The 246,462-nt window shown below is 41.1% G+C and overlaps 1 protein-coding gene across 2 annotated transcripts; it reads right to left on the bottom strand.

Moving 5' to 3' along the window:
* Positions 1 to 37,063: 37,063 nt before the first annotated feature.
* Positions 37,064 to 238,281, bottom strand: ipcef1 (interaction protein for cytohesin exchange factors 1). Of its 2 annotated transcripts, XM_060831567.1 has the most exons (12): positions 238,200 to 238,281; positions 206,767 to 206,853; positions 100,430 to 100,480; positions 100,120 to 100,153; positions 99,711 to 99,877; positions 88,986 to 89,059; positions 80,813 to 80,884; positions 78,494 to 78,561; positions 78,297 to 78,385; positions 72,239 to 72,593; positions 45,533 to 45,720; positions 37,064 to 37,784 (listed from the first exon to the last, which is right to left on the bottom strand). In XM_060831567.1, exons 2-12 carry the CDS (start codon positions 206,797 to 206,799, stop codon positions 37,584 to 37,586), a joined length of 1,332 nt encoding a protein of 443 aa, XP_060687550.1. In that variant the 5' UTR covers positions 206,800 to 206,853; positions 238,200 to 238,281; the 3' UTR covers positions 37,064 to 37,583. The 2 variants fall into 2 exon arrangements, with proteins under 2 accessions (XP_060687550.1, XP_060687551.1); XM_060831568.1 differs by lacking the exon at positions 238,200 to 238,281 and having other exon boundaries at positions 72,239 to 72,410; positions 206,767 to 206,975.
* Positions 238,282 to 246,462: the final 8,181 nt, after the last annotated feature.

Here is a 246,462-nt window from a genome sequence, read left to right as displayed (position 1 = left end):
AGAGCTAGTGCTTTCAAATAAATCTATTGGACTATAACCTGGTATTGTGCGCTTTTAAACTTTTTTTCAGATACTGCTGCCAGAGGCATAGGAGGGGTAAAGGAAGCAGGTGGTATAGGTGCTCAGTGCAAAAGATTGAGAGTGGTGGTGAAAGCAAAAAAGAAATATAAAATGGATGTAAATTAAGGTATAAAAGGGAGAAAATGAGTCCTCCATACTGAAAACATAGAGTAAGAGAACTTTTACGGCATGCAAAGAGGTGTTTTTGCCCCTCATCACTCATCTAACCTAATCCCATTTTCCAGCACTTGACCACATCCTTATATGCTGTGGTGTTTCAAGTGCTCATATAAGTGGGGAAGGTGAAGACCTAGTTGTATTAACACTGGACTATTAATCCAGAGACTCAGATAATGTTCTGGGTCCTGAGTTCAAATCCTACCATGGCAGGTGATGGAATTTGAATTCAATAAACATTTGGAATTAGGAATCTAGTGATGATCATGAAATCATAATCAATTGTCTGGAAGAACTTATGTTGGTTCCTAATGTCCTTCAAGGAAGGAAATCTGCCATTCATATCTGGTCTGACCTACAAATGACTCCAGACTCATAGTAGGATGAACACTTGAAGTGTCATAACATTCAAGGTTATTGGTCTGGTGCAGGAAAGTGGGACTAGAATAGGTAATAGTCCATTTTGAAAGTACAGACTCAATGGGTCAAAAGGCTTATTTTGTTCTACATTATTCTATAAATGTGCTTGGTAGTTAACTACCTGCTGAAATGGCCTAGCAAGCCATTCAATTGTAACAATTGCTACAAAATCTCACAAAAAAATGAAACTAGACAAATCAAGTGTCATTGATCTAGGCACTGGAAACTAAAACAGCAAAATTGCATTGTGGTTTTACTTATAGCCCATAGACTGGCACTTTGTCTGCACTAAACTGACTGTTAGAACGGTTAGCGTTTAGGCTCTGGCTGATCTCCAACCTGCTAAGAGATATGGTCCTGCAAGGTAATCTAAGGCAAGCTCAGGATGTGCACATGCAGATAGGTGGTAAGTGAAAGACTACCAAGAGAGCAAGTGTGCAGCCCTGTTACATAGCCTGGTCCAAACAGTGAGCTGGGTGGTTGTCCCTGGACAAAAAGCCTCCTTGCAGCAATATTTCAATACTAGTTGCCAGTCAACCCTGAAATACAGGCTGGCAGTTGACAGATGCCAGTGACCCTGGACATGAGATGTTGTACAGTCAATGCCCTGGAGCACATTGTGAAATATCAGTACTCGCTGCCTGAGATGGAGACCCACAGGACAAAGCAGCAAGCTTGTGTTTCCAGGTACCCACTCTGACTTTCCTATCAGGAATTCTCAAAAACTATTTTTTTCACAGCGGGCAATAAGACAGGAAGCTGCATATTAATGAGGTGAGATGTGCAGCTAAGGAGTGTGATAATAAGCTCTTATTGCCATAATAGGCATCTCATTGCTGCCTAGCAAGAACCTCATCTTGGTACTTGGAACTCTTTCGAAAACTGATTGCTTCTGATGTTGCAAAAGGCCTCACTAGATTTCTCATGTGATTCTCTCAGATATGACTCTATAGCCCTCATTGTTCAGGTCCCTACCATATTCCAGTATTTTAATACTGCAGTGAGGAGCTTGGGTAAATGTAACTGCTAAAGGCTAGGCTAAGACAGGAGACAAAATTAGTAAAATGGAAAATTTAGGTCAGAGAAAAAAAATCCCTAAGAATACAGCAGGGGTGAAGACTAAATGTTAGAAAAATAATGAAAAACAAGATACTTAGTATCTGAATGTATAGCGTTTGTGTGTAAAGTAAATGAATATTTATGTGATTAAATCTGATCAAATAAAGATGTGGCTGCATTATGGTGAGAATTGTGTCTGAAAATTGAGGTGTATATGACACCGAAGAAGAATAGGAAAAATGGTCAGCACTTCTATTAAAAGATGATATTTGTTCAGCGATTAGAGATGACCCTGATCCAGGAGATCAGGGTGTAGAATTGGTTTGGGTGGAGATGAGGAATAATAGGATGAAGGTCACTACTTGGAGTGATCTCTCGGCCTCTTATCAACAAGTATGATGTAGAAGAAGGGTTTGTGGTAAAGGGACAATAATAATCATGGATGATTTTAATCCATAAATAAACTGAGCAAGCTTACAATAACTTTGACAGAAAGAGGCTTCTTAAAGTAACATGTTCTGAAACTAATAAAAGAACAGGCTGTATTTGACTTGATATTGTGCAATATGATACAGTCAGTTAAAGACGTCTGTGTAAAGGTACCGCTAGGTAGCAGTTGTCATAGTGTGAGAGAGTAGCTGATCAATGTGCTCTCTAAGCTACCCTTGGAGCGTCTGCACACACTGTCAATACATTGGTAGCACATCTAGAAGCAATTGCAGTGCAGAAATGTTGAAGGTCCATGAAACAGAAAAACGATAATCAGAGAAAACTTGCAGGAGATACATGGCAAGTTCCTCTCCGAGCCACTTACCAACTTGATTTGAAAATATAGTGCTGTTTTTTCAGCACTTTTAGATTCAAAATCCTGGAAAATCTTCCCAAACAATATATTTACACCAAATGGATTGCAGTGGTTCAGATAGCAGCTTACCAACACCTTCTCAAGGACAACTCAAAATGGGCAGTTAATGTTGGCCTTGCCAGAAAAACCCTCATCCCTCAGAAAAAAATCCAAAGCCATCCATAGCCAACTAAAGAACTAAATGAAAGTGTCAAGCTTCAGGAAAAACTATAATTGTGCAAAGCTGAGTGGCAGGTTAGATGACTGGTTAGAGTACAAAGAATGGCAGAGAGTAACTGAATGATAAGGACAAATGCATCAGAGCATAAGACTGGGTCTATTCCTATGATGGCAGGGAGACGGGGGTGGCCAGGAATGCAATAAGCAACATTGTACTCTGCTCTGTTCAAAGAACACAAGGGAAAACATATTGTTCTACATAAGCTATCATGCATCTTCACCAACTAATTCTTTCTCTACTCTTCTGCAGCCACGAACAGCACCCACCACAACAGGCCACAGCCTGAACCCTCTGCACCAGCAACACCCCTACCAAGGCACTCACCTGCACTCTCCACCAATACACTCAGCCACCTCAGTGGGTACATTAGTGAGAGTAGAGAAGGGGAAATAACATCTATTGACAGCTGGTAGAGAAGGAAACACCAAAGTCTTCACTACTTGGAGGATTGCTGGAGATAAGACATCTTCTGATGCCCCGGCAGAAGGCATGCTTCTGTCCTCGGTCATAAGTGACATGGTTAATTTGCAGAGGCAGGCACGGGAATGCCAGACAGCGATGCTGAACACCCTCACTAGACTGAAGCAAAAGTTGAAGGAATCCATCTATCTTCTGTCTGCTACATTGGCTCTGACAAGTAAGAAGAAATGAAAGCAGTTGCCTTGCGGTTCCAGTGCTCAATGGCTGCTCAATATGTACAGTACTCAAATCTGCACTCTATTGTTCTATTCATGGATGGTAAGGCAAAAAAGTCAAGGAATCTCAATCTCAGTACAGTTGCTCCTTTTTAAGGAAACACATTATGCCAGTTGGTACTCATAGGGAGAGTCATTATTATGCAGCAGCTGAGGTTGAGGAGGGGGCGCCTGCACTTTAGATCCTTGGGTTCCTCTAGATCCTATGTTCCCAAAGTTTTCAAAGTCACAAAGGCACATCAGCTAGCTAACTTCCTTATAACCTAGTTGCAAATGTTGGGACAACACTATATATAGTGGGAGGGAGTTAGTTTTAGCATGTGACCGGGTAATTCCAAATAGTGTGAGGGGAGTGTCAACAGGCTGAATAACAAATCTTTGAAGGGGATCAAAAGTGCCTAATGGTGTGAGTAAAGTGTCTATAGTTGAATAGCAAGTGAAGGGATGACTTATGATCTGATTAATAATTACAAAAAATTAAAAATAGGATGGTGCTAGAGACAAAGCAAATGGCTGGAAGGAAAGAGTCACATGACTAGGGTCTAAACAAAGCAACAAATAATCCAAAATTGGACAAACTGATTAAGCTGGAGAGGTAACAAGTTAGCAAAGTGATGGTATCAAAACAGAACAGTAAAGAAGGACTGATTCCAACTTGTCTGAATATACCCTTCAACCAGATGAAGTTCAAGTTCTCAGCCGAAGGATCAATGTCTGCCCCACTATTCACAATGAACCCCACTGGTCCTGCTCTTACAGCAGACACTGGAATTCATCAGGCAAATGAGGCTCTGGGAATTCTTCCACAAACCCCAAGATGTCAACAGCAAGTCCAGTGAGACGACCAGTGAACCAGAACAGTCAACAAAGAGAACCGTAGTGGACCAACCAAAGAAAGAAAAGTTGAATTGGACCGCTCTGGAAGGCCGCTGCCCTTGGCTCGACATATACGCTGAAGCTGTGGGGGGATGCGTCAACACCAAATTCATCAGCCAAGTTCACAAGATAGCCCAAAATGCCATCCAATAACATCATCCAAGCTCCCATGCAACACCATCATCAAACCAACAGACCAAGGAAGAGCTATTATCATATAGGATAGAACAGACTACTGCAAAGAAGTGTACCAACAACTGAACAATCAGGAACACTATTACCTGCTGCCCCAACCAAAGAACTTAACAGTCAGATCAAGACTTTTGATCTAGACCTTCAGGGTATTCTATACACTCTCAACCTGCGTACCTCTCGCTTAGATGACTTCTACTGCCTTCTGAAGATAAACAAAGCCAACTCTCCTTGACGTCCTAATGTAACAGGCATCAGGGCCCAGTGTGAGAACTTTTTTGACTATGCTGAGGGCATCTTGAAACCCATAGTACAAGGAACCCCAGCTTCTGTTGTGACACTACAGACTTTGTACAGAAACTCAGTACCCACGAACCTGTCGAATCAGAAACATACCTCGTCACATTGGACATTTCAGCACTCTACACCAGCATCCCCCACGATGATGGCTTCGCTGTAACAGCCTCAGTACTAACAAGCGGTGTCCCACAGGGTTCAGTGTTGGCACCACAGCTGTTCACATTATATATTAATGATCTAGATGAAGGGACTGGGGGCATTCTAGCGAAGTTTGCTGATGATACGAAGATAGGTGGACAGGCAGGTAGTACTGAGGAGGTGGGGAGGCTGCAGAAGGATCTAGACAGTTTGGGAGAGTGGTCCAGGAAATGGCTGATGAAGATCAATGTGAGAAAATGCGAGGTCTTGCACTTTGGAAAAAAGAGTGCAAGCATGGACTACTTTCTAAACGGTGAGAAAATTCATAAAGCCAAAGTACAAAGAGATCTGGGAGTGCTAGTCGAGGATTCTCTAAAGGTAAACATGCAGGTTGAGTCCGTGATTAAGAAAGCGAATGCAATGTTGTCATTTCTCTCAAGAGGGTTGGAATATAAAAGCAGCGATGTGCTACTGAAACTTTATAAAGCTCTGGTTAGGCCCCATTTGGAGTACTGTGTCCAGTTTTGGGCCCCACACCTCAGGAAGAACATATTGGCACTGAAGCGTGTCCAGCGGAGATTCACATGGATGATCCCTGTAAGGTCTAACATACGAGGAACGGCTGAGGATCCTGGGATTGTACTCATTGGAGTTTAGAAGGTTAAGGGGAGATCTAATAGAAACTTACAAGATAATATATGGCTTGGAAAGGGTGGACGCTAAGAAATTGTTTCTGTTAGCCTTAGAATTAGAGGGTGTCAATTCAGAACAGAAATGTGGAGACATTTCTTCAGCCAGAGAGTGGTGGGCCTGTGGAATTCAATGCCATGGAGTGCCGTGGAGGCCGGGACGCTAAATGTCTTCAAGGCAGAGATTGATAAATTCTTGATGTCATGAGGAATTAAGGGCTACGGGGAGAATGCGGGTAAGTGGAGTTGAAATACCCATCAGCCATGATTAAATGGCGGAGTGGACTCGATGGGCCAAATGGCCTTACTTCCACTCCTATGTCTTATGGTCTTATGGTCACCTTGGACATTTCGGCACTCTACACCAGCATCTCCCACAATGATGGCTTCGCTGTAACAGCCTCAGTACTCAACACAAACAGCTGTCAATTCCCAATGCCATCCAACAACTCAGCTGCTTCATCCTTGACCACAACATCTTCACCTTCAACATCCAATTCTTTATTCAGACATACGGAATAGCCATGGGGACTAAGTTTACACTCCAATACACCAACATTTTCAAGCATAAGTTCGGGCAAGAGATCTTCACTGTCAGGACCTCCAACCAACAATACATCAGATACATCAACGCCATTTTCTTCCTTTGGACTCATGATGATGAATCACTAAAACTATTACATAACAATATCAACAAGTTTCATCTCACCATCAGACTTAACATGGACTACTCTTTAGAATCAGTCTCATTCTTGGTAACACTCATCTTAATCTAGAGTGGACATTTCCACCAAAATAACCTCATGATGCTGCACTTCTCTAGCGTCTACCTCAAACATGTTAAAAAGCCATCCCCTATGGACAAGCCTTGCATGTACACAGGATCTGTTCAGATAAAGAGGAACATGACGGACACCTACAGACGGTGAAAGATGCCCTTATAAGAATGGAAATGATGCTTAACTCGTCGATCACTGTTTCCAACATGCCATGGTGCTGTACTGCAATGACCTCCTCAGAAAACAGACATGGGGCACAATCGATAGAGTACCCTCAGTTGTCCAGTATTTCCCTGGAGCGGAGAAACAGTGACATGTTCTTTGCAACCTTCAACATGTCATCAATAACAACAAACATCTCGCCAAGGCCATCCCTGCACCTCAATTTCTCGCCTTCAAACAGTCGCTTAACCTCAAATAGCGGCTCACAGGAAACTGTCCAGCCTTCAGGAGAACAGCGACCACAACACTGCACAATCCTGCCACAGCAACCTCTGTAAGATATGTCAGATCATCAACATGGATATTACCATCACACGTGGGAATGCCACCCACCTCGTACATGGTGTGTACTCAACATGACTCGACCATTATTGACCATCTCATACTCTTCAGGCTGCTGTGAGATATGGAGGAAAGTGGGCTAGTGCAGGTTAGGTGGGCTTGGATCGGCGCAAGATCGAAGGCCGAAGGGCCTGTACTGTGCTGTACTTTTCTATGTTCTATGGTATATTGGCGAGACTATGCAGACACTGACGATGGATGAACAGACACCATGCAACAATTGCCAGGCAGGAGTGTTCCCTCCCAGTCGGGGAACACTTCAGCAGTCAAGGACGTTCAGTCTCTGATCTTCAGGTAAGCATCCTGCAAGGCGGCCTTCCAGATACACAACAATGCAGAATCATCAAGCAGAAACTGATAACCAAGTTCTGTACCCATGAGGGCAGCCTCAACTGTGATCTTGGAATCATGGCGCACTACGTGTAACCCTACCATACTGTTCTGTATAAAATCTTCCTTACTATTCTGTTTTGACACCATCACCTTATTATGTCTTTACCTTAATTAGTTATACAGTTTTGGATTAGTTGTTACTTTGGTTAGACCCTCGTCATGCAACTCTTAAACCTATCAGGCTATTCCTGCCATTTGGTTTGTCTCGAGCACCATTTTATTTTTGACTTTTTATGATTATTAATCAAGTAATATGTCCTCATTTCACTTGCTGTTCAGCTGTTGACACTTTACTCATACTGTTTGACACTTTTAATCACCTTCAAAGACATGTTATTCAGCCTGCTGACGCTCCACTCACACTATTTATATTCATCTCTTGATACTCTTAATTACCTGGAATAATCTTGCCATTATATCTCTGCATATAAACTCTGTGCATGTGCACTTCCCTCCACTTTACCTGACGAAGAAGCTGTGCTCCGAAAACTTGTGATTTCAAATAAAACTATTGGACTATAACCTGGTGTTGTGACTTCTGACTTCACCTGTCAGGAAACCACACATAAGTTGGGAACTGTTGTCATGAAGGTCCGGATTATTTTGGGGGAGAAATCTGGGGGAACCAGATATCAGCAACTTTTGTTAATGCAGAGGGTCTTTGGCATTTGGAATACGTTTATGGGCCATAGATGCAATGTGAATTCTAACTCATTGTATTTAGCTTATTAAGACCTCCACCCTATGTCGACTGTAATTTTCTGGTCAATAAGCAGGATCCCTGTCGTGTCACTGTACTGGTGAGTGGAGGCAGCCTCCAGGAAGGAGTCCTGGGGCCCCTTGCCACAGTCAACAGACTGCAATGGTAGCAATCCAGCTGCAGGAGGAAGAGGCTATGCCCTGTGGGAAGAGTTCCCTCCATCTTGAAACAGCCTGGTAGCTGTGACTTCTTTTTAACTCTTACAGTTTTAAAATATGAAGTTCAGCAAGCACCTCAAGAAAGACAGAAGGTTTGCTAAATGTAATTTCTGAAAGGCCTCCTATTGACCCTATACCCTGAACAGCTGCTAACTATCTTTAATTGGCCTGATGCAGAGCAATTATGATAGATGTCTCCTTTCAAATGGTACAGAATTTGGACACAGAAATTCTTCTGATACCAGGTTTCTGACCTGATAAGCAAAATTTAGACCCATCTTTGGAAGGGCGGCACGGTGGCACAGTGGTTAGCACTGCTGCCTCACAGCACCAGAGACCTGACTCGGGCGACTGACTGTGTGGAGTTTGCACGTTCTCCCCGTGTCTGCGTGGGTTTCCTCGGGGTGCTCCGGTTCCTCCCACAGTCCAAAGATGTGCGGGTCAGGTGAATTGGTCATGCTAAATTGACCGTATGTTGGGTAAATGTAGGGGTATGGGTGGGTTGCGCTTCAGTGGGTCGGTGTGGACTTGTTGGGCCGAAGGGCCTGTTTCCACACTGTAAGTAATCTAATCTAATCTAATCAATTTCTTAGTAAAGATTGATATTGTGTACAGCAGGTGAATAGTATGTTAAACAATATGCAACAGTACTTGATTGTGGTCTCATGTAGATTGTCTGGGTTTTGATACAGGCTCAAACGACACTTCTTCCTGACTGTTAAGTTCTATTTATTGTTGTACTAATAATGGTAAGACTACAGAGCACAGGACTCCAGATTGTACAGGGTCCCTCTACTGAACAACCTTGTCACCTGCAATGATACTTTACACCACAATGGCACCACTTAAAAATAATTATTCTCACGTTGGCAGTTTATTATTGGGCGAAGCAACCATCTTTGGATCTAACTCACAAGAGGTTGAACAGAGCCTTGGCCTTGCATGAAACTGTGCTCTGGCATTGCACTTTGTGCCTAACCTGTTTTGTGCTCTATCTTGCCTGTTCAAAGTTCAGTCCTTGTATTGACTCCAATAAATCAGGCTTTATCTAACTTCGAGAGTTGGAAAAAAAATCTCAACAGTGCATCTTCACATCACTTAGCAGTACTACGTGGTGCTGGAAAAGCACAACCAATCAGGCAGCATCTGAGGGGCAAGAGAGTTGATGTTTCTAGCATAAGCTCTTCATCATTCCTCAAAATGTTAACTCTCCTGATCCTCGGATGCTGCCTGACTGACTGTTCTTTTCCAGCACCACATTTTTTGACTCTGATCTCCAGCATCTGCAGTCCTCACTTTCTCCTAGTACTACATAAATCCCTGATGGAAACTATCAAGATTATTGGCTTCTTGGACCCTTTGCCAGACTAAATGCACTCACTGACCAAATTCTTTGGATTGAAATATGTATCCAAAGACTGCTAGGACTGACTAAGAATCTACTGAAGTTTCACGAACACCTTGCTTTGGAAAGATCTCTGGCACCAGGATGCATGTGGGCGGCACGGTGGCACAGTGATTAGCACTGCTGTCTCACAGTGCCTGAGACCCGGCTTCAATTCCTGACTCAGGCGATTGACTGTGTGGAGTTTGTACGTTCTCCCTGTGTCTGGGTGGGTTTCCTCCGGGTGCTCCGGTTTCCTCCCACAGTCCAAAGATGTGCGGGTCAGGTGAATTGGCCATGCTAAATTGCCCATAGTGTTAGGTAAGGGGTAAATATAGGGGTATGCACTTCGGCAGGTCAGTGTGGACTTGTTGGGCTAAAGGGCCTGTTTCCACACTGTAAGTAATCTAATTCATTGCATATCATGTAAGAAGGTACTAAGCTGGAGCTGTTTCTGCTTCAAACAATAACCTGAGGCAATTCTGAGTGCTCGCATGGGGTGCTCAACCATAAGAAAGGGCATCAGAAAGAGCATGGACCGCAGAATTGGTGCTGACATATCACTTCTGAGCATGCCTCACTCTGCATCAGTTCAGATATGCTTTAAACTGTTTACTTCACTTTCTATATATTATGGAGCCACCAACTTTAGGAAATCACTTTAGAATTGTCTGGCCTCCTTTCAACATTTCCTCAGAGGTCTTCACAATTTTTTTCTAAGAAACAATGCCATATCTCTTGAAGAGCTGCATTCATTGCTGTGACTAGGTTTGATTGTTTCTCCTATTAGTTTTTTGGATAGTGATACAAGCTAAGGTCAAATCTTGTAGAATTGAGAGCCAGTTTCAGTAACAGTTATCATGAAATTACTGTTGATTGGCTTAAAACCCCATCTGGTTCAAAAATATCCTTTAGAAGGAATTCTGTTGCCCTTATTTGGTCTGGCCTACATATGACTCCAGACCCACAGCAAGCTACTCAGTTCATGGGTGACTGGGGATGGGCAACAAATGCTGGAGTAATGAACGTATATCACATCATTAAAAGGGCACAAGTAGAAATGGACTATAGTCAATTTTCTTTAGCACGTTTAGTCCAAATATACGATATAAAGATACCAACTTCACGCCATTCAAAAGTGACCAAGACAGCAAGATTTCATCAACACAAAGTTAATACCAGAACAGCACTATATGAATGATAAATTATGGAACTTTGAATTTAGCTGCTGTAACAAACTGAAACAGATTTAGAAACTAGCAGTCAACTAAACCAGGTACAGATCTTTGATCGTACAAAAACAAAATCTCTAGGAATATTTTGAAGTAAAGCGAGGAATTGTTGGAAAGACTCAACATTTCTGACTGTTTACAAATACTAGGGGGATTATCAGTGAGAGTTTTCACAGAGGCATTTCTGATGTATCTGATATTCCGTATTCAGGTTTGAATCTGTTCTGCTTTGCTGCCATTGTGACCCTCAGTCATGACAAACATCTGATATTCCTCTCTCCAGAGCAACAAATGCTGAGATGTTCACCGCTATTTGGACTGGAGTATGCCTCAGATGATTATTCAATTCAAACCTATGAAGTCTTAATGTTACTCTCCCTCCTTATCTAATTTAACGTTAGGAGAAAGTGAGGACTGCAGATGTTGGAGATCAGAATCAAAATTTGTGGTGCTGGAAAAGCACAGCAGTTCAGACAACATTCAAGAAGCAGGAAATAAGCTCTTCATCAGGAATTTTAACTTTATCTTACTGGATCTGATTAGCTAGACATTCATAGACTCATAGAGCTGTACAGCATGGAAACAGACCTTTCAGTCCAACTCATCCATGCTGACCAGATATCCTAAATTAATCTAGTCCCTTTTGCCAGCATTTGGCCCATACCCCTCTAAACCCTTCCTGTTCATATACTTATCTAGTTGCCTTTTAAAGATGGAGGACAGGAAAACATTTTGACTGTAAGAGCTGGTCCTTTTTTGAGGTGTTTTAGGTGTTGGACGTGATTTCCTTGGATTCCAAGAACAGTTATTACTGTTTTATAAGCTGTTGCATTGTTTTAAAACCTTGGGGGAGAAAGATCACAAGAACAGCATTTTAAAAAGGAGGAAGAGAGACAAAGGCAAGGACCACATGGTCAGTGAGAGAGAGAGAGAAAGAAACCTCCCTGCTGTCTGACACAGCAATGAATCTGCACAGCTACTGCCTTTGTTATTTGAGTTCAAGTATCTCTGGACATCAGAGTGCATCTGAGTAAAATTAACAAACAAAAAATTCACAGGTGACCTTGATGGAACCTGTGTGGGAGAGCTCACAGCACTGGAGAAGCCTAGTAGATAGTTTTTAAGTGTAATTTTGATTTTTTAAAATATAAATCTACAATAGTGAGTAGAGTGGGTTATCTTTTGATTATATATTTTATTGTGATCTGTCATTTGATTAAATTTTAAAAATATAAAAGTAAGTATTGAGTTGGCCTGGATCAGTGTTTTTTAGAACTGTAAGACTCAAAAATGCAGATACAGTCAGGTTAACTCCAGAAAAGGTAGGAGAGGGAGGCAGGTAGTGCTGGCGTCTCCTTGTAGCTATCCCCATTGCAAAAAAAAATGCTGTTTTGGAAAGCATAGGGGATGATGGACTGTCAGGGGAATGTAGCACTGACAGCCAGGTTTTTGGTACCAAGACTGGCTCTCATGTAATGAGGTGCCAGGATCCAGGATATCTTGGAGAGAGTGCAGAATGTTCTCAAAGAGGAGAGGTCCTAGTAGGATAGTGAGAAATAAGATCAGTCTGACACTGGTATACGGTAGTTGGGAAAATGTGCAAGTCAAACAGTCAGGACAGGCAGGAACAAAGCAGAGAACGAGACAGAACTGATAAATTAAACTGCATTTATTTCAATGCAAGAGGCCTAACAGGGAAGGCAGATGAACTCAGGGCATGGTTAGGAACATGGGATTGGGATATCATAGCATTTACGGAGACATGGCTCAAGGTTGTACAGGACTGGCAGCTTAATGTTCCAGGATACCAATGCTAAAGGAAGAATAGAAAGGGGGGCAAGAGAGGAGGAGGAGACGTGATTTTGATAAGGGCTAGCATTACAGTTGTACTTAGGGAGGATTTCCTGGGACTACATTCAGAGAAGTTATTTGGGTTGAACTGAGAAATAAGAAAGGGATGATCATCGTATAGGAATTGTACTATAGATCTCACAGTAGTCAGAGAGAAATTGAGAAACAAATTTGTGAGGAGATCTCAGTTATCTGTAGGAATAATAAGGTGGTTATGGTTGGGGATTTTAACTTTCCAAACATTGACTGGGACTGCCATAGTGTTAAGGGTTTAAGTGGAGAGAAATTTGTTAAGTGCATACAAGAAAATGTTCTGATTCAGTATGTGGATATACTTACTCGAGAAGCTACAAAACTTGACCTACTCTTGGGAAATAAGACAGGGCAAGTGACTGACGTGTCACTGGGGGAGCATTTTGGGACCAGTAACCATACATTAGTTTTAAAATGCTGATGGAAAAGGATAGACAGGATCTAATTGTTAAAGTTCTAAGTTGGACAAAGGCCAAGACCTTTAGGCAAGAACTTTCAGAAGTAGATTGGGAGCAGGTGCTCGTAGGTAAAGGGATGGCTAGAAAATGGGAAGCATTCAAAACTGAGATAATGAATGTCTGGAGACAGCATGTTCCTGTTAGAGTAAAAGGAATTGCTGACGGTGTAGGGAACACTGGATGACTAGAGAAACTGAGGTTTTGATCAAGAAAAAGAAGGGAGCATATGTCAGGTTTAGACAGCGGAGACTGAGTGAATGCTTAGAAGATTATAAAGGCAGTAAGAGTATACTTAAGAAGGAAATCAAGAGGGCAAAAAGGGGACATGAGATAGCTTTGGCAAATTGGGTTAAGGAAAATCCTTAATGTATTACAAATACATTAAGGACAAAAGGGTAACTAGAGAGAGAATAGGACCCCTCAAAGATCAGCAAGGCAACCTATGTATGGAACCACAGGAGATGGGGGAGATACTAAATGAGTATTTTGCATCAGCATTTACTGTGCAGAAGGACACAGAAGATAGAGAATGTGGGGAAATAGATGGTGACATCTTGTAAAATGTCCACATTTCAGAGGATGAGGTGCTGGATATCTTAAAACGCATAAAGGTGGCTAAATCCCCAGGACCTGATCAGTTGTACCCTCAAACTCTGTGGGAAGCTAGGGAAGTGATTGCTGGGCCCCTTGCTGAGATATTTTTTATCATTGCTAGTCACAGGTGAGGTGCCGGGGGCCTGGAGATTTGCTGACGTGGTACCACTGTTTCAGAAAGGTGATAAGGAAAAGCAATGAGCTGTCAGAGGAAGTAAAAACGATGACTGCAGATGCTGGAAACCAGATTCTGGATCAGTGGTGCTGGAAGAGCACAGCAGTTCAGGCAGCATCAAAAGTGCAGCGAAATCGACGTTTCAGGCAAAAGCCCTTCATCAGGAATAAAGGCAGTGAACCTGAAGCGTGGAGAGATAAGCTAGAGGAGGGTGGGGGTGGGGAGAAAGTAGCATAGAGTACAATGGGTGAGTGGGGGAGGGGATGAAGGTGATAGGTCAGGGAGGAGAGGGTGGAGTGGCTAGATGGAAAAGGAGCTAGGCAGGTTGGACAAGTCCAAACAAGTCATGGGGACAGTGCTGAGCTGGAAGTTTGGAACTAGGGTGAGGTGCGGGAAGGGGAAGTGAGGAAACTGTTGAAGTCCACATTGATGCCCTGGGGTTGAAGTGTAAGCAGTTCCAGAGGCCGGGGGAATCTTCTGGAATGTTTGAGAAGTGCTGGTTATGGAGGTGGGTAGATAAAAGTTTGTTGTAATTGCAGTTTTTGATGTTTGAGATGGAGTTGAAATACTGTTTATTGAGAGTATGAATTCTCCTGAGGATGTCGTCCAGAGTGGGTCCTTTGCAATTCTGAGAGAGTGTGGCCCTCAGCTAAGGCAGGGCTGACTGTAGAGAGGTTAGGTGCTGGTGGATTGCTGCAAGTGTGGAGCGGAGGATCTTGAAGGAGAACTGTTGCTGATGTTTTTGAATCTGTAGTCTGTACTGTTTGTCCTGTTTGGGTCCAAACTCTGCTGGTTTAAAGGTGGTCCGGAGTCTGTGTGGGATGAGTTGGTTACGGAGGCAGGCACTGAGGAAGCAAATATGGCTGTGGTAGCGAGTTTGTTTCACAACATGGTTGAAGAGCTTCAGGGCAGAAGAAATGACCTGGGAGTTGCTGTGGGAGAGGGACTCCCTGGGAGTCTTGTAGAGAGAGGAGGAAAACTCCTTCACGGTAGGCATCCTTGCAAGGGGATTCACAGTAGGATTAAAATCAACTAGGTAAAAACAATGACTGCAGATGCTGTCATTGATTTTAACCTAGTTGATTTTAACCCGACTGCAAATCCTCTTGCAAGGATGCCTGCCTTGAAGCAGTATGAACAAATTGTACCTACAAACATGATTCATTTCATCCATTGACTAATGGAGGAAATTATGAACATTGAGGACATTAACTTTATGGAGGTATTTGATAAAATGCTACTTAAGAGAATTATTCAGAAATTTGAACAGCAATTCTTATTATGCAGACATGTGTACAGAGACTGGAGCAGCGGCCCTGGAAATACATCCATGATAATGCAGGTTTCCCAGTCACAATTGAACTTCCCTCCATGCGCTTTGAGCCTCAGTCCATCACCCTTGACTTTCCCTCAGATAGGGTTCCTATGAGCCATGAACCCCTAACAGGGAGCTTTGTTTTACCTCCACCCAACCCCTCCACCCCCTCAGAGTTTAAATGCCCAATTCCCTGCCCATAATTCCCAGAGTCTTCAACTTGTCATCAGTCATCATCAGTGTTAAATCAAATATCCTTGAGATTCAAATAGTACCTTCCTGTCTCAGGATCTCTGGCTTAATCTTCCCAGTTTGGCCTTTACTCTCCCCATAACCATCCTTCATCTATAATTTTCACTGAAATTGAGCATAAGCTGTCAATCCCCACTCTTTCTCAGTTAACAGGAACTATCCTTCAGCACAACATCTCCTCCTTCTTTCAATCCCTCTTGGATGTCAGTTGACTAAAAGCTATGGGCCAGGCAGCAATGCATTGCATTCAGAGGATGGCCACAGAGATAGGAACATGCCCTATAAATACATAGTTTAGACCTCAGTTCGATTATTGTGTCCCCCAATTCTAGTATCAACTTTAGGACAAATGACATGAATTTTAAAGGGTTATGGAGGAGATTAACTAGAAAAGTGCCAAAGATGAGGAGTGAGATGGTTAGGCCATTGCGTAAAGTGACTGAAGAAGCTTAGATTTTCTCGGTAATTATGAGAGTATTCAAAAGTGTGAGTGGTTTTGATGAAGTAAATTTAGAAAAATCGTTTCCATTAGCTTCAAGGTCAGTAAATGCAGGACTAAGATCTAAGATAATAGATTTTAAAAATTCCATGATGAAATGAGAAGGTTTTATTTATGTGGCAAGAGGTTAACAGCAGATGCTGAGAAGCTTGTACATACAGTAGAATCTCATTAAACACAACTCACTGGAATTAACTTTACTTTCCTAAATCGACTTCAATCAGATAAAGAAGCTTAGCATTTCAGAAATCCAAAGTAAACGTTAGCTGTGTACCTGGCAAATTGGATTTCTTCCTCCATCTCAAAATAAATATTTTGAGGAATGAATAGGTGTTATGACACGGGGAAACCCTTCTGCTCATTGAACCAAACACACAGAAAACCTCACCTCACCTCATAATCTGTTAAAGAATGAGTGACAGAGAACAACCTAAATTCCACTATTTAAAGAAAAAAATTAACAATTTATTCTTTAACTCCAAAAGAGAACATTAAACAACAACTTTGTCTTCACAATGTATCCATCTCCCACTCTATAACAATATACTGATCCGATAAAGCCCCTATTAAATTTACAGAAAATCAATTTTCACAACCAGCCCGTATGTCGATCCTCCTCTGTATCTTCCTTGATTATTTTTGGTCTTCTGCTGCAAAGATGTTTCATATAAAAAAGGTACCTTTCAGAGAGAATGTGTTTGAATAGCAGCCGTTTGATGGCAGAAGGTGCTCTTTCTCCAGCTAACTATCCAAAATGCCTGCTTTTCTACCCCAAAACATTGGATCATCTCATTTGTTTGATGTTGTCAAAACAGTAAAATTCAAATTTGATTGGGCTTTAATAACTTGGGGCATTTTTAAGCTGAGTGGTTGAATTCAAATTATTGTGTAAACAACTCAGTACCTGAGCTACATCTCAAATGTTAAATCTTCAAATTATCCAATCAGTCACATCACATGCCTGCAGTCAGTCACATGACAAGCTTGCAACTTTTCAACTTTCACTCTTTCTCAAAGGTACAGGACATGCCTTCAACTCCAAAACACTACCCCACTAAAAAGAAAACAAAATAATGAAAAGATGGCTTTTTTTTCTATTTCTTAACCACATTAACATTACATACATAGGACATTAATCTAAGTTCATATTAATTTCTGCCCACACACGTGTGTGTGTGTGTGTGTGTGTGTGTGTGTGTGTGTGTGTGTGTGTGTGTGTGTGTGTGTGTGTGTGTGTGTGTGTGTGTGTGTGTGTGTGTGTGTGTGTATACTTTAACAGTTAAGTCTGCAATAATGCACCTGCGATTACATTCTTACAATCCGTAATATGTACGATTTGTAAAGTAAAAGTCTGTAACATAAGACTCCAATGAAATAGTCTCAAATTCTTGTCTTTAAATCATTCCAAGAACGTAGGAGAATTGTGGTCTGTGTACACAATCATCTCCAACATATTGTTAGTGACATAAATATTAAAGGCCAATACCAAATTCAATATTTTTTTTCAATTGTAGAGTACTTTCCCTGGTGGGTGTTGAGTTTCTTTGAAAAGTAACCAACTGACAGTTCAATTCCATCATCACCTTCCTATTACAGTACAGCTCCAACTCCAACGTCACGAGCATCGATTGCAACTTTGAAGGTTTTCAAAAAGTTTAATGTAGCTAAAACTGGTGTGGTGGTTAATACTGCTTTTAAATTGTCAAATGCCTCTTGACATTGTACTGACTATCGAAATTTTGTGTTCTTCTTCAGCAAACCTGTTAATGGTGCCATTAGGCTGCTGAAGTTTGGAACAAACTTCCAGTAGAATCTGCTTTGTCTCAAAAATTGAGACACCTCTTTATTCGAGGTTGATCATGGAAATCCTTCATCTCTGCATTCCTTGGAGTCAACCTTGAATGATGTCATGTTGCGAGAATGTCACTTCTACTTTTGCAAATTCCGTTTTCTGTAAATTTATTGCCAGTTTTGCTTCTCTTAATCATTCAAAGACTCTGCTAACTGTACTGTGTGACCTTTCCAGGAGTCACTAAAGATCACTACATCATCCAAATAGATGGCATAGTTTGCTAACTCAGCCACAACACTGTTCATGAGTCTTTGGAATGTGGTGGGTGTGTTCTTCATTCCAAAGGGCATCAGTTTGAATTGATTTAGCCCATTTGGAGTTACAAACACAGAAATTTCTTTTGCTTTCTCTGATAAAGGTACCTGCCAATAACCATGCAGTAAGTCAAACTTTACAGTCCTCCAATCTCAGTATGAGTCCAATTTTGTTATGGCATTGACCTTCTGATAATCCACACAAAATCAGCTTTGGGAACTAACACGAACGGTGAACTCCATTCGCTCTAACTCAGTTCAATGATATCTTTGTTGAGCATCACCTCCACTTCCTTCTGAACCTGTCTGGCTTTGAAAGGATTAAGCTTGTAGAGGTGTTATTTTATCAGAATAGCATTCCCTACTTCTACCTCATACACAATAGTATTAATCCTCCCCATCCTATTACTGCATATGTCCTCATGCTGCTGTAACAAAACTTTCAACTGGGTTCTTTGCTCCTGAGACGATAGTTTACAACCTATCCCATTCCTCAAGTACTTCCTCATTGTTTAACATATTTTGAGGCACATCAAACTCCATAACATCTGGATTTGATTCCTCACTCTGCAGGACTGTAACTACACCTGTTTCTCTAGTTCCTTCTCCCTATTATAATAAGGTTTCAACACATTCACATGACATACCCGGTACAATTTTTTCCTATCTGGTATCTTTGCCAGGCAGTTTACCTGACTCAACATTTTCTCAATTTGTAAGGGACCACTAAACCTGGCTTTGAAAGGATCTCCTATCACTGGTAATAATACTAATACATCATCTCCATGGCAAAATGTCCACGTTTTAGAGTTATTATCAGCCACCTGCTTCATTCTATGCTGTGCCCTCTTCAGGTGCTGTTTAGCTAACTCATCTACCCAATTTAATCTCTCCCTCACCTCCAATGCATAATTCTAGTGTGAGATCTCCAACTTTGGTCCTGTCAATTTCTCTTTAATTAATTTCAAAGGACCTCTCACTTCATGTCCAAATATTAACTCAAAAGGACTAAACTGAGTAGATTCATTTGAGATATCTCTAATGGCAAACAATACGAATGGGATACCTTTATCCCAATCATTTGGGTAATCCTGACAATATGTTCTCAACATGGTCTTCATAGTCTGATACCACCTTTCCATTCAGGATGATGCACACTTGATTTAAGGTGCTGTATACCTAAGCTATCCATGACTTCCTTAAACAGCGTGGCAATAAAATTAGACCCATTGTCTGACTGAATCTCTCTGGGTAGCTTATACCATGTGACGAAAGTGACTAATTTTTCTACCACCCTTTTTGCCTTAATACTCCATAGTGGAATTGCCTCCAGAAATATGGTAGACACATCCATTAAGGTTAACAAGTACTGGTTCCCACTTTCAGTTCTCGGGAGGGGACCTACACAATCAACACATAACCCACATATAAGGGTTCTTCGAACGCGGCAATTGGCAACAAAGATGCTGGTTCTATTACCGCCTGAGGCTTACCTACCATTTGACATGTATAACGTGTACGCCAAAAGTTAACCACATTCTTGTGCATTCCAAGCCATTAGAAATGCTTTTGTGCCTTCGCCCGAGTCTCCTGTACACCAAGGTGACCTCCTACAGGTAGTTCATGTGCTATGCGTAAAACTTCCTGTCTGTATGCTGCCGGCAACACAATCTGTGCACTTCTGCTCATTTGTCCTCTGCACTAACCTGCTGTCATCTGCATTTTCATCTTAGGATTCTATTTTTTAGGTAATAACCCTCAGGAATATTCTCTGCCTTCTTTTCTGAATACTCAGCAACACATATAACTTTTATTGCCTCTTCTTTCTTTTGCATGTCCATTAGTTTTAAAGATTAAACACTTCTGCCTGACCCTCTGCCTGTTCAGGCTTTTCCTGTACATTAAATCACAAGGTGTCCACTAACTGAACCTCAACTCCTTCATCTTTCTCTTTAGTTTTTCCTTCTTGCTATGACTTATGACGGTGGGATCTTGTTATTACAGAGTCTTGAAAAATTCCAGAGTATTTGCCTTTTAACTCCTCAGTTCCCTGGTTTTCCTTTGGCTTCTCCACCACAAGAGCAACTTTTTCATGCAGAGGGTCATGCGTGTATGGAATGAGCTGCGAGAGGAAGTTGTGGAGGCTGGTATAATTATCATATTTGAAAGGCATCTGGATGAGTAAATGAATAGGAAGGGTTTAGAGGCATATGGGCCAACTGCTGGGAAATAGGACTAGATTAATTTACAATATGTGGTAAGCATGGACAAGTTGGATCGAAGCGTTTGTTTTTGTGCTGTACATCTCTAAAACTCTAAAATGGTGACAGAGTAAGACACTGTAGTCAGAGCTCCTCTCTTCATCAGTTCCTTTTTCTTTTTCTTTCCATTTTTCCCGCTTTGCAGCAGTTTTTTCTTCCGCTGCCCCCAACTTTCTAAACTACCCAACACTATCTGGAGAATGGAGGCAAGACAAAGGGAGACAAGTCATGTTCAGAACCCAGGGGGGAGCAGAGCTCACAGACCGAGTCCCTGAGGGGGGAGCAGAGCGAGTCGTGGCCAGAGACTAGAGTGGGAGCAGAGTGAGTCATGGCTGGATTGTGGGGCATCAGCAGAGTGAGTGCTAGATGGAGACCAGCATTTGGACACAGCATGGCCTCATGTACGGAAACCCAGTGGGCACGGACTCGTGTTGTGAAAAGGTTACAAGACCAATAACTCGAGTATTTTAAAAGCACTTTTTATGCTCATTCTGGACTTTTAAACTCTGTTTTCCCATGCTAATCTATTTTGTGATTATTTCAATTCTGTCACAACACTTAAAGTACCTGTACCTAGTTACCCTGTAGATGGCACCAAGAGGTGACATTATAAACTTTTCACTGCACTCATTCAAGTGCACATGACAATTAAGGCTATGCTTTTCTAGGCTATTATCATGGCTAGAGGCTGGTCTAACTAGTAGATGACAGAGAATTGAGATAAGGAATTTATTTTCATTCTGGCACCTATAACTAGTGAAGTGCCGCAGTGATCAGTGTGGGGCCACAATTATTTACAATATACGTTAATGACTTGGATGAGATAAATGAATCTATTGTAGATAAGTTTGTAAATAACATGGCAATAGGAGCGAAGGCAAGTGGTGGGGTTAACAAAGCAAAAGTGTCCATAAAGGGGTATAGACAAGCTAACGGAGTTGGCAAAAACTTACCAGATGGAATATGAAGTGCGAAATGTGCAATTTGGCAGGTAGAATAGAGGAGCTGAATCTTACTTAAATAGAGAAAGACTGCAGAAAGCTACAGAACAGAAGTATTTTGAAGTCCTTGTCCATGAATCGCAAAAAGCTAACATCCAAGATCAGTGGTTAATAGGGGAAGGCAAAATAAATGTTGGCCTTTCTTTTGGAGGAAATGGAGTATAAAAATAGGCTGGAAGTACATAAGGCGCTAGTCAGACCATCGTTGGACAACTGTGAACAGGTTCGGATTCCATATCTAAGGAAAAATATGCTGCATAATGATTGGAATTTCAAAGAATATGAGGTAACCTTACTGAAACATGCAAGATTCATAAGCAACATGACAGGGTAGATGCAGAAAGTTTGTTTTCCCAGTGGGAGAGTCTAGCACCAGAATAAATGCACTTAAGACAGAAATTAGGAGGAATGTCTCCTCTAAGAGAATAGAGAATCTGTGGAATTCATCACTGTAGGAGAGTATTGAGATTGGGCTATTAAGTATATTCAAGACTGAGATTGCCAGATTTTTAATCAATAAGTGAATCAGGCTCATTGGGAAAGGGCAGAAAAATTGAGTTGAAGATTGCCAGATCAGTCATGATCTTATTGAATGATGGAACAGATTTGATGGGCTGAATGCTCTAGTGTTGCTCCTACATCTCATGGTCTTGATATCCTAAGTATTTGCTACTTTGGCTTAAAGCAATATGACTTTAAATGATACTGTTATTGAGTTGAAGGTGCGTACTGTATTTTTTAAAAAGAGAGAATGCTGAGAGATTATAAGCATCAGTGTATATAAACAGATGACAGTTCCAGAGCATACCATAAAATTGAATATATGTAACATTTGGTTGTGAAATGGATATCTTGAGTTTTGGTTGCTTAACCAATCAGTTTCAATTATGCCCCAGGATACCAAAACCCAATTGAGTTTGAATTTATTGTTTTCCTAATATTGAATCAATGAGATGCTCCAATGTTGGGGTATAAGAATGTGGATATTTTGAAAATTGGTCAGAGAGCAACTGCCGTGGAGAGAGAAACTACTGGAGAACTAATTGCGCATCTAACATCTTAGTCTCGAAGAAATTAGAAAACACTGTCTAGCAAAGGTACCTTTTCATATGATACATACTTGCAGTAAAAAGGAAGAAGGAGATCAGCAGCAGGAAAGTGGAAGATAGCACAGAAATCAAAGACTTTTGTGATTTTGAAATTAAGCTAGTATAATTTTAATAAGTGTCTTATTGGAATAGCATATTGTTAAAGATTTGGAGTCAGAGAGTAAGCAGTTAAGAGAAAGGGGGGAAGAGGGGCTTAGATTTGTGAATAGCTTTTTGTGTTTAATGTTCACTTTTAGAGTAAGAAAATAAATTGATATTGTTTTCTTTAAATAGTGGAGTTTAGGAGTTCTCTGTCACTCGTATTTTAACAGATTACAAGGCCAGGCGAGCTTTTCTGGGTGTTTGGTTTAATTAACAGAAAAGGTTTGCCTTTGACCCCAGGTTTTGGGGTCTCAGGTCTGAGATTTGGATAGATTAGGACAGGTTTAGACAGATCCAGTCTGAGATTTGGACAGATTCAAACTGATTTTGGGTACGAAAGATCCCAGCAGATTTAAACACTTGGCGATTAGTGTCCTAGATCTTTAAATAAAGCTGAAGTGAGAAAATTTGTTTAATTTTGGTTATTTGTAGTTGGTTAAATTAAAAGTGAGGGAAAGTCTCTTAAGATTGCTAAAGAGGTTCTGGGCTTTGAAGATGCTTCCCAAATTTGCCAAGAATGTTGAGGAAGACCGAGGAAGGATATACTTTTAGAATTAGCAAATAGGTTATAATCAGGTTTAACCAGGGACAGAGGAAAGCTGAAAATATAATGGAATTGATCAAGCACCTAGGTGTATCAGAGAAACAGACAAGTGCAATTAGGTTAGAAAAATTTTAAATTGCAATTGAGGCAAATGGAGTTAGAAAGTAAAGAAAGGGAGAGAAGAGCCATATGAGGGGAAAAAGAAAGAGAGAGGAAAGAGAAAGGGAGAGAAGGTTCTTAGCTGAGCAAAGAGAGAGAGAGAGGAAAGAGAAAGGGAGAGAGAAATTGAACTTCAGACGTTGCGAATTAGTCAGGAAAGTCAAGTTAACAGGATGGAGATGAAGGGAGAATGTCGTGATGTATGCAAGTATGTTAAAACATTGTCATTTGATAAGAAAGCTGTTGAAGCCTTCTTTATTTCACATGAAATATTAGCTGGGCAGATGGAGTGGCCAGAGAACTTGTGGGTAATGCTAGTTCAGACTAAGCTGGTAGGCAAGACTAGTGAGGTATTTGCAGCGCTGAAAGATGAGGGGTCCAGAGATTATGCAAATATCAAACAGGCTATTTTGAGTGCCTATAAATTGATACCAGAAGCATATAGACAGTGGTTCAGAAACATAAAGAAAGGACTAGGTCAGACTTATGTTTAATTCGAATGAATTAGACATAGTAATTTTGATATGACATATGAAGCTCTAAGAGAGATTATTCTGCCGGAGGAGTTTAAAAACTCACTTCCAGAGATGGTACGAATTCATGTGGATGAATAGAAAGTTCAAAAAGTGAGAAGAGTGGCAGAGATGGTGGATGAATATATATTGGTGCATAAGGTGATATTTAGCTTCTGACAGGAATTTCGTCCTGTGAGGGATAAAAGTTGGGAGAAGGGGAGAACCTTCACTACAAAACAAACAGTAGATCACACTGGGAATAGTTTACCACAAGTGTTAGATGAGGCCCAAGGAAGTGAAGACGAGTAAAAGGCCTCAAGTATTTCTACTGTGGTAAGATAGAACATACTAAGTCACAGTGCTGACCATTGAAGAAAGGCGCTGTGGGAAATGATGAAGAGGCTAAGCCAGTGGGATTAGTAGAAATAGTAAAGGAAACCCCAAGAAAAGTCAAGGAGCTGCAGGAGAGTGCACAGCTTAGGCAGGAGCTGGGTATTGAGTTAATATCTGATCTGTATAAAGACTTCACCTCTGTGGACAAAGTTTACTCAGGAAGAACAGGGGAGAAGGGAAAGAAGTTACAATTTTGAGAAATACGGGATCTAATTAATCTCTAATAGTAAGAGATGAATGTATTTGCATTCTTTCTGACATATTACCCAAGAGAGTGGTAATTTGTGGAATAAATGGGCAGAAATTTAGCGTTTCCCTGTGTACGATCAGGTTAGAGAGCCAAATCAAGACTGGGGAAGTAACAGTGAGAGTGATTGACAGGGTACAAGTTCCAGGAATACAGATTGTTCTTGTGAATAATCTGGCAGGATCCAAAGTGGGAATGACACCCCTTTTGGTGGAGAAGCCAAAGGAGAACCAGGGAACTGAGGAGTTAAAAGACAAATACCCTGGAATTTTTCCAGACTCTGTTGTAACAAGTTCCCACTGTCATAAGTCACCCCAATAAGGGAAAATCTAAAGAGAAAGATGAAGAAGTTGAGGTTCAGTTAGTGGATACCCTGTTTGATGTAATGGCGCTGGAAAAACCTGAACAGAGGGTCAGTGTTTAGTCCTGAAAGGCTAATAGACTTATAACAGTAAGATGAGACAATAAAAGATATATTTATTGATGCATTCTCAGAAAAGGAATCAGAATGGATTCCCAAGGGTTATTATCTTAAAAATCGAATCCTAAGATGAAAATGAAGACCACAGCAGGTTAGTGCAGTGGAGAAATGGGCAGAAGTGCACCAGATTGTGTTGCCGGTGGCATACAGACAGGAAGTATTACAGGTAGCATATGAATTACTAGTTGGAGGTCATCTAGGTGTGAGGAATACTCAGGCTAAGGTACCAAAGCACTTCTATTAGCCTAGACCACACAAGAATTTTGCCATACATGTTATACATGCCAAATGGTAGGTAAGCCACAGGCAGTAATAAAACCAACACATTGCTAATTCCTGCATTTAAAGAATCTTTCACATGAGTTGTGATTGATTGTGTAGGTCCCCTTCCTAAAACTAAAAGCGGGAACCAATATCTACTAACCATAATGGATGTGTCTACCAGATGTCTGGAGGCAATTCCATTACTGAGTATTAAGACAGATGCAGTGGTGGAGGAGTTAGTAGCTTTCTTTACCTGATATGGGCAACCCAGAGAGATTTAAGGGTCTAATTTTACTGCTAAGCTGTTTAAGGAAGTCATGAATAGTTTAGCCATAACAGTACTTTAAATCAAGTGCGAATCATCTTGAATCCCAGGGAGCCTTTGAAAGGTGGCATCAGACCCTGAAGACCATGTTAAGAGTGTAGTGTCAGGATTATCTGAATGATTGGGATAAAGATATCCCATTCATATTGTTTGCCATCAGAAATGCCCCACATGAATCTACTCAGTTTAGTCCCTTTGAGTTAATATTTGGACATGAAATGAAAAAGCATTTGAAATTAATTAAAGAAAAATTGATAGGACCAAAGTTGGAGATCTAACACTTGGATTATATATCTGAGATGAAGGAAAGCTTAAATCTTGCAGGTGAGTTAGCTAAACAGTGCCTGAAGAGAGCACAGCATAGTATGAAGCAGATGTTAGATAAAACTCTAAAATTTGACTGTTTTCCTGTGGAGATGACATATTAGTAGTGTTACCAGTAGTAGGAGATCCCTTCAAAGCCAAGTTTAGTGGTCCCTATCAAATAGAGAAAAAGTTGAGTCAGGTAAACTGTCCGGTAAAGATGCCTGATAGAAAAAAACTGCATCAATGTCATGTGGATTATTTGAAACCTTACTATGACAGGCAGGGAACTGGAGAAACAAGTGATAGTTACTGCCCTGTAGAGTGAGGAATCAAATCCAGATGATGTGAATTTTGATGTGCCTCAAAATACGTTAAATAATGAGGAAGTCCTTGAGGAGTGGGATAGGTTAGTGAGCTGTCTGTCTCAGGAGCAAAGAACTGAGTTGAAAGGTCTGTTACAGTTCTATGATGACCTATGCAGGAATAAGATGGGGAGGACTAATACTATTGTGCATGAGATGGAAGAAGGGAATGCTGTTCCAACAAAACAATACCCCTAGTAACTTAATCCTTTCAGTCATACAGGTCCAGAAGGAATGAATGTGATGCTCAATGAAGATATCATTGAACCGAGTCAGAGTGAGTGGAGTTCGCCGATTGTGTTTATTCCCAAACCTGATGGGACTCAACAATTTTGTGTGGACTATTGGAAGGTCAATGCTGTAACAGAATCGGACTCCTATCCAATACCAAGATTGGAGGACTGTATGGAGAAAGTTTGTCAAGCCACTTACACCACAAAGTTGGATTTACTGCGTGGTTACTGGCAGGTATCTTTATCAGAGAAAGCGAAAGAAGTTTCTGTGTTTGTAATCCCAAATGCCTATATCAACTCAAAGCAACGCCCTATAGAATGAAGAACACAACAGCCACATTCCAAAGTCTCATGAACAGAGTTATGGCTGGATTAACAAGTTGTGCAGTTTATCTGGATGATGCAGTGATCCTTAGTGAGCTATAGGAAGATCACATGGTACAGTTGGCAGAGCTCATTGAATGATTACGAGAAGCAAAACTGGTAATAAACTTAAAGAAAGTAGAATTCATGAAGACAGAGGTGAAGTTTTTGAGACATAACATCGGACAATATTTAGCTACACCAATATTTCTGAAACCTTTCAAAGTTGCAATCGATGCTAGCGATATAGGATGTAGCGGTGCCGGTGTTGCACTCGGGTTGAGATAGTTAAAAATCACACAACATCAGGTAATAGTCCAACAGGTTTATTTGGAAGCACTAGGTTTTAGAGCACTGTTCCTGGATCAGCTACCTGATGAAGAAGCAGTGCTCCGAAAGCTAGTACTCCCAAATAAACCTGTTGGACTATTACCTAGTAAAGTGTGATTTTCAACGATCTAGGAAATAGAGCTGTACTGCTACAAGAAAATGATGATGAAATTGAAGGGTGAATTAGCTACCTTTTGGTTTAATTATCAGAAAAGGTTCACCTCTGTGTCATAATAATACTGACAGTCACTCACATTGTCATTTTCCCAAATACAGTGGACATGAAGAGCATGAAACCACAGATGTGGTAAATAGGGGGTGTCTGTGCGTGAGCTGCATGGAACCACGAATGAAGTGAAGACAAAGAAGGATAAACAGGCAAGTGTGTATTGTTGTCAATTTATTTGGGGGTGGAGTTATTGTATCCCATAAGTCCAGGGTGCTTCTGTAAGTCCAATAGTCTGCAGTTCCATTGAACTAGAGGCTGGGCTCTAGTTAGTCTAGGGATTTGGAATCAGGTCAGGACTGAGTTCCAATCAGTTTGAGGTCTGGGATCCAGACAATTTGGTGACTAGATTCCAGGTGGTCTTGAGTCTCAACTAGGAGAAAGTGAGGACTACAGATGCTGGAGATCAGAGTCAAAAAGTGTGGTGCTGGAAAAGCATAGCCAGTCAGACAGCATCTGAGGAGCAGGAGAGTTGATATTTTGAGCATAGACTCTTCATCAGGAATGCCTTGAGTCTCAGGATTTTCTGGGAAGTGGTCTTGTACATCTGTCAACTGCTAGATGAATGCCCACATATTCACATACTAGGAGCGATTGAATCTTGGATGCTTTCACGCTGGCCATGGCCTTTATTTCTATACTAGTGGTTCATTTCAGGAAGCTTCTAGGGACCCCTGTGGAATCTCACCAGCATCTACTCACTAATGTATGTGGCAGGTAAGTGATCTATCTTTGGTAGAGCTCACCCATTTATCCATGTTGCATTGGATACTGGGCGTTGGGTAGCCTGGACAGGTGTCCTTGCTACCAATGCAGCATTTGTACAGGAGCAGATTGTGCTTGATTGTACCCACAGAGACCTGATAATAATGTGGTTCTCCAACAGAAAGTAGTTAGTAACTGGAAAGGCTTCTTCTATGTGCATATGCTGATCTTCTGTGCCCATTCCAGCAGATAATGCAGCTTTGTACATGTCACAAAATCTACATTTTGGAGCACTCAACACCTGCACTTATTAGGTGAAAGCGAGGACTGTAGATGCTGGGGATTAGAGTCGAGAGTGTGTTGCTGGAAAAGCACAGCAGGTCAGGCAGCATCTGAGGAGCAAGAGATTTTTCGGGCAAAAGCCCTTAATTAGGAATAAAGCTGTGAGCCAAGAGAATGGTGAGATAACTGGGAGGGGGGGTGGGTGGGGTTGGGGGGAAAGTAGCTGAAAGTGCGATCGGTAGATGGAGATGCGGGTAGTGGTGATAGGTCAGGGAGGATGGCGGAGAGGATAGATGGGAACGAAGATGGGCAGGTATGACACGTCATCAGGGTGGTGCTAAATTGGAAGGTTGGAACTGGGGTAAGGTGGGGGAGGGGAAATGAGGAAGCTGGTGAAATCCACATTGATGCTGTAGGTTGGAGGGTCCCAAGGTGGAAGATGAGGCGTTCTTCCTCGAGGCATCGAGTGGCTACGGAGTGGCGATGGAGGTGGCCCAGGACCTGCATTTGCTTGGTGGAGTGGGAGGGGGAGTTGAAGTGTTTGGCCATAGGGCAGTGGGTTGGTTGGTCCGGGTGTCCTCAAGGTGTTCTCTGCAGCGCTCTGCGAGTAGGCACCCGGTCTCCCCAATGTAGAGGAGACTGCATCGAATACAGTAAATGACGTGTGGAAGTGCAGGTGAAACTCTGATGGATATGGAAGTTTCCTTTGGGCCTTGGATGGAGGTGAGGGGGGAGGTGTGGGTGAAGGTTTGCAATTCCTATGGTCACAGGGGAAGGTCCCGGGAGGGGAGGGTGCATTGGTCGGGGGCATGGACCTGACAGGGCAGAACCGCGGAAGGAATGGTTTTTACAGAAAGCAGATAGAGGTGGGGAGGAAATGTATCTCTGGGGTCTGTTTTTTGGTGGTGGAAATGGCGGAGGATGATGCGATGTATATGGAGGTTGGTGAGGTGGAATGTGAGGACTAGGGAGGTTCTGTCCTTGTTGTGTTTAGAGGGGTGGCATTCAAGGAAGTTGGTGTGGGAAGTGGATAAGATGCACTGGAGGGCATCATCAACCACGTGGGAGGGGAAATTGCAGTCTTTAAAGAAGGAGGCCATCTGGTGTGTTCTCTGGTGGAACTGGTCTTCCTGAGAGCAGATGCAGTGGAGGAGGAGAAATTGGGAATAAGAGGTAACATTTTTACAGGAGGCAGGGTGGGAGGAGGTATAATCCAGATAGCTGTGGGGGTTGATGGGTTTGTAGAAGATGACAGTTGTCACCATTGTTGGAGATGGAGAGGTCCAGGAAGGATAGGGAAGTGTCAGAGATGGTCCAGGTGAATTTAAGGTCAGGGTGGAATGTGTTGTTGAAGTTGATGAACTGTTCAACCTCCTCAAGGGAGCACAAGGTGGTGCTGATACAGTCATCAATGTAGCAAAGGAAAAGGTGGGGAATGGTGCTGGTGTAACTGCGGAAGATGGATTGTTCCACATAACTGACAAAGAGACAGGCATAGCTGGGCCCCATGTGGGTGCCAATGGCTACCCCTTTCGCTTGGAGGAAGTGGGAGGATTCAAAGGAGAAATTGTTGAGGGTGACGACCAGTTCATCCAAATGAATGAGAGTGTTAGTGGAAGGGTACTGGTGGCGACATCCAGAGAGGAAGAAACGGAAGGCTTGGAGGCCCTTGTCATGGCAGATGGAGGTGTATAGGGATTTGTTGTCCCTGGTGGATCTCTCCATCTCCATCAACGGTGACCTACTCAACATGGACGTTTACAAATCCATTGACCCCCCCCCCCCCACAGCTGCCTGAACTATACCTCCTCCCACCTCCCTCCTGTAAAATTGCTATCACTTATTCCAAACTCCTCCGCCTCCACTGCATCTGCTCCCAGGTGGACCAGTTCCACCACGGAACACACCAGATGGCCTTCTTCTTTAAAGACGGCAATTTCCCCTCCCACATGGTTGTCAATGTCCTCCAGCGCATCTCATCCACTTCCCACACTTCCTCCCTTGAACCCCATCCTTCCAACCACAACAAGTACAGAAGCCTCCCCTGCGCCACCCCCCCAACCCCCCAGTCCTCACCTTCCACCCCACCCTTGCACTTCCACACATGTAATTTACTGTATCCGTTGCTTTCAATGCAGTGACCTCTACATTTGTGAGACAGGACGCTTGCTCACAGAGCACTTCAGAGAACATTTCCAGGACACCCTCACCAATCAACCCCACTGCCCCATGGCCAGATGCTTCAACTCCCCCTCCCACTCTACCAAGGACACGCAAGTCCTGGGTCTCCTCCATTGCCACTCCCTAGCCACCTGACACCTCGACAAAGAATGTCTCATCTTCCGCCTTGGAACCCTCTAACCCCATTGAATCAATGTGGATTTCACCAGTTTCCTCATTTCCCTTCCTCCACATTAGCCCAGTTCCAGCCTTCCAGCTCAGCACCGTCCTCATGATCCATCCTTCCTGTCCATCTTCCTTCCCACCTATCCGCTCCACCGACCTAACACCATTACCCGCACCTCCATCCACGTATCACACTCAGCAACCTTCCCCCAGCACCCTCCCCCCATTCATATCTCCACCCCTCGGCTCACAGCCTCATTCCTGATGCAGGGCTTTTGCCTTGCTCCATGGATGCTGCCTGACCGGCAGCTTTTCAAGCACCACACTCTCGACCTGCATTTATTGGCTCTCCTGGGTTGGTTGTTCAGTGACAAGGTCTATTCTGTCAGATTCTGACTTACGACAATGGTCAGAAATCCACAGACTGACGCTGAGGAGAGATAAAATCTGCACAGCATTCCTCAACAAAGTCCATTGTGGAATAGACCATAGGGCCTCTGAAGGTGAAGATCACAGCTCCAAACCAGTCAGGCAGTGCAATACAGTTCACCCAAGACAGAGCGTCCCATATCATAATGATCTGGTACACTCTCCATAGCCTAACTTGACAAAAAGGGGCATATTCTGGAATAGGATGAGATGGAAGCCTCCTCTGAGGAGAAAGGAGCTAAAGGTGAGGATCTTGAGGTCGTCCAGAAGGGCCCACACTAGATGCCATGACAACAGGCCTATTGTCTAAGGAGTCAGGGAGACAAATGAAAATCTCACAACTGCCACTTCCTGGGACTGAGCTATAAGGACATGTGTCTGGCTGTTATGCATCCTCTTTCTGTGGGAGAGCTTATTTTGCAATGAGAGAGTGATTAGGTTTGAATGTGATGAATGATGTGTATAGTAATGGTTCTGAAATGGTTAATATTGAAGATTGATTTATGTTCCACCAAATCTGATGATATTTCATTGACCTGCGTGGAGAATGAGGAGCTCAGGACTAGATTCTAATGGAGCTAGACATGTCACTTCTATGTACTTAAGCCTAACAAAGCCATGTAACTTGCACTTATTGCTGTCATGAAATATGCTACATAATGTTATTAAGACATCTGCCTTTTCTTGCTAAGACTAAGTGGTTTCATCCTCTTCCACTGTTATCTGAAAAGGCCCTTAGATCCAATTCTAAATGGAGATTGGTGGCAGCACGGTACACCAACTATACACTGCCTGTGAGTAGTTCCACAGACCTACTACAGTAGAATTGTGTGCATGAACACTTGATGGGATTGTTATAGCCATTAAATGGTCAATTTTGTCCAGTAGGTGAGTGGGGAGTGTAGTGCCAGGAAAATGTTTGAATATTGGCTAATAAAAAAGTGTAAGCCCTTTGCGTGCACATCACGCATGTGATTCTGTGGTTGGCAGATCCATCAGTGTGAGTTTGCAGTGAGAACTTATCCTTGTGGAATGCAGGAGATCGTTCATCCTCCTCCCCCACTGGGGCTAGGTCCTTTCAAAGTGTCTACAGAGATGGAGGGGAGGAGTGTTGGTGGTAGTGACAACCATAGTCTCCAGAGATGCTCGTGGCTTGCAGTGATTGAGGCCTGGCTAGCCTTTAAGTACAACACCAGAACCTTTGACCCAGAAAGGACTCAGCAGAGGCAAGGCCCTCTGCCTGATAGTCACATATAATTCATCATTTAACACTCACTCTGACTCATGCAAAACCTAAGCTAGAAAGTGCTTCACCTAACTATACACCAGGGTGAAAATGATGCACTCAAAATTACTCACTATCATACATAACTCCAAATGGATGGTTCCCATGTATATTTCTATGTTCAATTGCAATGCCTCCCTAACATCAGATTCACAACTGCATAAAATTGTATGCAGTAGGCAAAGTGGTATAGTTAGAGTCACAGAGATGCATAGTACAGAAACAGATCCTTCGGTTCAATTCGTCCATGCTGACTAGATATCTTAAGTTAATCTAGTCCCATTTGTCAGCACTTGGCCTATGTTCCTCTAAACTCTTCATATTCATAAACTCATCCAAATGCCTTTTAAATGTTGTAATTGTACCAGCCTCTAACACCTCCTCTGGCAGCTTATTCCATATATGCACTACTCTCTGCATGAAAATGTTGCCCCTTAGGTCCCTTTTAAGTCTTTCCCCTTTCATCCTAAACCTCCCTCACCACAGGGAAAAGATCTTGCCTATTTACCCTATCTATGCCCCCATGATTTTATTAACCTCAGCCTCCGATGCTCCAGGGAAAATAGCCCCAACCTAGTCAGCCTCTCCCTATAACTCAAATCCTCCAACCCTGGCAACATCCTTGTAAAGCTTTTCTGAACCCTTTCAAGTTTCACAACATCTTTCCTATAGGAGGGAGACTAGAATAGCACACAATATTCCAAAAGTGGCCTGACCAATGTCCTGTACAGACATAACATTCCTATACTCAGTGCTCTGACCTATAGAAGAAAGCATACCAAACAGCTTCTTCACTATCCAATCTACTTGATACTCCACTTTCAAGGAGCTATGAACCTGCACTCCAAGGTGTCTTTGTTCAGCAACACTCCCCAGGACCTTACCATTATGTGTCTAAGTCCTGCCCTGATTTTCCTTTCCAAAATGTAGCACCTCACATTTATCTGAATTAAGCTCCATCTGCCACTCATCGGCTGTTGTTCATTCCTCCATGGGAAATGTTGTTCAATGACTGGAGGAGGTGATTGAGATCAGACTCCAGCAACCAACAGAAATGAGACATGGCTGACAGAGGGATATAGGGAGGGAGGGAAGCGGATCATGTTGCAGCATGTGAAGGAAGAAGAGGAGGTGGTCCTGCTCTTGGGCGATTTTGAGCAGTGATTGCAGGAGGGAATCATTCTAAAGAGCAGGATTTGTTCTGTCAATGTTGGGGTCCTTGGGTATGATGGTATGAAGGTGGAGGGAAGAGTCATTATTGGATGTGGAATGGAATGGGTGGTAAAGGTCAGACTCAAGGTCACAGTCAGGTATTGGAAGGTCTCATGGATGGTTGAGGAAGTGAGAAAAAAAGTGATTTGGACAATGGGCTTAAAGATGCTTTTAGCGTAGAGGGGAGATTTAGCAGAATGGTTCCATAGATGAGGGATTTCAGATACATGTCAGGTTGGGGAAGTTGAAAGTTTTTTTCACTGGTGCAAAGGAAGTTGAATTAGGCATTTGATAGAAACATAAAAGGTTATGTCAAGGATAGGTGAGGCAGAAAATAATTGTTCCCATTAGTTGATTGTAAATTAACTAGGGGACACAGATTTAAGGTTTTGGGAAAGCGATGTAAGAAGGAGAAAATTTTTAATGATATTGACTTAGAACTCTGTTTATGAGAATAGCAAAAATGGATCACTGATTTCAAAAGGGAATTGAACGGGTACCTGAGGGAAATAAATGTATTGGTCTGTGGGATTAGAGTGTGGAAATCGATTGTATTGGATTGTTCTGAGAGTTTTAATGGGTTGAATGAATAGTTTGTGCCATAATGACTAATCATCATATGATGCTCAGAGCACAAAATATTTTAGTAGTTAATTTATATTGTTTGCATGCAATTTGGAATTCTTTACCAGACCTCCAAACTAAAAGACTTGTTGGGCAGTGTAGTGGCTCAATGGTTAGCACTGCTGCCTCACAGCATCAGTGACCCGGGTTTGATTCCTTCACCGGGCGACTGTCTGTTTGGAGTTTGCACATTCTCCTCATGTCTGTATGGGTTTCCTCCTACAGTCCAAAGATGTGCAGGTTAGGTGGTTTGATCATGCTCAATTGCCCAGAGTGTCCAAGGATGTGTAGGTGGATTAGCCATGGGAAATGTAAGATTTTGGGACACGAGGTTTGGGTTAGGGTTGGTGTAGAGTCAGTGGGCCAAATGGCCTGCTTCCACACTGTAGGGATTTAATGGATTGTATGGAGAAGGTGAACAATGATTCAGAATGTTTCCATGCTCATGAAACATTTTACCAATTTGTAAAATATTTATTTATAATTCATAACAAGTTCAACTGATGTCTACAACTGCCTGTAAGGCATGATGTGGACATGCTGGTGTTGCACTGAGGTGGACAAGATCAGAAGTCACATGACACCCGATTATAGTCCAACAGGTTTATTTGAAATTACAAGCTTTTGGAGTGCTGCTCCTTCCTCAGGTGAATTTCACCTGATAAAGCAGCAGTGCTCCAAATGCCCGTGATTTCAAATAAACCTATTGGACTATAATTTGGTGTTGTGTGACTTCTAACCTTGGCTGTAAGGGTGGTACAGGCAGAAACCTGTATCTAGATGTAACTTGTGATGCCAAGGCATGCAAAGCTGTGGGCTGAGTGCTGGAAAATGGAATTAGGATAGTTAGGTTCTTGTTTTTGATTGGTGCAGACTTGATGGGCTGAAGGATATTTTTTGTGTACTCTATACATCTATGTCTAAAACTGTATGATTCACAGCTTAAAGTTAATACAAAGAACTTAGAACAGTACAGCACAGTAAAGACTCTTTGGCCCACAATATTGTGCCAAGCATTTATCTTAGTCTAAGATCAACCTAATCTACATATCCCTCAATTTACTGCCATCATGTGCTTGTTCAGCAGTTGCTTAGATTAGATTAGATTAGATTCCCTACAGTGTGGAAACAGGCCCTTCAGCACAACTAGTCCACACCGACCCTCTGAAGAGTAACCCACCCAGACCCATTCCCCCTGACTAATTCTACAGGCAATTTAGCATGGCCAATTCACCTAACCTGCACATTTTGGACTGTGGGAGGAAACCGGAGCACCCAGCGGAAACCCATGCAGACACGGGGAGAATGCGCAAATTCCATACAGACAGTCGCTCAAGGCTGGAATCAAACACGGGTCCCTGCCGCTGTGAGGCAGCAGTGCTAACCACTGAGCCACCGTGCATAAAGAACCTACCTCTGATATCTCCCCTATACCTTCCTCCAATCACCTTAAAATTATGACCCCTTTTGATAGCCATTTCTGCCCTGGGGAATAGTCTCTGGCTATCTACTCTACCTATGCCTCTCATTGCCTTGTAAACCTCTATCAAGTCACCTCTCTTCCTTCTTCTCTCCTGTGTGAAAAGCCATAGCTCACTCAACCTCTCTTCATAAGGCATGCCCTCCAATCCAGGTTGGATCTACCATCCTGGTAAATCTCCTCTGCACCCTCTCAATAGCATCCTCATTCGACCAGAACAGGATTCCATATTCCAAGTATAGTCTAACCAGGGTTTTATAGATCTACAGCAAAACCTCGTGGCTATTAAACTCAATCCCACCATTTATGGAAGCCAAAACACCATATGCTTCTTAACAACCCTATGAACTTGGGTGGCAACTTTAGGGATCTATGTACATGGACCCCAAGATCCCACTGTTCCTCCACACTGCCAAGAATCCTGTCTTTAGTCCTGTATTTAGCATTCAAATTTGACCTTCCAAAATGAATCACTTCATATTTATCCAGGTTGAACTCCATATTGGAACAATCAGAAATGTGGGAATGTAAGAGAGAAATGGCTTGTGGCAGTTATTGTTTACAGGTCCAGGGTAACAGGAAGGTTCAAAGGTAACCAAGGGGGTAGGAATGGTTATGTTAGGTGGCTCAAGAGTGATGAGGGAGGAAGGAGTGTGTGAGTGATGGCGGTGGGGATATATGTGGATGACGGGGGAGATAGAAGGTAGACAAGAGAGCCTGAAATGTAACACACACTATTTTTAGAATTTTCTTTGCATTTGAAGTTTCTCTGAATGCACAGTGGTTCAAAATGGGAGGGGGTGGTCTGGTGCGGGTGGAGTTCATATTGTACACAATTAGCCAACTAAAGAGATTCCTACTATTGAGTTAACCAGATGAAAGTCACAGGCAAAAATATTCTCATCATTTTTATCACAGCATAATTGCACAGTGCACACAGCTTAGCACAATCTATACCTATTGGGAAAGGGTTCTGAATACACACAGTCAATGAATCTATGTCTACTGGGAAAGGGGATGAGTACACACATCCTTATGTTGGTTTGTATGGAGGCAGAACATACAGAACATGGAAACTAGCCAAAAAAAGAAAATTTCACAGTTTATTCTGTTTTATGACATAGCTTTGATTAGTACAATTAAAATATAATGTAAATGTAAGCTTTGTTCACATCTGTACAAATTACAAAGTTTGCTTTCATCGGGAACTAATGAGTTGAATGCATGAATTGGTCTACAGTTGAGAAATTATCAGTATTTTCTCATTTCCTTCAATGAAATTTCACACATATCAAATATTGTGCTGTGTGAAAATGAGTTTCAATAGCTGTGACCATTCGAAGCCCAACACTGAATGCAGAATAAATAACATCTCACAAAAATAGATTATGTGAATGCACAATTGTATTTTCACCTGGAGAATGTCCTCAGCCACACACACCTGAATCTTTTATACTTACAAATAAAACAGTAACTCACAACTATCCGTGAAATAGTGCATAAGTTAAATAATCATTTGTAAGTCCTTTACTGTAGACAAAAAGGACTTTACATGTCTATTTCTAAACACACCAGTTACTATTAATCTTTTGATGGCCTTCAATGTGCTCGAAGTATCAGTAGATTGGAAGTCCAATGCCTCTTAGTGCTTCATGAAGCTGTAAAGCTTGACTAAGGCAATTAAGTACCATGTTTTGGTGAAGTCATTCTCAACTCTTAAATGTCTGTTTCTATATAGGATGTTGGCTGATCCTCCAAAGCAATATTTTTATTATCAGGATAGGCTTTAGCTTGGTATGTTTTACAGATATCCTGCATCAACAACGAGTAATCTTCCTTCCACTGTCTGAACTTCTCTGAGGTTAAGTGCGAACTTTCCAAGAGTTGGTTTATGACGGCCAAGTCTGCTTCTTTGGCCTAGTTAATGGAGAGGAAAGAAAGAAAAATCAACCATAACTACCATGATCCAGACAGCCATGTTTAGCCACTGTAAAAATAATTTACACTATTATACCAGATCCTGTAAGTGCATTTCTCTTTAAGGCAAGCATATTTGACATATGGATTTTCTTACATTTGAATAAAATTTAATTCCCAAAGAGGGCAGGGCTGTCCTTTCAAAACAGTTTGCTAAGTAATAGTGGCACGGTGGCACAGTGGTTAGCACTGCTGCCTCACAGCGCCTGAGACCCGGGTTCAATTCCCGACTCAGGCGACTGACTGTGTGGAGTTTGCACGTTCTCCCCGTGTCTGCGTGGGTTTTCTCCGGGTGCTCCGGTTTCCTCCCACAGTCCAAAGATGTGCAGGTCAGGTGAATTGGCCATGCTAAATTGCCCATAGTGTTAGGTAAGGGGTAAATGTAGGGGTATGGGTGGGTTGCGCTTCGGCAGGTCGGTGTGGACTGGTTGGGCCGAAGGGCCTGTTTCCACACTATAAGTAATCTAATCTAATAAGAGCTCCATTCCTGATGAAGGGCTTTTGCCTGAAACGTCGATTTTCCTGCTCCTTGGATGCTGCCTGACCTGCTGTACTTTTCCAGCATCACTCTAATCTAAACTCTGGTTTCCAGCATCTGCAGTCCTCACTTTTGCCTAATAAGAGTGCAAGGGTAAACCTGCTGAATACATCTCAGATTTTACCTGGCTATCGAAGTTCTCATTAGATCCATAAAAGAATTCAGTTTGGAAGGGTGCCAATCCTTGCTTATGGGTTAGTAGCAGTAAAAAGGTACATCCTACGTACAAAACCTCCCTTTGCAAATGGACAATTTGTTTAGAAAATCCATCTACTAGATCAGCTATTATGGAGTTTAATATCAAAAAAGTAGAAAAAAAGTGTTGGAAAAATTGATGGGATTGAAGGCTGACAATCTACAGGACCTGATAATCTACATGGCAGCATACTTGAGTAAGTGGCCCTAGAAATAATGGATGCATTGATGTCCATCTTTAAAGATTCTTTAGACTCTAGATCAGTTCCTGCAAATTGGAGGGTAGTTCATTTAAAAATTTGGAAAGGCAGTTGGAGAGAAAACAGAGATTTATAGACCCGTGAGTCCATAATTAGTAGTAGAAGATACTTGAATCTGTCATTAAGGATTTTATAGCAGAACTCTTGGAAAACAGTGGTAGCATTATTGGGTAGATCCCAGCTCCTCCTGATATATGTGAATAATTTAGATGAGGGAACTAAATGTAATATCTCAACATTTACAGATAACACACAGCTTTGTGGAAGGGTCAGCTGTGAGGAGCATGCCAAGATATTGCAATGTGATTTGGATAGGTAAAGTGAATGTGAAAATGCGTGGAAGATGCAGTATAAATTAATTTTCCACAAACTTAGGCAGGCAGATTATCATTTGAATGGCTGTAAATTGAGAGAGAGGAATAATTAACAAGACCAGGGTGGCCTCATGCACTAGATGCTGAAAATATGTGCAGAGATGCAGCAGGCAATATTGAAGGCATGTTGGCCTTCACTGCATGAGGATTTGAGCACAGGATCAAGGAGATCTTGCTGCAACTATACAGGATATTGGTTAGACCACACCTGAAAAAATACTGTGTGTTGTTTGGTCTCCTTATCTGCTCTTGCTATAGAGGGGTGCAGCGAAGGGTTACCAAATTATTTCTGGAATGACAGGACTGATGCATAAGGAGAGATTGAATTGGTTAGGATTGTATTCACTGGAGTTTAGAAAAATAAAGTGGATCTCATAGAGACCTATAAAGTTCTAATAGGTCTAGTCATCTTAGGTACAGCAAAGATGTTCACAGTGGTGTGGGATTCCAGAACCAGGGTGGGGGTGGGTGGCTGTGTGTACAGTTTAATGACAAGGGGTAAAACTTTTAGGATTGAGATGAGGAGAAATTTATTCATTTGGAGAGTGATCAGCTTGTGGAATTTACAGTAAGTGGTTCAGGCCAAAGTATTATGTGTTTTCAAGGAGGAGGTTAAAATAGCTTTTGTGGCTGAAGAATTAAGGGACATAGAGAAAGGGTAGAATTAGGTTATTGGACTCCATGATCAGTCACAAGCAAGCTTGAGGGGTTGATTGGTCTCCTCTGGGGTTCCTTCCTTTCTGATTTTGTGTTTCTATGAAGACAATTGACATCATGTGCTAAGTCTTCCTCTTCTTTTGGCTAGATCAGAGTACCATTGAGATTTCTGGAAGAGGGTGTAGGGTGTAGGTTTGCTCGCTGAGTTGTAGGTTTGATATCCAGATGTTTCTGAGGGGTTGATAGATGGCATCTAGATCTATGTGCTTGTTTATGGTGTTGTGGTTGGAGTGCCATTTCTCTGGAATGTCTATGAGGTAGCCCTACACACGGATGAAAAAAAACACCATTTCGACTGGGACAACACATCTATCCTGGGACAGGCTAAGCAAAGACATGCCAGAGAATTCCTAGAGGCCTGGCACTCCAATCACAATGCCAAAAACAAGCACATAGATCTAGATGCCATCTATCAACCCCTCAGAAAACAAACAGGAAATGACATCACCACAAACCCTAGGAACCCCATCCAGGAGAAAGATATAAATAGAAAGCAGGAGACAACAGCTTCGCTTCACTTGGAGGTCGCCACTGATGATGTTACCTAGCCAGGTAATGAAACATCTGGATATCAAACCTACACCCTAAACCTCAACCTGAGCTACAAACCTTGCAATTTCTGGAAGAGTTTTTGCTGTGAAGCCGAATGAAATTTCTCACTTAACTTATCAAACTCTTCTCATGAATTACCTACCAGCTCCTATGATGTATCTCATGTCATCAGTTGATACTGGATCAAAACACCAGCATTCCTTGCATCCACAGCACGTTTAAAAGCTCATTGTACATCTGGTTGAGCCTTGGCATTCCGGAGCTGCCCTGCTCCTTGACAGAATCTAAAAATATTGGTGAAGGGGAAGATAGTACCATGATTCTCCAACAGTGACCTGGAGGGTGGTACAGAGGAGTCTTTTTCCTGGATGGCCGACAGAGAAGTCTGCTCCACCAAACCCCGCCAGCCTCTACTGAGGTCACCACTCAGGTGAGAGTCCCATTTATAGGGTGTGGAGGAATGGCCAACAATGCAGAAAGAAAGTCAATGACCTTCTCTGCTCTTGTGTCTGTTGTCTCACACTCAATCTATCTTGGTTACTGCACCCATCTTCCATCAAGGCTTATGCTCTGCGGTGTTATTACATGCACATGGTCCCTCACTCCATCTCATTTTCCTGCACTTCCTTCCCCACAAACTTCATGCCACTGACCCTGCAGATCCACCATTTGTACCACCTCAGACTTTAGGTGCATCTTACTATCTTTCCCCCATGTGCACCAGCATTAACAACTTTGCCACTCATTGTCATCTCACTAATTGGCCCCATTGTTCTCACTGCAGGAGAAGACAGACCATAACGGCAGAAAGAGTCCATATAGGTGGAGGAATGCTTAAAATCTCTGTCTTCATCCTCTACGAGGAAAGAATCCTGGCCCTCATAGAAGAAGACTGGGGTTGCTGCAGTGGGTATGCAGAAATGTCTTCAGGGTCACCTTATCAAACTTATCAGGGTCAAAAAGTGCCACAAGAGCGCAGGCTATCTTCACTTGAGCAGTGGAATCAGGGAGTTGGATGGAGAAGAAGAAGAAAACCTATTGAGGACACTTTGATGGCACAGGTGAAAAAGGCTAGTTTGTCACTCTCAGTTTCAGTATAAATATTCCTGATGTTAATCTCATGTGGTTGTTAGTCTCTTTGTATAAGCACTAAACAGATCATTACATCCAGTATCACCTCATGGCCACAGTTGCAGCTGTATGGATTAAGGTCTATGCTGATAGTCTACTGTACCATCTGGAAGTAGGAGGCACAATGCAAACACATGGCATTAGATCATGATGACATCTTTGTCCATGTTCAATCAATATCTCTAATGTTTGGCTCCCTCTGTGTGCAGCTATCAAAGAGTAGTGACAGAGATAAAGTCAGGCAGTGTTAATGAGGTGGAAACATGTAGTCTTAATGATAGCATGAAAATATGGTCAGAAGCTTATCTCGGATTCAAGGTAGTGAACAGACTGGCTAAATCTCAGCTTGTTGTTTGGGAAACAATGGAGCCAGTAGCTAGGGAATAGAGTTTGGTTTGTCAACTGAAAACAATAACTTCTCAATATTTAATTCGTAGGAATTTGTACTTCTGCAGAATTGGGATGTTGGATAAGCAGTGCTCATTTCGCAATGGGGAGGAGTTCAGACAAGCAGTGGTTGATCTTCCCAACTGCTAGTGTTGAACACTTGCACTCCAAAATTCACCATGCCCCTTGTCTGGTTATTCCAGTACAGCTATAATATTGGCATTTACTTAGCAATATTGAAAATTGTCTAGGCATTTTCTGTCCATAAAAAGCAGCATAAATCTAACTAGACCAATAACAGCTCCATTGTTCTCCTCTCAGTCATCATCAAAGCGATGGAAGGGATTGTTGACAGTGCTATGAAGTGACACTTGTCAACCTGCTCACTGATGCCCCATTTAGGGACCACCAGGGATATTTAGCTCTTGATCTCATTACAGCTTTGGTTAAAACATGTCAAAAAAGCTGCACTCAAATGGTGAGGTGACTTCCTGGAAATTAAGGCAGCATTTGATCAATATTGGCATTAAGGATCCTAAGCAAAATCAAAGGCAATGGGAAACAGGAAAAAACACTCCACTGGTTGGAATCATATTTATGAAAAATGGTTGTGGTGGTTGAAGAATAATCATCCAATCCTAGGATGTCACTATACAGAACTTCTCAGGTCATCTTTGTTGATACTTACAAATACTTCAACACTGTTCATAATTCCTCAGACACTGAAGTAAATACTGAGAAAGGCACAGCAGAGTAGACAGTGTAACCAGTGGAAGTTATATACTTAGATTATCAAAAGGCTTTTTATAAGGTCCCACACAAGAGGTTAGTAAATAAAATTAGAGATTGAAAATTGGTCAAAGTACATAAAATATTGAGAAGGAATAAATCAAGTTGGCAGGCTGTGACTGGTGGTGTGCCAGGTGGGCCCTGGCTATTTACAATCTATATCAATGATTTAAATGTAGAATTAAATGTAACTGTTTCAAGTTTTCAAATGGCACAAAAGTAGGTGGGTGAGTGGTGAGAATACAAACATGCTTCAAGGGGATTTGGAGAGGATAAATGAGTGGCAAACATTTATCACATAGATTGCAATAGGGAGAAATGTGAGATTATCCACATTGGTAGGAAAACAAAAATACAGAGTATTTCTAAAATGGTGATATCTGGGGAAGTGTTCAACTTCAAAGGATTTCCTTGTTCATGAGCCACTGAAAGTGAACATGCAGGTACAGCAAGCAATTATGAAGACAAATAGCATGTTGATGTTCATTAGTGTAGGATTTGAGTATAGGAGCAATTGTATAAAGCTTTGGTGAGACACATTTGGAGCATTGTTTCTCCTCATCCAAGGAGTGATGTACTTGAAATACAAGGAAGGTTCACTAAACTAATCCCTGGGATGGACAGATTGTACTATGAGCAAAGATTAAATAAACTGGACCTATATTCTCTGGGATTTAGAAGAATGAGAGGAGATTTCATTCAAACATACATTTTTTTTACAAGGAATTACAGGGTAGATGCAGGAGGATGTTTCCCTTGTCAGGGTGGTCTTGAACAGCAGGGCGTGATGTCTGAATAAGGGGCAGACCCATTTATGATTGAAATGAGAAGGACTTTCTTCATTTAGAGTGTGGTGGATATTTGGAATTCTTCGTCCCGAAGGCTCTGACTGTTCAGTCATTCATTATGTTCAAGACTGAGATCAATAGATTTCTACATATTAAAGTGATACATGGATAGTACAGGAAATTGGTGTAGTGATGAAAGATCAGCCATGAAGGGCAGCACAGTGGTTCAGTAGTTAGCACTGCTGCCTCACAGCGCCAAGGACCCGGGTTCAATTCCAGCCTCGGGTGACTGTTTGTGTGAAGTTTGCACGTTCTCCCCATGTCTGTGTGGGTTTCCTCTGGGTGCTCCGGTTTTCTCCCAGTCGAAAAATGTGCAGGTTAGGTGAATTGGTCATGCTAAATTGCCCGTCGAGTTAGGTGCATTAGTTAGGGGGAATGGGTCTGGGTGGGTTACTCTTCAGAGGGTTGGTGTGGACTAGTTGGGCTGAACGGCCTGATTCCACACTGTAGGGAATCTAATCTCATTGAATGGTGCATTGGGCTCAAAAGGCTGAGTGGTTTACTCCTGCTCCTATTTTGTATGCTGTTATGCTTCAAGGAGGAGGAAGTGCTAAAGAACTAAGCACCTAACCCAATACTGTAATGATCTTGACAAGGCAAATGCTGGAAGATGTAGCCAGATGGGGAGGAATCATTCAGAGGGGAGATGTTGTTACTGGTTTCCAGGTTCACTTTAAAAACAACTGGATGATACCTGCTTTGTGCTGCAATGGAAAACCAGCAAGAATAAGCTTGTTAGTATATGGTGATAGAAGGGACAAATCTGTTAGCAAAAAATAAGACCAACCTATTTTCTATTTAATTGCAAATGCTTTAAGGAAAGCAAAATATTGAGATAAGAACTCCGTAACAGACAATAAACTTGGAAACATTGTTCAACGTTATTCTGAGGATGTCCATGCTTGGGCATTTTTAATGAGGGTGAGGATGGTCTAAAATTGGCAGGTCGGTCTCTCCCTGCCGTTAGTAGGAAACAATATTGACCAGTTGAATACACTTAATAGAATAATCTAACACTAAATGTAAAATTGCTCCTTCTTATGATTTCCTATTTTTGAATGTCAGGCATTTATTTTAGTATGTGCAAATTGAATATGATGTCCTGTTAAAATTAAGCTTATAGAGTTGACCTCATGCTTGGTTTGAGAGGGGCTCACTAGTAATTTATTGGTTGTAACCAAAGCATGTCATTAAAATTCAATCCGTACCCACAATAGAGTTCATGATGAAATTCTTCAATAAGAGCCAGAATATCTGGAGCTAGATCTTAACAACAAGAAAACTATACAGATACAAAGCATAGTTTGTTGGATTCAACAAATAAATTCATTTCCGATTTCATATTAATTGATGTTGCTTGATTCCTTTCCTATTGTGTTGGTCATGGTCTGTTAAAATGCAAAAATCTGCTACACTTCATTGAAATTTTGAATTCTGCATGTTGGATCATCATTTGGTTATGAAATTTTTATTTACATTTTTTGATTATGTCTAGATGTTCCATTTTTTGAAATTCCATGATTACCTAATTATGTAGTGGCTGTTTTTTCATCATTATTCTTTTATGGGATGTGGGTATTATGGGCAAGACAGCAATTGTTAACCATCCTTAATTGTCCTCTAACTGAGTTCAGAAGACAGTTAAGTTCAACTACACTGCTATGGGTGTCGAGACGAGACAGGCCAGACCAATGATGGTCACTATCACTGAGACCAATTTATATTAATTCATAAATAATGATAGGATTAAATGAATTTTAATTTCCACAGTACTATGTTTGGCTTTGACCCTCAAAGGTTAGCCTGGGCTTATGTCATGTTAACACTACACCAACACATACCCCAAAAGCAGTTATGTTTTCTCAAAAGATACAAACAGAAACTGATATACTTATACCTTCAAAGTACTGTTCAAAGTTCTGAATTTATGCAATCTTTCATTGACAATAGGATTATTGCTACGTTTTATAAAGGATCTCCTGTAGTCCTTTCTTGACGAAAGCCGACGTTTTCCAATAGGTGAAAGACTGGCTTGCTCTAAGGATTTGTATAACTGTTCCATTTCATCAGAATTTTGTGGTTGTTCTGAAAGACAGGCAAAGAAAATGTTAAATGGCATTCTCATCTTCGTGAACTTTTGTATTAATGCACATTTAAATAAATAGAATGTTCATTAAAATAGTTCCTGAATTAAATTACTGATCACTGCAATAAAGCAAATGAATTGCATAGCCTTGAATGTTGCATTGAATGCTACAATATAGTAGGAAGAATATTTATTGATGTTCTACACCCTTGCTTTGCAGTCTGTCCAATAATAGGATTGAATGGTGTCTCTTTTGTCTCAGAAGGCTGTTAAAGTTCTTGTGTGAAATCAGAGACATACAAGGTGGCCATTTAAACTATTATGCTTGGACCAGCTTTTTGCAAGATCTATTCAATTCAACCTACTTGCTAACTATTTTTCCAATAAACCTTCAAATATTTAATTTCAACTGTTTATCCAGTTTTCTTTTGAAACTTCTGATTGAACCTTATCCACCATTCTTCTCGACAGTACATTCCATATCATGATTGCATTCCCACTTATACTTCCAATGAATGTGAGTTCACCTTAAAAACATTTCACTGATTTTCCTTCAAAAAACAATTGACTATATTATACATGAAATGGAATTATGCTGGGACAAGTGGGTATTTTTCCTAAAGTTTACAATTAATGGACACAGTTGGAGCAATGTAAAAGCGGTTCTGAAACATATCTAGCCAGTAATATATGTGTATGAAAAATACTAAACACACTAAATGGAATATGCTGAAACTGTCTCCAGAAATAAAGGACTGTGGTTTATCAGCAGTGTTGAAAGTGCATCCTAACCAAGATTCAGGATTCATAATATTTATATTCTTCTTCTTTAAACTGTTAAGTGCAATAATCATAAAGCTTCAAGTTGAAGTGTCAGGAGGCAATACTGTATGTAAATGATGGGCCCGTATAACATCAGTTATAAGACATCAATTTAAAAAATGACCCTGCTGGGATGAATTGAATTAGCTTTATTGTTACATGTACTCAAATAAGTCTAGTGAAAAGCTTACAGGTTGACACCTTTGGCGCCATCTTAGGTACAAAGTACCTAGATACAGATTATTCAGTACAAGTACTTAGGAAAAGAAATAGAAATATAAAGAAATATAAGTCAGACATAGATCATAGGGATAAATTAGAAACCAGAGAAATAAAAAATTCAGAACATCAATCCTTTTAACCCAGTGCACTCTGGTACATAGCCTCCATTTCACACCAGGCTTTGACTCCAGACTATATCAGGCTTCACCTCAAGGCTGTCGAGGCTGGGAGACCATTCTGGAATCACCTCAAGGCTGGAGGTCCATGCCAAGGCCATGCTCGGCTGAAAGATTGCCATAGACTGCTCATAGACCACCAGGCTGAACCACTGAGATATCGCCACACTGGGCCACCACGCCAGGACAAGACAGCCACACAGGCCAAGAGACTGCCAAGCTAGGCGAGGAAGCCACCACACTGAGTTGGCACTGAGGCCAGGAGTTCAGAATGTCACCAAGAAAGAAGAAAGACAAAAAAACACAAAAGAGGAAAAAAAGAAAAAAAAGAACAAATGGAGCGGATGAGCTCCAGCTGAAGTGTCCTAGGCCACTGCCATCTTGGAAAAGCGGGGATGGTTCTACACTATGGGAAAGACCGAGGAATTAGGGAGGGTAGAAAGCAGGTTCTCTGGGATATGAGGAAATGCAAATAATGGCCTGGATTTTCTCTAGGCTCCACAAACCTGAACTTGGAAAAAGTGGCCAGGAAGGTTAGATTTTTCCACTGGGGAGGTGGGGTTACCTAGGAGGCAAGCTGGGATGGAATTCTCTCCTCTGAAGCATGTGCAGAGGCTGCCAGTAAGGCACCTCATACTCCAAATGCCACTCTAGGCTCTCTACCCATCACCTTTAATCCCTTATATCCCTTCATCAACTATGGCCATCTATCACCCCAAGGCTCTTAATACTCCGGGTAAAAAATGAGGTCTGCAGATGCTGGAGATCAGAGCTGAAAATGTGTTGCTGGTTAAAGCACAGCAGGTTAGGCAGCATCCAAGGAACAGGAAATTCGACATTTCGGGCATAAGCCCTTCATCAGGAATGAATTAATACTCCCCATGCCAACATTTTGCCAATCCATGTCCCATCCAACACCCTGTGCCCTTACCCTTTAATGCCAACTGACTTAGTACCCATAGTGGGCAGAACTGTGTTGACATAAAATAAAGTTGTGTCTATTTGTCTTTACTATTTAAAAGAAAGACTTATTGATGAAAAAGTCAACACATTATCTTCCAACAAATCACTTATTAAAAATGCATTTCATTTTTTTAATTAATGACTTAGTTTATGAGTATGCACATTACACTTAAATAATTAATCGTTTGTGAAAACAAACATTTCTATTCTACAATCAGCTGGAGCTGTAAAACAGTTCACTTAATAGTGGCAGTATATTCAAAATTGAAAAATAAAGATAAATCCATAAAACACTTACAAACTTCACTGCTCTCTTATCTCCATTCCTATTTGTGCCTCTGTACCAACCTAGTGTCAACTCATGCTAAACAATGCCACTAAACAACCTTTTCCATTGCACTTACTATACCAACCCATCTAACATGCAGAATGGACAGACCTCAGCCCATGTATAGATGGAAAGAAGTTCTCTTAAATAGGTTTTGCAAACATCACTGCATTGTGTAAAACATGCAATATTAAACATCTATTTAATGCATTCAAATTTCTTCACATCTTATAAATACAATTACTTAATTCAAGTGCAACAAGCATTGGTATTCATAGTTCCACATCAAAGAGTTCAAAATCATATGTTCCGATGAATCAGATGGTGAAATGAAAGACACCCAGCTAAGATCATAGATCCTCAAGAAGTTAATCAAACAGCACTAATTAAAGAATGGAAATTAATAGAGTGAAATGAAAATGTATATTTTTTAAACTCTCTGGAACTTTGATAAAGATCGATAGATTTGGAATTCTAAACGCCTTGATAGCCTTAAGAGAGCCTTTTGACAGGTTATTCATCATTCCTGATGAAGGGCTCCGGCCCAAAACGTCGAATTTCCTGTTCCTTGGATGCTGCCTGACCTGCTGTGCTTTAACCAGCAACACATTTTCAGCTTTTGACAGGTTAGACAGGTTTATTTAACAGTCTAGCTTGCATAGTTCTTTGACAGGTTTGCTAGTTCCAATGAGTTTATTGAATTGAACTGAATTGATTTGAATTGAATTAGCTTTATCGTCACATGTACTCAAATGAGTACAGTGAAAAGTTGATAAGTCACCATTACAGCTGCATTTTAAGTGCAAAAGTACCTAGGTATGTCTTCTTCAGATACAAGATTAGTTACAATGTAACAATGTCAACAACACGCAGTGCCACCTTAGGTACAAAGTACCTAGATACAATCCTTAGTTACAGAATAAAAAAATGAAGAAACAAAAGGGTTACATTACAGTTATACATAGTATAACCATAGGTCAGAAAAACATGAAATAAAAAAAACAAACACCACAGCTTATAGATTGTTTACACACAAACATGTCTAATTCTTACAATGCAAAGAGAACTTTAAAGCCACTAACCAGCACATTACCAGCCCCAAAGATATCCTGGGATCAGATCCAAAAATTAACTCACCACTCCTGCAATTTCTACCTCAGATTTCAGGCAGTTACTTCACCAAAATCACCTAGGATCTGAAGCGTCTATGACTTAAATAACCACCTATATCCATAAACTGCAACTGAACGAATCCTGAGCTAATTCCATTCCTGTCTCTGCAAAATGATAGATGCCACTCTTAGGGTGGGATGCAATTTCAAACCACTTCTGACAACCTTTGCCATGATGGAGAGGTTCTGTAGTCTGGCAAATATTTAGACCTAGGGGCTGTGGAATTTACTTCAAGTGCTAGTGGTTGAGACAGAAGCTATGGCTGAAATATACATTACCTCTGTTGACACGCAGAAAAGAGAATGTGGGTTGGGGCAGGGATTAGCCATCATGTACTCAAAATCTGTCCCAAACCCTAACCTGGTGGAAAACATTATTACTATACTTAAATCAGACTTCCACAGTGCAACTTTGAGCTTGATTTAAAATGAAATTTCATAGTATGGATTTCTTGGAAGCAGAAAACCAGCAGCAAAGAAAAGATGGGAGCTTTGGTCTCCATAAATATGTTCCATTTTCAGCACTGCTTCTTAGCCTGGATATGCAGGATCACTTTCATTCAGACCCCTTGAGGAATGCTTCGGTCTCCCATGGGTGGATTGCAGTCCTTCTATTTTCCTTCTCACCACGTTGCATTTCTGATGTTCTATCGTCCTCTCCATCCCAGGAGTCCATAATCTACCTTGACCCTTCCAATTGTTGAGACCATCTTCAAAGATCCTGCACTGTGACCACCTGCCATGGATTCTTCCTCCAGGCTGCTAGACTGTCTTCCATCTGACCACTTCCCAGACCTTACTGATTTCTTTGACCCTTTATACTTCCATGTAAGGATGAGCACCTGAGTAAACTGTCAAGATTCAATTAGATTAGTGAATAAGCAAAAATAAACGAAGGCGATTCCTGATGAAGGGCTTATGCTCGAAACGTCGAATTCCCTATTCCTGAGATGCTGCCTAACCTGCTGTGCTTTAACCAGCAACACATTTTCAGCTGTGATCTCCAGCATCTGCAGACCTCATTTTTTACTCGAAGGGGATGACAACAAAATACACCAAAATTGACTGGTTGGGCCAAATGGCAGCTTTCTGTGTTGTAACTTCTACGTATTTTTATGTACCTAGAGCACAGATTTGAAGGAGTTGGGTTTCCATTTAAGTGCTGTTTCCTTGTGATCTGTAATCATGTATTGAACATATCCCTCATTCCCTTTTAAATCTAATGTCACTAATGTGTGCCACGTGGAGAATTTCAGGCTGCTTATAGTCCTTTGATGAATTGTTCTACATGTCGTTTTTTTCCTGGTCCAAATTTAATATTCTTATTTTTTGATCTGAAAGGAGGAACTTTCATGATCAGTCTGCATTTTCGTCCATCCACAGCAGTAACACATGAAACAAGGAAACAAGTGACTGTAGAATGTGGGAAGAAGGTCTCAGTAGAGGGCAGTATAAGACAGCAAACTGGGACTAAGGAATTCTTATTGCTACACAATTCAAACAGCAGAGCCTTTCTCCAAATGATTGTATTTTCATGTGATGTATATGATCAATCAGCATTGTAAGGTGTGAGATTTATTAATATCATTTATCTTTAAGTTTGAAATTTGAACAAATCACATGTTGATTCTGGTCTTTAATGGTTAACTTGTCAGTATTTCTAGAGCCACCGTTTATTTTAAAACCTGCATTAGAGAAAGAGTCTGCAGTTAATAGAAGAATCACAAATGTTGTTTTTGCTCAGGAAAAAATCCATTGCTTGGAAAGCTTTTGCTGTTCAGGTTGCAGAAATCCTGCTTGAAGATAAATATATTAATTAGTTTCTCCTTGAGAAAAGGAGTTAATTTAGAATTGTTAGGTAATAGATATCCTCAGTGTAAGGATTTTTGTTCAGAAGTTTCAAATGAGAAGTGTTTAGTTAGAACCCTGAAGTAGTTATGCAAAGCTAAGAAAGTCTAGCCTTAGTTGTGTGACTAATTGAGGACGAGGATACCAACTCTCAAGACCAGAAATGAAAATAAACAGTTAAGTTAAACTAAAGGTGTATAAAGAAGCAAATTCTCTATAATGTTTGTATAATGTAGCGTGTTGTTGCTGGTATTGATGAGATTGCATTTTTAATATGTAAAAGATTTCAAAATCTTTCAAACTATATTATATGTAAGTGGCTTTGTTTGTTCCATTTTATCTTCTTTTGCATAATAAATATAATAACTTGGGAAGCCCGACTGGAAAGGAACATCATTTATCAAAATAGAGCCAATACTTGTGACATATATAGGCTAGTCCCCACCCAGGACGGAAGGTTTTGCACACCCAACCCTAGGTTTACTTTATTTTATTCAAATCCAGAAGTGCTGTCACACAGAACTTTAACCCAGATCTCTTGACAGAAGACTACCTCTGCACCACAATACCATGTGGGTTTGCTTTAAAGATACTTTCCTAATTAACTTGCTCAGGGATGTTATTACACACCTCTATAACATGGGAGACTTGAACCCAAGGGACACTATTACCGTACCACAAGAAACTCAGAAGTAGGAACACCACCTCAGTGCTAGCTATATGCTTTTATTTAATTTATCCAGAATGACTAATTTATCCAGAACACACAACCAAATGACTTTCCCATCACCAAACTACTATAGCTTTTTTGTGTTTTTAACTTATTAACCACCACCAGTAATTACCAATGCAGCCAATTAGAAACACTGGACAAGGAGGCTTTAGAAGTACTCCCATCCTCAATGAAGGAAGAGTCCAGGATGTCAGTGCAAAAGATAAGGCTGAAGTATTTGCAACAATCTTCAGTCAGAAGTGCTGAGTGGATGACCATCTCAACCTCTTCCAGCGTTTCCTAGCACCACATGTGTCAATCTTTAGCTAATTCAGTTTATTCCACATGATATCGAGAAACAGATATAGCCACTTGATCATGCAAAGACTATGAACTCTGGCAGTGTTCTGGCAATATGCTGAAGACTTGTTTTCCAGAACTTGCCACTCCCCTAGCTGACCTGTTTCAGTACAGCTACAACACTGGCATCTATCCAACATTGCCCAGGTGTGTCCTGTATGTGAAAATCTAGACAAATCCAACCCGGCCAATTACTGCTCTATCAGTATACTCTTGATCACCAGTAAAGTGATGGAGTGTATCATCGACAGTGTTATCAAGCATTTGATAACTGTTCATCAATATCCATTTTTATTCACTCTCTAACAGCTCACTTCCTTAACTGATAGTTTGAGATTTGCCAGGGCCACTCAACTCCTGACCTTGTAACAGCATTGGTTCAAAAATGGGTGAACAGCTGAATTCCAGACGGGCGGTGAATGTGACAGCCCTTGACATTAAGGCTGCATTCAAATGATGGTGGCATTAAGGAGTCCTAGCAAAACTGTTATCAATAGGAATAAGGGGTAAAATCTTGTTTGGTCTCATACCAGTGGTTGGTGTGTGGAATGCACTGCCAGTGGTGGTAGTAGAGTCAGAGACAATAGGGACATTTAAACAACTGCTGGACAAACACATGGACGGCAGTAAATTGAGGGGTGTCTTAGATTAAGATTAAGATAAATACTTAGAACATAGAACAATATTGTGCCACGTTCTGTAATTGACACATCAGAAGATGGCTGTGGATGTTGAAGGTCAATCATCATTGTCCAGGAGTTCTTCAGGGTAATATTGTCAGCTGAAATCATCTTCAGCCACTTCATCATTGACCTTCCCTTCATTTTAAGGTCAGAAATGGGGGTGTTTGCCAATGATTGTACAAATGCTCAATACCATTCACAACTCCTCAGTGACTGAAGTTGTCCATTTTCAAATGCAACAAGATCTGGACAGTATCAAGGCTTGGACTTACAAGTGGCAAGTAACAATCACGTCACACAAATGCTACCAAGAGACAATCTATCAATGCTCCTTAACATTCAATGGTGTTGCCATCACTGAATTCGCCAGTGTCAACATTCTAAAGGTTACCATTGACCAGAAATTCAACTGGACTCACCACTTAAACAAGTGGTTTATGAAGGGCTTTTGTCTGAAACATCGATTCTCCTGCTCCTTGAATGCTGCCTGACCTGCTGTGCTTTTCGAGCACCACATTCTCAACAAGAAACTATAGGCCAGTTAGCCTGACCTTGGTTGTTGGTACAATTTTAGAGTCCATTGTTGAGGAGATTGAGGAGTACTTGGAAGTGCCTAGTGAAATGGGGCTGAGTCAGCAATGCTTCACCAAGACTTCATCAAGATGTATAGTTACCTCAACTATACATCTTCACACCCTGTTTCCTGTAAAGACTCTGTTCCATTCTTCTTGTTTCTCTGTATCTGTCCCATATGTTCCAATGATGCCAACTTCTTTAAGGTGGTCTCCACAACGCCCACCTTCTTTCTTAGTCAAGGATTCACCACCATTGTAGTTGATGGGGCTCTCAGTTGTATCTGACCCATCTCCAGCACTTTGGCCGTCATCCACTTCTTCCCTTCCCACAACAGCGATAGGGATCCCCATGTTCCTCACTTACTACCGTAACTGCATCCACATCCAACAGATCAGTTAACTACCATTTTCACCATCTCCAGCAGAAAACCACCACCTGACGCATATTCGCCTGCCCTCCCTTGTCAGCTTCCACAAGGACCATTCCCTCCAGGTCTTCTCCTCCTCCACTTCCAACACTTCCCCACACTCCCAATGTACTTTCCCATTCACCAGAAGGTGTGACACCTGCCCATTTACTTTCTCCTCCTCACTATTCTAGCTCCCAGCAGCAGTTTACCTGCACTTTACTCAATCTAATCTACTGTATTCATTGCTCACGATGTGGTCTGCTCTACACGAGAGAGACAACATGCAGAATAGACAACCTGCTTTGCAGAACACCTACCTTCTGTCCACAAAAGTGACCCTGAGCTTCCTGTTGCCCCTTCAACACATCACTGTTCCCTGCCCAACACTTCTGACTTGGGCTTGCTACAGTGCTCCAGCAAAGCTCGATACAAACTGGAAGAACATCATCTCATTTTCCACTTAAGGAAATTGCAGCCTTCAGGATTCAATAAATTAAGACTTGAATACATTCTCGCAGGTCCTTACCCCAAATCCCATACACATGGGCTGCCACCACAAACAACCTATTGTCAGTAAAGGTCCCCATTAGCGGCTATTCATTTTTCCACGCTGATGTTGTTGTCTCTCTCTGGGCTCCATGTCCATCTAGAGGTTACTCCTCCCATCTCCGCTCACCCCATCTTAAACATATGTATTGATGATTTTCTAGATAAAATTAGTTCTGAAGAAAGGTCATTGGACCCAAAACATTAACTCTGCTTTCTGTCCACAGATGCTGGCAGATCTGCTGAATTTTTCCAGTAATTTCTGTTTGTGTTTCTGATTTCCAGTACCCACACTTCTGTTTTTTTTTGCATAAGGCTATTGTCGGACTACATTTGGAATATTGTGAGCAGTTCTGGATCCCATATCTATGTAAGGATGTGCTGGCCTTGGAGGGGTCCTGAGGAGATTGACAAGAATGTTCCCAGGTATGAAGGGCTTGTCATATGTGAAGCTGAGAGGACTCTGAGTCTGTACTCAATGGAGTTTAGAAGAATGAGGAGGGATCACATTGAAACTTATAGAATACTGAGTAGAGTGGGTGTAGAGAAGCTATTTCCATGAGTAGGAGACACAAAGATCTGAGGGTACAATGTCAGGGTGAAGGGATCACCCTTTAGAACTAAGATGAGGAGGAATTGCTTCAGCCAGAGGGTGGTTAATCTGTAAAACTCATTGCTTCAGAGGGCTGTGGAGGCCAATCATTGAGTGTATTTAAGACATGGACAGATAAGGGTTGGTAGGGGATTAAGGGTTACAGGGAAGAAGGCAGGAAAATGGGGTTGAAAAACGTATCATGAAAAGCATGATTGAATGATGGAGTTGACTCATTGACGTGAATGACTTAATACTGCCCTTACATTTTATGGTCTTAAAACATGGAACTTATTTACAAAAGGAGTAGTTGAAGAAAAAAGCGTAAATGCATTTACAGGAAAATGGATAGTCAGAGAAATGAATCGGTGACTACTATAGGAGATTTTTGAGAAATGATAAGGTTCACGTGGAGCATAAACAGGAGCATAACCTGATTGGGCCAAGTGGCTTCTTTCTGTGCCATTTATCCTATGTACTATAAAACATCTTGCCCAATGATTTATGAAGTTAGTGAATAGAACAGAATACAATAATCCATGAATGATGCATGTCAAAGGATCACTGGGGGAACAAAAATTCATAAGAAATGCTGGTAGGTCAATATTTTGAAATCTAGTCTGGTGTTTTCTGCACTGTGAACACTCTCCTGCAGCCACATTAGTGAGACATGGTTGCAGCTTTACATGCTGCTACAAACATTCCCCCAAAGAGACAAAAATATTCTTTAATGTAATCAATATACTTTAATGGGAAATGGCATTCGAATAAGAATTTAAATGGTTAAGTCAATATAGAAGCAACATTCATTACTCATCATATGTGAAAGCACATTATAACCTAAATAATAGCAAAATATTCTCTCCTGCAAATTTGTTTTGCAATGCATCTCTATGCTATTTTATTAAGTCAAACTGAATTATAATGAGGCAAGTGGCTATTTAAAATTATCCATCTCCAAGTATCTCCAAGTTTCTAATGAAACAGCAATATTTTTTTGCTCCATCAGTTGGATGACATTTACTTGGCTATTAAAACAAAGAAATGAAATCAATATCTCTTCTCAATGTTGATTAGGATAATCATTAGAATGTCATGGCATGATGTTTTCTGGTTACACTAAATGTTAACTCTTGCAGAGGAAGCAATTCTACAGTACCTCATCACAGACTCACCAAATGCTTCTTTTAAACTTGACTGTTATTGTGCAAAATGGTTTTTAAACAGGGGTAATAAATTACAGTGGATTCACTATAATCCTGTCTCTAGCACTATCCACAAATGAACTTCCAGGTATATTGTAATGCTATTGCTGGCATTCTGGCTAAGATCAGCTCAGATCAGCTCATCAACACAAGCCTGTGGATTGAATCAGAAACCTACTTGGCTCAGCAATATACTGGAGAAACATACTGGCCCTTAAGAGTGTTTAGGGGTCCTGTTAAAAATCCATTTTTAGTAATGTTTCACTGGGGTATGGCAGGGTGGTTGTTTAGAACAGTTGGCAGGACTATTGTTGGCAATGCAAAGTTATGCCAACAGGGCAAGTCCAATTCTCATACCAGCTGAGGTTCCCATGAAGATCTCACCTTCTTAACCTCACTCCCACCATGAAGCATGGTGATCATTACCTTTCACAGGTATCTATGTCAGAACAATATTAGCAGGTTCATATTAAAGTAAAATATTAGAGTTAATAGGTAAGTATTTGCATGGTAAACTATATTCTCCTTCCACAACCTTCAGAACTTGGCTGACTGTTCTGGCCTTTCCTCCATCCATACATGATCTCTGTCACTTCTGCCACTTGTTCAGCTGCTTGCCTATGCGTCACCATCAGCTCACTAATGGCTGAATCCAGAGGCTCATCGGCTGTACTGGACTCAGCAGTAGCCTGTTCTCCGGTAGTGCTCTGAATGTCAGAGTCCTTGGCTTTTTTTTTGTCATTCAGTTATGGGTCAACATCAGGTCTGTGCTCACCATAATGTGATTCTGAGCCTACTCTAGTCAGATCACTGAAGGATGAAATAAAATAATGTAAAATAAGAGACAAGAACAGGTCATCATGGTAAGACATAACAGGGATGTAAAGAGTTAAAAGTAAAATAGCCCACAGTGAGGCACACTACATAAGGACAGATGTCCACGTGCAGGAGATGGAATACATAAAGAATAAACTTATCATATTTGACAAACCACGGATGTCTGTCCACAGTCAGGGGACGAACCAGTAATGAAGAAAAATTAGACCTTGGGTCTGTAGTTTGTTTTGAGAAAGTGCAATTAAACACATAGGACTCCCAAAGACAACATGGGTCTGCAGACATTTGCAATTTATAACATCCCTATTGGTACTAGCCAATAAACCTTTCCTGGAAGACAAGGACACTAGCAAGGGTAACTCTTAAGTCAAACCCCTGAAGTCAATGGTCAGGCATATAGTTTCTGACTAATCAGAATGTTACATGCTATTTAGTGGTAGTTAATTAGAAATTGAAGCATTTAAGCTACAATGTAATACTATGAGGATAATTTGTTTACTTTGTTTTCAGGGAGCATACATTTCACTTCGAATAAGTATATCCCACTTAAATGTAGAAGGATTGTACTTCTAAAGCACTTTAGGCTTCTGAAAACTAGATTTAAACATTTAGTTAACAGTTAAAACATTTGACATGTACCATGGTTAGTAATTGGTTGATTGTCTGCTGGGATGGGGCGTGTTACTATATTTTGTGTATAAACGTCATGACTGTTTGAGGCTTGATGGAAAGTTTTTAAATGCTACTTTTTGTATGCATGTGAATAAATCACTTCTGCCTTGGAGTTGGATTGCTCAGTGTTGACTCTCTTAATACTGTCCTGTCAGTCTTTCAATTGCCTATTCCAGCAGGCTAATGGGTTAAGAGCTCTTATTATGAGTGGAAGTGGACATAAAAGTAACGAGGTTATGCTTCAGTTATATAGGGCATTGGTGAAACCATGTGTTGAATACTGTGTGCAGTTTTGGCCTTGTTATATAGGAAAGAATGTAAATGCTTTAAAAGTAGTCTAAAGGAACTTTACAAGATCAATACACAGAATAAGCTTGTTATCTTTTGAGGATAAATTGGATGAGCCAGGAGTATCCACTGGAGTTTGGAAGAGTGAGGGGACAGCATTATTTAAGAGGCTGAATGGTCTTGACAGGGTGAACATGGAAAGGATGTTTCTTCTTGTGGGTCAGTCTATGATCAAGGTATGCTTCTTTAAAATTAAGGATTTCCCTTTTAGGACTAAGAAGGGGAGGATGTTTGATTCTTAGAGGATTGTGAATATTTTCTCTTGCAGAAGGATCAAGCATTAAGAAACATTTTAAGCAAACGGTCTGCATTGATCAGTAGAAAAGTCAATCCCCAAAACTGTGATTGTTTGTGTGCTTTATTAGTAATAAGATTGTGGTACTGGAGAAGTTGGTGTTAAAGGATTTTGAATGAAAGATGATTCACTATTATCAAAGCGCTGTAGTTGATTAATAACAACAAGGGATTTTACATTATTGTTGACAAGATATCTGTGAGGAAGTTACGACAAAGCCATCTTCTGTGATTGTGTCCTTGTCCCATACAAGCCTTTGATAAAAAGCTATGAGATATGTATGTTCTACTGGTTGTAATAAAAGGTCAGTAAGTTGATGGTGCATGAGCATGAGTGTTGTAGTTTCTTTTTATTTTTGAAGTATTAACCCTGGCAGATGTTTAAGTGGTGCTAAGAAGTGAAACATTGGTGGCTGCAATAAAGTGACTGACATTGATTGCAGGTGTGGTATCTGATGGAGATGTCTGGCACTCAGTCTTCTAAGTGATAGCCCTCTGCAGTAACAATGTTATGATGTTAACTCACACATATTGGAGCATGACATATTGAGTAGAAAATGATATATAGCCTGGTAGAGTGCAGCAAATCATTCATCTTTTTGCTTCATTTGAGCTACCCATAAGCACCTCTGTAGTCACTTTGTCCAGACTGCTTATGCTGGTCAGGATGATTTGTGTTGGCATCCATAGGGAAAACGATCCCTTTTTTTCCTGGAAAGCTTTTGGGAAAGCCTGAGGGAAGGCATCACTAAAGTATGCTGCACTTTGTCTGTTTTTTTATGTCTCCATGGATAGCTGAGGGTAATGATCAGAAGTTGACTGATGCTCCTGGAGTGCAGAGAGTGAGGCACTATAAAATACATTTTAAACATGGCATCTCGAGGTTGAATGCCAGAAAGTCTTGATGGTGGGTGGAACTTCCTGGCTGCCTGCCTGATATTGATATTTAGCATTTTACTCTTGCATGCTCCAGCAATGGGTTTAGGAGAATGAAATAGCACAAGAAAACTCAACCTGAACCTTCTTCCTCTCTCCAAATTTCATCCAAAAAAGCAAAACTCCACCAATCGCGTTGACGTCAATCTGGACATTCCTTTTGTTCTGTCTGGAGACAGGCGAGTACTTTAATCTACAAAGAAATTCCTGTGATCCTTGTACAGCTATATTTTTTCAGCCTTCCATGGTTTTGTTAAAACATAAAAATTTGTTTGAAGTTAAGCATGTACTGGGCCATGAAAGCTGTTGACTGACATTTATGGGACATGTATATCACTTATTAAAAGCTGTCCAGGTTTTGCTGAATGTGTGCTTAGATCTGAGGAATCAGGAAAAGTACTCAACACTCTGAAATTTTCAGAATGCATTTGCATTTCTCACCTTATGATGTAAAGACGTTTCTTCATGAAGTAAAAAAATAGATGTATGGCTCTAGGACGGTGTTCTGAGGAACACGGAATGATATCCTGAAGCAAAAATGATTGGTTACCAACAACCACAAACATTTATCCTGGGTACTGTATTCAGTAGCATTCCTGATGAAGGGCTTATGCCCAAAATGTCGATTCTCCTGCTCCTCGGATGCTGCTTGACCTGCGGTGCTTTTCCAGCACTATACTCTCAACTCCATCAATTTATGATCCCACATGATGTGCTAAGACTCTTGTAACAGTCAAAACTGGTTTGATTGCATGTGCTGAGCTCAGGTTTCCCACTTAAGTGAATCACACCCTGACCTCCTTCCTATCTTGACAAAAATTTGGATTTATCAGGAAGGGGGCAGGACGTTGTACTTGGAACACAGCCACTATTTTTAAAGATTTGTGGAATCTTTTCAACTCTGAAAAAAAAACAGCCCCATGTGGAGGAGTAAGAAATGAAACCGGAGTTGTGTGTTGGAGCTCTGGTAGCCGCTGTGAGCTGATAAGAAAAGTATGTAGGCAAAGGCAGAAGAAGCTTAATGGCACAAGTTCAACTACAGAAGGATTGAAATAAGCAGATTAACAAATATTTTTTGTTGAATGTGTCGAGGGTATTTATTTGAAACACTATGACCTAGGCCAAACAAGTGAGCAGGCAATATTAGATTTATTCATGGGTAATGTCCCTGATTGGTTAACAACGTGACCATTTATCTCATAGTAATCATAATATTAATTCATCAGTATAATTTTTGAAGGGAACAAAGATGAAACACAAAATGGAATGCATCTAAGAGTTTAGATTTGGGTAAGATTAATTTCTGTGCACTGAGTCAGAAACTGGCCACTGTATACTAAACATAGCTGTTCATATGTAAAAATATCAAAGATGTTTAATGGACGTGTAACCACTTTATATGCCCCGGAGGCAATAGACATCCATTGCAGAAAAAAAGCCACAGCTAAATGGTGAATATGTTAAATTATTACTTTGCATTATTCTTTACAGTAGAAGAAAAGGTCAGCATGCCAGACATTCGAAAAACATTGATATTGAATCAGGGACAGACACTCGCGATAGTTAACATAAGCAAAAAAAACAGTAATTACGATAAAAATGGCAATGAAGAATGACAGATCATCAAGCCAATATTACTCCTGCCCCATGGTTTTGGAGAAATTAAATGACATCATTTCAGGTACCATAATTATAATACTCCAAAGTTCTCTCAGTCTGAGGCTATCACATTAGATTGGGAAATTGTGTGTGGCAGTTGTACACATAGATTTCTATAGCAACAAACCCTTTGGTTCAACTAGTCCATGCTGATCATGTTCCCAAACTAAACTAATCCCACTTACCCGTGTTTGCCCAAATATCCCTCTAAACCTTTCCTATTAATAAACTTATCCAAATGTCTTTTAAATGTTGTAACTGTACCTGCATTCATCACTTCGTCTGGCAGTTCATTCCACACACTAGCCCCTCTCTGTGTAAAAATAGTTTTACCCTCATGTTCATTTACATCTCTCTCGTCTCACCTTAAAAAAAAGCCTCTATTTTTGAACTCCCCAGCCTAAGGGAAAACACTTTTGCTATTCACCTTATCTATGCCACTCATGATTTTATAATCCTCTATCGAGTCACCCCTCAACCTACCAAGTTCCACTGGAAAACAGTCCCAGCCTATAAGTTAAACCCTCCATTCCTAACAACGTTCTGGTAAATCTTTTCTAAATCCTCTCCAGTTTAATAATATTCTTCCTGAGGCAAGGTGAGCTGAACTGCACACAGTACTCCAGAAAAGGTTTCACCAACATCCTGTACAATATCAACATGATGTCCCAACTCCTTTAGTCAAAGATCTGAGCAATGAAGGCAAGCTTGCTAATCGCCTTCTTAACTACACTGTCTACTGGGGATGCAAATTTCAAAAAATTATGTACCTGAAACCTTAGGTCTCTCTGTTCTACAACACTACCCAAGGCCCTACCATTAATTGTATAAGTCCTGCCCTTGTTTGTTTTACTAAAATGCTATAACCTTCATTGTCCACCATACCATCATAGAACATAGAATTGTACAGCACATGAATGGGCCCTTCTGCCCACAATGTTGTGATGAACAGGATGCCAAATTAGACTAATCCCTTCTGCCTGCCATTGGCCCATATCCCTCCATTCCTTGCATATTCTTATCTAAAAGTCCCTTAAATGCCCCTATCATACCATCACTTAGGGCAGCATCTTTCAGACTCTTATCACTGTCTGTGTAAAAACCTTGCCCCTCACCTCTTTTGAACTTTCTCCTTCTCACTTTAAATGCATGCCCCTTAGTTTTAGACAATTCAACTCTGAGAAAAAGATTGTGACCGTCAACCCCATCTCATAATTCTATAGACTTCTTTATCAAGTCTCCCCTTAGCCTCTGCCATTCCAGAGAAAACAACCCAAGTGTTTTAGCCCCTCCTTATAGCTCATGCCCTCTAATTCAGGGAGCACCCTGGAAAACCTCTTCTGCATCATCTCTAAAGCCTCCAAATCCTTCCTGTAATGTGCTGACCAGAATTGAACACAATACTCTAAGTGTGGCCTAACCAAAGTTTTATAAAGCTGCAAAATGACGTCCTGACCCTTGTACTCAATTCCCCGAACAATAAACACAAGCCTGCCACACTCCATCTTTACCACCCTATCTACTTGCATTGCCACTTTCAGGGAGCTGTGGACTTGAACTGCAAGATCCCTCTGTATATCAACGCTGTTCAGAGTCCTACCATTAAATGTATACTTTTTCTTAATATTTGACCTCCCAAAGTGCTGCACCTCACACTTACCTGGATTAAACTCCAACTGCCATTTCTCTGCCCATATCTGCAACTGATATACATCCAGCTGTATCCTTTGACAACCTTCTACACTATCCACAATTCCACCAAAGTTTGTATAGTCTGAAAATTGACTAACCCACCCATCTATATTTTCATCTAAGTCATGGTGTTACCTGCAAACTTACTAACCATGCCTCCTATATTGTCATCCAAATCACTTTATCAATAACGAACAAAAGTGGACCCAGTAGTAATGCTGATGGAACACCACTGGTCACAGGCCTCCAGTCTTAAAAACAACCCTCCACTATTACCCTTTGTCTCCTACAGTAAAGCCAATTTTGTATCTAATTGGCAAGCTCTCCCTGAATCCCAAATAATCCAACTTTACTAATTAATCTACCATCTGGAACCTTATCAAAGGGTTTACTAAAGTCCCAGTTAACATTGTCTGTTTCTCTGTCCTCATCAATATTTCTGGTTACTTCCTCAAAAATCTCAATAAGTTTGTGAGACACAATTTCCCTCACACAAAACTATTTTGACTATCCCTAATCATTCCTTGCCTCTCCAAAAGCATGAAAATCCTGTTTTTAGAATCATTCCCAACAACTTACCCACCACCAATGTTAGACTCACAGGTCTATAGTTCCCAGGTTTGTCCTTGCAGCCTTTCTTAAATAAAGCCATCCTCCAGTTCTCTGACTCCTCACCCATGGTTATAGATGATACAAATATTTCACTAGGGGGCCCATAATTTCCTCCCTAACAAGCTGAGAGTTATAGACCAGTTTGGCTAACATCTGTCATAAGGGATTTCGTAGAATCTATAATTAAGATTGGAATGACTGTAAACCTTAAAAATTTTCAGTTGATCAGGGAACGCCTGCATGGATTTGTAAAAACTTGATCAAGCATGACAAACCTGACAATGTCTTTGAAGAAGTAATTAAAATAGTGAATGGGGAATATTAAGGCTATAGTAATAAGGACTTCCAGGAGGCTTCAATGTAGGTCGAACAGGCTTCTTGCTAGAAACAGTGGATTTCCAAATAGACTTGGGTTTCAAATAGATAAACCAACTCGCTAAGACAATGTTGATAGTACATCTCAAATCTGCGACAACCACCAAATGCAAATTCAATTCAAAGTTATCAATCATCTGGACTTAGATTTTATCACCATTCATGCATTACAACAATCTCACTTCAAAAGTATTTCATTGGTTTCAAAGTGCTTTGAGAAGACTGGTGGGAAAGTCAAGACATGGTCACAATCAGATCTGCCATAATGCTATTGAAGAGTAGAGCAAGCTTGATGGGCTAAATGGTCTACTTCAATTTTTTTTAATGATCTTATAATCATGGAAAGCATTATATCAAAGGAAGTCTTTCTTTTTGTTTTATTGACACTGGATAAAAATTCTGATGCTTTATACATTGCAATGCTGTTGGAATACCTTCACCATATGGCAATAGTGATTCAAAGGAATAGCTTATCACCATCCCTTAAGGTCAGTTAGGGATTGGCAGTAAATATCAGCCTTAAGAGCAATGCTTCCATAAAAGATTCATGGGATTCAGCAGGCAATATAGGAAAAGTTACAGAGATGTGCAACAGTTTTAGACACACTCACACGGAGTAGACCCCAAATGAAGGATAAAGATGGCAACCATCTACATCCACATGTGGGATTCATTTTTATTCTCAATACTAAATTCTTTTTAGGGGATAGTTCACGGCTTCAAAGGCTAACTTTGATGGAAACGTTTATGGTAATTCCCACATTGGTGTAACAACTATATCTGGAACAATCATAAAAGTAGGCTTAACAGTTATTCAAACTTACAAAGATTAGCAGAAGACACATATTACAAATGTCTTTAAAATCTCTTTTGAATTCTTAAGAACAACATGCTTTCAATTTGTTTATTAGAGTCAATCACTTTGAAAAAGTTACTCAAATTTCTTAATAATCATGATAACAATATTTTCTAAGCACAAAATATAACACAACCATGGTGTAGATTATCTGAAAGGAATATTGTCTTTGCAGCAGCACAGACTGGAGATTCAGAATGGAAATGTATGCAAGTCCCAACATCCCTGACTGACTGGGAATTAACAGAAAGTTTAATCTCAAATACCCAACAAATTCATCAGCTCTGACTTAGGGACAATCAGAAGTTCTGGTTCCATACGTCTCTTTATTTTTAACATAATGAATCTAATTCTAATGCAAATACACTATAACTATTTTGCTAAACTCCAAACACAGGGAAGCTCTACTCTTCCTCACTGAAAGAACTCTGTTGATTGTTTTCCATAAATCCCAATGAATTCCTTCCTACATTAGTATTCAGGAGAAGAGCGGAGCTCTTGCTTGTCACTACATGTGAATAGTTAACAAAAGTTCATCTGACATTCTCCTCAGCCTTCTCTTTTCCTTTGCTTATTCTGAATCAGCTAATGTCTCCCTCAATGCTTAACTTTTCATTGTCTAAAATGATAAATGTATCTTAATATGCTGTCACCAATCCATTTCTACTTTTCCCAACTTTCTGCTGAACCATGTTAATTCTACATTTTTTTTCTTTTTGATTTACAACTTTTGACATTTGGCAATATGGATTTCCTTCATGGAATGGATTTGGAAGTGCGTTGTGTTGAAGTGATGTTCTTTAAAACATTGGAGGAGGAGAATTCACAAATTTCCCAATCCTCAATAATGACAGAACCTAGCAAAAGACAAGGATGAAGCATTTGCAAACATTTTCAATCAGAAGAATCTAATCAATGATCCATCCCAGTCCATCCTTAAATACCCAGCAATACAGTTTTTTGCTAATTTAATTCATTTTACATAATTTCAAGAAATGGTGGAAGGCATTGTATGCAGCAACGCAGCTGGGCACTGACAATGTCCTGTTAGTAATAAAGATTTATGCCACAGGTCTACTGCCAAGACGCTTCGGTATATTTACAATGAAAGTGTAGAAAATTTCTAATGTTTTGTTCATTTAGAAAGATGGAATAATCCATTCCAATGAATTACTGCTCTGTCACTCTACTCAATATAAAGGAAGGGACCATCTGCAATGCTATCAATTGACACCTACGCAATAACCTGCTCATGAATGCTCAATTTGAGTTTCGTCAGGTCCATTTGACACCAGACTTCGTAATGGCCTTGGGTTGAAACATGGACAAAAGAACAAAACTCAAGGAGTGAGATAAGAGCAACTGCCCTTGACATGAGGCAGTATTTGATCAAAAACATAAATTTCTGGAGAAAATCAGGGGATCCAGCTGCATCTGTGGAAAAAAAATGTTAACATTTTGAGTCCAGTGACTCTTGATCATGTTTGGTATCAAGGAGTCCTCAAAAAATTGAAATCAATGGGGATGAGGGACTACTCTCCTAGGAATAATACCTAGAGCAAAGGAAGATAGTTACAGTTATTGGAGACTCAAACTAAATGAGATATGTTAGAAGCGTGATTAGTTACCTTAAATCAGGTGATCATATAGCTATTAGCTGTGACTATGCAGTGACTAAGTGTGTGGTATTTTCCACTAACAGAAAGCTACTGTCAGTCTAAGAAAACTTTCTATCACATGATCAAGGAACATTCTGCATGAATTTTATTGTCACAAAAGGATGCTGAGTAATCCAAGATGGAGGATGGAAAAAAAGTTGTGGCTGGAAGAGCTGCTTCTTTTCTGAGATATTATCAGTACTGGAGCTGATTTCCTCGAATTCTAGGAGTGGTCAATACTGTTTTATAATCTGTTACATTGTTTTGGAATTTTGGGAAAAAAACAGATCAAAACAACGGTACTTTGAAAAGGAAGAAGTAAGACAAAGGCACTTGGGTAATAAATCAATCAGGCAAATAAACCTGCACAGTTCCCTAACTCAACAGTGAATCTATACAGCTGATTGTTCTGCTGTTTGATTTCAAGTATCTCTGGACATTGGAGTCATCTAAGAAAAATTAACAAAATTCACAGCTGACCCTAGAGAAACCTGTGTGGGAGAGCTCGCAGCAAGGAGCAGCTAAGTAGCCTTTTAAAATGTAATACTACTATTTATTTTGTAAACCTACAATAGTGAATTGAGTGGGTTCCTTTTTGGTTATATGTTTTATTTAAATCTGTCTCTTGATTGAGTTTTAAAAACATAAAACATAGGTACTAAGTTAGTCTGGAGCAGTGTTTCATAGAGCAGTAAGGCTGTGCTATTTCCTGGGTCTATAGACTGTTAAGGTGCAAAGATAGCTGTTAGTAGAGTGATGTGCTCTCCCTGTCAGATGTGGGAGAGTAGGGAGAGTTTCCATGTTAATGATGATTATGTCTGCAGTAAGTGTGTTTGGTTACAAATCCTATTGGATCATATTGAAAGGTTGGAATGGCAGTTAGAGGCAATGAGAAATTTACAGGAGCTAGTGGGTGTGATGGATGGCAGTTATAGGAAGGGACATAAACCAAAGATACAGTCAGGTAAATGGGTTACCATCAGGAAAGGTAGAAGAGGGAGGCAGGTCATACAGGTGTCTCCTGTAGCTATCCCCATCTCAAACAAGAATGCTGTTTTGGAAAATATAGAGGATGATGGACTCTCAGGGGAATGTAGCACAAACAGCCAGGATTCTGGTACCTAGACTGGCTCTAATGTAATGAGGGGTATGTCAAGTTCCAAGTGATTGATTGTGATAGCAGACTCTCTCGTCACAAACACAAACAGCCAGGTTTCTGGTATCAAGACTGTCTCTAATGTAATGAGGGGTATTTCTAGTTCCAAGCAATCGATTGTGATGGGGATTCTCTAGTCAGGGGCACAGACAGACATTTCTGTGGCTAACAGCAAGAAATCAGAATGATGTGTTGCCTCCCTGGTGCCAGGTTAAAGGAAATCTCGGAGAGAGTGCAGAATATTCTCAAAGGGAAGTAGAACCAGCAGGAGATCATTGGATTTATTGGAACTAACAACATAGGAAGGAAAAAGGATGAGATTCTGAAGGCAGAATATAGGAAGTTAGGCAGGAATTTAAAAAGGAGGTCCTTGAGGATAGTAGTATCTGGATTACTCCCAGTGCCATGAGCTAGTGAAGATCGGAATGGGAGGATTGTGCAGATGAATGTGTGGCTGAGGAGCTGGTGCAGGGGAAAAGGGTTCACACTTTTGGATCATTGGAATCTCTTCTGGGGTAGAATGATTTGTATAAGAAGGACAGATTGCACCTGAATTAGAAGGGTACTAATATACAGGCAGGGAGATTTGCTGGAGCTGCTCAGGAGGATTTAAACTAGAAAGGTTGGGGGGATGGGTGAGACCCAGGGAGATAGTGAGGAAAGAGATCAGACCAAGACTACTACAGGTGGGAAAAGGAGCATGTTAAACAGTCAGGGCAGGCAGGAGCAAAGCAGAGAATGAGGTAGGACTGATAAATTAAACTGCGTTTATTTCGATACAAGAGGCCTAACAGGGAAGGCAGATGAACTCAGGGCTTGATTAGGAACATGGGACTGGGATATCACAGCAATTACAGAAACATGGCTCAGGGATGGACAGGACTGGCACCTTAATGTTCTGGGAGTACTACAGGAAGTACGGGGTTGGGGGGTAAGAGTGTAGGGGGAATGGCATTTTTGATGAGATATAACATCACATCTGTACTTAGGGAGGATATTCCTGGGACTATGTCAAGGGAGGTTACTTGGATGAAACTGAGGAATAAGAAAGAGATGACCACCTTATTGACTATAGACCCCCCATAATAGTCAGCAGGAAATTGAGAAACAAATTTATAAGGAGATCTCAGTTTTCTATAAGAATAATAGGGTGGCTATGCTGGGGGATTTTAACTTTCCAAACATAGACTGTGACTGCCATATTTTTAAGGGCTTGTTTGGAGAGGAATTTGTTAAGTGTGTACAAGAAAATTTTCTGATAAGTATGCAGATACAGAGGAATCTCGATTTTCCGAAGAACATGGGAGGGGAGTATTTTGTTCGGTTAATCGAATGCTGGATAACATAGTTAAGCTAAGCATCAGGACCTTCCGGTCTTGCCAGATAGTCTGATATTCAATTAATTGGATACTGGATAATTGAGGTTCCTCTGTATATCTCCTAGAGAAGGTGCATAACGTGACTTACTCCTGGGAAATAAGGCAGGGCAGGTAACTGAGGTGTCAGTGGGGGAGTACTTTGGGGCCAGTGACCATAATTCTATTAGTTTTAAAATAGTGATGGAAATGGATAGACCAGATCTAAAAGTTAAAGTTCGAAATTGGAGGAATGCCAATTTTGATGGTATTCGGCAAAAAAATTCAAAAATGAGATAACAAGAATCCAGAGACAGTATGTTCCTGTTAAGGTAAAGGGCAAGGCTGATATGTTTAAGGAATGTTGGATGCTTAGAGAAATTGAGGTCTTGGTCAAGAAAAAGAAAGAAGCATATGTCAGATGTAGACAGCAGGAATTGAGTGAATCCCAAGGAGTAAAAAGGCAGTAACAGTATACTTAAGAGGGAAATCAGAACAGCAAAAAGGGGACATGAGATAGCTTTAGCAAATAGGATTAAAGAGAACCCAAATGGATTCAACAAATACATTACGGACAATAGAGTAACTAGAGAGAGAATAGGGCCCTTAAGGATCAGCAGGGTAGCCTATGTGTGGAACCGCAGCAAATGGGGGAGATACTAAATGAGTATTTTGCATCAGTGTGTACTGTGGAGAAGGGTATGGCAGATACAGAATGTGGGGAAATAAATAGCAACATCTTGGAAAATATCCATATTATGAAGGAAGATGTGCTGTATGTTTTAAAATGCATAAAAGTGGATTAATCCCCCAGGACCTGACCAGGTGTACCCTAGAACTCTGTGGGAGCCTAAGGAAGTGATTGCTGGGCCCCTTGTTCAGATATTAGGATCATCGATAGTCACAGGTGAGGGGCCGAAACACTGGAGGTTGGCTAACGTGGTGCCACTATTTAAGGAAGGTGGTCAGAAAAAGCCAGGGAACTATAGACAAGGAAGCCTGACATCACTGATGGGCAAATTTTGGGGGAGGGATTCCTGAGGGACAGGATTTACATGTATTTGCAAAGACAAGGACTGATTAGGGATAGTCAACCTGGCATTGTATGTGGGAAATCATGTCTCACTAACTTAATTGAGTTTTTGAAGAAGTAATGATGAAGATTGATGAGGGCACAGCGGTGGATGTGATCTATACCGACTTTAGTAAGGTGTTCGACAAGGTTCCTCATGGTAGACTGGTTATTAAGTTTCAATCACACAGAATACAGGGATAACTAGCCATAGAAGACAGAGGGTAGTGGTGGAGGTTTGCTTTTCAGACTGGAGGTCTGTGACCAGTGATGTGCCACAGGGGGATTGGAGCTGGGTTCACAGCTTTTCATCATTTATGTAAATGATTTGGATGTGAACATGGGAGGTACAGTTAGTAAGTTTGCAGATGACACCAAAGGGAGGTGTAATGGATAGCAAAGAAGGTTAACTCAGATCAATGGCATTTTGATCAAATGGATCAATGGGCCGAGGAGTGGCAGAAGGAGGTTAATTTAGATAAATGTGAGGTGCTGCATTTTGGAAAGGCAAAGCAGGGCAGGACTTATACGCTGAACGGCAAGGTCATGGGGACTGTTGTTGAACAAACAGACCTTGGACAGGTTCATAGATTGTTGAAAGTAGAATTGCAGGTAAATAGAATAATAAAGAAAACATTTAGTATGCTTGTCTTTATTGGTCAGTATATTAAGTGTAGGAGTTGGGAGATCATGTTGCGACTGTACAGGGCATTGGTTCGGCTACTTTTGGAATACTGCATTCAGTTCTGCCATATCCCTGCCATGGGAAAGATATTGTGAAACTTGAATGGGTTCAGAAAAAAATGACAAGGATGTTGCCAGAGTTGAAGGGTTTGAGATTTAGCGAGAGGCTGAATAGTCTGGGCTATTTTCCCTGGACCATCAGAGGCTGAGGGCTGACCTTATAGAGGTTTATAAAATCATGAGGGACATGGATAGGCTCATGCCCGAAACGTCGATTCTCCTGCTCCTTGAATGCTGCCTGACCTGCTGCGCCTTTCCAGCAACACATTTTCAACTCTAAATAGACAAGGTCTCTTCCCCAGGGTGGGGGAGACCACAACTAGAGGGGATATTTTTAAAGTGAGAGGGGACATATTTAAAAGGGATCTAATGGGGAACTTTTTTATGCAGAGGGTAATGTGTGTACAGGATGAGTTGCCAGAGAAAGTGGTGGAGACTGGAACAATTAACAACATTTAAAAGCATCTGGATAGGTATATGAATAGGAATAGTCTCGAGGGATATGGGCCAATTGCTGGCAAATGGGACTAGATTAATTTAGTATATCTGGTTGGCATGGATGAGTTGGACTGAAGGGTCTGTTTCCATCCTGAATGTCTCTATGACTCTATGACCTAAGTAGGCTGTATATTCCAGTGATTTGTTGATCAAATTAAACAATATGTGTTCATAAAAGAAGAATGCAGATTGTTCCCAACCAACCCACACTTGCAAAATTGATCAAAACCTCCACTCTAAGATGTGATTCTATAATTTGGAACCCCAACTGAACAATTTTCAGTATGCTTATTGCTCATTTATGTTTGCACAAAGTGACATAAGTTTATATGCAAAGACCCATTCTCTGTACACAAAGTATTGTGTTCAAACCTTGTACCATTTTTTAAGTACCAAGGAGTTTGTGGAGCCTGTTGCTTTTTTCTGGAAATTCTGAGGAACAGTCATAACAAATGCAAAGCATCACTTTGTTCCTTTCTCCACAGATGCTGCCAGAAACCCTACTGAGTTTCTCCAGCACTTTCAGCTTTATTGTAACTCACACATGCTGTGCTCCCAATTGCAGTTGTGCTGCTATCATTTGAAACGATGTTGGTGATATGAATTTAGCACATCATTGAATGATGGATAAGTGTCCAAAGCGGACTTAAATGATATACACCTAGGAAACTGGAAAGTTTCAAGACAACTCTATCTCTTTGTTTGTTTAACTGATCTTAGTCATAGGAGTGTTGCAATCACCTTTCCCAGACAGCTTGAAAGGCTGATGAATTAAAAATCTATCAATGGATTAATTGGAAGCACACTAGCCTTCGGGACGACATTCCTTCATCAGGTACTACCACCTGATGAAGGAGCGTCACTCTGAAAGTTAGTGTGCTTCCAATTAAACCTGTTGGACTAAAACCTGGTGATATGTGATTTTTAACTTTGTACACCCCAGTCCAACACTGGCATCTCTAAACCATGACTATCGATGGAAGCAGTGATTGCTCAATCATTGTCACCCTTTCAATACACATATTCTAGATTCACTCAGTCAAGCTATCTTGGTGCATTGGATGCCAAGAGATTCTTAGTCTCTACAAAAAGGAAGAAACGTCTTTGGAAAATATATTGATTTAAATGCACATGCTTACCTATCACAGATGTGGTTAGAGCTGTCAAGTGTTCTGCTGTTATGGTATTTTCTCCACTAGGAGTGAACTGTGGGGTTTCTGCAGTCAAGCTCTCATGTGATCCAGTGGTAATCCTTTTTTGGTCAGATTGTGCAGATTCACATATTTCTTGCTGTGAAGATCCCACACAGGTCTGCAAAGCAGATGTAAAGTACTGAACCCCAAAATCAGAACTGAGGGAATTAATAGAGGCAAGCCCCTGATCAGAATATTGTGATGATGAAGCTTCAGATGCAATTGATCTCCTGGAGCTTTCTGGTGAAGAGTAAGAACTTGATGTTTCACCAGACACAGTTAGTAATGGAATAGAAAGTGCCTGCAGGATTAGAAAAGCAAAAGTTTTATTTATTCTCTATCACATTCAATGTAAGATTTTGAGAATATATGCCAGTTTCCATGTATGAAATATATGAAAAAGGGAGTCTGCATTCCTACCATAGTTAACTGCATATTTTTCAAAGATATCTCTAAGTTTTCACACACACGAACATTATTAAACGAAATGTAGCACCTAACAAAAGGTTGTTTGATGAATGACTAATTAATCTGGCAGAAGGAGGAACATTGATCAAGACAAATAAATTCCTTCTCTTTTTTGAATCGTGCAGTGGTATCTTTCACATCCATCTCAACTACAGAAATAATGTCCCTTCTGAAAGACAGCACCTCCAACATAGGAGAAAGTGAGGACTGCAGATGCTGGAGATCAGGGTCAAAAAGTGTGCCACTGGAAAAGCACAGCAAGTCTGGTAGCATCTGAGGAGCAGGAGAGTCGACATTTCGGGCATAAGCTGATGAATGGATTATCTCCTGCTTCTCAGATGCTGCCTGTTCTGCTATGCTTTTCTAGTGCCATGCATTTTGACTCAGCACCTTCAATATTTCTCATCATATTTAGTGCAATGAATACCAAAATGCTAGAATAGAACTGTGAAAGTTCAATAAAGCTTGCAGTTTCTTCTACATGTTTGTTTTGTACAGCAGTTGGTGATACATGTCATGTAGATTTCAAACTTGTTCAGATCAGTTAGAGCAGAAGGTGTACTACTTAAAACTGTTACTCTGCGCACAGGTTGGCTGCATGGTGCGTCTCATGCTCCTGGGGAAAAGGAACATCCAGTGTTGGCTGCTTCACCTCTGTCCAATGCAAATAACAACACCAATGCTACCTCACACAGATTGAATGTCTTTGATCACACACAAGAATAAATTTATTAGCAGAGTGATGATACCTAAATCACAATACTATCCAGTCTAACACTAACAGTGTCAAAGTATGGAGTGCACCTCCTTTTAGGTGTTGAGAAATGTCAACATAAATACTGAATTAATACACCTCTGGTGGGAAAACACAACTAATACTTTTCATACATGTAGAACTAGCAATATCACAAGATCTTGGTAAAATAACCTCTGCCTGTGCTTGATTCTCTGTGAGTTCATGAATTACTATAGACTATAACCCATATCACAGTAGAGAAGGTGTTGGATGTATTACAGTTTGTGAAGGTGGATAAATCCTCTGGTCCTGACCAGACTTATCCAAGAAAGTTAGAGAAGAAATTGTGGGGGCCCTGGCTGATATTTTTGCATCATCATTAGACATGGTGAGGTCTGGAAGACTGGAGGCTAACGAATGTTGTACCCTTATTTAAGCAAGGGTACAAAGAAAAACCTGGCAACTATAGAACAGTAAGCCTAACATCTGTGGTAGGTAAGTTAATTGAGAAGATTCTGAGAGATAAGTTATACATGCATTTGGAAAGACAGGGTTTGATTAGGAATAGTCAGCATGGCTTTGTGCATGGGAGATCATGCCTCACAAATTTGTTCGAGTTCTCTGATAAATTGACCAGGAAGATTGATGAAGGCAGGGTGGTAGATGTCTATAAGAATTTTAGTAAGACCTTTGATAAGGTTCCACACGGTAGGCTACGCTGGAAGGTTAAATTGCATGGAATCCAGGGGAACTGACAAATTGGATACACAATAGCCTGGATGGTAGGAAGCAGAGAGTAATAGTGGAACTACATTGTTGGACTGGAGGCCTATGACAAGTGGAGTGCCTCAGGGGTCGGTGCTGGGCCTATTGTTGTTTGTATTCTATATCAATGATTTGGATGAGAATGTGCAAGGCATGGTTAGTAAGTCTGCAGATGACACTAAACTAGAAGGTATTGTGGATAGTGAGGAAAGTTATCAGAAATTGCAGCAGGTCCTTGATCATCTGGGGAAGTGGGCAGAAAAATGACAAATGGAGTTTAGTATAGATATGTGAGAGGTCTTACATTTTGGAAAGTCGAATCAAGGTGGGGGTTTTATGGTGAATGGTAGGGCCTTAGGAGTGTAGCGGAACAGAGGGAATGTGGAATTCAGATGCACAGTTCTCTGAAAGTGGAGTCACAGGGCAGTGAAGAAGACTTTTGGCACACTGGCCTTCATAAGTCAGGGCATTGAGTATAGAGGTTGGGAAGTATGTTGGAGTTGTTGAGGCTGTACTTGGAGTATTGTGTTCAGTTTTCGTCACCTTGCTATAGGAAGGATGTTATTAAATTGGAAAGAATGCAGAAAACATTTACAAGGATGTTGCCAGGACTCAAGGGTCTGAGTTGTAGCAAGAAATTGGACAAGCCAGGACATTTTTCTTTAGTGCGTAGGAGACCAACGGGGATATTATTGAAGAGAATATGATCAAGAGAAGCATGGATAGGGTGAATGCACTCAGTATTTTACTTAGGGTTGGGAAATCAAGGACTAGAGGGCATCAGTTTAAGGTTAGAGGGGAAAGAATAAAAGGGAACCTGAGCAGCAACCTTTTTACACAGAGAGTGGTATACATATGGAATGAGCTGCTAGCGGAAGTATTTGAGGCGGGTACATTAACAACATTTAAAAACCATTTGAACAAATACATGGACAGGAAAGGTTTAGAATGTTATGACCAAGTGCAGGAAAATGGCATCAGGGTGGATGGCCAGGCCAAAGGGCCAGTCTCCATGCTGTAGGACTCTATGACTCAATAACTTTATGACCATCATGCTGTATTGTTTTTGGTAGTATAGCTCTTAAACCATCACAACCACAGATCAATATGACAGGATATTTCACATGCTCTTTTCCAGCAGATGAGCATTAAAAGATTCCAGATAAACTCAATGAGCTTGGAAGATATTATGACAAGGCACTAATGGATTTACTTTACTAAATTTGTAGCTGTAAATAAAAAGTGAGGTCTGCAGATGCTGGAGATCAGAGGCTGAAAATGTGTTGCTGGTTAAAGCGCAGCAGGTCAGGCAGCATCCAAGTTTACCCATTTCCCCTTCCCCCACCTCACCCTAGTTCCAAACTTCCAGCTCAGCACTGTCCCCATGACTTGTCTGACCTGCCTATCTTCTTTTCCACCTATCCACTCCACCCTCATCCCTGATCTATCACCTTCATCCCCTCCCCCACTCACCTATTGTACTCCATGCTACTTTCTCCCCACCCCCACCCTCCTCTAGCTTGTCTCTCCACACTTCAGGCTCACTGCCTTTATTCCTGATGAAGGGCTTTTGCCCAAAATGTCGATTTTGCTCCTCGGATGCTGCCTGAACTGCTGTGTTCTTCCAGCACCACTAATCCAAAATCTGATTTCCAGCATCTGCAGTCATTGTTTTTACCTGACTGAGGTGGGCCAATGGGGGAACACTTTGGGGCCAGCGACCATAATTCTATTAGTTTTAAAATAGTGATGGAAAAAGATAGAACAGATCTAAAAGTTGAAGTTCTAAATTGGAGAAAGGCCAATTTTGACGGTATTAAGCAAGAACTTCCAAAGGCTGATTGGGGGCAGATGTTTGCAGGTAAAGGGATGGCTGGAAAATGGGAAGCCTTCAGAAATGAGATAACGAGAGTTCAGAGACAGTATATTCCTGTTAGGGTGAAAGGAAAGGCTGGTAGGTATAGGGAATGCTGGATGACTAAAAAAATTGAGGCTTTAGTTAAGAAAAAGAAGGAAGCATATGTCAGGTGTACACAGGATAAATCAAATGAATCCATAGAAGAGTATAAAGGGAGGAGGAGTATACTTAAGAGGGAAATCAGGAGGGCAAAATGGGGACATGAGATAGCTTTGGCAAATAGAGTTAAGGAGAATCCAAAGGGTTTTTATAAATACATTAAGGACAAAAGGATAATTAGGGAGAGAATATGGCCCCTCAAAGGTCAACAAGGCGGCCTTTGTGTGGACCCACAGGAAATGGGGGAAATACTAAATGAGTATTGTGCATCAGTGTTTACTATGGAAAAGGAATTGGAAGATATAGAATGTAGGGAAATAGATGGTGACACCTTGAAAAATGTCCAGATTACAGAGGAGGAAGTGTTGGATGTCTTGAAACATATAAAAGTGGATAAATCCCCAGGACCTGATCAGGTGTACCCTAGAACTCTGTGGGAAGCTAGGGAAATGATTGCTGGGCCTCTTGCTGAGATATTTATATCATTGATAGTCACAGGTAAGGTGCCAGAAGACTGGAAGTTGGCTAACATGGTGCCACTCTTTAAGAAAGGTGGTAAGGACAAGCCAGGGAACTATAGACCAGTGAGATTGATGTCGGTGGTAGGCAAGTTGTTGGAGGGAATCCTGAGGGACAGAATGTGCATGTATTTGGAAAGGCAAGGACTGATCAGGGATAGTCAACGTGGATTTATGTGTGGGAAGTCATGTCTCACAAACTTGATTGAGATTTTGAAGTAGTATACAGAGGATTGATGAGGGCAGAGTGGTAAACATGATTTATATGGATTTCTGTAAGGTGTTCGACAAGGTTCCTCATGGGAGACTGGTGAGCAAGGTTAGATCTCATGGAATACAGAGAGACTAGCCATTTGGATACAGAACTGGCTTAGAGGTAGAAGACAAGAGGGTGGTGGTGGAGGGTTATTTGTCAGACTGGAGGCCTGTGACCAGTGAAGTGCCAGAATGTTCGGTGCTGGGTCCACTACTTTTTGTCATTTATATAAATAGTTTGGGTGTGACCTTAAGAGATATTGTTAGTAAGTTTACAAATGACACTAAAATTGGAGGTTTAGTGGACAGTGAAGAAGGTTACCTCAGATTACAACGGGATCTTGACCAGATGAACCAATGGGCTGAGGAACGGAAGATGGAGTTTAATTTAGATAAATGCGAGGTGCTGCATTTTGGGAAAGCAAATCTTAGCAGGACTTATACACTTCATGGTAAGGTCCTAGGGAAGACCTTGGAGTGCAGGTTCATAGCACCTTAAAAGTGGAGTCGCAGGTAGATAGGATAGTGAAGAAGACATTTGGTATGCTTTCCTTTATTGATCAGAGTATTGAGTACAGGAGTTGGGAGGTCATGTTGTGGCAGTACAGGACATTGGTTAGGCTACTGTTGGAATATTGCATGCAATTCTGGTCTCCTTACTATTGGAAGGATGTTGTGAAACTTGAAAGGGCTCAGAAAAGAGTTACAAGGCTGTTGCCAAGGTTGGAGGATTTGAGTTACAGGGATAGGGTAAATAGGCTAGGGTTGTTTTCCCTGGAGCGTTGGAGGCTGAGGAGTAACCTTATAGAGGTTTATAATGTCATGAGAAGCATGGATGGGGTAAATAGACAAGGTCTTTTCCCTAGGGTTGGGGAGTCCAGAACTAGAGGGCATAGGTTTAGGGTGAGAGAGGAAATATATGAAAGAGTCCTAAGGGGCAAATTTTCATGCAGAGGGTGGTACGTGTGGAATGGACTGCCAGAGGAAGTGGTGGAGGCTGGTACAGTTACAACACTTAAAAGGCATCTAGATGGGTATGTGATTAGGAAGGTGTTGGAGCGATAAGGGCCAGGTGTTGGCAGTTGGAACTAGATTGGGTTGGGATATCTAGTTGGCATGGACGGGTTGGACTGAAGAGTCTGTTTTTGTGCTTAACATCTCTATAACTCTATATCTTAGCATATAAATTATCCACAAAATCTGTACACCGATTCTTCACATGTTTATGTTGTACTACACATTTACCTGCTTTTCTTCTAGTTGGGATGTATTTGATAACGATGAGTCCTCTGGTGGAATGTCCACATCTTCTTGTTCACTCTCACTCCAGCATTCTGCAGGGAGAAGGAATTCACCAGAAGATGTGGTTTGTTGAAAATCTTTGACAGACAAGCTGAACATTTCAGAGAATGTTCTCAACTGATGTCAACAAATGCACATACCTCCAGTTTTTGGATCCGAAGCTGGAAGAACATATTCAATAGCAGCTAAACCCATTTTATTGATCCACCTAAAAGATTAATGATCGTTATAGTTTGCTGTAATGCATCTAGAACTCTGTACATTTTTGCTAATGGCAATGAAACTACCAATTTATCTTCTAAAGTTATTCATTATGAAATACAAGTATCACTCTCCCTATCCAGTCTTTAATAATTCTTTTAGAATGTGTAGGCAATACTGTTTTCAGATTCCAGCTACAGAAATATCCTTATCTGTATATGGTCGGGTAATATATTTGGAGTTGCATCACGAGTTCACAGTGTCAGTATAATCCATCTGCACAAGGGAGGTAGCACCTTCATTCTGGTGTGAATAAAGCTTTCCAGTGTATTTGACACGGAAAGATCCTTGCTTCTTTTCAGGAATAGAAGCAATTTAGCTTGAAGTCTTAACTTCTGGACATTGGTCTGTGATCCCTGCCAGATAATGAATTCATGCAGCCATTGGGTAAAGGTAAGATTGGAGTTCTCATGACAGGGGATAACTTAAACTATTAACACTTTCTTTCTGTCCTCTAGCATTTTTTACTCGAAGATGTTCCCAGTGCTGGCAATCACTTGCTAACAAGGCTGGAATAAAAACAATGGATCAGCTATTCCAGCAGTGTGGACTGGAATTACATGTTGGAATCACAGCAAATCCCTGACAAAATTGACTCTGAAGAAATTGCTTGAAAAATTGAAAATTATGGTAGGCAATTTCCCTGCATCTTGAACCCTCATGAAAAACCCCTTAATGTCAGAAACTTCAGACTCATTTAAGCTTAAAAATTACTGAGGAAAACTTTGAGAGATTAAAATATTCTCTAACTCCTAGCTGAGTACTCAATTGAACCTAAATTCAAGACTGATCTTGCACCCAGCTACACTCTCCCCCCAACCTCTGAGAATCCTCGAGACATGTCACCTACCACCCTCTGATCCAACTCAATTGCCACAAAATAATCCTCACTTCCTAAACATCCAATACCACATCTCTGACCTGACCTCACTGGGCCCAACACCTCTGACTCAACCTCAAATGACCCAGAACCTATCCACCAACTGTCCCCCTGCCTCCACCCCATCGGCTTGATACACCCTTTGAACTGACACAACTGTCCTTCTGAGCTGAACCCCCACCCACTAACTGACACCCTGTCTTAGCCTGAGCACTCATTCACTTTCCTGAAATCTTACCCACCTTACTCTACTCCCTAACATTACCTGACATTATAAAGCCTTATCTATGTGGCACCTTACACACCTTGTTCACCTGGCATCTTTTTTTGCCCTCACATACCTGGTATTCCACTCACATACCTGGCCTTTCACCCATTCAGTACTCTACACGCCTTATAAACCTGGCACCTAATTCACCGTACCCACATTGCATCTTTACTGCCCTCATCTACTTGCATGCTATACTCATTTTTACCTTATATACGTAACCCTTCACAGTAGATTTTAAAGTTTTAGAAGACATTGAAACTGTACAAATACTGTCCGGTGGCTCTCAAAGGGGACATAGATTCTGTGATGATATGCTACACTGGGGATTCCTGGACAAATTTATATCTGGAGGACCCTGTCCAGGAATCTCCAACACAGAAGTCTCTAAAAGTGTTTTTTAAATCTGATCATAATATTTGGGCCAATAACTTTTTAATGTGAGTGACAGAAGACTGTTAGCTATATTTCATGAAGATGAGGTATCAACTTTCGGTGATGAAGAACAAAAGTTCATTATCCTATTTAGGTCTCTTTAAAATCTGGCACTCTGAAGTGTACTGAAGTATTTAATCGTCATTCGTTTAATTCAGATTTCTTTTTCAAATCATTGAAACATGGCAACACAGGATACAGGATTGCTAGATATAAAAAATATAGGAAATAGAAGAAACATAATAATGACAATAGAGAAAAGGATGTAACTAATAATATGACCAATACATTTTCACTCATATTGAAATCAAGTTTCACTCCTCTTCCCTACACAAACTCATTCTTTCCTAGAACCTCCTTGCCAGTCTGCTTTATATTTCCTTCTTCACTCTCCTAGTTTTCAAACACTCAAGTTAGAATTACAGAATTACCTCTTCCTTTTTCCCCTGTTATGTCAGGTTTGTTGATGTCCTAAAATATGGGTCTTGGTCCTTCAGTTTGCTCTCTCGATTATAAACAACATTGAAACTGGAAAATACATTTCAACCATCTGTATATAATTGTTCAACATCACTGCAATGGAAACACAAAACAGCCCCACCACCAAGTACTTACTTGTTCATTTCAACAGCATTCTCCGCAGCAAAATAGAACTTCTTGGATTGTGGATGGCTTGCCTTTATTGCACTTGATTAAGGGAGTAGGAAACAAATAATAAATACAAATTTCCATTGTAAAGGTCAAACTGCTGATTTTTCTGGATGTTTTGCTCACAGTTACCATTGGATTCAGAAATGTTTGCATTTATTTTAAAGAGTAGTGAAAACAATAGTGTAAAATATCAGTGATTCAATTGGAATAGAGATTTTGATAACTTCTGATCATTGTAGTTCAAATACCTGCATGAGTATTGACAAGTTTTTAACAGCTCCTTACGTTAGTAAATTATTTGTCCAAAAAGCTGATCTAAAGTGAGACTTTGACTTTGACTTTGCCTGCATATTATTAACTTAATCATGTAATTGTATTGCCAATGTGCATGTTATTTATTTCATTCTTTCTAGTCATTCACAGTATCAGAACTAGCTGTTTAGTCAATGGTTAGCGTTCCATTCAGCAATCCAATTAGTTCCGTTCCCTTAGTCTATCCCTGTCATCATCAAGTTAGTTCGTTCAGATTCTCATTCAGTTTTCTTTTGAAATAATTTGTTATCTCTGCTTTCATCAACCTCAGGGGCAGTACATTCTAGGTCATCACTATTCAGGATATAATGAAGTTCTATCTTGTATTCTCCCCTACATCTCTTGCTCAAAACATCAATTATCAGCCCTCCAGTGCTTGCACCATCAGCTAATGGGAAGCTTTTCCTTATCTGTCTTATCCAAACCTGCTGTGATCCTATACTTTAACTATGACCCCCTTCAATTTCCTTGCTTAAAGGAAAACAACTGTATAGCTAAAGTCCTTCATGCCTGCTGCCATTCTGGTAAAGCTCCCCTGTGCCATTTCAAGGAACCTCACATCTTTCCTAAACTGCAGTGAAAATAACTGGACAGAATATTCTAGTTGTGGCCTAACCAGAGCTTTATAAAGATTCATCTTAAAATGTTGTATTAGTACTTAATGCCTCTATTTATGAATCTCAAGATTCCTTACACTTTGCTAATTACTCTCTCAGTATGTCTTGCCACCTTCAAAGGTCTATGTACATGAATCCCGAATGCATGTCTGTTCTTGCACACAATTTAAAACTTTGCCATTGAATGGAATCTTCCGCTCTTAGCTTTTAGAAGAGCAGGCAGGGGGAACATAACTGGGCAGAAGACAAAAAATCAGTTACCTGACAACTGGTCAAAGCTTTGGTATTAAGTTCACAAAACTCTTCAGGTGGGTAGGCATTCCTGACCATCATGGTCAGCAAACTGTTTTACATTCATCAGCATGTTATTAACATCTTACTGGAATTATGCTCACTTATGCAATTTTTAGATTAGATTACTTACAGTGTGGAAACAGGCCCTTTGGCCCAACAAGTCCACACCGACCCGCCGAAGCGCAACCCACCCATACCCTTACATTTACCCCTTACCTAACACTACGGACAATTTAGCATGGCCAATTCACCTGACCTGCACATCTTTGTGACTGTGGGAGGAAACCGGAGCACCCGGAGGAAACCCACGCAGACACGGGGAGAATGTGCAAACTCCACACAGTCAGTTGCCTGAGTCGGGAACTGAACCCAGGTCTCAGGCGCTGTGAGACAGCAGTGCTAACCACTGTGCCACCGTGCCGCCCACAGGTGGTTGATAAAAACAGAAAACACATAAATTCATAAACACAACCATACTTCGGGTGTACCTGATGGGGCAGACTGCTTGATGAATACAAATGTCTTGAGTAACTCAGCTCCTTCACAATTAAGATGCTTCTTTTGCGCAAACACCTTGCAGAGTAAAGGCTGAAGTCTGATTGGGTCAACCAGATCATAAGAAGGCTCAGTCAGATGTGATCTTGCTTGTAACCCTTAACCCTTACAGTGTTGGGGGGGGAGGAGGGGGGAGGGGGTGGGGAGAGGGGGAGGGTGTATCTTGGCTGGATCAACAAGTCTGCCCAAGTGTGACAGCCGCACGGGTTGCACTGACCACAGCTCAACTCAAAAGGTTCAGATAAAAGTGGGTGAGACTGAAAAGAAAGGAATTTAAATGGTGTGTCTGCTCAGGACAATGAAGGATTCTGGGAAATAAGGGGAAGAAATTCTGATGAGGAGGAAGTGAGCAAATAGGAGGAGACAAAGCCCACAGAGATGGGAGAGGAAAGGGATCGGCAAATAAAGGGATTGTTGATAGTAGATAAGTGATAACGTGGGTCACAAAATTCATTGAAAATGTGTTGGCTGTGCTGAATGCAGCCTATTTCATGATAAGACCTGTGGTCTGTGGGTAGATAATAAACAAGGAAGAAGGTGTTCATGCTCTTAAATTGTTGAAATTGATGAAAGTGAGGACTGCAGATGCTGGAGATTAGAGTTGAGACTGTGGTGCTGGAAAAACACAACAGGTCAGGCAACATCTGAGGAGCCGGAGAATCGACATTTCGGGCAAAAGCCCTTCATCAGGAATAACTCTTCATCGGGGTGAACTTGATGTTCAGTCTTGAAGGTTGTCATGTTGTCGAGGGAGAAACTCCAGAATGCATGGCTAATGAGCCCAGTTTGAACCCCTCAGATCGATTCTGGGCAGTACAGCCCATGCATCCACTAGGACGATCATTGAATAGACGATTGGAGTTTTGAAGATGTGCTTCCACTCCTGGACTGCTGAGCAGGAGCACTCCAGTACTGGACAGAGTCTCTACAATAGTGATTGTTGCACCCTGCATAATTTAGCTCAAAGATCGGGTGTCATGGAAGGCAACACTGGTGATGAGGATGCTGAGGAAGCCAGGGTGCTACTGAAGTGAGGCAAATGACAGAAACAGGTAGCAGCTAGATTTGAAGACAAATGACTGCATATGGTCAAGTGAACAATCAGAGCTACAAGTTTATGAAGGTGCTGAGACATTCTTACGCTTAAGGGAATACTTGGTTTATAACTTTCAAGAAGTAAACTACGTTATTTAGCATAAATTGTAAGTTAATTCATTCCACTTGTACCAATAGCTTCCTGCTCCATTTCCTGGCCAGACCATCAATATGGAGTTATTTTTAGGATTATATGGATGAACCCTCACTTTGCAAGGGGTGTTCACCTTTTCCAGAGAGTAGAGGAGAAAAATAATTCTAATTGATTCCAAATGTCAAACATCTTGTTTAAGTTTTGGCTTTTCAGACGTTTGTTCCTCAAATGGCAGCAAAGAACAACACCCTCAGTGTTCTCTGCACCACTCCACATGATGCTCATGGGGAGCTTGTGTCTTGATGCCACCTTGGGGAACTGTAGTTGACTTAGCTGAAAGATGCTGCTGCTTTGTGGACCAGCTAACCTTCATAGACATCCTCGCATTGTCTGAGGCCTATATGTATCTGGCTTACTGAGGGTCCAAGGTTGTATATGCACCCTTCTCCATCTGTGTTTGTGTCCCTGGAAAATGGAGGTGGTGTTCCAAGGCATCTCAGGAGTGTTCTGGGAGGGCATTCCCTTTGGTACGACAACTTATGATGCAGTCCCTTCTCCCTGCAGAATTGTTTACATTCTTTTACACTGGCACCAGGGAGGTAACATATCATATTGGATCCATGATGACGGATATCAAAATGTATGTCTATCCATGCCTATCCTGATTCTGGAATTTCCTATAATGATATTATTAAACTGGAAAGGATACAGGAAAATTTTTACAACAATTTTACCTCGACTGGATGGGTTGAGTTATAAGGAGAGGCTGGATAGGGTGGAATTTCTTTCCCTCGAGCATAGGAGGCTGAGGGATGAGCTTATGGAGATAAACTCATAACAGGCATAAATAAGGTGAATAGTCAATATTCTTTCCTCAGGGTAGATGAATCAAAAAACTAGAGGGCATAGGTTTAAGGTGAGAGGGAAAAGATTTAAAAGGAACCTGAGGGGTAACATGGAACGAGCTGTCAGAGGAAGTGGTGGAGGTGGATACAATTACAACATTTAAAAGACATTTGGACATGTATGTAAATAGGAAAGGTTTAGAGAGACTTGGGCCAAAAGCTGGCAAATGGGACTAGTTCAGTTTAGGAAACCTAGTTGGTATGGACACGTTAGACCAAAGGGTCTGTTTCTGTGCTGTGTGACTCTGTGACTCTATGGCAGCATTTCTACCTTTGCTATTATCGCTAGTGCAGTCCCTTTCCATTGGTGTCATGGTCGAGACTGTATTCACTCAAAGAGTCTTCACTCCCAACAGTTTCCAATTCCAAGTACATTTTGACAGCACCATGAAGCCTGCCTGAAGAATCTTGTATTTCCTGCCTCATCCTAACCTTCCTCAACTCTTACTATCTACAAGATGCCATTCTTGGAATGTACAATCCTGGAAACACTTAGCTTCCCAGAAGTAGCAGATTGTACTCATTGTATTTAAATGTTATGATGAATTTTACAAATATAATGTATTCTTGGCTTTATGTGACTTGCTATTTAATTTTGCTTTCCATTTGCTTTGCAATCCAGATCTAGATTAGTCTAAACCAACCTGTTGGATTTGCCTAAGTATACCACGTCTGGTTTCTCACTGGGGAGCCACTTGCCACTATACAACATCTGCACTGATGCCTAATTGAGATCAAGAGCTGGGAAGCTTATTGAAATGCAGCCTGAGCATTGCTATTCGATGGTGTCATAGAGTCACAGAGTCATACAGCATGGAAACAGACCCTTCCATCCAACCAGACGATGCCAACCAGATATCCCAAACTAATCTAGTCCCACTTGCTAGCACCCGGCCCATATCCCTCCAAACCCTTCCTATTCATATACCCATCCAAATGCCTTTTAAATGTTGCAATTGTATCAGCCTCCACCACCTCCTCTGGCAGCTCATTCCATACATGTACCACCCTCTACGTGAAAAAGTTGCCCCTTATGTCTCTTTTATATCTTTCCTCTCTCACCCTGAACCTATGCCTTCTAGTTCTGGACTCCCTGACCCCATGGAAAAGACTTTGTCTATTTACCCTATCCATGCAGCTCATAATTTTGTAAACCTCTATAAGGTCACCCCCTCAGCCTCTGACGCTCCAGGGAAAACAGCCACAGCCTGTTCAGCCTCTCCCTATGGCTCAAATTCCCCGACACTGGCAACATCCTTGTAAATCTTTTCTGAACCCTTTTAACTTTCACAACATCTTTCCGATAGGAAGGAGACCAGAACTGCCCACAATATTCCAACAGCGGCCTAACCAATGTCCTGTACAGCCACAACATGGCCTCCCAACTCTTGTACTCAATACTCTGACTAATAAAAGAAAGCATACCAAACACCTTCTTCACTATCCTATCTACCTGTGACTCCACTTGCAAGGAACTATGAACCTGCACTCCAGGGTCTCTTTGTTCAGCAACACTGCCTAGGACCTTACCATGAAGTATACCTGCTAAGATTTGCTTTCCCAAAATGCAGCACCTCGCATTTATCTGAATTAAACTCCATCTGTCACTTTTCAGCTCATTGGCCCATCTGATCAAGATCCTATTTTAATTCGAGGTAACCCTCTTCACTGTCCACTACACCTCCAATTTTGGTGTCATCTGCAAACTTACTAACTGTACCTCTTATGCTCGCATCCAAATCATTTATGCAGTTGCAGTAACTCATTACTCTTCTACTCTATTTCCTAAACATATTTAAATGGATAGAGTTTACAAAAAGATTGTTTCTATAGGTCCTGTTGAAGGAATCAGCTTGATGAATAATGACGAACATATTGCCTTCGGTTTGCGAACGTGATTAATTACTAATCCTGTAAGGTGAGTATGCACTTGCTGATGAAGGGCCAAAAGTTTCTTACAGAGATCAAATCAATGCCTGCAATCTTTGTTAACCTCCTAGAATCTTCGAACTAAGTGCTTGCTCTAAATCTGTGAATTTTCACACATCACACAGCAAATGTGAGAAAAAAATTATCTTCATTATTCAAAATAAATTTGGCTGCATTTCACGTTTACCAAATGTAACATGATAGGCTGTTGAATTGAGTGAATATGATCACAAAGTATCATGATACTTTGTTTCACTTTGAGATTTATCTTTCTTCATGTAGCTACAACATAATTTCTGGGCATGAAAATGTAACGATATAATTTCAACCTAAAAAGGTGACTTTGTTTCATTAAAAGACACTGAACTCAAGAAAAATCTCATTAGAATAATTAAACATGAACAACATAAGCAGAAGGATTGCAATACAATGGGAACAGTTGCTAGTGTAAATGATTGAGCAGAACTATTAATTCACTGCCTTTTGAATGACTACTGAAATTAACACTTAACTTATGTTTTAGTTACAAGAATGATATTTTTAGAATTTGGAATCATTTTGAGTTCAATTTCCTTTACAGAAATTCATTGATTTACATAGGATATATCACACAGTGCATTCCTTTGGGTGAAACATTAAATCCAAGAGTGCACTTTCAAGTGATTTGATAAGATCCATAGTGTTGTAAAAGGTAATAGCTCTAAATGGGTTAATGATCCTCTTAGTTTGGCTCTACCCACACTACTGATGTCACACACATTCTGTGGGTGGAGATTAGGACTTTACTATAGCTTTCAAATTGAACAGATGTATCTAGATTTGCTTCATAAAGTCTTTGTAATTATGCCTGATCAAATATAGTTGTGCTTATATTTTTCACATCATAAATCTTCTTGCTTTCTAAAAACAGTGTCCCCTCTTTAGATACTCTATGGTAGTCTACCCCTGCTACTAACCATTAGATTGGCCCAAGGCAAAGCAAAGACAAAGGAATATTGGTGGCAGCAAACTAATTCAAAAAATCCTAACCCAGTACCAAATATTAGCTGAGGTGTAAAATCCCACAAAGTACCAGGAGTGGTCATCTCAGAAAATGCCACATGTAGCTTTGTTGAAAGGTGCTCTGGCCAGCACTTCTATTTCAAATCATACCACCAAAAACAACTGGTCAACCATCCCTTTTGTTGTTTTCAGAACCTTGATTTGAGCAAATTGGCTGCAATATTTACTAATGTAATATCAGTGATTGCCCTTCAAAAATTCTTTAAAAATAATACAAGTTCTTTGAGAATCTGATGGGCAGCTATATGGGCAGCAGTTAACAATTTTCAGTGTGTTCATTGCACTCAGTATATTTTCTCTGAGTCTTTTATTCTCACTCATATGAACTTCTAGCATGTTCAATCATTCATCCGCATTACCTTCCTGGACTGTTTACATGGCCCTTAGTGGCAAACTGTAAATATTGAGTCAGGTCATGTTAACCTCCCCACAACCATCATTCTGGATCCCAGGACTACTGCTGCCCATTAGCATCTTGTGGATTAGCCAGAACATTCTCCTTATGTTCGTACAATGTTTTTCACCTTGATTGACTCATGCTCAATCTCAACTTCCTGTTTGGTCTTGAAGATAATTCCAAATGCTCACATCAGTTCCATCACCAAAGCATCTTACTTCTGAAAAAATGTTCCTGGCTGATGATCTTTCTCACTCATTCTATTATAAGCCTGTGTCATTAATTTGTGCTGCATCTTCCTTTTATCTTTCAAACCATCAACAGATCCAAAACTTGGATTTATATCTTCATCTTCTCTAGACTTAATTTATTCAAAACACACAAAACCAAATGCTACCTTTGGTAAACCTCAAATTTCAGAAATGCCCTAAACTCTGCTTCAAAATTGCATCTCTGCTCTCACCAAACTGTGATCATGCAATGCTTTGAGCACTACAAATTTGAAATATATCCCTTCATTGCATTTGATAACATTTGTAATCTTCTTCAACCGTAAGACTGTTTCTGTTGTTCCAACAGTCATCAAAAACTCTTTTCATGGGTGGGAGATCCTTAATAGACCAGAAACCTTCAGAGATTGATCTTTTCATTCAGAACCTGGCTATGTTATCATCTATTTCTTAATCAAAGATTTTCTCAAAAACTTCAATTTTGAAATGTCTCCAGTTATCTTCCCTCACTCTTTCCCTGCTCCCTAATCTCTTCTATGGAATGCTTCATCATATGAAAAGCTTTATAAATGTGCAAGAATGTGTTGAACAGATAGTAAAGTTTTGATATGATTATTGATTGTTCATTTAGTTACTACATTACTTACTGTTTCTTTTTGCACTCTGTTCCTTGATCAATCTTGAACTTTGGTAAACTAAGGAAACCTTCAGCTTTCTCTGCCTATGGAAGAAGCAGATTTGGTTCAAGTTCTGATCAATTATCAAGTTTATTGTCATCTCTTTTTTAATTCCTACTTTAAACTTTTACTCCAAATTGGACCAAACAAGATCAAACATTCTTGTACAAATAATTGGGAATATTTGAAAACAAATTATACTAAACTTTTATAATCATTATAATTTCTGCTGATCAAAGTGCAGCAATTTTCTTTCCACCCTTTAAATTATAAAATGTAGTCTGGACATTAGAATGTTAGAGATTATGTATTTATTACATGATTGACCAATTCTCATTATAAATATAGGGGAGCAATGCAACAGATGATATCCTTTCGCCATTCCTCCTTGCACAGTAGCCCCCCGTTACATCGTTCCTGCGAGCAATGTAAACCCAACACCACCCTCTGATTTGGAACCAATCCATAACACTCCTTTGTCTTAGGTCTGTTTAATTCTAAATTTGCAATCAGATACTTATGAAGTGAACAATTTACAGAATATCTTTTCATTCATTTTATATATTTTGATACCAAGAAAATATTTGTGTGAGGAATTAGAATTGCACTGTGTGCTCGTACTACTTGAAAATGGTGTCAATGGGGCAGTGTCAGGTAATTTAAAGGGTGGAAACAAATTTGCTGCACTTTGATCAGCAAAAATTATAATGATTAGAAAAGTTTAGTGTAATTTGGGTTTTCAAATACTCCCAATTATTTGTACAAGAATGTTTGATCTTGTTTGGTACATTTTGGAGTAAAAGTTTAAAGTAGGAATTAAAAAAGATCTTACATCTGCTGGAAATATTGAGAGAAAACAGATCTGACATGACATCAGTCATGCCATTTTGGTGTTCAACTTTCCAGTTAACCCGTTTCTCTAAGTCTTGCTCAGCCACATACCTATTCTGTAGCAGGATGCATTATTTGATGGGATCACACTTTCTGAATGATTTATTTTAGTTGTTGCCATATTTCTACAAGGCTTTGTTACTTCTCTTAGTTGTTTCAAATTGCTGATAATTTTTCTGATTTCAAGGCAAACGCACAAACCAGTTGCTAACAGAAATGAATGTATTAATAGGCATTTCGCTTCAAATACAGCATGGCAGGGGAGTAAATAGAGGTCACACAGAAAAGGACAAAAAGAGAGTGGAAGAGAAAGAGGAAGATGGATATAAGAATTCACATCAGAAGGGCATATCAACACCTAATCTTCAAGGGACAAATGTACCAGTTAGAAGCCATGAGAAGTCTGCACTTCATTAAGAATATCTTGTCTGAAATCTACCAAACGCAGTAGCCACAACTGCAAAATGAGTGAAAAGCTACACTACACTGCACATGTGTAGGTTTATTACATTAAGAATCCCATGTTCAGAGGTTATCCAAAGTAGCATCTTTCATTTCTCATAGTTCGCTCTTCACCTGAAGACTTATTCCTTCCATGAACTAATGGGAAATTAATGTTTTTCTTGACTATGTACTGGTGTTTTATTTTCTATATTCAAAATATTCTTTAATTCAAATTCAACAAATGACAGAGTGACAGCTTCATAGAGATATGCAGTAGAGAAACACCATTTAGTCCAACACATCCATGCCTCCTAGATATCCTAAATAAATCTAGTTTCATTTGCCATCACTTGGCCTATATCTCTCTAAACCGTTGCTATTCATATACTCATTCAGATGCCCTTTAAATGTTGCAATTGTACCAGCATTCACCACTTCCTCTGACAGCTCATTCCATATTCGCACCACCTTCTGCATGAAAACGTTGTCCCTTCAGCCCCTTTGAAATCTTTCCCCTCTCACCCGAAACCTATCCCCTATATTAGATTCCCTACAGTGTGGAAACAGGCCATTTAGCCCAACAAATCCACACCTCCAGAGAGTAACTCACCCAGACCCATTCTCCTACATTTACCCCTGACTAATGCACCTAACACTATTGGCAATTTAGCATGACCAATTCACCCGATCTGCACATCTTTGGACTTTGGGAGGAAACAGAGTACCCAGAGAAAATCCATGCAGACACAGGGAGAATGTGCAAACTCCACACAGATAGTGGCCTGAGGCGGGAATTGAAGCCAGGTCTCTCGTGCTGTGAGGTAGCAGTGCTAACCACTGAGCTACTGTGCCACTTCTAGTTCTGCATTCCCACAACCCAGGGAAAAAACCTTGCCTACTCATCCTATCCTTGTCCCTCATGATTTTAGAAACTCCTATAAGTCACCCTCAGCCTCCGAAGCTCCGGAGAAAATAGCCCCAACCTAGTCAGCCTCTCCCTATAGCTCAAACCCTCCAAGCCTGCCAACATCCTTGTAAATCTTTTCTGAACCCTTGCAAGTTTCACAACATCCTTCCTATAGCAGGAAAACTAGAATTGCATACAATATTCCAAAAGTGGCCTAACCAATGTCCTGTACAGCCACAACATGACCTCCCAACTCCTGTATTCAATGCTCTGACCACAATCCCATCTACCTGTGACTCCACTTTCAAGGAGCTATGAACCTGCACTCCAAGGTCTCTTTGTTCAACAACACTTCCCAGGACCTCACCATTAAGTGTAGAAGTCCTGCCCTGCTTTACCTTTCCAAAATACATAACAAAGACTATATGTTAATTTACAGTATTCTTTTTAAAATTAGGATAGAGAAATAATCACAACTAGTTTGTGCAGTTTTTGATTACATGTTCCTTTGGTTATGTGACTCTGATACCTACTCATGTTATTCCAGCCAGTTGGTTTGTCTCTAGAACCTTAACTAATCAGTTCATAGGGTCATCCCTTCACTTGTTATTTGGCCTGTCAACACTCTACTCACACTATTTGTACTTATCTCTTGACATTCTTAATTACCTCGAATTATCTTGCCACAATCTCTCCACCTATATATTCTGTGCCTATGCACTTCCATCCACTCCACTTAATGAAGGAGCAGTGCTCTGAAAGTTTGTGATTTTAAATAAACCTGTTGAATTATAAACCCGGTGTTTTGTGACTTTTGGCAATGTAATGTATGAGATTTACATTAATTAACATCACTTATTTTAGAGTTTGGATTTTGAACTATGGCATGTGTGTTTTGGTATATGTATATTGAAGATGTTTAATCATTAACTTATCAATCTTTCCAGAACTATGTTTTCAAACTAATATTTTTGAGAGGGCTATTCCTGAATCGATAATTGGAGTTTGTTTACAGTGAGAGTTTTTTGTTTATTCTCTTCAATCAATGGGAAGCATTAGTTTTCTTCCAGTGAGAAGAATCGGGAATTGGTTTTCTTTTTCGTTTGCTTAGGGGAAAACCACAGATTGGAAAGCTTTTGGTTGTAGTTCCCAGGGCGAAGAGAGGTGATGGCCTAATGATATTATCACTGAACTGTTAATCCAGAGACCCAGATAATTTTCTGAAGCCCCAAGTTTGAATCCCATCATGGCAGATAGTGGAAAAACATGGAGTTAATCATCTGATGATGACCATGAATCCATTGTTGATTGTCAGAAAAAACTCATCTGGTTCACTAAAACCCTTTTGAGAAGGAAACTGCTGTCTTTACTTGTTCTGGCTTACATGTGACTCCAGATCCACAGCAATTTGGATGATTCTTAACTGCCTTCTGGGCAATTAAGGATGGGGAATAATGCTGCTGAGCCAGTTGGACCCCCCCAACCCCCAACTCTTCCATAAATGAATAAAGAAAACAAAAGATCTAGGTACGATTACATGTAGGGACAGTTTCTCCTGGAGAAGAGTGTTAGTTCTGAACAGTTCGGAAATAGGTTAATTCCGAATAAAGTTTTAGTTTACAAAGTCCAGACCAGAATTGTTTGGTTAGATCTTTGGCAGGGTTATTTGAAGCTAAAAGTATTTAAGCTTGGTTGTGAGAAATTAAACTGACAAGACTAGAAAGAAACAGTTAATTCAGATCTGAAGGTAATAGGGTAGCGATAGTGGGGGATTTTGACTTAACTGGCATTAACTGGGATAGTCGTAGTGTGAAAGGTATAGAAGGAGCAGAATTCTTAAACTGCATCCTGAATAGATCAGTATGTGGAAAGAAAGGGGATGGTCCTGAACTGAATTTTAAGTAACAAAGCTGGGCAAGTGGTTAAAGTATCAGTAGGGGAGCATTTTGAAAACATTTTGAAAATAATAATCGTAACTCCATTAGATTCAAGATTATTATGGGATTGGTCCTGATATCAAAGTTCTAAACTGGTGGAAGACTGACATTTTAAAAAAATAAGATACGATTTGGGCAGAGTGGACTGGGAACAGAGGCTTTCAGGTAAATCTGTCTCAGAACAGTAGGATGCATTCAAGAAGGAAATATGGAGAGTATAGGGTTAACATCTTCCAAAAAAGAAAATGGTGGGACCATCAAATCCTGTGAGCCCTGAATGTTGGGAGCTATATAGCGTTGGATTCAGAAAGGGAGGCTTATGGCAGATAATGAGGATTCAAAACGACAGAAGCCTTAGAGTATAAAATATGTAAGGGCGATCTTAAAAAACAAGTTGTGAAAGCTAAAAGGGGACATGAAAAGATACTGCAGGTAAAATAAAGGAAAAGCTCAATTGTTTTACAGGTCCATTAACGCTAAACATATAATGAGGGGAACAGTGTCTATTGAGGACCACAGCAATACTTTGTATATGGAGCCAGAGAACGTAGGTATGTCAGTGTTCACTAGTGAAAAGGATGATATGGATACAAAAATCAGGGGGAATGTCTGTGATATAATTAAAGCTATTAGCATAGACAGAGAGGAAGTTCTGAGTGGCCTGGTAGACTTAAAAGTCAATAAATCTCCAAGGCCAAATGAAATGTATCTCAGATTATTGAGTGAAGCAGGGGATGAAACAAGGGAAACACTTGCAAAAATGTTCAATTCCTCTCTGGCCACAGAGACATGGCAGATGACTGGAGGACAGCAAAAATGGTACTGTTATTCAAGAAGACAGCAAGGGATAAATTAGGAAACTAGAGGCCTGTCAATCTATCCCCAGTGGTGGTGAATTGTTGGAAATAATTCTGAGAGACAGAATGAATCTGAATTTGGAGGGGCAGGGATTAATCAGGAATAGTCAACATGGTTTTGTTAAAGGGAGTTCATGTCTGCCCAATTTGATTGAATGCTTTTGAAGAAGTGACCAGGTATATAGATGAGGACAATGTTTTTGATGTGGTTTACTTGAACTGCAGCATGGCTTTTGATAAGGTGCCACTTGGAAGACTGATATCAAAGATAACAATCCATGGGCTCCAAGGAAATTTGGCAAATTAGACCCACAATTGGCTGGATGACAGGAAGTGGAGGGTGATTGTTGAAATATGTTTTTCCACTTGGAAGCCTGTGTCCAATGGGGTCGCTCAGGGGTCAGTATTGAGGCTGTTGTTGTTCATGATTTATATAAATGAGTTAGATTTGTATGTAAGAGGGTTGTTCAGTAAGTTCACAGACAATATCAGAATTGGTGGAGAGGTAGATAATGTGGATAGCCTGAGATTTCAGGAGGATATAAGTGAGCTAGTCAGTTGGGTTGCAAATGGATAGATGTGAGGTAGTGCACTTGGGTCAGATAAATAAGGCAAGGCAATACATGATGAATGGTAGAAGCCTGGGAAGCACTGAGGATCAGAGGGACCTTTGTGTGCATGTCCAATGGTCTCTTAAAGTATCAGGACAGATGGATAAAGTGGTTAAGAAGTCTTAAGATATACTTGCCTTTATTAGCTGAGGCAGAGAGTTTAAGAGCAAGGAGGTTATGTGGGAACTAAATAAAACATTAGTTAGACCATTAGCTAGAGTATTGTCTACAGTTCTGGGATCCGGATTATAGGAGACTTGTGATAACACTAAAGAGGGTGTAGTGGAAATTTACTAGGATATTTCCAGGGCTAGAAAGTTTCAGTTATACAGTTAGATTGGACAAACTGGGGTTGTTTTCCTTCAAGCTGAGGAGACTGAGGAGATCATGTTTGAGATGTATAAAATTGAGGGGCATGGATAGGATGGACAGGAAGAAACAGTTCTCCTTGATGGAGGGATCAATGTCTAGGAGGCATATATTTCAGAGAAGGGCAGGAGGTTTAGAGGAGATGTGTGGAAAAATGTTTTGACCCAAAAGGTGGTGAGAATCTAGAAATCACTTCCTATAAGAATGATAGAGGTAGCAGCCCTCATAACATTGAAGTAGCATTCAGATATACATTTGTGTTGCCAAGGTATACAAGTTCAAGATTTGGAAAATAGCAATAGGGTAGTTAGGTCGGTATTTTTAACTGACACAGATGCAATGAACCAAAGAGACTGTTCTTCTGTGTTGTAGATCTCTTTGACTCTCATTCCATGACCTATTGGTGTGATAGACAAGGGGACCCATTCTGATATTTCAGTACTGTAAATGTGTGGCTACAATATGACCCATAAAACAATTGAGCTTTTTCTTTATTTTACCTGCAGTATCTTTTCATGTCCCCTTTTAGCTTTCCCAACTTTGAGCTGTATGTAAATTTGGAGATATTACATTTAATTCCCTCATCTAAATCATTAATATTTAGTGTGAATAGCTGTAGTCCAAGAACTGAATCCTGCAGTACCCCATTAATCACTGCCTGCTCTCAGAAAAAGACACATTCTTTGTTTCCTGTCTAGCGATTATCTATGTCAATACATGAACCTCAAGCCCATCTACTTTAATCTATTATGTGGTACTTTGTCGACAACCTCCTGAAGGTCCAAGTAAACAACATGCTCAAAAAACATTCTGGTACATTTGTCAAGCATGATTTCCCTTTCATAAATCCATGCTAACTCTGCTCAATTCTGTCACTGTTTTCAAAGTGCTCTGCAATTAAATCTTTTATAATTGATTCTAGTATTTTCCCTATTGTCAATATCACGCTAACTGGCCTATAATTTCCCTCTTTTCTCTCTACCTCCTTTTTAAATAGAGGGGTTACTTTGGCTACCCTCCAATTCATAGGAACTGTTCTAAAGTCTAAAGAATCTTGATAGATAACCACCAATGCCTCTGTTATTTCTAAGGCAACTTCCTTAAGTGGTCTGGGATGCAGATACTTGAGCCCTGGGGATTTATCAGTTTTTAATTCCATCAATTTCCCCAATGCCATTTCCTACTAATAGTGATTGTCTTCGGTTCCTCTCTTTCACTCGACTCTGTGTTCTCTGACATACTTTAGGGCATTATTTGTGTCATCCTTTGTGAAGACAGAACCCCAAAATATGTCTTTAATTGGTCTGCTATCTCTTTGACCCCATTGTAACTTTCCCTGTTTCTGACTGTGTGGGACTTAAGTTTACTTCACTATAAGTTTTCTCTTCACATACCCATAGAAGCTTTTATAATCAGTTTGCTTGTTGTTCCCTGCAAGCCTAGTCTTATACTGTACTTTATCCTTCTTAACCAATCCATTATCTGCCTTTGCTAAAATCTAAACTACTTCCAATTCTAAGCTGCAAATGTATTGCTGGTCAAAGCACAGCAGGCCAGGCAGCCTGAGATGCTGCCTGGCCTGCTGTGCTTTGACCAGCAACACATTTGCAGCTCTGATCTCCAGCATCTGCAGACCTCACTTTTTACTTCCAATTCTAAGTCTGCTGCTTCTTTTGGCCAATTTCTAATTCCTTTCCTTGTATCGAACACCATCCATAATTTCCTTGTTAGCCAGGCTCAGCCCACCTTTCTCATTTTATTTGACAGGATTGAACAACTATTGCAGTTCTGTAATTGTGCTCTTTAAATGTTTGACATTGTCTACCGCCATCATCCTTTTAACTAATGTTTCCCAATTTATCAAAGCCAGCTCTTGCCTCCTATCATCATAATTTCTGTTCTTTAGATTCTAAACCTTAGTCACAGAATCAATTGTGTCACTCCCCATCTTCATGAAGAATTCTATCATATTGTGGCCACACATTTATATTTAAATGGTTTGTTTCTTCTATTTTAGCTTCCTTACTTTAGTGTAATTAACTAATGTTTTATTGTTAAAATCAAATCTGTAGCATTATCTGTGTGTTTCAGTTTAAAAAAAACACTTTGTTAAGTAAGAAGATATGATCTATCAAGCCTAATTTTAGTCTGGCATTTGACTTGTTAACTTGGGGACAGTTGGAATCATGGCTGAAAATGTGTTGCTGGTTAAAGCACAGCAGGTTAGGCAGCATCTCAGGAATAGGGAATTCGACGTTTCGAGCATAAGCCCTTCATCAGGAAGGAATGAAGGGCTTATGCTCGAAACGTCGAATTCCCTATTCCTGAGATGCTGCCTAACCTGCTGTGCTTTAACCAGCAACACATTTTCAGCTGTGATCTCCAGCATCTGCAGACCTCATTTTTTACTCGAAGACAGTTGGAATCATAACAATGATATAAAGTTGCAACTAATATTTTAGTATTTTTTCAAAACACAATGAATTCTAAATGCTCACTGTGCCTAAAGCATAAGTTGAACTTTTGGCAAGGGCAACATCAATTTATGAATCTAGTAATTCCTGATAATTTTCAGAACAGCCTCTTTCAGAACTTGACAATTACAAATTTAGCCACACTTCCCTAAATTGGGGGTAATTTTTTAAATGTCTCTGCTGACGCATGGCAAAGGAAATATTCACATTGCAAATGTAATGATTCTGGCAAGTAATTTTTGTTCTCGTCAATGCAGCATGAACGCATTGTCAAAGCACGGTGGCACAGTGGTTAGCACTGCTGCCTCACAGCGCCAGAGACCCGGGTTCAATTCCCAACTCAGGCGACTGACTGTGTGGAGTTTGCACATTCTCCCTGTGTCTGCGTGGGTTTCCTCCGGGTGCTCCGGTTTCCTCCCACAATCCAAAGATGTGCGGGTCAGGTGAATTGGCCATGCTAAATTGCCCGTAGTGTTAGGTAAGGGGCAAATGTAGGGGTATGGGTGGATTGCGCTTCGGCGGGTCGGTATGGACTTGTTGGGCCGAAGGGCCTGTTTCCACACTGTAATGTAATCTAATCTAATGAAGGAAATCTCATTTAGCTTCACTTTGATGCTAGACTGATCTTTTCCAGTCAATTTGAACTTTAGATTTATAAGTGGTGTAAAATGTATTCTGCAAGTTTAACAGACAAATTTGAACCAATTTGCAGAATATCAATATATCTTAAGAAATTACATTCCATTGTTTAGTTTTCACCAAATTCTAGATTCAACATGTTTTGTCAGATTTTTCAAAGTTTGGGAGAAGATTTGTAGCTCGGGTGCTCGTTGTTGTGGTTCTGTTCACCGAGCTGGGAATTTGTGTTGCAGACGTATCATTCCCCTGTCTAGGTGACATCCTCAGTGCTTGGGAGCTGCCTGTGAAGCGCTTCTGTGATGTTTCCTCCGGCATTTATAGTGATTTGTATCTGCTGCTTCCGGTTGTCAGTTTTTATTTGTTTATGCTAATAACGATGATTTTCTGTTAATTATCAATTGTTGGAACAAAGAACAGCACAGCCCAGTAACAGGTCTTATTAATATGTTAAGTATGCTAGTATTTCTCTCCCCATCAGGGAGAATTGGCTAGCTGCGAGCAAATTGCGTTATCTTTGGAAATTAGGGAAGGATAAATGCTGACTACTGGATATTGTTTTAGTTGTGCAGTCATGACAAACTAAGGTTCCAGCAATATATTTTATTGTTTATTTATCGTGCAAGTATATGGCAACTATCCAACACGAAGGACAGGGTGCAAGCATTCAAAGCAACTTTCTCATGATGCAACAAATTCCTGTTCTTGAGCAACAGTCCTTATCATTTACAGTGAGTTGCAAAACATCCTATTAAATTAACAAAAGCCCGCACCATTTTATTTCTTACAGCCAAAAGTCCTTTTCATGTTTGTCTCTCACAATGACCTCTCCTCAGCCTCTTTGGCTCCTTGAGGTAGTGCACTGACAGTGAACTTTATTGTTTGTCACCTCTTTCCAGCTTTGGTATCAATGTGTTGCTTGCAAATATCTTTAAACAGGAGCCTAGTTCTAGCCCAGTGGTGTGGAAGTAGCTGTGGGTTTTCTGCGTAAGAAAACCTTCGCTTGCTGGTCATTTTCTGCATGTCAAGTTTAATAATGTAACATTTGGCGAATGTTTGTCAGCTCAATATTAGGTCACATGACCATGATTTCATGATTACATCATAAACCATATTTGCTCAGCTAATGTGAAAGTATGAATACTTCTCTGTGCTCACACATTTAAGAAATATGCACAACCCTATTTGGTCCCTGCATACCTACAGAGGCCCTACTCTGTACTTTACTGCCCCAAACTATCTGGCTAAAGCTGAGATGTTGATCAGCTAATCCATTCCTAGGCCCTTCAACCAAAGCTGCTCTGGACTGGTCACCAGAATTTTGCAAATGGTCCCAAGGACTTTCCTTTCTCCCATCATGAAAGTTATGTATTTCTGTTCAATGCACCTGTATCAGACTTCTCCATATTTCAGTAAGTGCCCTCCAAAAATATGATCGATTTGCTCCTTAAAATGAAATGAAAATGATAGACTATTCTCATATTATTAAAATATTAGACTACAATTCTCCATGTCAAACTTAACTCCAGTCACAGAAATATTAGGTCAAATTGAATTAGGTATACTCACTAATTGATTTGTATACCAATAAAGGCAGGTCCCTTTCAGGACAAACCAATACTTTTTCCATTTGCTGCTAATTAATCCCTTGCTGGTTCTTTTATACAGCCATCCCTGGAAGTCTGCCTGGCCGAGGTCCTTGCAGGAAATCCTTCGTCTGCTCATTGTTGAGTTTCCTACGAACAACAAGTTCAATTGAGTACTCTAACCTCCGTCTGTTTGGACTTTCAAGCCAGTTTCATACTTTAATTCAGCACACAATGTATTGACATGTTACATTTAAATACAAAATAAATAAATCATTTAGATCTCTAAACCAGTATCATTTCAACAGCAGCAAGACAGCTCTATTCAACAACCCACTGATCCTTCCTATGATCTCACAAATTATGCTGAGAGAACAATGAAAATAAATTACCTCGAATCTTCTTTCTCGTTGTACGCAAAGCAACCTATGAAGATAAGAAAAATAGGCTGCAGCATTTGGCTTCATAGATCACAGATGTTGAGAGCATTTGATATGCATGCAGTCAGCTCAAATCTTTCACTAATATCTGACTGCGACTGACGCACAGCATAAAACAAATCAATTACCAGGATTTCAGTGAACATCCTGTTGCTTGTAACCGGGTCTTCACACTGTTACCATGTTACAAACAACTAAAATACACCAACCTGAGTAGGTTGCAGTTGTTAAAACATATTCCAAATTGTAACTGGTGACTTACAGTTGAGTTTCCATTTGCTGCTCCAGTGGCTGAGACTGAAGACTGGGTGGGCTGTAATGGAAAAGAAAAACAAGTTTTAAAACAATATAGAAACTCATACATTCAATTAAAAATTGCAATTTGAACTCAGTCAAGACTTGCAAACAGGAAGTGACACAAGTGAAGTGTGAATCTGTGGGTTTTGTGTGGCTGTTACACTTTAAAATTTACATTTCCTTATATGCCATCAAATTTCTTTTAACAATCTGCTGCTATAATAGAAGTTCCAGATCATTATGTGTTAGAGCCGTCAACAAATAAATGTTGTTGATTTGACAAGATGATTTTTGTTGATGCTTAATCCAATACCTTGTCTAATCTTGTTTCAATGGTTCTGTTAGAGTCATTTAGAGTCATAGATAGAGTCATAGAGATGTACAGTATGGAAACAAATCCTTCGGTCCAATCCGTCCATGCTGACCAGATATCCCAACCCAATCTAGTCCCACCAGCCAACGCCCACCCCATATTCCTCCAAACCTTTCCTATTCATATACCCATCCAAATGCCTCTTAAATGTTGTAATTGTACCAGCCTCCACCACATCCTCTGGCAGCTCATTCCATAAACGAACCACCCTCTGCATGAAAAAGTTGCTCCTTTGGTCTCTTTTATATCTTTCCCCTCTCACCCTAAACCTATGCCCTCTAGTTCTGGACTCCCCAACCCCAGGGAAAAGACTTGTCTATTTATCCTATCCATGCCCCTCATAATTTTGTAAACCTCTATAAGGTCACCCCTCAGCCTCCGACGCTTCAGGGAAAACAGCACCAGACTGTTCAGCCTCTCCCGGTAGCTCAGATCCTTTAACCCTGGCAACATCCTTGTAAATCTTTTCTGAACCCTTTCAAGTTTCACAACATCTTTCCGATAGGAAGGAGACCAGAATTGCACACAATATTCCAACAGTGGCCTAACCAATGTTCTGCACAGTCGCAACATGACCTCCAACTCCTGCACTCAATATTCTGACCAATAAAAGAAAGCATACCAAATGCCTTCTTCACTATCCTATCTATCTGCGGCTCCACTTTCAAGGAGCTATGAAACTGCACTCCAAGGTCTCTTTGTTCAACAGCACTCCCTAGGACCTTACCATTAAGTGCATGGTCTAAGTTACATAAGAATTTTCCTATAGATTCACTTTATCCTACTGTCTAGTAATCCTCCCCACTCCCTTCAAAGAATTAAAAGTTCTAGTCTTTTGAAGAAATTCTGATTATTTACCCATGGAATTAATATATTTTTGAGGATCCATTCACACCATCAGCTGGTAACAGTTTCCAGTCAGTAATGTGCCTTTGTAAGTCTATTCAAATAGGATTTAGTTATAAGCAAAACAAAGTTTCAGCTAAAGAATAACCTCTATTAAAGTGACTAACTTAGATCTTTCAGTATGTAAAATATAAACTTGCATCTGGACAAGTAGTTTCTCCCAATGTTTTATCCAGTTAAGCTGAGTTCTATAAAAAATGGACTCAACTTCATTAGTTGGTCCTTGTCAAATTCACTTAGCACAGCTAGAACGGTGCAAGACATAATGTCTCCAAATTAGAGAAACGAACAAAAACAGAAATTGTTGTAAAATAAACTCAACAGGTCTGGCAGCATCTATGGAGGGAAAGCAGAGTTAATATTTTGGGTCCAGTAACTCCTCTTCAGAATTGCTTGTAGCTAGGAAAATGTTCGGGTATATATGTTAAAGATATGCTGGATGAGCGTGGAGGAGTAATTGACAGGTGGAAGTGGAGGTGGAGCTGAGAAAGAGAAAAACAATTGAACAGACAAAGAAATGGGTAAAGGTTAGCCTGAGAGAATGAATAGCAGCTAATGGGGACCATTAGCGGCTAGCAATGATTTGCTTATTGTAGCAACTGTGTGATGGCAAGTGTCGAGAGTATGGTGCTGGAAAAGCACAGCATCTGAGAAGCAGGAGAATCGATGTTTTGGGCAAAAGCCCTTCATCAGGAATGATGGCAAGGCCTAGTGTGTTAGGATTGGGGTAAAGCCATGGGAGAAGGTGCTCAAGCCTGAAAATTGTTGAGCTTGATAGTGAGTCCAGAGGGTTGCAGAATCCACAAGTGGAAAATGAGATGATGCTTTTCTAGTTTGTACTTGAAGTAACTACACAGAGGCTGGTATCCCATCATCAAGTGACCCTTTATTTACATGTGCATAATCCTTGACACTGGTCTAGAATCCTCAGAGCCAGCTCTCAGTGACCAGAATCTCTGACACTCTTGTTTATATTTGTTAGCCAGGACTCCCTGATTGGGGCTGTTAACCTATGAGACCCACCTGGTTGATCTCATTACAATCCTACAGTGCTCAGTTTCGCTGGAACATGCAGCAAGCCTGAGAGACAGATGTTGGCAATCAGAAGCTCAAGGTCATTTTTGTAGATAGGATATAGTTGCTTTGCAAAGTGATCACCCAGTCTGCACTTCGTCTCCCTAGTGTACAGGAGACCACACTGTGAGCAGTAAATGCAGTAGATTGAATGAAGTGCAGGTAAAGTGCTGCTTGACTTGGAAGGTGTGCCTGAGGCTTTGGATAGTGAGAAGGGAGGAAATAAATGGGCAGGTATTACATCTTCTGTGACTTAATGGGAAGGTGTCATAGAGCTCTTGGGGGTTGTTAAGAGTGGACAAGAAGAGGACCAAGTTGCTCTAGAGGGAGCAGTCCCTGCAGAAGGCTGAGAGGAAAGGAGGTGAATGTGTCTGAAGATGGCATCGTACCATCAGGGAACAAAAAATGGTAGCTAATAGTCTTTTGGAAGTCGATGCTGGTGGGATGGTAGTTGGGGGGAAGGGGGACCCTATCACTGGTATCCCATCACCAAGTGACCCTTTATTTACATGTGCATAATCCTTGACACTGGTCTAGAATCCTCAGAGCCTGTGGGAGGGACCAGAGGGAGTAAGGACTGAAATGTGGGAGATGGTTCAAACACGGCTGAGGGACCTGTCAGCCATGATCTGGGGGAAAATATGAACATTTGGAGTCCACCTTGTCCTATATTTTGAATTTTTCCTAGCTACTATTAACACTGAAGAAGGATCACTGCACCCAAAGCTTTAACTCTGCTTTCTCTCCACAGATGCTTCCAGACCTGCTGAGGTTTTCCAGCAATTTCTGTTTTTTTTCTGATTTCCAACATCTGCAGTTCTTCAGTTTTTGTTTTGTTTAGAGAAATGAACAGCCCAGTGTTTCTACTCCTGACTGCTATGGACCATTGCCTGTTCAAGGCATCCATGTAGACAGTGTAGATGTAAATATCAGGTCAGTTGTAATGACTTCAACAATTGTAAAGCATACCAACTTTCACCATTTATTTAGGAACATATGAACAGAAGGACATCATTCAGCTTAATTTTGTCCCTACTGGATTTTGCTACTCATGACTCCAGACTCTCATAATATGGTTGACTTTTAATTACCTTCTGCAATGGCTTAACATGTGAACTATTAAACTTCAAACAAACATTCCAAGTGTAAAACTCAGCAAACTATCTGCCATTAACCAAAGCACCAGACATGACAAGTTGCTCCGGTTGCAAACACCTCCATTATTACCATTTGGGAACGAGTACCAGAATTGAAAGAATTGTCTCATAGACAACACAAGTAACAGCCTAACATAAGCATACTCTCCAACTAATATCTATCAGCGAATGGTCTTGATGCTTGCATTGGTCGAGTTGGCACATCAGTGCTATGTAGGCTGGGAGAATGTTGCAGACCTTTGCATCCAGACCGAAAATGTCTGATGAGATCAGGTCAAAATATGTTCATGGAAATACCCTGCAGATTATTACCTACAACTTTCCATTAGCAGCACGCCTTCACTTTGAATGCCATTTAGCAGAAATGCTGAGGGTATAAAAAGCACAAAATGCTCCATGGTTGGTGAAGTCAATGTCCTTTATCAAGAGTAGTTTCATATCCTCATTAAGGAGTGAGCTGGCTGAAACCTAAAGGACATGTCCACCAGTCTAGGCTTGCAGGAAGAAATGGATACCTGCATGGTCTCATCCTCAGCAATCTATCTATCACAGATACTATTAACCATAACAGTATTGGTAGCAGTGATTACCATAGTGGAATTTCCACCAATCACAAATATTTCAATATTCCAGTGGTTTGTGGGTAAAGTGAACCCAAAATCCTTACCTACCTTAGACTATGCAAATGAAACTTGAACTGAACCATTGAAACAAGATCAGACGACAAATTAGATTGAGCATCAACAACAATCATCTCACCAAATCAACGACATTTACATTATTAGAGGCCCTATCGCATAATTATCCTGAACTTCTATTACAGTAGCAGAGACAGCATCTACAGGAGGACCCTTAATTTAGATTCAGACTGATGGGATGAGAAGACCTGTCTGGAACATTTCAAGGGCTCTCATTAAAACTGAACAATGAAATTGTATAATAGAGAAAGAAGCATTTGCAACATCTTGGGTGTTTAAGAAATTTTCTGAATGCTTTTTAACTAAGATTGAAATTGACTACAAACCGTAATAAATTTATTAAATTAAAAAAAAACACAAAGTTGCAATCCAAACTTCAGAGAGTTTAATTGCAACTGATGCGGCATAACACTATTAGAAGTCTGATGTTCGTACTCAAAGATACTCACTAACTGCCCAGAAAACAAAATAAAATTTTTTTCCAGTTAGTTAAAACAATCACAGCCTTAATAGTCTTTAACTTCTGGTCACCAACTACATAGGAGAGTAAAACAGCATCATCATCAGTTGAGCCCATAAAAACAAGCTCAAGTGCAAACCGAAATTCAGTAGCTGATTTGGGGAGATGATGGCCTTGTGCTATTATGGCTGGATTGTTAATTCAGAGACCCAGATAACATTCTGGGGACCCAGGTTTGAATCCCATCACAGCAACCAGTACAGAGTTTGCCCCTGATACCCACTGATTCCAGTTTTGCTAAGTCTCCTTGATGCCACACTCAGTCAAATGCAGCCTTGATGCCAAGGACAGTCATTCTCACCTCACCTCTGGAATTCAGCTCTGTTGTTCATGGTTGAACCAAAGCTGTAATGAGATCAGAAAGTGAATGGCTGAATCCAAACTGGGCGTCACTAAGCAGATTACTGTTAAGCACGTGCTACTTGAAAGAACTTTTAATGACACCTTCCATCATTTCACTGATAATTGAGAGTAGACTGATGGGTTTGTATTGGCTAGATTGGATTTGTCCCATATTTTAGGAACAGGACATATGTGGGCAATTTTCCACAATTTTAGATAGATGCCAGTGTTGTAACTAGAAGAGCTTCGCTAGGGGAGCAGCAGGTTCTGGAGCACAAGCCTTCAGTACTATTGTTGGAATGTTGTTAGGGTCCATAGTCTTTGCAGTATCCACTGTCTCCATTTGTTTCTTGATATCACGTGGAGTGTATCAAATTGGCTGAAGACTGGTATCTGTAATGCTGGGGACCCCTGGAGGAAACTGAGATGGATCATCCACTCACCACTTCTAGCTGAAGGTTGTTGCAAAAGCTTCAACCTTATCTTTTGCACTGATATACTGGGCGCTTCCATCATCGAAGATGGAGGTATTTGTGGAGCTTCCTCTATCAGTGAGTTGTTTACTTGTGGCAGGACTGCAGAGCTTAGATTTGATTTGTTAGTTGTGACATTGCTTAGCTCTGTCAATCATTTGCTGCTTATGCTGTTTGGCATATAGGCTTGGTGGCTTCTTCAGATTGAGACCTCATTTTCAGGTTTATGTGGTGCTGCTCCTGGCATGCTCTCCCGCACTCTCCATTGAACCAGGATTGATCCCCTGGCTCGATGATAATGGTTGTGTGGATGATATGCTAAGCCGTGAGGTTACAGATTGTTCTGGAGTACAATTCTGCTGCTGTTGACGGCCCACGGCACCTCATGGATGTCCACTGTTGGGTTGCTAGATCTGTCTGTCCCATTTAGCATGGTAACATTGCCACATAATATGATGGAGGTTATTATCATTGTGGAGGTGGGACTTTATCTCCACAAGGACTGATGGTGGTCACTTTTGCTGATACTATCACAGACAGATGCTTCTGCAAGTGGCAAATTAGTAAAGATGAGGTTGTACATTTTTCTCTCTTGCTGGTTCCCTTGCCACCTGCCACAGATCCAGTCTAGCAACTATGTCCTTTAGGACCCAATCAGCTCAATCAGTAGTACTGCTGCTGAGCCACTCTTAGTGGTGGTCATTGAATTCCCCTACTCAGAGTACATTTTGTGCTCTTGCCATCCTCACTGCTTCCTTTAAGTGTTGTTCGACATGGAGAAGTCCCAATTCATCAGCCAAGGGAGGATGGTGTGATATTCAGCAGGATGTTTCCTTGCCTATGTTTAACTTGAAGCCATGAGACTTCATGCAATCTGAAGTCAATGACGAGGACTCCCAGGGCAAGTTCTTTCCCATTGTATACCACTATGGCGTCACCTCTGCAGGATCTTACCTATCAGTGGGACAGGGCATATCCAGGCATGGTGATGGTGGTGTCTGGGACATTATCTGTAAAGTATGACACTGTGCACATGACTATGTTGTGAGACAGCTCTCCCAATTTTGGCACTAGCCCTAGATGTTAGTAAGGAGGACTTTGCAGAGTCGGCAGCCCTGTTTTTGTCATTGTCCTTTCTGGTGTCCAGTTTGATGCCAGGTGATCCATTCAGTTTCATTTTTTTGAGACTGTACAGCAATTGGTACAACCGAATGGCATGCTAGGCCTTCTGAGGGCAATTGAGAGTCAAACATATTGCTGTGGGTCTGGAGTCATAGAGGAGAAAGTGAGGCCTGCAGATGCTGGAGATCAGAGCTGAAAATGTGTTGCTGGAAAAGCGCAGCAGGTCAGGCAGCATCCAAGGAACAGGAGAATCGACGTTTCGGGCATAAGCCCTTCTTCAGGAAGCCCGAAATGTCGATTCCCCTGTTCGTTGGATGCTGCCTGACCTGCTGCGCTTTTCCAGCAACACATTTTCAGCTCTGGAGTCATAGGTCAGGCCAGACCAGGTAAGGATTTCCTTCCCAAAAGGACATTAGTGAACTATACAAGGAATCTGTGATATTGTTATCACTGACAATGGGTCACAACTTGTTGAATGTTTTCAATCCTTTGCAATCTAGTGTAGATTTGTCTATGTTGCACGTTTACCCAGGTACCCTCAAGAAATGGTCTAGCTGAGCAAGGAGCAAGTAGCATTCACAACATCTGTTATCCGATCATCGAATATCTAAATTTCAAATTATCCCAACAAGATCTCAAGATTCCGATGCTGTGGTAAACTGTGTTATCTGAACATTTGATCATCCAAACATTCGATTATCCAAACAAATCCTGTGTCATTCAGATAATTGAGGTTGCCCTGTACATTCCTCTGCACACTTTGCTTTACACTTGGTCCCCACCTCCAAATCATCTATGCAGATTGTAAACAATTGCAGTCCCAACTCTGATCCCTGACACACACCACTAGTCACTGTTAACCAACCAGAAAAACACCCATTTATCCCTATACTTTGCTTTCTGAATGGGCGGCACGGTGGCACAGTGGTTAGCACTGCTGCCTCACAGCGCCTGAGACCCGGGTTCAATTCCCGACTCAGGCGACTGACTGTGTGGAGTTTGCATGTTCTCCCCGTGTCTGCGTGGGTTTCCTCCGGGTGCTCCGGTTTCCTCCCACAGTCCAAAGATGTGCGGGTCAGGTGAATTGGCCATGTTAAATTGCCCATAGTGTTTGGTAAGGGGTAAATGTAGAGGTATGGCGGCTGGTCGCTTCGGTGGGTCGGTGTGGACTTGTTGGGCCGAAGGGCCTGTTTCCACACTGTAAGTAATCTAATCTACATTATCCATAATGCTGTGTACTTTTACTTTATGCAGCAGCCTTTTGTGTGGCACCTTGTTGAATGCCTTTTGTAAATCCAAATTTGCCACAACCACCAGTTCTCTGTTGCCCACTGCACTTTTAATGTCCTCAAATAATTCCAGTAAGTTAGTTAAACATGATCTGTCTTTTATGAACCCATGTTACATCTGCCCAATTGGACAATTTCTATGCAAATGTCTTGCCATTTCTTCCTTAATGATAGATTCAAACATTTCTCCACTATAGAAATTAAGCTAAGTGACGTATAATTACCACCTTATGGCTCTCTCCTTTTTAAAACTTTGGTGGCACATTTTCTGTTTTCCAATCTGCTGGAACCGGACCAGAGTCCAGCCAATTTTGATAAATTACCACGAGCATATTGGCTATTTCTCCCACCATTGCTTTTAGTTCACAGCAATGCATTCCATCAGGGCCATGAGGTTTGTCTAACATTAGCCCCATTAGCTTACCCAACACTACCTCTTCAGTGATAATGATTGTTTCTAGGTCCTCACCTGCCATAGCTTCCTTGTCAAAAATTATTGGCATGTTATTTGTGTCTTCCACAAAAAGACTGATACAAAAAACTTATTCAACGCCTCAGCCATTTCCTATTATTAAATCCCCCTTCTCATTCTCTAAAGGACCAAAGTTTACATTAGCCACTCTTTTTCATTTTGCATTTGTGAAAAGTTTGCTATCTATTTTTCTATTCTGAGCCAGTTTATTCTAATAATCTAACTTACCTTTCATTATACCATTTTTGTGGCTTTCTGTTTGCCTTTAAAGATTTCCCAAGTCCTCTAGTTTCCCACTAATCTTTGCCACTTTGTATGCATTAGCTTTCAATTTGATTTCCTCCTTTATTTCCTTAGTTATCAATGGCTGAGTATCCCTTTTACTTCAGTTCGTCCTTTTCATTGGTGAGTACTGTGAGAACTCACTTTGAAAGTCCTGCACTGTTCCTCAATTGTCCCACCATATTGTATTTGTTCCCAGTCGATCTTAGCCAACTCCTCCCTCATCCCATTGTAGTCTCCTTTATTTAAGCACAAGACACTGGTATTGGATTTTATCTTCTCACACTGCATTTATATTTTAAATTCAACCACACGTGATCGCTTATTCTGAGAAGATCCCTAACTATGAAGTCATCAATTATTCTTGTCTCACTACACAAGACTAGATCGAGAATAGCTTGCACCCTCATGGGTTTCATTATATACTGTTTGAGGAACTATTGTGGATACATTCTATGTATTGCTTCTCAAGGCTGCTTTGACTAACTTGGTTTGATCAATCAATAGTTATGTTAAAATCCCCTTTGACAATTGCTGTACCATTTTTACATACATCAGTTATTTCTTTGTTTATTGCCTGCCCCACTGTTATATTATTATTGGTTGGCCTATAGACCACATCTATCAGTGATTTGTTTTTTCTCCTTACTATTTCTAATTTCCAATTACATTCATTCAACATTTTTCTCCATAAAATCTATATCATCTCTCACTACCATCCTGATATCATCCTTAAATATGGGAGCTACACCACATCCCTTTCCTTCTTGTCTGTCCTTCCAAACAGTCTCATAACCCTTGGATATTTAACTCCCAAACATGACCACCTTGCAACCTTGTCTCTATAATGGCCACTAAATCATAACCATTTGTTATGATTTGTGCTGTCAACTCAATTAGCTTGTTTCAAATGCAACAGGCATTCAGGTAAAGTGGCCCGTATGCTAATTTTTGTATCTTCTTTTAGAATCTTCCAAAATAACGTATGTTTTTAAGCACTTTCTCTTTTTCTGTCTCTATCTGGTTTCCACTCATCTTAGTGCTGCACTGCTCAGCTGCTTCTTGCTTTTCATTTACTATTTTGGTTCTCTTTTTCCTTAAGCCTTCACCCACTCTCGCCAGCTAAGACCCTCCCCTTACATTCTCATCCCCCTGTCAAACTAGTTTAAAGTTCATTGAACAGTGCTAGCAAAACCATCTACATCAATATTGTATCAGAAACAAGATGAGGAGTGTGCATAACCAACCACTTCTTCATTGGCGGCAGAGAATATGATGGTAGTGCAAAACCAAAGCTGAAGCAATATTTTTCAAGTATTGTTGCTAAGTTGCTAATCCCTCACAGCTTTCTGATATAAAAAGGACACATGAAAGCCTTTAGGCACTGTCAACATCCCAGCTACAGTGTAGCAAACATGACCTCCAGAATTAGCCATGCTTATAGCTTGACTGTTCCAATATAGCACAACTCTGGGCTCTACCTAAAAAAGTGGACATTTTCACAGCTTTGCCCACTGCACAAAAAGCATGATGAATCAAATCCAATTTAGTGCCACATCAGTCCAATCATCAACAAGGTGCCATGGACAGTACTACAAAATGGTATTCACTCATTTAGTAGCTGTTCAACAATTCTCAGAAGTCACACAACACCAGGTTATAGTCAAACAGGTTTATTTGAAATCACAAGCTTTCCAAGTGCTGCTCCTTCACGTGACAAAGGAGCAGTACTCCGAAAGCTTGTGATTTCAAATAAACCTGTTGGCTATAACCTGCTGTCATGTGACTTCTGACTTTGTTCACCACAGTCCAACATCAGCACCTCCACATCGTGACAACAATTCTCAGTTTGGGTTCCATTAAGGCCATTTAGCTTCAGACTGCATCGCCTCTTCATTTTCTATACTAAATGGAATGTAGGGCTAGTCTACACAATCTGTGGTCATAAGTAAATCCTTAAGCCCAGGAATCATTCAAATGAATATGTGTTACACTCTCTTCAAAATTAATATCTTGAGTATCATTGCCCAGAACCACATGCAATGCTCCAGTGAGATTTAACCAAAGTCTTACTACAACCATAATTTTAATTCCTTTGCCTTCCAGCCACCTTAAGATATTCTTAAGATAATAACCTTGAAAATTATTTTTCACATTGTCCATTAGGTTTTAGAATTCTGCCCTGAACTGTTAAACCTCTGGGCAGGGGCTTGCGCACAATGTACTGCTGCCTAGTCTCTTGGACAGGGAGCAGACGTAACAGAAAACTCCAACCCCAGAGGAAAGGCATTGAATCAATTCACCAAATAATCAATTATCCAAACGAAATAGTGCCCACCCATCTTGTTAGGATAATCAAGGTTCCTCTGGATTGGGAATTCAGCAGTTAAAACTCCCTATTACTATAATGGTTGACTGTGTACCTGTCCTTTAGTAGGCTGAAACCAGAAATCACAGTTGATGTCTCGCATCTCAGAATTGTAGGATTTGTCTGGAGCCATACATGTGTTTTACTCCCAGCCCTCAGGCAAAGCTAATTATTTCCTTGGATAAGACTGTTTGAACAAAGAGACCTTGGAGTGCAGGTTCATAGCTCCTTGAAAGTGGTAGATAGGATAGTGAAGAAGGCATTTGGTACAGTTTCCTTTATTGGTCAGAGTAGTGAGTACAAGAGTTGGGAAGTCATGTTGTGGCTGTACAGGACATTGGTTAGGCCACTGTTGGAATATTGCGTGCAGTTCTGGTCTCCTTCCTATCGGAAGGATATTGAGAAACCTGAAAGGGTTCAGAAAAGATCTACAAGGATGTTGCCAGGGTTGGAGGATTTGAGCTATAGGGAGAGGCTGAACAGTCTGGGGCTGTTTTCCCTGGAACATTGGAGGCTGAGGGGTGACCTTATAGAGGTTTACAAAATTATGATGGGCCTGGATAGGGTAAATCGACAAAGTCTTTTCCCTGGGGTCAGGGAGTCCAGAACCAGAGGTATAGGGTTAGGGTTAGAGGGGCAACATTTTCATGCAGAGGGTGGTATGTGTATGGAATGGGCTGCCAGTGGTGGAGGCTGGTACAACTGCAACATTTAAGAGGCATTTGGATGGATATATGAATAGGAAGCGTTTGGAGGGATATGGGCCGGGTGCTGGAAGATGGGACTAGATTGGGTTGGGATATCTGGTCAGCATGGATGGGTTGGACCAAAGGGTCTGTTTCCATGCTGTACATCTCTATGACTCTATAACTATAGACCTTATTGACTACCTCCTTTCCTATCAACATACTTCTTTACCTTATAAAAAAGAATATGTGAATACAAACAATGACAATTCAGAATCCTATTAGCTACTTCCTTACCTATTAACACAAGATTATGTGAATAATACAATAACAGGCTCATGTGAACAATTCAGTATTTGTAACAAGAAGATAGCAATCGCTAGTCATTGTAAAGTTGAGAAATTTCTGTTTTAATAATGTAATAGCAATTAACCATGTGATATTAAGAAATTTATATCTGTCACACCCAAGTGAGATATAAAGTGTACTGCTTGCATGTAATGCTCAGAGATTCATCGAGGGATGCCACTACAAGATGGCTATGAGACTCCTTTGGTGTCACTCAGAATCTCTTGCCGGCTATCCAGAAATGAAGGTTTGTTTCTCTTTAAACTGAAATTTGTGTCGTCCAGAATTAAGAGTCCACAATTGCAGGTCAATTATCTCAGTCCCAGGGCATCTCTACAGGAATTCCTCAGGGTAGTGTCCTTTACCTAACTATCTTCAACTGCGTTGTCAATGAATGTTCCTCCATCATTAGCTCAGAAGTGGGGATGTTGACCAATAATTGCACAATGTTGAGTATCATTTGCAAATCCCTAGATACTTAAGCAGTGCATCTACAAACGTAGCAAGACCTGGAAATATTCAGGCTAGGGCTGATAAGTGGCAAGTAACAGTCATGATGCACAATTGCAAGAAAATAACCATTTCCAACAAGAGAAGGTCTAGACATCGCACTTGACCTTCAACAGCATTGCCATCATTGAATCCTCCATTATCAATATCCTGGAGGTTACTACTGACCCGAAACTGTACCAGACCATTCAGATTTAATAACCTTGGATACAAAAGTCAGTTGGACTGGGAATTCTCTGACATGTAATTCACCTCCAGACTCTTGAAACCTGTCCACCATCTATAAGTCAGGACTGTGATGGAACACTCGCCACATACCTGGTCTGCTGCAACTCTAACAACTGTCAAAAAACTCAACACCATGCAAGACAAAGCAGTCCACTTGATTGACATTCCAATGAACAGTTTTAACTTTCACTCCTCCCACATTTATACAATCTGGAAATACACGACAGCAACTCAACAAGATTCCATTCATGGAACTTTCTGAACCAGTGATCTCTACCACCTTGGGCAAGGGAGCTGATAAAAGGAACTACAATCATTGACATTTCCCTACAAGTTACATATTATTCTGATATGCAATTCAACTAATATTCCTTTGTTGTGGATGGATCAGAATGCTGGACCACCCTTCCATACAGGGCTCAGGACTCTGGTTGTACAGACACCACATAGGCTGCAGTGATTCAAGAAAGTGGCTCACTATCACCTTCTCAAAGCAATTAGGGTTGAGCAATAACTACTGGCCTAATCAGCAATGCTCAAATCCCTTAATTGAATAAAAAAAGATATTCCTAGCTAACCTTATAACTTTTGGTCCCTTTGTTAGTTAGAAATCCATTTATTGCCACCTTAAAATATTCAAAGAACATACTTCTATCACTCTTTGGGGATGAGAATTCTGCAGACTTAGGCTCTGAGACAAAACATTTTTCCTTATCTCTGTCTTAAATGGGAGACATCTACGACCCTTAACCCTAGTCTCTCCTACGGGGAGAAACATTCTTTCAGTGTTCATTCTATTAAGCCCCTTCAGAATCTTATATGTTTCACTAAGATCACTTCTAATTCTGCTAACCTTGAAAAGATAAAATCCAACCATGTCCAAACTTTCCTCATACAATATCCCCCTCTTGGTTGAATGAACTATCTCTGGACTGCCTCTAATGCAGTTGTGCCCATTGTGAAATTAACACACCAAAACTCTCAATGTGGTCTTATCAATGTCCAGCACAACTTAGCAAAACATACATTAATTAAGGAGGTAAATCAAAGTTAACGTTTCAGGTCAAGAGACCCTTCTTCAGATTTCTGTTTTTGTTTTTGATTCACAGCATCCAGAGCTTTTTCAGTTTTTGATCCCATTAATTAAGTTCTACTCCTCTTACAATAGACAACATCCTATTTCCCTTCCTAATTATGTGTTGTACCCATATGTTATACCTTTTCACATACCAGGATACTCAGATTCCATTATACTTCAGAGTTTTGTAATCTCTCTGCAGTTCTACAACAAGTTACATTTCTATTTTTCCTGCCAAATGACACATTCACATTTTCCCACATTAAATTTCATCTGCCAAATTTTTGTCCACTCACATAACTATTTATATTATTTTGCAAACCTTTTCTATCCATCTCACTTTTGTACCTATCTCTGTGACTTCAGAAAACTTTGCAACCCTACACTCAGTCACTCCATCTCGGTCATTTATATAAATTCTAAGCTGTTCATTCCACCTGGTCGACCTGAAAATATGTAATTTATTCTATTGGTTTCCTGTTGGCTAACCAATTGTTTACCCAAGCACAAAATGTTATGCAGCACACCATGACCTCTTATTTTAGCAACCTTTAATGTGGCACGTTATCAAATGCTTTTGCAAATCTAAGAACATCACATACACAACCTCCCCTTTATCTATGTTGCTTGTTACTTCCTCAAAGAGCTCTAATAAGCTAATCAAGCATGATTTCCCATTCACTAAACCATGCCCACCATATCTGATTGCAATGACATTTTCGAAGAGCACCACAGCAACCACTAAGACCATAAGACTATAAAATACTGGAGCAGAATTAGGCCATTTGACCCATCGAATACTCTGCACCATTAGATCATGTCTGATATGTTTCTTAACCCTATTCTCCCGCCATCTCCCCATAAACTTTGATTCCCTTACTAATCAAGAATCCATCTATCTTTATCAGACACTTAATGACTTTGCCTCCACAACATTCTATCATCTCTCAGGCCTCTCATATTTTATAAATTACAAAGAGATCCCCCTCATCTTTATAAACTCCATCAAGTACGGACCCAGACTTCTCAACTGCTCCTTAAATGACAAGCCCTTCATTCCTGGGATCATTCTTATGCAATTCCTTTGGACTCTCTCCAATGACAGCACATCCTTCCTTAGACATGGGGCCCAGAAACTGCTCACAATATTCCAAATATAGTCAGACCTGAGCCTTAAACAGCCTCAGCAGTATATCCCCTCTCTTGTATTGTAGTACTCTTGAAATGAATTTTAACATTGTATTTGCCTTTCTAACTCCAACTGGAAATACACATTAAACTTATGAGAATTCCAAACAAGGATCCTTAAGTCCCTTTGTGCTTCAGATTTCCAAAATTTCTCCCTATTTTAGAAAATAATTTTTGCCTCTATTCTGCTGAAGTGCATAATCTTACACTTTCCCATATTATTTTACATTTGCCATTTCTTTGCTCACTCCTAGGCTGTCCAAGTCCTTCTGGAACCTTCCTGCTTTCTCAACACTACCTGCCCATATGTGTCATCTGCAAACCTAGCAATGATGCTCTCAGTTCCTTCATCCAGATCATTAACATAAGGTGTGAATTGTTGTAGTCCCAACACTATCCCCTGTGGAACTCCACTGCCAGCTGCCATTCTGGAAAAAGATCCCTTTATCCTCACTCTGCCAGTTGGCCAATTCTCTATCCATGTCAGTACCTTGCCATGAACAGCAAGGGCTCTTATCTTATTTCTTACCTCCTGGGCGTTATCTTGTCAAAGGCCTACTGGATGTCCGAATAGATCACATCCACTGGCTCTCCTTTGTCTAACTTGCTCATTGCCTCCCAAAGAATTCTAACAGTTTTGTTAGGCATGTCCTCCTCTTGATAAAGACATGCTGATTCAACCCTATTTCACCAAGTACTCCTCAATCTCATCCTTAAAAATGGACTTGAAAATCCTACCAACAACCAAAGTCAGACTAACCAGCCTATAGTTTCCTGTCTTCTGCCTTCCTCCCTTCTTAAACATTAGTGTTACATCAACCTCCCTGATTCCAGTGATTCCTGAAAGATCACCATCAACACCCCCACAATTTCCTCATCAATCTCATTCAGAATTCTGGGGTGTTATCCATTTGGTCTGCATGATTTATTCACCTTCAGACCTTTCAGCTGTCCCAGGACCTTCTCCTTAGTGTTAGCCACTATACTCGCCTCTGCACCTGAATTGTTTGAAGTTCTGGTATGCTGCCAGTGTCTTCCACTGTGAAAACTGATGTAAAGTACCTATGCAGTTCCTCTGCCCGTTCTTTGTTCCTCATTACTATTTCTCCAGCCTCATTTTCCTGCAGTCCAATTTCCACTCTTGCCTCTATTTACCTTTTAGATATCTAAAAACACACCTATAAGTTCAGGATTGAACTCAAGGTGTTTTGTTATGATTTTGGGGATAATGGTCAAGTGTAAAGGAAGAACCTGGGCCTTGAACGTCCAATTGTTTAGCACCACGCACACACCTTATGGGAGAAATCTGTTGTACATTTCAGACAAGAGAAGGGAAAGATCTGTCCACACAATTTACCATGTGTGTGGAGCCAAGTGGAGGGAATAGATATGTACATCGCAACCCATAGTGCTAGCTGTGTCATCAGTAAGGGTGGGTAGGAATTGTGAGGATACAGTGAAGGTTCATTACATTCTCCAGCTTTGCAGGGATATTGAAGTTGTGAGGTGCATTGGAAGTAGTTTTAGGATGTGGAACAACATGGAAGTACACACTGTCCTGCCTCACTGGGGTAGTGCACTGAAAATCAAGATCTACTATTTGCAAAGTCTTCAAAACCACATGTAATTTCCTTCCCATGTCACTAACCATTCTGACTTCAAATTTAATTGTTCCTCTTTCACTGTTGCTGTGTCAAAACCTGGAACTCCCTTCTGAAAAGCATTTTAGCATGCTTGCACTAGATGGATTCCAGTAATTTAAGATAGTTCATATCCACTTTCTCAAGGGCAATTCGGGGTGGGGAACAAAATGTTGGTTATATCTATGATATCCATATCCTATGATCAAAGGAAAAAATGATGTTGAATATTGCATTTAACATGGATTTATCCTGGATTCCTACAGATTATTCAGTGGATTCCGACTGATCTTGATATCGCTGAACTTGTTGAAACATTTAGACAGCAAGAGCCAACAGGTTCAGATATTAGATATTACACTGCAATCTCATTATTGGAGATAACAACTCCACAGTCCCATTGCAGATTTAATGATGGGTTGGAAACATAACAAGAGCTACAGAACTGGATGCACACCTTGGATCTTCTGACCATGTTCAGAAATCTCAAACTCAAAATCTCATTACTATGACATTTGCTGATTGCAAGTGATTCATGCACAGCACCCAACTTTATCAATTACCATTAAAAATAGCTGCAAGATTGAGTTTGCCTCTATGGTACAGGCCTAAGGCAATAGAATATGAAAAAGATCTCTACCCAAATTCCCTGCATTTTTCAATCAGGAATGACTTTTTCCTGGAAGCAAACCATAGGAAATGTAGTCCTGGTATTGCAGAGGGCACTCACTCAGAGGCAATGACCCCATCTTGAAATTTAAGTCCCAAGAAGACAGGATAGTGAAGAAAGCATTTGGTATGCTTGACCTCATTGGTCAGCTCATTAAGTATAGGAGTTGGGAGACCATATTGCGGCTGTACAGGACATTGGTTAGGTTACTTTTGGAATACTGAGTGCAGTTCTGTAGCTCCCTGCAATAGGAAGGATGTTGTGAGACATGAAAGAGTTCAGAAAAGATTTACAAGAATTCAAACTTTAGGGAGAGGCTGAATAGGCTGGAGCTATTTTCTGTGGATCATCAGAGGCTGAGAGTTGACCTTATAGAGGATTATAAAATCCTGAGGGGCATGGATAGGTCCTTTCTCTGGGTTGGGGGAGTCCAAAACTAAAGGGTATTGGTTGAAGGTGAGAGGAGAAAGGTTTAAAAGGGACCTAAGGGGCAACATTTTTGTGCAGAGGGTGGTGAGTTACGGAATGACCTGTCAGAGGAAGTAGTTGAGGCTGGTATAATTTCAACATTTAAAAGACATCAGGCTGGGTATATGAATAGGAAGGGTTTGGAGAGATATGGGCCAAATGTTGGCAAATGGGACTAGATTATTTTTATGATATGTGGTCAGCATGGATGAGTTGGACCGAAGGGTCTTTTTCCATGTTGTACAGCTTTATGACCAGTGCAAGGCTTAAAGATCAGTAGAGAAGAAAGACCTTAACCTAGACTGTTTCTGATTCGATGGCTTCCCCCAGTTCAGCTTCCTGAGGACTACGCTCTTCAGGACAACACTCCTATTACTAATGACCCGAAAACATACAGATGTCATGGTGGTGAAAAATAAAAGGACATTAAAATGACAAAATGCATGGAAAATGTGTTTTTTTTAATGAAAGGATGCCAATCACTTGAATTCCACCAGATCAAGTGCAGTGATTGTCACGAGGTCAGCCAGGTAGACCTCTTAGAACTTGAGTTCCCTGATTGTGGCTGTTAATCTGGTCCAATCAGGGAGCCTTGGCTAACAGATAGGCATAGTAGTGTCAGACATCCCTGTTCATTCTGAGAGCTGGCTCTTGGGAGCTGGATCAGTGTCAAAGACTCTCCATTTGTGTCAGGGCACTGAGTCTGAGATGGCTGACCACACAACCAGTGTGTACTGCTGCTTTTGGTTTCTTTTTTTGGGGGGGGAAACCTGATCCCTGAACTGGCTGATCTGCACAGCCAGTGAGTTAACTGATATTCCTTTTTTACTGAGTACTGATTTCTAAAATGCCTGATCTATGCAGTCAATGTGTTTCAGGTGTACTTCAGTTCTCGTTAGGGAACTATGACTCTATGACTCTATGTTGTTTCACTGGCTGGTTACAGCCTGTGTATTACTCTTTTCTTTTTTACTTTGAGAAGAGGACTATGTGGATTTTGTAGCAGGGCTTAGCTCTTGCACTTTGGTTTCTTTCTTTTTTGCATGTGTTTTCGCTTTACTTTTAGTGTTTAGACTGAGCTTCTGTGAAATAATGCACCTTTCCAGATGAACTGTTCCTCTGTGGGTAGGTCAGACATCTGTAAAGACTGAACATCTGTGTGTGTGCTGGCAGGTGAGCATTTGCTGTATCCTGGAGTGGACTCTGCCTGTTGGAGTGGACCATCTCCTGTGAGTTAACTGCATCTTTTGCAATGAATTGTATTCCTGTGGGTAGGCCTGGTTCTTTGTGGCTTGATCAGGACTCTATGGAGATCTAACACCTGTGTGTGCTGGGAGGTGAGCATTTGCTGCCTGTTGGAGTGGACCATCCCCTGTGAGTTAACTGAACTTTTTACAATGAACTGTATTCCTATGAATGGGCCTGGTTCTCTGTGGACAGACCAGGCCTCTATGGAGACTGATCATCTGTGTGTGCACTGTGTCGTGTACATTTGCTGCCTTCAGGCATGGACTCTGCATCCCAGAGTGGACTCTGCCTTTGGTTGTGAAGTCTATCTCTGACAATGCATTCTGCATACTGGAGTGGTCTTGTTCCTGAGAATGTGCTCTACATTTTGAAGAGAACTGTTTATTACAGTGGACTCTGTGTACCAGAAGGGACTCTTTGTTGGTAATTGACTCTGTCTTGTTGTTTGTTGGGTTTATCAACTGCACTGTCTTGTGTTTCCCTGCATCGGACAGGCCTCACTGTGAGCGAGGAGGTTAATACATCGTCCTGAAAGCTGTCACCCTGAGGTCCCGGTGAGGGGTGGGGAGCAGGACGGGCTGAGAGGTGGCCTGAAGGTGTGTCAGGCAGACTGAAGGCCGGAGGGGTATAGGGGCGTGCTGTCTTTAAGTGACCAAAAGGTGGGAGGGACAGGTGGTTTGCTGGGTTGCCAGGGGAGTCTATGATATATGTACTGTTTATTGTTTGGTTTATTGGACTGTTTGTATATAATTGCGTCTACTGTTTGCTTTTAGATATGATAATGCGGGATTTGAGGTTCATCCTCTTTTCCCCTGATTGAACAGTGGGATTTGGGGGTCGGGCTTTGCTGCCCCTCTCCCCTGCAAATTGCTGTTTCTTGTAAACTGCTGTTCATCATTAACTGTTTGTAATTTGTACTGGTTAATAAATAAAATTTAAAAAGTAGTGTCAGACATCTGTGTTCATTCTAAGAGCTGGCTCTGAGGAAGCTGGATCAGTGTCAAGACTCTCCATCGCCTTCTGTGGAGTTATTTCATTAACTTTCATAAAATTCTATATTGGTACTGAGCCTCCATCAACCTTCCTTCCATAATGACTAAACTGAGCCAGTGAACCTTTTCAAAACAGGCACTTTAGCATCTCTCCTGAATGTGGAGTTGTCAACTCTCCAAGATTTAGAGTTTTGAAGAATTATCAATTAACTTGCTCAATACAGTAAGAAATCCAGAAGGAACGTCACAAGACAAGGGGAAAATTGAAGTTTACTTTCCACTTCCATTTAGCCCTCTCCCTTCAATAACTGTAGAAGTACTGGCAAAGGATAAATGTTGTTTCACTGTTCAGGATTGTTTAGGCTGGGAAATCATGCAGTCAAACTGCTGGAACAGCAACCCTCTTCAAATGTGTAGTTGTGTGATTTTGGTTAGTTTATAGTTATGTTTATGCAGGTTTTCACTTCAGATTCTTGAGCTTCACGGTTATAAATTGGCTGCCAGCATCTAAGTGGTTAAATCTGGTTTCCCCAAGCAGCAGACGATTAGGCAGTGTGAATCTGTCACCAGGAGATGGAAAACCGACCCAACAGCACAGACGGTGAGCTGGCTCCCAGACATCAGGCTCCCAGAATCAAATTCAAAGATAAAAGCAACAAGTGATTCATGTATTGTGGCCCATAAGAACTCCTTTTGCACATCATTTAAAAAAAATCTAACCAAACACAAACATCCATTTGGTTACAATTATTCTAAAATTGGATGCATACAATATCTAAAAATGGAATATGCCAACCACGAGTAATTGTTTTTCAGTTCATTTAAATTTGGTTTCAACAACACAGTAATATATCATGCAGTAGCTTCACAGATGGGTATAGACCAAGGCTGAGTAACAGCTATTGGTTCTTTTTGTGACTTGAAGCTTATGCGCCTGCAAAGGAAAAAAATTCTTTCAGACAAATATTTAACCTCAACTGATATGAGAAATTACCTACACAGTCCCAGTCGAAACAAAGAGTTAAATATCACCAAAATAAAATGAGATTATTGCTGAGTCCTGCCAAAACTACTTCTTGATTTACATGAGCTATAAAGAATGACAGAAATTTAACTTCAAGAGGCCATCCTGCTATTCTGCTTGTACTAGCTCTTTGTTACAGTTTCTAAAATTAGTCTCCCTGATTAAGGACTGTTGGAAGTGGGACTGACTCGCAAACAAAAGTGAGAAGGCTGAGGGCATTTGGGATATTTGACAGGACAGAATTAACATCAAATAACAGGTTGGAGAGCAGTGAACAGTAACTGGAGAATGGTGAACTGGGTCTTTCAGTGTGTGGGGAGGAATGAGTTACCAGAAACTGAGAAGGTCAGAGCAGAAGTAATGATCTGCAGCTGCCCAGAGTTGACGGAGAGCAGGAGAGTGTTCTTTCATGTGTAGAAAGGGATGAGAGGCTTGAGGGATTAGTTCTTGGATAGGTGGGGAACAAGTCTTGAGAGTCAAACCTTAGTGCATATATACAGACTTAGAAATGAGGAAGACATAGAGACCAGAATTTCCCACAGAGCTTGGTTCAACAGAGAAGTCTTAAATGGATTTGACACAGTGAGGTGCACCCAGTAAATGGATAAATTGACAACTTACTTTGCAATTAGTGAATGTTATTCCCAATTTATAACAGATGGGGAACAAGAAAACATAGAATGTGGACTTTCATTGGATAACCAGGACGGAAGAAAGAACTAGTTACTGAAGGAGGGTCATTGGATCTGAAACATTCACTACACGTTTTCTTCACAGATAATGCCAGGCCTGCTGAGTTTCTGTAACAATTTCTGTTTTGTTTTTGCTATCCAGCATCCGCGGTTCTTTGTTACATATTCTTATGGAAAGAAAAAGAATGATTTTTGCATTGACCACTGTTAATTCACGGGATGCTTCACCAGAAGTGACTAATTAGTTGCAGGAAAGACCATCAAAACAGGATTGACATAAATATTTAAAGAGTCCAGGAGAATGTAGGTTCAGGTTAGAGTCAATACAGGTACAGTCATCAGTAGGGTTGAAGTTGGAGAGGATAATAGCCCTTCTTGCACAGAAATTTGTACCGCTCAATATAAAATGCTCCTCTGTTGACCAGCATCCAGGGAATGGCTTAGAATTATTGTTGCTGAGCTGAGTTTGGGACAACTGCCTATGAGTTGTGCCATAAAGAAGGACCTTACTGACCTTTGTGCAGTCACTTGATTTGGTTCCAGACATCTTGTGCTGATAAATTTTAACATGTGTGACCCAAGTATAAATTGACTATGAGAATAATTTTCTACCTTGTGCACTGGACATTTAATCTTTCAAACTTTGTTTTTCCTGTCAGTATTTTCCTAGTTTTGGGCAAGCAATGTTTCTTTTATATGTCTTAATTAATAATGAATATTTTTTAAAGGAGTATAGCTTAAAATACTTAGCAGTGGATGAGAAATGCTTTCTTTTCTCTGACTTTTGTATGCTAAATATAATTACAATGAAGTTGTTTTCTGCTCATGACAAAACTCAGTGTAGATTTCTTTTCTTCTGAATGTCAGGCTGATAAGAAAATTGTTTATTTTCATGATCTAATTAGGATTTTGTACATTTTTGTACACATTGCTCCTTCATCCGGTAGTTATGAAGCAGGATGATAAGACACAGAATTTATAGCAAATGATTACAGTGTCATGCAATATATCATTTCAGTTGCATGGCACTGTAATCTTTTGCTATAAATTCTGTGTCTTATGTACTGCTCCACAGCTACCGGATGAAAGGGCAGTGCTCCGAAAGCTAGTGCTTCCAAATAAACCTGTTGGACTATACCCTGGTGTTGTGCACTTAAGTCATGACACATGTTGGTTCAGAACCAACATCTTTAGAGTGATTTCATTCATGTCATTTCTAAGCTGACAGTCATACAATTAGCGATAGTAGTATTAGTTTTATTAGTTACTGGTGAAATGAATACCTGCCATGTTTGCTGTCCTTTGTGAATTTCTCCCTGTTCTCTGCTCACCTAGATGTCTTGCTCACAGATGACTCCTTGGTTAGGAGAAACACCCATATAATGGCTACTAACATGAACATTCAATGTATCCCATCTTTCTAATATAAATGCAACAACCTTCGCAGATGTCACTTGGTCAAATTGCTGGGAATTTCTCTAATTACAATTTGCAATTCTCCTTAAAAAATATAATAGCAACTAACTCAACTAATGTAATGTTGAAGCAATGTAATACTTGCTTCAACAACATTTTATTTAGATATTTATTTTCCACTTCCCCATATTCATGACAATAATTGCAAATTAATTTCATCATTAACTCCTTAGTGAAAAACAACAGTCTCAATTACTAGGTTTAGATGTTTGTTAAGGTTTGGGACCACGTCTTTCAATTTAAGATACAATGAAGGCAGTCATGTGACCAGTTCTGCTATCTGTCTATTAGTCAGTGTGGTGGTTAGATTATTAGATCAAAGAAGGGCTCAGTTTGTTTTAATGGAAACAAGGTACAGGGAATTTAAACTTGGAGGCAATCATAACAGCCTCTCTTTCACTGCGGGGATATTCATGCCTGGGTATCCTTGGAGAGGGAGCACTTAGTGTTCACCAATGCTTTTGATGCCTGTAGAGAGAGCTGGGCACCACAGTAGGCCGACTGCTGTTTCTGCCCGTCCAATTCCATTTTAAATTAGCCGCCACTCCTTGTTTCTCGCCTTTGGTTATCTACATTGACTTTAACTGGTTTTGTATGTAAATTATTCAATTGGGAAAAAAGGGTGATTTCCCGATTGTGGTTCATACATTAAAAAAAAGGATGATTTGACAATGGGGAAAAGACATTAAGTTGTGTGTAAGAGTTTTTTTGGACATAAAAAGAATGGCAGCAGACTGTGTGTTAACATTGTAGAATGTAAATTTCCAAAACCTTAGAAAAGAAGTAACAATGTCAGGCTGTAAATAATTCTGCTTTTAATTGTCCATTTATTTTCATGATCAAAGAAAATTGGGCTCTCAAAGATACCTAGTGAGTTTCCTATCTAGATAAATGGCTCATGTGATTAACATTGTGGTAGGGAAGGGTGCAGAGGCAGTCATTGTAAAAATGACACTAAAGTCAGTAGAGTTTCAGTTTGGATGATACTGAAGTTGGTGAAGTAGTGGACAGTTTGGATGATACTGAAGTTGGTGAAGTAGTGGACAGTTTGGATGATACTGAAGTCGGTGGAGTAGTGAACAATTTGGAAGAATGTTACAGGTTGTAGGCGGACTTGGATAAACTGCAGAATTGGGCTGAGGGATGGCAAATGGAGTTCAATTCAGCTAAATGTGAGGTGATTCAACTTTGGGAACAATAACAGGAAGGCAGAGTACTGGGTCAATGGAAAGATTCTTAGGAGTGTGGATGTGCAGAGGGATCTTGGAGTCCATGTACATAGATCCCCGAAAGTTGCCATCCAGGTGGATAGTGCTGTTAAGAAGGCATACGATGTGTTAGGTTTCATTGGTAGAGGGATTTAGTTCTGGAGCTGGAATATCATTCTGCAACTATACAAAATGCTAGTGCAGTCGCAGTTGGAATATTGTGCATAGTCCTGGTTGCCATATTTCGCAAAGCATTAGAAAAGGTGCAGAGGAGAATTACCAGGAGTTGCCTGGTCTAGAGGGAAGCTCTTATGAAGAAAGGCTGAGAGACTTGGGTCTGTTCTCATTGGAAAAAAGAGGCTAGGAGAGGATTTGATAGAGACATATAAGATGATCAGATGATTACATAGGGTCGACAGTGAAAGTCTTTTTCCTAGGATGATGACGTCAGCTTGTACAAGGGGGCATAACTACAAATTGAGGAGTGAATGTTTGGGAAATTAAAACTTTCCTGTGAAAAACTGTTCTAAGATTGCAAGTTACTAAGCTGAGAAAATAACAAGAATAAATCCTTGAGAGCTAAGATTCACTTTGGTAAAAACAAAATTGCCTATTTAAAGGACTGTATTAAGTCGGAAAGTTGTTGTGAAACTTGAACGGTTCAGAAAAGATTTACAAGGATGTTGCAGGGTTAGAGGATTTGAGCTATAGGGAGAGGCTAGACAGGCTGGGGCTGTTTTCCCTGGAATGTCGGAGGCTGAGGGGTGACTTTATAGTGGTTTACAAAATCATAAGGGGCATGGATAGGATAAAGAGACTAAGTCTTTTCCCTGGGGTCAGGGAGTCCAGAATTAAAGCGCATAGGTTTAGGGTGAAAGGGGAAAGATATAAAAGAGACCGAAGGGGCAATACTTTCATGCAGAGGGTGGTACATGTATGGAATGAACTGCCTGAGGAAGTGGTAGAAGCCAGTACTACTGCAACATTTAAAAGGCATCTGGATGGGTATATGAATAGGAAGGGTTTGGAGGAATATGGTCTGGGTACTGGCAGGTGGGACTAAATTAGGTTGGGATATCTGGTCGGCATGGATGGGTTGGACCGAAGGGTCTGCTTCCATGCTGTACATCTTTATGACTCTATAACTATATAAAGATGTTTTTTCACCGGGACTAAGAATGAGAAAGTTGGTTTTCTGTTCTGAGGGTTGAAGTATAAGTTGCCAACAAAGATAGTGTTCAGTTAATAATGTTTTTTTAGTCACTTGATGCAACAAAATATGACATTTTGACCTGTTGTTCTTTCAGCTATTAACTGGAAGCTGTTATTTTTTTTTAAACGTGTCTCTACAGAAATCAAAGTACAATTTATTCAAACCCTTATCTGTGGAAGACCTTTTGAAAACAGCAAAATGTTCAAACCAACTTCTGAAAATTACTAAACATCCAAAGGAAAATGAGGCTGTCATTGAAGAAAACTTGTTTTTTGTTGCTATAAGGCATCAGAAGTAATTGAGTGGCAAGTAAAAAGTGAAAGATTAAGAAATGTGCTCTGTTGGTTGACAGAATTCAGAATGTGCTGCATGACCCCTTTCTAGATATCCTCAAGGCCAATGGCCACAGCAAAGATCCTCTGCTGTAACCTTCCTCACACGTGTCACTATGTTTATGACTACTTAGTAATATCTGGTTAAGCTCCCTGCTTTGGTGAGGTTAGCAAGTACTGGCACAAAGAATCATGGATGTGAAGCCCCCAATAAAGTCAGTTTTGACTCAAGACATGGAGTCCAGCCACATCACAATACCACTCAATTCCAATATAACCATCACAAAATCATTGACAGTTAAAAGAGAAATGAAATAGATATTTATAGGGCATGATTTGGAGATGCCGGTGTTGGACTGGGATGTACAATGTTAAAAATCACACGACAGGTTATAGTCCAACAGGTTTAATTGGAAGCACACTAGCTTTCAGAGCGACGCTCCTTCATCAGGTGATCAAGGAGGGCTCAATCCTAACACAGAATTTATAGCAAGAATTTACTGTGTGATGTAACTGAAATTATAAATTGAAAAATTGTTTGCCTGTTAAGCCTTTCATCTGTTAGAATACAGTGATAGTTTCACTTCTTTCATGTGTAAATCACAAAACCGTTTTTTTTAAAAATTGCATTCTCGGCTTAGCTGTTAACAATGGTGATAGCTAGACAATATGTTGAAGGTGTTGGCCCCCTGTGTTCTCTGTGTATGCCATGATGTTTAGATTGATTCTAATCTAAAAAGTGAGATAACGGAGTTTTACATAAATTCATGCAGTTTTCGAGCTCAGAGTTCTACATGAATGTATGCAGGTTTTGAGCAACGTACAATGTAACCCTGCAAGTACAAATTCACCCTACAAAATATATGTGTGCATGTGGGTCTTTGTCTGTGTGTATGTGTATGTCTGTCTGGGTTGGGGGTTGTGAGTGTGAGAAAGTGTGTGTGTGTGTGTGTGTGTGTGTGTGTGTGTGTGTGTGTGTGTGTGTGTGGTGAGTGTAGAGTGTCTTAAGTCTGTGAGGAGGTGCATGTGTGAGTGTGGGAGTGTGTGTGTCTGTAAGAGTGTGTGTGGGTGTCTGTGTGCGCATCTGTGTGTATGTGTGTCCGTGTGTATGTGTGTATAGGAGTGCCTGTGTGTGTGTGAGAGTGTATGTGTGTAGGAGTATCTGTGAGTGTGTATAGTGCAATGGTGGTCACCTGTAATGTGACATGAACCCAAGGTCCCAGTTGAGGCCCTCCCTATGGGTGCTGAACTTGGCTATCAGTGTCTGCTCATCACTTTTCTCTGCTGCCTGTCCCAAAGTCCACCTTGGAGGATGATCACCCGAAGATCCAAGGCTGAATGTCCCGGACCACTGAAGTATTCCCCAACAGACTTAAGACGCTCTGCACTCACTACACACACACACACACACACACACACATTCTCACACTCACAACCCCCAACCCAGACAGACATACACATAGACAAAGACCCACATGCACACATATATTTTGTGGGGTGAATTTGTACTTGCAGGGTTACATTGTACTCATGCTCAAAAACTGCATGAATTTATGTAAAACTCCGTTATCTCACTTTTTAGATTAGAATCAATCTAAACATCATGGCATACACAGAGAACACAGGGGGCCAACACCTTCAACATATTGTCTAGCTTTCACCATTGTTAACAGCTAACCCGAGAATGAAGCTTTTAAAAAAAAAGGTTTTGTGATTTTCACGTGAAAGGAGTGAAGCTATCACTGTATTCTAACAGATGAAAGGCTTAACACGCAATCAATTTTTCAATGTATAATTTCAGATACATCACACTGTAAATTCTTGCTATAAATTTTGTGTTAGGATTGAACCCTCCATGATCACCTGATGAAGGAGCGGCGCTCCGAAAGCTATTGTGCTTCCAATTAAACCTGTTGGACTATAACCTGGTGTTGTGTGATTTTTAACGTTATAAGACACAGAACCTATAGCAAAAGTTTACAGTGTGATGTAACTGAAATTATACAATGAAAAAGACCTGGATTGTTTGTTAAGTCTCATCTTTTACAATGAAGATGTCGGTTTCAGTTCTTTCATACGTAAATTGCAGAACATTTGAAAGTTACACTCTCAAGTGAACTTTAACAACTGGTGTCATGTCAGCCTAGATAATGCATTGAGGGTGTGAGCTGCCCTGTGTGAGGCTGTCTGTGCCACAGTGGTCAGACTGATTCTAATCTAAAAAACGGATTTACAAAATTGTACATGCACCATCTCACAGATTTATACCCCTTTACACTCACATTCATAAACATACACACACTCTCTCACAGACACTCATAATCCCTGCCTCCCCTCCAACCACACAAACACACACACAAGTGCACACACACATATAGGTTTGTGGGGTGAATTTGTACTCGCAGAATTACATTTTACTTTGCTCAAAAACTGCATGAATCCATGTGAGATTCTGTAAATCCGTTTTTTTAGATTCGAATCAGTCTGACCATTGTGGCACAGAGTCTTACACAGGGCAGCTCACACCTTCAAATGCATTTTCTGGGCCGACATGACACCAGTTGTTAAAGTTCACTTGAGAATGTAAGTTTTAAATGTTCCGCGATTTAAATATGAAAGAACCGAAACCAACATGTTCATTCTAAAAGATGAGAGACTTAACAAACTATCCCGGTCTTTTTCAATATATAATTTCAGTTACATCACACTGTAAACTTTTGCTATAAATTCTGTGTCTTGTGATCTTATACTCCACAATCCACCTGATGAAGGCGCAGTGCTGTTGGACTATAATCTGGTGTTGTGTGATTTTTAACTTGGTAGGGCATAATATTAAACAATTGAAAAGAGAATTTATTTTACATAAAGTCATGAATTAAAGTATTTACATTTTTCTAACAGTTTCTAAACACAGTCATTAACTGTCAATTCACCCAGATGTAAATGTAACTTTTCTTTAGTGCAAAGCATTATGATCCATTGCTTAGAGATCTGGACAAAAATAATTTCTTTGAAGTTTCTGAGAAAACAGCCTTTATCAGACAATTCTCTTTTATACCGAGGAGCAACGAAATGTATTGACACAAAACAGTCTTCCCAAATATTTGTAATTAAGTGCAACAAACACATGCAAATTGAAATAAAGCATGGAACGTAAGAATAGAAATTACATACCAAGGCACCCAAGCTACTGGCACTCTCTGTACTGCATTGGTTAATGGCAGCATGTCAGAAAACACAGGAAGTTCAACTCAAACTGGTCAGTGCTACAAATAACTCAAGCGGAAGGGAGCATGCAATATCATCACCTCACAGACTGTGGCTGAAAGACTTTTCAAAAGCTGCTTCTCATATTCTCTACTGTATACCCTTTAAATCACTCAGAACAATCTGATCTGCAATGATGTCATTTCAGATAATTAGATTAGGTATGGAAGATGTGCATGTTAATGCAGTCCTCTTACAACCTACAGATGTTGCAAAATTGTTTAGGTAACGAATCATATCTTTAACATAAACTGAGTAAGTGTGATTAAGCACAGAAGGAAATTCTAACAACCACTTATATCACATCAGTGTGGAGTTCAGGCCTGGTGTGAACTAAACCGGAGTTTGACAGCCACATGTTGCAGAGTTTGGCAACCTAAATAACAAGAGCAGCCACATGGCAAAAATAATATATCTTCAAAACTCAATGCTGTTACTTAAACACTAATAGTAATAAAAAAAGGACAAACACATTTTGACAATATTTTAACAGTTTTGTTGTTTGACCAATACTGTCTCACTAGTATGATGTTAATAAAACTTTAAAACATTTCAAACAAGTTATTGACTTATCAAAATGGCATTGGTTGATCAAGGTCAGTAGTTACATAAATCACTAATGTGAGTCATATGCAGCTTCAGAGGGACAGGTTGCAGATCCCTGACATAGTGAATCAAGATGTGGCGGTGCCAGTTTTGGACTGGGGTGGACAACACTGGATATAGTCCAAAAGGTTTATTTGAAAGCACAAGCTTTCAGAGGCCTGTTCCTTCCTCAGGCAGAGAGAGAATACATCGTACTCAGAATTTATAAATAAAAGATCAAACGGTCTATGGACTTATGTAAATGTAGTGAACAAACCTAGACAGCTGTTAAGTCTTTAATCAATTGGAATGGAGGTGTAGATTTAGATTGATTGTTATGTAAATCCCAGAATTTCTTTCAGCTTGGAGTCAGACTGGTTTTATTTCCAAAGTAGGAATTAACAAAATGTCACATTGATTGACTGTCTACAGTCAGTCACTTCAGTGATCAAGGATATTCAGCCTTGCATCTTCAGGTAAATGTCCTCCAAGGTGAAATTTGGGACATGCAACAATGCCGATAGGCTCGGTATGCATGAGGACGGCCTCAGCCGGGAATTGGGTTCATGTCACACTACAGGTAATCCCACTACACCATACACTCTCACACACGCACTCAAACACACGGACACATACGCACACACTCTCACACAAACACACACACACACTCACACTCATTTCTCTCTCAGGCAAAAATTCCCTCACACTTGCGTACCCTCTCTCTCAAGCACACACACGTTCGCACACACTCACGTGTATGTTCTCATACAGGTATACTCCCTCATGCTTACACACTCTCTCAAGCACAAATGCACACTCTCTCTCAAGAGTGCATACACACCCACACTCTCTCCCTCTCTCTCACACATACACACACACACGCTCACTCTCTCCTTCTCTCTCTCTCTCACTCTCTCCATCCCACCCTCGTACATTCTATTTTGTTCAAAAAGCATACGACCTGTAGACAGTCAGTCAATGTGGCATTTTATAAATTCCTACTTTGGAAATAAAACCAATCTGACTCCAGGATGAGATACAAATAGATTTGAAACAAGGCCTCACACCTAAAATGCATTCTTTGACCTGAAGTGTCACCTTTATACTGAAAAGCCTGAAATTAGCTTGAGGCAATGACTTGAAATAAATTCTGGGATTTACATATTAATCACTCGAAACCTGCACCTCCATTCTTACTCATCAGACTTAATAGCTATCTCGGTTTTTTATCAATACATTCGCATAGGTTGTTTGACCCTTTGATCTTTTACTTATAAATTCTGTGTCCAATGTATTTTCTCTCACTAGCTGCCTGAGGAAGCAGTGAGGGCTCCAAAAGCTTATGCTTTCAAATAACCCCATTGGACTATAGCCCACCATAGTGAACTAAGATTTGGAGATGCTGGTGTTGGACTGGGGTGTACAAAGTTAAAAATCACACAACACCAGGTTATAGTCCAACAGATTTAATCGGAAGCACTAGTTTTCGGAGCGTTGCTTCTTCATCAGGTGGTTGTGGAGTAAAAGATTGTAAGGCACAAAATTTATAGCAAAGGCTTTAAATTCTGTGTCTTACGATGTTATATTCCACAACTACCTGATGAAAGAGCAACGCTCTGAAAGCTAGTGCTTCCAAATAAACCTGTTGGACTATAACGTGGTGTTGTGTGATTTTTAACATCGTGAATCAAGTCAGCTCTCAATATGATCTTAGCAGGCTGGAAGACATAGCAAGCCAGGCAGTATCAGGAGGTGGAGAAGTCAATGTTTTAACCCTTCTTCAGGACTGGGGATGGGGCTAAGTGGCAGATAAAGGGGGGTGGTTGGGAGGAGGTTTTTGGTGGGGAGGGGAGGAGTGGTGAAATGGGGATAGGTGAACATAGGTAGAGGTATGGCCTGGTTAGTCGATGACAGGGATGGAAGCTGAAAGGAAAGGTCAGTCAGAGGAGTGGAAGGGAGGAGGAGGGGCTGGAAAGGGAATCAGGGGTGGGAAGGGAGGCTATTAGAAATTGGAGAACTCAACGTTGAGTCCTCCAGGCTGTAGGCTGCCCAGGCAGAAGATAAGGTGTTGTTCTTTTAATTTGTAGCCTGGTTCACTGTGGCAATAGAAGAGCTGAGGATGGTCATGTCTGAGAGGCAGTGGGAAGGAGAATTGAAATAGGTGTGACTGGGAGGTCAAGTCAGTTCTTGTGAGCTTGGCTGAGATGCTTGTTGAATTGTGCCCTTAGTTTATGTTTTGTTTCACCGATGTAGAGAAGATCACATCAGGAGCGTTGGATATAGTAAACTAGGTTGGAGGAGATGCAGATGAGCCTCTATCTCACCTGGAAGGACTATTTGTAGCCCTGGATGGAGGTGAGAGGGGTGGTATGCTGGCAGGTTTTGCATCTTTTATGGTGCACAGAAGGTACTGGGAGGTACAGGGGGTTGGTGGGGAGGATGGCGCAAACCAAGGATTGGCAAAGGGAACAGTCCTGCGGAAGGCAGAGAGGGGTGGGGAGGGGGAGATGTTTTTGGTGTTGGGGTCTTGTTGGAGTTAGTGGAAGTGTTTAAGGATGATATATTGGATGCAGAGACAGATGGGCTGGAAGTTGAGGTCAAGGGGGACCCTGTCTTTATTGCGTTTGGAGCGGGGAATGGAGGAGTGCAGTGGAGGTCTGTCTGGATGACAGAGGGGGGGAAGGCACCTTGTTCAAAATAGATGGCCATCTGGGATGCTTGGGAATGAAATGTCTCTTCATCTGAGCAAATGCAACAGGGACAGAGGAATTGGGAAAAAGGGATGCTTCTTGCAAAACCCCTACCCACTCAAACCAAACTGGTCCCCAACCCAACCTGACTCCAATAAGCACTCGCTTACTTACTTGCCACCCAATCGCCTCACCTATCTGGCATCCCTTCCCTTCACACCCACATTCTGGCACCTCACCCACTCATGCACTTGCCATCCTATTCCATACCCACTTTGCCACCCTATTTCCTCAGCCACCTATCACCTGGCACACTACCTCCTTACTTTCCAATGGGCGAATAAAGAGGGCAAGTTGAACAAGTTACTTCACCTCTTACACAAGACTGATACCAGCCATCTCTCATGGATGAATGAAATGCTAGCATTTATTGTTTATGGTTTCCAGGAATTAGATTAATTTCCTGGACACTGCTGCAAGTAACTCAGGAGAAAAAGCACTTAAACAGATGAATGACAAATGCTTGTCTATCATCAGTGCATAAAGCAGATGACAGGAAGTGGACAAGGAGTGACTGTGCAGAAAATCAAGAAAGCATATTCTTCAAATTTACATACAAATTTCTCAACAAGATCTGGGTGTAATCTGTTCAACATTCAATTCGGAGAGTTTACTTTCTCCGTATGTAAATAGCTTTTAATGTCAATGTTTTACTGCTCTCTACTCAAGCTGCTTTAGATGACATCGCAATATCAAAAAGCACTCTATCCATTTCCTTTTGCAATTGCTTCCACAAACTGAGAACATATCACAATAATAGCGAGTTTTGAGAAGATTTGTAGCTCAGGTTGAGGTTTTGGATATAGGTTTGCTCACTGAGCTGAAAGGTTCATTTCCGGACGTTTCGTTACCTTACTAGGTAAGATCTTCAGTGGACCTCATGCGAAGCAATGCTGAAAATTCCTGCTTTCTTATTTATATGTTTGAGATTCTTTGGGTTGGTGATGTCATTTATGGTGGTGATGTTATTTCCTGTGGTGAAGTCACTTCCTGTTCCTTTTCTGGGGGGTGGTAGATGGGGTCTGACTGGATGTGTTTGTTGGTAGAGTTCTGGTTGGAATGCCATGCTTCTAGGAATTATCGTGTGTGTCTTTGTTTGGCTTGTCCTAGGATGGATCTGTTGTCCCAGTCGAAGTGGTGTTCTTCCTCATCCGTATGTGAAGATACTAGTGAGAGAGGGTCATGTCTTTTTGTGGCTAGTTGGTGTTCATATGAGGATACATGAATACCAACTAGCCACAAAAAGACATGACCCTCTCTCACTAGTATCTTCACATACGGATGAGGAAGAACACCACTTCGACTGGGACAACACATCCATCCTAGGACAAGCCAAACAGAGACACGCACAAGAATTCCTAGAAGCATGGCATTCCAACCAGAACTCTACCAACAAACACATCCAGTCAGACCCCATCTACCACTCCCTGAGAAAAGGAACAGGAAGTTACTTCACCACATGAAATAACATCACCATCGGAAATGGCATAACCAACCCAAAGAAACCCAAACATATAAACAGAAAGCAGGAATTTTCAGCATTGCTTCGCATGAGGTCCACTGGAAATGATATTAGTAAGGTAACAAAACATCTGGAAATGAACCTTTCAGCTCAGCTTACATCCAATATCACAATAATAAAGCTAAAGATGAGCTGATCTCTACCTGTGTATCATTTTAAAAAACTGTGAATTATTTTTGGGAATTTTGGTGATGTAAAGATTTGAGCAAAACAGAAATATTTTTAAATTAGTGGGACAAACAGCAGTGATAAATATCAGGGCACAAATATCACATCATGATCCAATTTGTGCTTAATTATACAGGTTTGATAAATGCTTGGATGTTATTCATTTGGTCATTCCAGATTTGGAACTGCTGGTCTCTTTCGCAAATACTATTATCAAAGACAATTGTTACATTTTTCTGTCCATTGTCTGATGAATGGTTGCTATCACTGTTGTTGTCTCAGCCACAAACATCAACAATTTTTAAAGGAGAAACAAACTGTGGATTTGTGTTGTACTGGAAACAAAGAATGGTAATCCATCCAAAGTTTTGTGTTTTGTGCAGGAATATAAACATTGAAAATAGCAGCAAAAGTAGGATAATTGACCTTTTGAACCTGGTCTCCTGTTCAATGTGATCATGGCTGATCATCCAACTCAGTACCCTGTTCCTGCTTTCTCCCCATACCCTTTGATCACTTTCACCCTAAGAACTATATCTAACTCCTTCTCAAAAACATTCTATGTTGTGGTTTCAATTCCATGGTAGATGGTGATGTTTAACTTCAATAAAATCTGGACTAATGGCATTCATGTGACCAGTGTCAATTTTAGTGTCTGAGTCACTAATGTCTTGTAATGAAGTAACATGTCCTCCTTACCAGATCTGGTCTACGTGACCTTGTACTGCCCTCGAGGCAATTAGGAATGTGCAATAAATACCTGCCTAGCCAGAAATATTAATTAATGAACACAGAACAGACGAACGAATAAAATAAAACACTCAATGCCCAAACCTGGTTGTATTGAGGTAACCGCCAGAAAAGGCAGCCAGATGTCTACCAATAAAAAATGAGGTCTGCAGATGCTGGAGATCACAGCTGCAAATGTGTTGCTGGTCAAAGCACAGCAGGTTAGGCAGCATCTCAGGAATAGAGAATTCGACGTTTCGAGCATAAGCCCTTCATCAGGAATAAGAGAGAGAGCCAAGCAGGCTGAGATAAAAGGTAGGGAGGAGGGACTAGGGGGAGGGGCGATGGAGGTGGGATAGGTGGAAGGAGGTCAAGGTGAGGGTGATAGGCCGGAGTGGGGTGGGGGCGGAGAGGTCAGGAAGAGGATTGCAGGTTAGGAGGGCGGTGCTGAGTTGAGGGAACCGACTGAGACAAGGTGGGGGGAGGGGAAATGAGGAAGCTGGAGAAATCTGAATTCATACCTTGTGATTGGAGGGTTCCCAGGCGGAAGATGAGGCGCTCCTCCTCCAGCCGTCGTGTAGTTGTGTTCTGCCGGTGGAGGAGTCCAAGGACCTGCATGTCCTCGGTGGAGTGGGAGGGGGAGTTAAAGTGTTGAGCCCCGTGGTGATTGGGTTGGTTGGTTCGGGCGGCCCAGAGGTGTTCTCTGAAGCGTTCCGCAAGTAAGCGGCCTGTCTCACCAATATAGAGGAGGCCACATCGGGTGCAGCGGATGCAATAGATGATGTGTGTGGAGGTACAGGTGAACTTGTGGCGGATATGGAAGGATCCCTTGGGGCCTTGGAGGGAAGTGAGTGTGGAGGTGTGGGCGCAAGTTTTACATTTCCTGCGGTTGCAGGGGAAGGTGCCGGGGGTGGAGGTTGGGTTGGTGGGGGGTGTGGATCTGACAAGGGAGTCACGAAGGGAGTGGTCCTTGCGGAACGCTGATAGGGGAGGGGAGGGAAATATATCCTTGGTGGTGGGGTCCGTTTGGAGGTGGCGGAAATGGCGGCGGATAATACGTTGTATGCGCAGGTTGGTGGGGTGGTAGGTGAGAACCAGTGGGGTTCTGTCTTGGTGGCAGTTGGAGGAGCAGGGCTCAAGGGCGGAGGAGCGGGAAGTGGAGGAGATGCGGTGGAGGGCATCGTCGATCACGTCTGGGGGGAATCTGCGGTCCTTGAAGAAGGAGGCCATCTGGGCTGTGCGGTGTTGGAATTGGTCCTCCTGGGAGCAGATGCGGCGGAGACGAAGGAATTGGGAATATGGGATGGCGTTTTTACAGGGGGCAGGGTGGGAGGAGGTGTAGTCCAGGTAGCTGTGGGAGTCAGTCGGTTTATAATAGATGTCTGTGTTGAGTCGGTCGCCCGAGATAGAAATGGAAAGGTCTAGGAAGGGGAGGGAGGAGTCTGAGACAGTCCAGGTGAATTTCAGGTCGGGATGGAAGGTGTTAGTAAAGTTGATGAACTGTTCAACCTCCTCGTGGGAGCACGAGGCAGCGCCGATACAGTCATCGATGTAGCGGAGGAAAAGGTGGGGGGTGGTGCCAGTGTAGTTGCGGAAGATGGACTGTTCCACATATCCTACGAAGAGGCAGGCATAGCTGGGGCCCATGCGGGTGCCCATGGCAACTCCTTTAGTTTGGAGGAAGTGGGAGGATTGAAAAGAGAAGTTATTCAGGGTGAGGACCAGTTCAGTCAATCGAAGGAGGGTGTCAGTGGAAGGGTACTGGTTGGTGCGGCGGGAAAGGAAGAAGCGGAGGGCTTTGAGTCCTTCGTGATGGGGGATGGAGGTGTACAGGGACTGGATGTCCATAGTGAAAATAAGGCGTTGGGGACCGGGGAAGCGAAAATCCTGGAGGAGGTGGAGGGCGTGGGTGGTGTCCCGAACGACGGCTGGAGGAGGAGCGCCTCATCTTCCGCCTGGGAACCCTCCAACCACAAGGTATGAATTCAGATTTCTCCAGCTTCCTCATTTCCCCTCCCCCCACCTTGTCTCAGTCGGTTCCCTCAACTCAGCACCGCCCTCCTAACCTGCAATCCTCTTCCTGACCTCTCCGCCCCCACCCCACTCCGGCCTATCACCCTCACCTTGACCTCCTTCCACCTATCCCACCTCCATCGCCCCTCCCTCCTCCCTACCTTTTATCTCAGCCTGCTTGGCTCTCTCTCTTATTCCTGATGAAGGGCTTATGCTCGAAACGTCGAATTCTCTATTCCTGAGATGCTGCCTAACCTGCTGTGCTTTGACCAGCAACACATTTGCAGATGTCTACCAATGACAACTTTAAGATACAGTGGATGATATTAAGCCTTATTTTTTATTGTTGTATGATGCAAAGTGTTTAGGGTCGCCTACACAATATTTTTGCCATGGCAATATCCATCTGGTGATCTTATCTAAACAGTTTATTATATTTTATTAATTAAAAAAAAACCTTATTAAACCACGGCTCCCTCACAAGACCCTTTACTCCCTGCCTGACTGGTACATAATTATCAAGGACACCCATTAGCTGTTCCTTGAACAATCTTCACATATCATTTGTGTTCTTCCCTTGAAGCCTATTTTTCCAATCCACGCATCCTAAGTCATGCCTCACCGCATCATAATTTCCCTGCCCCCAGCTATAACTCTTGCCCTGAAGTGCACACTTATCCCTCTCCATCACTAGAGTAAAAGTCACCGAGTTGTGGTCACTGTCCCCGAAGTGCTCACCTACCTCCAAGTCTAACACCTGGCCTGGTTCATTACCTAGAACCAAATCCAGTATAGCCTCACCTCTTGTTGGCCTGTCTACATATTGTGTCAGGAAACCCTCCTGCACACATTGGACAAACACCGACCCATCTAATGAACTTGAGCTATAGCTTTCCCAGTCAATATCTGGGAAGTTAAAGTCCCCCATAACAACCACCCTGCTACTTTCACTCTTCTCCTGAATCATCCTCGCAATACTTTCCTCTACTTCTCTCGGACTATTAGGAGGCCCGTAGAAAACTCCTAACAGGGTGACCTCACCTTTCCTATTTCTAACCTCAGCCCAAACTACCTCAGATGGCAAGTCTTCCTCCATCGTCCTTTCCACCGCTGTAATACTATCCTTGACAAGCAATGCCACACCTCCCCCTCTTTTACCCCCATCTCTGACCCTGCTAAAACATTTAAACCCTGGAACCTGCAACAACCATTCCTGTCCCTGTTCTACCCACGTCTCTGTAATGGCCACAACATCGAAGTCCCAGGTACCAACCCACGCTGCAAGTTCACCTACCTTATTTCTTATACTTCTGGCATTGAAGTATACACACTTCAAGCCACCTTCCTGTTTACAGGCACCCTCCTTCGAGATCGATGCCATTTTCCTAACCTCCCTACACTCAAGGTCCTGTACCCTAAAGCTACAGTCCAGGTTCCCATGCCCCTGCAGAGTTAGTTTAAACCCTCCCAAAGAGCACTAGCAAACCTCCCCCCAAGGATGCTGGTGCCCCTCAGGTTCAGGGGTAGACCATCCTGTTTGTAGAGGTTCCACCTTCCCCAGAAAGAACCTCAGTTGTCCAGAAACCGGAATCCCTCCCTCCTGCACCATCCCTGTAGCCATGCATTTAACTGTTCTCTCTCCCTATTCCTCGACTCTCTATCACGTGGCACGGGTAACAAACCAGAGACAACAACTCTGTTCGTTCTAGCTCTGAGCTTCCAACCTAGCTCCCTGAAAGCCTGCCTAACATCCTCACCCCTCTTCCTACCTATGTCGTTGGTGCCAACGTGGACCACAATCTGGGGCTGCTCCCCCTCCCCCTTAAGGACCCGGAAAACACGATCAGAGACATCACGTACCCTTGCACCTGGCAGGCAACATACCAATCGTGAGTCTCTGTCGCCCCCGCAAAACCGCCTATCTGTGCCCCTCACTATTGAGTCCCCAATAACTATCGCTCTACCTTTCTCCACCCTTCCCTTCTGAGCAACGGGGACAGGCTCCGTGCCAGAGGCCTGAACCTCGTTGCTTACCCCTGGTAAGTCATCCCCCCCACAAGTATCCAAAACGGTATACTTGTTCTTGAGGGGAATGACCGCAGGGGGTCCCTGCACTGGTTGCTTCCTCCCACTCCTCCTCACTGTCACCCATCTCTCTATAACTTTTGGAGTACCTACTTCCTAAAGCTCTGATGTATGACCACCTCTGCCTACCGAATGATCCGCAGTTCATCCAACTCCAGCTCCAGTTCCCTAACACGGTCTTGGAGGAGCTGGAGATGGGTGCACTTCTTGCAAGTGTAATCAGCAGGGACGCTAATGGCTTCCTTCACCTCATACATGTTGCAAGAGGAACATTGCACTGCCTTCGCTGCCATTCCTCTTAAAGGTAAACTTTAAAAACTAGATCTAAAGAAACAAACAAGCAAAATGCAGCACTTACCTGCTTACCACAACGGGTGTTATTATTAGGTTAGAGGAGGAGGGCGGGTGGGAGGGTCTACCCCTGTAGTACCTCGGGTTCCTCGCCTGCGCGCTTTTATAAGAAAACTTATTAATAAAACCTTATTAATAAGGCTACTTGGTAGTGTGGATGAGCAGAGGGATCTTGGTGTCCATGTACACAGATCTCTGAAAGTTGCCACCCAGGTAAATAGTGCTGTGAAGAAGGCATATGGTGTACTGGGATTTATTGGTAGAGGAATTGAGTTCCGGAGTCCTGAGGTCATGTTGCAGTTGTATAAGACTCTGGTGCGGCCTCATCTGGAGTATTGTGTGCAGTTTTGGTCGCCATACTATAGGAAGGATGTGGAGGCATTGGAACGGGTGCAGAGGAGGTTTACCAGGATGTTGCCTGGTATGGTAGGAAGATCGAATGAGGAAAGGCTGAGGCACTTGGGGCTGTTCTCATTGGAGAAAAGAAGGTTTAGGGGAGATTTGATAGAGGTGTACAAGATGATTTAGGCATTTAGATAGGGTTGACAGTGAGAACCTTTTTCCGCTAATGGAGTCAGCTGTTACTAGGGGACACAGCTTTAAATTAAGGGGTGGTAGGTATAGGACAGATGTTAGGGGTAGATTCTTTACTCAGCAGGTTGTGAGTTCATGGAATGCCCTGCCAGTAGCAGTGGTGGACTCTCCCTGTTTATGGTCATTTAAGCGGGCATTGGATAAGCATATGGAGGTTTTTGGGCTAGTGTAGGTTAGGTAGGGTTCGGTCGGCGCGACATCGAGGGCCGAAGGGCCTGTACTGCGCTGTATTTTTCCACGTTCTATGTTCTATTTCACATTTATGCTTCAGTTTTAATTTATTTTCTATTCTGCTTTCCTCTCAAGATTGCAATTGATAGATTTTTATACATTAAAAATATTAAGGGACAGCAGGAAAATAGCGTTAAAATTGAAGATTAGTCATAATCTTATTGAATGAAAAGCGTGGGCATAAATTGCCTGCTCTTATTTCATATAAGATTAGATCCCCTACAGTGTGGAAACAGGCTCTTCAGCCCAAGTCCACACCAACCCTCTGAAGAGAAACCCATATCCCTCTGACTAAAGCAGCTAACACTATGGGCAATTTAGAATGGCCAATTCACCTGATCTGCACATCTTTGGAAGGAAACTGGAGCAAAACCACACAGACAGAGGGAGAATGTACAAACTCCACACAGACAGTCAACCAAGGCTGGAATTGAACCTGGGTCCCTGATGCTGTGAGCTAGCAGTGCTAACCATTGAGCCACCATACCACAGAAATGCCATACCAACTATACTATAAGGGTATTTAATTTCCTCAAAGTCTGCTCTGGAGCATCATCTGGAAACTACATGTCTCTGGTTAATGGATCCAAACAACATAAAACTATTGACTGAGTTTAATGGCTAATTAAGCTATTAATGTTTTACCAGTAAGGTATTGTGAAGATAATTTATGAATATATTTTCATACTAACATCAGTAAGGGAAAAATTGGCTTCGTCCCAGAACAAATCATCATTTATCTCAATTATTTGTCTCTTGACACTTTCCTAAGCTTCTCTTAAAATAACAAAAGTAACTGCATAAATGAAAATTCATGTTTTTAAGTACACCAAAATGCTCGACAGCTAGGTTGTTCCTTTTGAAATTGTTTACGACTATATAGGCAACTGGAATATTTTAAATGCAGAAGAAACCCTGACGTAAAATTGCATTTAGGAGGAAGTGTCTCAGACAGTGTACCAGCTGTCTCTCATTACTGTAATGCCATCACTTTTGTTGATGTGCATTAGTCTGTAGTGGAAGCACTACATTAGGTGAAATTCTACGAGAATGAAAAATAATGTCCTCAATTGTTAGCTGCAAAACACCATGAGTGGATTTAACTATCTGCAGGAAATTTCTAATTTCAGTTAATTAATTTCCCATTTGCCTGTAAAATATGATGTGGAGGAGCCAGCGTTGGGCTGGGGTGGACAGATTTAAAAATCCCACAACACCAGATTATAGTCCAACAGGTTAATTTGGAAGCATTAGCTTTCAGGGCACAGCTCCTTCATCAGGTGGATATGGAGGAGGACCATAAGACACAGAATTTATAACAAAAGATTACAGTGTCATGCAATTGAAATGATATAGAGGGGAACCTCGATTATCTGAATGAGTTGAGCGGGCACTATTCAGTTAATCGATTAAATGTCTTTCCTCTGGGGCTGCTTGGAGTTATTAAAATCTGCTCCCCATTCAGGAGACGACAGCAGCACAGCGCATGTGAGACCCAGTCCCCAACACCACGGCCCACCCCTGTCCAACACAGCCACCTGCCCCTGCCCAAAACCACCCTGCCCCCTGTCCGTCCCCAATACCACCCCGCCCCCTGCCACTGCCCAACACCACCCAGCCCCTGTCCAACACCACCCCTGCCCCTGCCCAACATCGCCCCACACCATCCAACACCACCCCCTGCCCCTGCCCAACACCACCCAGCCCCCGTCCAACACCACCTCCTGCCTCTGCCCAACACCGCCCCACCCCATCCAACACCACCCCTTGTCCCTGTCCAACACCGCCCAATTCCCCACCCTGTCCAACATCACCCCCTACCCCTGCCCAACACCACCCAGCCCCCATCCAACACCACCCCCTGCCCCTGCCCAACACCTCTCCAAACTGTCCAACACCACCTCTTGTCCCTGCCCAACACAACCTCACCCCGTCCAACATCACCCCCTGCCACTGCCCAACACCACCCCGCCCCTATCCAACATCACCCCCTGCCCCTGCCCAACACCGCCCTACCCCCCACCCCTGCGCAACAACACTCCGCCACTGCCCAACACAGTCCCCCGCCCCATGCAACAGCACCCCGCCCATGCCCAATACTACCCCACTCCTGCCCCATCAAACACTGCTCCCCAGCCCCTGCCCAACACTGCCCTGCCCCCAACTCCATCCTGCCCAACACTGCCCCACCCTGTCCAACACTGCGCACGCCCAACACCGCCCCACCACCACCCAGAACCGCCCCTGCCCCGTCCAACACCGCCCCGGTCCCTACACAACACTGCCCCGCCCCCACCCCTGCCCAACATCGCCCCTGCCCCTGTGCAACACTGCCCCACCCCTGCCCAACATTACCCTGCACCCCCACTCCCATTCAACACTGCCCCTGCCCCCCAATACTACCCCGCCCCGCCCCCATCCAACACCACTACCCCACCCAAAACTACCCCGCCCCCCACCCTCAACCAACACTGCACTCTCGCCCCCGCCCAACACTACCCTGCCCTCGCCCCATCCAACACTGCTCCCCTGCCCTCGCCCAACAATACCCCGCTCCCCACCCCCACCCGGCACTACCCTATCACCATCCCCATCCAACACCGCCCCTGTTCCTGCCCAACACCACCCTGCCCCCTGCCCCATCCAACTCCGCCCCGCCGCCCCCGCCCAACACTACCCCGCCCACCCACCCCCATCCAACACCACCCCCTGCTCCTGCCCAACACTGCCCCGCCCCAAACCCCATCCATCACCACGCTCCTGCCCCATCCAATATCGGCCCACCAACCACCCCTGTCCAACACCGCTCCCCCGCCCCCTCGCCCCCACCCAACACCACTCCGCCCCCATCCAATACCATGCCGCTGCCCAACGCCGCCCCGCCCCCACCCCATCCAACATCATGCCCCCATCCCATCCAATGTCATGTCCCCACCCCCATCCAATACTGCCCCACACCCTGCCCCATCCAAAACCGCGCCCCCACCCCTGCCTAACACCGCCCCACCTCCCCACTTCCATCCAACACCGTGCCCCCCGCCCAACACTGCCCCACGCCCACCCTCACCCCTGCCCAACACCACCCAGCCCCCACCCAACACTGCCCCACCCACCACCCATGCCCAACACCGCCCCGCCCTGCCACCTGCATCCAACACTGCAACTTGGCCCTATTCAACACCGCGTCCCCGCCCCGTCCAAAACCATCCCCTGCCCCTGTTCAACACCACCCCACACCCCTGTCCCCATCCAACACCAATCCCTGCCCACCCCCAATCCCATACAACACCGCTCCGCCCCAGCCCCATCCAACACCGCCGCCCCACTCCGTCTAAAACTGCCCCCTGCCCCTGTTCAACACCACCCCACACCCTTGTCCCCATCCAAAACTGCCCGCCCAACCCCATCCAACACCGCACCGCCCCTGTCCCATCCAACACCGCCCCCTGCCCCCGCCCAAAACTGCCCTCTGCCCCTGTTCAACACCACCCAACACCCCTGTCCTCATCCAACTCCGCCCCCCTGCCCCCAACCAACATCACCCCCAACCCTGTTCAACACCACCCCACACTCTAGTCCCCATCCTCCACTGTCCCCATCCCTGTTCAACACCGCCGCACCCCTGCCCCATCCAACACCGCCCCGCCGACATCCAACACCGCCCTGCCCCTGTTCAACACCACCCCACATTCCCATCCCCGTCCAACAGCAACCCCCCCACCCCAACCCCATCCAACACCGACCCCCACCCACTCCCAACCCCACCCAACATTGCCGACTGCCCACCCTCCCACCCTGTGCGCTTACCCCCATTCCCCCTGTCCATCCCTGTCCCCTCTCCGGGGCAGCCGGACTGTACACCAACAATTAGACTGCTGCTGCTGCCTTTGTCAGGTTCGTCTCCAAATAACGAGTATACACACACAGACACACACACACAGACACACACACACAGACACACAAACATACACAGACAGACAGACACACACACACACGCACACACACGCACACACACACACATCTCACACTTATGCATACATTCTCTCACAGGCTTATATCCCATCACACTCAATCAACACTTTACCAAGCTTGTACATGTACAAACACACACTTTCTCACGTGCACTCACACTCACATGCACACATCACATACACACACACTCTCTCTCTAACACATATAAGCCTATGGGGTGAATTTGTATTTGCAGACACAAACTATTTTGTTCAATGCAGTCAATGCAGGCACTCAATCCATGTGATATTTTGTAAATTCCACTTTGGAAATAGAACCAGTCTGACTCAAGGTTGGGATATCGACAGACTCTAACATCACACCTTTAATGCATTGTCTGAGCTGAGATGTCAACTTTTTTTTTAATAAAGCCTCGAGAATGTGACTAGGATTTACATATTAATGAACTAAAATCTTCTAAAAGATGAAAGACTTAACAACATTCTAGGTTTGTTCAATTTATCATTTCAGTTGCATGACCTCTTTTGTTGTAAATTCTGTGTCTTTTAGTCCTGCTCCACAGCTACCTGATGAAGGAGCAGCAGTCTGAAAGCTAGTGCTTCCAAATAAACCTGTTGTATTATAACCTGGTGTTGTGTGATTTTAAACCCTGTAAAATTTGAGGCCACATTAATTTAGACGCTTCTGATGATACATTGAATTTTTTCTATTGCCTCCAACATTCATACTTAAGGCAGTTATTATACAAACCAATTACCACATAGTGTTCATTAGTTGGCCTTATCTAAACATCCTATTGTATTTAATACCTGTGCTTCGATTAACTTTTGGTATCATTTCTCCCCTCCTTTGCTACTTACCATAATTTGAATCACACTTCTCAGTGAGTCCCACTCCCTAGGATTTTGTGTATCTTGTTTGACCTGTCATCTTAATTAGCTCAATCTTCAGTAACTCATTTATGAATGGTAAAGTCAGAATCCATTATTTTCAAGCTAATGGAATAGTTAGTGGAAGCTATCACATCAACATTCCTCTAATTTTAAACTATTAAAGAAACAATAAGTGAATCTGTAACCCATGCACAGTCATCTCTGCCCTCGATGGGAACACAATAAAGGGTTGTGAAACTAACTTCTAACCTCTTCCTCGTTAAACTTTGATATTCATCACTCCACTTCTTCTCATTTCCTTTACAAGTTGAAAGTCATCTATATCTGCCTGTCAAATTATATTTGTTTGTTAATTCAACTATGTTGAACACTGTTTTCTACTCATTTCCTTCAAAGCTCAAAGCATATCATCAAGAAGCGTTAGAAAGTAAGATATCTCAAGAGGTAATGAGCTGCCTCATCTTATTTACTACTGGATCAACCAAATATTTATATGTGTTTGAAAATAATTTGTTAAACACTTTCTCAAGCCTGTTACCAAGGAAACTAGTTTCACATTACAGATGATGATGCAGGCGTCTCTTTCAATTCTCACCCATTGCACATTATTCAAATTGACGGCTATCTGACTAAAATGCAATAGAACTAATTCATATTGGCCACAGCTCGATTCTCATCAGTCTCAAACATTCTGCTAATTCTGTGACAGCTTTTCATTTGCCCATAAACTATTTCAATTGGCCACTCAAAAGACTTTCAGACAAGCTGGAACTATTTACTGTGTGACTGAGTCTAGAGTCAGTAGGTTGGAAAAATTGCAGTATGTTGTGCTGGAATACAATTGAATTATGCCAGAAAACGATTGCAGCTAAACCCATCTTATCCACAGTTTTCAGCTGGTGAGGGAGAAGTGCTTTCTTAAGAAGAATCATGATTTTATTGATACCTCGCACATGGCATACTTCTTGTGTTGGTTTTTCTGAAGAAATTCTAATGGTTCCTGTATCCGGACCTGATAGCAGTTCTACAGTAAGAGAAGAGAGAATATTTGTGTTGGTTTCCTTAGTTATCTTTTCCAGCGACAGTCTGTCGTTGTCACGGAGGACAGAAATGTTAGCGACCAGATCCATGTATGCTGAGGTGGTTTACACTCTGTAGTAAGCAAAGAGTTAAAAACCATGTCCACTTAAAGTTGTTATCAGGCAGTATTCTGGAAAGCACAGAAAAAGTACCGGCAAAAGCACAAAAAGATTTACCAATACCTTACTAGATTGCAAGGTTATACCTGTCAGGAAAGATTGAACAGGTTGGGGCTCTTTTTTCTAAAAGAATGGGACCTGATGGAATTCTTTAAGAATTTCAAAGTATTTGATAGGTAAATGTATGGCCATTGTTTCCACTTATGGGAAGGAAAAAAAAAAAAATTCTTGGGGCCATAAATGTAATATAGTTACTGAAATTTCAGAGAGTAATTAGATTATGAAACTCACAACCATAAAAAGCAGTTGAGGTAGTTATGGGGAGGTTAGATAAGCATGAGGTAGAAAGGAATAGGAGGACAAACTGATGGGAGGGGATCCAATTGAAGCATGAACACTGCTGTGAATCAATAGGGCTGAATAATATATGAATTCCACCAAACACAGATTCCAAATAATACAATGCAAAGATGTTTTATTAATACATTAAGAACAGAAGGCTAATTAAGGAAAATGTAAATCCTGTTACAGACCAAAAGGATAACCTGTTTGTGGACACAAAAGATGTGGACCATGATTCTTAATAAATACTTTGCATCTGTGTTTGCAAAAAGAGAGGTTGATATAAACATTTTTACTTTGGAGGAATGTGAAATATGAGGGAGGAAAGGTTAAGAAGGTTCAGAATCTTAGCAAGTAGATTAAAGATCTGTTTTGGGGGGTTAAGACAAACAAGGACAAATAGTGAAGACCCTGCCACCATTTTACCATGCCAGTGATCAGAAAGGATAGAAGTTTTGGTGTTTCACCAATGTTTAAAAAGGATAGCCTGACTAACTACAGACCAGTTAGCTTAATCTCAATCAAAAATGAATCATTAGAAATGTTCTGCAGGACTATATTTATTATTATACAGGAAGACCTAGATTTATCAAGGCTGTCAGTTGGATATGTTGAAGGAAGTTTATTTCAGGTTAATTGGCCTGAATTTTTGTTTTGAAGCGAAAACAAGAAGAGTTGATGATAATAGCATGGTTTGTATGATATTCAGGTATTTTAGAAAGGTTTTGACAGGTTTCTACCAGTCAGATTGAAAAGAAAACTAAAAGTCCATGATTATTCTACAAGTTAGAGGGGACATAAATTTGAAGTAACAGGAAGAAGGACTTGAAAAGAGCTCAAAAAGATGGTTTCCTTCAGGGCATGGTGAGGGTTTGAAAATTACTCCCTGGAAAGGTAATAGAGGCAAAAATCCTCATTGCTTTTAAAAAGGTTAGAAGCCACATGAAAACAGGGTATAGTCCAACAGATTTGTTTGAGATCACAAGGTTTTGGAATACTGCTCCATTGTCAGGTGACATGGACGGAGCATTTTTAGGCGGGGAGATCAAAAGATAGTACAAATGTGTGAGTGCAGTGCCAACAGGCTTAATAACAATTCTTTGCAGGTGATCAAAAGTGTCAGATGGTGTGAGTAAAGTGTTAACACTTGAATAGCGTGAAAGGATGACCTATGATCCGATTAATTGAGGCAGAGAGATAATTACAAAAGATTATAAATAAGGTGGTGCTCGAGACAACCAAATGGCTGGAATTGCCTGATAAGTATCAGAGTTGTACAACGAGGGTCTAACCAAAGTAACAAGTAATCCAAAACTATACAAACTAGTTAAGGGAGAGAGATAATAACAAGTTATCAAGGTGATGGTGTCAAAACAGAACAGCAAGGAAGATTTTATATAGAACAGTATGGTAGGGTTACATGTAGTGTGACATAAACCCAAGTTCATAACTGATGCCACCTTCATGGGTACAGAACTTGGTTATCAGTTTCTGCTCAGTGATTCTGCATTGTTGTGTATCTCAAAGGCTGCCTTGGAGGATGCTTAACTGAAGATCAGAGGCTGAATGTCCTTGACCAGTGAAGTGTTCCCCACTGGAAGGGGAACTGTCTAATGATTGTTGTGCGGTATCTCAGGGTATCCTTTCCTGCAGCATATGAGGTAGACAACACCGGCCGAGTTGCATGAGTACTTGCCACATGCGTGTTGGGTGGCTTTCCCACATGTGATGGTAGTATCCATGTGAAAGATCTGTCATGTCTTGCAGAGGTTGCTGTGGCAGGGTTGTGTAGTGTTATGGTTACTGTTCTCCTGAAGGCTGGGCAGTTTGCTGCGAATGATGGTCTGTTTAAAGTTTGGCAGTTATTTGAAGGAGAGAATTGGAGGTGTAGAGATGACCTTGGGGAGATGCTTGTCATCATCGATGACATATTTAGGGCATTGAAGAACATGGCATAGTCTCTCTGCTCTGGGGAAGTACTGGGTGACAAGAGTACTCTCTTGGTTGTGTCCCCTGTCTGTCTTCTGAGGAGGTAGTTACAGATTTTCACTGGGTTACATTGGAACTGGTGTTCAATGAGTTGAGCATCATATCCCATTCTTACGAAGATGCCCCATGAAGATGGTTTGAACATTGATGAATGTTTGGGCAATTTATTAACTTGAATGGAGAAAATCTATCCAAAAGATGACTTGCTAAATACTTATGTTCAGATTTTGACAAATTCAGAATGAGCAAAGATTGGTTCATTGAAGTGCACATAACAGAATGGGGGTCAATTAACCCAGTTGACAAAGGGTCAGTTAGACTCGAAACTTCAGCTCTTTTCTCTCCTTACAGATGCTGTCAGACCTGCTGAGATTTTCCAGCATTTTCTCTTTTGGTTTCAGATTCCAGCATTTACAGTAATTTGCTTTTAACCCAGTTGACTGGATTGCTGGTTTGCAGAGCAGAGCTGACACCACACTGATTGACATTACTGCGAATGACTCTCCTTTTCAACCTCCCTTTGCCTGAGGTGCAGTGACCCTCAGGTCAAATCACCACCAGTCATCTTTCTCTCTCTTTCTCTCTCTAATGAGAAAGCAGCACTCTGTTGACTTTACAAAACAGAACTCAGTGGCTCATATGCAAGAGTGCAGGAAATTGCAAATATTTGCTGGCATATTCGATTGCTGCAACTTACTGACAGCTGTAGTTTTGGTAGGAGTTAAATTAGCAGAGAAACACGCATTGCTAGAACAAATGTTGGGAGCACCAAAAAAATTACTCAGAAAGCATTTCTGTCCAGCACCATTCATTAAGCAAATGGTACAATGGGCCATGTGATAGAAAATGAAAGATAAATCTTCTATACACAAGTTGCAGGTGACAAGAAAGGTTTTAACTTAGAGAAATTAGGTTGGAGATACTATTTGACAATTTTGTGAAGCAGGGAAATTTTGGACTTACAATAGAAATGCCCAGTATATAGTCAATTGATGTTTCAGGTATGATTCTAAGTGACATTACTCAATGAACTGTCCTAAATGGTGTAGTAGAATATCCAAAATTAAACATACAATGGAAAATTCAAAGGAAGGAAATGAAGATATGGATCAAAGAGCGGACACTGTATTGGTCATAAAAAGTTTCAAGCCTCGTGATAAATTAGTTTTGATGGTGGAATCTTTCAATGGTGCTGCACTACACAGTTCATGAATATGTAGATTGTGTGAAACAGATTTGCTAAAATGTTACCAAGACATTCTGAATAGTAAGGATCAGAACAACATTAAGTAATTTGAGAGTTCTATTAGTTTCAGATACAGGAATGATAATAACTATTAATAAATGTTAAGAAGATTTGTCATCTTTTTAGTTTCATGGACAAAATATCCAGAGAAATACCATTGTCATTAAGTCAGCCATCAATGAAAAAGATGCAAATGAAAGTGGATATGGATATGGAAAATGACAATGCTATTATATTTGGAAACTCTGTGAAAATTTACACAACTGCAAGATGATCGTATTAATTTAACACTAACTGGTATTGACATCATGCTGCAGAAATTTAGAAGACAGGATGTTAATTGTATTAAAACCACAAAGGCAATTTGTCCATCCGTCCTCCAAAAGGTTAAACATTTCAATGAAGGATGCAGGAACAAGAAGTACAATAAACTTTGAGAAGAGTTAGATGTGAGCAGATTTAGATGTAAGAAAGAGGGAAAGAAACCATTCATACATGTAGCTATACTCAAACAGCTTGGTTGCAGAAAGTTTCAGTGCTATTTTCAAGGCGTTTCAGACCCCAGGGCTTTTACAGTACTTGCAGCTATTGAAGATTAGAATTGGCATCTGTGATGGCGAGAACATTAGTATGAGGCTTGGATGGATCATCCACTTGGCACTTCTGAATGAAGATCTTTGTAAATTCTTCAGACATGTCTTTTGAACTATTGTGCTGGCTTTTACCATCAATTGGATTGAGGATAATGGTCAAACTCTTCCAGTGAGCTGTTACATTGTCTATTATCATTCAAAACTGGATATGTCAGGAATGCAAAGTTATGACAGCATTATAAAAGATTCTGAGCTCGCTGTATTTTGAATATTGTGAAATATTATAACTATTCCTGAGGGTATATGTTGCAAACTTGAGCCAATCTGGCAAGTTACTGTCATGTTTAATTGTTAAGCATTGTATACAATCACAAATGTCAAATGACTACACGTGATCTATTACATCTTGAAAAATATTTACAGCTTTTAGGAGGCATGTTACCACAACAATAACTTTCTTCCAATGGAGATAAGGTGTTGCCTGGCTCAGTGCCAAAGATATATCATATCACACAATCAGCTGGCACATAGTCTGTGTTGAGGTTAAAATACCATTTGTATTTGAGCCTTTTGTGTATCAGTGGCTTTTCTATGTTTGATTAGGTTTATTTGTTCCTACAATGGTTTACCAGATGGAATAGTTTTTTATGCCTATCCTAAAAAAGACAGAACCCAGCAGATCATTCACAGATGTGTATTTGGTATTAACAGCTTAAACTAGGGAAAGATGACAAAATCGTAGACATGTTCATTTAAGTAACTCAATATTTGATTCGCCAACCTTCTAATCTAATCTCCTGTTCTAGAAAGACAAGGCTTTAATCCAGTCTTTGGTGATGAGATATTCAATGCAAGAACTTTCTACTGCTAAGGAAATGTCATAACCAATCTATGTCCTTCTGATTTCATAATGGAATTTGATCAAGAGTTTTAAAAAGGGATTTATCAAAGGCTTTTGAGAAATCTAGTCCTGATGTGTGATTTGTTTAATCTCTTAAAATGAGAAAGTCATCAGTCATGTGCAACAGCTGTTACCTTAAAACTATGCTGACTCTACCAGGAAACTAAGAGCTTCAAAATGTTTCATGACATAAAAATGAGGATATGTGCAGCCAGTTTTGAAATTACAATGCTAGGAGATCATAGTTGTAGCTTTCTGGCCCTCCTTTCTATCTTTTTATTCAATGTCAGTGCAGTTTTGGGAACCACAGATGTAATATGTGGATGTTTGTGGAAAGCAAGAGTATTCCACTGGGCAAAACACAGTAAGAAATCAGTAATATTTGGAAATGAATGCATTGGATTAGGATGTAAGTTTGGAAGATTTGTTCTCAGACTAAGTAAATATCTGGATCAGAGGTGGGAGCCTTTTCATGTTGCAAGGCCACATTATGTCAGTTGTAATCTAACAAGGCCGAATCCAAGAAACTTCAATTATATAAATGTTGATACGGTTAGACTGTGTAACTATTCTCAAATTTCACTTCAAATGAAAAGCCACGTGCACTGTTGTCACAAGTTGATAAACACTGGTCTACTGGATACCAACAGGCTCTTGCCAACCAGCCTCGGGCAGTAATGGTGCCAGTCAGGCGGGGAAGATAATGTACATTCTAGAGTTGCATAATAACTAAATCATGAGCATAGCAGGTGTCGAAATAGCCCTTATGACTTACCAATTTTTTAATTGTGGCAGTCAGTCTGTGAGGATTATTTCATTGAATTTTCTTTTACTCTCTGGTATTTTAAATACATTATTTTAAGATAAAATTAAAATAATAAAGGACAAAAAAACAAATTAATAAAAAATAAAAGATTTGTTCTGCAAAATTTGGATTAATTCAAAAGGCCACACACAATGGCCTAGAAGGCCGCAGGTTCCCCACCCTGGATCTAGATGCTAGGTAACAGCATCAGTGAGCCTCTGTTGAAGTGCTGATGTCATGAAACATTTACAAAGAACAAAGAGAACAAAGAAAATTTACAGCCCAAGAACAGGCTCTTCGGCCCTCCAAGCCTGAGCCGATCCAAATATACTGTCTAAATCTATCGGTCAATTCCTAAGCATTTGTATCCCTCTGCTCCCCACCTACACATGCATCTGTCCAAACGCATCATAAATTAATCTACCATACCTGTCTCTACCACCTCTGCTGGCAACGCTTTCCAAACGTCCACCACCCTCTGTGTGAAGTACTTGCCGTGTGTATCCCCCTTAAACTTTCCACCTCTCACCTTGAAAACATGACCTCTCGTTATTGAATCCTTCACCCTGGCAAAAAGCTTGTCTCTATCCATCCTGTCTATACCCTTCATGATTTTGTAAACCTCAATCAGGTCCCCCTCAATCTCCTTTTTTCTAGTGAAAATAAACCTAACCTACTGAACCTCTCTTCATAGCTAGCATCATCCATACCAGGCAACATCTTCGTCAATCTTCTCTGCACCCTCTCCATAGCGACCACATCCTTTTGGTAATGTGGCGACCAGAACTGTACACAGTATTCTAAATGTGGCCGAACCAATGTCTTGTAGAATTTTAACATGACTTGCCAGCTCTTAGACTCAATACCCCGTCCAATGAAGGCAAGCATACGATATGCCTTCTTGACCACTCTGTGCAGCAACCTTCAGGGTACAATGGGCCAGCACTCTCAGATCTCTCTGCCCATCAACTTTTCCCAAGTCTCTTCCATTCATTGTATAATTCGCTCCAGAAATGGACTTGCCAAAATGCATCACCTCACATTTGTCTGGAGTGAATGCCATCTGCCACGATTTTGCCCAACTCTCCAATCTATCTATATCTACCTGTATTATCTGACAGTTCCTTATGCTTTCTGCTACTTCACCAATCTTCGTGTCATCTGCAAACTTGCTAATCATACCAACAGTGCCCTCTTCTACATCATTTATGTATATTACAAACAACAGTGGCCCCAACACTGACCTCTGTGGAATACCACTGTCACCTTTCTCCATTTCGAGAAACTCACTTCAACTACTACTCTCTGTCTCCTGTTGCTCAACTAGTTCTTTATCCGCCTAGCTAGAACACCCTGCACACCACGTGACTTCACTTTCTCCATTAGTCTACAATGGGGAACCTTTTCAAATGCCTTACTGAAGTCCATGTATATGACATCAACAGCCCTTCCATTCATCTAACAACTGGTCACTTCCTCAAAGAACTCTATTAAGTTGGTAAGGCACGATCTCCCTGCACAAAACTATGTTGCCTATCATTGATAAGCTCGCTCTTTTCTAAATATAAATAGATCCTATCTCTCAATACCCTCTCCAGCAACTTTTCCACTACTGACATCAGGCTTACTGGTCTGTAGTTACCTGGAATATCCCTATTACTCTTCTTATACAGGGGGGAAACATGGGCAACCTTCCTGTCCTCCAGCACATCACTTGTATTTAAGGATGCCACAGCTATTTCCCCTCTCGCCTGCCTCAGTAACCTGGGATAGATCCCATCCAGTCCTGGGGATTTGTCCACCTTAATAACCTCTCGCTTATCTAACACACCTTCCCTACCTATGCCTACGTGATCCAGACTAATCAAACTTCTATTTCTAATCTCAAGGTTCATCATGTTCCTCTCCTCAGTGAACACCGATGCAAAGTAATCACTTAGAATCTCACCCATTCGTTCATGCTCGACACACAGCCTTCCTTCATTATCTTTTAGTGGACCAATCCTTTCTCTAGTTACCCACTTGCTTCTTATATAAGAATAAAATGCTTTGGGATTCTCCTTAATTCTGCTTGCTAAAGCTATTTCATGACCCCTTTCAGCCCGCTTGATTCCTCATTTTTTTTTGTAGATATTTTTATTGAAATTTAACATTTTTGCAAATTTACAAAAATAAACAAAACTCTCAAATACAAACATTGATGTACAATTAAATCATATATACAATAGTCATAATTTAACAAAGAAAAGAGAAAGAAAGAAAACAAAAAAAGAAAAAAAAGAAACGAAAAAAGAAAGAAAAAAAAACTCAACTTTCTACTAATCTAACCTATAACTAACCAGAGTGTATACCTAAGTCTCTTACATGCTCGGAATGTATAAACATCAAATATAATAAAACCCGTATTCGCGCAGGATTCCTCTCCCAAGGGGCCCCGGAGCAGCCCGGTCTGAAATCTTCACTAAATAAAAGCCCTTGTTAGGATAGCCGAAATATCTGCATTTATATAATTCAAAAAGGGCTGCCATATTTTATAAAATAATTCAGTCTTTCGGTGCACCATATTTGTGAGGAAGTCAAGGGGGATATATTCCATAATTAATCTGTGCCAATTTGAAAGTCCAGGGGGGCCCTCAGCCACCCAGTTCACCAAAATATTTTTCCTTGCACAGAAAGAGAGAATAGAAAATAGTCTCTTCCCATGCATATCTAGAGATGAGAGGTTCGAAAAGCCCAAAAGGAGAGATACAGGGTCCACCCTAATTTCCGTTCCTAAAATTTCTGTCAGGGTATTTGCCACTTTAGTCCAGTATCTGCGGATTTTCTGACAAGTCCACAGACAATGTACAAGAGTACCCACCTCTATTTTGCATTTAGGACACATTGGAGATGCTCCTGCCTTAAATTTTGCCAGTCGAGCCGGAGCTATATGGGCCCTATGAAGTATCTTTAGTTGGATAGCCTGAGTTCTGTTACAGATAGCAATTCTTCTAGCATTTTCCCATATGTCATTCCACATATCCTCAGAGATTTCTAGCCCCAAGTCCTGCTCCCATGTTTTAAGCAGGTCATCCATGTCTCCTGAGACTCCATCATGTAGCAAATGGTATATAGTACTAACGGAGGATGCCCCTGCTGGTCGTAAGACATTACGTTCTCTGTCTGATTTATAAAGACTATCTATTAATGTAGTCTTCCTCTGTATATAATCTCGAACTTGGAAGTATCGAAAGAGATCCCCATTAGGTATTCCGAATTTCAGACGCGGCTGCTCAAAGGACATCAGGATCCCATCTTTAAATAGGTCCCCTAAGCATGAGATGCCCCTGGATCTCCAGAGTTTAAAGGTGGCATCTGTAATCCCCGGTTGGAATCCCCATGCGCCTACTATTGGTGCATGGGGGGATGTTTTATGTGAGTTACCCTCATTTTGCCGCATTATATTCCACGCCTTAATTGTGTTTAATATTATGGGATTTTTACAGTGGTCTGTAATGATTTTCCTCTTATCTGAAAATAAAAGGTTAATAAGTGGGTATTTTACTTGGGAGGCTTCGATATCCAGCCAAATTGATTGTGGATCAGATGAAACCCAATCAGCTATGTAACTTAGTAGGGAGCTTAACTGATATTTCCTAAAGTCTGGGAAGTCCAGTCCTCCCCTTGCCTGTGGAAGCTGTAGCTTCTTCAGCTTAATAAGGGGCCGTCTATGGTTCCAAATAAAGGAGCCCAACCAGCCATATAATTTACGTAGGGCTAGCCTTGGCAGCATCAGCGGGAGCATTCTCATAGGATATAAGAGACGGGGCAGAACATTCATTTTAATTAATGCTATTCTCCCTAGCCAGGAAATCGGAAGGTCTCTCCATCGCTGGAGGTCCTGCCTTATCCTTTCCATTAATTGTACAAAATTAGCCCTATACAGCTGATCAAATACTGGCGTGATAAAAATACCTAAATATAAGAAGCCCTCCAGGGACCAACGGAAGGGAAAAGGGGATCCGTCCATTAAGTGGGGTATCATAGCCAGACCACCCATTGGCATGGCTTCCGATTTTGAAAAATTAATTTTATAGCCTGAGAATGCACTAAATGTATTAATAACTTGAATTAGACGAGGCACTGACATTAAAGGATTACTGAGGAATAAGAGAACGTCATCTGCATAGAGGGTAATTTTGTGTTTACCTGTACCAATCCTCGGGGCCGTTATATTAGGATCAGTCCGGATGGCTTCTGCTAATGGTTCGATTATCAGTGTAAACAACAATGGTGAGAGAGGACATCCTTGACGGCAGCCCCTACCCACCCTGAAGCCATCCGATCTTAACCCATTAGTAATAACAGCTGCTTTGGGGTCATTATACAATGTTGAAACCCATTTGGTAAACACCTGTCCAACGCCAAACCTTTCCAATGTGTAAAATAAATATGACCATTCAACCCTATCAAATGCCTTTTCCGCATCCAATGAAATTACTACTCCTGGTATCTTTCCCTGATGACAGGCTTGGATCATATTCAAGACCCTTCTGATATTATTGGATGATCTGCGGCCCTTAATAAATCCCGTCTGGTCATCCTTTATAATATATGGCAGTACCCTTTCTAGTCTTAGTGCTAACATTTTTGAGAGAATTTTAAAGTCTACATTTAGTAAGGATATTGGTCTGTAAGATGCACAATCTTCTGGGTCTTTTCCTTTTTTGAGGATAAGAGAAATATTTGCTTCTTTCAGCGTGGGCGGGAGACAGACCTGACTATGCGCAAAATTATACATATCCATAAGTGGGTCAACCAATATTCCTGTAAATTCTTTATGGAATTCAGCTTGAAAACCATCCGGGCCCGGTGCTTTTCCGCTCTGAAGTTGCCTAATTGCCTCAAGTATTTCTTGGACTGTTAAAGGGGTATTTAGGGCCGACACCTGTTCCGGAGTCAGGCCCGGGAAGGTCAAATTTTTAAAAAATGACTGCATCCTCCTAATCCTATCTTCACAATCCTGCGATCTATATAGTTCAGAATAAAATTCTTTAAAGGTCGCATTGATCTTTTTATGATCATGAGTCAGGGTACCTGTACTTTCCTTGATGGTCGGAATAGTTTGAAGGGCTTTCTTTTTCTTTGCAAGAAATGCTAAGTATCTACCCGGTTTGTCGCCATATTCATATAATCTTTGTTTCGCAAATAATATTTCCCTTTTAGCCATTTGAGTAAGCGCGGTGTTTAAAGCTGTCCTAAGAGCTGTAATCCTCTGCAATTTTGTGATAGAAGGTCTATCAGCGTATGCTGTTTCGGCTGCTTTTAGGCGAGCTTCGAGCAGACGCTGTTGCTCTCCCTTCATTTTCCTCTGGGTCGCTGAATAGGAGATGATCAAACCTCGTGCATAAGCTTTGATGGTCTCCCACATCATTGACGGATTGCTAGCCGTACCAGTATTAGTTTCTAAAAAAGTTTTAAGTTCTTGGGAGAAGTACTTTAAAAATTTGCTATCTTTTATCAGGAAGGGGTCCATACGCCAATGCCGAGCAGATGTCCCATTGTTCTTTACCTTAGTTTCCATGTATACAGCGGCATGGTCAGAGATTGCTATAGTACCTATTTTACAGGTTGCTATAGAGTTTAGAAGAATCGATGGGGCAAAAAACATATCAATTCTTGTGTGACATTTATGTGGATTAGAGTAGAAAGAAAAATCTCTACCCTGTGGATGGAGACATCTCCATACATCTACCAATCCTAATTCTTTATTCAGGTCGGCCAGTTGTCTAGATCTGGGAGATACTCCAGCGGCACTCTTGGGAATCCTGTCTATTTCCAGATCCATAATACAATTAAAGTCTCCCCCTATAATTGTATGACGGGCACCAAAGGCCATCAGTTTTGAAAAAGCTTCCGTTATGAATTTAAAGGGGTGTGCCGGGAGGCAGTATACATTTAAGATCCCATATTCCTCTCCATTTATGAGGGCTTTAATCAAAATATATCGTCCAGATTCGTCTTTTATCTGATTTAGAATTTTCAAAGGGAAGTTCTTCCGGACAAGGATAACGACTCCCCTGCTTTTTGAATTAAAAGAGGAAAAAAAGGCCTGATCAAATCCGCCCTGTCGTAATTTTAAGTGTTCTTTATCCGACAGGTGTGTCTCCTGTAGGAGAGCTATATCAACTCTCTCCTTCTTAAGATTTGATAATATTTTCTTCCTTTTAACTGGCGAATTACTCCCCCTGACATTCCAGGTGCACCACTTAACCGACTGTTCAGCCATAATCATCTGGACAGATCCGAGACCCCTCGGGAGGGGAAACCCTATCTAGAACATCCCGAGCATGGAGCATACAAGATTTACAAAAGTAAAGATTCTCTGATACACTCAAAACAATATAACAAAAAACTCTTTCTAAGTATAAAAAATATAAAACATTCCAAATTGGAGATTTTCTCCCTTGTTCCCAGGGAGCGTCACTTCCTCTCCCACAGTCCATCTTACCCTCTTCCAACCAGTGCCCCACCCTTGACCCAGGTGTTCCTCAATAAAATGAGGAGAATTCAAATATAATATAAAGCTAGAGTTAACAGTGAACACCCCACCCCCACCCACACCCACATCTAAATATATTTGGGAATATTAATACCATATATAACTATAAGATTACAATCTCAACATGTAATACTTAAATATAATACCACAAAATAACAGGGGAAAGAAAAACAACCCCGCTCCTAAAAACAGAAGTAAAATAGAATAAGGTAACCACCTCTCCCCATCAACATTAACCAAACGCCCCAACATATATATATACATACATACATAGGGGGAAAGATAAGAAAAGATGAAGGGATGTAAACCAAAATAATGGGAAAGGCAGACCAGCGTCCACAATCTCTTACAGTTTATTTAAGAGAATCCAAGAATTCCTTAGCCTTCTCCGGTGATCCGAAGTTATATATGGATCCTTCGTGGCTAAGGCGTAGCGTCGCTGGATATCGTAAGGAGTACTGGATATTTAAGTCCCTTAAACGCTTCTTTGCCTCATCGAATGCCTTCCTCTTTCGGACCAAAGCTGGGGAGAAGTCCTGGAACAGCATGATCCTGGATCCTTTGTGGGTCATAGCTTTCCCAGATTTCTTGAGGCTTCCAGGAGCATCTGCCTCTCCCTATAGCTCTGCAGCTGGAACAGGACCGGGCGTGGGCACTGGGTTGAGCCGGGCCCACGTACTGTGACCCGGTAGGCCCATTCTACCCTTACCTGGCCTGATCCATTATGCAGATTTAAAAGTTGTGGCAGCCAATGCTCTAAGAATGCTGTCAGCTGACCTCCCTCTTCCTACTCGGGCAGGCCCAACAACCGAATATTTTTTCTACGACATCGATTTTCGAGGTCATCAATGTGGTTTTCTAGGTTCTGGACCCGATTCTCGAGAAAACGGATGTGGTCGGCTGCCGGTTTTATCCCAGTCTCTGAGGCTGCGGCCTTCGACTCCACCTCTCTGACTCGGCACTCCAATTCCTGAATGTCTCTGCCATGCTTCTGCAGCTCGGCTGATAGTGCTTCTCTGCTCTGCCGAGACTCATCGATAAAAGCATCAATCTTCGCCTCCCACCTGGCAAACATCTCCTCAAAGCTCATCTTCATTGGTAAATCTCCTGAAGTAGCTGAAGACACCTTTGTTGCAGATGAAGAGGGAGAGGGTGGGGGAGGGGTCCCTGCTTTCTTAGAGCCGCCTGTTCCCTTCCCTTTACTCATTTTCCAGCTAGTATTAGACTATTTAAATGTACTAATAGGTAACTATTTAAGGTTAACAACTATTATAAATGGTTTAGTGAGTGTGGTGGGGGTGGATAGCCCACTTTTCCCAAGTTTTGGGTAGAGCACTGTGGACTCAGTCTTGCTGGGTCGCCGCCATCTTGGATCCCCCCCCTGATTCCTCATTTAAGACTTGTCCTACTCTCCCGATATTCCTCCAGGGCCAGTTCTGTTCTCAGCTGCCTAGATCTTATATACGCTTCCCTTTTCCTCTTGGCTAGTTGTATAATTTCTCCTGTCATCCACGGTTCACGAATCTTGCCCTTCCTATCCTTTACCTTCAATGGGGCATGCCTATCCTGCACTGCCGTTAACCTATCTTTGAAAGCCTCCCACATCTCAAATGTGGACTTACTTTCAAATAGCTGTGTCCAATCCACAGCTCACAGCTCCTGCCTAATTTTGATATAATTGGCCTTGACCCAGTCTTCCCTTAGGACCATTCTCTTCTTTATCAACGAGTATTCTAAAACTTACAGAATTGTGGTCACTGTTCCCAAAGAAATCCCCCACCGCAACTTATACCACTTGTCCTGGCTCGTTCCCCAGTACCAGGTCCAATATGGCCCCTTCCCTTGTCGGACTATTGACATACTGCTCTAGGAAGCTCTCCTGGATGCTTCGTACAAATTCCACTCCATCAAGACCTCTGACGCTAAATGTATCCCAGTCAATGTTGGGAAAATTAAAATCTCCCATCATCACTACCCTATTGCCTCTACATTTCTTCATAATCTGCTTACCTATTTGTTCTTCTACCTCACACTCACTGTTGGGATGTCTGTAATACAGCCCCAACAATGTCTCAACTCCACCCATAATGCCTCACTACCCAAGACCGCCATAGTGTCCTCCTTTAGCATAGCCGTGATATCGTCCCTGATCAGCAATGCAACTCCACCCCCTCTTTTACTTCCCACCCTGTCCTGTCTGAAGCGTCTATATCCTGGAACATTCAGTTGCCAATCATCATGCCCCTCCTTCAACCAAGTCTCTATGATGGCAATAATGTCATACTCCCAGGCACCAATCCAAGCCCTAAGTTCATCTGCCTTACACACTATACTCCATGCATTAAAGTAGATGCATTTCAGGCCACCAGTTTTTTTGCATTCACCTGCTCTCTGCCTATTTTTCCCTTTATTAATGTTATCTTCATAATTCTTACAGTCTCCAGTCTCCACCTTACTGTTTTCTCTTCTGGTTCCCAGTCTCCTGCAACATTAGTTTAAAACCTCCCCAATAGCAGTCGCAAAAACTTCGCCAAGGACATTGGTTCAGGTTTGGAAGCTCTTAGTTTCCTGTTTTCTATTTATGTATCTTGGTCTGTTGTGGTAGGTGATATCACGAAGGATTTTTTCTGAGAGGTTGGTAAATGGGGGTCCAAATCGATGTGTTTGTTGATGGAGTTCCAGTTTGAATGCCAGGCCTCCGTAAATTCTTGTGAATATCTTTGTTTAGCCTGTCCCAGGATGGGTATATTGTCCCAGTTGAACTGGTGTCCCTCTTCATCTATATGTTGACAGTTGGTCATGTCTTTTGGTGACTAGTTGGTGCTCGTGTATCCCCTTGGCTAGTTTCTTGTCCGTTTGTCCAATGTAACGTTGGTTGCAGTCCTTGCAGGGTATTTTGCTTATGGTGGTTGTTGGTACAGGGTCCTTTAGATTCACCAGGATCCACAAACATCAGTTCGCCACCAATAGCATGACCAACAAATACTAGTATCCTTACACATAGAAGATGAGGAACACTAGTTAGACTGGCACAATACATCCATCCTGGGACAAGCTAAACAAAGACAAGCACAGGAATTCCAAGAGGCCTGGCATTCAAACCAGAAATCCATTAACAAATACCCCATTTGGACCCCATTTACCAACTTCTCAGAAAAAGAACCAGGAGTGATATCACCCACCACAACACCAGCGCCTCAACAGAGGCTCACTGATTATATTGCCTAGCATGGTGATGAAATGTTCGAGAACAAATCTTCCAGCTCGGACAGCAAACTTACAACCTGAACTACAAATCTTCACAAAAATCAAATGTACTGGGTTTGCTGGAGCTCCACATTGAATTATGAGTTGTATTGGACCAGCATACGTCAACTACAAGATTAATTGGCTTTTCTTTCTAGAATTCTACACTGCCATATCTGCAGTGTCTTGTGTTGTGTCAGTGAATGTGTCTTGAGACACCTCAACCTAGAGATGTTAGATCTGGCCTGTGAGTTATAGGCACTCCAATGCAAAGAGAAAGAAATGTTTGGATAGCTTTCCCAGAGTACAATCACAACTCAGGAAAGCACAATGCATGAGGGAGAATGCGTGACTATTAATCAGTAGAGTAATGGGAGCTTAAGGAGACATAGAGAAGGTCTGCTCCAATAAATACAACATACTTGACCTTATGAGGAAAAGACTGGAGTCTAACCATGGCTTAATGAAGCAAGAAATGAGGGTGGGGCTGGGAAAGAGAAGAAATCGAACAGGAAGGCTTGTGATTAAAAGAGATTTGTGAATTATAGGGAGACACAGAGTATCCTCAGTAGCTGTGACCTATTGCTACCTGCCTGGTGCTAAGGTCAAGAATATTTTATGAAATCTGGAGAGGAACTTGAAAAGTTATCATGGTCATATTGTGACCATTGGCATGGAGAACAAAAGAAGAGATCCTGCTGCGGGATTATCAGGAGAAGGAACCATGTTCTTGTGCAAAAGTGGATCTCATGGCTGGTAATTTTAGCATTATTATATGAGCCAGGTATTAAATAGCAGAGCATTTGACAGATTAGGAAGTTGAAACATGTAAGGGAGGTTGTGAAGGAAGGTCTCCACTTCATGAGCTGCAGCAAAAAAGCACAAATACAGATTGCAATGTGAATGGAGTGCATTGTAAACACTTTGGAATTTGAGCATTTGGTGAGAATAGAAATTTAGTACAGAGGGCAAAAGAAGTTCTCCTTTTTTCTTTTAGCACTCATAACAGTTCTGAAAGCTGGAGACAGATATTAAGTTAATACTAGAAATCTATGATATACTTTATTCAGTTATGAGTTTAATTAACAATTAGCAATGTTAATTAAGCACATAGAATTTTCAAACATGATTAGATAAAGATGGCAGTAAAGGAGGGTATCTGCATATGTAGAACATGGATGTCTGTGTGTGGACCATAATCACAATTGTTGTAATTATCTGTAGTTTGAGGAACTCTGGCTCAGAGTAATTGAACTAGCATGTGAGGTGTAGTCATTGCAATACTGTGAAGGTGGATAGTTACTTCAACAGTTAAAAACAGGGAAGCAATCACTTTGGGGATCTGATGGTTATTAAATTTGGTTTATTGGTAAATTTGAGTCATTCAGTCCGTTGAATCTACACCGACCTTCCAAAGGGCAATCCACCTAGACACATCCCCTCCCTTTTCCATGTAACCCCACATTTCCCATGGCTAATCCACCTAGCCTGTACATTCTTGGACGCTGTGGAGCAAATTAGCAAGGCCAATCTACTTAAGCTGTACATCTTTGGACTTCTTTGGGTCAGGAGGGAGTAACAAATTAATCATGGATGAGGAGTGCTGATGTTGTGGTGAAGAAGCTTCAGCCTTTGGCATTGTCTACAGACCCTCTTGCCGGTCGAGATGGTTAACTGACCCAATAACAATTGCCAATAAGTGACCTAAAAGGTACAGGAAATGGAGTTCTTACATGATGAGTGCAAGACACACTTCTTACTTATTATGTATACCTGTGAGGAGGAGTGTTTCTAGGTATACATTTCCCAGAGGGAAAGGAACAAGAACAAACAAAATTAGTAAACACAGGAAATATTTAGGCAGCACTGATCACAACCAGTAAGATTTAAGTTAAGCATCAACAAGATACATAAGCTAAAAAAAATTAGTAACTAAATGTGACAAGATTTAAGAACTAACTTAGAGGTAGAAAATATGAAATTATAAAATGCTGATCAAGACAGGCCAAGAGGAATATATCCCACTAAAAGTCTAGCCAACAAGACAATCATGGATGAATTAAGAATAAAATTGCAACTAAAAATGGCATAGACTAAGTGTGTAGACAACAAGTAAAGCAGTAAAGCATAACAAAAAGTGATATGAAAAGGTTAGGAAATGATATGAAAAACAATCAAGATGTGGAGGTGCCAATCTTGGACTGGGTTGGGCCATGTCAAAAATCACACCAGGTTATAGTCCAACAGGTTTATTTGAAATCACAAGCTTTCAGAGCCTTGCTCCTTCTTCACGTGCTAATGAGAGAGGGAGACTTTAGACACAGAATTTATAAGTAAAAGATCAAAGATTCATACAACTGAACACACCTAAGATGGCTGTTAAATATTTAATCTGTTAGAATGGAGATGCAGTTTTCGATGGGTTAACACGTAAGTCCCAAAATTTCTTGCAAGTCACTAATCTGAGATAAGGTTTTACCAGTATAAACAAAATGACATCACAGGTCAGAGCAGCAACATGACCTCCCAATTCCTGTGCTCAATACTCTGACCAATAAAGGAAAGCATACCAAATGTCCAAACATCTTCTTCACTATTCTATCTACTTGCAACTCCACTTTCAAGGAGCTATGAACCTGCACTCCAAGGTTTGTTTATTCACCAACACTTATACACTTTACCATTAAGTGTATAAGTCCTGCTAAGATTTGTTTTCCCAACATGCAGGCACCTCGAATTTATCTGAGTTAAACTCCACCTGCCACTTCTCAGCCCATTGGCCCATCTGATCAAGATCCCATTGTAACCTGAGATAACTTTCTTCGCTATCCACTACACCTCCAATTTTAGTGTCATCTGCAAACTTACTAACTATACTTCTTATGCTCACATCCAAATCCAAAATATAAATGACGAAAAGTAGTGGACCCAGCACCGATCCTTGTGGCATTCCATGAGTCACAGTCCTCCAGTCTGAGAAACAACCCTCCACCACCACCCTCTGTCTTCTACCTTTGAGCCAGTTCTGTATCCAATGGCTAGTTCTCCATGTATTCCATGAGACCTAACCTTGCTAGCCAGTCTCCCATGGGGAACCTTGTCGAATGTCTTACTGAAGTCCACTACATATGAATGATTCGGATGTGAGCATAAGAGGTATAGCTAGTAAGTTTGCAGATGACATTAAAACTGGAGGTGCAATGGACAGTGAAGAAGGTTACCTCAGATTACAACAGGATCTTGGTCAGATGGGCCAATGGGCTGAGAAGTGGCAGATGGACTTTAACTCAGATAAATGCAAGGTGCTGCAGTTTGGGAAAGCAAATCTTAGCAGGACTTATACACTTCATGGTAAGGTCCTTGGCAGTGTTGCCAAACAAAGAGACCTTGGAGTTCAGATTCATAGCTCCTTGAAAGTGGAGTCACAGGTAGATAGGATGGTGAAGAAGGCGTTTGGTATGCTTTCCTTTATTGATCAGAGTATTGAGTACAGGAGTTGGGAGGTCATGTTGCGGCTGTACAAGTCATTGATTAGGGCACTTTTGGAACATTGCGTGCAAATCTAGTCTCCTTCCTATTAGAAGGATGTTGTGAAACTTGAAAGGGTTCAGAAAAGATTTACAAGGATGTTGCCAGGGTTGGAGGATTTGAGCTACAGGGAGAGACTGAACAGGCTGGGGTTGTTTTTTCTGGAGTGTTGGAGGCTGAGGGGTGACCTTATAGAGGTTTACAAAATTATGAGGAGCATGGATAGAGTAAATCGACAAAGTCTTTTCCCTGGGGTGGGCGAGTCCCGAACTAGAGGGCATAGGTTTAGGGTGACAGAGAAAAGATGTAAAAGAGACCTAAGGGGCAACTTTTTCACGCAGAGGGTGGTACGTGTATGGGATGAGCTGCCAGAGGAAGTGGTGGAGGCTAGTACAATTGCAACATTTAAAAGGCATTTGGATGGCTATATGAATAGGAAGGGCTTGGAGGGATATGGGCCGGGTGCTAGCAGGTGGGACTAGATTGGGTTGGGATATCTGGTCGGCACGGACGGGTTGGACCAAAGGGTCTGTTTCCATGCTGTACATCTCTATGACTCTATGAGGTAATGCACTTTAGGCATAAAGTCTGTCTGTGTCTTAACCTTGAGTCAGACTAGTTTTAATTCCAAAGTGGGAATTTATAATATGCCACATTGACTGCCTGTCTACAACTTATATGCTTTCTGAACAAAATATAATGTATCTGCGAGTGTGTGTTCGTGTGCATGCGCTTGTGAAAGGAATACAGAGGGAAATTATGAAATTAAGTTATTATGGAATATCAAACAAAATGTTGAAGATATTCTAGAGATACAAATAAACAAAATTTAGGATAGGGACAGAATATCCAAGTACTTCGAATGATAAATTTGTAGGCACTGATGCCAAACTAGCAGAAATTTTAAACAATTACTTGTCTTGGTATTTCCTGCTGTATACCACATTGAACATAGGGCAGCAGAAAGGACTATGGAACAAAATGTTAAGATCTTGCAATATTCTATGCTTTTACCCATTTAATAAAACAAAATGATATTTGCACACAGGTTCTTAGAAAATGGATAGATTTTCCAAGGAGTACCAATCACACGCAGATTGCCACTTGCTCCTTATTTGTTTTACACAATGAAAGCTTTGCATTTCTGACAGAGGATTCCAATCAGTTCTCCTTCAGGAATGTGAAGCTGTATTTCCATTGTGACAGGCACCATGTACAGCTGGGCAAAGGCAAACCATGTCTCTTTTAACACTGCAATCAGTTGCTGCATCTTATGCTTTAAAGCTCTAGCATCATAAACAGCTACTGAAACAGCTACTGTGACTCACAAGAACATAAGGTAAGCATGAGATTCGGGTGCCGGGACAGTAGGGTGCTAGATGGTTGGGGTGCTAGTTGAGCAGGTTGTTAGATACATAGGATACCAGTGCACAAGGTGGCAAAAGAACCAGATAAGTAAGGGAGTGTTGTGGGTAGATTGAGGTGGGTGAGAGAAAAAGATATTGGTATAGTGTCAGGCAATGATGGATTGTGTCCAACGTCCCAGGGTGGGTCAGGTCCAGTGGCAGGTAGGTGAGGGGCAGGACCAACAGCCAGGCTCAGGTTCAAGCTGGGGATGGAGATGTCGAATCCAAAGAGGGGAAAGGAGGTGAGGGGGAATCAAGTCCTGAGCAAGACAGCGCATCAGACCTAGTCATGAGAGTTGTCAGGTTCAGAGCCAGAAGGTTTATTAGGTTCCATGACTGTAGGATGCAGTCATTGGGTCTTGCAGTTGATCCAGCACTGGGGCTGGGGCAGTAAAGGTCAAGTTTCATGCATATAGAGGGGGTTGCCAGACCTTGGTGGTTTGGGGATAGTGTGTCAGGCTCCAAAGAAGAGGGGGGAGATGTTGGATGTCTATGGAGGTGTATTTGGGAGTCTAAAAGGTAAGTTAAATTTCAGTTAATAGTTATTCAGGAGCTAAACTTGATTTATAACTCTTCTTAAGTAACTGCTTACTTAATGGAACACTCCAATTCTCCAATTTAAATGGACATTTTCAGAGGGTGTTAGTGTAGGGAAATTGTTCAAGCAATTGTTAATTTTCCAGATATTTGCTTCAGAGTCTGTTACCATGGGGATTCCACAATTCCCATCTATACTTATGAAATGATTATCCGGCAATTGCAAATCTCAGCCAACATCAACAATACCATAAAATTTAAGATTTGGCTGCTTACTTGTTTTCACTGAATCAGAACAAAGGAATATTTAATTGACACCATCAGAGTACCAATTGCATTTAGTTCGGGCTGTGGCCTTGATTAATGAATTTTAATCAAAGACCCTGACTCATTTTGCTTTACCAGTGGAGTCTGCAATGCCAACACATTTTGCTTATTTTTGGCTTTCACTTTGGTTGCAGAAGGAATTTGGACTGAAGGAAGTTCCTTGTGTTCTTCCTTAGTCAGGTTTTCTTTCAAGCAGATAATGTACCTGATACTGATGAGCATCTGTCCAAGCTTCACTATATTTGTAAATGCTCCAAGTCTGTTTACAACAGATACAAGAAACCACTGTGGTTTCTCGTCATGACATTCTAACCAGTAATAAACTCTTGAAATGCCCTGCCTTGTTATGAATCATTATCATGTTGTTTTGTTTTCCTTTTACTTTGCTGTTGACATCAAGTTTAAGCCAGCTAAACCTAGTCCAAGGAGTAGTTTCAAACACTGACGTGTAAGGTTAGCATCCTGTTGTGGCAGTGCGATTATTCTATAAAACAACAGAAAATTATCTCTGAAAACATGAAAATGACTGCCCAGCTTGTCACCCATCAAATATTTCTTCAAGAGCTCTTCACAATCCGTGCATTTCTTTCTGTATCATTTGATATGAGGTGAAATGGTGTGTTTCAAACTTATCTGATATTAATTATGGATCACAATCTGGCACTTTGAGCAACCATCAATTACAAATCAACTGCTTAAAACTTTAATAGTTTGGCACTTGTGGTATTGGCATAGACTCAATATTTATCAGCCTGCCATTGTCCCAAAACATGCTCATCATTCCCTTCCAGTTCAAAGTAATTGTCATGCACTCATTCAAACAATTTTCTTCTGTTTACACATTGACTTTAAGGAAGCTTGTTTACATTATCTTTCAGTCAGAGACACATTTCACAATATTTCACTAGCTCTTCAATATCTCCATTTGGTTATAATAGATTCTTGCTTTGCCTTTTATGCAGTCTAACCATCCATGCTATTGATGATATTCCATTCACAATCTCTGTCTACACTTTGGTGGAATAATGACTCTTAAATCCCAACCTTAATTTGCACTCACTTCATTTCTATGTGAATCACTCCTTGAAATATCTTGTCATTATTCTAGTTAGGCCAGCTATTCATGATATTCCTGAACAATTCACTGAGAGCTTCATCCTTGAGAGTTCCTTCATCAATTTCTCTGGTAGACATTGGCATGCCCTTTGTGAATATAAAGTAATTCACAAGTAATTCACTCACTAGAAATGAACATGTCTTCATAAGAAATTTCAAATGAACACACATATTTGCATGATCTGCTGCTTTACAACATTGAACATCGCACCAATGGCCACAAAAATCACTACCCACCTCTGAAGCCATGCTGTCGCTCAGGATAGTACTTTAAGCTAAATATGATTGAAAGAGCTTGGTGGACAGTTATCAAAAGTAACCTTTCTACAACTATTTGTCCAAGTTAGTAACAGGATATATGATTGCCAATGTCTCATTTCCAACTTGAGAAATGTCATTAAGGCACTTGCTTCAAATCTCTTTACACTATCTTTTGTTTTGTGAGATAACACCAGGTTTAACCTTTATGGTGAGGCATCACACACCAAGTTGTTACTTGGGATCATGGTGTCTCAAATTAGTCTGTACTTCCTTCAATTTTTCAAATGTTTTCTGACTCTCCACTGACCACACCCACTCAATTCCATTTTCAAACAGTTGATACAATGGTGTGAATTAATTTGTTTAGTTGGAGATTACTTTTAAAATTAGCTAATAATTTCTGTGAATGTTTTAAATTCTTCTTTGTTTTCTGATCTCTTTGCTTCTAAGATCCCCTCAACGTTATCCTGCATTAGATGGATATTCTTCACCAAGCAATTCAGAAGATGTTACAGATGAAAAGGAACCTAGACAAAGAAAGCACTGGAAGTAGCAGTTTTAATGGAACTAGCAGCCTCGGAAGCTCAACAGCTAAACTTGAGCACGACAGTTTACACAAATTTGGCTGAAGATAAGCACCATCATAAGCTCAAACTGCCATTGGTGTGGAAAACAGGTCACACAGCAGAGAATTACTTGTATAAAGAAGCTGTATGCAGAAATGGTGGCAAAACAGAGCACACTAAATGGGCATGTTTGAGGGAGAAACATGAATAACTTACAGCAAAATTACAGAAACCAAACAGTAGGAAGAAAATCTACATGGTACAAAAAGGGCATCTGGAAAGTCTAGGGCCAGTCTGAAGAAGAGCTGTTATTAAATATACTAGCTAAAACTGGCGACACCAACTGATACTGCATCATTTCCTGACTGAATTGCAAACTGATAACTATAAAGGTGGACACTGGAGTGGAGGTTTCATTGATACCTGAAAAAATATGTATCAGAAGTAGCTGAGTCACAACGCACTGCAACCCTCAAAATTGTACAAGGATCATTCACAGGTGAAGTGGTACCTTTAGGGTGTTTTATCAATGTGACTGTTCAATTAGACTGTTTAGCCTGAAGACTTGTCATTACACATTTTCAAAGGGAATTTTCCAGCTTTATTGGAAAAAACATGGCTGAAAAATATTAATCTTCATGGCATGGTGGCTTAGTGATTACTACTGTTGCCTCCCAGCACTGGGGACCTAGGTTCGAGTCCAGACTTGGGTGACTGTCTGGGTGGAGTTTGCACATTCTCCCTGTATCTGCATGTGTTTCCTCTGGATGCTTCAGATTCCTCCTACAGTCCAAAGATGTGCAATTTAGGTGGATGGCCATAGTGTCCAGGGATGTGCAGGATAGGTGGATTAGTTACAGGAAATGCAAGATTACAGGGATAGGGAAGCAGGGGCTGAGTCTAGATGAGATACTGTTCGGAATGTCAACTTGGACTTGATGGGTCAAATGCCATGCATTCACATTGTATGGATTCTAAGTATCTAACAGGGCTGAAGTAAATCGCCTGTCAGATTCTGAGACTGAACTATCATAAATTCCATTGTTTTAAATGGGGATCTAGCAAACATTGTAAAGATCTCTGTCAAATTGAAAATCAAGGATCAGAATCAAATAAAATGTTGCAAGCTTGATGGGGGATGATGTAAGCTGCAAATGTGTTGCTGGTCAAAGCACAGCAGGTTAGGCAGCATCTCAGGAATAGAGAATTCAACGTTTCGAGCATAAGCCCTTCATCAGGAATAAGAGAGAGAGAGCCAAGCAGGCTGAGATAAAAGGTAGGGAGGAGGGACTAGGGGGAGGGGCGATGGAGGTGGGATAGGTGGAAGGAGGTCAAGGTGAGGGTGATAGGCCGGAGTGGGGTGGGGGCGGAGAGGTCAGGAAGAGGATTGCAGGTTAGGAGGGCGGTGCTGAGTTGAGGGAACCGACTGAGACAAGGTGGGGGGAGGGGAAATGAGGAAGCTGGAGAAATCTGAATTCATACCTTGTGGTTGGAGGGTTCCCAGGCGGAAGATGAGGCGCTCCTCCTCCAGCCGTCGTGTAGTTGTGTTCTGCCGGTGGAGGAGTCCGAGGACCTGCATGTCCTCGGTGGAGTGGGAGGGGGAGTTAAAGTGTTGAGCCACGGGGTGATTGGGTTGGTTGGTTCGGGCGGCCCAGAGGTGTTCTCTGAAGCGTTCCGCAAGTAAGCGGCCTGTCTCACCAATATAGAGGAGGCCACATCGGGTGCAGCGGATGCAATAGATGATGTGTGTGGAGGTACAGGTGAACTTGTGGCGGATATGGAAGGATCCCTTGGGGCCTTGGAGGGAAGTGAGTGTGGAGGTGTGGGCGCAAGTTTTACATTTCCTGCGGTTGCAGGGGAAGGTGCCGGGGGTGGAGGTTGGGTTGGTGGGGGGTGTGGATCTGACAAGGGAGTCACGAAGGGAGTGGTCCTTGCGGAACGCTGATAGGGGAGGGGAGGGAAATATATCCTTGGTGGTGGGGTCCGTTTGGAGGTGGCGGAAATGGCGGCGGATAATACGTTGTATGCGCAGGTTGGTGGGGTGGTAGGTGAGAACCAGTGGGGTTCTGTCTTGGTGGCGGTTGGAGGAGCGGGGCTCAAGGGCGGAGGAGCGGGAAGTGGAGGAGATGCGGTGGAGGGCATCGTCGATCACGTCTGGGGGGAATCTGCGGTCCTTGAAGAAGGAGGCCATCTGGGTTGTGCGGTGTTGGAATTGGTCCTCCTGGGAGCAGATGCGGCGGAGACGAAGGAATTGGGAATATGGGATGGCGTTTTTACAGGGGGCAGGGTGGGAGGAGGTGTAGTCCAGGTAGCTGTGGGAGTCAGTCGGTTTATAATAGATGTCTGTGTTGAGTCGGTCGCCCGAGATAGAAATGGAAAGGTCTAGGAAGGGGAGGGAGGAGTCTGAGACAGTCCAGGTGAATTTCAGGTCGGGATGGAAGGTGTTAGTAAAGTTGATGAACTGTTCAACCTCCTCGTGGGAGCACGAGGCAGCGCCGATACAGTCATCGATGTAGCGGAGGAAAAGGTGGGGGGTGGTGCCAGTGTAGTTGCGGAAGATGGACTGTTCCACGTATCCTACGAAGAGGCAGGCATAGCTGGGGCCCATGCGGGTGCCCATGGCAACTCCTTTAGTTTGGAGGAAGTGGGAGGATTGAAAAGAGAAGTTATTCAGGGTGAGGACCAGTTCAGTCAGTCGAAGGAGGGTGTCAGTGGAAGGGTACTGGTTAGTGCGGCGGGAAAGGAAGAAGCGGAGGGCTTTGAGTCCTTCGTGATGGGGGATGGAGGTGTACAGGGACTGGATGTCCATAGTGAAAATAAGGCGTTGGGGACCGGGGAAGCGAAAATCCTGGAGGAGGTGGAGTGCGTGGGTGGTGTCCCGAACGTAGGTGGGGAGTTCTTGGACTAAAGGGGACAGGACCGTGTCGAGGTATTGGGAGATGAGTTCGGTGGGGCAGGAGCAGGCTGAGACAATGGGTCGGCCGGGGCAGGCAGGTTTGTGGATTTTGGGCAGGAGGTAGAAACGGGCGGTGCGGGGTTGTGGGACTATGAGGTTGGAGGCGGTGGATGGGAGATCCCCTGAGGTGATGAGGTCCTGGATGGTCTGGGAGATGATGGTTTGGTGGTGGGAGGTGGGGTCGTGGTCAAGGGGGCGATAAGAGGAGGCGTCCGCGAGCTGGCGTTTGGCTTCAGCGGTGTACAGGTCAGTGCGCCAAACTACCACCGCGCCTCCCTTGTCTGCGGGTTTGATGGTGAGGTTGGGATTGGAGCGGAGGGAGTGGAGGGCTGCACGTTCTGAGGGTGAGAGGTTGGAGTGGGTGAGAGGGGTGGACAGGTTGAGTCGGTTGATGTCACGGCGGCAGTTGGCTATAAAGAGGTCGAGGGCGGGTAGGAGGCCTGCACGGGGTGTCCAGGTGGATGGGGTGTGTTGGAGGCGGGAGAAGGGGTCGTCAGAGGGTGGGCGGGAGTCCTGGTTGTGAAAGTAGGCACGGAGGCGAAGGCGGCGGAAGAATTGTTCAATATCTCGCCGCGTGTTGAACTCATTAATCCGAGGGCGTAGGGGAACGAAGGTGAGGCCCCTGCTGAGGACTGATCTTTCATCCTCAGAGAGGGGGAGATCTGGAGGGATGGTGAAAATCCGGCAAGTCTGGAGGGATGGTGAAAATCCGGCAAGTCTGGAGGGATGGTGAAAATCCGGGAAAATCGGGGGATGATGTAATCACACCAAAGGTCAAGGCAAAGTTGGAGAGGCTGATCAAGGTGGGAATCTTCAAACCATCAAATGTGAGTGACTGGGCCATGCCTCTCAAACCAGTGATAATGAAAGATGGATTGGTACACATAGAGTCACAGAGTCATAGAGATGTATTGCATGGAAACAGACCCTTCAGTTCAACTCGTCCATGCCAACCAGCTATCTTGAATTAATTGATTCCCATTCATCAGCACTTGTCTCATATCCCTCTAAATCCTTCCTATTCATGTACCATCCAGATGACTTTTAAATGTAATTGTACCAGCCTCCACCACTTCCTCGGGCAGCTCATTCCATATTTGTACCACCCTCTGCATGAAAACGTTGTCCCTTAGGTCCATTTTAAAGCTTACCCCTTTCACCCTCAACCTATGCCCTCTCATTCTGGACTCCCCCAACCCAGGGAAAAGACCTTGTCTATTTACTCTATCCATGCCTCTCATGATTTTATAAACCTTCGACCCTTCGACACTCTAAGGAAAACATTCCCAGCCTCTCGCTATAGCTCAAACCCTCCAGCCTTGGCAACATCCTTGTAAATTTTTTCTGAACCCTTTCAAGTTTCACAACATTCTTCCTAAAGGAGGGAGACCAGAATTGCACACAATCTTCCAAAACTGACCTAACCAATGTCCTGTACAGCTGCAATTTGACCTCCCAACTCCTTTACCCAACGCTCTGACCAATAGAGGAAAGTATATCAAATACCTTCTTCATTATCCTATCTACCTGCGACTCCACTTTCAAGGAGCTATGAACTTGCACTCCCAGGTCTCTTTGTTCAACAACGTTCCCCAGGACCTTACCATTAAGTGTATAAGTCCTGCTAAGATTTGCTTTCCCAAAATACAGCACATCGCATTTATCTAAATTAAACTCCATCTACCACTCCTTGGCCCTTCAGCCCATCTGATCAAGAGTCTGCAGTGATTTTAAGGTCACATTTAATCTGATACAATGCTGAGCAGTATTATTTGCCTTTAATCGATTACATATTTGTTGGACTAGCTGGAAGTCAACGTTTCAATAAAATTGACCTAAGTTAAGACTATCTCCAAATATATGTAGATCCTGAGTCACAGAAATACTTGTTGATTATAACACATAAAGGAGAATTGAAATACAAGAGACTTTCATTTGGAATCATATCTGTACCTGTATAATTCCAATATGCCATGGATCAGATTTTAAATGGAGTTTAGTGGATGCCTACACAGAATTTTAATCACGATGACAAACGAAAAAGAGCATCTCTAAAATTTAGACACCACTCTGCAGACACTTGAAAATTATGGCCTAAGGGTGAGGAAAGAAAAAGGTGCTTGCTTTTTAAATCTTTCACTGAATATCTAGGCCATGTCATTGATGTTAAGAGATGAGGCAAGTCACTTGAAAAATAAAAGCCATAATTAGCATAAAAATGTAAACCAACTATGATCACTTTTGGGCTTGCTAAATTACTATGGTAGATTTGTTCCAAATCCTGCAACCATTCTCAAGCTGGTTCGCAATTTATTATGCCAAAACAAAATTGGAAATGGGAAGATCAATGTAAAAGAACTTTTGCATAAGCCAAAGAATCTTTATTAAAGTCAGAAGTCCTGACACCATTTCACTCAAGGTTACCATTGCAAGAAGCAGTAATTTCTCACATATTTCCAATGAAGAGAAGCCAATAGCTGTTGCGATAAGATCGTTAAACAAAACAACAATGAACTGTGCACAGAAAGAGAAGGAAGATCTTGGAATCACTTTTGGCATTCAATAATTCTACCAATACCTGTAGGGCTGGGAGTTTACCCTACCAAAGGACCTCAATATTTGGGCCTCATCCAGGGATACCTTCTCTAGCTGCAAGCTATATGCAGTGATTCATGTTGTTCTATCAGCTCATACTTAGACAACTGAGTATAGGCATTCCAACTTATATGGGAATACTTATATGAGCTTGACAGATTATGTTTGCAAAGGAGTCAACTACAAATATCCTCATGTAGACATTTTCTACTTCAAACAAGTAGAGAACACTTGGTAATGGCATGTCAAGTTAAGAAGTACACTGGAAATGATCCACTATCAAAAGTGGTAGACATGATACTTCACGGAAAGATCACAGGAACAATTCCAAAATTGAAAATGTACACCACAAAGAAGCCAGACCTATCCATACAAGCAGGAAGTCTCCTGGAATGAGGGTCATCATTTCAGCAAAGGTAGGGAAACCAGAGTTTAATCAATTACATGAAGGACACCATGGCATTGTCAGAATGAAGCCAGAAGCTATATTTGGTGGCCTGGGCTTGACTCTGAAATTAAGAAAATGGGAATATGTGCAGCTTGCACAACAGTTCCCAATCTACCTCCATTAACACCAGTGCACCCAAAGGAATGGTCAGAAAGACCATGGCAAAGAATCCACATTGACTAGGCCAGATATTTTGAAGAGCAAATGTTTTCCATTGTGGTTTACATATATGCTAAATGACCTAAAGTTGCCATTATGAAGACAATATCTTCAGAGAAAACAATTAAAAGATTGAGATGATGAGGTTTGGTTATTAGTGGGCGGCACGGTGGCACAGTGGTTAGCACTGCTGCCTCACAGCGCCTGTAGACCTGGGTTCAATTCCCGACTCAGGCGACTGACTGTGTGGAGTTTGCACGTTCTCCCCGTGTCTGCGTGGGTTTCCTCCCACAGTCACAAAGATGTGCGGGTCAGGTGAATTGGCCAAGCTAAATTGCCCGTAGTGTTAGGTAAGGGGTAAATGTAGGGGTATGGGTGGGTTGCGCTTCGGCGGGTCGGTGTGGACTTGTTGGGCCGAAGGGCCTGTTTCCACACTGTAAGTCTAATCTAGTCTAAAAAAAAACAACCTGATCATGAGAAAGGTCCATAATTATTATCACACAAATTTACTGACTATCTAAAGCAAAACAGAATCAATATATCCAATCAGCGCCCTATCAATCAGCACAAATGTTTGTTAAAAGATTTGTTCAGACAATGAAGCATTTCTTAAGTGTAACTCAAGAACAAGGATCACTAACTCAAAGATTGAGCCAATGTTTGTTAGCGTCCCAGAACACAATCCACTCAACGACGGAAAGTTCTCTGGCATTTCTCGTGGTAAAGTGATGTGGAAGTGGTAGTGTTGGACTGGGGTGGGCAAAGTTAAAAATCACACAACACCAGGTTATAGACAAACAGATTTATTTGGAATCACTTAGTTTCGGAGCACTGCTCCTTCGTCAGTTAGCTTCATCGGGTACCCTTCGTCAGGGTAAAAGAGGAGGGGGAGTAGCATTGTTAATTAGAGAGTCATCACAGCTGCAGAAAAGGAGGTTGTTGAGGAGGGTTTGCCTACTGAGTCAGTATGGGTGGACGTCAGTAACAGAAAAGGAGCAGTCACTGTACTGGGTATTTCCCATGGACCCCCCAATAGCAGCAGAGAGTTGGAAGAACAGATTAGACAGCAGATCTTGGAAAGGTGCAAATCTAACAGAGTTGTTGTTATGGGTGATTTCAACTTCCCCAATATTGATTGGAACCTCCTTAGTGCAGATGGTCTGAATGGAGCCCATTTTGTCAAGTGTATCCCGGAAGGATTCCTGGCTCAATATGAAATTAGCTGAAAATGTGTTGCTGGAAAAGCACAGCAGGTCAGGCAGCATCCAAGGAGTAGGAGAGTCGACGTTTCGGGCATGAGCCCTTCTTCAGGAATGAGGAAAAGGCTCATGCCCGAAACGTCGACTCTCCTGCTCCTTGGATGCTGCCTGACCTGCTGCGCTTTTCCAGCAACACATTTTCAGCTCTGATCTCCAGCATTTGCAGTCTTCACTTTCTCCTCAATATGAAGTTAGACCAACTAGGGGGAGGCCATATTGGATTTGGTGCTAGGCAACGAGCCAAGTCAGGTGTCAGATCTCTCGATGGGAGACCATTTTGGTGACAGTGACCACATTGGCCTCACCTTTACCAGAGCCATGAATAGGGATAGAAACAGACAATATGGGAAGGTATTTAGTTGGGGGAGGGAAAATTATACTGCTATTAGACAGGAGTTGTGGAGTATAAATTGGGAACAATTGTTCTATGGGAAATGAGCAACAGAAATGTGGAGGCTGTTTAAGGAGTGAGTGTTGGATAAGTTTATCCCACTGAGACAGGTAAGAAATGGTAAGGTGAAGGAGCCTTGGATGACAAGAGATTACTTAAAGTTGCGAAAGCAAGGATCTGGCACAGCTTTAGAAGATTACAGGGTATCTAGGAAAGAACTCAAAAATGGACAGAAGAGAGCTAGGAGGGGGCGTTAAAAAACCTTGGCGGGAAGGATTGGAGAAAACTCAAAGGTGTTCTACACTTATGTGAGGAATAAAGGAATGATCAGAGAGAAGATAAGACTGAGCAGGGATAGTGGGGGGAACTTGTGCCTGGAGTCCGAAGATGTAGGGGAGGCCCTAAATGAGTTTTTTCTTCAGTATTCACCAGAGAGATGGACCTTGTTGATTGCTAGAACATTATGGACTAGGTTAATAGGCTTGAACAGATTGATATTAAGAAAGTGGATGTGCTGGAAATTCTGGGAAGCATCAAGTTGGTTAGTCCCCAAGGCCAGACAGATATATCCAAGGTTACTACAGGAAGTGAGGAATGAGGTTGCTGCACCTCTGGCAATGATTTTTGCACCCTCACTCTCCACAGGAGTACTACCAGATGATTGGAATGAGGCAAATGTTTTTCCTCTGTTCAAGAAAAAAAATAGCGAAATCCCTTGGAGTCACAGACCATTCAGTCTTATGTCTGTGATAAGCAAAGTAGTGGAAAGGTCTCTGAGAGATAGGATTTATGATTATTTGGAAAAACATAGTTTGATTAAAGATAGTCAGCATGGCTTTGTGAGGGGAAGGTCATGCCTCACAAGCCTTATTGAGTTCTTTGAGGATGTGTCGAGACAAGTTGACAAAGGTCGAGCAATGTATGTGGTGTAATTGGATTTTGGTAAGGCATTTGATAAGGTTCCCCCATGGTAGGCTCATTCAGAAAATTAGGATGTATGGGATACACGGAAATTTGGCTGTCTGGATGCAGAATTGCCTGGTTGTAAGAAGACAGTGAGCGGTAGTGGATGGAAAGTATTCTGCCTGGAGGTTGGTAACCAGTGGTGCCCCACAGGGATTTGGCTTGGGCCTCTGCCCTTTGTAGCTTTTCTAAATGACTTGGATGAAGAAGTGGAAGGGTGGGTTAGTAAGTTTGCTGATGACACAAAGGCCAATGGTATTGTAAATAGTATCGAGGGCTGATGCAGGCTACAACAAGACACTGACAGGATGCAGAGCTGAGCTGAGAAGTGGGAGATGGAGTTCAGCCTGGATAAATGTGAAGTGATTCATTTTGGAAGGTCAAATTTGAATGCTGAATGTAGGGTTAAAGACAGGGTTCTTGACAGTGTGGAGGAACAGCAGCATGTTGGGGTCCACATACATAGATCCTTTAAAGTTGCTAGAGCTGAAAAATGTGTTGTTGAAAAAGCGCAGCAGGTCAGGCAGCATCCAAGGAATTCCTGAAGAAGGGCTTATGCCCAAAATGTCGATTCTCCTGCTCCTTGGATGCTGCCTGACCTGCTGCGCTTTTCCAGCAACACATTTTTCAGCTCAGATCTCCAGCATCTGCAGTCCTCATTTTCTCCTCCTTTAAAGTTGCCACCCAAGTCGATAGGGTTGTTAAGAAGGTGTATGGTGTTTTGGCTTTCATTAACAGGGGGATTGAGTTTAACAGCCACAACATTTTGCTGCAGCTCTATAAAACCCTGGTTAGACCACACTTGGAATATTGTGTCCAGTTCTGGTTGCCTCATTATAGGAAGGATGTAGATTCTTTAGAGAGGGCACAGAGGAGATTTCCCAGGATACTGCCTGGATTGGGTGGTTGTCTTCTGAAGAGAGGTTGAGTGAGCTCAAGCTTTTCACACTGGAGAGAAGAAGAAAGGGAGGTGACTTGATGGAGGTGTACAAGGTAATGAAAGGCATAAATAGCATAGATAGCCAGAGACCTTTCCCCAGGGCAAAAATGGCTGTCATGAGGAGTCATAATTTTAAGGTGATTGGAGGAAGGTGTAGGGGAGATAACAGAGGTAGGTTCTTTATGCAGAGAATGATGGGTGCGTGGTATGGTAGTAGAGTCCGAGGCATAAGAGACATTTAAGCGACTGCTGGACAAGCACATGGATGGCAGTAAATTGAGGTGTGTGTAGGTTAGGTTGATCTTAGATTAAAATAAATGCTCAGAAAGGCCTGTACTATGCTGTACTTTCTATGTTTTATGTTCTAAGACTATCCTGGTTTCCTACATCATGCAGACGAGAGACAAAGTAATATGAAGAAGTCATGCAGATCAATAAATGTACTTAGCAACCAAATCAAATGTGCCAGAAACATTAATTGAAGGCCCACTAAATAACTATGCCAAATGAAGACTAGAATTTATCTGAGGAAGAATACTATCTAGAACATCTGAGGGAGACAGTATCTTAGTGGAGAATGTCACAACATTGTTCAAATCTCCAAACATTCAGTATTGTCATGAAAAAACTGACAGATGACATTTTGAGTATACCTAAAACATTAGAGTTTAAAGCCAACAAGAAAAATAAACAGAGGCCTGAGACGTGCTGACAGCCTTATAGGAACAGACATCCTCTCGAATGTTTTGTGGACTGATTTGTATAAATGATTGCAAATATTGTGAAAGATTTCATTGCAGGACCCTCTGATGTAAAGGGGAGGGATATTGTACATGTACTTCTGTGAGTAATGTGGACTGTCATTTTAAGAGTCTGATCACAAGACATAATAATGATATCATCAACAATTTTGGGCAGGAAATGGCTTAGTCAAACCTTGTTGCCTATAGAATGAACATCTCTGTCATAAAACTAATGCTGTTAACTCTTTGGCCTCTTGGAACTTGACAGACAGTCAATGTATTGAAATATTATTCTCAGTCCCGCGAATTGCCTTTTGTTTTTAATAATCTCCACAAGTTTGACTGGACTGTTCTGCTTCTTGAACCACCACAACTGCTCCTCACCTTCTTAATTATCCTTGTTCTTTATATCGTAAACAGATAATCATTTCCTGATTCTAACTGTGCATAAGGCACTAGTTTATCCTTGCAAACTGTCAGCTGTACACTGTGATTCATTTTGAGTTCAGTTTTGCGATGTCTAATTTTCTCATAGACTGGAAATAACTCAGCTCAGTTTAATTTATATCTTCTTGAGCTAATTATTTCTCTCTAATTACTGAGCTCTCTGTGTCTGTGTGGGTTCTCTCGTTTCCTCCAACAGCCCAAAGATATGCAGGTAAGGTGCAATGGCCAAGCTAAATTGCCCATAGTGTTCAAGGATGTGCAGGTTAAATGGATTAGCCATGGGGAAAATGCAGGGTTACTGGGATAGGTTAGGGTAGGGGTGGTGGGGTGGTGGTTGAATGTGAGTGTGATTCTCTTCGAAGGGTCAGTGCGGACTCAGTGGGTAGAATGGTCTGCTTCCATATTGTAGGGATTCTATGATTCAATTATTATCAATGACAAGTAATTCCCAATACCAACCTCATCTAAAACTAAAATGCTGTCATGGAAATAATCAGTTGGTTTCTCACCAAATTAGTGCAAGGGAAGGTAACTTTGCAATTTCGTATACTCTCATTCAATAAAAGTAAGTTGTAAATTCTGACTTGCATCTTGAAAACAAAAATATATCCTCAGCACTACAGGGTAGATGTTGAGAGTGGCGTGCCATTCCCAGCAGTGTAACTGAAAGTGTGTGGACCACTTCTCTCTCTTGCTTTTTCCTGTTTCCCAAATAATCACAATTAAAATTTAAAGCACTGGCTGTGTGCACAGGAGACAAGTCTGATTCATGTCGGTTTCTGAAAATATGGTGAAACTTGCTATCAGGTGAGAACACAACAGTTATAAGAGGGCCATAAAAAAGCATCCTGGTCAACCAGGGTGGCCTGCATTGTGGCAAAAAGTATTCCTGTGAATTACATTGCAATTATTAAAGGATTTGAGAGCACAAAGATGGCATATGTGTCTTTCAGAATTTAATTTCACTGATTTCACATCTAGTTAAATATATTGGTACTGTAGTGTTCTGGTTTGCAATCAGTCATTTTTTGATTTTAGTTGGTCCGAATCATCACCAGATCCCTGGTTCTAGACTCTGGACTTATTTAGGGAATGTGAAGTGAAGGAGGCAGTAGACAGGTATTTCAGGGGCAAAAAAATCTGTGTTTATTTAAATACAAAAATTAGGGAAATATAATACATGAAATATAAATAAATGCAATAGACAAGGAAATGGACAATCAACTATATAGAAGTCATTAATACTATTAAATACATTACCAGCGAGATTAAATACTACTAGAACTTACCTGCCTTCCCCTCCCTGCTAGCTAGATCAGGAACATTTGGATCTCGGGAGTTTCAGTTCACCACTGAGGATAACACAATTTTGAAATACAGCAGGCTTGTCGTATCCAGAGCCTGGATGAAGACTTTGGACTGCGGAGGCTTTTTGGTTTGGATTGAGACAACTGATGCAGTCACATGTGTAGCAGATCTATTGAGTAAGTACTTGGTTTTCCTTACTTTCAACTGGTTTTGCTGGCCTGGTTTTCACCTCAGAATGTATCTGAGGCCTGATTGTGTCAGTTGGGTTGGTGGTTTTCGGAGTTTGTTCGTTCTTGGATCTGCTGGTTGTGGTTGGTTGCTGTTGGTTCCTCTGGTTCAGAACAGGCCTGTGTTGGTAGCTCTTGGAATTGCTGTTGGCATCCCCCACCTGGAGATAGCACTTGGAAATAGTCACCAGAATAAGCTGTTGGAATTCTTCTTCTGGAGATAGCTCTTCGTAAAAAATGTGAGAAGCTGTACCTTTTACTTTATCTTGAAAGGACAAAATATTTTTTAAAAGTTTCATGTTCATTCATTGCATGCAAAGGTATTACATGGAGAATCCCATTACATGCCAATGTGAAGCACAACATACTGTAAACTTGCCCTCTGCTTAGCAACACGCAGGATATTCAAATTTTACATCCCATCTAATTAAGTCAAAAGAACGTAAGAAATAGGACCTGAAGTAGGCCTTTTAGCCTATTGAGCCTGCTCTGCCATTCAATAAGAACATGGTTGATGTCTTTGTGGACTCAGCTCCACTATTTCACCCACCCACTCACCACAACCCCTTATCCGCACCATTACTCTCATCTTCCATGTCCTGTTTACCTGCTCGATAACTTCAAAACTTCTGTTTCCATGTCTATCATATTTGCATCTGAGCATTTCCAGTCTCCTGAACTAACTCAAGATCACAAGAACTTGGTTGTAACTTGGAGCTTCATCACAACCTGGAGCATTACATGTAACCTGTGTGCTGACTAGAATCAACAAAATTTCCCACGACATGACACTGACTGGGAATACAAGCATTTAATTAGTTGATGCCTACCATGGCAGCTGCCTTGCAATTTGCAGTTATTTTCTCATGCCATTTTCATGGCTGCTGCCTCATCATAAGCCACTTTCCATGAGACTCCATTTCCTTTGCTTAGAAGCTTGGGTTTAATTATTCTGCCAGCCTCCTATGAAAACGTCTCTAAAGTTGATATTTAAGTAACTGCCTCAGCCAACAGTGACCATGACTTATCTTTAAATTGAGAACATAACCTGCAAAGAGCTGCTTTTGGAAAGGCTTCCTGTGACAGAAAATAATTCTCAGTACAATTTCATCCTTAATCATGCTTTAACATGTGCACAAAACATAATTAATTTCAGCATATTCTATCAAATTGTGTTTTTTCAGATCCCATTTGTTAAGATCTACATCAAAAGCATTTGGCCTCATCATGGTCAGAAAAAATATTCTGCATCTTCAACTCCTATTTTATTCACTTTCAGCCAATGTGAAACTTTTAATTTTATAATTAAATTTTTAAGGCTTTTTAAGGTTAAATCCTTCTTCAGGAGGATTTAAATGTACCTTCAGTGTCATTATTTTTCAATTATATTCTGTGCTAATGCATTGTGCACCTAAACATGATGTGCACACAAAGCGAAATCAAAGCAAAAACTGTGACACAATGTTTTCAGTTCTCAATCTCTCAAATTCAATGTATTAGAAAAATTCAATTTATCCTCATCACCATATTTCTGTTGTGTTCTGCACTGAATAAGATGAATATTTTGTCATGTGATTTATGCTTACATGTAAGATTTGAGCTCAAAACAGACTGGTCAAGAAGGAGACAAAGTCAAGACCTGCCTCAGGCTTGGGCTTCTTCAGAGGTCTGTTAATTGCATATTAATACTGAGGACATTTACACAAGGTAATCTCCGAAAAAAATAAGATTTTCAGCCCAGAGGGTTCAGAGAATAGTCCCTTAACAATGTAACAGTAAGATTAGTACCAGGTATATCTCATAGAATCTTAGAAATTGGACAGTAGAGAAAAGGACTTTTGACCCATCAAGTCTGTACAGCCAAAAAAACACTATATTCGCAGCAGTCCCCCTGTTCAGCAATACAGGTAGTTCTGCTATAACACATTTCGTTAACGCAAATTCATTGTAATGTGATTTACGAATCCAGTACACTGTTTCTAAAGTGTGATATTTCTGTAATGCAAGGTTGCACAAGAATGCAACCATTGCATTATAGGAGAACTACCTGTAGGTCCATAACCTTGAATACTATGATTCTTCAAGTGTTCATCCAAGTACTTCTTAAAGGTTGTGAAGTTACCTACCAATCTCCAGGCAGTGCATTCCAGACCTCCACCACCTTCTGGCTGAAAATTACTTTCCTCCAAACCCTCTAAACCTCCTGCCTTTCACCTCAAATTGTTATTATCTCTTCAAGTTGAAGGCAACAGCAGCTTTCTATCCACCCTCTCTGTGCCTCTCATAATCTTATACACTTCTAAACTGTTCCCCATCAATCTTTTCTACTCCAAAGAGGAAACATGTGCTTATCCAACCTCTCTGCATGGTTAAAGTGCTCCACTCCAAGCAAAATCCTGGTGAATCTCCTCTGCATCCCTCCAGTGCAGTCACATCCTTCCTACTGTGTGGTGACCAATACGGCATGAAGTACTCTAACTGTGGGCAAACCAAACTCCTGTAAAGCTCTGATATAACATTTAATCTGTGCCAAGGTTGCTAAGTTCAAATGTCCCATATCCTTTCTTGCTATTTTGTTAACTGCCCTTTTTTTAATATTCATTCATGGGATATGAGCGTCACTGGCTAGATCAGCATTTACTGCCCATCCTAATTGCCAGAGTTAAGAGCCAACCACCTTGCTGTGGTTCTGCAGTCATGTGTAGGTCAGAACAGGTAAAGATGGCAGTTTCCTTCCCTAAAGGACGTTAGTGAACCAGATGGGTTTTTCCAACAATCGACAATGAACTCGTGGTCATCATTAGACTCCCAATTCCACCATCTGCCATGGCATGATTCAAACACAGGTCCCCAGAACTTTTCCAGAGTCCCAGGATTAACAGATCAGTGATAACACCATAGGCCATGACCTCCACAAATCCCTGAAGGCCTCAGGAGTTACCAGGCACCCATGTCCCACCAAATGAGTATGCACTGCTCTTCATTCCACTACAACCCTCACAGTAACCTGATGGGTAGCCATTGCTGACTGCTTCTCACCACTTGCCATGATGCCATCTCTCTCTATTCTCTGAAAGTCATTGAGTTATAGAGATGTACAACACGGAAACAGATTCTTCAGTGCAACTCATCCATGTCGACTAGATATTCTAACCTAATCTAGTCCCATTTCCAGCACTTGGCCCATATCCCTCTAAACCCTTCCTATTCATAAAACCATCCAGATGCCTTTTAAATGCTGCAATTGTACCTGCTTCCACCACTTCCTCTGGCCGCTCATTCCATACATGCATCACCCTCCGTGTGCCCCTTAGGTCCCTTTTATATGTTTCCCCTCTCACCCTAAATCTATACCCTCTAGTTCTGGATTCCCCCACATCATGGAAAAGATCTTGTCTATTTACCCTATTCATGCCCCTCATGATTTTATAAGGTCACCCCTCAGCCTCTGATGTTCCAGGGAAAACAGACCCAGCCTATTTAGACTGTCCCTATCGCTCAAATCTTCCAACCCTGGCAACATCCTTGTAAATCTTTTCTGAACCCTTTCAAGTTTCACAGTATCCTTCTGAAAGGAAGGAGACCAGAATTGCATGCATTATGCCTAAAGTCCAAAGTCCTGTACAGCCACAACATGATCTCCCAATTCCTATACTCAATACTCTGACCAATAAAGGAAACATACCCCTTGCAGGTACCACCAGTATGTCTACCATGTCTATTGTAAGAAAAGAGCTGACTCCTCCAGAAGCCATGATCCCTGAGGCAAGAGTACTGAAGTAACAGAAAAAGTATTGGCTGGCTCCTTCCTGCAACCCTCACTAACCTGGATACTGACACCACAGTGGGAACTTTGGGTTTCAAAGGTCTGAGTATACATTGTCGTGAGCATCTCACAGCGACAGCTCTATTGCTGGCTGAGAAAGAAATTCCTAGGCTCTGGCACTCAAAGGACTGCTGGAGACCATGCACCTGATCAGTTTCAGGCAGGAGAGGACCCTCTGCATTCAGGGATTTCATCTGTATATAGAAGGAAGAGCAAGAATAACTGACAGGGATGTGGGACACACTGCCTTTTATTGCCCAGAGATTTCAGCAGTGTAGTGAATCATGTTGTCATGTGTCTACCTCCATGGACTGGTTGGCAGCTGTTATGGAGAGCCAGGTTCAGCACTCTCAGAATCTACTGGAGAGGGCCACACACATGCACTCCATCGCCCAAGCCACTGGTCCTCAGGACCAAAAAATGCACAGTGCCCTCGGAACTATCCTTACAAGGAGTCAGGATGGTGCCAAGAGGCACACATATGGAGGAAGAACCGCTTGGAGGTCTCTGCTCAGAATACACTACAAAGAGTGAGACCCTCCACCTTCACCCTGCTGATGCCCTTCAACCCTTGAAAGATCATACTAAAAAAGATCCAAATTCCCCCGGAAAGAAGGCCCCCAACATGTCAGACCGTCCAAATACAAATGCCCCAGGAGTCACCCAACCAAACCTTCAGATTGCACAGCTGAGCAGTCTCACTGCACTCCTGCTGTGGAACCAAGGTGCCCACTAAGACATAATGGAAGGGAGATGAAGACGAAAACTTATTGAGGACAGCTGGTGGCACAGCTGACAAAGTACTGTGTATTATTTGGTACATTTCTACAAATTGCACTGTTTGACCTTACATTTGGTTGTTTGTCTCTCTCTGTGTAACCCTGAATGTAACTTTGTCAGCATGATGCCTAACCTTATTGTCATCAGGATGTACCATGGATAAATATCTGTCCTGAGATCCTGCTACAGACTGTGGAAGCAGGTTCAATTGACACCATTGTCATTCATCCTCCAACATCCCTATCCTTTCCCTGGCCTCTGTGTTGAAATGTATTAGTGTAATGAATAAGTCAGCAATGTCTAGGGCTGTGTGCAATGATGGGGGAAATGAGCTAGTCCAGTCAAGGACTAGGATTCTTGCAGCTTTGTGTCCTGAACACTGCATGGGGTTGTGTGCAACATTTCCCTTTAAGGGTCCACTCATTTGTGGGTCCTGCAGCCCCCTACCTCACACTTGGAGTGACTCTGAAGGAATGGCAGTATAATTTCAAGTCAGGACGCTGAGCAGTTTGGAGGGGAACTTGCAAGTTCTAAGCTCGACATTCTGGATGGTAGTGGTGTGGATTTGGAAGGTGCAATTGAAGGAGTGTTGGTTAAAAAAAAGGAAAGAAGATAGTGCTGAGTATCAGTAGTTGGCTAATGTTATTTCTATATTTATTAAAGGGCAATGGAATAAATAAAGAATTATAGACCAGAGGTTCAGTGGTAGAGGAAAATATGAAATCATTATTCAAAGATGTGAGGGAAAAACATGGCATTTCTGAAAAATAATAAGTCAGCAAGTTTTCTTAAGATCAGGATTCTTTTTTAGTACTAGAAAGAGTAGCCAAGGCTAATTTAGTACCAGTAACATATTTTGATTTACAAAGAGCCTTTACAAAGGTACCATACAGCAGAATTAGGAGCAAGAATAGGTCATGTGGCTCTTTTCAGACTACATTCCAGATGTGGGTTTTGCCTCCTGCAGGGAATACTTACCTGGTGTAACACTGCCTGGATCACATGGTGTTGAAGGAATCCAGCAGACATTTAATACAACTGCATGCAACATACCAACATAGCATTCCTCAGGCTGGATCAAGGCTAGCTTATTGGTTACAACAGAGCCACTTTCAATAGTGTGACATGCTTCAAATGATTCCCAAGTAAGATTCCATATTAGACCTTTATGCCCTATGAGCAGTCATGGTATAAGCAGTCATGGTATTTTAACTATGTCTCAGAAAGGTACATTGATCATAAGACAGAACACAACATGTTCAGTTCAAGATCACCTACTCCTTTGATCCTAAAAACTCTTAGTTTACATTATTTTGAAAAGTCACTCTTGATCTTGAATGCAAAGAGTATCTGAACTCTCTAGAATAGAGAATTCTGAAGATATTCAGTGAAGAAATTCAGTGAAGAAATATCTTCTTAACTCAATCTTAAGTTATCTCACCTCCTGGTTCTAGATCTGCCAGTCAGATTTATGGATGCTATCAGAATATGTGGAGTTGTGCAGCAGCAGAATTGGTAATAAACCAGCTACAATACTTATTTACTACCACTGTGTTTCCTGATTGTCAAACAGTAAACAGTTGGATTGGTGCTGGAACCATTGTTGCTCTCTATTTACAAAAATGATTTGGACTCAGGAATTAGCATGCAATTGTAAAATTTGTAGATAAAATCAAATTGTTGGTCATAGTTAACACAGGAGGACAAAAGATATCAATTAATTTGCGGAATGGCAAATAATCAGCAAATCAGCTTCAATAAATAGATACAGATAAATATGAGGTGATGTAAAACACTCTGTTACAAGAATAATGAGCATATATGTGAATTTGTATTTAAATATGTTAAAAGCGCTGAGGGATCAGAGGTACCGATATGGACTAATGAAGTTGGAAAAAGCAATCAAAACACTGGTATTCCTTCTAAAGGGATAACATTTAATAGCCAAGTTACGATACATGTTTAAACCTTTGTTAGACTATATTTAGAAGTCAGTGAACTATTCTGATCTCCATATTTTGAAAATGATATAGCACTGGAGAAAACCCAGAAAGATCTAATAAACTGAGACAGAGCCATTGTTATATCCAGCAGGAGGAATGATCAGGCTAGAGATTTTCTTCAGAAAAGGGAAGACTGAAAGGTGACCTGATAGATTATGATATAAATAGAATAATGGCCAGTAGCAACATAGATGTAAAATTGGCTGAGTGGCAGGAAATAATAATGATTAATGGATGTTTTTTCAGACTGAAATAGGTTTATAATGGGGTTTCCCAGGGGTCTTTGTTCTTTCTGATACATATTAATGACTTAAACCTTAGCATACAGGGCACAATTTCCACGTTTCCAGATAGCATTAAAGTTAAAAGCATTCTGAACTGAGGGAAGGATGGCGTACAGCTACAAAGAAAAAGTTGATGGAATGGGCAGATGAAACTTAATTCAGAAAAGTGTGAAATGCTTCATTTTGGTAGGGAGAGAAAAAAATAAAAGATGTAACTCTAAAGGGGGTGAAGAAGCAGAGGGGCTTGGGTGCATGTGTGTGTAGATTATTGAAAGTGGCAAGATAGATTGGTAGAGCAGTTAATAAAGAATATAGTTTAAGGTTTTATCAATAGAGACAGTGTACATGGGAAAAGGTATTATATTCAATTTGTATAATGCACTGGTTCAGCTTTAACTAGAATGTTATGTCCAGTTACGGGGTCTGCATTTTAGAAATGATGTGAAGTACGAAAGAGAGTGTTTCCAAGGATGAGGAATTTCAACTTCAAAGAGAAATTAGGATTGTTCATCTTAGGGAAGAGAAGATCAAGGGGAGAATTGATTGAGATATTTAAAATCATGAAGGGTTTGCATATTGTAGATGGGAGAAAAGCTATCCCCACTGGTATAAGGCTCGAAAATGCCAAGACACAAATGTAAAGTAAGTGGCCAAAAAAGCAGCAGAAACATGAGGTGAAAGTTTTTCATCCATGATAGTTAAGATTTGGACTGCATTGTCTGAAAATGTGGTGAACTCTTCATTCCTGATGAAGGATTTTTGCCTGAACCGTCGATTTTCCTGCTCCGTGGATGCTGCCTGACCGGCTGAGCTTTTCCAGCACCACTCTAATCTAGACTCTGATTTCCAGCATCCGCAGTCCTCACTTTTGTCTGAAAATGTGGTGAAGGCAGGTTCATACAAGGCATTCAGTAAGAAATTGGGTTATTATTTGACATGGAAGAATTTGCAGAAAGATGGCGAGGGATTGGCACAGGTGCATTGCTCATTCAAAGAGCCAGAGCTGACCATTCTAGGAAAAGGTTTGTTCAAACAGGGAAAAGATTATGTTTTCACTTGAGACCACAAACATGGGGCTATCAATAAAAGAGAATCAATAATAAATCCTGTAGTGAATCCATGACAATCACCTTTAGCCAGACAGAATTAGAAAGTGGAACTCACTTATAGAAGTAGTTGATGTGAACAGTAAAGACACAGTTTAGGACAAAGTACATAAACACTATGCACACAACTCTCTTTTTCATTCTTCCTTCTCAATGAAAAGTATGTTAGAATGATACCATGATGTGGATAGGAGGAGCATATGGAACATAACCTCCAGTACGGATAGTTTGGGAGGAATGGTGTGTTGCTATTTTGTAAATACTTTGTAATGTCCAGCACTGCCTATCCAGGCATCTGTTTCCAGCACTGATTTATATACATGGTAAATCTATGTACCCACTCAATCTATCAATCTTTTAGAGTTCATCAACAATGTTATACTGTTATGGCATGTGGAAAATGGGGAATGGAGAAATATGTACATAGTTTAAGAAAATGTGAAGAGCGTCTTTTCTGGTTTTATGTAATAAATAATTTGGTGAGGTTGGTGATCTAAAGATAATAACTTGTGTGAATGAAAGGGCTTGTAGGAGGAGCATGCAAGGAGGTTGTTGTGAAGAAGCAGTTGCCAAGTTAAGTCACCACAGTCTTACCAGACCATAGGGGTGCTGTTTTATTGGAGCGAGACAACTGGTGGAAATTTACCCTGAGGGCCACCATACCTCAAGTGAGGGAGAGAGGTTGAAAAGGCAAGTGCTTTATGTTAACCTTAGCCAGGGTGGGAATTGATCTCACACTGCTTCGCAAACCAACCATCCAGCAAACTGAGCTAAACTGACCCCCAAAGAAGCAGTTGTATGATGATGAGTACAAGTATTCAATGAGCAACAGTTGCAAGGAATCCATTCTGATTTACTTGTCAGGAAGTTCTAACATCCCAAGGAACATCTCGATGAGCTTCTTCTGTACCCCCTCTTCTGCTATCACATCCGTTCTACAGTGAGGTGACCATATCTGCACACAGAACTTCAGTTGTGGCCTGACCAACACTCTGTACAACTCTAAGATTATCTCTCTGTTCTTGTACTCTATGCCACAACTGATGAAACCAAATATCCCCTATGCCATCTTAACTATCCTAGTCAAGTGCTGTGCTGACTTCAGGGACTTGTGTATAATTGCCCTAAGATCCCTCTGTTCCTCTAAGCTACCAAGTGTCCTGTTTTCATTAAATACTCCCTCATCTTGTTTCTTCCAAAGTGCATCACTTTGCACTTATCAGGGTTAAATACCGTCTGCCAATCTGATCAACCTTCCTGAAATTTACAACCATCTTCTTCTCTATTCATCACTCTGCCAACCTTCATGTCATCTGCAAATTTGCTTAACGTTGCCCCCCTCCCCCCCCCCACACATTTTCATTTATATAATTTATATATATAATAAACAATTATGGTCCTAATACTGATCCCTGTGGTACACTGCTAGACACTGACCTCCATATACTCAAACAGCCTTCTACCACTATCCATTGTGTCCTGTTACTGAGCCGGTTTCTGATCCATCTTGTTAAGTTTCCCTCAATTCCATGTGCTGTAACCTTCTCAATCAGTCTCCCATGTAGGACCCACTCAAAAGTTTTGCTGAAATCTATATAAAGTGCATCAACTGAACTTCCCTCAACCACACACTTTATCATATTTTCAAATAAATTCTAAAACTTTGTAAGGTATGACATCCCTCAGCCAAAGCCATGCAGACTAACCCTAATTAAGCCATGCATTCCCAAATGGGTATTAATTTGCTCCTTCAGAATTTTCTCCAATAGTTGCCCTATCACTGATGCGAGACTCACAGGTCTGAAATTTCCTGGTTTATCTCTGTCATCTTTCTTTAAAATGTGGAGCCAAGTTAGCTGTCCTCCAGTCCTCTGGCAGTTTCCCTGTTGCCAGAGAGGAATTAAACATCTGTGGCAGAGCCCCTGCAAATTCTTGCATCACCTCCCCACAGCAGCCTGGGATGTGATTCATCCAGGTAGGAGATTTGTCTGTTTATAAGCCTGGAAGAGCCTCCAATTATTCTCCATTTTCTATGTCAAACTGTACAAGTTCCTCAGTCCTTTTTCCTGAATTCCATTGTGAGGACAAAAGAGAAGTATTCATTCAACACCCTTCTAATATCCTGCCGCTTTCCCCTTGGTCCCAATGGACCCTACTCTTTCCTTGGTTAACACCTTTCCCTTTTATATACTTACCAAATATCTTAGGATTCTCCCAAATCCTGTTTGTAAGTCCTTTTCCATGTCCCCTTTTTTGCTCTTCTAAACGATTTTTTACGTTCCCTCCTGCACTTCCTATATGGCCACAGCTGAATTGCTCCCTTTTACTTGTAAAAGCCCTACTCTTCTTCCTCATCCAGGGCTCTCTGAACTTATTGCTCCTACATTTCCCTCGACAGGATATGTGTACTCTTGAACCTGAACTCTCCCAGGTCCTTTATGAATACTCCCATTGCTCCAATTATAGACAAGGAGCTGTTCCCAGTCTACTTTGGCCAGCTGCTGCTTTATTTTAATAAAATCTGCCTTCCCTCAGTGCCAAGCCCTCTTTTGCAGACCTTTTTTGTTGTCCAGAACAAATTTGAACCGGACTGTGTTGCGGTCACTATTACCAAAACACTCCCCCACTGTCACATTGGACACTTGTCTATCTCCCGATGATACAATTTGTCTGATATGATCTGTCGATACTGTGCAGACATCAGAGAAATTAACATTTTTACAAATGACAATTCTTGAAGAATAAAATGCTGAAACAGGTGAAAGCTCTGAATAGCACAGGCTTCACAACCTATTTGATATCATTATGTTGGCAATATGGTTCAAAGTTATACAGTCTCTCTTAAAACAAATTACCAGTGGATGTGAGGCCAAAATGTGTTCCCCTTGCGATACAATCATAAACAATAAAGCTGTATTTGCTGTATTATAATATTGTAGCCTAAACTGTGAAGTGGAGGTTAGAAATTCTTTAACAAAACTTCCACTGTGTCTCAGTTAGCTAGTTGGTTGGATAGTTAGTTTGCAATGCAAAATGATGCCAATAGTGTGGGTTCAATTCCCATTCAAGCTCAGGTTCCAATGAAGGACTCTGATTCTCAACCCCTCCCCTTGCGTAAGCTGCAGTGACACTCAGGTTAAATCACCACCAGTCGTCTCCTCTCATGGAGAGAGCAGCCTTAGCATCTGATTGGGCCATGCAGTTTTTTCTTGTGGTATATGGGGCAGCATGGTAACTCAGTTGGTGGGATGGCATGGTGGCTCGGTAGTTAACACTGTGCCAGGGACCTGGGTTCGATTCCAGTCTCAGGCGACTGTGTGAAATTTGTACATTCTCCTCGTGTCTGCTTGGCTTTCCACCTCATCTTCCACCTGGGAACCCTCCAACCACAAGGTATGAATTCAGATTTCTCCAGTTTCCTCATTTCCCCTCCCCCCACCTTGTCTCAGTCGGTTCCCTCAACTCAGCACCGCCCTCCTAACCTGCAATCTTCTTCCTGACCTCTCCGCCCCCACCCCACTCTGGCCTATCACCCTCACCTTGACCTCCTTCCACCTATCCCACCTCCATCGCCCCTCCCCCAAGTCCCTCCTCCCTACCTTTTATCTTAGCCTGCTTGGCTACTCTCTCTCATTCCTGATGAAGGGCTTATGCTCGAAACGTCGAATTCTCTATTCCTGAGATGCTGCCTGGCCTGCTGTGCTTTGACCAGCAACACATTTTCAGCTTTCCTCCGGATGCTCCAGTTTCCTCCCACAATCCAACGATGTGCAGATTAGGTGAATTGGCTGTGCTAAATTTCCCATAATGTTCGGGGATGTGTAGGTTAGGTGCATTAATCGAGAATAAATGTTGAGTAATAGGGTAGGAAAATGAGTCTGGGTGGGATACTCTTCAGAGGGTCAGTGTGGGTTGTTGGGTGAAATAACCTGTTTCCACACTGTAGGGATTCTATGTTTGTAACATGTACTTCTCCTTAAATAAATCTGTTAGAAAATTCACACTCTCCATGTGGTCATCGCTTAGCAGGCCTCTCTCCTCAAAGCAAATCTGGATGCACCATTTAGTTGCTTTCTTTGGTGTTTGGTGGTTTTGTCACTAAAAGTGAATTGGATTCCCTCCTAGTTTGACCAGAAAAACTTGTGGATACAGACCTATCAAAATCGGGTGGCTGATCAGCATCCAAATATAGATATAGTGCTCCAGTGACTGCTTCATTTGTGGGTATGATGTTCAGTGCTCCCATGTGCCTGGTCTGTACAGGCTCAAAATCAACCATGTCTTCATGCAGGTCTGCTATAATGTAAGGACTTTTTGGGTGACGTGACTGATTCAGCATCACCCTCACTCCGACTGCTACAGCTCCTGTTACTACTACTACTGGCATCATTTTTAGCACGTGGAAATTCTTTCAGCTACTTGCATTTTCCTTTTGATGTGTAGGACAATTGCTTCCAAACGTCTTATGTGAGAGTCTATAGTCCCTTTCTTCTGCAGATTTCTTTGGTACTGTAGCTTTAACGTTAGTTTTCCCGCCCAACTCTGGAGAGACAACTGCTGTGCTCTCTCTCATTCTTTCAGGGGCTTGAGCTTCCCTCTGTCTGCTGAGCTACTGCATGACACAACCTTCCTCTGATTGGAAAAGCATTGCTAAAACCCATCGGTACTCCTTTTCATGTTTCTTTTGTGATCTTTCTTCCAGAAAACGTTTAAAAAAAATACAAAATAGAAACATTTTCTCCAACTTTTTGATAAAATCCCTCACAACCTTGTATTTAATGCAGCAAATCTTTGCAATGTAGAATAAAGGATGATGCATGCACAAATGGGATCTCATTCTGGACACAGTTACAAAACAAAATATTCAAAAGACATGATGGAAGATACTTTGTCATATATCAGTACTGTAGATGCCATCTCAAAGAGTAACAAATGTTCTAATGAAAGGTCATCAGCCTAAAATAACTTGTTTCAATTTATGTGTACACTGTTAGACCAGAGAAGTTCCAGCATTTTCCACTTTTACTTCAGAATTCCAATATCAGCTATATCTTGCCTTTGTGAAAGAGTTACTACATTTCAGTTTACAAACTATCACGTCATTCCAAAAAGCAACAGAAGATTCTTTTAGTTTAGTTCGAGATCTTGTGTCACATCAGAGGACTGGATAGATGCATCATCAAATCACCATGTACATCATACAGAAAAGCTATTAAATTTAAAAGTGCACTACCCACTGAGAGTAGTGATAATGGTCACTTTCAGAGTATGCACTATCCTGCAATGGATAGTGTTGATTATAGTCTCCTCACCGTGAGTTTAACACGCTGCACACATTAAGCTGTTCATCTTACTATACCTTTTTTTTTATTTCTGATGCTATATCAAATATTGTGTCAGGCTTGGGCCATTGCTTATGTAGACTGACAAAAATTTGATTGCAGCATGTTATTACAGGTGCACAATTCTTCATCTGAAATCTGGAAAGCTCCAAAGTCTGAAATTTCTTTCGGAAAGTTATTTTTCTGTATAACAAGGTTGTTTCGCATGCGAACAGGTGATCCAACTCCACACCCATTCGACCCACATCACTCAGATGTGACGTGGCGGCGTGGCCCAGCACTGGCAGGCGTCAGTTGTGTCTCACCACTTGCACTAGTCACACGTGGGTCTGCTTTCAGTAAGATTTTTCTTATTTTACTGTGAAAATGTCATTTATTCTGAAATCTGAAAAGTTCCAAAATCTGAAAAACAACTGGCCCCAAGGATTTCGATTAAAGGATTGTGTACCTGTTATAACTGATGATTAAGAAAGTAAATCCTTTCAGACCTTGGGATCTCTCCTATTGTTGCTTCTTCCAGTTAAACCCCTACTGTAGTTGGTGCTCGACCAGAAAATGTTGCAACATTGCATCACCAGCAACAGAATATCAAAAACATAACTTTGAATATTTGGTTCATAATTTATATACTTTAGAATTTTTTTTTAAAATTTTAAGATCCAGTGTTGAAACAATGAAGAGAAATAAGAAATTCATGAGGTTAGTAAAATACCTTCTTGAGCTGATCAGTAGTGAATGAACTGTAAAGATTTTGTAAGATGAGGTAACCTTTGGAGGGAAATAAAAAGTACAGCAGGGTTTTTCGCAGTCTTTATGAACCATGGTTAATTATGGTTACCTTATTTAATTCTTTTTAACATGGAAGTTTGGTTTGGTCTAATTCTGTCAGTTAATTGCTGGTTGTTCAGATTTCTTATGTAGCTGTTGAATCCCTAATAGGATAATACTTGAATAATATCTTTTTATTGTTGATGTATTGGATGCACAAGAAGTTTGGCATTCATGAATCAACAAACTTTTTTCAAATTTCTTTGTCACTCACATTAATGTTAATTAACATAATTAGAAAACACTGACATCAAAATTGATGCCTAATTGACTTTAAATAATTTTAAAAGCATAGCATACTACTTAGAATAACTTCATATTATTTTAAAATAGTAAATTAAACATCACCAATTCAAAAAGTCTTTACACCATCTTAGAACATCCTGAAAATTTTTTTTAAACCACTTAGTACTTTTGAAGTATCGTCAGTGTTGTAATGTGGTGAAATCAAGGGGAATGCACTGGAAGAAACAAGACTAAAAGAACAGGTAGACATAAGTATCTTATTGAATGGTTCTGAGGAAAGATGAATCATTTTACTTCCCTGGAGCAATATACTCCAATTCAATTCTGTCAGTTCAAGTTAATTAATAACCAGCCAACTGTTCGTCATGGATCCACATGGAGTAGTGTACAATTACACCCTTCGAACTGCACTATAATTCAGGAAGCTTAATTAGGTGAATGAATAGCCATATAGACAACAGAATCTTAATGTTGGTTTTTCATTTGCTCTGCTAATAGAATGGTTGAATTGAATAGTTGAAATTGACCTAATATCCTTAGGATTATTGGGAAAAGAAAATGTTTTGGATTCCTGATGCTAACCAATATGTGATGACTTCTGCTGGAAGTTGCTGAGTTGGCAAGAATGGAAGAAGATATCAAGCTTAACTAAGATACTTCCCATTCAGTAAAGATTGTCCCTTATGGTTCAATGTATTCATATTGGGTTGTCCATATGCCTGATGATCAATTCACTCGTGATCATGTGATATTTGACTCATATTTAATCATGTGACATTAGGGATGTTGAATGAGGAGCTCAGTAACACTTCCCTCTCACCTTTGTTTGTCTATTCTGAGTCAGTATTGTTTAGGAGGATGAGACTGTGCAACCCCTGATCCATTCACTGCTGACTTCACCATCAGTTCTAATTACATGACACTTGATCACGTGAATTTGATGTGGAGAATGAGCAGCATGAGAAGTTAAACTCTTTGGAATAATGTAGTACAGTAATTCTTTGTGCCTGTGGTACAGTTAGTCCCATTCCATATCTTGCCTTGTAGACCAACAATTAATTTTCCCTTCAAGTATTTATCCAACTTGCTTGAGCAATTATTTTAAATCTGACCCTTCTGTTTAACACCAGTTCTGACAGCTCATTTATCTATTGTTAGGAAGATACTTCCTCCTTAAGTATATCTTGATGAGTCATGTTTGAAGGATTGTGGGCAGTGTCCACTTGAAAAGGCTAAAGAGATGCATGAATCCTTTGTTTACAGGGGATGATAAAAGGACATTGTGATTTTGTTAAAGACATTTCTTGGAACTCATATGGCTTAAGCTAAGTGATTGAACTTACTTATTGGAAATCACATAATTGGGATAGTGACTTTGTTTTGGATATTATTTGGAGTTCAGTTGGGATAACCTGTCTACGTGTGCCAGGATCAAAAAGTGTGATGCTGCAAAATCACAATTGGTCAGGCAGCATCCGAGGAGCGGGAGAATCGATGTTTTGAGCATGAGCTCTTCATCAGGAAAATGTGAGGGGCGGGGCCAAGGGGGTTGATAGATAAATGGGAGAGGGTGGGGCTGGGGCAAGGTAGCTGGGAATGCGATAGGTAGATGAAGGTGGGAGGGGTGATGATGACAGGTTGGAGTGAAAGGTGGAGTGGAATAGGTGAAAAGAAAGATGGACAGGTAGGGCAGTGCAAGAGGGTGGTGCCGGGTTGGAGGGTTGGATCTGGTATAATGTGAGGGGAGATGAGGAAACTGGTGAAATCGACATTGATTTTGTGAGGTTGGAGGCTCCCAAAGTGGAAGATGAGATGCTCTTCCTTCAGTCATCGGGTGGCTAGGATCTGGTGGTGGAGACGGCCCAGGACTTGCATGTCCTTGGCAGAGTGGGAGGAGAAGTTGCGAAATGTTTCAGAGAACATCTCTCTAGGACACACGTACCAAACAACCCCAGCACCCTGTGGCCAAACACTTCAACACCCCCCTCCCATTCCGCCAAGGACCAGCAAGTCCTGGGCTGCCTCCACCAACAAATCCTAGCCACCCAACGTCTGGAGGAAGAACACCTCATCTTTCACCTTGTGACCCTCCAAGCACATGGAATAAATGTTGATTTTACCAGTTTCCTCATTTCCCCTATCCCCACATTATCCCAGATCCAACCCTCCAACTGGGCAGCACCCTTTTGAACTGTCCTACCTATCCAGCTTCCTTCCCACCTATCTGCTCCACCCTCCTTTCCTAACTATCATCATCACCCCCCACCTTCATCTATCTATCACATTCCTAGCTACCAAACCCCCAGCCCCGCACCCCCTCCCATTTATCTCTCAGCCCCCTTGGGCACTCACACCCCTCACATTCTTGATGAAGAACTTATGCTCAAAAAGTCGACTCTCCTGTTCCTTGGATGCTGCCTGACTGGCTGTGCTTTTCATCTTAACTTGCTTGCTTCTACACTGAATTACTCTATTTATTTTGCTTAGAAAACCAAATGTCTTCTAAATGCTTTCTCAACTGGCTCTCATATCTTCAGTGATTTATGCTGATATACCTCTGTGCCTCTCTGTTCCAACGACTCTGAGAATTGGACTCTTTCTTTAGTTTCAATTGTCTCTCCCCATTTTTGTGATCAAAATGTATCACCTTATAATCTTTGCATTTAAATTTTATGTGACCACTCATGAACTAATCTTAACCACTCTTAAAATTTACCACAATCCACAATATAGCCAAGCTTTGAGACACTTGCCATTTTGACACAATGCCCTGGACATTCAAATCTATATCATTCATCTAGTACCAATTGCTGGGGAATATCATTGCAAATCTTCTTCAGCAAGGGTCCAGATATGTCTTGTGCACAAAAAGCAGGACAAATCCAAACAGAGAATGACTTCCCTATCAGGCTACTTGTGATCATCAGCAAAGTGGTGGAAAGGGTAGTTGACAGTGCTATCAAGCAGTACTTACTCAGTAACAACCTGCTCACCAGTCAATGAAGGTAAGCATGCAGGTACAGCAGGTAGTGAAGAAGGCTAAGAGCAAGCTGGCCTTCATAACAAGAGGGATTGAGTATAGAAGCAAAGAGGTTCTTCTGCAGCTGTACAGGGCCCTGGTGAGACCACACCTGGAGTACTGTGTGCAGTTCTGGTCTCCAAATTTGAGGAAAGACATTCTGGCTACTGAGGGAGTGCAGCGTATGTTCATGAGGTCAATTCCTGGAATGGCGGGACTACCTTACACTGAAAGACTGGAGCCACTGGGCTTGTATACCCTTGAGTTTAGAAGACTGAGAGTGGATCTGATTGAGACATTTAAGTTTTTAAAAGGATTGGACACTCTGGAGGCAGGAAACATGTTTCCGCTGATGGGTGAGTGCTGAACCAGACGACACAGCTTAAAAATACGGGGTAGACCATTTAGGACAGAGATGAGGAGAAACGTCTTCACCCAGAGAGTGGTGGCTGTGTGGAATGCTCTGCCCCCCAGAGGGCAGTGAAGGCCCAGTCTCTGAATTCATTTAAAAAAGAGTTGGATAGAGCTCTCAAGGATCGTGGAATCAAGGGTTATGGAGATAAGGCAGGAACCAGGATACTGATTGAGGATGATCAGCCATGATCATATTGAATGGTGGTGCAGGCTCAAAGGGCAGAATGGCCTATTCCTGCACCTATTGTCTATTGTTTATTTCTCAATAACTCTACTTGGGTTCTGCCTGGGCCATCCAGCTACTGAACTTATTACAGCCTTTTTCTAAATGCAGATGAAAAAGCTTCACATTCATACTGCCACTGTCCTTATTATTTTTGTTATTCCATAATTCCTTCAACTTTCTATATGCTGTTCAGATTTGTTCTTCTATATCTTATCAGCTAGTAACTTAGAGAATACACTGAGTAATTCTATTGTGTCTTAAATGCAACCAATGAGCTATTGACCTTGACAACTGCAGGATATTCTCTTTCCAAAAGTAATATTCCTCTTTCTATTGCCACAGCTCCTTGCATTCTTTCCATATCTTTACTGAACAACTTACATATTTGTACCTGTAGCTCACCAAACCCACATTTTGGTATTTATATACAAGTGTAGATCCCTGAATTAGTTCTAATTTCCTCCTGGTCTGATCTTATTTAATACATTATTACTTCTTACCAGAGTGCTATTTGTCTGTAAGGGGGAGTTGGAGGATGGGTAGCAATATTATTTTCTGGAAAGTGATCAGGATAGGAAGTGATTCCATTATGCCTCAACAGCTGGACCAAGTCAAGAAAGCATAATTTTGTATTTGCATATCAAAAAGTCTAGTTTTTGATCCCAAGACTGCCCTATCTGAGTCTGTGCTACAGAGTTGTCATTACTGCCACACTTGAGAGGGAGTGTGGGATCCCACCACCCATCCCACAAGCCCACTCAAGTTTGGGTCACCCTGTACTACACCAGGGCTCCAAATTCCCTACTAAGTTATTTAAACTGCCCCAACAGCAAGAGCAAAGCACCCTATAAGGACATTGGGCCCAACTCTGGTGAGATGGTATGTAATTTGTTTTGAGCAGGTCTAACTGTCACACAGAATTGGTCCCAAAGACTTATGAGTGGAAAGCTTTCCTAACTGCGCTGTTCTCTCAAACTATGCAGTCATCTCAAATGTACAAATTCAATAGTAATTTGGAGTTCATTACTGTTGAAATCCTGCTTTTCTCTTGCGACTTTTCCAATTTTCCTCTGGGCGTCATTGACAGTAACAGACACTGGAGCAAGAATAGGAGCATTTAAAATCAATGACAGCTGCAAAAAAAAAGTACTATTCAGGAGCTATCCCTTCTCTGTCCTTTTGGACAGTTCGTTTTAGCTACATCTGATCTTCTCTAATGGGGTTCAGATGTAATCTAGGAGAAGGTGAGGATTGCAAATGCTGGAGATGAGAGTCATAAAGTGTGGTGCTGGAAAAGCTCAGCTGGCCAGGCAGCATTCGAGGAGCAGGAGGACATTTCTGATGAAGAGCTTATAGTCTTCTGCTCCTGCTCCTCAGATACCTCCTGACTGGCTGTGCTTTTCCAGTGCCACATTTTTTGATTCAGATGTAAACTGCCAAATACCGTCACACAGCAGGAATGGATCCATTATAAAGGGAAAGGAATGCAAAATAAGATTTTCATGATGGGTTTCATTCTGTGTACACATGAGGGAAGAAACAATGATAATATTAAAGGTAAAAGATTCCAGGACTCATTAACAACTTTCGGGGGGAGGCAATGGCATAATGATATTATTGCTGGACTGTTAATCCAGAGACTCAGGTAATGCACTGAATCCTGCCATGGCAGATGGCGTAATTTGAATTCAATAACTATCTGGAATTTAATAGCCTAATGATGTCCATGAATCCATTGTCAACTGTCAGAGAGTACCATTTGGTTCATTAACATCCTTCAGGGAAGGAAACTGCCATACTTAACTGGTCTTGCTTACATGTGACTCCAGACCCACAACAATGTGGTTGACTTTTAACTGCCATCTGAGCATTTAGGGATGGGCAATAAATGCTGGCCTAGACAGAGATGCCCTTATGCTGGAAATGGATAAATAAAAACAAAAATGGCTCTTGTTAGTACTGAAAAAATGGTTTATTCTGTTGTAATTGTAGAAATGCACTGTACCAAAATTAAAATCATGTTTCAAATTGGAGAGGGAAAATTGGCAATGGGGTAAAGAACAAAGAAAATTGCTCAATGAAACCATGTCAAAGCTGCTGTTAAATTACAGCTAATGCTTGAGCAATACACCCGGATGGATGAGAGTCCCAGGAAGAGAAAGAGAGAACTGTTTATCTCACAATACAACAGGAAAGTTGAATAACGTGTTTGGTTTGATTGCTTCATGATGGTGCACATAGTACAACAGATGTGACTCAACTATTTCATGTAAAACTGAGATCCGTGTCTGTGGCCAGATCTTCTACATAGGCTGTTGCATGTAGGAATATTGGAGGGTTCCTCCTCCTGTGTCAGATCTCGCAATAGTTTTGTTCCTTTACATAAAATCGGATTTCATTAGCATAATGTTCTTTACAATTGAGATGCAGTCTCTGTATAGATGGATTGGGAGCTAATGCGGCTTCACAGACATAGGGATAAAAGCCAATTAGAACTTGCTGCAAATCAGAATACAGCAGTCAAGTCTCAGGCTGAGCGTACAGCAATACAAACACTGTGGACAGAATAAGAACCAATTTTGGATTGCAAGGGAGAAAATGACTCAATCTTGCCAACAAAATACAAGCGGCTCACGTTCGTGGATCCAATATCCAAAACAACATGAACAATTTCTGTCTGAGTTCAAGCCATAATCCAGAGATTTGTGCATAATCCAGATTAATACTTCAGCTGAGGGGAGGGCTGCAACTGTTTGAGTTGTCACCTTTTTTGTTTGAGATTTTTGACTCTCTGTCATTTCAGCTGAATAGAAAAGTCCCATGACATTGTTTTAGAAAAGCAGAGAAGTGCCCAACATGATAAACAGATCCCCTGGTCATATATAATATCCCTCACTGTGGGACCTGCTGGCTGCAGTCTGTTGATATATCACAGTGACTTCAAATGTGTTTCATTCACTGTTAAGCATTATGTGCATGCTGAGGTCATGAAGGATGCTCCATTAGTAAAAGCTCTTTCTTCTTCTTTGCTATCATTATATTGGACGAAGTCCAATCAACTTAGTACTTGCTGGTCTACGTTGAATTTCAGTCAACCAAATTCTCATCCTAGTATTTCAACTTCTCCCAAACTACATGTATTTTTCTTAAAAAAACTCTTCATTCCTCCAACATCTCCCATTACCTGCACCACAAAAGGCTATGACCTCAACTATTTAGGCTCAAGCCCTGGAATTCCCATCTCAAATCTCTTGACTTCACCATTTGTCTGTCTTTTTAAGACATGACTGAAAATTGTGCTCTTTGACCAAGAATTTGAACATCTGTCCTCGTGTCTCCTTGTTTGAACAAGTCATTTTTTTCCTAATTGCATACCTGTGGAGCTCCTTGTGATGTTTCAATCTGTCAAATGTATGAGTTGTCAGATAAACAAAATTCATTACTCATCAATTACCATAATCAGTACAGAATAATCACGTAGGTGTGAATTCCAGAAAGTTATTTCATGCCTATGTAGTAAGCATCACTCAAAACAATGATCCATATCTCTGAGGAGTATAATTATTGCAATTACTTGGCTGTTAAAAAAGTATTTGAGGATCATTCAAAGTAGATAGCAGCTGTTCAATGGTATTGCTAAAAAAAATTATTTCTGTTTAACCATACATTTGCACTGCATTTAATGGCTTACCCTAAGATACTATTTGCTAATAAAATCTCTTAAGTTGGTCATCATTTGTTAGTCACTTATTTAATGAACATCCTCTTCTGTTTTCGGTCTCATGTTGATTCCATTAATTTTCCTCATGTTGAATTTAGTCCACGGCTCTGTACTATCTATTTCAAACACAGTGATTACTTTTATTGCTTCCAATTCATGTAAGCTCCTCTACAATTCTTTTTAATGATCTTTTGCCCTCCCTTATCATTAAGTATACAGTACTGTATAGAGAAACTGAGGTTTCATCCCAGATTGAGTTGCAAATAAAATTTAGCCTAACTGAATTTAAATTTGAATGACCATTTCAGCCTGTATTTATTTAGGGACATGAGTTCACTTTAGCAGAATAATGAATTTCATTTTGCACTCTGCCCACTAGTCTTATGTAACTTACTATGGGTAATACATTAGGAGATCCAAAAAGACCCATTAATACCCATGTGCCACTGTGCTCTGATGTCACATTCCAGAAACCGATTTTGATACAGATGTAAAATAACAGATGTAAAATAAGTTAACAATGCTAACTGCTTTCAGTTTCAATCAGACATTGGCAAGCACTTTCCGGACAGTTATGATCAGCCACACTCACACTAAATGGTGACATTTGTCACCTAAGTACATGGGCATAAAGTAATTCTGTTGGTTGGTGATTTTAATAACAATTGGAGGATATATGCCTGAAGGGTCAAACTGGATTAATTTAAGGTAGTTTTAATGCAAAACATTATCGGAAAATAGAATGTTATTGCTAATGGTTAATGAAGGTAATTTAGTTCAATGTAAGTGGAACCTGGATATCTTGAAGCATATAGTAATTGCGAAGCAGGAGCAGTGAAGTGGAACAGATCTGGAATGGAATTAACAGTGGAATGGTTACACTGGGCTCCTTCTGTGTTTACATTTTTATAATCGTAATTAGTATTTTTCTATTCAGCAATTCTAAATAATTTGCTGTTTGATATAGAAGCAAAACAAAGAAAATGTGTTTATTTTTCTTTAGTACGTTGTTTGGCTTTCAGTATAAAAACTGAACTTTCAAAATGCAAAATGTATTCCATATTGTAGACTATTGATTACTAAGCGTTTGTTTCTGATTTGTTCTGACTCATTTAGTGCATTTTATGCCTCTTACATTGGGGAAATAGAAGATAATCTGTAACTCAAAACATTGTGCTTCAAAGCTTCAATAAAACTAGTGTAGCCTGGTTTGTGTTTTTAGTTGATTTAAGAGACAATATTAAAGTTACAGTTATATTCTTTGAAGCAATAGGTTAGTATTGGACAGAGAGGGGGAACCAAAGACAGACTGAGACACAGGCAACACAAATTTAAACAGTTAACTTTAGCACACTCTATTAACATTTTGTTAGCAATGTAAAATATTCTTTAAATATGGATTCTAAAACATACAAGTATTCAGATCTATGTTTGCTTGGACATAACAATTCATAATCCATTATTTGTTGTTGTCTATTTTGAGCATTGGCCTTTCTGGACAAAAGAGTTAAACAACCATGCACCAGATATGAGGCCAACCATAGTGCCATGCACTAGAAAATATGTTATATTTGTGTTTCGTGTATATATTTTATGAACAATTTATTATAATTAGGAATGAGAAATGTTTTTAAGGGAACTAAACACTTCCTTGTAATTAAAAGGGAACTGAATCTAGTATAACTGCCTGATAATAGAAAGGTGAGTTTTGTATATGCTTTGGTTTTGCTCAGTTTACTTTTATTGTCACATTTTAATCTCTATTTATGCAATTCTCTTCAGTTGCACTTTGAAAATTTAATTATTATTTTAAAGCAAACATATTGTTATGATGAAATAATATCCATTATGACTGGAAATTGAAGAAGGTATTGATGCTAGCCCTCCCACCATTGTTTGTGCTGCTGGAAAAAAGATACTGGAGAATCATATTTTTGATTCTGTATGGAAGGGAATGAGTGACTCCATACATGAAGTCTCATCAGATCACGTCTCTAACCAGTAGCTTTAATACAACATGCAATGACAGCACTGCCTAGACTTCTCTAACAAGTGCACATAACATTCTCTCTGAGCTTGAGTGAGGACACACCCTTTTCATGTTCGACTAAAAGCACAAAGCAAAACAAACTATTAAAGTGGCTCTTTGATTGTTAATGTAATGTAGAAACAGAGCGGTTCACAAAGCCAACCTTTGCAGTAAATTCTTGGTTATAAAATATAACACTTACCCCAGTCTGCTGAAGGCTTTTGGTGCTCCACATTATATATTTTCACTAGAAAATGTAGTTACAAGGCTTGATCCATAGTTGTTCCTGCTGAAAATTGAACATTTTTAACATAGTAATCCAAATGGGGTACTGGAAAATCGCATCATGACCCTCACAGCAATGGGTACAAACTCTGATTCACAAACACTGTACGGCTTAGTTCCAGCTTGCATTTCTAACAGCTGTTACTTCATAGTGAAGTATTCACCACAACACTTCTCTTTACTAATGCTAGGGGAATAGTGCATTGTACCATGTGGCTAATGGCAATCTGAGTGGTTATCTTCGATGAGTTGTTGCAAATCAGGAAGTACAAAAAGCTATTAAGACCATGGAGAAGCAAGGCAATTTGTAGCTAAAGAACTGACATGTCCCAAGTATCCACTTCCCACAGTATCAGTAGTTACTGGATTCTCTTGCACCTATGTTGCACTTCGTAAAATAATGCTTTCTCGTGAATTGGAGAACTTAATGTAATCACTACAGGAAGTGACAGAGCAGATTTTTTTAAAAAGCTGCAGTGGCCTTGAATAATATGTGTTTCTTTAATATTTCTGCAGTATTGTGCACTAAAATACTGAAACCATTATCACAATAGGAAATTATGCTGAGAGGATTTGGGAGATGTATGTTGACTTGGATGCTCATCACAGCCTCCAGTGGACATTCAAAAATGTTTTCTATTCTTGCAGATAGACAAATTCTACTGTGTCTTTTCAAATCGTAGATTTGCTAATGCTCATATTTCCTGTTACTTTTGATAACTTGGCCCAGTCAGAAATATCTATTTGCAATGAACACTATTGCAGATGTTGATCCATTTATTTTAATCTGCTGATGGTTGGTTAGTGTTCAGTCCTATTTGTAATTTGCAAGACCAGGGTAACACTTTGCTTGGGTTGATAAATAGCAAGTATTATCAAATGTCAGGCAATTACTACCTTCAATGAGAGTATCTAATCACCTCCCCTTCATTTTCAACAATATTACAATTGCTGAATTCTCCAACATCAGCATTTTGGGATTACCATTATTGGCCAGAAAACTAACTGGATCAACCATAAAATAACTTTGTTACAAGAGGCGTCAAACTGTTGGAAACTCTCCAGCAGTTAACTGACCTCCTGGTTCCTCACCCTTTAGGTACAAGGCACGAATCAGGACTGTAATGGAATACTCTCAATTTACATGGATGGCTGCAACTCCAGCAATATTCAAGAAGCTCAACACCATTCAGGACAATGCAGCCTGCTTGCTTGGTGCCTGAATCACCAGCACATAAACAGCAGATGGCACCATTCACAAGATGTACTCCAATAACTCATCAAGGTTTGTCCAACAGCAAACTCTGCAACCTCTACCACCTTGAAGAACAAAGGCAACTGGTACATGGGAACACATCCATCTGCAAGTTTCCATCCAAGCTGCACATGATATTGCTGTTCCTTCACTGTCACTAGACCAAATTCCCACAACTCCCACCTTAAAGTACCATGGATGTATCTATAGCAAGTGGACTGCAGTGGTTCAAGAAGGCACCTCATCAACCATACCTTCTAGATGGCAGTTAGGAGTGAGCAATTAATGCTACCCTCGTAGGTGACACCAAAACTCCGTTGGTGAACAATAAAGCAAAACATTTACAAAAGGAAAGGGAGCAATATACGGGGTGGAGTTTCCACAAGGTGTTGTTTTCACCAGAAAAGTTTACTCAGTTGGCAATTAATATACAAGAAGGATTTCAGGTCATGTCTAGCACAAATCAAGTCTATATTGGTTTAAAGTGGATGGTTATAATTGGGCGAGAATAGAATATGCTGGAACAAGACAACTGATATGAGGATCCCATGTGATGCAATCTCCAAGATTACATCCATACACCCTAGGTGACATTAAGCATTGAGAGTTGTTGGAAGGTATTGGTGATTTGATGTTGTGGGAGTGGGATGGGGTGCTAATTGTGTTAGTACACAAGACAGAACAGAAAGAAATTAAATGGAACTGTTTTGAGGTCTAGTGCTTCTAACTTACATCAATGAGAAATTCAGAAACTCAGTGTAATTTGCTTACATTCAGACAATACTGTTACAGGGGAAGAGGACATTGACCTGAGTGAGCAACTAATGATGTGTAACATATATTATATAACTCATATAAAAGGGCCAACAGTAATAGAAATGATGTAGCAGACATGTATTGTGCCAGAAAGTGTAATATGTGTCCCTCACGGCACTGTTGACATAGTTACAGCCAGAGGTAAACAACATGTAGACAAATGCATACTATTCAACAATTGCCAATGTGCAGTGGCAGTTATCAAAACAAGTAGAATTCTAAAATGGAATAGCACATATGAGCAACAGAGCATCAAATATCAACTGTGGCCCTCCAGTTGTACAACTGATTGATTGATTATTGTTCTGGTACTGAGGAAATGAGGAGACAAACCCTGTAAGTGGCAGAGGGATGTGCATAAGACTGATTCTTAATGTAAATATTGAACTAATTTGGAGCAGTGGAGGCTGCAAGTGGTTTTCAGCATTATCTTCTCAGCTATGCTAATTATGTCAGATTTTGAACTAATTTGACAGTTAATTTGGTAGAAATGAGAACAACTGAGTCTGTGAATGACCTAGATCAAGTCCTTTTAGTTCTATTATTCAAATCGATGCTGTGCCGGTCAAATCCAAGAACAGCTTGAAAAGCCAAAACTGAGTGAACATCGGGACAGATGCAGGCTCAGTTTTCGAAGACTGCACATTGGATTTCAAGTGTTCCTTGACATCATTCTACTGGGTTTAATGGATTGCAGAAAGATTAACAAGATAAATAAGAGCAGGATTAGGCAGTTAACTCCTGAAGTTTGCTTCATCATTCAATAAGATCATGACTGATATGATTGGGGCTTCAACTCCACTTTCCTGTCTATCCTGAAATTGTTAACTCCCCTTGAAGATCGCAGCAGGTCAGGCAGCATCCAAGGAGCAGGGCATAAACCCTTCTTCAGGAATGGTTTATGCCCGAAATGTCGATTCTCCTGCTCCTTGGATGCTGCCTGACCTGCTGCGCTTTTCCAGCAACACATTTTTCAGCTCTGATCTCCAGCATCTGCAGTCCTCACTTTCCCCTTGAAGATCAAAAATCTAATGTAGTCTTGAATGTATTCAAAGATTTCACCTTCACTGCTCTCTGGAGAAAAGATTCCGAACACCAATACCCTTTTAAGAGAAGAGGTTTCATTTCATCTCCATCTTAAATGGGAGACTGTTTATTTTGAAACTGTGGTCCCTAGATCTAGATTCCCTTAAGATAGGAAACATCCTCCCAACATTTATCCTGTCAAGCTCCTTTAAGATCTTATGTTTCAATAAGAACATCTTTTTATTGTTTTAAACTCCAATGAGTATAAAACCCATCTGTTCAATATTTCCTTTTAAGAAAGCCCTTTATTCCAGGAATGAGTATTGGTGAGCCTTCTCTAAAGCATCCGCAATGCAAACATATCCTTCCTTGAATATTGAGGCCAAAACTATCCACACTACTCTAAAATGTGATCTCACGAATGGTGCGTTCAATCGCAGCAAGACTTCCCTACTCCATGCTTCTTGTGAATGAGATCAGACATATTTTTATCGAATTCAGCTATAAATTCATCCTTTTTTAAATGAATGGTAAGTGCATTCAGATACAAAGCCATCAATTTAATTCTCCCTCCCTTTCCCAGAGCCTTATTCTCTCCAATTTGCTTCTTTACATTCATTATTTGGTACAAAGCCCTCTCCACCAACCTGTTTATACAATTCACTATAACACTAGTTCCCAACATGGTTTAAGATAAGACTGTGTCAACGGTTCTGCTCTCATTTTCCCCAGTACTGGTGCCCCATGAATTGAAAGCTATTCGTTGTATCAATCTTTTAATTCCCTATTCTGGTTTACCCAATGGCAATTTGCATGTTGGGCAGGAATTAATATAGAATGTATTACCTTTTGAGAATCTACTTTTTAAATGTATCCCCTAGGTGTTTATACTTCCTAAGCAGAGCCTCTTGTTAGTTTTAGCCATGTTATTGGCACCTACATGGACCACAACTATTGGATATTCTCACCCTCCTACTGCAAGATATTCTCCTGCTCAGAGCAGATACCCTGCACCCTAGCACTGGTAAGCAACACAACCTTCTAAATTCTCTCTCACTCTTGGTTGCAGAGGTCCGTGTCTATCTCCCTGACAATACTTAACCCCACCACCTGCATTTTTATTACTGCTCCCAAGTTGATAGCTTCCTGTACCCCCAGTTCACTCCTCCATTCTGAAGCTGCAAGAATATTGAATTTCTTGAACAATCTTGAGAGATTGGTGGTCAGATTTGAGTAAGGGGTCATGACAGAGTTCCAAAGTAGTGGTCAGAGAGTGAGTGGACCCCGTGTGGAACTGCTTGATCTGTGGACTCATCATGTTCTGAGAAAATTCAACATGTGATATTATAGGGAAACAATAAGTTTGTGAATACAGACTTTGCAAAGTGTCAGGGAAGAGGCATGGTACATGGACACACCATTCCAGGAGGTAGTCACACTCCTTAAATAGGATCTTCCAATTTGTTCTCTGGTCAGTGATAAGAAGTACGACTATGAATGGGGCAAGTACAGGGATTGAGGGGGTAGAAGTAAAGGAGCCGAAGCCTTAAAAGCTAAGCCACCCCAATACTCATTATTTCCCTGTGATATCACGTTCTGAATTTTCTTAGAAAGTGATGAGCGCAGACCAAGCATTCACATGGGGTCCATTCACTCTCTGCCCAGTGTTTATGAACTCTGGCATTACACCTGACCATCAATCTGTTAAGATTGGGTGCACAAAGACGGTGCCCCAAGATTCCCCCACATTAACCAAAGTCACAGAAGCTTTTTCTGGGGTCCATTTGTCAAATCCTGTGGCCATGGAGAATTGGCATTGGCAATAAGACTGTGAAAGGTTTCCAGTCGAGAACCTTCTTATGGACACCAAATACATGGAAGTTGTTGGACACCTGTGTTTGGGGTAGTTACTAAACCCAAATGGAGAGTGCCTAGAGAAGGTGGCTGAAGAGCAGACAGTCACACTTTCTCTTTGTTGGGGTATACTGGCTGAGGAATCACTATCTTTCGTGCACAAAGAAAGAAATTCTAAATTTTGCAGCTTGTAATGTGAAAACATTCATGAATGATCTTCAAGACTAACTATCCAAAAAGAAAAACTGTAATTTGTATCATATTACCCATCAAGATATTGCAGAATTGACATTGGCATTATCAGTGAGAACCATCCCCCTCAGGAGGGGAAGCTGAAAGAACAAGCAGAAGAATAAACCTTTGACTCGACAAAAAAGGTTCACATCAAACTTTGTTCAATTTGTCAGCCATCTAGAATGGGATTTTGGATGCGCTGTCACAACACCTCAATTGTACAAGTGAAAGAGAAGGTTTTTCGTTTTAGTGTCATCAACAATCAAGGATTGACTCAGGTGAAAATGCAAATGAAAAGTTCTACTCTGACCTTGATGAATCCTCACAGCCATTCCAAAAGAGGATAATCTTTCTGCGCACTTTAATGCTAGGGTTGGGTGGTTATCACTCTAATGCCTGGCACAGAACAATGCAAATATTGTTCTCTTGATGATGAAGTATGTTCCTGATGAAGGGCTTATGCCTGAAATGTTGACTTTCCTGCTCCTCAGAAGCTGCCTGACCTGCTTTGCTTTTCCAGTGCCACACTTTTCGACGATGAAGTGTGTTCAGCATGGCCTCAAATCTCAAACACACTTTATTGCTGGAAGGTCAAATACAAAATCACATGAAGGTATCTGACATCAAAACAATTTCATATCATTGTCATTATTCAAGTCAAAGATCTAAGTGATGTCTGTACTCCCAGTCCACGCAAGTGGCTGATGTCTGCTCGATAGATCTTTGATTTGTTCAATCTGCAATGAGCATCTGCCTTTCACCAAGACGTTGCAAGATCCAAAGGTTCAAAAGGAAATTAAAAAATCAATATTCTGTTGTAAAGTAGCCTGAACAAATGCAGCTCATGAGCAAACTTGAAAATCTTTGCACACATAATTTTAAATCCAGAACAGTATGATTGAATAAAGTCAGCTGTACAATATTCATATGTCCAGACCTTTGGGTTGAATCATTGCTGTAAACAGGACTAATTTGATGAAAACAATACCAAAATATGTGATGTCTTGGAGGAAGAAAATAGCAGCTGATATTGCTTGGCAAAACAACCCAACATTGCAAGGCCGAAGCATCCCCACTGCTCAAGGCAAATGTCCAAAGTCAAATCCAGAAGATAAATGATATGTGTTTGGAAGAGAAAGCCCAAGATTTCCAAAAATACGTTGACTATGATGACACACAAAGCATGTTTGAAACCATCAGGTCTTGCAGGGTGGTGTTTCTCTTTCTAAGTTTGAGAATCTCATCCCTAACACTGGGAAAGAGTAATTTCTCAATTGTGAATCCACAAAGACAGTTGATACTATTGACAAGATATCAATGTTTCATCATTGTCCACAGCATGATTTATCTCCCTTGCTTAAGATAGTTACAATTGTTGCATTCCCAAGTTGGAGGGGGATTTCTTTTTCCTCCCAAATCCAGAGGAACAGTGTGGATGTGAAAACAAACCTACCATCTTGGAAGTCTGCAGCTGGTATACAACACATCTGTGCACCCTTTTCACCACTCCCTCTGATTGGGGCTATCTGAGGTCCAAGCACTGATTCCTGCAGTTCCCCATTAGTCACTTGCTGCAACTTATTCCTATTCATTGTTTTCTGTCTGCCAAACAGTTCTGTATCCATGTCAGTATACTGTCCCCAATCCATATACTTTAATTTCACATGCTAAACTCTGATGTGGGGACTTTTTGAAAGTCTTCTAAAACATCCCCTCTAATAATTTCAAACCATAGTTTATGTCAAATGATTTGACTTTGCCTGCCTTAACTGTAATTGAGCGTGTAATTGAGGTTTTGAAGGCTCAGGTAGTGGATTGGAAATCCATCCTTTTTTTTGCTAAAAGTAAATATATAATTTCGCTGTTACTGATAAAATGAGGTGTGAATGACCTTTGCCCTAAGTAGTAGTCAGTCAGACGAATTGGTGATTTGGGCAGCCTCAGTGGAATTTTATATATTTATACACCTTGTGATTGCTTGTGAAACATTACAGTTCTTCCCAGTTCAGTTTTGCCACCCTTCAATTCTGCAGATTGATGAAATTTGGCCTGTTCTTCGATTATTGCCAAAACCAAAACTGTCATCAGCTTAATCAGCCAAATATTCCCAATCCCAAACATATTAAAGGACAGACTCAAGAATATGTTGAATTTTTCCCATTCCTTGACAGTCTCCTCTCTCAAAAGGCCACCAAAGATGAGGATGTCCAATGTCTGACCAGCTTAGATTTCTTAACAGCTACGACAGGGGAGCCTTCAACAATAAAGAAAATCAACAAAATCGCCAGTGTACAGAGCAATTAACATCATTACACTGCTGCACTGCAAAGACAGATGGACTATGTATCAGAGGCATTCAGAATAATTGAAAAATTCAGTGAGCAAATCTCTCCACTGTACCCTCCAGATGCAACAGGGGACCACAGAAACACTAAGATCTTCCTTGAAAGCAGATCAACAAACATTTGGGTAGAACTCCTCACAAAATTATTCCAATGGATTGAGCCCATTTCTTGGATGGATGAAAATGAGCTCTCTTATCCAGTCTTGTTTTCTCAGCTCTCAAATAGCCAGGAGTCCTTTGAAATGTTTTCTTTGTCCTCAAAGGTACTTTGAAATTCTCCAAGATGTTTTGACATTATGGATATACAATGCTGGTTGGAGTTTGCGAACAATCACTCAAAATGGCAGCCACCTGTCCATCAAAGTACATCATGCTTTAATTTATGATGTCTTAATGACAACACAGAGTTACTACAGAGAAGAAAAGGAAGCAAATCCAGCACTCTAATCTTGCTATCTTGGATGGCATCTTGCCAAACATGCTTAAAGATCTGTGGATTGAGAATTAATCTGAAGATCTGCAGTAAAAACTCATAACCCTAAGTGGATTTTATTATCAAACTGAAGTAATACTAATGACTTTATTCTTATCCCTAATTTCATCCTCTGAGAACAAAATTTACTTTGTTTGCACTCTCTTCCTTTTAAGTATGTATGTCAAAACTACTTCCAAATTGTTTTTATCTTTGTTAATTTCACTGATCTCTAAATTCTCACCTTATTAAAAAAACTCATACTGTGTGCTTTTCTATATGTTTTCTAATCTTCTGGCTGACTATATTTTATTCAATTTGAAAGTTTTCTTAACTTCCTCAGTTAGCCATAGATTATGAATCCTTCCTGAGCGACTGTCTTTCTAAATAGAATACTTTAAGATATCTCCTTGATATCTGCCACTAATTACTTACCATCTTTTTTTCTTTAAACATAATTTCATCATTCATGATAGCCAAGTCTTTCCTCATACTTCTGTTTTTGTCTTTATTTAAAATCAAGGCAGCATTGTCAAATAGAGTCATAGATGTACTAGCCTCCACCACATCCTCTGGCAGCTCATTCCATACACGTACCAGCTTTGTGTGAAAAAGTTGCCCTTTAGGTCTCTTTTATATCTTTCCCATCTCACCCTAAAACTATGCCCTCTAGTTCTGAACTCCCTCACCACTTTGTCTATATATCCTATCCAAGCCCCTCATGAGTTAATAAACCTCTATAAGGTCACCCTTCAGGCTCCGGCACTCTGGAGAAAACAGCCCCTGCCTATTCAACCTCTCCCTACAGCTCAAATCCTCCAACCCTGGCAACATCTTTGTAAATCTTTTCTGAACCCTTTCAAGTTTCACAACATCCTTCTGATAGGAAGGAGACCAGAATTGCATGCAATATTCCAAAAGTTGCCAAACCAACGTCCTATACAGCTGCAACATGATCTCCCAACTCTTGTACTCAATAGTCTCACCAATAAAGGAAAGTATACCAAACGCCTTCTTCACTATCCTATCTACCTGTGACTCCACTTTTAAGGAGCGATGAACCTGCACTCCAAAGTCTCTTTGTTCAGCAACACTCTTGACCTCCTTACCATTAAGTGTATAAGTTCTGCTAAGATTTGCTTTCCCAAAATGCAGCACCTTGCATTTATTAGAATTAAACTCCGTCTGCTGCTCCTCATCCCATTAGCTCGTCTGATCAAGATCCCGTTGTAACCTGAGGTAACCTTCTTTGCTGTCCATTACACCCCCAATTTTGGTGTCATTTGCAAACTTACTAACTACACCTCTTATGTTCACATCCAAATCATTGATATAGATGACGAAAAGTAGTGAACGCAGCATAGATCCTTGTGGCACTCCACTCATCACAGGCCTCCAGTCTGAAAAGCAACCCTCCACCACTATCCTCTGTCTTCTACCTTTAAGCCAATTCTGTATCCAAATGGCTAGTTCAGAGGTGGGGAACCTTTTCATGTTGGAAGGATGCATTACATTAGTTGTAATCTCATTAGGCCGCATCCAAGAAACTTCAATTATATATTCTTCAAAATTCACATTATTTTGTAAAAATCTAACTACTATGTACTAACTAAAAAAGGAAAAAAAAATGTTAATCTAAAGTTAACTAACCTTTTAATGACTTTGTTGTGACTGCTTTTTGTAGGAAAGCATTTGAATATCTGGTTGCAGCATTGAGATCTGCAGTTTTAGCTGATCATTTTACTCTCTGGTATTTTAAATACATTCATTTTAAGATTAAAATAAAAATAATAAAGGACAAAAAACATATTAATAAAAAAATAAAACATTTGTTTTGCAAAATTTGGATTCATTCAAAAGGCTACACACAATGGCCTAGAAGGCCACATGTTCCCCACTCCTGGGCTAGTTCTTCCCGCATTCCATGAGATCCAACCTTGCCAACCAGCCTCCCATGGGGAACCTTGTCGAATGCCGAACTGAAGTCCATGTGGATCACATCTACCCCTCTACCCTCATTAATCCTCTTTATTGCTTCTTAAAAAAGCTCATTCAAGTTTGTGAGACACGATCTCCCACACGCAAACCCATATTGACTATCCCTAATTGGTTCTTGCCTTTCCAAATACATGTACATCCTGTCCCTCAAGATTCCCTCCAACAACTTGCCCACCACTGACATCTGGCTCACCGGCCTACAGTTTCCTGGCTTGTCCTTACCAATTTTCTTAAATAGTGTACCACGTTAGCCAACCTCCAGTCTTCCAGCACCGCACCTGTGAATATCGATGATACAAATATCTCAGCAAGGAACCTAGCAATCACTTCCCTAGCTTCACGCCGAGTTCTTGGGTATTCCTGATCAGGTCCTGGGGATATATCCACTTTTTTGTGTTTCAAGACATCCAGCACTTCCTCCTTTGTAATATGGACATTTTTCAAGATGTCACCATTTATTTCCCTACATTCTATATCTTCCATGTCCTTTTCCATAGTAAACACTGATGCAAAATACTTGTTTAGTATCTCCCCCATCTCCTGCAGCTCCACACAAAGGGCACCTTGCTGATCTTTGAGGGGCTTTTTCTCTCCCTAGTTACCTTTATGTCCTTAATGTATTTGTAAAACTCCCTTGTATTCTTCTTAACCATATTTGCCAAAGCTATCTCATGTCTCCTTTTTGCCCTCTTGATTTCCCTCTTAAGTATACTCCTACTGCCTTTATACTCTTCTAAGGATTCACTCAATCTATCCTGTCTATACCTGGCATAAGCATCCTTCTTTTTCTTTACCAAACCCCAATTTCTCTCGTCATCCAGCATTCCTTATACCTATAAGCCTTTCCTTTCACCCTAACAGGAATATACTGTCTCTGGACTCTTGTTATCCCATTTCTGAAGGCTCCCCATTTTCCAGCTGTACCTTTACCTGCGAACATCTGTCCCCGATCAGCTTCAGGAAGTTCTTGCCTAATACTGTCAAAATTAGCCTTCCTCTAATTAGAACTTCAAATCTTAGATCTGGTCTATGCAAAACATATTAACTGTCCTGTCCATCTTTATTATATTCTGAGTAAACTGTTATGATTTCAAGTTTTGAAATGCATTCAATGATAAGCTACTTAATATAATTAAATCATAAATTTAATAAAGGTCTAAAATATTCTCAGTACTATATTTAAACTGGAGCATTTAGAATAGAAGGGAACATTAAAACTCACAAGCCAACAATTATCTGCTTGCATAATTATCCCACTTGAGTTCAGTTCTCAAGTCTCAGTGGTTCCCCTACTGCCCTACAGAAGCCTTCTCTTTTTTTTTGGAGGACAAGCAGAGAGGAGCACCAGAAAGCAAACAGATGCAGCTGGAAGTAGCAGAGGAAGTGAGCTGGAGTGCGGTACCTCACTCCTGAAGATTTGATAGACCTGGTTTTTTTTATAGAAAAATTACTTGTGGAATGTGGGCATAGCTGACTAGCCAGCATTTATTGGCCATCCTAGTTGCCCTTGAGAAGGTGTTAATGATCAGGGCAGGAAAGGGGGGTATCATTCCACTCTAAATTGCAAACCCCAGTCTTTTCTATGTATCACTCTTCAGCACATCTTTTATATGAATCTATTCCTCTCTCTTGAGGCAGATCAGACAATTTAATGTGACCAGTTATTGCATTTCATTGGAGGCATTTCATAGAAGGTTTACCAGGATGATCCTGAGAATGGAGTGATTGTTTTATGTGCAAAGGTTAAACAGGTGGGGACTCTACCCATTGGAGGTTAGAAGAATAAAAGGATCTCATTGAGACATATAGAATTCTTTAGGGGCTTGATAGGGTAAATGCTGAGAGGATATTTCCCCCTCAAGGGAAAGTCTAGGAGTAGAGCACATAGTCTCAGAATGAAGGGGTGCCAATTTATGACTGAGATAAGGACAATTTCCTCTGTCTGGGTTGAGTGCCTTTGGAATGCCTTGCCACAGAGAGCTGTGCAGGTACAGTCCTTGTACATATTTAATGACAAGATAGCCCTTGATTCCCCAACTGATCAAGAATCTATGGAGAAAGGGTGGGAATGTAGACAAAGGAATGTAGGATCAACCACAATTCCATTGAATGGCAAAGTGGACTCATGAGGTCAAATGGTATACTCTGTTATTATTTCTTGTGGTCTTATAGTCTTTATGGTCTTATGATATTCACCTTCATCGTTCTACCATGTCACTGCCTCCAATTCCAAACATTCTATATTGGATATTAAGAATCCTCTTTCCCTCCTTCAGGAAGAGTATGTGTGCAACATCAGGGAAGATTGTGAGTTTGGGGGAAGGGTGGTGCCCAAACATAGCCAACCTAACAATAGTAGAGCTGCAGCAATGCATTTCCAGGTACCACTTTTTAAGAAAGAAGGGAGAGAGAAAGCAGGAAATTATAGACCAGTTAGTCTGACCTCAGTGGTGGGAAAGATGCTGGAGCTCTAATATAAAGTATGAAATTACGACACATCTGGATAGTAATAACAGGATAGGTCAGAGTCAGCATGGATTTATGAAGAGGAAATCATGCTTGACTAATCTTCTGGAATTTTTTGAGGATATAACTCTGAAGATGGACGAGGGAGATCCAGTAGATGTAGTGTACCTGGACTTTCAGAAAGCTTTTGATAAAGTCCAACATAGGAAGTTAGTGAGCACAATTGGGGTGCATGGTATTGAGGGCGAAGTACTAACTTGGATTGAAAGTTGGTTGGCTGACAGGAAACAAAGTGTAGTGATAAACGGTTCCATTTCAGAATGGCAGGCAGTGACCAGTGGGGTACCGCAGGGATCAGTGCTGGGACTGCAGCTTTTTACAATATATATTAATGATATAGAAGATGGTATTGGTAATAACATTAGCAAATTTGCTTATGATACTAAGCTGGGTGGCAGGGTGAAATGTGAGGAGGATGTTAGGAGATTACAGGGTGACCTGGACAGGTTAGATGAGTGGTCAGATGCATGGCAGATGCAGTTTAATGTGGTTAAATGTATGGTTATCCACTTTGGTGGCAAGAACAGGAAGGCAGATTACTACCTAAATGGAATCAATTTAGGTAAAGGGGCAGTACAAAGAGATCTGGGTGTTCTTGTACACCAGTCAATGAAGGGAAGCATGCAGGTACAGCAGGTAGTGAAGAAGGCTAATAGCATGCTGGCCTTCATAACAAGAGGGATTGAGTATAGAAGCAAAGAGGTTCTTCTGCAGCTGTACAGGGCACTGGTGAGACATGTGTGCAGTTCTGGTCTCCAAATTTGAGGAAAGACATTCTGGCTATTGAGGGAATGCAGTGTAGGTTCATGAGGTCAATTGCTGGAATGGTGAGACTACCTTACGCTGAAAGACTGGAGTGACTGGGCTTGTATATCCTTGAGTTTAGAAGACTGAGAGGGGATCTGATTGAGACATATAAGATTATTAAAGGATTGGATACTCTGGAGGCAGGAAACATGTTTCCGCTGATGGGTGAATGCCGAACCAGACGACACAGCTTAAAAATACGGGGTAGTCCATTTAGGACAGAAATGAGGAGGAACTTCTTCACCCAGAGAGTGGTGGCTGTGTGGAATGCTCTGCCCCAGAGGGCAGTGGAGGCCCAGTCTCTGGATTCATTTAAGAAAGAGTTGGATAGAGCTCTCAAGGATAGGGGAATCAAGGGTTATGGAGATAAGGCAGGAACAGGATACTGATTAAGGATGATCAACCATGATCATATTGAATGCTGGTGCAGGCTCGAAGGGCAGAATCTATTGTCTATTGTCTATTGTTTCGGATGCTAGACCCTAAATATGACCCAGCCACATTAAGTGTAACAGTCATAAATGTTGATTTGATTTCAGCACTGAAACATGACCATCTATACAATAATTGGAACCCCTCACCTTATCATTTCTACTACCTGTCTCTCATCCCAAAGTGTCCCTGAGCATGAACTGCCAGAGGAGGAAAACGACCCACCATATCCAAGCTGGAGGAAGCTTTGCATGAGGCTTTTGACAGTTCCTTTTCCATTATTGGCTTAATCTGAGGTATTTAGCCTTGAAAAGAACCACTCTCATAGACTATAATGATTGCTTAAGGTCATTGAAGGAAACGGAAATCCGAAAACCATTTAAAACAAAACCTCTAGCAAGACAAGGCACAAAGAATAAAGCTAGCAAAAAAGGCAGTTTAGATTTCATTGGAAGGTTCTTCTCCATGTGGTTGATCATGTGAGAAATCCGTTTCTGGACAAGGATTTCAGGTCAAAAACCTGCAGCCAATTAGAAGGGAAATACCACAATGATGGTGGATGCTTTACTTCCTTGTTTAAAACCTGTTACATATTTCACTTTTGCCAGTTCTGATAAAAGTTTAATTGACCTGAAAGCACATATTTTCTTTTCTTTTCACAGATTTACTCTGATTTATGTAATTTCAATATTTCCCTGCTTGTATTCCAAGTTGGTACCTATTTTATTGCAAAATATAGATTTTAGAATAGAATGTCCTTTATTGTCACATGTACTCCATTGTAGAAGTACAGTGAAAAGATTTTACAGCATCTGCCTCTTATGGCACCATCTTGGCTACAAATCTCGGATATAAAAGAAGAATAAAAAGTAGTTGCATTGCTTTACAGAGTTTAAAAAAGAAGTTTTAAATAAGACATCATTATAGGATTAACATTACAGTCAGGTAAAAAAATTTCAAATAAACATTACATGTAGCAATTCAGGGCAGGTCCTTTGCATGTGATGTGAACGCCCGCACCAGGACCCCAGGTTCAACAGTTGTTCCTGCTCTGCTCCAAGCCTCCAGTCTGTTCTGTACTGGCATTCGGCTGCTCCAAGGTACGTTTCAGGACTTGATCCCCTTGTACTGCTCCAGAACTCACTCCTCCATGGCTACTTCCCCATGCGCAGCTCCAGGGCTCTCAGGCTCCAGGGAGAGACCATCATGATAGGCATAAGTGGAGTGTCCTTCTACACTTTGTGGTGCCTTCAATTGTGGTTTTTGGGCACCAGCAAATATAAATACACTTGCAATATGTTTAGAAAGAAATTAAGAATGGACCAAGTGAAATAACAACGGGGGACATACTTGAGAAAGGATTACTAAGTGGTGGTGTTCTAAAATGTGAAAGAAGTACGATACATACAGAAAGACTGAACCACCCTGTACACTTTAAAGGATATGCTTTTTAGGTGCTGTTCCAAATCAATAACATTGAGGTGTATGTATGTTTTGGAATGGAAAAAGTTGAGTATTTCCTCCTAAAAGATTAAACAACTATTTCTGCCCTGTAAGATTGGAACAAATTTGAGCCAAGGAATAATAAAATCAAAACTATCTGGAAATTCCACCAGCTTGATAGAAACCTTTCTCGATAATTTGGATCATTAACTGGAAATCTAGTCAGTATATCTAAATTTTATTATACTTAGAATCACTGCTAATGTATTACTAAGTTCTGAAAAGTGCAAAACAAGTTTAAAAATATAAAAAGCTAGAGCCCTGTTTAAGACATGTTCATCCCTGGACTGGTTGAGAAGCTTCTCCATCCTGAAGCTAATGCTATTAATATTTGATTCCTTCTTAATTAATCTCTCAAGGTAAACAATGGAGGTGGAATAGCATTAATCCACAAGGAAGACAATTTCAAAATAGCTTAAGTTCAGCCTTACCTGAACAATCACAGATGTGCTATTAAAGGTCAATTATTACACAATCACTGTAATGCAGAATTTTTAAAATCTGCTTTTTATACTTCTAAAAATGGCAATTTTCATTTCTGAACAGTTATCAAGTGCAAATTTAATTTCTGATTTATTTTTTGAAATTCAAATTTCAGAATTTAATTTTTCACCTGCTCTCTAGTATGAGTCAAAAACAGAAAAAACATGTGGAGAAGGCAGGCAACATTAAAGCTGTAGCTTCTTCATGTAGTTTCTGCTTTTGCTTCAAATTTCCACTGTCTGTATTCTTTGCGATTTGTTTGATATAAATATTGGGTTACGCAATGCACTTCAATTATTCCCTATGCAATTACATAATCATGGGAACTCAGAAATGCACTTAAGTGAAGTGCAATATACGTATGCTTAATGTGATTTACTGTTCAGACGTATCTTCAGTAAAATCTATTTTCTATCTGTTTTCAGACTACTTCTACAATTTATTGTCATCAAAATGTTTACATTACTTATTAGCAACCAAAGATTAGAAGAATGATGGCAAAACTAATTGCTCAGTTATTTTACTTCCGGCAGAGATTCAGGGTGAAATCTGATCGGGGTCTGAGTAATGTGGGCTGTGGTGAGACTTGTGGCACAATCGAATGAAAACACTAGTGAAGCCCATCTCAACTTTGGGCGCATCTTGTTCCACCTTTTATGCTTTTGACAAGTGCTCGGCGCGGGGTGTTGCCAAGTGACTGCGTGGTTATTGCTTGACATACACCTTGTTCATAGCACAGCATGTGACATTAATATTCAGCCTCTTATTTTACCAAGCAAGCTAGATGTCAGAGAAACTTGACATGAAAAATAGCACATGTACCTAGTGGATTCAGCTCACCAGTTGCTCTGGACAAATTCCTACAATCCAATATTCAAACCACAGACCCGGCATTATGCACAGGCATCAACTGCATGCTCTCTTCCTCCACACAAGTTGACACCTGGCATCTGACAGCCCTCATGACCATCCTGGCACCTTTCCAAAGCACTGGCACATGGGCAACTACCATTTGAAATGGTGTATCACAGGTACTTTGTACAAAGGAACCGGTAACCAGCTTGCATGTTGGACTAGGGTGGATCTGGGGATGAGAGTCAGTAGTCCTCAGGCAAGAGGATATACATTTTGCTTTACAGAAGCATGCAACATCTCTCACCCACACCATGTACCAGCAGATTATGGCAAACAAGCTGCATTTGCAGAAAGCCGATAGCCAGGTCTCTAAGTCTGAGGATAGAAATTCTCATTAAAATCCATGGAGAGTCCGTCAGTTAGGAGTCTTGGCATAGTAAGTGAAGAGCAACCTCTGATACCACTTCAAAGGATTGGCCATGATCAGGCGTCTGGTCAGGGTGTTGGTGCTTAGGTGTACCGGCAAAGGAGGATTTACCACTACCTTCCATCGTGCAGGAAAAAGAAAGTGCAATGAGGAAGAAAAATGTCTCTGGGCACCCTCAGAGTGGATGAGGTAAGTCACTCAATCAATGAGAGAGGAGGCTGCAGCAAACAACAAGCGTAAGACTTTTGAAAGGGAAAGAACATTGATCACAGACCCATGGGCACATAGGCAGCTTATTTCCTGGCCATCTGGCAGCATTGACTGTCTCTTTGCGTTGCACCTTCTTGGCACAACCACTGCTGGATACATCAATGTCTTTGTGCACAGAGGGAGCCAAACATGAGGGCTGTTAAATGAGGAGGGTCAGAAGTATCATTATGACCTAATGCCAGATTTAAGTGTTGTTCTCTTCTTCCTGTGGAATTCTCTGTCACAGAAAGTGATTGAGGCCAAAATGTTGAAGTTTTCAAGAAGGAATTCCTAGAACTAAATGGATCAAAGAGTATGGGAAGAAAGCAGGAAAAGGGACAGAAGAGAATGATTTGCCATGGTACTATCAAATAGCAGAGCAGGTTCAAAGGGCCAAGTGGCCTACCCCAGCTATTTTCTATGGTTCTGTGGTGCAGTAGGCTGTCAACATGGACTTTCATCCATGGACCATTAATTGTGGCCAATGAAGTGGTATGGATGGTGTGACAATGTATTTAGCACCTACTCAGAGACACTGTATGTTTGAAACGCTAACATTTACACATAAGCAGACAGTCACATACGACCTACTGTCATCTTAATAATGTTCTCTTAATACGTTTTCTACTTCCTCTCTTTCCCAACACATCTTTGTGTACTCCCTGGTTCTGCAGCTGGGGTGGAGTGTGGCTGCTTGGCAGTGGACTTTGTTGGCCCTGAAGGTTTTTTCTGGAGGTCATGGAAGAACTTCTCTTGTTAGGCCCCCACCCTCCTCAGTCTGCATTTCCAAGAATCAGAGATGATCAGGTAAGGGAAAGTGGAAGGACCATCATCTCTGCAGTGCCCCCAGCTGAAACAACCAGAGAGCCTGTATGTAGTTTCACAGCTTCTTTGCACAACCCTGTCTCCTTTGAGGAAAGGGCACCCAGGATTGTAGTCAAGGCTCTCCATTTCCCTGTTGCTAAGCTTTTGATGGATTGTACACCTCACCAGCAGATCCTGAAGATGTAGGATCTTTAAACAGGATTATTTTTGCTTTAAAAAAAAAGTTAACCAACAGATTGACAAGTTAATTTGTCCCAAAATACTGTTTAATGTTAATCTGAAATAAGGCTCAGTTGGATGCACAGAAGCAACTCTGTGAGATTTTACATTTTACTTTGCAGTGGAAACACAAAGTGGTTTGCTATCTCTACAGCATTCCTAAATCAGGGATAGTAAAAGCACAAATCTGGTAGTGATCCCCTACTATTTGCGAACAGCTGAAGAGTGGTGCATTGAGTGAATTGTCCCATTTCTAACATGAACCATTGCTGCAATTTATTGATGCAGTGTGGTTCGAAATATCTTTCAGTTACCCACACTGAATGTCTGTACAACCACAACTCCTGTAGTCAACGCACTGACCATTAAAACAAGTGTACCATACACCATCTTCACTATTCTGTCTAGTTGCAACTCCACTTTTAAGGAATTATAAACCTATACCCTAAGGTCTCTTTGCTCAGTAACACTCCCCAGGACCTTACCATTAATTGTACCAGTCCTGCCATGATTTGCTTTATCAAATAGCAGCACATCGCATTTACCGGGATTAACTTCCATCTGCCACTCCTCGGCCCATGATTTCTGAGCTGAAATTAAACCCAACACATGGAAGTGCAAAATCTCAGTAATTCCCACCTCCTGGAAACGAAACCTGGATTTGAACAGCATTTGTTTTTATCTCAGACTGCATTTGTATTTGGGACATTTCACAGATTTGGTTAGTGACAAAACATCATCCTGAGAAAGTCTGTTAATTTGAGATGGGGTGGGGAGGAAATGTGTCATTATTTTGATCAGCATTTTCATAGCTTTTTTAAAATTTATCCAGTGTGAAACATTTGTGGCAGAAGCATAACTTAGTTTAATAACCAAAGATACATTTTTGAAAAAGAGGGGATTGTTACTTTCTGAAGAAGGTATTGCATGACACATGATCTTTGGTACCAGGATGGAGAGAAACCTTTTACAATCTTCAGTTTAAACCACCATTTTTGAAATAGATTTTTGTTATCTCTCCTAAAAATGATGCTTCCTTTATTTATGGAATAGTCACAGTTGGATCCCAGCACCTTAAACAGAGGTCACTCTGAAATTACTTGGATATTGTGAGTGCCTGGAGAGTATAAAACTACGGGAGGGATTTGATCTTCATCTAACATCAACTTTTGTTAACCCCTTCTGAATGGTTCCAGAATTAGTTCGTACACAGCAAACCAAGTAGCTAATTGCTCTCCCCCCACTGCCCCACAAAACTATTGAGACCTATTGAGAAGCTCCTTACTGCACTTGCGTGCTATTTCATCAGTGAGCAGGAAGTCGAAATGATCTCCTGATCAATATGGTACCATCGGGTTTAGCATTATGTATATGGTTACAAACTGATTTTTACCAACTATGGTTCAGTACAGTCCAATGAAACTTACAATGGAACTGAAATAGGCCATTCAGCCACTTGAGACTGTTCTGACACTCCATGAGACCATGACTGATCTGTGATCTAACTCCATATACCTGCCTTTGGCCCATATCCTTTAATACCTTTAGTTAACCAAAACATTATCTATCTGATTTAAAAATAACAATTGATCCCACATCCATTGCCATTTGTGGAGAGAGGTCCAAACATCTATGAGCCTTTTTTTGTAGAAGTCAATATGGACTTCGTCAAGGTGTTCGACAAGATTCTCCATGGTAGACTCGTTAGCCAGGTTAGATCACATGGAATATTGGGACAGCGATTCATTTGGATATAAAATTGGCTCGATAGTAGGAGACAGAGGGTGGTGGTGGAAGTTGTTTTTCAGACTGGAGGCCTGTCACCAGCAGTGTGCTGCAAGAATCTGTGCTAGGTCCACTGCTTTTTGTCATTTATATAAATGATTTGGATGTGAATGTAGGAGAATGGTTAGTAAGTTTGCAGACAACACCACAATTGGTGGTGTAGTGGACAGTGAAGAAGGTTACTTCCGAGTACAACGGGACCTTGATCAGATGAGCAAATGGGCTGAGGAGTGGCAGATGGAATTTAATCTAGATAAATACGAGGTGCTGCATTTTGATAAAGCAAATCAGGGCAGGACTGGTGCATATAATAGTAAGGTCCTGGGGAATGTTACTGAGTAAAGAGACTTTAGGGCGCAGGTTTATAATTCCTTAGAAGTGGAGTTGCAGCTAGACAGGATAGTGAAGAAGGTGTTTGGTACACTTGCTTTATTGGTCAGTGTGTTGACTATAGGAGTTGCAGCTGTACAGGACATTGGTTAAGTTACTTTTGGATATTGTATTCAATTCTGGTCTCGCTGCTACAGGAAGGATGTTGTGAAACTTGAAAGGGTTCAACAAAGATTTACAAGGGTGTTGTCAGGGTTGGAGGATTTGAGCTATATGGAGAGGCTGAATAGGCTGGGGCTGTTTTCCCTGAAGCATTGGAGGCTGAGGGATGACCTTATAGAAGTTTACAAAATCATGATAGACATGGATATGGTGAATAGGAAGTCCAAAACTAGTGGGCATAGGTTTAAGGTGATGAGAGGGGAAAGATTTGAAAGGGACCTAAGGGGCAATTTTTCCACACAGAGATTGGTGCAAATGAGCTGCCAGCAGAGGTGGTGGAGGCTGGTGTAATAACAACATTTAAGGGTATGGGCCTAGTGCTGGCAAATGGGTCTAGATCACTTCAGAATATCTGGTCGGCATGGACAAGTTGGATCGGAGAGTCTGTTTCTGTGCTGTACATCTCTATGACTCTAATGTCGCTCTTGAAGAGTTTGGCCGTAATTCTTAGATACATCTCCTAGTTCACTCCTTAACCTTCTAAATTTTATAGAAAACATACCTAATCTGTATAATCTCTCTTCATAATAGATCATTTACTAGAATTCTATGAAGACATTACAAGCATGATGGACAACAGAGACCCAGTGGATGTGGTGTATCTGGATTTCCAGAAGGCACTTGATAACGTGCCACACAAGATAATTCCTATGTGGATGTCATAAGTATCAGAAATAGGCTGATTTTCCTTTTTCACTCTCCTCTCCAACCACTAGCGGTTTGAGATAAATTTTGTCTGCACACCCCAAATAAATCAGTTATCTAGTGTGTGCCTCAAACCTGAAACAAACCCTGGGCATTTTTGAAAAATACAGATATTTTGCATGTGTCTCATTCGGCAAAATAATGGAATAATTTATAACAATTAATACAAAGGTTCTGAATCAGAAGGTAACCTCAGGTAATGCAAATTGACAACGTTACGTCTCTTCCACCCTCCATCTACACGCACAATTAATTAAACAGCCAAAACCTACAATCATGTAAATGTGCCTAATTTAAGGGACAGTCAATATTGACTTAACTATTGCTGTTCTTGCATTTAAGCCATTAAGAAATTCAATTATATACTGTGAATACATACATCTTATGCTACTTTTAAAGTATTTGCTTTGGAATGAATTCTGCTGAGGCACACTTGCACAAAAGCACATTGAGGCTCCAACAAATTGCGTCACTATCAACTAATAGATCAAATACTTGGCAAGATTCTGGAAATAGTACTAATTTTTACCCATTTCCTGGTACAAGGCACAATCCATGAAAATAGTTTGCAGTACAATGTAGATTAAAATGAAGAAACTAACCGAGCAGGACATCAATCTCAAACATTGAAATATGGATGTCGTAGAAGACCAAATAAATCTAAAATGACAGATGACCTTAATTGTGTAATAGTCAAAGATGGAGCTTCAGTAGAATAACTGTCCCATACTTAAAGATATTAATCTAAACTAGGTCAGTTTTATTACATGTGGAAGGTCACATTAAGACAGTGTGCTCAGTTCATGATTTGCAACATCCATGCAGATATTAACTGCTGATTAAAGCAGCACTTTTTTGAAAATGTAAGAATAATGGGAAAAAGGGTGAAACTATTTGAGCTCTGAGATAAAGCCTGCCTAGTGTTTTGGTAAAATGCCTGAAAAAAGAATACTTCAATAATATTCAATTGCCCATAGGTCACTTTACTGTTGAACTTAAAACAGTTCTATTTCACAGCACATTAGTGCTTCAGATTGAAATCTGCTTCAAGCTACACATAACTTCTCTTTTTAAAATAGAAAAATGGATCAGTGTTTAGCAGTTCTTCTTAATTCTGTATGTCATCAGTATTCAAACTTTTGTAATACTTGTTCAGTTAAAAAATGAATAAATGAGAGTTCAATATTGTAAATGTGCAGTATTGATTGCCTATGACTCTTTAGTGAGGTCACCCGAAATAAAATATTTATATCTTAACTTTTCTGTCAGTTGTAAATCAATATTGAAGAGATACCTTAACATAATCATCTTCAAGCCCTGAAATACTTTGCTAGCCTTTACTGGATAATCACAAAACAAAGTGTCAAGATATGGCAAATCTGAAGGGGTTAAATAAATCAAATAGGGAAGTAGCTAAAAACAAATTGCCAAACATTGGCTAAAATGAGGAATTTCCTTTGGACTCCTTTCCAGCACTGGAACTTCAGTGGAAATTCAGTAGAGGTCCTATTTACACATGCCATGGTGTTTATAAACTTAGAGAAAGAGGAAGAAGTTCCATCAAATCCACCAGTCTGTGTTATTGGAGGGGGTGCTCTTGATGAAAAAATCATCCTTCCAGTTTGGATCCATTGAAGAGACAGTAGGTACCCAATCCCCAGGGTTAATCCAAGCCAAATATGGGGTGATACATTCTTGGAGTTTTTCAGGGGGCATGGCTTATGTTCACTAACCACTTCCCCCAGCTAAAGCTTAGAATTCACAATATTTAAAAGTGAACTTGTAACATTCCACTCCATAATAGCTCAAGCATGTCAGAATTTCACACGACAAACAAAACTTAAGTACTTTTATATTTTTTAAATGCATTCTTGGGATGTCACGGACTGGGCCAACATATGTTGCCCATCCCTAGAGATGGTGGTAAGCTGAACTAAACAGTAAAGGTTGCTTTCAAAGTGTACTATATATATATTTCCTCACAAAGATTGTACATGTAGCTATAAAAAAATATATATTTATAGTTGGCATTTATAGAATTTATGGATAATACTTCAAAATATACTAAATGGAATGTAGGTGCCTGTCTCCAGGTTGTCCTTGAGAAGGTAATGGTGAGCTGCTATGTTGAACTGCTGCAGTCCGTTTGCTGTAGGTAAACTCTCAATATTATTAGGGAGGGAGTTTCAGGTCATTGACCCAGCAAAAGTGAAGGAAAGATGATATGTTTCCAAGTCAGGATGATTATTGGCTTGGAAAGGAATTTGGAAATGATGTTATTTCCAAGTATCTGCTGCCCTTGTCCTTCTAGATAGAAGTGGTAGTCTGTTTGGAAGGTGCTGTCTCAGGTTATGAAATGATATCTTAATAATATGGGTGCAACTCCAAAAATGCATTCTGAATTTAACTAGACTTTCTATTTGCATTTGCACATAGTAGAATATATAGAAAACTAACTTCTGCGTAAGTGGGCACCTTCCAAATTAAATATTTTGGACAGATCAAAGTCCCCAATATTACAAACTACTATGTTCCAAAGGATGTTACAAAGTCCTGGGTGGGGTTCACTATTTTCAGTTGAAATGTTTTTTTGAATGAAATTCATAGTACCTAGTTCACCATGGCTCTGAATAACTTTTCTGATTCAATCTTCTAATCTTCACTTTGTTACTGATGCCAGTAGCCTCTTTGATTTATTATTTCACTGTATCTCAATACATGTGACAAAGTGTTGTATTGCATGCTATACGGGCAGATCATACAATAGACAATAGGTGCAGGAGTAGGCCATTCAGCCCTTCGAGCCTGCACTGCCATTCAATATGATCATGGCTGATCATTCCTAATCAGTATCCTGATCCTGCCTTATCTCCATAACCCTTGATTCCACTATCTTTGAGAGCTCTATCCAACTCTTTCTTAAATGAATCCAGAGACTGGGCCTCCCCTGCCCTCTGGGGCAGAGCATTCCACACAGCCACCACTCTTTGGGTGAAGAAGTTTCTCCTCATCTCTGTCACAAATGGTCTACCCCGTATTTTTAAGCTGTGTCCTCTGGTTTGGCACTCACCCATCAGCGGAAACATGTTTCCTGCTGCCAGAGTGTCCAATCCTTTCATAATCTTATATGTCTCAATCAAATCCCCTCTCAGTCTTCTAAACTCAAGGGTATACAAGCCCAGTCGCTTCAGTCTTTCAGTGTAAGGTAATCCCTCCATTCCAGGAATTGACCTTGTGAACCTGCGCTGCACTCCCTCAATAGCCAGAATATCTTTCCTCAAATTTGGAGACCAGAACTGCACACAGTACTCCAGATGTGGTCTCACCAGGGCCCTGTACAGCTGCAGAAGCACCTCTTTGCTTCTATACTCAATCCCTCTTGTTATGAAGGCCAGCATGTTATTAGCCTTCTTCACTACCTGCTGTACCTGCATGCTTACCTTCATTGACTGGTGTACAAGAACACCCAGATCTCTCTGTACTGTCCCTTTACCATACAATGTGCATCAGTGTAGCAGAACAGAGTGCAGAATACAGTGTTACAGCCACAGAGAAGGTGCAGAGAGCAACAGAGAAATCTGAATTAATATTTGAGAGGCCCTTTCTCAAGGAATTGCGCAGCAAGAGAACCAGAATTGCTTCCCCCTGCCAGGGCCTTGCATTGCCCACACTGCTGGTGCTGTGTTTAAAGTATAGAACATCTAGCAAGTTTGTCAGAAGCCTTCAGAAACTGGATTGAAGGAGGAAGGGATCCATCAATATTATCAGCACTGTACTTACTCTAGCCTGAATGCATTTGCCTGTCCCCTTAGACAGGTTTGCAATTGGTATGTAGTTCAGGTCCAGCAAAAGTGTGCCAGATACATGCAGGGACCTACACATCAGTGCTGTAGTCACAGCATCAATACCAAGGCAAGAGGAGGACACAGGCCTCAATCTACTCCAGGTACCCTATCCTGTCAGGGTGGGACTTTTAGGCACCCATAGGGAGGAAGAGAGTCACTCATGGGACACTAATACGTTCCTCCTCATAATACTCCAGAGTGCACCTCCAGGTGCCCATTGGCCGTGGTCATTAAGCCTCTGGAATTTTAAGCTGAGAAGGGTAAGCCTACATTTGGCAAGGACACTCAGCAAACCTTAGACTTTAAGCCTAAATACCGCCAGGAGCAGCCAGCCAAGTCTTTCAGAGCAGACTCCATCTACCTCAGCTGTTCATAGAATCAATACAGTGCAGAAGCAGGCCCATTAAGTGCACACCAAGGAGGACCCACCCAGATCCACCCCCGTACCCTATCCCTGTAACTCTCCATTTCTTATGGCCAATGCACCTAACCTGCACATCTTTGGGCTGTGGGAGAAAACCCCTGAGATACAGAGAGGATGTGAGATGGGAATCAAACCTGGGTCCCTGGTACTGTGAAGCAACAGTGCTAACCACTCAATATAAATTGCTCCATAGAATTCTTACAGTGTGAGGACAGACCATTTGGCCCAACAAATCTACACTGACCATCTGAAGAGGATCCTATCCAGACCCATTGCCCTACCCTATTACTTTACATTTCCCCTGACTAATGCACCTAACTTACACATCCTGAACACTACGGGCAATTTAGCATGGCCAATTCACCTAAGCTGCACATTTTTGGATTGTAGGAGGAAGCCAGAGTACCCAGAGGAAATCCACACAATTTGACTCTGGAATTGAACCAGAGTCCCAGGCACTGTGAGGCAGCAGTGCTAACTATTGCACCACCATGCCACCCCATCTGTCGTTGAAGGAGACTGGCATATGAAATGCCTTGAAGGCCACAATAATATTCAAATTTATACCTGGTGATCTACAAGACCAGTGCTTTAAGTAAGCTAGGGAGTCAGTGGGCTGTGAAAGTCAGGGCTGCACTTAGCCATAATAGGAGTAAGGGGAAGAAGAGAATCTACTGAAGGAACATAGGTTACCCATCATTGTAAATATGTTTGCATCTTACAAATGTATCTCGCTTGCACTCTTAACATTTCAGTTACAGCACAGCTTTTGCTGTTTTACCTAGTTACGTCACACCTATGCAGGATGAGCAGCTTCTCTAGCCATCCCAAGGATGAAAGAAGTTATAATTTCCAAGAATTGCTCATCTCTGACTGTCTCCTTCACTGCAAAAGCCTCAGACAACAGTGATCTTTGAACTATGAAGTTCATGCTGTTCAGGAAGTTCAGCCATGTATTTTCATAGATTATCTGCTCACAGATCACATATGAGGAAAGAATTCTTTTCCTGCAGAAACTCCTCAGCCATTTAAATGAAGCCTCACATTATACCCTCACACACCGTAGCACACAGGCTTCCTGTGTCATGTCTACAGAAGAACTTCCGAAGAGTGTGACATTATTCACTTCTATTTTGCAAAGCTTTGATGCTAAACTGAATGTAGAAATGTACCAGTATGCCACTGTTACTACCAGCCACCTCTTTCACCAAAAGAAAATGTCCATTCCGGATTGTAAAACTACGTCCTTGCATGCTTACATTTCAGTGTGAGGATGTGACATCTGCAAAGTGCCATCTTTTTTAAGAAGTGTGTTTGGGAAAAGAGAACTTCAGGTTCTGCTTTGAACTGCCTTTGCCTGACTTCTGTTGTTTTGTTGACATGACAAGGAAGAAGTTAATCTTGAGAATGATGCCCCTGATTGCCTGAGGCCAAGATTTGGAATGTGCATTCCTGGACAGTGAATGTGTTGGCAATGAGTTCAAATTGAAGCCAGATGAGTGGTGCTGCTGAATTATTGGAGGTGCAATTACTGTAATTCTCCCAAAGAAGGCCTCCAAGTCAAACAGTTTTACACCAACCCAAAGGAAATGAGGTAACTTGCTTTGCCCATTTTGCAAGTGGTGTCAGCCATTTTAAGCAATTGACTTTCAGTCCATCCTGGCAAGGTGCCAACCTTGTGTTCTGGAGGAAGAGTTGCATACTCCGTCTGAGATGCAAGACTTTTCCTGAAAACATATTTCATTTTGTATTGCTAACCTTGCTTCCATTGAGTCCCTTTACATAACTATTACTATCCTCATTATAAATGTTGTCAAATCAACCTGTTCAGAGATGTTATTACACAGCTCTCGAGCAGGTGAGGCTGGAACCAATGCCTGCTGGTCCAGAGGTAGGGATACTACCATTACACCAGAAGAACCCCCAGAATATCACTATTTAATCCCAGAGGCCAAGGCTTTGCACATTTCCATGCCCTTGATAGCCTTACACCACCCCCCCCCCCCCCATATAAAGATTGGAGTGACTGTCACCTATTAGATTGTCAGTCTCCTAGAACTCCAAGCTCCCTTCCATTATCTATGAACACACAATACAGCACAGATGTGGAGGAGTCGGTGCTAGACAGGGGTGGGAAAAGTTAAAAATCACACAACACCAGATTATAGACCAATAGGTTTATTTGGAAGCACTAGCTTTCGGAGTGCTGTTCCCTCATCAGGTGGTTGTAGACTATAAGTTCATAAGTTCACAGAATTTATCGCATCTGTGTCTTATGATCTTATACTTTACACCCACCTAATAAAGGAGCAGTGCTCTGAAAGCAAGCTTCCAAATAAACCTGTTGGACTATAACCCCATGAATGTGATTTTTAACTTAATACAGTACAGGTATGGGCCCTGCAGCACACAATGTTGTGCCGAACATGACACCACATTAAACCAATCCCTTTTGCCTGCCCTTGATCCATTTCCCTCCATGCAAGAGAAGCCAGGGAACTATAGACTGGTGAGCCTGACATCGGTGGTGGGCAAGTTGTTGGAGGAAATCCTGACAGACAGGATTTACATGTATTTGGAAAGGCAAGGACTAATTAGAAATTATGTCTCACAAACTTAATTAGTTTTTAAAAGACATAACAAAGAGGATTGATGAGGGCAGAGCGGTGGACATGATCTATATGGACTTCAGTAAGACATTTGACAAGGTTCCTCGTGGGAGGTTGGTTAGCAAGGTTAGATCTCATGGAATACAGGGAGAACCAACCATTTGGATTCAGAACTGGCTTGAAGGTAGAAGACAGAGGGTAGTGGTGGTGGGTTGCTTTTCAGGCTGGAGGCCTGTGCTCAGTAGTGTGCCACCAGGATCGGTGCGGGGTCCACTGTTTTTCATCATTTATGATGATTTGGATGTGAACATTGGAGGTATAGTAGTAAGTTTGCAGATGACACCAAACTTGGAGGCGTAGTGGATAGCAAAGAAGGTTACCTCAGATTTCAACGGGATCGGGACCAGATAGGCCAATGGGCTGAGGAATGGCAGATGGAGTTTAATCTGGATAAATGTGAGGTGCTGCATTTTGGAAAAGCAAATCTTAGCAGGACTTTTACACTCAATGGTAAGGTCCTGGGGAGTGTTGCTGAACAAAGAGACCTTGGAGTGCAGGTTCATAGCTCCTTTGAAAGTAGAGTTGCATGCAGATAGAGTAGTGAAGGTGGCATTTGGTATGCTTTCCTTTATTGGCCAGAGTATTGAGTAAAGGAGTTAGAGGTCACGTTGCAGCTGTACATGACTTTGGTTAGGCCACTTTTGGAATATCGTGTGCAATTCTGGTCTCCTTCCTACCAGAAAGATGTTGTGAAACTAGCATGGGTTCAGAAAAGATTTACAAGGATGTTGCCAGAGTTGGAGGATTTGAGTTATAGGGAGAGGCTGAGAAGGTTGGAGCTGTTTTCTCTGGAGCATCGGAGGCTGGGGAGTGATCTTATAGAGGTATATAAAATCTTGAAGGGCGTGGATAGGATAAACGGATAAAGTCTTTTCCCTGGGGTGGGGGGAGTTCAGAACTAGAGGGCATTGGTTCAGGGTGTTAGGGGAAATGTATAAAATGGACCTAAGGGGCAACATTTTCATGCAGAGGGTGGTACATGTATGGAATGAGCTGCGAGAGGAAGTGGTGGAGGCTGGTACAATTGCAACATTTAAAAGACATCTGGATGGGTATATGACTAGGAAAGGTTTAGAGGGATATGGGCCAAGTGCTGGCAAATGGAACTAGATTAGGTTAGGATATTTGGTCAGCATGGACGAGTTGGACCGAAGGGTATGTTTCTGTGCTGTACATCTCAATGACTTTATTTATGTGCTTATCTAACAGTCTCTACAACACCTCTATCTTTCTATTGGGAATTATCCCCTTTCACTGTAATCATTCCCACAGTGATATAACGCAATGAATTGCATTTCCAGATGCGACTTGTCCACTTTTCCCCAGACTCCATGGACTGACCCTGATAAGTCCTTTGACCATGATTGCCCAGAGGCCCACCAAGGAACACTAAGGAAGCCAAGGCACAAGGGACAGAGCCAAAATGCAGTCTAATGACTGGGGAGTCAGTGGGGGCTGGTGAAGATAAAGTGTTACAACAGGAGATAGTGAGGTTAGGAGAGCTAGGTGTTACAAGTCAGTATTCTCTGAGTGATGAGAAAAGTACATTTTACTTGCCATGCATCATGGGTTTAAAATTGAGACACTGTGGAGTCTCAAGTGATGCCAAATCTCTATATTTATTAATAATTTTTTTTGAGAAATACTCATCTCCTGAGGGTCGCTGCCTTGTAGACTTGTAATTTTTTTTTAAAAAATCAATCCTACATCTTCAATAAATCACTGGTAGACAGGAAGTTGAGTGCACCATGCAAAACCAGAAATCCAAGCCTCAGAGTGCTATACTAAGGGAACTCAGTTTGAATTATGGACTCATTATTGCAGAATAAAATAAATAGCAATTTGCAGCCTCACTGGAGTAACAGGATTTACAAGCAAGTTATCCAAACACTGCAGTGTTTGTTTTCAAACAACTGGACCAAAGATGACAACACGCTACAGTGTAATCCGAGGAATTTCAAATGAACCTCAACACTTTGTTCAAGTCTTTCTAATGAAGATCCAAAAACATGGGATGTATGGCAGCCAAAGTCAAGTAAATATTCCAAAACCAAACAAAAAAATTGCACAATCCCAATATACTAAGAGAATCAAGAGCAACAATTACTTTGATACTGATGCTTGCCAGTCTTGATAGTCAACATTCTGCACGTAAACATTTCTACAGAGTTTAAGTACTAATCTTTTTTAGGGTGTTGTGATTACAAAAACAAGTTAAAACTAAGCTCAGCTCCTACACGCCTGGACTTGTTATTACAAATTAAAATACTGCACAAATGAGAAACAGGTTGAAATTTACATTCAGCACTCAAGGAGGCACATTATTTGGGCAATGGTAGCAAAAGGGTTGAAAAAAAACATTTATTTTTACTTCTAGGGCCTTGGCTCAAATGTGGTGCAGATCAATGAAATCACTGTATTGTGCCAACTGTAATGAATTCTTAGATTTTTAGGATATAAAATAGCAGAAGAATAACCACAACTCCCACATTAAGAAGATAAAAATTCTTCAAACTAACAGCAGAGGGCACTCTGAGGTTAGTGTCAGGCGAGACTGCTTTATGGCAGAACAGAATGGATTAACAGCAAAATTGCAGACAAGTTAAATTATGAAATTGGGAGTCCTTAAACAATTGGAAAATGTTCAGTTCTCCAGCATGATCTGCGATGAACACAGGTTAAAAGTAGCAGAAAACAAACTAGTATTTTAAGTTTAAGAATCAAATTGTCAACATTCAAAGCAAAGGATAAAATCCAAATTTACCTAGAGATTTACACTGTCTAAATTTTGCTAGTCTAGCTGCATTTTAGCTCATCAGGCTTACCATTCACTCCTGTACACAGACTTGAACCTGCTTTAATAGAAAATGATCATTCAGGAACTCCTTTCAAAAGATAACATGTCATAAGTAGTTGCTGAATAAGTTCTTAAAATATTTTAACATGCCAAATTATTTAAGAGGGATAGACATACATTTTGACCTTGAAATAATTTACGTTTACCATAATTGCTACTTGGGAGCTACAAACCAGAAGAGTACTTACATTCAGCAAGAGAAAAATGTACGTGGGGCCACTGAAAAAGTTACTGAAGCATCACTGATGCCTGTGGAACAGTTTACTGTTCCCTTAATTTCACTGCACACTTCCACTCCCCACCCTACCTTACCCATTCAAACCTAGCTCCCTGTGAACTGACTGCATTCCATGCTCTCACATCCAACCCTGACTTTGTAATTAAGCTTGCTGACAAGGGTGTTGCTGTTGTCAACTGGTAGGCTGACCTCAATATTACAGAGGCTGAGTGCCAGGTCTCAGACAACTCCTCCTATGTCCCACGGACCATGACTTCACTACTGAACACCAAGGTATTGAGTCTACAACAGTCACTAATCTCATTTCATCTAGTGATATTTCCCTGCACCCCCCTCATCACTGCCAAGTGCATAGACCACCAACCCTGCACAGCTTGCTTCCACCTCCTTTTCCAAAAACCAGGAACAGGACAGCCCAGGCAGACCTATTGCCTTTGCCTGCTCCTGCCCTACAGAACTCCTCTCATTCTACCTCAACTCATTTTTTTCTCCCCTTGTCCAGTTCCTTCCCAATGACATCCACAATTCTTTGATGCTTTATATCAATTTTAAAAACTCCAGTTTGAAGCAATCACATCATCTCCTTTTCACCAGAGACACACAATTCTTTCACATTTCCATTCCCCATCAGGAGTGTCTCAGGGCTCTCTGCTTCTTCCTAGAAAAAATGCCTGAACTGTCCACGTCCACTAAAACCTTCCTTCACCTGGCCGGGCTCATCCTCACTCTAAACAGCTTCTCCTTTAACTCCTCTCACTATCTTCAGGTCAAAAAGGTGGCTATGGGTACCCAAATGAGTCCCAGTTAAACCTATCTCTTTGCGGAGTACATGGAACATTCCTTGTTTCAGTCCTACTGGGACCACATTCATAACAGCGAGAGAGGCCTCCTGGTCATCACTAACCACCCCATCAGCATTTACAACCACGGGCATTTTCTCCATCTTCAGTTGGCTGTCACTACTAGACACATACTCTCCTCCACTCCCAATATTCCCACACCACCATGGCACCTTCCCATGAAGGTGTAGCACCTGCCTGTTTACTCATCTCTCTCCCCTGCCCCCCACCCAAACCTTCCCACTATCCAAGGCCCCAAACATACCTTCCAGGTGAAACAACAATTTACCTGCACTTCACTCAATCTAGTTTACTGTATTCACTGCTTACAATGTGATCTGCTCTATTTTGGGAAGATGAAACACAGACTGGGTAACCGCATTGTGAAACACAAGTTGCGTGCTACTTCAACATATGTTCCCTGGCCAACATTTTTCTCAGGTTTGCTGCAGAGTTCCAGTGAAGCTCAGCGCAAGAACAGCACCTTAAGTTTTTGCTTGGTGAACCCTACAACCTTCAGGAATCAATATAGAGTTCAATAATTTTAGGGCTTGGACATCTTCTCCCATGTCCTTACCCCAACCCCCATACACCAGACCTGGTCATCACATGGGCTGTTACCATAACCATCCATTGTCTGCCACAATGGTCACTATTAGTAGCTATTGATTTACCCAGGCTGACCTTTGCCCATTCCTTGGTCTGTCCAAATATTGTTGTCTCTCCCTGGGCTCTATGTTCACCTTCTCCCACCACACCTTCAGTATATATAACAATCCTTTCCTAGCTACTAGTTCTGGAGAAGGATCATTGGACCTGAAACATTAACTGCTTTCTCGCCACAGATGTGGCAGACGTACTGAGATTTTAGAGTAATTTCTATTTGTGTTTCTGATTTCCAGCAACCATAACTCTTTTTCAAGTTTACTGTCATCTCATGAACAGTGAATACTAAGGAGAACCAAAAGAAAGTTCAAGATTTTTTTTAATATAAAGGGAAAATGCACTTATCTGTGGAGATTAATGACCCAAATGAAGGTGAACCTTAATCTTTCATTTAACTAAAAGAGTCATCACAGCTTCCTTAGATCCAGTCCTCTGTTGAGTCTGAGAGCATCCAACTTCACTCAATAGCGATCAGAAGTAGTCAGCTTGGCTAATACTTTCACTGCCATAACCTGGGACAGAGGCAAATTACTGCATTGTAGCAGTTTTTGTTTCTCTATCTGAAGTCAATTCAACTAATCAGGCTTGGGACTTACTGGAATCCACTGCAAGGTAGCTGGTTGTCAGAACCCACAATTAGTGCGGGCAGGGAAAGTTGAGATGGAGCAATAAGAACCTGAAGTAGTTTGAAAGCAGGAGGTTGCTTTGCTTGTAGCAATGTGTATGATGATTATATAGCTGGAATTCTTGACGATCTGAACACCAAAGATATTGAAATCTCATCTATACCAATGCTCCAGTTAATCAAAGCATAAGCATAGAAGTCTGCAAAAGCTTTACGTATAATTTACAAACAAATCACAATCTACATCTTCATTCCAGACCCACAATGAAATGAACAGTAAATGGAAATAGTCAAAACCGTATCACTTGAAGTCTTTAGATCATTTCTATGTCATTATTAGAACAACACTTCAGCAGGTTAGCTATCACTTTCATATAAATGCTGCTTGAATATAGATATTAAGTCTGTAAAGCTGACACCTAAATCAGAGGTCATCCCTGGTATCAATCCCACAATTTGCTGGCTAATTCTTGATGGTAACCAAATGTTTTGATGATCCTGGATTAGCAACTGAAGGCTTGACTTCTATCATAGCAAACTGTGAAAATGATTCCAGCAATTCCTTTTACTTGTGGGCTGGCACCTGAAAACAAAAATTGCTGGACTTGCATAACGTAACTGATGCTCAGAGAAGAGACCTGTTATCCTGATCTGGGTTGACTAATAAAATCACTCCATTGCCATCACAGTGAGATCATTCACTTAAGATTCTTGCTCTTGAAGTTTAAACAGCTAAGAAAATACAATTAATTAAAAAACAAAGTGGCTTTTTAAAATAAAAGTTTTAAGATTCAATAGAGGGGGAATAATACTTCACATAGGCCTGGCACAACTTCACTCACACATAGACAAATGAATTGACTGAGAATGTTTCAGTTAACATAGAAAACAGGAGTAGACCACTCAGCCCTTCTGGTATTCTATACACTCATGGCTGATCATCCAACTCAGTTAGAACTGTATCTAACTCCTTGTTGAAACCATTCAATATTTTAGCCTCAACTGCTTTTGTTGGCAGAGAATTCCACAGGTTCACTCTTCACTGGAGGACAAAATTCCTCTTCATCTCAGTCTAAAAAGGACTAACTTGTATTCTTAAACTATGACTTCTGCTTTTGGACTGACCAGTCATCAAGAACATCTTTTCTGCATTTACTTTGTCTGGTCCTGTTGGAATTTTAAGTTTCTATGAAATACCCTCTTATTCTTCCCAATTCCAGTGAATATAGTCTGAACCAGTCCAATCTCTATTCAGACCTAACATCCCACAAATCCATTTGATAAATAATCATTGCACGCCCTTCATAAGCATATCACTAATTCTCAGATAAGGAGGCCAAAACTGCACACACTACAGTTGAGGTGTCACCAAGGCCCTGTAAAATTGCAGTCAGTCAACACTGCTCTTGTACTGTAATTCTCTTGCTATGAAAACCGACATATCATTTGCCTTCTTCACCACCTGCACGCTTACTCTCAGTGACTGTATAGCACCATCCAGGACTCATTGCACTTCCCCATTTATCAATTTACTGCCATTCAGATAACGATTTGCCTTCCTGTTTTTTTCCCACCAAAGTGGATAGCCTCACATTTATCCACATTATACTTCATCTACCAGGCACTTGTCCACTTACAGAGATGTACAGCACAGAAACACACCCTTTGGTCCAACCTCTCCATGCCAACCAGATATCCCAATCTAATCTAGTCCCACCTTCCAGCATCCAGCCCATATCCCTCCAAAACGTTCCTATTCATATACATACCCAGATGCCTTTTAAATGTTGCAATTGTACTAGCCTCTCCCACTCTCTCTGGCAGCTCACTCCATACACATACCCCCCTCTGCGTGAAAAAATTGCACCTTAGATCTCTTTCATATCTTTCCCCTCTCACCCTAAACCTACGCCCTCTAGTTCTGGACTCCCCCAACCCCAGGGAAAAGATTTTGCCTATTTACCCTATCCATGCCCATCATGATTTTATAAACCTCTGTAAGGTCACCCCTCAGCCTCTGACATTCCAGGGAAAACAGCCCTGGCCTATTCAGCCTCTCCCTAGTGCTCTGATCCTCCAACCCTGGTAACATCTTTGTAAATCTTTTCTGAACCCTTGCAAGTTTCACAAAATCTTTCCGATAGGAAGGAGACCAGAATTGTACCCAATATTCCAACAGTGGCCTAACCAATGTCCTGTACAGCCACAACATGACCTCCCAACTCCTGTATTCAATACTCTGACCAATAAAGGAAAGCATACCAAACGCCTTCTTCACTATCCTATCTACCTGTGACTCCACTTTCAACAAGCTATGAACCTGCACTCCAAGGTCTCTTTGTTCAGCAACACTGCCTAGGACCTTACCATTAAGTGTATAAGTCCTGCTAAGATTTGCTTTCCCAAAATGCAGCACTTCCATTTATTTGAATTAACGTCCATCTGCCACTTCTCATCCCATTGGCCCATCTGATCAAGATCGCGTTATAATCAGAGGTAACTTTCTTCGCTGTCCACTACACCTCCAATTTTGGTGTCATCTGCAAACTTACTAACTATACCTCTTATGCTCATACCCAAATCATTTGTATAAATGATGAAAAGTAGTGGACACAACACTGATCCTTGTGGCACTCCACTGGTCACAGGCCTCCAGTCTGAAAAACAACTCTCAACCACCACCACCCTCTAATACCTTTTGAGCCAGTTCTGTAACCAAATGGTTGGTTTTCCCTGTATTCTGAAACCTTGCTAACCAGTCTCTGTGGGGGATCCTGTTGAATGCCTTATTGAAGACCAGATAGATCATTTCCACTGCTCTGGCCCCATCAATCCTCTTTGTTACTTCTTCAAAAACCTCAAGTTTGTGAGATACGATTTCCCATGTACAAAGGCATGTTGACTATTCCCAATCAGTCCTTGCCTTTCCAAATACATGTACATGCTGCCCATCAGGATTCCTTCCAACAACTTGCCCATCACCGACATCAGGACGTCTACAGTTTGCTAGCTTGTCCTTACCACCCTTCTTAAACAGTGGCACCATGTTAGCCAACCTCCAGTCTTCCAGCACCTCACCTCTGACTATCAATGATACAAATATCTCAGCTAGAGGCCCAGCAATCACTTCCCCAGCTCCCACAGAGTTCTAGGGTACATCTGATCAGGTCCTGGAGATTTTTATGCATTTCAAGACATACAGCAACTTCTCCTCTGTAATATGGACTTTGTTCAAGATGTCACCATCTATTTCCCTACATTCTATATCTTCCATGTCCTTTTCCACAGTAAACACTGATGCAAAATACTCATTTAGTATCTCCCCCATCTCCTGCGGCTCCACACAAAGGCCACCTTGCTGATCTTTGAGGGGCCCTATTGTCTCCCTAGTTACCCTTTTGCCCTTAACATATTTGTAAAAATCCTTTGGATTCTCCTTTACTCTATTTGCCAAAGCTATCTCGTGTCCTCTTTTTGTCCTCCTGATTTCCCTCTTAAGTATACTCCTACTGCCTTTATATTCTAAGGATTCACTCTATCTATTGTCTACACCTGATATATGCTGCCTTCTTTTTCTTAACCAGACCTTCAATTTCTTTAGTCATCCAGCACTCCCTATACCTACCAGCCTTTCCTTTTCCTTTCACCCTAACAGGAATACAGAGTCTCTGGACTCCCGTTAACTCATTTCTGAAGGCTTCCCATCTTCCAGCCATCCCCTTACCTGCGAACATCATGCTCCCCCCCCCCCCCCGCCTACTCATAACTCATCCTCCCATCCAGCTTTGTGTTACCAGCAAACTTGAAGATTTAGTTTCCTTATCTATTTTGTTAACATATTGTGAATAGCTGGGACCAAGCACTAAAATCGTGTGTACCCAACTAGAGACTGGCTGCCAATTGATGGTGAGAGGTATGTGTGTGTGAGCTTATTTACTCCTACTGTTTCTTGGCTGCCAACTAGTTCTCTATCTATAGCAGTATTCTAGCCACAATTCCGCTTTACATTTTACACATTAATTCTTGTGTTACCTTACTGAAAGCCTCCTGATAGTCCATGTAAACCATGTTTACTGACTCTTCCTTATTAGCTCTATTAGTTTTCATCCGCAAAACTTTTCAGTCAAGCATGATTTCTTTTTTGTAATTTTAAGTTTCTAAGCAATACTCCCTTATTCTTCTAAATTACAGGGAGTGTCAGACTCTGTCCTATCCTGTCACTGTTTTTAAGTGCTTTGACAATGAACTCTAACATTTTCCCTGCCATTGATGTCAGGCCAACCAGTCTAGTTATTTGAGACTGTACCACTGCACCACATGAGCCCCTCTGTTCCTGGTTTCTGTCCATCACCCTTTTTAAATAACAGGGTTACAGTAGCTACCCTTTAACCTTAGAAACTGTTTTAGAGTCCACAGAAATCTGAAACATGAGTACTAATGCATCCACTATTTCTACTTCCACTTCCTTAAATAGTCTTGGATGTAAATTATTAGGCGCCTGGGGATTTATTGGCCTTTAATCCCAATTTTACCAAAACTATTTCCCTACTAATATAGATTTCCATCCTCTCATGATACCTGGTGTTCCCCAATATTTTTGGGATATTACTGGCGTCCTCCTTTGTGAAGTCAGTCCTCTCCTCTTTGGGAAGTGTTCTTGTATGAAATCAGGATTAGTTGTCATTATAAAGCTACACTCAATCCCCATGAATAAACTTGCATGAACAGCCAAGAGGGTAGAGAGAAAGATATCACATTAGAAATGCACTACACAGAACCAATGGGATCTCAAGTCAATTATCCAAACTTTGGCAAAATTGTGCTGAATTATTACAGTGTTGGAGGTTACTGTAATGCCATTGAGTGATTTATGCAAGGAGTAGAATTAAACACTAATTCAAATTATGCACCCATTACATTCAAAATGAATTTTCAGCCTAAACAATGATGAATGCCTGCCATCTCACACAAGGTTGTTGAGTCATCAGTTTAGAAACTGTTGAGGTAAATGCAGAACAATTTCAAGAGTTAGATAATATATTGATTACAAATGTTGTGAAATCATTGCTTTTAAGAGTTTGTTTTTGGTAGGGTGAAGGTAAATGTTAACATGGCCACATTATTTTGTACATTACTCAAACATTGGAGGACCAATGTCCAAAACTACAGATCAATAGTCTCCAGGTCCAATTCCTTCAAATGGCAACTGCACCTGAGTAACAAAGTAAATCATAAACTGTGATCTTGGTGCGGGATTATTGCAGACAATTTATTTATAATCCCTCCTAATTGATGATTAGGAAACTATCCTTTATTTACTGCAGGCTCAAAGACTACCTTCTTGTTCTTTTTTAAAATATCATTGCACGGTCAAAGTATGATTTTACTTTATTTAAGTCTTATTTTAAAGTCAGAGCAGTCCTCCATGATAAACCATTTACAATTTGCAATCAAGCCATTAAATTATAGGATGACGGTCAGACATAAACACTTGGAGGTCAGAAGCTTCAGAGAAATAAGATATTAGTAAATAAACTGCTGCACTTCAACATTAATTACAGTTTCACAGGTGCATGGATCTCTAACTTACAAACCATAGATGTTTAGCATAAAGCGTAAGATGATAAAAAGATCAAACACATCATTTAGTTTAATTAGAATTGAGCATTTCTAATTATTAATTTTGAATCAAAATTCTTTCTGCAATTGACTAACCCAAACCATTCTCAATTTTGAATACACTGCAATTTTTGAGAAGATTTGTAGCTCAGGTTGAGGTTCTGGATGTAGGTTTGCTCACTGAGCTGGAAGGTTCATTTCCAGACATTTCATCACCCTACTAGGTAACATCTTCAGTGGGCCTCTGGGCAAAGCATTGCTAATAATTCTTGCTTTCTATTTATATGTTTGGGTTTCTTTGGGTTAGTGATGTCATTTTCTGTTGCGATGTCATTTCCTGCCACAATATGCAGCAGGTCCATCAGCATTCAGGAAGACAAATGGAACATTTCAGCCAGAGCTCCAAAATGTTAACCCATCTTTAGAAGTAGTCTAAGTGATCCCCTATACACCTCCTTTCTCCT

The sequence above is a fragment of the Hemiscyllium ocellatum genome, chromosome 10 (assembly GCF_020745735.1).
Source record: "Hemiscyllium ocellatum isolate sHemOce1 chromosome 10, sHemOce1.pat.X.cur, whole genome shotgun sequence".
NCBI classification, from domain to species: domain Eukaryota; kingdom Metazoa; phylum Chordata; class Chondrichthyes; order Orectolobiformes; family Hemiscylliidae; genus Hemiscyllium; species Hemiscyllium ocellatum.
The sequence above is the reverse complement of the archived record's forward strand: the minus strand, read 5'-3'. Positions and strand labels throughout refer to the sequence as shown.

Bases quoted from the DNA above. Each gene is read 5' to 3' on its own strand.
- ipcef1 (XM_060831567.1), bottom strand. From the start codon at position 206,799: ATGTGGAGCACCAAAAGCCTTCAGCAGACTGGG. The intron at 100,481-206,766 runs GTAAGTGTTATA...TTTCCATTACAG, and splicing joins AAAGCCTTCAGCAGACTGGG to CCCACCCAGTCTTCAGTCTC. The intron at 78,562-80,812 runs GTAAGTACTTGG...TTAATCTTTTAG, and splicing joins AATGCTGTTGAAATGAACAA to GTGGATCAATAAAATGGGTT.